The 270,303-nt window shown below is 39.4% G+C and overlaps 7 protein-coding genes across 13 annotated transcripts; 5 read left to right on the plus strand and 2 right to left on the minus strand.

Moving 5' to 3' along the window:
• The first annotated feature begins 7,002 nt into the window (after window positions 1–7,002).
• On the plus strand, window positions 7,003–47,408 carry LOC127577103 (metalloreductase STEAP3-like). Of its 3 annotated transcripts, none has more exons than XM_052027995.1 (5): window positions 7,003–7,086; window positions 32,806–33,282; window positions 35,169–35,696; window positions 38,797–38,961; window positions 45,600–47,408. In XM_052027995.1, exons 2-5 carry the CDS (start codon window positions 32,809–32,811, stop codon window positions 45,894–45,896), a joined length of 1,464 nt encoding a protein of 487 aa, XP_051883955.1. In that variant the 5' UTR covers window positions 7,003–7,086; window positions 32,806–32,808; the 3' UTR covers window positions 45,897–47,408. The 3 variants fall into 3 exon arrangements, with proteins under 3 accessions (XP_051883955.1, XP_051883971.1, XP_051883963.1); XM_052028011.1 differs by lacking the exon at window positions 45,600–47,408 and adding an exon at window positions 44,577–44,640 and having other exon boundaries at window positions 7,024–7,086; XM_052028003.1 differs by lacking the exon at window positions 7,003–7,086 and adding an exon at window positions 17,818–17,951.
• Window positions 47,409–47,742: 334 nt separating this feature from the next.
• On the minus strand, window positions 47,743–67,046 carry c1h2orf76 (chromosome 1 C2orf76 homolog). Of its 5 annotated transcripts, none has more exons than XM_052021498.1 (7): window positions 67,006–67,046; window positions 65,936–65,997; window positions 60,505–60,659; window positions 55,167–55,217; window positions 54,254–54,291; window positions 52,348–52,429; window positions 47,743–48,693 (listed from the first exon to the last, which is right to left on the minus strand). In XM_052021498.1, exons 3-7 carry the CDS (start codon window positions 60,635–60,637, stop codon window positions 48,617–48,619), a joined length of 381 nt encoding a protein of 126 aa, XP_051877458.1. In that variant the 5' UTR covers window positions 60,638–60,659; window positions 65,936–65,997; window positions 67,006–67,046; the 3' UTR covers window positions 47,743–48,616. The 5 variants fall into 5 exon arrangements, with proteins under 5 accessions (XP_051877458.1, XP_051877450.1, XP_051877440.1 ...); XM_052021490.1 differs by having other exon boundaries at window positions 66,346–67,013; XM_052021480.1 differs by lacking the exon at window positions 67,006–67,046 and adding an exon at window positions 66,850–66,981.
• Window positions 67,047–68,186: 1,140 nt separating this feature from the next.
• Window positions 68,187–75,821, plus strand: dbi (diazepam binding inhibitor (GABA receptor modulator, acyl-CoA binding protein)). Its single transcript, XM_052018176.1, has 4 exons — window positions 68,187–68,313; window positions 74,586–74,703; window positions 74,793–74,855; window positions 75,485–75,821. Exons 1-4 carry the CDS (start codon window positions 68,305–68,307, stop codon window positions 75,559–75,561), a joined length of 267 nt encoding a protein of 88 aa, XP_051874136.1. The 5' UTR covers window positions 68,187–68,304; the 3' UTR covers window positions 75,562–75,821.
• A 22,312-nt stretch (window positions 75,822–98,133) lies between these two features.
• tmem37 (transmembrane protein 37) lies at window positions 98,134–123,879 on the plus strand. The gene is made up of 3 exons (XM_052018710.1): window positions 98,134–98,961; window positions 108,197–108,277; window positions 120,210–123,879. The coding sequence occupies exons 1-3, from the start codon at window positions 98,941–98,943 to the stop codon at window positions 120,780–120,782; spliced, it is 675 nt and encodes a 224-aa protein (XP_051874670.1). The 5' UTR covers window positions 98,134–98,940; the 3' UTR covers window positions 120,783–123,879.
• Window positions 123,880–129,741: 5,862 nt separating this feature from the next.
• Window positions 129,742–172,306, minus strand: LOC127576664 (secretin receptor). Its single transcript, XM_052027262.1, has 14 exons — window positions 172,185–172,306; window positions 162,544–162,718; window positions 161,315–161,468; window positions 149,927–150,034; window positions 143,259–143,362; window positions 141,172–141,269; window positions 138,321–138,453; window positions 136,696–136,846; window positions 136,500–136,560; window positions 135,224–135,293; window positions 132,226–132,317; window positions 130,582–130,720; window positions 130,262–130,303; window positions 129,742–130,139 (listed from the first exon to the last, which is right to left on the minus strand). Exons 1-14 carry the CDS (start codon window positions 172,304–172,306, stop codon window positions 129,954–129,956), a joined length of 1,635 nt encoding a protein of 544 aa, XP_051883222.1. The 3' UTR covers window positions 129,742–129,953.
• Window positions 172,307–172,342: 36 nt separating this feature from the next.
• On the plus strand, window positions 172,343–243,245 carry cfap221 (cilia and flagella associated protein 221). Its single transcript, XM_052027321.1, has 18 exons — window positions 172,343–172,382; window positions 195,269–195,429; window positions 197,717–197,817; window positions 200,780–200,866; window positions 201,646–201,741; window positions 204,115–204,215; window positions 205,860–205,963; window positions 207,708–207,867; window positions 213,529–213,667; window positions 215,627–215,723; window positions 222,594–222,702; window positions 222,958–223,045; window positions 232,718–232,807; window positions 237,415–237,510; window positions 240,522–240,618; window positions 241,594–241,721; window positions 242,815–242,895; window positions 243,102–243,245. Exons 2-18 carry the CDS (start codon window positions 195,294–195,296, stop codon window positions 243,243–243,245), a joined length of 1,854 nt encoding a protein of 617 aa, XP_051883281.1. The 5' UTR covers window positions 172,343–172,382; window positions 195,269–195,293.
• A 3,430-nt stretch (window positions 243,246–246,675) lies between these two features.
• LOC127575088 (cilia- and flagella-associated protein 221-like) lies at window positions 246,676–263,655 on the plus strand. Its single transcript, XM_052024739.1, has 8 exons — window positions 246,676–246,710; window positions 247,228–247,407; window positions 249,865–250,017; window positions 253,495–253,595; window positions 258,704–258,799; window positions 259,811–259,915; window positions 261,521–261,577; window positions 263,344–263,655. Exons 2-8 carry the CDS (start codon window positions 247,243–247,245, stop codon window positions 263,468–263,470), a joined length of 804 nt encoding a protein of 267 aa, XP_051880699.1. The 5' UTR covers window positions 246,676–246,710; window positions 247,228–247,242; the 3' UTR covers window positions 263,471–263,655.
• Window positions 263,656–270,303: the final 6,648 nt, after the last annotated feature.

Here is a 270,303-nt window from a genome sequence, read left to right on the forward strand (position 1 = left end):
GTAAGTTGCTTAATATGTTAAATGAATGTTGTATTTTTTCCACTTGAGAATAAACTATTAGCAATTTGTTAGCATGTGTGGTTAATTGATAAACACCTCACTGCACTAAGTCCTTTGAATTCTGCATGGGAACAGATGGGGAAAAAAAAGAGAGCATCAGATTGGCTTTGGGGAGAGAGGATGTCAGCAAGGGCAGCGAAGTCTTTAAAGACTAAACTCCAGAGACAGGCTCAGCAAGTCAGAAATGCCAAAACCGTTCGAAGATAATACTTCTATCAAATCTCTGCATGGATTGACTATTTGTTAGCGTAAGGTTTCTTATATGATTCATATGGTGTGTCACTTCAAGCTTTTCTAAATGAAGCAGCCCAAAAGATATTAATTATTAATTAGGTTAGGACAGTCAACAACAGGACCTATTGCTGCCTTTCTCTCATTTACCTGAAAAACAGCTGGTCTGTGCTCAAACCTTCTTCTTAGGCACTCCCTCAGGACCAAGGACAACTTTCTTCCATTCCAGATTTGTGGATTCTGAGGTTGCTATGAGGTCAATATGGGCACATTGTGGGCAATGTGGGCCCTACCTGTGGGAGCAGGTAGGGGTAGCTTAACATAAAAGCACACAGCCAGAAACATTGTTTTAATCTCACAGTGCAACTGCCAATTGGGATCAGGTGCCGACTGAAGGAGAATGATTGACATAAACCCATGTTCTCCTATCATGTTGCACAATATGTAATGCAAGCAACTACAGCTTAAAAAATAACATATTGTAGCAGCTAGCTACACTACTATAGAATAAAAACACGGAGCCTGTTGCTTGGAGTCAGAAGTCGATTGCTCGACAGGGGCGCGGTGCGCCTTTTAATACCGAAACTCTTCCCACGCTTCAGTTCCCGCGCTGACGTCACGCATGGGTGACCTGACCTTCCCGCGCGTGGGCTTTCCTATCCCAACGATGGAGAAGAAGGAGGGCCCTGCGCCATCTTGGGTCGGGGCCTCTGACGACGCTCGCGATCTCGGGAGCCGGTTCGATACCGGTAAGGTGAGTCGCCACATAACCACCGCCCCCCAGAATCAGCAATACCGTCGTGAAAGCCAGAATTAAATAAACTATGACTTGGGTGGCCTGCCCCTGCGTCGCACTCGCTGGACCACTACCGGTTGGTCCAGGTCTAAATGAGCTGGCTTCAGCCGGTCAATTGTAAAAACCTCCTCGCGCCCCCCAATTTCCAGCACAAACGTAGACCCATTGTTCTTGACGACCTGAAATGGCCCTTCCTACAGCCGCTGCAGCGGTGTTTGGTGCGCACCCCTCCTGACAAAGACAAACTTACAGTCTCAGAGGGACGTCGGCATACGGGTCGGGGCCTGTCCGTGTCGCGAGGTGGGTATCGGGGCCAGGTTGTCAAGCTGCTCACGCAGCTGGTCGAGCATCGCAGCAGGTTCTTCCTCTGGCCCCTGAGGGGCTGGTAGGAACTTGCCTGGGACAACCAAGGGCATTCCGTAGACCATCTCCGCGGACGAGGCATGCAGGTCCTCTTTTGGCGTGGTATGTATCCCCAGCAGAACCCAGGGGAGTTCGTCTACCCAGTTGGGCCCCTTAAGGCAGGCCATGAGTGCCGACTTCAGGTGTCAATGAAACCTTTCCACCAGCCCATTGGATTGCAGATGATAGGCGGTGGTGAGGTGGATCTGGGAACCCCACAAGTTGGCGACGGCAGACCACAGGCCGGAGGTGAATTGAGCTCCCCTGTCTGAGGTGATATAGGCTGGGACACCGAAACGGGCCACCCAAATTGACAAAAGGGCCCGTGCGCAGGACTGGGTGGAGGTGTCCGCGAGGGGAATGGCTTCGGTCCAACGGGTAAAGCGGTCGACAATCATGAGGAGGTACTGCGCTCCTCAGGAGACTGGGAGGGGACCAACAAGGTCGACATGGATATGGTCGAACATCCAGCGGGTAGGTTGAAAGTGCTGCAGAGGGGCCTTGACACGCTGCTGTACTTTCGAGGTTTGGCAGTGTGTGCAGGACCGGACCCATTCGGAAACCTGTTTACGCAGGCCATGCCAGACAAACTTGTCAGACACCATCCGGACAGTGGTCCGGATGGATGGGTGTGCCAGGCCGTGGATGGAATCAAACACCCGTCGACGCCAGGCAGCTGGAACGATGGGGTGGGGTTTACCGGTGGAGATATTGCAGAGCAGGGTGCGCTCGCTGGGGCCTACCGGTAGATCTTGCAGTTGCAGGCCCGAGACTGCGGTGCGATAGTTGGGCATCTCCATGTCCGTTTGTTGTGCCTCCGCCAAGGTGCCGAAATCCACCCCCTGGGACAAAACTTGGATGGTGGGCTGTGAAAGTGCATCCGCGACCACATTCTTTTTCCCGGACAGATGGCGGACGTCAGTGGTGTACTCTGAGATGTACGACAAGTGCCGCTGCTGCCGTGATGACCAGGGATCTGAGACCTTGTTGAAAGCGAAGGTCAACGGCTTGTGGTCGGTGAAAGCTGTAAACGGCCTGCCCTCTAAGAAGTATCAGAAGTGTCTGATGGCCAGGTACAACGCCAACAGCTTGCGGTCGAAGGCACTATATTTGAGCTCTGGTGGTCAAAGGTGTCTGCTGAAGAACACCAGCGGTTGCCAACGCCCTTCGATGACCTGCTCTAGAATGCCTCCGACCGCTGTGCTGGAGGCGTCGACCGTGAGGGCAGTTGGGACGTCCGTACGAGGATGCACCAACATGACCGCGTCCGCCAAGGCCTGCTTGGTTTTGATGAACGCGGTGTCAGCCTCCTCTGACCAAACAATGTCCTTGCTTCCGCCCGACAGGAGAGCGAACAATGGGCGCATGATGCGAGCCACGGATGGTAGGAACCGGTGATAAAAGTTTACCATACTGAGAAATTCCTGCAGGCCCTTGATGGAGGTGGGTCTGGCGGAGTGGCAGATAGCGTCAACCTTTGCAGGCAGGGGCGAGGCGCCGTGTTTGTCGATCCGATGGCCCAGGAAATCGATTGTCTCGAGCCCGAACTGGCACTTGGCTGGGTTGATGGTCAGGCCGAAATCCCTCAGGTGAGAACAGAGTTGGCGGAGGTGTGTGAGATGTTCCTGGCGGCTGCTGCTGGCGATCAAGATGTCGTCGAGGTATCTGAAGACGAAGCCAAGGTCGCGCCCGACCGCATCTATCAGTCATTGGAAGGACTGAGCAGCGTTCTTGAGGCCAAAGGACATCTGGACGAATTCAAAGAGGCCGAAAGGTGTAATCAGCACCGTCTTTGGAATGTTGTCTGGATGCATCGGGATCTGGTGATAGCCGCAGATGAGGTCGACCTTGGAAAAAATGGACCGCCCGTGCAGGTTGGCAGCGAAGTCCTGAATATTCGGCACAGGGTACCGGTCCGGGATAGTTATGTCGTTCAGGTGTTGGTAATTGTCGCAGGGTCGCCAGCTTCCGGCTGCCTTGGGGACCATGTGCAGTGGAGAGGCCCATGGGCTGTCCGACCTGCGGATGATCACCAACTCCTCTATCTTCTTGAATTCCTCCTTCACGAGGTGAAGCTTGTCCGGGGGTAGCCATTGGGCATGGGCGTGGAGGGGTGGGCCCTGGGTGGGGATGTGATGCTGGACGCCGCACTTGAGCAAGGTGGTGGAGAATTGGGGCGTTAGTACAGATGGGAACTCTGCCAGGACCCTGGCGAACTCGTTGGTCGGCATGGTGATGGAGTCGAGGTGTGGGGCCAGTAGCTTGGCCTCACCCAATGAGAACGTTTGGAAGGTCCTGGCATGTACCAAACACTTACTCTGCAGGTCAACCAGCAGACTGTTGGCGCAAAGGAAATCTGCCCCAAGGAGTGGTTGCGCAACGGCGGCCAGGGTGAATTTCCAGGTAAGATTGCTGGTGCCGAACTGAAGCTGCACCGAACGGGTGCCAAAGGTCCGGATGGCGCTGCTGTTGGCGGCTCTGAGGGTGGGTCCTGGTGTGCGGTTGTGAGTCTCATGGCTGTTGGGAGGCATGACGCTGACCTTGGCCCCGGTATCTACCAGGAAACAACAGCCAGAACGCCTGTCCCACACATGCAAGAGGCTATCCAGGTGGCCAGCCGCCGTAGCCATCAGTGGCGGCTGGCCCTGGCATTTCCCGGATATCTGCATGGTGGCCGGCACCTGGGGGCATCTGCGCCCCACTGCTGGTGGTAGAAACACCATGGGTCGGTCGGTGTCTCAGACCTGGTGGCGGGTGAGGTGCGGTCGATTGCCAGGTCTGGCCTGCTGGGCCGCTGGGTACGTGGCGTGGCAACGCGCTCAACAGACGCCCCGCTCTCCTTCTTCGCCTGCCAAAGGACATCAGCACGGGTGGCCACCTTCCGGGGGTCACTGAAGTCGGCATCCGCCAGGAGCAGATGGATGTCGTCGGGTAACTGCCCTAGAAAGGCCTGCTCGAACATCAGGCAAGGTTTGTGGCTGTCTGTCAGGGCCAACATCTCATTCATGAGCGCAGAGGGGGGTCTGTCACCTAACCCATCGAGGTGGAGGAGGCGGGAGGCCCACTCGCGTTGGGAAAGGCCGAAAGTCTCAAGAAGGAGGGTCTTGAACTTATCATACTTCTCCTCCTCCGGGGGCGCCTGGATGAAGTCCTCGACCTGGGCTGCGGTGTCTTGGTCGAGGGTGCTCACCACATAGTAGTACTTGGTGTCATCCCTGGTGTTCTGGCGAATCTGGAACTGGGCCTCGGCCTGGTCAAACCAGACATGTGGCCGGAGGGTCCAAAAGGTGGGCAGTTTAAGGGCTACTGCCTTTACCTCTTGTTGCGCAGACATCGTGGGTCCAAAAACATTTGGGCCCGTCGGGGTCACCAATGTAATGGCTAGCTACACAACTATAGAATAGAAACACGGAGTCTGTTGCTTGGAGTCAGAAGTCGATTGCTCAACAGGGGCTCAGTGCGCCTTTTAGTATCGAAACTCTTCCTGCGCTTCAGTTCCCACGCTGATGTCACGCGCGGGTCACCTGACCTTACCGCGCGCGGGCTTTCCTAGCCCAACGGTGGAGAAGAAGGAGGGCCCCGCGCCATCTTGGGCCGTGGCCTCCGACGACGCTCACGATCTCGGGATCCGGTTCGATACCAGTAAGGTGAGTCGCCACAATATTAGCATTAGTGCACAAAGAGATTACTATCTCACCTGGGCCATGTAGTGAGCTTAAAAAACAAAAGGAGGACATTTCAAGGAAGGAAACTATCTGATGCGGACATCTGTGGAAACCTGACAGTTCTTTGTGTCTGGAAATTGAGAGATTTGAACAAAGCGTTAATGGAATATGATAGACCAGAATAAAAAGCAGACCCTTAAAGCCAGCGATCTCAGGATTACTCCCTGTGCCACAAACTAACAATTATAGAAGTAGGAGGACAAAATAATGCATGCATAGCTGATGCAAGAGGGAGGGTTTTAGATTTCTGAGGCAGGTTCTGGGGCAGGTGGGACCTGTACAAATCAGACTGTTTGTCCCTCAGCAGGAATGGGACCAACATCCTTGCGGGGGTGTTTGCAAGTTCTGTTGGAAATGGTTTTAAATTGTCTTGGCAGGGAATACAGAGAATTCAGGAAGAAACATAGCAGTAGGTGGATGCTAGAAAGGTCATAATAAATAAGCAGCAGAGGCAAAGGAAATGAGATAAAAGTAGGGAAAATGTTAAAATTGCAAAATGAAAGCTGCTATATCTAAATTCACACAGCATTCCCAACAAGGCAGAGAAATAATGATGCAAATAGAAGTAAATGGGCATGATATAATTGCCATTATGGAAGTATGACTGCCGGGCCTCGAGGTTCTCAACCATCCAAATGCTCCTTCTCCACTTTGATTGCTCATGGGCTAGATATTCCCAGGAAACAACAGGGATAACGCATTTCTTCAAAGAAGCTTGGAGCATGTCTTTGAAACCTTTCCTCTGCTTCGACTGGTAATCTGTTTCCATGACAGAGCATGCAATAAAGTGCGTATTTTGGGACTCTGGTGCTGGACATGCATATGAATACAGATTACCCAACATAGCTGATTGAATGTAATTAGGGCCTCAGTATTAGGGGAAGGACATTGATCTTGTTTTGTTTGTCCTTTTGTGAATTTGGAGGACTTTATACAGATAGCATTAGTGATCTTTTTGCAGTGCCCTGAGATGACTGCTATAAGTAGTCTAGATCTAATATAGGAGGCAGAAATCACTGCTGCCTACTAGAGTGTGACTTTAGCATCATGTCTGAGGTCTTGATCTTTGAATACTGTATTTGGATTTTCAAAAGGCTTTTGATAAGGTCCCACACAGAGAGTTAGTCAACAAGGTTAGAACACACAGAATTGGGGATAATATACTCCTATGGTGAGAATTGGTTAACGGACAGAAAGCAAAAGGTGAGAATAAACAGATTCTTCTCAGGTTGGCGGGCTATGACTGATGAGGTGCTGAATTCTCTATGCCAGAGGACTGTGACTCAGTCATTGAGTTCATCCAAAACAGAGATCACTAGAGGGGAACATAGAGGTAGGGAAATAGTGCAGCAAAATGGCACTTAGTAGAAGATCAGCTATGATCTTGTTGCATGGTGGAATAGACTCCAAGGCAAATCGTCTTTTCCTTCTCATAATACTTATGTCCTTATGTTGTTTTTCTATGTTAAAAGTTCCACATGAATTCAAGCTGTTCATATTTCCCTTTGGTTTTGCAAAGTGCAAAAGAATATTCAAATGACAAAAAATTACAAAGAATGATGAGTAATGCCTTTTGGACCGTACAGTACGCCCTGGGTGGGACTAAATAGTGAGGAAAACTCGAAATTCTTTGAGTTTGCGATAATCTCTTCAACCCCACAAATATTTCTTGAGAGATATCCATTGTTGTCCACGGGGGTGGTTAGTCCTGATACTCCTAATAAGCGAAAGTTTGGGTGTTGATTAGGATTAGAGTGTGTATTTCCATCTAATCGCAGTACTCAGTGTGGAGGGAGGGGCAGTCTGAGGATTGACTGCAGTTAGTCACATGGCACATTTGCATTCTACTTGTACCAAGTACAGGAACAACGTGTAAGTACTGTGAAGTCAGAATGTATTTGTGAGCTCGCTGTGTTAATGCAGTGTTGTAATGTTGCCGTAAATTGTGTTGAGTTTCTAAACCTAGTTGTTTCCTTCTGGTTTCTGGGTCAGAACAGTCGCCATATGTTGCTAAATTTGGCAGTGAAAGATTAGGTCGTGTAACATAGTATCGCTGCTTTGACCTTAACTTTAAGGAAGTGTGTGCGCTCCTGGTGTGCGAGTGCTTTTACCGTTTCGGCTCGCTTTTTGGTTGCTGACTTTGCATTTAACTAACAGCAAACCTGACCCACACTTAACTACAGCAGATCGAAATGAGTGAGACGTAGAAAGTTATATATCAGTCACCCATCCCAGTCTAACGGTCAAATGGACAAAGTTAGTTTAATGTCACTTTTCAGATTTCTAACCAAAGCTTATGCATGAACGTGTAAAACTGCACGACTCATCCCGTAAGACATACAGCAGGAAGCTTGGAAAGTTTCTGCAGCCAAAAGTAGGCGCTCTCTGTAACATTTACTTAAAGAGTGTTAGGAAGTAGTTTGTTTTAATCGTTCCGTTCACATGGACCCATAAATAATGCAATTGTGATAGGCTGGAGAGAATCAGCATCAAAAAAAATATTGGTGAGCACTCTTCTAATGGGATTAGTACCAGATGATATGGTGAGTTGTGGGTGTAGGTGAGAGGGAGTTGGGGGATGAAGTGAGAGGCATAGTTGGATGGTAGATGGGGAAAACTAAACAACGTTTATTTCTTTTTCAATTTACAAACGTTTGAATTATGAATTTTCACTGCAATGCCATTTGCTCTATGGTGTCTGCGCCTTTAGCTTGTAAAGCTACGTTCACAAATAATGTCCCATTTTCCATGTATGGAAATATATTGTACCAAAATTCCAATGATGCATTTAGCCCAGCCTTTTCAAGGTTTTCAACTGTGCAGTGTTTTGCTGGATGTAATGCTTTCCAAGAACATATGCCTTTCATAAATGGAGGAATGGCTGCATGTTATTACAGTTACAATATGCACTGTAATGCACCCTATAGAATATATTTGGGCATTACTTGCAGACATCCAAGAAAGATGGAAACCTATAAATCCATGAGATCAGTGTGTACATTCTTCAGGTGATTAAATATGCTCCACAGGTATCCAGAATTCTGGAATAGGCCTCATATGAAAGGTTGTTACAAAATCTTAACGGAGATTGATTCATTGGATTAAATATTTAACAGCAGTAGTTAGCTGAGTGAGAATGGTTATGGTTAGAATGGGAAAAAGAATAAAATGCAGAAATCTGTGGATTGGTTTTAGAATCATTATTTTTAATTCACATTACCTAGTTTTGGAAACACAGGTGCAATTAGATCAAGTTGGCAAAGGTTAATAAATGGAGGTCGGGGAATATCTAACATGTTCAAGGGGCAGAATTATTACTAATGTAAATCATACAGATAATTGTAAAATGATATGCATTAAAAGAAGAACCTGAATAGATTTAATAAATTGCAATGAATTTAATGAAGTTGGTGGTTTCTTCCTATCCTTCACTTAATGGAATTAAAAGAAACTTGCCTCTTGGGAGAGAATCCTTTACCATACTCCCTCCTCTTTCCAGATTATTGCCCTGTACTTTAAAACTATTTTTTTTCCAATTCTGGGATGTATCTGCACTTTGTTTAGTGTTGTAATATTTCCAAGTTTGCTGATGAGATGAACTAGGAATGAGGAATATGAATTTTGATAATGGATGTAAGCAAACTAAGTGAATGGGCAAATATCATGGTAGATAGACTACAATGTGGAAAAGTGTGAGGTAATCCCCTGGTAGAAAAAAATAGAAGCAGACTATTTTCTCAACTGGTGGGCAATTGTGAAGTGTTGATGTTCAAAGGAACCCAGATGGCCATACACAGAATTAACATGAAGGTGTGGAAGGTAAATGGTATGTTGGTGTTTCAGGATCAACTGAATACAAAGTAAAGATGTTTTACTGTAATATTAATGGACTTTGGTGAAGCACTTAAAGTATTGTGCACAGTTTTCCTCTCTTTACCTTGAAAGTATAAGGTATATTTGCTGCAGAGAAAGTGCAGCAAAGATGCACTCTCTCTTACTGGGATGGTAGGCCATTCACATGAAAAGAGAATGAGTAGGTCAAATCTGTGTTCTGAAAAGTTTAACAGCACGAGAGGTGACCTCATTAAAATGTACAAAGTTTTCAGTGGCCTTGACAGGGTAGAGGCAATGATAATGTTTCTCCTGCCTGAAGACCATAGAACCAGGCGACCACAGTCTCAAAATGACCTGGGTGTCTTTGAGATGTGAGAGGAAACTGGAGCGTTCAAGCAAAATCCACATAGGTAGAGGAAAAACATAAAAGCTCCACACAGACAGCACCAGAGGCTGGAATCAAACCCAGGTCACTGGAGCTGTGAGGCAGCAGTAATATCTGATGCATCACTTTTTGTTGAGCAGATTCAACAGGTCCCAGAAAAGAGGCAAAGAGAAGTAAGAAAAAGATGTTTCAAATTTTAAATGTTACATTTTACATTATCCTAAAACCTGAAGGAACAACTCTCCACTCTCTCCTTCTGGATAAGTGAGGTTAATTGACAGTCGCCACTAAGAGTATATGCAATTTTAAATTACTACACTTTCTAGTTTACCAGGCAATTAAGAATGTGCAAATCATGCAAGATGCCATTTCCACAAAGGTATTTGTCTACTGCTTGTTTTCAAATAGCACATGATTCAAAATCTGGCTCAATGTAAAGAGGTTGAACAAACTACATTTTTGTTCCTGGAATTTAGGGAATCCTTGCATGGTGGTATTTAACGCCTAATCCTATTTGCCCTGAAAATTAGTCTCAAACATATCAGGCTTCTTAAATTCCTGATGAGGATTGTACTCCCCAGAAGGCAATCGACTAAAGAATTTCAGTGTATCAATTTAGGGATGAAGCCACAATTGTGTGCATGACAGAGATGAAAGTGACTGACACAATCAGTACAAGTGGATTAAATTGGCAGTGTTGGCAATATGACTGTACCAGTAAGAAATTTCAGTTACTTTCACGCCTACATATAAATTGATGGAGGTGAGTTTCCAACAGTAGTCATGCTTTTATTCTTCCGTCTTGGTGGTAGAGAGGATACTTGAGTCTGTTGAAGTAGCAATAATAAACAGAAAATTAACTTGCAGGTACAGCAAGCAATTAGGAAATCACAGGGTAAGCTAGCCATTATTTCATCATTATTTATGTTAATACAATAGCTTTCACAGCTATGGTTCAACCAAAGCTCTGCAAAGCTAATTAAGTACTTTTAAAGTATGGACACGGTTATAAAGTAGGAAGGGAGACAGCTAACTTGTGCACAAACCTCTACAAAATGCAATGTTATAATGACTAGATAATCTATTTTTGTTACGTTGTAGATTGAGAGATCAATATTGGTGGTGTAGATAATACCCATGCTCTTGTTCAAGTAATACAGCCATGGGATCCTTTGCATCTGCCTGTTTAGGGAAGTGATGGTGTAATTGAAAATCTCACCTGGAAAACTGTACCTATTCTTTTTCTGTTATTCTCTGGGATCTGAGTGTCACTAACAAGGCCGGCATTTATTGCCCATGTTGCTTTTAAAATAGTTGTGTTAGTTCCACCTAAAATGTATTGGATTTTTTTTTCACATTTGAAAGACTTTCAGGGACAGTGGAATTCTGTAACATATGTCTCTGTGCTAAACTTCCACCTGCAAAAGAATGCATAAATACTTTGGAAAGGGGTGGGAGTAGAGGAAAGAGGGGAGTTTAGTCTAAGGCACAATATGTGTAGGCTCCTGAAGAGAGATATGGTTAGTTTACCTTTCAGTCTGAAAAGAGCACTGTTGACATTGAATAACCTTGGATCATTGAGATGATGCGAGTCCATGGTATTTGAAACAAAAACAACTTAACTACTCAGCCTATAGCTGTTAATCCTAATGTAAGGGTGCCGATAAATGCTCTTGTGTAAAACATTGCTGTTTTTGCTTAAGGATAGTGAAATAAGATGAGCAAAGTTATTTTTGGCTATATTCTGGCAACAAGTCACAGGTTAATGTCAACAGAAGCCTGGTCATGGGTAAACTCCTGAGTAATACTGTAACTTTGAAAGAAATCTGAAGAATGTGATTTTGAATAAATAATTAGTGATTATAAAGTAACTTTAAATGATCTCAATTTGTGATATTGAGAGTTCTATATTATATTGTACAGTACAGTGAATAAATAGTGCCTTTGTAGATATTCCATGAAGGGAAAGTTATGAACATTAAATTATGAAAATGTTTTGTGCTTTTATTTGTATTCCTTCTGGCTAGATAATTGGCAAATACATTTTTATCATTTAAAATAGGGGGATTTCAAGTAGATTTGTATGGTTGATGGTTGGTGCGGAATCAGTGGGCCAAAGGTCATGTTTTCATGCTCTTTGACTCTATAAACTTTAACTTAGGCACACTAAGTTTAGTGGAGGAATAGCTGCCCCCTGAGAATGGGTTCAGGGTCCAACTCAGAGATTGCAGCATATTATTCAGGCTATTCCTTAAGTTTTGTCCAAAAGTATTGCACTGAATGCAAGGCTCTATCTATCCTCAGGTGGACGTGAGAGATCTTGTGTCACTACTTTAAAGCTGAGAGGTTCTTCCTTGGTTTCCTGGCCTATTTATATCCCTTTACTTATACCACTAAAACAAATTATCTGACCTTTTTACCTTGTGTTTAACTTGATCATGCTGTTTGCAGATTGGTTATCACATTTCCTTTACATCACCAAGTGAAAATATTTCCTTTTGTTAGCTGAAAGAAATTTGTGGCAGTTTGAAACCATGAAAATTGCTATATAAATATATTTTTTTCCCCTCTTGTCTTTATTCCAGTTCAGGCATTTGGTGTTTCAAGTCAAGAAGGGAGGAACAAAAAACATGTGTTAGGTTTGAGCTCGTTGTAACTTGAGTCATGGGGTTCTTGACCAATGAGGTAAACAAGTTATACTGAGGGATAACTTGTACATTGGATTTCATAGCAGATCTCTGGTGATTCAAACAATGAACACATTTCTGCCACAGACTTTAACTGTCCTTTTCTGGATTGAACCATCGTGCTTCACTTTGAAGTGGTTTAAATGGTTTCTTTGGCTCATGGCTATTGTTAGCAGGAAGACTTCAAAAAACATTTTTGGGTGTGGTGTTGAAATACTGGATCTTAGTCCAGGTTGGTTAATGGTATAATTTTTCTGTTAGATATTACATTGCTTGCAGTGTATGTAACTGATTTGACTCAGAAGCTTACTGACAACTACAGCTCAAGTGATCACTGAGGGAAACTTTGCTTATAGGTGGTCATGATGATTGAATTCTCTCACTGGCTAAACTTGTTTCCTGATGGTTTGGCTAAGGAATGGTACTAGTAATCCTGTTAAAGATTGTTCTGCCTTTTTAACTTCAGAATATGTGGACACATAAAAAATAGAAGGGGCAGTGGTGGAAATACAGGAATAACTTTTTCCTTGAAGAGAAATGCTGGTTCTGTGTTCTTCATATTTTCTTTGTGCACATGTTCAATTTACGGATCATTTGACTTTCTCAGATGTGTACATGTTGCACATTTGTATTGTTGAGAAGCTGTTTATATTTTGCAACAACATATTAAAAATACAGGGTTAGAACACAAAGATAGAGAGCGACTTGCACCAATTAAGTCAAATTCCAGCACTGGATCATATTCAATTTCAAATAAGAAGGTGCTAATGGGTCCACACGACCTCTAAATATCATATTAGAATTAGTGCATTTATTGAGTGATGTAACTTTTGGCAGTAAACTCAAAGCATTGGAATTGTAGCCTTTAAGAATGGAGATCTGCTCAAGCCTTTACCACTGCTTGAGCAAACCATCTCCTTCATGAGAAAATTTAATTTTGAATTGACTAAAGCAAATAAGATGATGTCTCCACAAAACTGTTGCTGGTGTCACTAAATCACTGAGCCAGTCCTGTGCCAGTACTTGTTCTGTAAAATGCAATTATAAATATAAGTATAATTTAGTTTATACATCAGAGTTGTCTGCCAAAGATATAAATGATCACTGAATTCTTGGAGACACGAGAGACCGCAGATGCTGGAAATCTAGAGCAACACACCAAGGAGCTGGAGGAACTCAGCAGGTCAGGCAGCATCCATGGAGGGAAATGGACAGTCGTCATTTTGGGTTAAGGCCCTTCATTGGGACTAGAAAGAAAGAGGGGAGATAGCTAGAAAAAAGGTGGGGGGAAGAGGTGGAGCTAAAGCTGATGGGTGATAGGTGAGAGGGGTGATAGGCAGGTGAGGGAGGGGGGAATGGAAGAAGTTGGGAGGTGATGGAAGTGACAAAGGGCTGAAGAAAATGGAATCTGACTGGAGAACACAGTGGACCATGGAATAAAGGGAAGGAGATGCGGAGGGGAACCAGTGGGAAGAGTGTGTCAGTGATGGGCAGATGGAGAGGATGAGGGAGATCTTCTACAAACCCACTGACTCCCACAGTTACCGTGACTACACTTCTTCTCACCCTGTCGTTTGCAAGGACTCAATTCCCTTTTCTCAGCTCCTCTGTCTCCACCGCATCTGTTCTTGTGATGAGGCTTTCCACTCCAGGACATCCGAGATGTCCTCCTTTTTCAAAAAATGGGGTTTTCCTCCACTGCTATCGATGGAGCCCTTACCCGCATCTCTTCTATTTCCCACTTATCTGCCTACACCCCATCCCCAAGGCATAACAGGGATAGAGATCCCCTTGTCCTCACCTACCTCCCCATCAGGCTACACATCCAACATATAACATGAAGGGGGACTGGGACATCCAGCAAGGCAGTAGATCTCAGGAGAATGAGTTTGTGGAATGTCTACGGGACGGCTTTTTGGAGAAACTTGTTGATGAGCCCACCAGGGGATCGGCTGTTTTGGATTGGGTGCTGTGTAATGAACCAGACATGATTAGGGAACTAAAGGTAAAGGAACCATTAGGAACTAGTGATCACAATATGATTGAGTTCAGTTTCAAATTTGAGAAGGAGAGGCTGATAACTGGTGTATCGATATTTCAGTGGAACAAAGGATATTACAGTGGCATGAGAGAGGAGCTGGCCCAAATTGATTGGAAGAGTAAGCTAGCTGGAGGGACGGCGGAGTAGAAATGGATTGAATTTCTACAAGAAATAAGGAAAATGCAGGATAGATATATTCCAAGAAAAAAGAAGGTTTTGAATGGAAAAAAGGCACAAATGTGGATAATGAGAGAGGTGAAGGCTAAAATAAAAGCAAAAGGGAGGGCATACAAGGAAGCAAAAATTAGTGGGAAAACAGAAGACTGGGAAACTTTTAAAAACCTGCAGAAAGAAACTAAGAAGGTCATTAGGAAAGAAAAGATGAATTATGAAAGGAAGTTGGCAGATAACATTAGAAAGGATATTAAGAGTTTTTTAAAATATATAAGGAGTAAAAGAGAGACACGGGTTGATATAGGACCAATCGATAACGGTGCGGGAGAGATTATAATGGAAAATAAAGAGATGGTAGAGAAACTAAATGAGTATTTTGCATCGGTCTTCACTGTGGAGGACATCAGCAATATACCAGTTAGTCAGGGGTCTCAAGGGATGGAACTGAGTTCAGTTAAGATTACTCGGGAGAAGGTGCTAGGAAAACTAAATGGACTAAAGACTGATAAGTCTCTCGGACCGGATGACGTGCATCCCCGGGTTCTGAAGGAGGTGGCTTTAGAGATAGCGGAGGCATTGGTGATGATTTTCCAGGAATTGATAGACTCCGGCATGGTTCTGGAGGACTGGAGGGTCACAAATATAGTTCCGCTGTATAAGAAAGGTGGGAGGCAGCATAAAGGAAATTACAGACCTATTAGTCTGACGTCGGTGGTGGAAAAGTTATTAGAATCGATCCTCAAGGATGAGGTTATGGAATACCTAGAGGTGCAAGGAATATAGGTCCAAGCCAACATGGTTTTGTGAAGGGAAGATCCTGCCTGACCAACCTATTGGAGTTTTTTGAAGAAATCTCAGATAGGGTGGATAAGGGAGAGGCGGTAGATGTTGTGTATTTAGACTTTCAAAAGGCCTTCGACAAGATGCCGCACAAGAGACATTAATAAGATGAGAGGTCATGGAATTACAGGTAGGATAACAGAATGGGTGGAGCATTGGCTGGTTGGCAGAAAGCAAAGGGTGGGAATAAAAGGATCCTGTTCTGGTTGGCTACCGATTACTAGTGGTGTTCCGCAGGGGTCAGTGTTGGGGCCACTTCTTTTTACCCTGTACATTAACGATTTGGATGATGGAGTAAATGGTTTTGTGGCTAAGTTTGTGGATGACACCAAGATAGGTGGAGGAGTAGAGAGTATTGAGGAGACAGGTAGGTTGCAGGGAGACCTAGATAGTTTAGGAGAATGGGCAAGGAAATGGCAGATGAGATTTAATGTTGAGAAATGTGCAGTTGTACACTTTGGAAACAGAAATAAATGGCAGATTATTATCTAGAAGGAGAGAAAATTCAAAGTACAGAAGTACAAAGGGACTTGGGGGTACTCGTGCAGGATACCTTAAAGGTTAACCACCAGGTCGGATCGGTGGTAAAGAAAGTGAATGCTATGTTGGCATTCATTTTAAGAGGTATAGTGTATAAAAATAAGGAAGTGTTGATGAGGGTCTACGGGGCACTAGTGAGGCCTCATTTGGAATACGGTGTACAGTTTTGGGCCCCATATCTTAGGAAGGATGTGCTGATGTTGGAGAGGGTTCAGAGGAGATTTATGAGGATGATTCCAGGAATGAAAGGGCTTACATATGATGAGCGTCTGTCGGCTCTTGGACTGTACTCACTGGAGTACAGAAGAATGAGAGGGGACCTCATAGAAACATTTAAAATGTTGAAAGGACTGGACAGAGTAGATGTAGCCAAGCTGTTTCCCTTGGTGGGTGAGTCCAGGACCAGAGGGCACAATCTTAGAATTAGAGGGTACAGGTTTAAAACAGAGATGAGGAGAAATTTCTTTAGCCAGAGGGTAGTGAATTTATGGAATTCCTTGCCACGTACAGCAGTGGAGGCCAGATCACTGGAGGCGTTTAAGGAGGAGATACGTAGATATCTAATTAGTCAAGGTATCAAGGGATATGGGGATAAGGCCGGAAATTGGGGTTAGAATAGTTTTTTTTTCATTGCCCCCCCCCCCCATTTCTCATTCTTTTTTCTCCCCTTTTCTTTGGAGCAGACTCGATGGGCCAGATGGCCTACTTCTGCTCCCTTGTCTTGTGATCTCCGCAGCTTCTGCCATCTTCAACGGGATCCCACCACCAGGCACATCTTCCCCTGCTCTCCCCTTTCCACTTTCCCCAGGGATTGCTCTCGCTGTGACTCCCTTTTCCACTCATCCCTCCCCACCAATCCCCCTCCAGGTACTTATCCCTGCAACCACACTAATTGTTACACTTGCCTCTACACCTCCTCCCTCCCCACCGTTCATGGCCCTCAACCGTCCTTTCAGGTGAGGTATTCCTTCACATCTGAATTCACTGGTGTTACTTATTGCATCTGGTGCTCCTGGAGTGGCCTCCTCTACGTCGGTGAGACCCGACTCAGATTGGGGAGATCACTTCATCGAGCACCTTTGCTCCATCTGCCGCACCAGCCAGGATCTCCCGGTGGCCAGCCGTTTTAATTCCACTTCCTATTCCCACACTGACATGTCTGTCCATGGCCTCCTCCACTGCTGAGTTGAGACTAGATGCAGATTAGAGGAGCAACACCTCATATTCCACCTTGGTAGTCTCCAACCTGGCGGCATGAACATCGATTTCTCTAACTTCCAATAACCACTCCCTCTCTGCCCCTTCCCTTTTTGTTCCTGATCCCACCGGCCCCCTTCACCCTATCTCTTTCCCCTCTCCCACCCTCTCCATCTGCCAATCACCCACACATTCCTCACAGTGGTTCCCCTCCCCAGCTCCTTCCCTTTATTCCATGGGCCACTGTCCTCCCCTGTAGATTCCATCTTCTTCAGCCCTTTGTCACGTCCGCCTATCACCTCCCAGCTTCTTACATCATTCCCACTCTCCTCCCTCCCTCCCTCACCTGCCTATCAACCCCCTCACTTGGATCTACCTAACCACCTGTGAGCTCTTGCCCCACCCCTTCTCCCCACCATTTTTTTTTTACTGGCTATGTCCCCTTTTTCTTTCCAGTCCTGATGAAGAGTCATGACCTGAAATGTTGGCTGTCCATTTTCCTGCCTGACCTGCTGAGCTCCTCCGGCTCCTTTGTGTGTTGCACTAAATTCTTGGAACCTGCTCCCACTTTCTTGTCATTGCTTTTCAAAAACCCTGCTTTCACGTTGAAACTAAAATTCCCTTGGACCTCTGGCAAAGAAACGAGAGCAGATCTGAGGAAATTTCTGGCCACAGATTGTAATCATTTCAGCACAAAAAATATTTGTTCATCCCCAACCTTTCTCCACATTGCAGATGTTTACACTGCTCCCGTCTTTTCTCTTCAATATATTGTTCTCCATGTTATCTACCTAAATGCAACTTACTATATTTTGCTAATCATCTGGGGCACAATATATTATTGTATTATATCATGTATTAATCCTAAGTTCTAGCCAATTGTAGTTATAGTAATGGTGAAATGGTCAGTTTTTTTTGTGAAACCTAAAACAACTTCTGTCTTTCAAGCGTGTAGTTAATCCAGAGGTTGCTGGCAATGATGGCCTGTTCCTGCAGAGCATGAGCTATTGAACGTCCTTGCAGATGGAAATCATTATAAGTCAGTATAAATTTCCACTTCTGTAATTCTTCCTATGTTAACCCTCAGATGTTAAGCTTTGTTGAATGAAATCAACTTGAAATTTTAATGGTGTAGTAAGTCATTGTTACTACTAATCAACCTCTTTGTCTGCCGAATTACTTGATACACTTTCTTGTCATAAGAACATAAGAAATAGGAGCAGGAGTAGGCCATCTTGCTCATCGAGCCTACTCTGCCATTCAGTAAGATCATGGCTGACCTGGCCATGGACTCAGATCCATTTACCTGCCTTTTCTTCGTAACCCTTAATTCCCCAACTATGCAAAAATATATCTAACTGTGTCTTAAATATATTTAGTGAGGTAGCCTCTACTACTTCCCTAGGCAGAGAATTCCACAGATTCACTACTCTCTGGGAAAAGCAGTTTCTCCTCATCTCCATCCTAAATCTATTCCCCCGAATCTTGAGGCCATGTCCCCTAGTTCTAGTCTCACCTACCAGTGGAAGCAACCTTCCTGCCTCTACCTTATCTATCCCTTTCATAATTTTACATGTTTCTATAAGATCCCCTCTCATTAATCTGAATTCCAGTGAGTGTAGTCCCAGGTGGCTCAATCTCTCCTCATAGGCTAAACCCCTCATCTCCAGAATCAACCTGGTGAACTTCCTCTGCACTGCCTCCAAAGCCAGTATATCTTTTCACAAGTAAGGAGACCCGAACTGCACACAGTACTCCAGTTGTGGCCTCAACAGTACCCTATACATTTGCAGCATAACCTCCCTGCTCTTAAATTCAATCCCTCTGACAATGAAGGTCAACATTCCATTTGCCTTCTTGACAGCCTGTTGCATCTGCAAACCAACCTTTTGCGATTCATGCACAAGTGCCCCCAAGTCTCTCTGCACAACAGTATGCTACAGTCTTTCACTATTTAAATAATAATCTGATCTTCTACTTTTCCTTCAAAAGTGGATGGCCTCGCATTTACCAACATTGTACTCCATCTGCCAGGCCCTTGCCCACTCACAACCTATCTTTATCTCTGCAGACTCTCCGCATCCTCTGCACAATTTGCTTTTCCACTTAATTTAGTGTCATTAGCAAACTTAAATACACTACGCTCAGTCCCTTCTTCCAAATTGTTAATGTATATCATGAACAGTTGCAGGCCCAGCACTGACCCCTGTGGCACCCTCTTCACCGCTGATTGCCAACCAGAGAAACACCCATTTATCCCAATTCTCTACCTTCTATTGGTTAACCAATCCTCTATCCATACTAATACCTTATCCCCAACTTCATGCATCCTTATGGATAAGTCTTTTATGCGGCACCTTATCGAATGCCTTCCAGAAATCCAAGTATACAACATCCACCTGTTCCCCTCTATTCACTGCACATCCATAACATCTCTTTTTGGCATGTTAGACGCGTCCTCCACCATGAAGACCGACACAAAATAGTTGTTCAAGGCCTCGGTCATTTCCACATTACCCAACATTAATTCCCCCTTCTCATCTTCCAAGGGACCTACGTTCACTTTGGCCACCCTTTTACTATCTGTTTTTATATCTTGTGCTAGTTTACTTTCATAATCTATCTTCCCTTTCCCTATTGCTTGCTTCGTAGTTCTTTGTTGCTGTTTAAAGCTTTCCCAATCTTCCAGTTTCCCACTACTCTTGGCGATGTAGTATGCATGAACTTTTAGCTTGATGCCTTCTTTTATTTCCTTAGTTATCCAAGGCTGGCACTCCCCACCCTTACTGTCCTTGCTTTTGACTGGAATATACTTTTCTTGAGCACCATGAAAATCTCTTTGAAAGTCTTCCACTGTTTCTCAACTGTCCCACCATATGGCCTGTGTTCCCGGTCTACGCTGGCCAACTCCTTCCTCAGCCTGTTGTAGTCTCCCTTGTTTAGGATAAAACACTGGCTTTAGATCAAAGTATTACAACCTCCATTTGTATGAAAAATTCAGTCATACTATGATCACTCTTTCCAAGAGGATCCCTAACTACAAGATCGTTAATTTTACCTGTCTCATTGCGCAGGACCAGATCAAAGATAGCATTTTCCCTTGTAGGTTCACTAACATGCTGCTCAAGAAAACTGTCACGGATGCATTCTATGAAGTCCTCCTCAAGACTGTCTCGACCAACTTGATTTACCCAATCTGTGTGGAAGTTAAAGTCCCCCATGACAACTGCCATTTCCTTCTTACATGCATCAAATATTTCTTGGTTTATTGCCTGTGTCACTGTAATGTTATTATTCGGTGGCCTATAGACAACTTCCACCAGTGATTTTTTTTTCCCTTTGCTATTCCTAATGTCTACCCAGATGGACTCAACATTCTGCTCCTTAGTTCTTATGTCATCTCTCACTATCACCCTGATTTTATCCTTAATTAAGAGTGCTACCTCACCTCCCTTACCTTCCTGCCTGTCCTTTTGTATTACCCATTACTCTTGGATATTTAATTCCCACTCATCTCCACCCTGCAACCACGTTTCTGTAATGGCCACTAAATCATACTCATTTGTATTGATTTGTGCCACAAGTTCACTGACCTTGTTCCGAATACTACGGGTCACCTCCTTAGAACTTGCCTCTTGTTATCATTTGTTCGATGATTTGGGATTGTCAACTTAAAAAGACAAATCTAGGCTAACCCTGTAACACAGGGAGTACTGTCAGGCCTCCATTGTTTGGATTAGATTTTAAACCAACAGCCACCTTCCCTTATTAAGTAGATGTGCTATCTTGAAGAACTGGGGTGCTGTTTAATTGCCCTGGCCAATATGTATATCCTCACATAATAGTAAGAAAGCAGATAATCCATTCGCTATTACATTGCAGTTTGTGAGAGCTTGTTGTCTGTGAATTGGTTTCTGTGCATCCTACATTACATCAACAATTACAGTGCTGAAGCATTTCATTGCCTCAAATGTCTGGAATTTTCTGAAAGGGGATTGAATATTAACATACAGATCCAAGTCATCCTTTTCATTGACCAAGCTTTTGGTGATCTAACCTTTTTATTGTAATAAAGTATCAAATCTTTGTGTGATAATATTTCTGCTCAGTACCTTGTGATGTTTATTATGTTGGGGAGCAATGTAAATACAAGTTGATAATTGGAATGTCAAATTTCTCTGTTTTTCATAAATATTCAAAAGTTTTAAAACTTTAATTATTCAGTTTCCCTTGTAATCCTATGTATCTCCTGATATTTTTGTTTATTTCACTTTCTGTAAAATTATAAAAAGGAATGGTAAAACTGCAGCAATACACAAAAAGTGCTGGAGGAACTCAGCAGGTCAGGCAGCATCCATGGAGGGAAATAAAGAGTCAACGTTTCAGGCTGAGACCCTTCATCAGGACTGGAAAGGAAGAGGGCAGAAGCCGGAGTAAGAAGGTAGGGGGGACTTGCTGAGTTCCTCCAGCACTTTTTGTGTGTTGCTCCAGATACATCCAGCATCTGCAGAATTTCTTGTGTCTTCATTACTTTCTGCATTGCTGCTAATGAGAACTCTTCAATGCGATTGGCTGCTAATGCAACTTGATTTCATTACCAGAGATTCCTAAAGTTGACTCTAGATTAAATTAACTTTAGGGAAAGGTGAAATCTGCACCACAGAAATCACTGGGTCTTTTTTTGCCAGTTTTTTTTGCATCAAGGGCTATAATTGGTGCTGACCACAAGAGCTAGGTGAATGTGATGCAAATGCTACATAAAGGCACTGTCATAATCTGTCCAGCTGCTAATATCACAGCATCATTTCACGATCTTAAATTTCTAAATAAGTCTTTTCTATTTTCCCACAAAACAGTAAAGCAATCCAAGAAAGAACTGCAAACTAAAATTTGGCTTTTCCAGTACTCTCCAAAGCTAATTCATCAAGGCAGAATATTCTACTTTTAGCCCATCCCAATTCCAAGAGCCACTACCAAACAATCTTAATTTCCGGACTGTGCACTGTGCCCACAACCAAAATAATGACTCTGAAATATCTCTTCTACCATCCACAAAACTGGTAACTTCTTAGAGTATATGAATGTCATAAATATAGTGTTTATAGCAAAAGTAAAATTTTGAGTTAACTTCTTTCCCTTAGATTTAGCAGAATCCTTTGGAAGTCAATCTTTTGCACTGCTAAAAATAAGTAGACATACTCCAAGTGAATCCAGTGAAGTATTAAGAATCTTGTACAATCACAATTCTTGACCATTCACATTGGTACAAGTTAGTATTGTCATTTTATCCCAAGAGCTAGAGGTCAGACATGAAGCCATAGCAAGTATAGGGTTCTTGATTAGAACTAGGTGTTTGTGTCTCACTAACAGACTCAGTCATTATAAACCGTGCCATACTACAGTAATTAGACAGAATGTAATTTAGCTTGGGGTAAATCTATCTGTGAAGCATACATAATTATGATTTGTAAGGATGTCAACTGCTTTTCTACTGGAGGTAGTCAAGAGGAAATGGAGGGAATCCATTTGGTTTCTGTTCATTCAGTATTTTTTCTGCAAGTGTATTCAAAGCATTTGTTTGTAATGGTTTTCAAAAATGAAACACATGCTGCTTGGAGTGAAACAGATGTCAACAAAGTAACATTGAAGTTCTTCTAACATATGACACGAGTTTACTTCTCTTTGGCAGCAGTTAAAGAAGTATTGTGTGGGAAAGAAATGCATTTTTTCCATCCATGTATCAAAACCTTGTGTAAAAGTCTATTTTGCATGAGACATCATAATTTTCATTTCTCAATTCCATTTCTGTAATGTTGATAATAGGATGAGGGATAGCTCCCTCGGGAAACAAACAATCCGCATTTAGAACTGGCCAGGACGCCACCGTGAACATTTCTAAATATTACAATGCACAAACACCATGGCCATAATAAACTAACATTGCAACGTTATATGTATTTAAGGATTTTCAGACCAGATGAGAATTAACAAAGTTAATTATTAAATTGTTTTTTCTCTTTTACCAGAATATTTTATTTCAGGACAAACTTTATTGTTAAGTGCTTTTTCTTTTTCTTTTTCTAAAAAAACAGAGAAATTTTCTATATGTTCTGTCAAACCGGAAAGGTTGTAAACCAAAAGAATGCATGTCATAGACTGTGAACATGTTGCACACAAAGTATGAGCTTTGCTTTGTCTACTGTATGCATGTGTTCTGTTGAAATCTGCTTATACCTAATTGTTAAATAGCTTTCAGTTGTTTCAAGGACCCACAGAAGATTAAAATCAATTTGTTATGGCTATTTGTTGAAGATTTCCAATTCTATTAGCCATGGGACCAAAAATGGAGATCCAGTAGAGATCTTTGTTTTCTAATAACCTTCCTGCCTGAGCCAGTATGAGGCACCAAGACTGCATATAAAAAAATAAAGTGAAAGTCAGTTGCAACTTTGCCAGCCCCGCATTTCTAAAAAGAAAGTAAGTAGTTGAAGCAGTGATATCAGGATTCCCCAGAGAATTGCCAGCTAACAAGCCTAACATTCATTGTGGGTAAAGTATTAAAAGGCATCCTGAAAGAGTGTTTATGAAAAGCCTAATTAAGTGTTGGAGAAAGGTCAGAAATTTGAAATTGGCTAAATTAGTGAAAGGATACTGTAAGTAGAACAGACATGGTAGAGAGTAGCTATCACAGTAACACAGGAGTTGTTCTGGGATGGGATTGCAATTTGGAGTTAAGGATGTAATCACAATTGCCTATGTTTGCAGATGACATTAAGGCTAAAGCATCCTGCCGGTTATGGTACCAGACTTTCAGCTCTTGAGAGCGCAAATCCTATTATGGCAAATTAAGAAGAAATTGATTTCAATAAATCTACATTTTAAGAGCAAACACCAGAAAATATCTGTGATGCTTGACATTTTGTTGTACAAAATCTCAGTTGTTTCAGGGGAAGGAAAAGGACCAGGTTGTTGGCTATTATTATCATCATCCAAGATAGCCAGGGATGTCCAATAAAATACCACACTGGAAGTGAGATTTCAAATAATAAGTAAAAGGTAAAGCAAATACAAAGGTATTTGGTAAGTTGAAAAGGTGGGATGTGGCATGTTGCACAGCATTAAACTAGGAAAATGAAATAAAATGTTTAAAATATTAATATTAACAATAAATTATGCAATTTAGGGGCTACAGACCATTACACAGCAGAGGGATCTGTTGTAAGAAATGCTATTGAATAGTAGAATACAATCAAGCAGTGAAATAGCAACAACAAGAGATGTAACTATGTTGTATGATAAATAGAGGGAAATAGTGTACAAGTCATAATTAATGGTCATGAGTCCATCGATTGTGTCCAATTTTGATTATAGTGTTAAATTTTTAAAAAAACTCTGGGGATACTGTTTGTGATTGGGTAATTGAAACATTAACTATCCTTAAATTCTGAAATCAAGCAATCTGGGATTGCTTAGTTTGGTGAAGAAAAGCCTCTTGGTTAATATTATGCATAAATCTCAATGAAATAGATTGTAGAGTATAAGGGGATGGTACACATTTGGTTATTTTCTGCAGAGTCTACTGAATGTGTGGAACTGACTCCCTAATGCAGGTGCATATAGTCGGTGGGGGGGGGTGAGGGGGTGGAGTAGGGAGAATATACAGGAGAATTGGTTAGATATTTGATGGAGTAGGGAATTGAGGATTATTAGTTTAGAGACTCATCTTTGTTCCTATATAATACCAAGTTAAATTAGCCTTTTCTTTGCCTGTGAAACCATACTATATACACGCGTCCCTGTGAAAGAACTTCTGCAGTCCATTTTTGAACTGTTTACTCAAAAGAAGGGTGGTTTTCATAATTTGTCACAGATTTCACTATTTCACTATTTGAGAAGCTGATGGTGTGAACTTTCTGTTTTCACAATTATACAGGTTGTTTTTTCTTAACTTACAGAAATTACACTATTTACACCACTATTTAAACTGTAACATGGATAAAAAAGACACTCTTAATAGAAAAAAGCAATATGTTTATCTCAATGTTTTAGAAGGAGGATGGCCCATGAATATCCATCTATTCATGGGTGGAGTGCATGAGATGAAGCTAAAGTGCTTACAGGTTTCTTCTGCTAGAAGTTCACTTCAGCTTCCTCCAAGGTGTCAGCACCATCAGTAGGGGTGCTTAGCTACTTGGTGCAGTTCACATAGCCTTCAGCAACAGCTTAGTTCTCTGGAACCAGTAAAATGGCCTACAGAAAAGCAGAGTAGATCTAATGTGACCAAAATTGGTCACATTAGATTAACAGCCACCAATAAAGATGCATGGAGTTAAGTAATGCCACCAAGCAACACAAACACTCTCATAATGTTCTCACTGCCAGAACAACTCTGCCTCAGACCTTTCCACTATTTTGATAAAGATATGGAGGCTGACTAGGAGTTTAGGCAAAAGAGTAGCTGAATTTGTCATCAGGGCACATTTAACCCAGCATGGCACAAGGATTTAAACAAAAAATTGAAGTTAGTGGGAATTGAAGGAGAAATTCTCCACTGATTGGAGTCAGCCTGATAGATTGTGGTCAGCAGTCAGTCATCATAGTCCCAGAATAACTTCGATAGAATTTCTTAGGGCAGTACCGTTGGCCTGACTGAGCATAACTATCTAACTTTGCTGCTCTGCTTATAATGAAGCAGCCTTTGCCAGCCCATAGTAGAAATTGCAGGTATTATTTGCATGCAGAGTGAGCCTAGCTCTCTGCCTTTAATCTTAAACAGTACCACCATCAGTGAATTCCTCACCATGGACCAGAATTGTACAGTATTGGCCACATCAGTATTATGATTTCAAGAACAAAACAATAGCTGGATCCTCTGAGATTGGCTTGCCTACTTACTATTTACCATCTAGAAAATTCAGTTGAGTATGATGAAATATTTCCTACTCATATAGGTGAGTGTAGCTCCCAATAATACTTGACAGCTTCACACTATTGTGATGCAAGTAGCTACAATATTGACTATCCACATTTGTAATGCAGCAGCTTAAATTACTTTAAGAATACATTGTTCCTGTGAATTTTTCTTTAACCACCACAGAAAAACTATTGCAGTAATGTTGCAGAACAACCATCACTTCTGAAATTCCTACTAAATACCATTGTGGAAGCTCAGTTGTCACCAGAACTGAAAAAATATTCAACTGGAAATCCCACTGACATCTCAACAGCTGGGCTGGGCAATAAATGCACACTTGCTCATGTTACCTACATACTCAGAAGTAATAACAATGCATTTCAGCCAGTCAGTAGGAACTGACAGTTGCAAATCAGAAGCTCGTAGCTGAATGTTTGCAAAAGATAATGGATCAGTTGCAAAAAAAATCAGCTGCCACTTTCCTGTATTGTCTCTCCCATTGCGGTATCATTTAACTGAGTGTCCTTGGCCAAGTGTCCTGAGTATTTACACTGAAAAAATAAATGAGTGAACTTTTGAATACAAACATGAGTCTGAGGTTCAGAAATTTATTGTCTAGAATATCTGGCACACATTGGCATTTCCTCTTTACAGCTGTGGGTAAATATAGCCTTTTGAAGTTAAGGATTTGCCTAACACACCAGTTCTCAGCTTTATATTACTGTGGAAATATTCTTCAAAGTACTTTTCAAAAATATATACAATAGGAGTGAACTTGTCAGTTCCATAATTTGGAGATATTTTGAGTAAGTCTTCAATGTAGCTTGCATTATTTTAATTCTTAATTTTCAACAAGTCTACTTTTGTATGGTTCCAAATATCAGTAAGATGCCTCTTAATCTACAATTATGAGGATATTTTTAGGAACAAGATGAAATATTTGCCATTTTCTTTCTCCAGTACTGAACAGCTGAGCTTGCATCAAATATGTTATCTTAAATCATCCAACAAAAACAAAGTTCAAACTTCACAAGGTTAAGAGAGCACCCACGAGATTGTTTGTGCACCATGGGCAGGAAAGGTGCACATTTTTCAGTAATGACCCAATACAGGAGTATACCTCTATACTTGTATCACCAAGTGCCCCAGGAGTTCCTATGAAGATGTCAGTTTTGGAAGTTGTGCCTTGTGGAACAATATAAAGCAACTCCTACAGGCAGTTCCCCCCTCCCCCCCCCCCCCCCCCCACCTTTTAATCCTTAGCACACCGTAGTACAAGTACTTAGTTATTTCTTGGCGAGCTGAATGATGCAAAGCTGCTCTGTTGTACTGAAAAGATGATCTGGAAATTGAGGTTTCTCTGAAATTGGTTCCAATATCCTCTTCAGTGTTTACTTCTTACCTCTTAATATCATGACCTTATCACTGTGATGGTGCACTTTCATTCTTCTCCAAGCAAAGTCTACTGGCCAGAACACACCTTTCCTGTCTGATAAAATGTTATTGACCTGAAATGTTGCCCACATTTTCTGGTAAATAGCAGCAACTCCAGGACTTCCATGCATGTATGGTCAACCATGGAAGACCTGAATTTACCATTAGTTGGTACTGCACGATAGAGTACACTCCACCCCAGGATTGCCTAGCAGTGAAAATCCATCAGGCTGAAAATCCCAGCATTTAAGGGAAGAAAAGTAAAGTTATATTTTATTTCTGTATTTATCGGTTACATTAAAACTTTTTAAGTGTTAGTTTATTTTTTAACTACATTTTAACACTTTATTTTTCATAGTTTCAGAAATAGATATAACACGACATTTTGGACAGCTGGCAAGACAGGAGGAATGGTTTTAGAAACATAGAAAACCTACAGCACAATTCAGGCCCTTCAGCCCACAAAGCTGTGCTGAACATGTCCCTACCTTAGAGACCCATAGCCCTCTATTTTTCTCAGCTCCATGTACCTATCCAAAAGTCTCTTAAAAGACCCTATCATATCCACCTCCACCACCATTGCCGGTAGCCCATTCCATGCACTCACCACTCTCTGAGTAAAAAAACTTACCCCTGACATCTCCTCTGTACATACTCCCCAGCACCTTAAACCTATGTCCTCTTGTGGCAACCATTTCAGCCCTAGGAAAAAGCCTCTGGCTATCTACGCAATCAATGCCTCTCATCATCTTATATACCTCTATCAGGTCCCCCCTCATCCTCCATCACTCCAAGGAGAAAAGGCCGAGTTCCCTCAAGCTGCTTTCATAAGGCATGCTCCGCAATCCAGGCAGCATCCTTGTAAATCTCCTCTGCACCCTTTCTATGGCTTCCACATCCTTCTTGTAGTGAGGTGACCAGAACTGAGCACAGTATTCCAAGTGGGGTCTGACCAGGGTCCTATATAGCTGCAGCATTACCTCTCGGCTCCTAAATTCAATTCCACGGTTGATGAAGGACAATACACCATATGCCTTCTTAACCACAGAATCAACTTGTGCAGCTGCTTTGAGCATCCTGTGGATTCGGACCCCAAGATCCCTCTAATCCTCCACACTGCCAAGTCCACTTCACACTTATCTGGGTTGAACTCCATCTGCCACTTCTCAGCCCAGCTTTGCATCCTATCTATGTCCCACTGTAACCTCTGACAGCCCTCCATATTATCCACAAATTTACTAACCCATCCCTCCACTTCCTCATCCAGGTCATTTATAAAAATCACAAACAGTAAGGGTTCCAGAACAGATCCCTGAGGTACACCACTGGTCACCGACCTCCATGCAGAATACAACCCATCAATAACCACTCTTTGCCTTCTGTGGGCCAGCCAGTTCTGGATCCACAGTGCAATGTCCCCTTGGATCCCATGCCTCCTTACTTTCTCAATAAGCCTTTCATGGGGTACCTTTTCAAATGCCTTGCTGAAATCTATATACAGTACAACTACTACTCTCCCTTCATCAATGTGTTTAGTCACACCCTCAAAAATTTCAATCAGGCTCGTAAGGCAGGACCTGCCCTTGACAAAGCCATGCTGACTATTCTTAATCATATTATGCCTCTCCAAATGTTCATAAATCCTGCCTCTCAGGATCTTATCAGTTGTCAAAGCTGTCAGAAGTTTTTCAAGGGCAAGGCTTCAGTTCCTCTGTTCAGCACTTTGATATCAGATGCATTGGTATTGGTATTAGTTTATTATTGTCACTTGTACCGACGTACAGTGAAAAGCTTATCTTACAAACCGATCATACAGGTCAATTCATTACACAGTGCAGTTACATTGAGTCAGCACAGAGTACATTGATGTAGTACAGCTAAAAACAATAACAGTACAGAGTAAAGTGTCACAGCTACAGAGAAAGTGCAGTGCAATAAGGTGCAAGGTCACAAACAAGGTAAATCATGACGCCGTAGTCCATCTCATTGTATAAGGGAACTGTTCAATAGTCTTATCACAGTGGGGTAGAAGTCTGGTGGTACGTGCCTTCAGACTCCTGTATCTTCTACCCGATGAGAGAAGAGAGAATGTCCTGGGTGGGTGGGGTCTTTGATTATGCTGGCTGCTTCACCAAGACAGGGAGAGGTAAAGACAGAGTCCAAGGAGGGAAGGCTGCTGTCTGTAATGCACTGGGCTGTGTCCACAACTCTTTGCAGTTTCTTGCAGTCCTGGGCAGAGCAGTTGCCATACCAAGCCGTGATACATCCAGATAGGATGCTTTCTATGGTGCATCTTTAAAAGTTGGTGAGAGTCAAAGGGGACAAACTAAATTTCTTTAGCCTCCTGAGGAAGTAGAGGCGCTGGTGAGCTTTCTTGGCCATGGCATCTACGTGATTTGACCAGGACAGGCTGTTGGTGATGTTCACTCCCAGGAACTTAAAGCTCTCAATCCTCTGACCTCAGCACCATTGATGTAGACAGGTGTATGTACACCGCCCCCTTTCCTGAAGTCAATGACCAGCTCTCTTGTTGACATTGAGGGCAAAGTTGTTGTCACGACAGCATTCCACTAAGCTCTCTATCTCCTTCCTGTACTCCGACTCATCGCTGTTTGAGATACGGCCTACAACGGTGGTATCATCTGCAAACTTGTAGATGGAGTTTGAGCAGAATCTGGCCACACAGTCATGAGTGTATAGGGAGTAGAGTAGAGGGCTGAGGATGCAGCCTTGTGGGGCACCAGTGTTGAGAATAATCGTGCCAGAGGAATTGCTGCCTATCCCCACTGATTGCGGTCTGTTTGTTAGAAATACAAGGATCCAGTTACAGAGGGAGGTGTTGAGTCCTAGGTCTCGGAGTCTGGTGACAAGCTTGCTTGGTATTATTGTATTGAAGACAGAGCTGTAGTCAATAAACAATGTGTCTTTACTGTATGTGTCTTTACTGTCCAGATGGTCCAGAGCTGAGTGTAGGGCCAGGGAGATGGCATTCGCTGTAGACCTGTTTCGCCGATAGCTGAATTGTAATGGGTCCAGGTTGTCTGGTAGGCTAGAGTTGATGCGTGCCATGACCAACCTCTCAAAGCACTTCATCATGGTGGATATCAGAGCCACTGGTTGGTAGTCATTGCGGCATGTTACCTTGCTTTTCTTTGGTACCAGGATGATAATGGTCTTCTTAAAACAGGTGGGAACCTGAGATTGAAGCAGGGAGAGGTTAAATATGTCCACAAATACTTCTGCCAGCTGATCAGCACAAGATCTGAGCACACGGCCAGGGACACCATCTGGGCCAGGTGCTTTCCTCGTGTTCACTCTCCAGAAGACTGATCTTACATCCTCCACTGTAATCACAGGTTCAGCTTCATTGGTGGCTGTCAGGGTGGATGGTGACAATCTACTTCCTTTCTGTTCAAAGCGCGCATAGACTGCATTAAGTTCATCTGGAAGGGATGCGCTCTTGTTAGCTATGCAGCCCGACTTCGTCTTGTAGCCTGTTATGGCATGTAAGCCGTGCCATAACTGACGGCTGGTCAGGGACTCTATTTTGAGTCGGTATTGCCTCTTAGCATCCCTGATAGCTTTCTGAAGGTCATACCTTGATTTCTTGTACAGATCAGGATCACCAGATTTGTGTACAGCAGTCATCTCCTTCAGTAGGGTGTGGATCTCTCAGTTCATCCATGGTTTCCTGTTTGGGAACACCCAGATTGTCTTCTTTGGTACACAGTCTGCCACACACTTGCTGATAAAGTCTGTGATGGTGGTGGCATACTCATCAAGGCTGGCAGCTGAGTCTTTGAACATGGACCAGTCCACTGTCTCAAAGCAGTCACGTAGAAGCCTCAGACCAGCACTGCGTGACTCTCTGTACTGGATCCTCCCATTTCAGTTTCTATTTGTATGCAGGGAGGAGGAGCACAGCCTGGTGGTCTGATTTCCCAAAGTGAGGACAAGGGGTGGCTCAAAGTGCATCTATGATGGTTGTATAGAAGTGGTCAAGGGTGTTGGCGCCCCGGTGGAGCAGATGTGCTGATAGTATTTTGGTAACACACTCTTGAGGTTGGCCTGATTGAAGTCCCCTGCAATGATGAAGAGGGCCTCAGGATATCCTGTCTCAAGGTTGTTGACCACGGATTGGTAAGGTTGGGACTCTACATCTGGATCAGGAGGGTTTGCATGGTGTGACTAGGCCCATGTCTGCAAAATTAAATTTGTTTTTCTCAATGGATCCTACATGATCTGTTAATCATTTCCATCATTTTTTTACTCTTATTTCAGATATCCAGTATCTTTGGTATATGGCTTTAATGTAGGTAGTACATATGTGCATTTTAAACTGTTGAAGCAAATCGGCTGAATCCAGCTCACAATCCACAGTCCCCAGCCCATCACACTTAACTGGGCTGGATGTAGATGGTTGTTTAAGCTGACTGACCCACAACCTGAAGGTGTCCAGTAAGGCACAGGGCAGCCTCGGTAGTGACTCGTCCTTGGTGAGGTTCCACTGAGGCCCATCTCTGGATTTCCCTGTGCACCTTTGAAAGGAAGCAAAGATGGCTTTGGCACCCTTCAAAGCCAGGTCTGATGTACGGAGACATTTAAAAACAACTAAAGTGGATGTAAATGATTTTTTAAAAATGAAAAATACTTACTTGTTGAAAAATGAACTTAATTAAAATGCTTGAAATTGTTAAAATTATTATAAATATTATGTATAAATTTGTATGTATTGTACTGTACTGCTGCCACAAAACAACAAATTTCATGACATATGTCAGTGATAATAAACCTGATTCTGATAAATATTAAAACAAAATAATATAAAAAATAAAGTACCCTCCCAGTTTCCAGTTTGGACTCTGATCCTACACTAGGTTTGATTGGCAGAGGATCAGAGTGATGAATCCCAGCACCATGCTGGGAAAGCCCAGCATACTCAGCTGTGCTGCTAGATTCCACATTAAGTCCAGCGACAGAGTGGGGTAACATGTTCCAGCACCTCTCAGTCACTAGGCAGATCCCATATTTTCAGTGGATCCAGGTAATTTGGGAGCTGACTCGTGTTAGAGCAGCTAAACACTGGTGGCTCTCCTAGAATCATACAGCATGGAAACAGGCCCTTCAACCCACTGAGTCCACATCAACCATCACGCACCCATTTACACTAATCCTACATTAATCCTATTTCTCCTCACTTTTGCCTTATCTCCCAACCCCCCTTCCCCCCCGCCACCCCCAGAATTTACCATTCACCTACACACTAGACACTCCTTAGAATTGCCAGCTATAACCAGTGTGATTTAGACCAATAAAGGTTGGGTGGCAATTCATCTTTAGAATTTAATAGTGCAAGAGTATTGACCACCAGTTGTTCCCACCTCTGTATGTTCCGGTGCATTCAGAAGCCAGGACTCTCAAGTATTTAACATCAGTGAAGAAAGCTGGTGTTCTCTCCTTCACACAGCCACCCCAATATGTTTATTTACTGCATAGCAAATTATCCACAGAAAATCATATCTTGCCTTTTCTTTTCCTGCTGCAGAGAATGGCTAAAAAAGAGATGGTGAAGCCACTCTTGGGGATTGAGAGTGAAATCCGTCATTACAACCTCCAGAAAATTACGGTTGGAATTTTGGGGACTGGAGATTTTGCCCGCTCATTGGCAGCACGTCTGGTATGTTCTGGTTATGGCGTGATCGTTGGAAGTCGATATCCCAAACGCAATGGAAGTTTATTTCCCAGTACAGTTGAAGTTACCAGTCAACGTGAAGCCATAGACAAGGTCAACATTATCTTTGTAGCAGTGCACAGTGAACATTACAGTACATTGAGCGAACTAAGAGATGGTCTGACAAGAAAGATTGTGGTGGATGTCAGCAACAACTTAGAAGTAAATGAGCGTGAAGAATCAAATGCAGAACGTCTTGCTTCTCTGTTCCCAGAATCTACAGTTGTAAAAGGGTTTAATGTCATCTCAGCCTGGGCTTTACAATCTGGTGCTAGAGATGGAAATAAACAGGTATGTATCGGTAAAATAAAGTGATGGAATTTAATTATTTCTTTTTATTAATTCAGTATGATCTTTGATGGACATGGGATCACAAACTGCTATTGGACTCTGGGTAGAAAGTACCTCTTTATAAAACAGTCTATTTCAGGCCAGTTCTAGTCTCTGTTCATCAAAGAGTTGAATTATGATTTAAAAAAATGTGCAGATCATGATCAGGACTTAAAATTGGTTTATTATTGTCATATATACTGAGGTACAGTGAAAAACTTGTCTTGCATACCGTTCATACAGATCAATTCATTACAACAGTGCATTGAGGTCGTAGACAGGGTAAACCAATAACAGAGTGCAGACTGAAGTGTTACAGTTACAGGGTAAGTGCAGTGCAAGTAGACAATAAGGTGCAAGGTCATAACAAGGTAAATTGTGAGGTCAAGGGTCCATCTTATGGTACTAGGGTACTGTTCAATAGTCTTATAACAGTGAGATAGAAGCTGTCCTTGAGCCTGGTGGTACCAATTGGACTCATAAGCCACTTGAGAGCCCATAAATAGATCAACGGAATGAAGACCATCATCCTCGACCTCGAGGGGTAGCCAAGACGACGACGACATGCTTTCAGGCTTTTGTATCTTCTGCCTAATGGGAAGGAGGAGGAGAGAGAATGTCTGGCGCGGGTGGGGTCCTTGATTATGTTGCTTGTATCACCAAGGCAGTGTTCATGGAGGGGAGGTTGGTTTCCGTGATGTGCTGAGCTGTGTTCACAACTCTCTGCAGTTTCTTGTGGACCTGGGCAGAGCAGTTGCCATACCAAGCCATGATGCATCCAGATAGGATGCTTTCTTTGGTGCATCAATAAAAATTGGTGAGGGTCAAAGGGGACGTGTCAAATTTCTTTAGCCTTCTGAGAAAGTAGAGGTACTGGTGAGCTTTCTTGGCCTTGGCATCAACGTGATTAGACCAGGACAGGCTGTAGGTGATGTTCACTCCGAGGAGCTTGAAGCTCTCAACCCTCTCAACCTCAGCACCGTTGATGTAAACAGGAGCATGTGCACCACCCCTTTTCCTGAAGTCAATGACCAGCTCTTTTGTTTTGCTGACATTGAGGAAAATGTTGTTGTCATGACAGCATGTCACTAGGCTATCTCCTTCCTGTACTCTGACTCATCGTTATTTGAGATATGACTTCAGCACATCTCTCAGAAGAAATCTACCATTTTTACATTTCATTTAGAATGAGTTTATCTTGAAACTAACTTTGGTGTAAAAGAGTTTCCACTTTGTACTAAAAATAACTTGTAACACTTCAGAGTCAGATGAAGTGTAATAGGATTGGCTGATATAATACAGGAAGTCCCCGGGTTACGAACGAGTTCTGTTTTTGAGACTGTTTGTAACCCGATTTTGTATGTAAATCGAAACAGTGTCCGTGCATGCGCACTTGGGCCGGGGATCACGGCCGCGTATGCGTACATGGGCCGGGGATCGCAGCCGCGCATGCGCACTTGGGCCAGGAATCACAGCCGCACACGGCCCCAGCCGCACATACACACTTGGCCCGGGGTTGGGCCAAAGAAGATGTACCGCCGCCGTGGTAGGATCAGGGGTCGGGCCCGCTTATGAACCACCACGAAGGTCGGTTCGTAAGTACGGGCATTTGTAAGTCGGGCGTTCGTAAGTCGGGGACTTCCTGTATTGGGTTCTGGGCAGTCTTGTACATATAAACAAAATTGTTAGAGTGGAGTAATTTGTATTTCCTATTGACTTCTGCAAACTAATTCCTAGTTACAGCATTAAAAAAATTGATAGTGCGAATAACTTCAATATTTAGCCTTAAACTTTCTGGAAACATGTCTCCATGTTCTTGATTTACAAGAATATCTTCTTCTCCACAGGTGATGATCTGCAGTGACAGCCAAGAAGCTAGATGTATGGTGATTGAAATAGCACGAAATATGGGATTCATTCCTGTGGATGTGGGCCTGTTATCATCTGCAAGAGAAATCGAGAACCTCCCATTACGTCTTTTTCCTTCATGGAAAATACCTGTTATCCTGGCTGTAGTCTTATTTGTACTTTTCTATCTTTATACTTTTATTAGAAAAGTTGTTCACCCATATGTAATGAAAGGGCAGAATACATTTTATAAAATCCCAATTGATGTTGTTAATGCCGCCCTACCATGTGTTTCATTTGTGATGCTGTCCCTTGTTTACCTGCCTGGAGTTCTTGCAGCCATCTTTCAACTGCGTAATGGTACAAAGTACAAACGTTTTCCACACTGGTTAGATCAGTGGCTTCAGCAAAGGAAGCAACTTGGCTTGTTGAGTTTTCTCTGTGCTGCCTTGCATGCTGTCTACAGCCTGTGTCTCCCTATGCGTAGGTCTACCCGTTACCAGCTGCTGAACGAAGCTTCTGCTTGGGTAAGAGAATTGTAATTTAAAACATCATAGGACTGGTATGTTATTAGCTAATTTCAAAGATGATGCAGCAAGCACACCACCAAGTGGCAGGTTTTGTTGGAGAACAATTTTTTGAGCATTTTACAAGTGTCAAGCTGGATCTTCGCTCTTGTAAATAAAATTTGGTGTTTTTGAAGAGAATCCCAAAGTAAAATCACCTCTTGAAGTGGGGATGGTGGGGGTGGGGATAGAAAGAAATTTTTTGATTTATCAAATTATCTAGAAATTCCAATTAAGCAATATCATTAAGATGGCAAATTACCACTTTAAGTGCAATTCAAATTATCAGAAAAATTTTAACTGACTAAATTAGTAGGAACAGAGTACAATTAGTAAAAATTATTAACCCGTCTTTCTAATTAACTTTAGATTGTAATACTTAATATAGTGACAATGTGTTCTGTAGCTTTTCTGAGCTGTGTCAGAATACATTAAATGAATGGCAGCCATTTAACTGAGGAAGAATTGGCTATAATCACTGGAACTTGAATGTGTAGCATTTTAAAAGTAAATTCTGGTCATTGCAAACAAAAAAAACAGCAACTATTGACAAGAAATTAACATCACAAACAATCTTTAATCTGCTTGATCAATTGTAGACTACTGCATGTAATCTAAAGATTCTTACAAATCTGTAAATCCTGATAGCCTTTGTTATTTATGAAACATTTTATTCAGTTTTTAAACCATGGCTTGAAAAATCACCTGGCCCTTATAATTATCTTGTACCTATGGTTTTGAACAAAATATTAAATTTTACATTTAACTCAAAACTTACTGGGGGCTTATAGGAAGGAACAGAAATTTGTACTCTATGGGACTTAGTATGATATACTGGAAATTAAATTTTAGGTTTTAATAATTCATTTGTGAGTGTTTCCCATAGGAAATTCATATGATGAAGTATTTCAATATCCCTACTATAATGTAATCAATATTGAGAATGTTATTTTGATTTCTGTCCCTGAAACACATCCCTTTGTATAACATTCTATCTAGACTTTGGGGTTTTAATAATCGGGCATCAAAAATACAGTTCTCAGTGCCCATCTGACTGCTAAGATAATACTGCCAAAGAAACTGTATAAAGATTATGGTGACGAAGAGACCAGATTCAAACAGATATTCCATCCCGTCATAGCTTCCATCTCCTATGGTCCAAAGAAATAAGTTTAAGTTCTCCACTTCAGTGAGAATTTTAATCCTTTAAAAAAGTTAAAATCTAATAAGAGTAATGTTGTTCTATTATTCAAGAAGAGAAACAGGAATAATCCTGGTAACAAAAGACTGGCGAGTCTCACATCAGTGGTAGGGAAGTTAATGGAGAGGATTCTTAGGGATAGGATTTATGAGCATTTGGAAAACCATAGCCTGATTAAGGACAGTCAGCATGGCTTTGTGCAGGGCAAGTTGTGCCTTACTAACTTGATTGAGTTTTGACAAGGTAACAAGGGTGATTGATGAAGGTAGAGCTGTGGATGTTTTCTACATGGATTTTAGAAAGGCATTTGACAAGGTCCTTCATGGGAGGCTCACCCAGAAGATTAAGATGCATGGATCCACGGTGAATTGGCAATTTTGGATTCAGAACTGGCTTGCCGTAGAAGACAGAGGGTGGTGGTCAATGGGAGTTTTTCCAGCAGGAGGTCTGTGACTAGTGGTGTTCCTCAGGGATCTGTACTGGGACCTCTGCTGCTTGTGATGGATATAAATGACCTGGATGAAAATGTACATGGATGGGTTAGTAAGTTTGCAGATAATACGAAGATTGGTGGTGTTGTAAATAGCATAGAAGACTGGCAAAGGATACAGCAGGATATAGATTAGTTGCAGATATGGGCGGAGAAATGGCAGAGAAATGAATTCAACCCGGCCAAATGTGAAGTGTTGCACCTTGGAAGATCAAAAGTAAATAGACAATACACTGTTAATGGCAAGACCCTTAACAGTGTTGATGAGCAGAAGGATCTTGGGGGCCAAGTTCATAGTTCCCTGAAAGTGTCTACACAGGTTGATAGGGCAGAAAAGAAGGCATATGGCATGCTTGCCTTCATTAGTCAAGGCTTTAGGCTCAAGAGTCAGGAAGTTATGCTGCAGCTTTATAAAACTTTAGTTAGGCCGCAGCTGGAATATTTCATTCAGTTCTGGTCGCTCCATTGTAGGAAGGATATCAAGGCTTTGGAGGGAATGCAGAAGAGGTTTAGCAAGAATCTGCCTGGATTAGAGGGAATGTGTTCTTGGAAAAACTTAAGTTGTTCTCTCTGGAGTGGCGGAGGCTGAGGGGAGATATGATACAGGGTTATAAGGTTATGAGAGGTATAGATAGAGTTGACAGCCAGTATATTTTCCCCAGGGTTGAACTATCTAATACCAAAGGGCATGCATTTAAGGTGATGGGGGTAAGTTCAAAGGAGATGTGCGGGGCTGGTTTTTTACACAGAGAGTGGTGGGTGCCTGAACTGTGCTGCTGGGGTGGTGGTGGAGGCAAATACGATAGGGGCGTTCAAGAAGTTCTTAGGTAGGCACGTGAATGTGAGGGAAATGGTAGGATATGGACATTGTGTAGGTAGAAGGGATCAGTTTAGTTGGGCATTTTATTACTAATGTAATCGGTTTGGCACAACATTGTGGGCCGAAGGGCCTATTCCTGTGCTGTATTGTTCTAAAATCATTTGATTGCTGAAGCCTCTGTAACAGAAGTCTGACATTACTTAATGAGATGTTAGTAAGCACTTCTATCTTACACTTTATCATATAGTTGACACATACCACAATATATTGCAATGAAGTACTCTGAAGAAAATGGTAATCTTAATTCTGGAAATTATTTACCAGATTCATCAGCAATATAAAAAGGTATTGACATTGCAGGTGTGAATCTTTCATCAAAACTCAAAAAAATTATCTTTGTAGGGTTTGAAAACACATAGAAGAATGATTAAGAGTTGAATGAATATATTGTTAAAAGGCAGCAAACTGATTGATAGAAAATTAATGATTCTTTGTGTGCAGTTAATATAGTTCCATATTTGCACATGATCTAATTTCTGATTCATAATAGGTTAGAGGTGATAAGAAGAATGCTTGGGTAGAAGAAGAAGTGTGGAGGATTGAAATTTACCTCTTCTTCGGAATTTTGGCTATTGGCGTGCTTTCACTGCTCGCTGTGACATCATTGCCTTCAGTGGCAAATTCTCTGAACTGGAGAGAATTCAGTTTCATTCAAGTAAGGCAATTTCACATTTGTTGTTGTAACTTGGAGTTAACATGCTTCTGACAGTGATACTTGATTATTTCTAGTGTGCTTATTTGGTGAGTACTATTGTGAATGTCAATATTAATTTAGATTTATGTAAAGTAACTGGTGTGGCTCTTTCATAAGTAAAGCACTGGCTTTAAAATAAGAGTTTTTACTTGGGATTTAATTGTAAGAGTTGAACAGTGCTCTGATGTTTGAAAACTGAGGTTAATTTTGACCACTTATAAGTCTCATGCTGGTATTCATTCAGTCTTTGGCTACTAAATACATCTCATAGTAGTCATATTTTAACCTCAATCGGACATGAATTCAAATGTAAAACAATGGGTCAATTGATGTGCTTTGTGAATGGCCATACCAGTCAACATATTTTAATTGCAGCAACACACACGAAATGCTGGAGGAACTCAGTAGGTCAGGCAGCATCTATGGAGGGAAAATGAATAGTCGATGTTTCAGGCCAAGACTCTTCATCAGGAATGGAAAGAAAGAGGGCAGCAGCCAGAATAAAAGGGGTGGGGGGAGTGGGAGCTGGCAGGTGATAGGTGAATACAAGTGAGAGGGGGAAGATGGGGGGGAGGGAAAGTGGGAATGATGTGAGAAGCTGGGAGGTGATAGGTGGAAGAGGCAAAGGATTGAACAAGATAGAATCTGATAGGAGAGGACAGTAGACCATGGAATAATGAGAAGGAGGTGGGGAACCAGAGGGAGGAAGGTGTGGGTGAGGGGCAGGCCGTGAGGGCGGGGGAGGGGAAAGAGAAGGGGTAAAGGAGCCAGAGGTATAAGGAAGCCAGAGGGGAAATGGGGGAGTGGTTACCAGAGTGGTTGCAGAGAATATGTTTGATATGGAGGATCATGGGGTGGTAGGTAAGGACAAGGGGAACCCTATTGCTGTTATGTCAAGTGGGGGAATGGGGTGAGGGCAGACATGTGGGAAGTGGAGGAGATGGGGGTGAAGGCTGTATTGACAGCAGTGGAGGGGAAGCCCCGTTTTCTGAAAGAAGAGGATATCTCGGATATCCTGGAATGGAAAGCCTCATCACGAGAACAGATGTGGCGGCGACAGAGGAGCTGAGAGCATGAAATGCTGGAGGAACTCAGCAGGTCAGGCAGCCTCTATGGAGGGAAACCTACCTCACCCACAGCCCCATGAGCCTCTGTATCCAACATATTCTTTGCAACTTCCGCCATCTCCAATGGGATCCAGCCACTAGAAACATCTTCCCCTCCCCTATCCGCTTTCCGCAGAGATCACTCTCTCTTGTCCCTTGTCCCTTGTGACTCCCTTGTCTGCTCATCCCTGCCCACCGATCCCCCTCCAGGCACTTAACCCTGCAACCATGCTAAGTGTTACACCTGCGCCTACACCTCCTCCCTCACCACCATTCAGGACCCTAGACAGTCCTTCCAGGTGAGGCAGCACTTCATATATGAATTCAATGGGGTCATTTATTGCATCTGGTGCTCCCAGTGCAGCCTCCTCTACATCAGTGAGATCTGATGCAGATTGAGGAGATCACTTCGTTGAGCACCATAGCTCTGTCCACTGTAACAGCCAGGATCTCCTGGTGGCCAGCCATTTTAATTCCAGTTCCCATTCCCACACTGACCTGTCTGTCCACGGCCTCCTCTACTGCCAGGTTGAAGCAAGAAACAGATTAGAAGAACAGCACCTCATATTCCATCTTGGTAGTCTCCAACCTGATGGCATCAACATTGATTTCTCTAACTTCTGGTAACCACTCCCCCCCTTTACCCCTTCTCTTTCCCCTCCCCCACCCTCATGACCTGCCCCTCACCCACACCTTCCTCCCTCTGGTTTCCCACCTCCTTCCCTTTATTCCGCTGTCCACTGTCCTCCCCTATCAGATTCCATCTTGTTCAATCCTTTGCCTCCTCCATCTATCACCTCCCAGCTTCTCACATCATTTACACTTCCCCCCCCCCACTCCCCCACCCACCTACCTTCCCTCCGTATTCACCTATCACCTGCTAACTCGTGCTCCTCCCATTCCCCCCACCCCTTTTTGTTCTGGCTTCTGCCCTCTTTCCAGTCCTGATGAAGGGTCTCGGCCCAAAATGTCGACTATTAATTTCCCTCCATAGATGCTGCCTGACCTGCTGAGTTCCTCTAGCGTTTTGTGTGTGTTGCTCCAGATTTCCAGCATCTGCAGTCTCTCTTGTGTCTATATTTTAATTGCATTTTAGAATCCCCCAGTCCAGATTTTGTGGTGATTGCGATGGAGAAACTGTTAACATTCATTGCTATTTTACTTAAATTCACAGTTTGCATGCACAGGTAAGTGTGGAAATCTGGAAATTGCTGTCAGATTCCATGCTCTTCCTCATTGTTCTTCAGACTCCCTTAATCTAATCTTCAAAAGTTGGTAAATTATAGAGTCATAGAGTAATTGCAGCACAGAAACAAGCCCATCAGCCCAACTCGTCCATACAATTGATGAGAATTTCATTTATTCAGGATATGCAGTAAATTCCAATAATCCACTTTGCAATTGTTCAGAAATCCCAATGGGTCAGCATCTGACTCACTGGGTGCTGATTGCTGTACTCCCTCGAGCACACCAGTTCCCATACAATACTGCATAAACTCCCATAATAATACCGCAGTTTGCAGCTATGACTTGTGAACATTTAATTGCTAAGATATAGCTAGTTTAGCAAGCTTTAACTAAGAAAAAAAAAGCTATACTTTGAGTGGAAAAGCTATATTTTGGTTCCTATTAAATCTCTCCCCTCTCACCATAAACCAATGTCCTCTATTTCTCGACTCCCCAACCCTGGGGAAAAGACTGTGCACATTCATCCTATCTAAGCCCCTTATAATTTTCTACACCTCAGTAAGATCACCCCTCATTCTCCTACACACCAGTGAAAAAAGTTCCAATCTGCTCAACCTCTCTCAATAACTCAGTCCCTCAAATCCCAGCAACATCCTCATAAATCTCCAGTACACTCTTACTAGTTACAGCAGGGTGACCAAAACTGAACACAATATTCCAAATGCGGCCTCACCAAAGTCTTGTACAACTGCAACATAACATCCCTCAATGCTCTGACTGATGAAGGCCAGCGTGCCAAAAGCCTTCTTCACCACCATCTACCTGCGACACTACTTTCAGTGAACTATGTACTTGTAGAACAGAGGGACCTAGGAGTACAACACTCCCCAAGGCCCTACCTTTCACTGTGAAAGTCCTATCCTCATTTCTCTTCCCAAAATCCATCACCTCACACTTATCTGAATTCCATTTGTCATTCCTCAGCCCACTTACCTGGCTGATCAAGATCCCTCTGTAAATCCTAATAAGCATCTTCACTGTCAATGACACCACCTATTTTAGTGTCATCTACAAACTTACTAACCATACCTTGTACATTCTCATCCAAATAATTTAGATGACAAATAGCAATGGGCTTAGCACTGGGCCCTGGGGAACACCACTAGTCACAGGACTCCAGTCTGACAAACAACTTCCCACCATCACCCACTGCTTCCTACTATCAGGCCAATTCTATATCCAATTAGCTAGCTGTCCCTGGATCCCATGCGATCTAACTTTCCATAGCAGTAACATTATCAAAGGCCTTACTGAAGTCTATATAGACTATGTCTACCGCCCTGCCCTCATCGACCTTCTTGGTTACTTATTAAAAAAACTCAGTCAAATTTGTGAGACAAGATCTCCCACACACAAAGCTGTGCTGACTATTCCTAATTAACCACTGTCTTTCCAAATGCTTGTATATCTTGTCCCTCAGAATCCCCGCTAATATCTTACCTACTACAAATGTTAGGCTTACTGGTCTGTAGTCCTAGGTTTTTCTTTACAGCCCTTCTTAAATAAAGGCACAATATTAGCCACCCTCCAGTCTTCCAACACTTCACCCATCACAAATAATGATGCCTATATCTCAGCCAGGGCTCCCATAATTTCTTCTCTAGCTTCCCACTGTCTCCTTGGATATACCTGATCAATCCCTGGAGATTTATTTACCTTCATGTGTTTTAAGACATCCAAAACCTCTGCTGTAATGAGGACTATCCCCAAGATCTCCCCATTAGCTATCTCAAGGTCTGAAGTCTGTGTCTTTCTCCATGGTAAAAACAGAGGAGAAATACTCATTGAGGACCTCGCCCATCTCCTGAGGCTCCACACAAAGATGTCCACTTTCGTCTTTGATGAGCCCTATTCTCTCCATAGTTACTCTCTTTCCCTTAATATAAAACCTCCTTGGACTCTTAGTTTATAAATTATATTTATTAATTTCATGTCTGAGAATGCTTCAGTGTGACTGAATGCTCAGCCAACTTGATGACAATGCTGTTACTTGACATCAGGAATCCACCAGAATGTTTGGAAGGACAAAATTCATGCTACAAAGTTGGCTTTATATTTTTGGAGTGCCTTTTGATTTTAGTAGTGAATGACTTCATTCTGCAGTCAGTGACAAAACACAGCCCAACGTCTTATTAATGTAAAATGTTAAGAAAAAAATCCTTTGTTAATTTGTTAAATTTGATAATGTTAGTGGTTAGGAAATGAGCTATTTTAGATCAGGGCTACTTTAGTTGCCAATAATTTTTTAAACAGTGATTCACTTTTTCTTTGCTAATTAACAGTATATTTAAAAAAGAGTTTTTAAAAGTTCAATGAATGGAGTTGCAGTATTATTGCTGGGACTTGCCCATATTTCCCCACAGAAGTCCTGGTTTCCAGTGTTGGCATGAACTCAACCTTGCAGTAGCATCTTCTACCCTACTGTCTCTGCAACTGGCTGCTTCTGTGCTGCACTTCTGGACTCTCTATAAGAGTTAATGGGGTCGCACAAACTTCTGTAGGGTCTCCCTCCCTCAGGCTGGGAATCCCGTTAAGTGTCATAATGGCAGTCTTCATTCAAATGAATGAGAGAAATTGGCTGCCAGGAGCAAGTAGAGTTTGCTTTATTATTTGGTTACGACATTTTGACTTTTTAAGTACATGGTTTTGAGTTAAATGTTCAAAAGAAAGTTTCTTTTTTTTTGATGCCTGACAAATTATTGAGCTTTGTAAATATCAAATACTTCATAACCAGCTAATAACACTGATAGTTTTGATGGTCAATGAAGTGCAGCCAGTTGCCTGTGCTGAGGGAGGTGGGCTCTCCACAGGCTGGAGCAAACTACTCTGGAACAAACAGTGTGCCCATGCTCAGACAGTTAATGATTTTGGGCAGTAGACAATCTGCCCCAAAGTAAGTGAGTCAGAGGAAGCAAAATCTGCACTATCAAAATGCCAGTCTTGGTTCACTTTTGCTTCTAAGTCAGAAGATTGTGGGTTCAGGTCAGTTCAGAGTCTTGAGGTCATGAATTAGGCTGAAAATTTGGTATGAAACTCCATTATCAATGATGTTGCCTTTCAGGTAATATATTAAACTGACTGTAAAAAATTTCATGGGACTATGAGAATTAGAACTAGGAGTTTTCAGTGATCTGGTCAATATTTATCTCTCAACTATTACTATATTAGATTATTTGGTTGTGTATCTGTGTATGAACCTGCTGTTATATTTTCCTCAAACAGTGACTTCAGTTGAAGAAGTACCCAATTATGTTTTGGGATTTCCTGCAATAGAGAGGGGGACTGTGTAAGTGTAAATTCATTCTTGTTTGCCAAGGCTAAAGGGCAGGCACAGTAGTGTAGCGGTTAGCAGAACGTTTTACAGCACCGGCGCCCTGGGTTCTAATCCGGCCACTGTCTGTAAGGAGTTTGTACGTTCTCTCCATGTCTGCAAGGGTTTCCTCCGGGTGCTCCGGTTTCCTCCCACATTCCAAAGACGTACAGGTTAGGAGTTGTGGGCATGCTATGTTGGCACCGGAGGCATGGCGACACTTGCAGGCTGCCCCCAGAACACTATGCAAAAAGATGTATTTCACTGTGTGTTTCGATGTACATGTGACTAATAAAGATATCTTATCTCTTATAAGTCATCAATGGGAGCTACCGTTGTCTTCTGAATTGCCAAATTTGGCATCTGAAAGGGAAAACAGCCAGGATTCCTGCATGCAGTGCAAATATGTAGACTGCGTTATCACAAGATGATGATCTATCTCTGACATCAATGGTTAAGAAGTCCATCAGTACTTGCTGTCCAGGAGAATGATCATAAGGCCACTTTAAAATGATATCATTAGGCAAAATTATAGGTGAAGGTGTATTTTTAAATGACAGTGGTTTAGGTTAGCAATTTGTTTCATAATTCCCATTTTTAAGAATGGCAGTATTAGTCATTTACATACAATTTTTACTTTGGTCACTGTTAAGATACAAACACGATTAAAATCAAAATGTGAAAGTTATTAATGCATATAAATGTGTTTACCCACTTACTACAGAGGTAAATTGAAAATGGTGAATTAGAATGGTAGAAAAATACCAAAGTAGTCTCTATATTATAGAATCTAAATTGTACAAATAATTTAATTTCTAATTCTGGTAGTTCTAAAACTTCATTGTGTAAAGTTCATTAGTGATGTACATTATTCATGTGGATTCCATAAGAAATAGTTAATCGGTAAAAATTATAAAATGAGTTTTCTTTTTCAGTCTAGACTTGGATTCATTGCACTGGTGATCAGCACTCTGCATGTTCTAACTTTTGGATGGCGTAAAGCCTTTGACTCTACCCAGTACAAGTTCTACCTACCACCTACATTCACAATTACTCTCATTGTGCCTTGCATAGTCCTTCTGGCCAAAGTGTACCTTCTCCTTCCTTGTGTGAATCGCAAGCTGATACGGATCAGACGAGGCTGGGAAGTCAATCACCACGTGAGGTTCTGTGAACCTGGTGAAGCAAGCCATTTTTCAGATTTCAGTGCAGAGAGCACCAGCATGGTTTGATTTCTACCTTCAAAGTATATTTTGTAAGCACTACATATTTTGTAGTTTTTTTTTAAATATGTAGTATATAAAAATCTGGAGATGCTGTTCAAGATTAGTTATTGCTCTAAATGCACACACTTTTTTTGCATAGGGTTTGTACATAATGAATAAGATGCTAACATTGTGCATAGCTAGGATAAGAACATTTTATTAGGGTGATTTTAGGATATGGCAGGATAGTTATAGAACCTTGTGTACATGGATTTGAATCTTTGTATTTAAACAATGTACAAATAGGTCTGCAGAATTCAGTAAGAAGCTCTATAGTTTGTGATCATAGTGTTCTCTTTTTAAGCACAGTATTTATTTGCATTGGTGTATCCTTGACTCACTATGGGGCAAGATTACTAAGAAATAGCTGTAGGGTCTATTGGGTTAAGCAAAAATAATCCTTAATGTTGGAAAATTAGAAAAGTTGTGCATAGCTCAGCATGCAGGTTGTGTTGTGGGTAAGAAAAAAATACTTTTGTATTTTAGCCATTTCCTCAGCACCCCTCTCAATTATGTTCCCATAAGTTTAAACATGAGGAAGTGGCAATTAATTGCTATAACCAAAGTATTTGAATGTGCATTGTCAAATTTGTTTCAATTGAAGTATTAATTATTGCTTCTCTAATTTTCTAGAATTAAAACCACCCATCATATCTCAATTCTTAAGCATATTTGCAACACAGGGTATATTTTAATTTAAAAATTAAGTGCCAGAAGTGCTAGATGCATTCTAATTAACACGAGTTTAGAACTTGTATAATTTACCTAACATATTACCTAGAATGTTATTCCCTTATAGCAAAACAAAATTTAGTATTGTTCCAGTTTTTCTCAATTTAATTTTTAGCTTGTAAATAAACATGCCAGTAAATACAAGGAATATCAAAATATTTCATCTTGAATTGAAATAAACATCCAGGCTTGACTTAAACCTGACTATTCAGTATTTTTTTTTTAAAGACTAGGTAACTTAAACATTAAATAGTGCAGTATTGTGTACTAATTGGGTCTCCTTGGCAAGTGTTTAAAATTCCAGGTTTCTTGAACTAATTTGGAAGAAAACTGTCCTAGATCTTAATTATCACAATATTCAGCTTAAATAGTCATATGAAGTGAGATGGGGAGACCAAGACCATACTACCAACCATCTCTCTACGATGAGAATCATTGCTCAACTTCACAGTATGCAAGTGATAGAGGGGTCAATTTCTCCCACTTTGTAAACCTGGGGATAGATGGCAAGTTAACTGCACCTCTCCTTATTACTTACTGATAGGGTCTAGTTTAAAAGTTGCTTTCAAAATATCCTAGTCATATTTCTCAAATTTTATGACAGGAGGCAACCATTCATCCTGTGATAGTTTGGCAAATTTGTTCCAGACAAATTCAGTCCCAGAAGTTCTTGTTTACTGTAGAATTATGTCATGACAGTCCTTATTGAATAAAGCTTTAAGTCTCAAATATTGCAATTGTGTGATTTTAGTTCATTTAAACAACTATTGCAACCCATTTTAGATATTTGCATTTAAATGTTTAGTAACATTTGATTTTGTTTGTTGGGGGGAATTCACATTTTAGTTTTTCACTGTGCTATAATTTATACTTCAAATTACACATGGTGGATTTTTAAATACATCTTTAAAGTCCAATAATATCTATCCAATTAAAATAATTATCAGTTTTAAATTCAAGCTTTCTATTTCAAATGTCTAAACTGAACATCAAATGCTTTGGGATAACTTGGTATTCTAGCTCAAGAAATTAAAACCTGACCTCACCTACTCATCCAATAACAGTCATTCATTTCTTACAATTTGCCATCATTATCTTTATTAAACAATACACTTCAAAAGATAACACGTCAGCCATAAAGCATTTAAGAGTCAGTCAAATAGCAAGGAAACAGACTAACCATCAAACATTCATTTACACTGATCCCATTTTATTCTTCCAAGTTTCTCAAAAATGCTAACACTCACCCACATGGTTGGGTCAGTATACAGTGGCCAATTAACCTACCAATCCACACATCTTTGGGGTGCAGGAGGAAATGAGAGCATGGAGGCAACTCTTGGGGTCACAGTGAAAACTTGCAAACTCCAGACAGCACTGGAGGTCAGGATTGAACCTGGGTAACTGGAGCCATGGGCCAGGAACTCAACTAGCGATGGTGCAAAGAAAAATGCTTTAGGAAAACAACTTCTCTGCATTAGAATATCCAGTTCACTGCATGCTATTAGTAACTTACTGCAAATCTCAACCTGATGATTTTATATCGGCACAAATAAAACAATTTGCTTATTTGAAAGAATGTTAACAATTTGATATCCATGTACAAAAAATTTACTTTGGTTCAGCTATTTTGTTCTATCCCACATTTCCCAATGGAAAGTATGAAACCTTCCTGGATTCTGATCCCCCTCAATACTGGGCTGTGAACAAACAAGCATTTGGAAAATCTTCCTAAATGTCTCCTTATTACAGAAGTGTACATAGCAACTGCTCAACTGGTGGAAATATTGTGGAGTGATACTAATAAACCACACAAATTAAAACATGTTTTTACAGTTAACATTTAAACAGGAAAGAAAAAAAATTCCATTATTTGAACAAGATCCTCCATTACACTGTTCTCAAAACGTTCACAGAATGTGGTAATTCTGGTCATTAAATCATTTTTACTATTGTCACCAGATCATTACAGGGTTCTTTTTGTAAGTTTCATAATCTTCTCTCTTAAAATAAGCCATCTCCGTTTCATGGGCTGCAAAATAAAACAAAAATAGAGTTTAATGCTGTGAAAACCACTTTCATTCAAAATATAGCCCGAGAAATGTCATCTTCATTGCTTCTGACAACAGTAGGGACATGGCATTTTTCACCCCAGCCTTGCAGGTATCTTGAGACTGGTTATTAAAGTGTCTGTGCCCCAAGTGAGATCGAACAAATTCACTTTGACAGAAGTGTGAACCTACACCTTTCATTGATGACACCACCAAATTCAATGGAGGTGCTTTTACCAATTCAGATGACAAACCAAATGTTGTGGAGAAAAAAAAAACTTGTGTCCATTTCTCCTTGATCATTGTAAGCTTGAGGGTTTCATTTACAATTCAAATTTATAATAGTCACCGTCAAATTTATTCAATTAAATCAATGGTGATGAATGTAAACTGAGAAACAGTAGTACTACAACTCATACTCTGTACATGAAACAGAAAATGTTCAAGTAGTCTATGAATCGTACTATATCAATATTTAGACACCTTGAAACAGCTGAAGCTCTAAAGCACTTGAATTTAGCAACAATCAATCATGATTAAATGAAAAATCTGATACTTTGATTAAAAATACATATTGTTAGTAACCTATGCACTATTAAATCTTTTTTAATTGGATAATTGATGTAAAAAAAACACTTCAGTTTGTTTAATTACCCTGCAATTTCCAACCTACATTTACTGTAGACCTTCCATATTTGTCACTATATTAGCAAAATCCTGGAAAGGGGCTTCTCCAAATGTTAATGCCAGTTTTAAATAGCAAAACTTTTCGATCCACGTACATTAACATTTAAATGGTCATCTTTTTCAACTCTGTAAAAGTGTAATGAGTAAGCTGCTTGTTGCATGTGATTCTTAAATAAGATTGCTTTATTATTTCTGGTGAACAAGTTAGAATACTACATTCATAAATATTCACACAGATACAAATTTTTTTTTTTTTTAAACAGCATTCTTTGAAAAAAGCGCCAGCTGAAGCAACAGTGGAAAGAGAAACAAAATTAGCATCTTATCTATGAATTACCTTTGATCAGAACCCCAGCTGAAGGATCATTCAATTAAAATGTTAACTCTTTCTCCCTCCACAGCTGCTGCCTGACTACAGAATTTCCAAGATTTTGTTTTAATTTCAGATTTCCACTCTGAAATATCTTGCTTTCCTAGGCAGTCCCTTGGGATCAAGGAAGACTTACCTCCATGCCAGTTCAGAGGAGTGAAAAATCCCCATGTGTGAACTCAAGTTGTGTACAACAGCACCCCACATTGCCATATGGTCTTGGTCAAGTGGCACAGAGGTCCAACACAATATTAAATCAGGCTCAGCTGCACAGACTCCAAGCACCTCTTACATGTCTTTGACCACCCAGACATGATCTTGCCCAGATTTTTGATCAAACCCCTCCCTTGCTACCCCCTCAGTGTCCAGCTCCCTTCTGGCTCCCAACCTCTTCCCACTCTGTGGTAAGATGCTGAGGATAGAAGAAACCAGTGAATGCAGAATACAGAGATTTCCAGAAGATACTTGATAAGGATTTGCATCAAAGGTTATTGCAGAAAATGAAAGCTCATTTTATAAGAAGTTATGTTGGTGTGGGCAGAAGATTGACTCACAGGAAAGTGGGCATAAATGGGTCTTTTCCTGGTTGGCAAGACATAATGAGTGGTCAGTTACAGGGTTCAGTGCTGGGGCATCAATTTATACAAATTAAATGAAGATACCAAACACAAGGCTGCTCAATTTGTAGATGGCACAAAGGGTAGGAAAGCAAATTGTGAAGAGGACATAAGGAAGGTATAATGATATATAAACAGGTTAAGTGAGAGGGCAAAGTTCTGAATGGTGAAATACAATGTGGGAAATAAAATTGTTTATCTGGCCAAGAAAGAAAATGTTATCTAAATAGTAGAGGCTGCAGAGCTCTGAGAGGTAGAAGAAAATGGATGGGCTGGTAAACAATTAATTGGCAAGACCAAACAGACTAGGTGACCATTTTGCAGAACACTTGCACTCTGTCTGTAACCGCAACCTGTACCTCCCTGTTTCCAGTCACTTCAACTCCCCTCCCACACGATCACTAATATGACAGTCCTCTGCTTCCTCCACTGCCAGGAGAATTCCAAGTGCAAACTGGAGGAACAGCACCTCATTTTCCATCTTGGAACCTTGCAGCCTAACAGCATGAACATTGAATTCTCCCACTTTAGGTAATCTCTCTCTACCCTCCCCACGCTTCTCATTCCTAGAATTCCACCCCCCCCCCCCACCACCTTTGACCCATCCCCCCAGTGAATCTGCTCTCCCCTCCTCCCCCACACCTGCCTATCACCATCTCTTACCTGCATCTACCTATCACCATCCTGCCTCCCTTCTTTTGTCCACCTATCACTGCTCTGCTTTTCCCATCTTCAGTCCTGAAGGGTCCTGACCCAAAACGATGACTGCCTGCTTTTCTCCACGGATGCTGCCCGGCCTGCAGAGTTCCTCCAGCATCATAGCATTTTTCATTTAGATTTCAGCATCTGAAGTCCTTTGTTTCTCTGAATAATTTGCAAATTCAGCAATGCAGGACATCAACTACTCAGGAAAGTGAACATTATGTTTTTTTGTTGGAGTGTAGGAGAATGAGAGATGCATAAAATGAGGGGCATAGATAGGATGAATGCACAGTTTTTTTTTACCCCTGGGTTGGGGAAATCAAGAACTAGAAGGCAGAGGTTTAATGTGAGGGGAGAAATTTAATAGGAACCTGAGGGGCAACTTTTTCCATTCAGAAAGTGGTCTATATATAGAATGAGCTGACAAAGCAAGTGGCTGTGGCAGCTACATTAACAACATTTAAGAGACACTTGAACTGGTGCATGAATAGGAAAGGTTCAGGGATATGGGCCAAACAGTACTAGTTTAGATGGGCATCTTGGTCAGCATGGACCAGTTGGACTGATGGGCCCGTTTCTGTGCAGTATGACTCTAAAGGTTACCATAGGTAGACTTGGAATACAAAGCCAAGATTACAAATCAGGTCAGCCATGATCATATTAAATGGCCAAAATGGCTTGTGGAGCAGAGTAGACTATTGCTAATAATTCCATGCATCCTTTCCTTTATTCCATTACCTACAGTGGTCCCACTTCTGGCTGGGTTAGTTGATCAGTTTGCAGTTCCAGATATTTTGTGGCAAACTTTTTTTAAAAAACAAAAAATGTTGAATCCCCATAAATAGAGGCTGCAAAGTGTTCTGCTCCAGCATAATCTAGTCCAACATATTCCAATATAGCTTTGCTCAAATCACTCAATTTCCAAACAAAAAGAAATGTCTGCATCAGATAATTTCTTTCCTTGAAGTTCCCTACTTCCACTTTTTAATCTCACTATATGGTCCAGATGTCATTGAGATTTGTCCACCACTGCTTTCCACTAATATTTTACTTTCAAGTTGTAGGTGCATGCACTATGCAATGGATTGGACATGTGATGCCAATGAGACACCAAGTCAGCAGCTGATTGCCATTGGTCAATTGTACTGTAAGGTGAACAGGTGGCCAACTGCTCATTGATCAATGCTGCCTAACCCCTAATCATCATCTGCCAAAAGCTACAAACCATCCAAAAATAAAAAACATTTCCAAGCACTTACCCACTCCTGCTTCTTTCAGTGTGCTGGTTTCCTTTAGTAAAAGTTGATCATCATTATCCAAACTTACAACAAGATCATTCGTCTGTAAGGGAGAATACAAAATGTACTGCACCATGGTTTAATTTGCATTAGGGTAGAAAATTCTGGGAATCCAAGTTTGTTTCCTTTCAGTACATGCCTTGCATGATTATTTTCTTTGGAGACAAAATTGCTTTTCTTCCTTCCCCACTCCACCCCCCCACCCAACCACAACAGATGCTGCTTGACCAACTGACTTCCTCCAGCAAATTGTTGGTTGCACATTATGTTCTTTTCCTGTTTTAAGAATCTGGTAAAGCTACATTTTTGGAAAAATGGACCACTGGAATTTACTCATTGTACCCACAAGTATTTATCTTTTAATCCAAGTACTAATGGATTAATAATCCAAAACAAAATTTGCTTCTGCACAAGTGAATGTTTTGTTTTCACCAAGGTCCTCAAAAGAATGGCCCAGTCCTAATAAGATGAAAAGTGTGATTTTATTTTATAAACAAACCACCACGCTTTTGAAATTTCTAGAGCATCTTTATAACTAGAGTTTTCAATGCAACATATTGTACTTTAATTCTCCCAAAATTAACACCAAGAAAGTTGGAAGGTGGATTTGGAGACAGGTACATTCTCACCCCTGGATCATTCTCAGTTTCAATATTTATCTTTAAGGATATTGCTAACATTTGATTATACATTGGAATCCTCTTAGTACTCTTGAAATAAGCAGTCAACAAAAAGTAGTTCAGATCAGTGTCAAAAACTTAGTATACCCACTAAGACCAAGAAAATGCAACATAAACCAAAAATTATGTTAAACACTACTGTTCATATGACACAATGTGTATGATTATTCACATGGGGTAGTGAGGCAATTCTAGAAGTAGTGAGGGGAAGTAATAATGAAGGCAGCTAGCCAATAATTTAAAGTATTTTAAGTTGTAAAGCTTCAAAGTTCAAAGAGAAACATTTACCTACAACAAAAACATGCCATTCAAAAGGCGTCAATCCATACTCTACAATATTGGAGGTGAGAGCATATTTCGGGAAAATCACCAGCTATAAAATTAGGTTAGACATTCAGAGCCAGTTTCAAAATAACTATTAAAAAGTTTCCACCAGAATGCACATGTAGTTTCAGCTTCATTGGTCTCCTTTATAACTGAAAGTTGAAGTGTTAGATTTATGAAGCAAAAAGAGAACACAAATCGCCAGGATCTCACCAAAAAGGAGGCTTTCATCAGCAGCAAGCACCAGTTTCACATTGATTAAAAAAAATGTTCCTTTTATACAAAAATGCCCAGAAGAAGCTTAAGAAAATGTGAAAAGCAAAAACTACACAGCTACAATTTGGGCAAAAAAAATAAAAATAGCATTAAATTTGTTATTAAGTTAAATGTAAATTATAAATTAACAAAGCTAAAATCCCTTCATATACCAAAGCACCATTTGCTTTCTTCCTAGATGCAAGCCAAACAGACTTAAAAATGCCAAAGTCACAAATGTCAATATTCATAACAGTTCAATTAACACTTTATCAGCAGACCTCACTTTATATTATCTCAACACTAAAGTGGACAAGATCGTTAATTCTAATAATCAATTAAAATTATTTGAGAATGCATTTGGTTATTGGAATATAGCAATTTAAAATGCTGCGATAGAATCAGCTTGCAAAGTCAGTTAGCTTGAGGGAAAAACAATGGACATATAAATAGCATATTTGTTTCAGTAAGATTGTGATACAAAAGTGAATTTTGTTTTCTGCTTATCACGTACTAAATATATTCTTTTAAGCGATTCATACACTAGAACAAGTTTTAAACAGATTAAATGCAGAAAATAATCCTAAGTGTTCAACATTTGAACATACCTTTGCCCCATGTGCTTGGTGAATAATCTTCAATGTATCTAAATAAAAATGATAAAAGTTACACAAATCCATAATTTTCTTTGTTTGTGAATTATGTCTGTTTCCATTTTCTCACCATTTCTGAGTTCCCTAATTTTCAATTAGTTCTGGAATCAGTCTTGGGATGCTAATTTTTTTAAGGCACAAATTATGTTTTTTCCTCAGGTGTAGAGGGAGAAAAGCTGGAACTGCAGACCAAAGGAAATAGTAGGTGGGGGCACTCAAACCAAGAAATAATATCACATTTAAAGACACACTTACATTAGCAACTCAATCAAGATTTTAAAAAAAATTCCACTGAGATTTTCAAAATGAGTAATTTTAAGAGGTCTTTCATATTTCATAATTGGTTATGCTCCTAGCTTAACCAAAGTGCTTAGAAACCAAATAAAGTCAAAGAGGAACCACACTAGAAAAAAGTTGATGCTGTACAGGCTCACTCATGTTTCTTTGTGGGAAAAAGCAATAGCAAAAGCAATTAAAACCAGAGAGAAGGCTGTCAGCTGGAGAATGGTGGAAAGCTCCTCATGAACAAGTGTGTGGGAAGATGCACCTGTCAATCAAGACCAACAACAGGGGTGTTCAACACCATGACACTCACATCATTCATAGTCAGGAAGACAATGTGTAGTTTTAAGCCAGAGAAAAATAGTGACCAGATCACATATGGCCAGAAATTTGAAATATTTCATAGGAAATTGATAGGGAAATATTGCTATACTCTTTCAGAAAAAAGTCAAAGTTACAGAAAACACATTTTAGTTATGTGCATCATATTAACGTGACAGATTATGATTGGTCAACTGTTCAGCTTTTGAATAAAAACAACTTCATAAAAGAGCTAGTGAGCAATTTCAATTAAAATATAACATACCATAGGTGTACTTCTTAAATGGTGGGGGGAGTCCAGGCTTTGAAGATATATCTGCAGAAAGGAAAAAACAGTTAAGTAGTGGTCCAGATGACCAAAAATAAAAATGACAGTGTTTAAGGACAAGTAATAGCAGCTATTCAGAAGTTACTTGAAAGTACAACTGAAATTAACAGAAAGAAAGACACGAATACAAACGATTCCAAAGCTTTGCTATAAATCAAGAGATATGTCATTCATATTGATGAGAGGTTATGAAGTTAACACTAAAATACACCATGAAATGGCTGGTCATTCAAGTACAAATAAAAATTTAATTATAAATTAATAAATAATCTCACTGGCACAGAAAGTTGCCTTTCCAAGAATGATTTCATTATTTCAATTGTCTGAGATAATGAAAAATTGTAACTTTAATACAAATATGTAAATGCTTAGTTCCCCATAATTTATTTGCTTCTTGCACATCATTTACAGTGACTTAAAGACTGTTGCACTATTTAGCTCTGACTTAGAATGACCAAATGAGGAAAGAGGCTGTGTTATCAAGGGTATCAGTGGTGTTGGAACCTAACCGTGGGGGCACTTTGCAGCTGGGGAGGGAGCAGCCAAGCTCTCCTGCAGTGAATGAACCCAGCTTTCAGAGCCTGTCCTCACCTCACTTCAGGCAAGGCCTAATAAAAGAGGTTACATCAGAGGCAGGCAGCCTCATTAATATATTTAATTACTAATCATCTCCAGGAAGCTCAATGGCTGTCTGCTACTTGTTCCACCTCTAAAATCCAAAATAGAATTGGAGGGCACGTTGAGGTCAGGGCTTAGATTTGTAATATGAAGCAATACACAAAAAGTGCTGGAGGAACTCAGCAGGTCAGGCAGCATCCACAGAGGGAAATAAACAGTCGAAATTTTGGGCCGAGACCCTTCATCAGGACTGGAATGGAAGAGGGCAGAAGCCAAACTGAGAAGGTAAGGGGAGGTGGAGGAACACACGCAGGCAGGGGAGAGGTGAGTTCAGGTGATAGGTGAGTCCAGGCGAGAGGGGGAAGGTAGGTGGGTGGAGGAGATGTAATAAGCTGAGAGGTGATAGGTAGAAGAGGCACAGGGCTGAAGGAGGAATCCAGTAGAATTGTAATATGAACCCAACTTACAAACACTAAAGTATACCTCCAATTAGGGTCAGAGCAGAGAAAAATGATAGAAAGGCAAAATTGAAGGCTCTTTTTCTGAATGCATACAGCATAAGATAGGTGAATTAATGGCACAAATAGAAATAGACACAATCTAACAGCCATTACAAAGACATGGTTGCATGCAACCATGGTTGGGAATTCCAGGCTACTTTTAGGCAAAATGGAAAAGGAGGCAGGGTAATCTCAATAAGAATAGGATAAAGGATGTAAAGAGGAAGCATCCACCCTTTTAAAAAAAAAATTAAGGGCAGTATCAGTTTTAGATGGAGCCAAGAAACAGCATGAGGCAGAAATAATTTAATTGTATATAGGACCCCTAACAGCAGTAGAAATGCAGGACATAACACAAATTAGGAAATTAAAAGCTGCATTTATCTAGGGGAATAAGATGATCATTTGGGCCACTAATCTACATACAGACTGGGTAAACTAAGTGAGCAGGAATAGTGTAGAGAAATGAAGTGTACAAGAGATTTAAAAACAAATCAGTACATTGACAAACCAAGGAGGGAACAGACCATTTTAGGTATAGAGGAAGGATTAATTGATGATCAGGTTGTTAAAGGCCTTTGGACGCCATCAAGTTCAACCTAAATCTGAAATACAAATAAAGCAATCTATAAAGTCACAAGGTTGGCTATGTAGATTGGGAGACTACATTAAAAGATTTGACAGTTTTAAAAAAAAAAGCAATGACAAACATTTAAAGAATATGCAACCTACCAGTAATATGTATCCCTTTAAGGGAAAAGAAAGAAAGTGGTCCAGCCATGACTATCAAGAGAACTTAATAGTGTACTACAAAGGAAAAAAAGTGCATAATATTGGTAGATACAACAGTAAGGCCTGAAGCTTGGTAATCTTTCACAATTCAGCAGGAGAGGAACAAGGCATTGATATGAATAGGAAACATAAGAAATAGAGGAGTAAGCCATACAGCCCCTCATGCCTGCTCCTCCTCCAATAAGATCAGTGCCATTTTACTGCACTAATCTTCATATCACTAGCTTTGCTTAATGTCTAAATACCCAATCATTCCCATCTTGACCACACTCAGCAACTGAGCCTCCATAGCACTCTTAGGCAAAGAACTCCAAAGACTTCCCACCCTTTGGGTGAAAAATAATTCTTGTCATCAATGGCTGATCCCTTATTTTGAGACTGACACCTTGTTTCTAGATACCTCATCCAGGGAGCAGAAAAAAAACAACTCTGCAGCCAGGTCCAACCCCAAAATAAATTTTAAGTTTCAGAAGGAGAATGAGAATGAATTAGCAAAATTGAAAAAAAACAAAGAACTTTCATACAAAGTGGAAAAAAAATTAGCTGAGGTTAATGATGGTCCCTTACAAACAAAGGGATGAGAAATTATATTTTGCAATAAGGAAATAGCAGATAAATTAAACAATTATGTGCAGTTTTCACAGAAGACACAGAAAACCTACAAGAACAGCAGAAAACTAAGTCTAGTGCATGAGGAGCTCAAAGAAATGAGCATTAGTTAAAATTAGAGACTGAAAGGCAATAAAAACCCTGAACCTGATGATTCTGCATCCTAAGGTTTAAACTGGCAGCTACGGAAATTCCATAGATCCTTGAACAATTCCTGCAGATGTGAAGGTAACAAACTTAATCCCACTAATTAAGAAATGAAGGACAGGGAAAACAAGTAGCTACAGACCAATTATCCTGACATCAGTAAACTGCAATCTATTAAGATTTATTAAGGAAATGGCAACAAGGCACTTGGAAATTAATAAAAGGATTGGGCAGAGTCAATGTTGATATATGAAAATCATATTTGACAGATCTGCTCAAGTTTTGAGGTGGCAACAAGAATAGATGAAGGCACACCCGTTGATGTGTATTCAGATTTTCAGAAGGCCTTCAATAAGGTGCTGCAAGAGAAAACAAAAGTGGAGTAAATGGCATTGGAATCATTATACTGGTGTGGAATGAGGATTGGTTGGCTGGCAGAATACAGTGGGAATAAACAGGTCATTCGAGTTGAGAGATTGTAAAATAATGGGTTGCCATCAGGATCAATGCAGAGGCCCCTGCTGTTGCAATCTTTGTCAATGATTTGAAAAGAGGGCATCATGTGTAATATTCAAGTTTGTTCATGACAAATCTAGCTGGCAATGTGGGGAATTAAGAGGATGCCAAAAGACTTCAGTAGGATATGGACAAAATAAGTGAATGGGCAAGGGCTTGGAAGGTGGAACATAATGTGGAAAAATGCAAGGTCATCCTCCTTGGTAGAAAGAACAAAAAAAAGAGATTGAAAGGTACTGGTGTTTTGAGGGACCTAAGTATCTTTGTACATGAATCACCAAAAGTTAACAGAAAGCAAACAGCACATTAGCCTTTTACTACAAGAGGATTTACTTTGTTCCAATTGTACAGGGCCTGGTAGTCTGGAATACTATGTATCAGTCTGGTATCTCTACCCAAGGAAAGATACAATTACAATAAAGGTAGTTCAGTGAAGGTTCACCAGATAGTTCCTAGAATAATAGATTGATCATATGATCAGCAATTAACAGACTAGGCCCATGAGCTTTCTGAAACTTCTAAGGGACTTAACAGGGTAGATGTTGAGTTGGTTTCCTTGGACCAAGGTGTTCAGAACCAGAAATGAGAAAAGTCTTTACCCAGAGGGTAGTGAATCTTTGGAACTCTCTACCCACACAGGCAGTGGAGGCTGGGTCACCCATCGAATTCAAAGCAGAAGTATCCTGTTAAATGGAACTATTACAGGAAAGCAGTGTTGTGATAAGTACTTATGGTAGGCTCACCCAGAAGATACATGGGATCCATGGTAAAATGGCCGTTTGGATTCAGAATTAGCTTGCCTGTATAACAGAGGATAGAGGTCAATGGGAACCTCTTGTCTGTGATTATATAAATAAATGACTTGGATGGGTTAGTATGTCGTTTGCAGACGACACAAGGATTGGTGGCATTGTGGATAGTGGAGAAGAATGCTAAAGGATACAGCAGGATATAGATCAGTTGCAAATATGGACAGAGAAATGGAGACAGAGAAACTGGGCAAGTGTAGGTGTTGCACATTGGGAGGTCAAATGTAAAGGGACAGTACACTGTTAATGGTAGGACCCATAACAGCATTGACGTACAGAGGGATTCTTGGGGTCCAAATCCATAGCTCCCTGAAAGAGGCCACGCAAGTTGATAGGGTGGTAAAGGTGGCATATAGCATGCTGACCTTTATTAGCCGAAGCATTAAGTTCAAAAGTTAGGAAGTTATGTTGCAGCTTTAACATTCTGGTTAAGCCCCATCTGGAGTATTACATTCAATTCTGGTTTCCCCATTATGGGAAAGATGTGGAGACTTTGGAGAGGGTGCAGAGGTGGTTTCTCAGGATTAGAAGGCATGTACCACAAGGAGCTGTTTTTTCTGGAGCAGCAGAGGCGAGACCTAATAGAAGCTTATAATATATGAGAGGCATAGATAGAGTGGAAAGCCAGTATCTTTTTCCTGCAGGGTCGAAATGTCTAATACTAGACAAACACAAAGTGGTGGATGCCTGGAATGCACTACCAGGAGTGGTAGTGGAGGCAGATATAAAGGCATTTAAGAGGCTCTTAGAGAGGCACATGAATATGCAGAGATATGGACCATGTGCAGGAAGAAGGGTTTAGTTTGATTAGGCATCATTAGCTCAATTAGTTTGCCACAGAATCAAGGGCCAAAGGGCCTGTTCCTGTTCTTAGCTGTTCTATGTTCCATGTATTCAACCATGGAGTTCTTGGATCAAATCTACATAGCTCAATAACAATCATTTTTAACCCAAGAGGAAATTCACTGAAGTTTGCTGTACTCATTAATCTCAAAGCACATTACAGAATTGAATGTGCAGTCACTAACTTTTTAGCGCAAAAGTGCATATACTGCTAGTGGTAAAACTCTGATTCTGTTCGAAATCCTATAGCCCAGCTAACCCGATTTTGCTTTGTAGCTGGTGATAAAACTATATCAGCAAAGACTTTAAACAAGACATCTTTTGTTAGAAAGATTTTTGAATATACATTGACAGTAGAATGCATATGCATCTTAAAACTAACCAAGTACTGCAAGAATAATGTGTAATTACGATAAAATACAGAACAGATATTTAGCTCACCATTCTGGAGAAAGGCAAGGAATTCCTTTACAGACTGATTTACATTAACATCATGGTAGACCACTGGTTTGAAATTGCGATGCTCAAAGGAACGAACCAGACGAACAGTAACAGTTATTTTTTCAGAGGACATTTTGTATGTTGGAACTTTAAGCCTATAATTTGAAACAAAAAAATAAACCAAATTTTGTGCATAAAGTCAATTCAACTTTTGATTACTAGAGAGGTATTTGTGATTATACTGGAAATTAAAAACCTAAACTTTTACTTGCAATTTATAGTTACAAAATATTTGTAGGTAAAGTGGGGGCAAGAATAAGTTAAATGTGTCCTCAAAGGAATTAGCCAGATTGAGTCCCTAGAATTGCCATGTTAATTTAACCTCAAAAACTCACCAGGGTCAGAAAGCAAGCTACCTAGACCAGAAGCCCAGTAATGGCTCATCAAGGTCATAAAGCTCATGTGCAATATTAAAAGGCCCTGTTAGTAAAGCCCTGAGAAGCTAAAGAATAAATCTGAGCCTCAGGTGCTAATGCCTCATTGATTTGGAGATGTGGCAACTCAAATTAAAATGGTTGAACCTTCATACACCAATTACCAACTATGAATGAAATTGGGCAGTTTTTTGCAAATTAAAAAATATATCCCAATGTTTTATACTAAAGTTTGCGGTTTAGTTCTCACTCCTGTTCAACCTTTCTAGTTTAAAGTATGTAAGCACATTATAGTACAGCACAGAAACAGGCTCTTCAGCCCATCTAGTCCATGCCAGATGATAGCCCTCCAAACCGCCCCCCCACCCCCATCCATGTACCTATCCAAGCTCCTCTTAAATGTTACAGTTGAACCCATATCTACCACTTCCCCCGGCAACTCATTCCACACTCACGCCACCCTCTGAGTAAATATGTTTCCCCTCAGATTCCTCTTAAATAGTTCATCTTTCACCCGAAACCTTTGTCCTCTAGTTCTAGTCTTACGCAACCTTAGGGGCAAAAGCCTGCATGCATTCACCCTATCTATACCCCTCAATGTTGTACATCTCTATAAGATCTCCCCTCATTCTCCTGTGCTCCAGAGAATAAAGTCCTAACCTTTCCCTATAACTCAGGTCCTCAAGTCCCAGCAAAATCCTTGTAAATTTTCTCTGCACTCTTTCAAGCTTATTGATAGCTTTCCTGTAGGTAGGAGACCAGAACTGCTACAATACTCTAAAGTCAGCCTCACCAACATCTTGTACAACTTTGACATAACATCCCAACTCCTGTACTCAGTGCACTGATTTATGAAGGCCAAACTGCCTAAACCTCTGTTTACAACCCTATCTACCTGCAATGCCACTTACAAGGAACTATGGATCTGTATTCCCAGGTCCCTTTATTCTATTGCACACCTCAGAACCCTACCATTCACTGTGCAAGTCTTACCCAAGTTTGTCCTCCAAAGTGCAACACCTCACTTGTCTGCATTAAATTCCATCTGCCATATTTCAGCCCATTTACTTAGCTGGTCAAGATCATGCTGCAAGTTTTGATAGTCTTCTTCACTGTCCACTATACCCCCAATCTTGGTGTTAGCTGCAAATTTGCTGATCCAGTTTACCACATTATCATCTATATTAATGATTTGGATGATAAACACAACGGACACAGCACAGATGCCTGCGACACACCACTAAGACACAGACCTCCAGTCAAAGAGACAACCATCTACTACCACTCTCTGGCTTCTCCCACTAAGCTAATGTTGAATCCAATTGACTACTTCATCCTGAATGCCAAGTGACCTAACCTTCTGGACCAGCCTCCCATGTGGGACTTTGTCAAAGGCCTTACTAAAGTCCATGTAGGCAATATCCACTGCCTTTCCCTCATTGACTTTCTTGGTAACCTCCTCGAAAAACTCTAAGATTTGGTTAGACATGACCTACCATGCATAAAGCCATGTTGACTATCCCTAATCAGGTCTTGTCTATCCAAATACTTATACATACTGCCCGTTAGACTACTTTCCAATAACTTAACCACGACTGACATCAGGCTCACCAGCCTATAATTTCCTGGCTTATTCTTAAGAGCCTTTCTTGAACAACATTAGCTATCCTCCAGTCTACTACCACCTCACCCATGAAGGACATTTCAAATATCTCTGCTGGGGCCCCTGCCACAAGGGGACATCTTGTCAGGCCCTGGGGATTTATCCACTTTAATTCACCTCAAGACAGCCAGCATCTCCTCTTCCGTAATCTGGATACAGTCCATGACCTCACTATTCTTTTTGCTCAGTTCTGTAGTCTGTGTCTGCCTTCAGAGTAAATATGGGTGCAAAAAATTCATTTAAGATCTCTCCCTCTTTTGGCTCCATGCATAGATGGCCACAGTGATCTTCAAGAGGACCAATCTTGTCCCTTGCCACCTTTTTGCTATTAATATAGCTATGGAAACCCTTGGGATTCTCTTTCACCTTTTCTGCCAGAGCAACCTCATGGCCCCTTTTAACCATCCTGATTTCTCTCATGTTCTCTTGCATTTCTTATACTCCTCATTTGATCCTAACTGCTTATACCTAATAGGCACCTCCTTTTTCTTTACCAGGGCCTCAATATCCCTCAATAACCTAGGTTACCTAAACCTGTTAGCCTTGCCTTTTATTCTAACAGGAACGTACACATTCTGTTCCTCAATATTTCACTTTTGAAAGCCTCCCATTTACCAAGCAACTCTTTGCCAGAAAAAAGCCTATCCCAATCCACGCCTGCCAGATCCCATCTGATGCCATCAAAATTGGCCTTCTTCCAGTTTAGAATCTCAACCCAAGAACCAGTCCTATCCTTCTCCATAATTATCTTGAAGTTAATGGAATTATGATCATTAGATCCAAAGCATTCCCTGACACACACTTCTGTCACCTTTCCTGCCTCGTTCCCCAAGAGGAGATCTAGTATCACACTCTCTCGAGTTGGGACCTCTACATATTGATTAAGGAAACTTTCCTCAACGCATTTGACAAACTTGATCCCATCCAATCCCTGTACAGTATGGGAGTCCCAGTCAATATATGGAAAGTTAAAAATCACCTACCATCACAATCTTATTTTTGCTCTAAATCTTGCTGACTATTGGGAGGTCTATAATATAGTCCCATTAACGTGGTCATCCCTTTCTTATTCCCCAGTTCCACCCATATTGCCTTAGTAGACAAGCCCTCCGGTATATCCTCTCTGAGCACAGCCATGACATTTTCCCTGATGAGTAATGCCACCCCTCCCCCTCTATCATGACTAAAACATCGGAACCCCAGAACATTGAGCTGCTAGTCCTGCCGCTCCTGCAACCAACTCTCACTAATAGCTACATCATCAAAATTCCACATGCCAATCCATGCTCCAAGTTCATCTGCCTTGCCTACAGTACTCCTTGCATTAAAATTGATGCATTTCAGAACATCAGTCCCACCATGCTCATCCACCAGTCAGTTTCTGACTTTGCATGTAGGCTTAACATCTACTTTCCCCACAGCAACTCTGGTTCCCACCCCCCCCACCAAAGCAGCACTCGCAAACCTTCCCACAAGGATGTTGGTCCCCCTCCAGTTCAGGTGCAATCCATCCCATTTGTACAGGTCCCATCTGCCCTGGAAGAGAGCCCAATGATCCAAAAATCTGAAGCCCTCCCTCCTGCACCATCCCCTTAGTCACATGTTAAACTGCAGAATCTTCCTATTCCTTGCCTCACTAGCACTTGTCCTGTGTAGCAATCCCAAGATCACCACCCTGGAGATTGTCTTTTAACTTAGCAACTAACTCCCTGAACTCACTTTGCAGGACCTCATCACCTTTCCTGCCTATATCATTGGTGCTGATGTGGACCACAACTTCTAGCTGCCCACCATCCCCTTAAGAATGCTGTGGACTTGATCAGAGACTTCTGACCCTGGCACTTGGGAGGCAACAGACCATCTGGGAATCTCATTCTCATCCACAGAATCTCCTATCTGTTCCCCTAACCAATGAATCCCCTGTCACTACTGCACTCCGCTTCCCACCCCTTCCCTTGAGTCACAGAGCCAGACAATGCCAGAGACCTGGCTGTTATGGCTTTCCTCTGGTAGGTCACCCACCCACCACACCACACCCACCACAATAGTATCCAAAATGATATACTTGTTATTGAGGGGAATGGTCACACAGGTACCCTGCAGTGACTGCCTATCCCCTTTCCCTCTCCTGATGGTCAGCCAGCTATCTGCATCCTGCAAGCTAGGTGTGACTGCCTCTCTGTAACTCCAATTTATCATCTCAGTTTCCCAAATGATCCAGAGTTCATCCAGCTCCAGTTCTCTAATGCAGTCAGTAAAGAACTCCAGCCAGATGCATTTCACATTATCATTTAAATGTAGAATACCTTGCAAAACAGGAAAATGAATCTCTGAAAGATAGAGCTACAAAAGCTAAGATTCTACACCTACAACATCTAGACATAGGCAGACAGGAAAACAAGAAAAAATGGAAGTAGTAAGCTGTGTCTTTGCTAGATTTGCAGGGAATTTTGGAATAAAGAATTCAGGAGTCCAATGAATTCATTGCCCCTCAATTTTCCAGCATTTTCTTTAATAACATATCATTAAAACATCTCACTTGCTAAACCCTTGGTTCTCCACTGTTTCTGGTATATTAATTGAATCCAAGTGAAGATAAAGGTTTTTTTTAAAATGGTCTGCTACTTATTACCTATTTTAGTTTTTTCCCACTTTATTTCTCCTTCTACACAGCTGTAGAAGTACTCAATTTTTAATATTTCATTCTTTCACTGCATTTATCGTCATATTCCCCTAAAGATAGCACAGTAGTGTAGCGGTTTGCGTGATGCTATCACAGCACCAGCAATTGGGGTTCAATTCCCACTGTCTGTAAGGAGTTTGTATGTTCCTCTCTTCCCCCCCCCCCCCCCCCCCCGTTTGCTTGGGTTTCCTCCCACATTCCAAAGACATAGGGGTAGGCTAACATGGGTTTAAAGTGGGTGGTGCGGACTCACTGGCCTGTAACCATTCCGTAAATAGTTTTAAAAAGTTTAAATTCTGCAGTCATACTGATTCTTAAAACTTCTAATTTCCAGGCTTCCTACAGACAGCATTACAAATCTGTTTTATTCACATACTATGCTTCAGCTCTTTAGTTATCTATAGAGGGATCCCTTTACTCACAGAAGTTTCTGAATAGAATGCACATTTAGGAAATAATTGTCAGTTGTTCACATTGTTCACCTCAGCCATTTAAACCATATAATGACTAAGTTTCCAAAAGAAATCTAACATTCTTGAAGTGTCTATTGATGCCATAGAATATTAGTCCAGGTAAATGTTCTCAGGATGCATTCAGAACATATTCCAAACTATTATAATTTTATTAGTCCAATCAAAGAATAAAACTCACAGTAAAAGCCTTGACAATAGGATTTCCTTACTTCTTGATTAATCTATTGTCCAATTGTGTTCCTGTAGTAAGAAAGCACATAAACCATTATGACAAGAATTTTTGGTCTCTCTTACCTCCATCCATGCCAATTCTACTTCCTGTTTTTTCTGAGCCAGTATCATTCCTCACTACATCAGGGTATACCAACCACTTCCATTTCATGTGTCTTTTCCAAATAGCAACTACAAGAAAATATTTAATTCCCAACCTTTGTCACTGAGAATCACTTCTCATGAACAGCTATTAAAACCATTTATTTCTAATACCAGAACAGCACATGCTTGGGGACACTCAGCAGGTATGAACAGATACAAGCTTTCCTGAGAATCATTTACTCTTGGTGGAATCAGCACAAATGATGAACATACCTGGGATCAAAAGACCAGAAGAAAAAGATGGCAAAACTGCACCACAGCAACAATGTTGTGCAAATACCAAAATCATTTATAGACTAAATAACAATGGTCTGACAAAATGTTACTGACCCGAAACATTAACTGTTTCTCCTTTCACAGATGCTACCCAACCTGCTGAGTATCAGCAATTTCTGTTTTAAATCTCAGATTTCCAGCATTTGTAGGGTTTGTTTTCATCTTCAACAATTTGGTCTCTACTTGTTCAACTTCTATCACATCCCACTTCTCTCCAGATTAATGGAACCCGGAATTTTAAGGTCACTCCACTGTAAAATAATAAAAGGAAACCTGCCCCATACTTTCTCCAGTTTTCCTCAGACTACGTTTTCAATCACTATCAAGTGGGTCATGCATTTGTGAGTCCAGAACCAAGTTACTGCCTGAATCAGTTGCACTTTCTCTGCCACTAAATCCTCCTGTTTCCAGCTCCTGCACTCTCTAGATTCCATCCCTTACTCTGTCCGAGAGCACACACTACGATTCTTCTGAGGCACTCGCTCATTTGCGCCATAGCCCTGCCAAAGCCTCAGCAGAGCATCAGACCAACTGCTGATCCACCTAACACCCCACACCACAAACCCCACCATCACCCTGCCTCCATTATAACATTACCAGCAGACACACTCCAACCCGCGCTTGCGCATTTGCTTCTCATCGCAAATCCCGTGATTCTTCTACCACACTTCTCAGAATAGCTGAGCAGCCGCCACTACAGTAATATTTGGAATACAATGACAATAAGGAACATTGAGATTGTTCACTTGGTATTTTTTCTCTATATTAAATGAGGCAGAGCGACGCAATTTTCCCTGTAATTTTATTTACTTCATTTAATTATCACATAACAAAAAGTATGTGTTTTAAGTCCAGCTCCAGTCATTCCAACGCAAAAGCTAATATCCCGAAATATATAAATGAATGAAACTCCTGCTCTCCTTATGTTTGGTGAATACTGTCGGAGTTGCTCGTTTTCTCTTGAGTTCAGAAAGTTGAATAATTTAATTAAATTATTTAAAAAGACGAAATTTTGATGGGGTAGATATGGTTGTCCTTGTTAACTCACAATTAAATATTATTCCAATACAGGAAAAGAAGTCAATTTAGTGTTTAGGGCCATTGATAAAATGCCATCCAGACAGCTGCTTTGTCCTGAGTGAAATGTCACAACAGGAAATTTCAAAGAGATAGGGCGGATTCTTCAGTGTGGGCTGCAGCAAGATGTCTGTTTTTTGAATGCGATGATAATGCTGCTATGAAACTAGATTAGATCAACGATGAAATCGATAGGAGGAATAACACAGAGACACCCGAGACTATAGATGCTGGAATCTGAAGCAAAAACTGCAGGAGAAACTCAGCGCGTCAAGCAGCATCTGCGCAGGCAATGGGATGGTCGACGTTTCGGGTCGTGACTCTACGTCAGGATTAAATCAGCTTGAAATAACATAGCTGAATTCGATCGAAGAGCTGTGCTTATGCAATCTATGCAATCAAATGTTGTTTGAATGACTAAATCAATAATACATCATGGTGAATTATTTTCAGATTATACGTTATGTTCTTAATTTATCTTGTAATTCTTTATTTTCGCATGCATGTGCAACGATGGTTTTCGACAGAGAGAAAGATGGCTCCCCAGTGAACAGTTTCTGGTTTGTGATCGTATTGGCTCACAGCCAGCACTCTGCCACACTAAACCCGGAATAGCCGAGCATTGCAGCCAGCGTTTGGCTGCACTGAATGGATGGGCTCTGGGGAGGCTGCAGAGAACTTTGGTATGTCCCTGTACGGGCTCTCATCGCCCAATCAGAGGGCGCGCTGCGATTGTAGCCAAAGCCACGCAGCGCATGCTCACGGTGGGGCTCTGAGCGGAAAGGCACGGGTTTTGGAGGAGCGTGAACGGTTGCAGCAATGGCTCAGGTAATGTGCTTAATGCAAGATCCCGGGGTGGGGGAGTGGGAATTTGAATTTGCAGGGAAATATTTCAAGGGATCGGTAAGTCCCGACGAAAATCTGGCTGCTAGGGTGCGAACTGTGGAGCCGTCTGCATGGTTCTGTGAGTGGATGGATGAGCGGAATGGTGCCACAGCCCTTCCAGTCACTGCACTGAGCTCCCGCCTCTGCATTGTTCGGTACCACGTCGGGACCCGGGGTCGAAGCTGTTCCCCAGAGTGATCGAGCGGTGGTGTCAATTTGCTAGCTGGGTATTGTCGGCCGCCGCATTCTGCTGAAACGGGGGCTGCAGGGAGGGAGGAAACTCTTGGTGGTATGGCGGATTTCTGCAACCTTCAGTGTCCGCCTTTGTTTCTGAGAAAAAAAGGATCGGGTGGTAAACGTATTCACTGATTGTGGAGGGACTGCGCAGCCAGAAAGGGAGGGGTATAACATCTTAACAATATGTTGATGCAAATATATTTTAATACTTTTTATACTTTTTGTTTTGCTAAAACCAGACTTAAAAATTCTTTTTGTAAAATAATTGCCAAAAGATTAGCGACCTTTTAAGGCCTTTGATCAATGGCCCCGAGACCATTGACTCAGGAAGTGACATTAGCGGAAATTTCACCAACAGCTTTACAGCGAATAAATGACTGATTTGAAGGCCTAGCCTATAATTATATGCGTTCTAATTAACAAAAAAGTAATAAATTCTTAGGAGCTTGTCTGTCGAAATGTAAATATTTACTTATAAATTTGTTTATTCAATATGCTGTCCTCACCATCTGTTATTGCTGAATTGTTGAAACAGAACTGAAGAAATTACACAATAAGAAAGTTGGAGTTGACCTGTGGGAAAGGTTTTGGTCCACTGGTGGCACCAGATGGGTTGTGCCACATCTACCAATGGACATATGACCATTATGTTATAACATTTGGATATGAACAAATGTTTATACTTGTTATTTTTTTTGCAGTTCCAGCAGCCAGAGCAGCAGCGGGGAGGAGCCAGCACCTTTTTTTTAAAAAAGTTGTTTCTGATTGGCTAAGTGTGTGGCAACTCAGCCAATAAAAGGCAGGTAGGGTAAAGCAGAGTGGCCATTGTTTAAGTGAAGTGGAGGAAGCTGAGGCTTTGGCACAAGAGAGGTTCAGCTGTGAAGAGGTGGAGGGTTCTGTTAAGTTCTCCTTCATTCTTTATTACTACACAGGTAGAGCAGTTGGAATGACACCCAGTGCAGTGATGTGGGAAGTCAGGGAGACCTCCAGTGTCGCTGATGACTACATCTGTGGAAAGTGCATCTGGCTGCAGCTCCTTACAGACTGTGTTAGGGAACTGGAGCTGGATGACCTTTGGATTGTTTGGGAAACTTAAGGGGTTGAAAGACAGGAGTTACAGGGAAGCAGTCACACCTAAGTTGCAGTAGGTAGGTAGGTGGCTGGGTGACTGTCAACAGGTAGTCAGTGCAGGATACCCCTGTGGCCATACCCCTCAATAACAAGTATATCATTTTAGATACTGTTGGGGGGGATGACCTGCTGGGGAAAGCTGCAGTGGTCAGGTCTTGGGCATTGAGTCTAGCTCTTTGGTTCAGAAGGGAAAGGGGGGGGGGGGGGGGGGGGAAGAGGCAAGTGGTAGTGATAGGACATTGGTTAGGGGAGCAGACAGGAGGTTCTGTAGACAAGAATGAGACTCTCAGATGGTATGTTGCCTCCCAGGTGTGAGGGTCAGAGATACCTTGGATCTTAAGGGGGAGGGTGAGCAGCCAGAGGTCATGGTACACATTGGTACCAATGACATAGGCAGGAGAAGTGACTAGGTCCTGCAAAATGAATTCAGAGAGTTAGGTGCTAAGTTAAAAAGCAGGACCTCCAGGGTGGTGATCTCAGGATTGCTACCTGCGCCACATGCTAGTGAGGCAAGAAATAGGAAGATACTGCAGTTTAAGCAGATGGTGCAGGAGGGAGGGCTTCAGATGTTCAGACCATTGGGCTCTCTTCCAGGGCAGGTGGGACCTGTAAATGGGACAGTTTGTACCTGAACTAGAGGGGGACCAATATCCTTGTTGGAAGGTTTGCTAGTGCTGCTTGGGGGGGGGGGTGGGAACCAGAGTGGCAGGACAGCAAGTGGAGGGGCTGTGGGGAAAGTAGATGTTAAGACTACAAACAAAGATGGAAACCGAAAGCTTGAGCGTGGTGGTGGGACTAGTGTTCTGGGTTGTCTATTTCAATGCAAGGAGTATTGTGGGTAAGGCAGATGAACTTAGAGCGTGGATCCATACGTGGAATAATGATGTTGTAGCCATTAGTGAGACTTGGTTGCAGGAGGGGCAGGACTGGCAGCTCAATGTTCTGGGGTTCTGTTGTTTTAGACATGATAGAGAGGGAGCTAATAAAAGGGGAGGGGTGGCATTACTCATCAGGGAAAATGTCATGGCAGTGTTCAGAGAGGACATACTGGAGGGCTCGACTACCGAGGCAATTTGGGTGGAACTGACGACCACGTTAATGGGACTATGTTATAGACCTCCCAATAGTCAGTGAGATTTAGAGGAGCAAGTTTGTAGAGAGATAGCAGACAGTTGCAGGAAATATAAAGTTATGATAGTAGGTGATTTTAACTTTCCACATATTGACTGGGACTCCCATACTGTAAAAGGGCTGGATGGGATCCAGTTTGACAAATGTGTTCAGGAAAGTTTCCTTAATCAATATGTAGAGGTCCCAACTAGAGAGAATACGATACTGGCTCTCCTCTTAGGGAATGAGACAGGGCAGGTGACAGAAGTGAGTGCAGGGGAACGCTTTGGATCTAGTGATCATAATTCCACTAGTTTTGAGATGATTATGGAAAAGGATAGGACTGGTCCCAGGGTTAAGATTCTAAACTAGAGGAAGGCCAATTTTCTTGGCATCAGAAGGGTTCTGGCAGGCGTGGATTGGGATAGGTGGTTTTCTGGCAAAGAGATGCTTGGTAAGGGAGGTCTTCAAGAGTGAAATATTGAGAGTACAGAATCTGTATGTTCCTGTTAGGATAAAAGGCAAGGCTAACAAGTTTAGGGAACCTTGGTTATCAAGGCCCTGGTAAAGAAAAAGGAGGTGCCTATTAACGTATAAGCAGTTAGATCAAATGAGGAGTATAAGAAATGCAAGAGAACATGAGAGAAATCAGGAAGGCTAAAAGGGGCCATGAGGTTGCTCTGGCAGAAAAGGTGAAAGAGAATCCCAAGGGTATCTATAACTATATTAAGAGCAAAAGGATAGCAAGGACAAAATTGGTCCTCTTGAAGATCAGTGTGGTCATCTGCACGTGGATCTGAAAGAGATGGGGGGGGGGGGGTGATTTTAAATGGATTTTTTGCATCTCTGTTTACTTGGGAGACAGGCACATAGTCTGTAGAACTGAGGAAAAAGAGCAGTGAGATCATGGATCGTATCCAGATTATGGAAGAGGAGGTGCTTGCGAATTAGGGTGGATATATCCCAGGGCCTGTAGAGGTGTCCCCTCAGACCTTGTGGGAGGCTAGTGCAGAAATTAGCAGAGATAAATAAAATGTCCTTAGCCACAAGTGATTTGCTGGAGGATAGCTAATGTTGTTCCGTTGCTTAAGAAAGGCTTTAAGAATAAGCTAGGAAATTATAGGCCAGTAAGCCTGACGTCAGTCGTGGGTAAATTATTAGAAGGTATTCTGAGGGACAGGATATATAGGTATTTGGATAGACTGCCTGATTGGGGATAGTCACCGTGGCTTTGTGCATGGCAGGCCACGTCTAACCAATCTAATAGAGTTTTTCGAGGAGTTTACCAGGGAGGTTGATGAAGGGAAGGGGGTGGACGTTGTCTACATGGACTTTAGCAAGGCCTTTGACAAAGTCCCACATGGGAGGCTGGTCCAGAAGGTTAAGTCACTTGGCATTCAGGATGAGGTAGTCAATTGGATTCAACATTAGCTTAGTGGGAGAAGCCAGAGAGTGGTAGTATATGGTTGTCTCTTTGACTGGAGGCCTGTGTCTTAGTGGTGTGTTGCAGGCATCTGTGCTGTGTCTGTTTATCATTCAGATCATTAATATAGATGATAATGTGGTAAACTGGATCAGCAAATTTGCAGCTAACACCAAGATTGGGGGCATAGTGGACAGTGAAGAAGGCTATCAAAACTTGCAGAGTGGTAGTAGGTGGTTGTCTCTCTAATTGGAGGCCTGTGACTAGTGGTGTGCTGCAGGGATCGGTACTGGGTCTGTTGTTGTTTGTCATCTATATTAATAATTTAGATGATGATGTAAATTGGATCAGCAAATTTGTGGATGACATCAAGATTGGGATCATAGTGGACAGTGAAGAAGGCTATCAAAGCTTGCAAAGTCATCTGGACCAGCTGGGAAAATGGGCTGAAAAATGGCAGATGGAATTTAATGCAGACAAGTGTGAGGTGATGCATTTTGGGAAGACAAACCAGGGTAAGACTTGCACAGTGAATGGTAGGGCACTGAGGTGTGCAGTAGAACAAGGGGACCTGGGAATACAGATCCATACATGAAAGTGGCATCACAGGTAGATAGGGTCGTAAAGAGGTTTTAGCACATTGACCTTCATAAATCAGGGCATTGAGTACAGGAGTTGGGATGTTATGTTGAAGTTGTATGAGACGTTGGTGAGGCCAAATTTAGAATATTATGTGCTGTTCTGGTTGCCTACCTACAGGAAAGATACCAATATGCTTGAAAGAGTGCAGAGAAAATTTTACACTGATGTTGCTGAGACTTGAGGACCTGAGTTAAAGGTTTGGACTTTATCCCCTGGAGCGGAGGAGAATGAGGGGAGACCTTATAGAGGTATACTAAATCATGAGAAGTATAGATAAGGTGAATGCACACAGGCTTTTTCCCCTCAGGTTGGGTGAGACCAGAACTAGAGGCCATAAGTTTAGGTTGAAAGGTGAAATACTTCAGGGGAATCTGAGGGGCAACTACTTCACTCAGAGGGTGGTGCAAGTGTGGACTCTAGCAGAAGTGGTGGACTTGGGTTTAGTTGTAACATTTAAGAGAAGTTTGGATAGGTGCATAGATGAGAAAGGTATGGAAGGATATGGTCCGGGTGCAGGTAGATGGGACTGGGCAGAAAACCAGGCCAGCATGGACTAGATGGGACGAAGGGCCTGTTTCTGTGTTGTCGTGCTCTGTGACTCTAGTTCTCTACTGCCTTTCAGATCCACTGAGAGTGAGTTAAAACACTTTATTGTGGGTGCAGGTGGTTGATAGATGGTGCTGATAAATAGACCAGAATGTAGTAATAATGCACGTACAGCTTGATATGCTGTTGTGTGGTGTCACCAAAAGTCAGCAGGTAGTTAGGACAATAAGAAAGGGCAGAAGAAATCAGTGGTTCTAAATGACAGGAGATGAATACAACCAACAGCTGATACTTGCCCCTGTTTAGCACCAAAGACCATCTTCTCCCCATGTGTTTCTCCAGCAGCTTGTTTTTTCTCTCCCTTTGTGTGTTGTTTGTTTTTATTTCAGATTTCCAACATTTTTTCCTGCTTTTCAACAAATGAAATTCCTTTGTTTTCTTTGATCCACTTCATATTACCTAATTAGAACTTGTGTTATTGTAGGAGATCTAAAGCCAGTTTTAATTAAAACCTAAATCTTAATGTTGGAACTTTTATCTGGTTGTGCCATTAATCAAATATTACAACGAGATGAAAGTGATTAAGATACTAAATTATAAGCTATACATTTCAGAGGAGTTCTTCCTGTAATTGTCTTTTGATATGCCTGTTTCTGACAGATTAGGCTCAATTGAATATGTAGAGTGTTCATCAGCTGAACTTCTTTATATACAAATATGGAGAATGGGTAATGGAAGCCTGATTTTACTAGTTTTGGAATATATGGATGGGAGCAGGAATTTAATAGGAGAATTAACAAGCTTTATTAGTAGCAGCTTATCAGGAGAACTTGTTGTTTTTGATGTGTTATCAATGAACTATTTCAAATATATTATTCAAAAAAGGCTACAAGTTGTTGTTAGATAACATTGATATAACAATCTTGCTGTAAGTGTACTGATTCTGCTGACTTTGCTGAACAAATATTGTCTTTTTTGGGGCGCGTTATTCCCTTCATTAGACCCTGAGTTTATCCAGTGCGGTATTATAGTAGAGTACACATGACCAAGTTTCATGAACAGGATGGCAAATTTTGATCATGTCCCTAGATGGCTTTGATCTAAAATCTTGTTCTTTCTGTTTTAGGCTGATTTTGAAAAGGCAGCAGAAGAGGTCAAACAACTCAAAAGTAAACCAACTGATGAAGACATGTTACTTATCTACGGCCTATACAAACAGGCAACTGTTGGAGATGTGAATACAGGTCTGGTGATAATCAGACTCGGCGCCAATATCAGTTTATCGTGGAATTGCTGCTCACTTTTTCATGTATTATATTCTTTATTTTCCCAGACCGTCCAGGCATGTTAGACCTGAAAGGAAAAGCCAAGTGGGATGCGTGGAATGAACGAAAAGGTTAATATTGTACAGCAAAACAAAAGGCTCCTAATTAACTAATATAATAGCTGATGTATGGTAAATAGAACACATATCCAACTTCCTAGCTTTTTTTTCTAAATTGGACTAACATTACTAATTGGAAACTGGAATTACAATTTCTGAAGAGTAGCTAGTAATATTTGAAACTACCTGTCTATATAATTAAGTACATCATATATATAAACCAATAATTTAACGTTTTTGCTTTAGTAATTTCTAAGCTGTCATTGTGGGCAATTAGAGTGGCAGAACCTCTTATTAAAGGGGAACGTATGTGGAAGTTATAGCTCAAATTATAACATGATGTACATAGTTTGAACCACATATATCCAAGTTCATGATTAAATGTTTTGGACCTTCTTATGTGGGGTGGACATATTTTTCTCATTTCCTGGCAATCAAAAATGGAAATTCTTGCATAAAGATTCTGATTCACTTGCATTTCTTTTATAATCAAATTTAAATGAGCTGTTATTAACACCTTTTGGAATTACATTGCAAAAGATTTCCGTTTATAAAATTAAAACTTGGTTGTAAGTAAGCTAACTTTAGTGCATACACTTTAGAAGGTAGCTTGTTTTAATTCTTTGACTATCCTCTAATAGGTACAAGCAAAGAAGAGTCAATGAAGAAGTACATAGAAAAAGTTCAAGAGTTGAAAGAAAAACATGGCATGAAATAGAATGTGACTGTTTTAAAAATGGCACACTTTATTTACAATTGTAGGGGGGGGATAAAAAGCACTGAGCTAATTTTTTTCTTCGCCTTATCTATAGTTGAGATAATATCTAAATAAAGCTGCCTTAATGGTGGTTATGATTAATTTTATACAATAATATTGTTGTTCACATTTACTAACGGTTAGCTACTAAATGTAGATTGAAAACTGGATTTACAGTAAACCTTGTAAAGAAAAATAAAATTACAACAGATTTTTAACTATTACTTGTCTGCTTTGACTATGAAATACTTCAAAACATAAGGTTACAAGCATTTGAACTTCAATACATTGCCTCAACAAAATGCTTTCACTTCTAATTCAGAGTGTACAATCACACTCTGCATTTCTTCTGTGGCTGTTTAGCCTCTAGCAACTAGTTGTTTCCACAAGCAACTCAAGTTTCTGAAAACTGGAAGGAAAGATGTTTAAAATAAACACCAACTTTGGGAAAGGCATGGGAGATAGGGTGGTGGTTGAATGAGGGATTTTTTTGCTTCTCTTCTTACTACCATGGCATACTGATTTTTTGCTGAAAATTATCTCCATTCTAGTTCCTTGCAGAAATGTAATTTTAGATTGTAAAGGTTTTTCTAACCCAAAACATCAGCAGGGAAATCTGAGCTAGCTGTTATTAAGTAAATTAGTTATCTGCTCTAACTCCATCTACAAGTTTGCAGATGATACCACCATTGTAGGCCATATCTCAAATAGCGATGAGTCGGAGTACAGGAAGGAGATAGAGAGCTTAGTGGAATGGTGTCATGACAACAACCTTTCCCTCAATGTTAACAAAACAAGAGCTGGTCATTGACTTCAGGAAAGGGGGTGGTAAACATGCACCTGTCTATATCAATGGTGCTGAGGTCAAGAGGGTTGGGAGCTTCAAGTTCCTGAGAGTAAATATCACCAACAGCCTGTTCTGGTCAAATCATGTAGGTGCCATGGCCAAGAAAACTCACCAGTGGCTCTACTTCCTCAGGAGGCTAAAGAAATTAGGTTTGTCCCCTTTGACTCTCACCAACTTTTACCGATGCACCATAGAAAGCATCCTATCTGGATGTATCACGGCTTGGTACGGCAACTGCTCTGCCCAGGACCGCAAGAAACTGCAGGGAGTTGTGGATGCGGCCCAGCGCATCACGGACACCAGCCTCCCCTCCCTGGACTCTGTCTTTACCTCTTGTTGTCTTGGTGAAGCAGCCAGCATAATCAAAGACCCCACCCACCCAGGACATTCTCTCTTCTCTTCCATCGGGTAGAAGGTACAGGAGTCTGAAGGCACGTACCACCAGACTTAAGGACAGCTTCTACCCCACTGTGATAAGACTATTGAACAGTTCCCTTTTACAATGAGATGGACTATGACCTCAGGATCTACCTTGTTGTGACCTTTCTTTGTAGCTGTGACACTTTGTACTGTTATTGTTTTCACCTGTACTACCTCAATGCACTCTGTACTAACTCATTGTAACTGCACTGTGTAATGAATTGGCCTGTATGATCGGTTTGCAAGACAAGTTTTTCACTGTACCTCAGTACAAGTGACAATAATAAACCAATACCAAAAGTAGTTAATCCACATTAAGACCATGAAACATGTATGCAATGAAGATATTTACATGAGAAAAGTCAATATTTTTTTCAAATTGACTTATCTTCTTGATAGGTCAGGCAGTCAGTGCTGGTAAGATGGAAACTAAATCCTTCCAAGAATTAAAGCAGGGGATTTGGATGTGGGTCTCTTGAAAATGGTTTCACATCCATTTTCCAAGTGTTTAAAAAATGGCCACTGTCAAGAGTTACTTGGTTACGTCAGACCAAGTAAGTGTTTAGCATCCTTGCTGAATCCATAACCCATCTTCCCCCTACATCTTTGAAACATTAGGGGAAAATTCTTGCTCTTGTCTGTTGTACAAGCAAGAGCAATTAAGATAAGATTTCTTTATTAGTCACATGTACATAAAAACACAGTGAAATGCATCTTTGCGTAGTGTTCTTGGGGGCACCCGCAAGTGTTGCCATGCTTCCAGCACCAACATAGCGTGCCCACAACTCCTAATCTTTGGAAGTGGGAGGAAACCCACGCAGACACAGGGAGAACGTACAAACTCCTTTACAGACAGTGGCTGGAATTGAACCTGGGTCACTGGCACTGTAATAGTGTTTGCGCTAACCACTACACTACCGTGTAATACTGATGTGGGGTGGTCAAAAAGATTGGGCAATATGATTGCCTTGTCTTAGGTTTTTTTGCCTGTTTTGCACTAGAAATTTAAGAGGCCTGTATTTCTGAAATATGCAAGACCTCGGGGAAAGATCTGCAAATGAGCTGCCTGTGCTTTCATTTTGTATGGTTTTGATCCCCAAACATAACATCTTCAATGAAGGTCAGTGTTAAATTATTTTTCTCTTAAATCTGTATTTAGCTGCTTTGGGATTGAATATGAAGTATTACTTTTCTGGATATTTTTCATTAGTTTACATTTAATTTGGCATGTGGTTCCCTTGCTCCCTCGTACCTAGTGTTTGCTTATTTACATTTGAGTCTTTCATTTTCCCACTGCAGAAAGTTGTTTCACAAAATCAGGCAGTCCAGTGCTGGTAAGATGGAAACTAAATCCTTTCAAGAATTAAAGCAAGGGGATTTTGGATGTGGGTCTCTTGAAAATGGTTTCACATCCATTTTCCAAGTGTTTAATACAGCCACTGTCAGAGTCACTTGGTTACGTCAGACCAAGTAAGTGTTTAGCATCCTTGCTGAATCCATAACCCATTTTTGCAAAATAGGATTGGGCAAAACAAACTCAATATGATGGTGAGTATATTTATGGCTCAAGTGTAAGACAGTGATTTGAACAGTTACAGCATTGAAAAGTGTGCTATTATTTGGGCCTTACTGAGGCATTGATAATGCATTGAAAGAGTTGAGGGGTTTGGCCCAGCAGTAAGTGTGAAATAAGTTAGTTTTCCAGCATACATTCTGGAGCCATGTAGTTTATGCTTAGAACTGTCTTTCCAGATTACTTAATTGGTAATTGGTTTATTATTGTCACAAGTACCGAGATACAGTGGAAAAACTTGGTGTGCTATCCAGAAAAATCATCGACATAAGGACATGGAGATGGTACAAAAGGAAAACATTTAACAGAATCCAGAATACAGTGTTACAGAGAAAATGCAAGCAATAAGGTGCAAGGCCATAACGAGGTAGATTGTGAGGTGAAGAACCCATGTTATCGTACTAGGGAACTGTTTAATAGTCTTATAACAATGAATAGAAGCTGTCCTTGAACCTGGTGGTATGTGCTCTCAAGGTTTTGTATCTTCTGCCTGATGGAAGGGGGAGAAGAGAAAACGACTAGGGTGATAGGGGTTCTTGATTAGGTTGGCTGCTTTTCTGAGGCAGCAGGAAGTGTAGACAGCCAATAAAGGAGAGGCTGGATTTCATGATAGACTGGGCTGTGTTCACAAAGCTGCAATTTTATTTTGCAATCTTGGGCAGAGCAGTTGCCATACCAAGCAGTGATGCATCCATTTTGTCTGGCTATTGCTAGCTATTGCAGGTGGATTTGAGAGGGTAGAACCTGATTAACATCTGCTGTGAGAATTGGTACACATTTGTCCTTTGGGAAATTTATAATTGTTTGAAATATTCTTTGCCTCCATCAGTAATCATTTCCCTTAAAAATACACAAATTCAGAATTTGACCTGATGTTTGTATTTTCTAAGATGTCCCATTTAGGACGGCAACTATAACCAATCAAATGAGCTGATCCTGGATAATTGAGGCAGTTAGCTCACATTGCCAATAGTTAGCAACTAATACACCAGGATAAAACTGTTGTAAAAACTTGCATTTTGTACTTTTTAGAACCATTTCAAAGAAGCAGTAAGTTGGTTCCAGAATTTGAATTATTTAGGGAAAAAACTTGCACACAAAACTTTTTACTGAACTGAGAAAGGATGTAAATGATGTAGTTGAAATGCACAAAAATGAAATGTGGAAATTGGTTCATTTCTGCATTCCAATAAACAATCAAGTGACATGCAGTATTAGGAGTAATAATTAGCTGCCCTTTTGGCCATCCACCCAACAGCCAATCCTCAATTCTACACACCTCCCTATGTGATCTGTGGATGTTTAGAAAGATTGCTAGCAAAAGCAGTTGAGAATTGATAAATTCTTCAAAAAGCTGGACAAGATTTTTAGTTGGGATTCAGATTTAGTTATAGAAATAAGCATGGTTTAGTTATAGAATTAAGAATGGAAAAATTCCTTTGCTGGGAGTCACATAAATTTCACCTGAAAAGCAAGCAGACTAGAATAATGAAGATGTAAGTGAAACCAGGTCTGGTGGAATTGTGTTTGTCTCATTTGCAATCTTATCCACTGTACTCTGTTTAAAAAAAATTGATAACAGAATCGTAAAGTCTAAATTTACCTTTTTCTTAAAAAGTGAAATATACATATAAAACTAAATAGAAACAAGTATTTGTATCACAAAATTATATGTTTCTATTTCCAAGACCAAAAGCTTTTCATAACTGCCAACAGTGTCATTCGATCACTGTAGCATCTGTTTAATAGTTTTGGTTTTCTAAACTGGCTATTCTCCTTTGTACAACAATTTTTGCTGAAGTTGTACAACACTGGCTAGAAAAAGCTTAGTTTTCTTTAGCTTCTCAAATACATTAGGAAATATCAGCCTCCGTAAAATCAGTGAGATTCCTTTATCTGTAATCCAGACTTGACCTCCAAAAACTGACATGAGGATTTTCTTGCTCAAAACTGTTTTATAATTGTCCAAACTGGAATTACTTTTGTATCCACATAACTCCCCTGAGATTGATGATTTATTATTGTAATTGTCTATCTGCTAGCTGGTTTAACTTTTCAAAAATATTTAAACCAACAGGAGTAAATTAGAGAGTTCTACTTTTAAGTAAATTTTAGAGATTGGAATTTGACTAATTTAGTTCTTGAGTACTCTAGTGACAAAATATTCAAGTTGCTAATCCTATTGCCAGAAAATTATTGTAAATTTAAAAACCCTAACATATTTTGTACTTTTTAGAACAATTTCAAAGAAGCAGTAAAGTGGTTTTAACATTAACGTAGCACATTGTAATATAATAGGTTGAGTATATGATGTTTATTTTCAGATAAATATAACCTTAAGATAATTGTGTGACACACAATCCAGTAAAATAGGCTGAAAAATATTGTAATGTAGCGGCTGCTACCGCGATGCAAAAGTAAGACACTAGTCAATGAGCTGCAGAACAAAACTGATTTATTTTCCCACCTTGCACAGGCCTTTTAAGAGGAACGGTTCCCTCCCACTGAAAACGGAAATGACGTATCCGCTACATCATCAAACTTTTCCCGCGCGCGGGTTCTCCTCATCGCTCGGGGAAGATGAAGGCCCAGCGCCATCTTGGGCCTCGCCGCTCCGATGACGCACAACCCGACCGCCGAGCCGGTTCGCTTGCTCGGATGGTGAGTCGCTACAGTAAGCTTTTTAAAGTTGCAACGAGTTTGAAACTTTCATGCCATTGCACTAAAAAGGCAATGCATTTTTTGAGGTTGAAGTTTAAAAAGTTGTTTCTATTTTTTTTAAAGTAAGCATATCCACAAATCTCATGATAGTTGACTGAAATCTGTTGACTATAATTATACTTGTAGTGGAGCACACTCTGTTGTAACAGATGTGGGAATGTAGAGGCCATTTTGCTAGCTGACTAAGTTTTCTTGCAAATGGCTTGTTTTCCAACCAAAAGTGAATCTTCATCAGGAGAAATACAAGGCTGCAGAAAGTAGTGTTCAATTTTGTATGTGAGCTATTTCTGGGATAGAATAGTCTACTCCAAAATGTGGGTTTATGTTTGTTTCTTTGTTTGTGGGGTAATTATTTTCTTAGCCTTTTGGTCTGTGATTGTGGCAAACATTTTATTATTACAAAGTTGATTTTACTTATCATTCTGAATGTTTTGCTCCAATTCTGTTGAATAATTTTAGTATGTCCTCTCTGTGTCTCTCTCCCAGCTATGCTTGTGAGGGATTAAGAAACTTCCAATGTTTGTGTCTGTATCTAAGGCTGAAGCTAGAAATGTTACTTTCTCTTGGGCATTCTGGTGACAAGAGCAGTCCCACCTCTGCACATACTATGCAACCATTATCTTGAACTTTATTACTTTATTATGCCCCTTTTCAGTTACTTTAAGATACTTTGAAGTAGTGTATAGTAATATGATGCACAATTATAAATGCATCAGAATGGCTGCCCATTGTCGTGGTATATTTTGGGAACAATAATACTAGCAATAATTCTTGTTCTTTGGGTTTCATCTAACGTAAGTCAGTTCTTTAACTTTCCTGACAGATAATGTACTCGCAGCCCTGTTCTTATAAGTGTTCAAATACATCACACAAAGAATCCCAATATGAACAGGAATATTGGTGTACATTGTTTCTATTTCAAAGTATTCGTAGCAACGATGCTCTGGTGAAAATGTAACACCACTCTACCACAAGCAGCAAATATGCATTTCGTGAAGCATGTGACCAACTCCTTGAGTAAACTTGCATTGGCGTGTAGCATGCCATAATTTGACCTGTTACATTCCAAGATGTTGGCGAACTGTTTGTAAAATATTTACAATATTCTGGGCAATGTGCCCCTCTTCAAAACCATGAGTCTGTGAACAGCAATGTATACTCAAATCCTTAATGCATGATTACATATGATTCTGCAATAGGTGTTGTGCATAAATCTGGTGTTTTGGCTACTTTTACTGTGTTCGTAAATTTAATTAGACCTCTGCAGCATTGAACCATTATACTTGATGTTAACTTGTCATTAAAACCTGTCCACTTTTCAACCATTCTACTGCAGCCAGAAGTGTTCAATTTTATATTTAAAAGTAGTAAACACATTGTAATCATATTAAGGTAGCATGCATGTTAAAATGTATGAACATAAGAATTAAGAGCAGGACAGTCCACTCAGCCCCTGATTGTAACCTATTCCCTGCAGTAACCTCTCGCCTCTGCCAAGCTACTTTCCTTAAAGATATTCCAAGACTCTACTATCTCCATCCTTTGCAAGAGATGTCCAGAAGCTCATGATTATCTGAGTGAAAAATGTCCCAATATCTCTGTCTTAAATGTGCAATCCCTTATTTTTAAATGGGTGACTCCTGGTTCTTTATTCTTCTACTAGAGATAACTTATGCATTTCCAAGACCTCTCATATGTTTTGTGTTTCATTCAAAACCCCTTCAGTCTTCTAAGCTAATTTTTTAAAGAGTATTCAAGTACTAAATTTATGATCTATTTATCAAATCTTTTGAATGATCCTTTGTAGAAAAATTTATATCAAAATTAAATAAATTGGGAATCTTTCTAATTTCCACTAGTAAAGCCATCTGCCGTAAATGTAGACAACTCTCATAATAGATCATTGGTATTAGAAGAGTTCCATGTTTTCAAATGCCAAAACTAGGGACCTCTGCAAATCCAACCATGGTTAAGATGCAGGTAGAAGAGGATATTGAAATGATTTTTTGTTCATCGTGTGTGAAACAGGTTCTATAAATTAATAAGGAAGTACACAACAATATATTAGAAAAAATGGCATATCACTAACTACAATGATGAGAACTGTAATTACACTCTTAAAATATTAAAGTACTTCTCTTGTTTACAGGCTGTCACTAGGGCAGCTGTTTCAAAGACCTATGATTCATTTGCAATTAGAGGTGCAAGTAATGGTTCATTGCCTAAATGAAACACCACACTGTTTTATTCCATGTGTTAATGTAACCTACTTGTAGAACCTCCAGAGTCTCAAAATTATCCATGGAACACTGCATGTTGTTTACTGTCAAGTGTTTCATGCATGAAAGTTGTCTATTTTGATTTTCACTTCTGGGACATCTCTATCAGTGAGTAATGAAAATAGCCAAACAGCATAGAATAAATTATTTATCCAGTTTACTAGATGCTGAGCATACAAAGATATAAACACCGGTTATCCATTGCTTTAGACTATGAAATACTCATGCTTTCTGTCTTGCTTCAGCATGTAGTCTGCTAGTCATTATTGAAGACTTGCATCTTCTTTGAATGTTGGTGAATTTTCAGCTACTTTTCAGAATGCCACTGAAAGAGCAAGAGCTGTGTGCTGTGCATAGAATTCCACATGTTATATCAACATGGAACTAAGAACCAGTTAAAAGACGTAACTGATACCCAGCCCATCCTGCTAAAAAGTAGAAGAAATAAACCATGGAGATAAATTACTAGGAAAGGGACAGAAGAATGGCTAAGATGGTAAAATTACTAAGTGATAGACTGATAATACGCTTCATTGAGGGTCTGTTGTGTATAAGGGTAATACATAATCTTAAGGTCAATATTTTAATTAATTGCAGTTGCCATTACTAAATTTTAGATACAGTTCCTTGAGGTGCCTGATATAGGTAGTCCATGTCTCAGAAGCATATGGAAGGACGGGGGGTCACTGCTGCCCAGTAGACCATAAAATTTGTGCTAGATCTGAGATCTTGATTTTCAAATATGCTTTCCCTCAGTTGGAGCATTGAAGAAGTGAATTTCATCACCAATATCCATCTTCACCAAGAGAAAGCTTCTGCGATATGGGAGATGTTCCATGTTTTCCATCATCTCCACCTTGAATCCTTATTGTAAAAGGCAGTGTGTTGCAGAGGAGGCAGGTTGGTAATGTAAGATGTTGAGTGTAAGGCCCATCTTCTCGTATGCTTTGGTAAATGAGTCAAAATTAGCTGTTGCTGCTTGCTGCACTTTCCTTCAAGTTGTTGCACAGTGAGAATAATGTCCTCTGTGCCTTTGGATGGACAAAATCTATACCTCTGTTCGGAAGTAGTTCTTCAGCTATTGGGGAGAAGCAGCTGAGAATGACCCTGGTGATGCCTTTCACTATGGCAGATAACGGGGAACCCACTCTGCAGATACCTCAGTCAGACCTGTCTCCTTTCTTGAAGATGATTACAATAATGGAATCTCTGAGGTCTTTTGGTTATTCCCCTCTTTCTAGATGTAGGTGATGAGATTGTGGATGTATGGCTGAAACTGTTAACCATTGAGTTTTACAAGTTTAGTAGGGATGCTGTTGATCCTGAGGCATTCTTATTTTTTTAGATGGAATACGATTTCATCAACCTTCTGTTGAATGGAAGTAACAGCAAGCCTAGGCCAAATGGTGGTATGAAATCAAGGGTGTTCACAACCATGACAGAGAAGCAGTTGAGGAGGCCTTCAAGGTGTTCCTTCCAGCAGTCATTGACTGCCTTTCTGTCTCTGATTTTGGTTCCATTCTTAGCAGTTAGTGGGATGGGGCCTTGGCTATTTGGACAGTAGGTTGCCTTGACAGCATGGAAGAATCTATTCATGTCTTGGCTACTGGAAAGTAGCTGAGCCTCCAGAACTCTTTCTGCTCACTGTCTGTTTCAGATCACGGGTTTTCTGCTGGACCTCTGCCTTCATCTGCCAGTGGAGCTGTCTTCTTTTCATTTGAGGCTAAGCACAGTTTTGGTAAAAATTTGTATATGTACTCCTGCCCGAAGGTAAAAACCGATGAAATTCATCTTTAGCTACAACATGCTTGTATTTTTATTATATGTGAATCCATAAATATTTCATATAAGACATTTTATTTATGAACAGGAGATATCTAAAATATGACTGCACCACATGGCCTTGTGAGACTGATTGTTATAAAAGTTTGAAAACCTGCTGTTGATTTTAAAATGTGGATTAGTCATTTTCAAGCAATATTGTATCTTGTGTTTTTAATAATAAAGCATTGGTTGTCCAAAAACATTGCTGAAAAAACATTTTTTTCTAATTTTTGATTTTTTAAATAAATTTTCAACACAAGCTCTGAGACTGAGGTTGGAATATCAGAAGGCTAAATAGCAGAGTATTTAGTCTGATATTGAATTTGCAAAGAAAATAAAATGCTGATATATCAGTTTGTTGTTCACTTTTGGCTCCATAATTCCTTCAGTGTTTTCATTTTTGTTCCATGAAGACATGTATCCAAACAATTTAATACAGAATTGTTGGAAATGAAGAAGCCACAACAGATTTGCCTCAGTGATGCATAACTATGATAAGTGACATTTTCCTTCAGTGTGATATTACCAAGCATTTCAAAGTGCTGGCCAGTGGGTGATCTTTTTGTGTCAGTACAGAAAGATTTCAATATGCTTTGAACTCTGAGATAAGAAGTGCTGTTGTGCTTGCACTTTGTATATGTGGGGATTTTTAAAGATCTGTCCTTAAAGGTTATGAGCTCTGTGAGATCAGTCTTGTAAATCTTTCCATTTTTGACATTAAAAAAAATTGATTGATTTAGTGTTTGTGTGCTATGCAGATCCACTTCAAAAGGTCAGGCCAAATACTTGAAGTCTCTGGAACTGGTCTAAGTCTGCACTTGGAAACGTACAATGATCTGAATTGAGAGTAGCAAGTTCATTGCAAAATAGACATGGAAATCCCCATAAATTACTTGAAAATGGAACACTGCAAATCAATAATAATAAAGCATTGTTACTGGCAGCCAATATTTCAATGGTTCTGTAATCATAACAATCAGCATTATATAAATCAGAATCTTGATTCAATCCCAGTATTGGCAGTAATGCCTCAAAAGCATTTGTGGAAAAGGTGAAACTTGTTCTTGAAATAATGGTTAAGTGAGACCTTGCTCCTTCCAACCTGCACTTTTAGACCTGTATCTTGCCAAGGACTACTTAACTTTAAGTGCAGCCTGACATGTACTTTCTTTCAGTCTGGACAAATTTGAGTTAATGAAATTGTATAGACACGTGCTTAATATTGCCATACTATAGCATCCATCAATATGATCTTGCCTCAGAAGCAATGGTGACTTGCTTCAGTTTTGTCATGCCATTTTCATTTTGTGTGCACACTCTGTGTTCCATTAGACAATAAAGTGGTGCCAGGTAATCAGAAATGTATTTTGCTAGGAAGACCTATATAGAGTTACTGTCACAACAGCTATATAAATGCATCTGTAAAGGGCATTTGTTCTTGCAATAAAAGTAATGTCATGATTTCATTCATGCAAAAACAAAACACAATTTTGCAATTCATTTAAATGTGTAGCCACAAAAGTGAAATCACTTTTTTTCCAGCAATAATATTTCAATCTTCAAGTTTCATTATCTAAAGAAATTCAAGTAATATTTTGATTTCTTCATTGAATGTAATCATGCTTTTATAAATGTATCAAATTAATTGTGATATCCTCTTATAAATTGCAGCAGATGTGTTACTGATGTTATAGATTATACGAGATAATCTTTCTATACACAAAGTCCCCAGGTTACAAGAGGGTTCCGTTCCTGAGAACTGTTCGTAACCCAAATTTTTTGTACGTCGTCAATGAACAAAAGCAGTGGGCGGGGGAGGGGCACAGAAGCAGTTGGGATGGGAGAGTGAGCAGGTGTGGGAAGAGCCACTGCCAGCTAGCCTCACTGACTCAGTGAGTCTGCTCAGTGCTCCCAGCTCTGCTCAGCTCAACTCAGCCTCCGATTGTAGCGGCCTAGGGGTGGTGGGGGTGACAGAGGGCATGTGGAAATGCTCCAATCCCACCCAGCAGAAGATGCCTGTAGCCCCACAGCACCCAGCAAATCCATCCCATCAGTCTACCAAATGGTCATTCATATGTATGAGTGTCCATAAATCGGGCATTCACAACCCAGGAAGGGCCTGTAACAGCAATCTTAAATATTCATCAGTATGTGTTTGCAACAGAAACAAAATGCATTATGAGATGTTGCAACTAGCTGCAAGTCCTGAGTATAAAGGTTAATGGCCATGATCAAACAATGCCAATGCTTTCCTCTGTCGCTGCAGTTGTCACTGGGACTAGTAACGGATTTCAGTAAGGGCATCCAGATGAAGCATGGATGTCTCAGACACCATTCCTCATTGTGATTCACACACAAAAAGTTGCTTTGTGGACATTCTGGAGAAAAATGGCAAACTGCTGAAAGCCCTTCTCATCTTTCTCCTTATTATACTACCTTTTTCTCACACTTGTATTGCCTGTTCTCCCAGTCATGCTGCAGTCCATGGCGTTTGCCTCCTAATACATCCACGTTTGGCAGTAATTGGTGTGTATTTAAACCTTGAAGCCAGAACAAAGTCAGATGAAAGTCCATCAGCACCTGACACAGAATCCCTGTAGATTGTAACAACATTAAAGATCTCTAGAAAGCACTAGATACTTGTAAAAATATGGAAACATCCAGTAGAGATTAGCCTGCAACTAAATGGAATGTAGTTGATTCTTCTAAACAGTGCTGATGAGAGGTGTTTTCTGATACCGAACTCATGTTCATCTCTGCCAAGTTTAGAGAATTTGCTAATTGAAGTGTTGTGTTCTGAAGTGTTAGCACTAGCATGAAATCAGCATTATACATTCATTGGCATACAATTCCCCTATACAGATCTCCAGTGTCCATTAGCTGTGCACATTCTAACATCCTCAGTATAGGTGCAGATACAAATACCTCTACTTACAACAACCAATATCTCAGGACCAAAACAATACCTGCAAAGCTAAAAGTGCAAGACACAGAATCAAATTTTAAGCCTAATTTCTTTTACCCACTTTTTCCTGATTTTTACTATTTTAATTAATACAAATTAAAATGGCAGACACCAATTTTTTTCTATCAGTGTTTTGTAGTAGCTAATTTTGTTAAAATAATAAAAGTGAAATGGTTGTTATGAAAAAAAACTAAAGAGATGCAGATATTTATCTTATAAAACTTTCGGTTGAGCTGTGAACCACATAGAACTTGTATAAATAACTCCATAACTGCTTTAGGAGGCAATTCCCCTTGAGAAAAAAATACCTATCTACCATGAGAAAAGGAAGTTCCAGGTCTAAAATAATTGTCTTCTCCCTATTTAAAGAACTATTCCTCAGGCAGTAGTCTTGATTGACTGGACTTGTCAATCACTATAAACTCTACGGACCCAGTGATGCACATGTTATGGTTGTTTAATAACTTCAGATCTGCAGCAGTAAATGTCATGATCTTACCATTAAATGCTTGGTGCCGATGGGATCATAAACTGATATAGAAAAAATGATCTAGGGAGATAGATTAAAACAGTATGATTACTGCATAACTGTTTAAAATCACAAACAAAAAAATTTGTTGGATGGGAGGGATGAATATTTTGATATTTTTATGTGCATAAAAGTAAAGAATATTTTTCTTTTGTGCTCAGTTGCACAGATTACACCTGAAAAGCTGAATCATACACCTGTCACAAATTATCAATGTGTAGCGACTCACCGTCCGAGCAAGCGAACCGGCTCGGCGGTCGGGTCGCGCGTCGTCGGAGCGGCGAGGCCCAAGATGGCGTTGGGCCTTCGTCTTCCCCAAGCGACGGGGAGAATCGGCGTGCGGGAAAAGTTCGATGACGTAGCGCATACGTCATTTCCGTTTTCAGTGGGCGGGAACCATTCCTCTTAAAAGGCCCGTGCAAGGCAGGAAAATAAATCAGTTTTTGTTCTGCAGCCCACCAACTAGTGTCTTGCTTTCACATCGCGGTAGCAGCCGCTACATTGGTGACCCCGACCATCCAAATGGACCTTGGACCCGCACAATGGATGACAACGCAGCAGCCAACACAGTGGCACTCAAGCTGCCCACCTTTTGTAGGCTTCGGCCCAGCGTCTGGTTCGACCAGGCTGAAGCACAATTCCAACTTCAGCAGATCACCTCCGACTCCACAAATTATTACCACGTGGTCAGCTCTCTGGACCAGGAGACAACCGCCCAGGTTGAATACTTCATCCAGTCTCCTCCAGAGGAGGCTAAGTACCCGGCTTTCAAAGACCTTCTTATTCGGACCTTCAGCGCCTCCCATCGCGAGCGTGCCACCCGCCTGCTTCATCTCAACAGCCTGGGGGACAGATCCCCATCGGCCCTAATGAACGAGATGCTGGCCTTGGCTGAGGGACACAGCCCTGCCTAATGTTCGAACAGGCCTTCCTCGAACAACTACCCGATGACATTCACCTGCTGTTGGCCAACGACAATTTCAGCAACCCACATGAGGTAGCTGCCTGGGCAGATGTCCTGTGGAAGGCCAAACGTGAGAGCGGGTCGTCCGTCGGCCAAATCGCCAGGCCACGAGCCCAACGCTCACCTAAACTAGTCCCAGCAACCGAGCGACTACACCCCAGAAACACAAATGATGACACTGGCGACCAGCTGTGTTTCTACCATCAGAGGTGGGGCGCGGAGGCCCATCGATGCCGCCCACCCCGCAAGTTTCAGGGAAACGCCAGGGCCAGCCGCCACTAATGGCTACGACAGCTGGCCGCCAACACAGCCTTCTATTCGTTCGGGACAAGCAGTCCGGGCGTCGTTTCCTCATCGATACTGGAGCAGAGGTCAGTATTTTGCCCCCGACCGGCCGCGACACTCCTAACAGGCAACAAGGTCCTGTACTCAATGCCACAAAGAGCACAACCATACGGACTTTCAGTACCCGTACAGTTCAAGCGGCTAGTGCACTCCAGACCTTTCCAAACCTACCCCCTGGGAGAAGCCAGCCTACCAGCCCTGTGTCTGGACTCCGTTTCCCTGTCTGGCAATGAGTTCACCAAGCTCCTAGCTGAGTTCCCATCGGTTTTGGCACCTCAGTTTACAAATTCGATGCCCAAACAGGGGGTGCAGCACCACATCATTACCACAGGGCCTACCCTTCATGCCCAAGCACGACGACTACCTCCAGACAAGCTCCACCTGGCAAAGGAAGAGTTCCGCTGCATGGAGGAGCTGGAGATCGTTCGCAGGTCAGACAACCCCTGGGCCTCCCCCCTGCACATAGTCCCAAAAGCCACCGGCGGGTGGAGGCCCTGCGGTGACTACCGCAGGCTGAATGACGCCACCACCCCGGACCGCTACCCCGTCCCTCACATCCAGGACTTTGCAGCGAACCTACATGGGGCCCACATCTTCTCCAAGGTGGACCTCGTCCAGGGATACCACCAAATCCCAGTCCACCCTGACGACGTCCCCAAAACTGCGCTTATTACTCCATTCAGCCTCTTCGAATTCCTTCGAATGCCGTTCGGCCTTAAGAACACCGCGCAGACTTTCCAGCGGCTGATGGGCGCGGTAGGCGGAGACCTGGACTTCTTGTTCATTTACTTAGATGACATACTAATAGCCAGCCGTGACCGCCAAGAACACCTTTCCCACCTCCGCCAACTGTAGTCCCGTCTCCGTGATTTCAGCCTCACTATCAACCTGGCCAAGTGCCAATTCGGACTTGACTCTATCGATTTCCTCGGCCACAGAATTACCAGCGAAGGAGCAACACCCCTACCTGCCAAGGTAGATGCTATCCACCATTTTGCCCGTCCCAACACGGTCAAAGGCCTACAGAATTCCTGGGGATGGTCAACTTTTACCTTCGGTTCATCCCTGCAGCAGCCCGTATCATGTGCCCTTTGTTCTCGCTGATGTCTGGCAAGGGCAAGGACGTCGCCTGGAACGACGAGGCTGCGGCTGCCTTCGTTAAGGCCAAGGACGCCCTGGCAGATGCCGCGATGCTGGTACACCCTAGGACAGACGTCCTAACCGCCCTCACGGTGGACGCATCTAACACCGCGGTTGGTGGAGTACTGGAACAACTGATCGAAGGCCGTTGGCAACCCTTGGCATTTTTCAGCAGGCACCTTAGACCACCCGAACTGAAATACAGCGCTTTTGATTGGGAACTTTTAGCGCTGTACCTCGCGGTCCAGCACTTCCAGTACTTTTTAGAAGGCAGGCCTTTCACCGCTTTCACTGACCATAAGCCTTTGTTCTTCGCCTTCTCCAAGGTCTCCGATCCCTGGTCAGCTCGTCAGCAGCGACATTTGTCCTACATTTCCAAATTCACAATGGATATCCAACATGTCTCCAGAAAGGACAATGTCGTTGCTGACTTGCTTTCCAGACTGACGATCCACAGCCTGTCCCTGGGTGTCGACTACACGGCCCTGGCTGACGCACAGTAAGCCGACAACGAGCTGCCCAGCTACAGAACTGCAGTCTCGGGCCTGCAGCTCCAAGATTTCTTAGTCGGTCCAGGTCAGCAGACCCTCCTTTGCGACATCACAACAGGTCGACCCTGCCCTATAGTTCCTGCAGCCTGGTGGAAACGCATTTTCGACTCGGTACACGGGTTGGCGCACCTGTCCATCAGATCAACTGTCCGACTGGTCGCCAGCAAGTTCGTCTGGAATGGCCTGCACAAACAGGTCAGTGAGTGGGCCACGACTTGTCCGCACTGCCAGACATCAAAAATCCAACGACACACCAAGGTCCCGCCACAGCAGTTTGAGCCTACCCGTAGAAGGTTTGACCACATTCACGTCAACCTTGTTGGTCCTCTGCCAGTTTCAAGAGGAGCCTGGTACCTCCTTACCATCGTGGACCGGTTCACAAGGTGGCCAGAGGCAACCCCTCTATCCAACATCACGACTGATTCCTGTGCCCGGGTGCTGCTCACAACTTGGATCTCACGTTTTGGTGTTCCGGCCCACATCACTTCAGACAGGGGCACCCAGTTTACCTCCAGTCTCTGGTCTGCATTAGCAAACATGCTAGGGACGCAGCTGCACACCACCACGGCCTACCACCCTCAATCAAATGGGTTGGTGGAACGTTTCCGCTGCAATCTGAAGTCAGCCCTGATGGCCCGCCTGAAAGGTCCTAACTGGGTCGACGAACTGCCTTGGGTCCTGCTCGGCATACGCACTGCCCCCAAGGAAGATCTCCATGCTTTGTCAGCTGAACTCGTGTACAGTGCGCCCCGGTCGTCCTAGGGGATTTCATACCTGCCCTTCGGGGCCAAGAGGCACAACCCACGGCAGTCCTGGAAAGACTGCGCGAGAGGCTCGGCATCTTGGCACCGATTCCCACTTTGCGGCATGGTCAAGCACCATCCTGTGAGCACAAGGAACTACGAGACTGTAAGTTCATTTTCGTTCGCAGGGGCACACCCTGGGCACTGTTGCAATGACCATACGAGGGGCCGTTCTGGGTCATCAGGAATAATGGGTCCACCTTTATTTTGGACACTGGGGGCAAGGAAGAGGTCTTCACGACGGACCGCCTCAAACTGGCCCATTTAGATCTACAACAACCAGTCGAGGTCCCAACACTGCGACGCAGAGGCCGACCTCCTAAGCAATGGCTAGCACAGCCCACGAACCTTGGGGATCGTATCGCCGGTTGGTGGGGGTGGGGGGGGGGGGTGTTGTGTAGCGACTCACCATCCAAGCAAGCGAAACGGCTAGGAAGTCGGGTCGCGCGTCGTCAGAGCGGCGAGGCCCAAGATGGCATTGGGCCTTCGTCTTCCCCAAGCGACAGGGAGAACCTGCGCGCGGGAAAAGTTTGATGACGTAGCGCATCCGTCATTTCCGTTTTTGGTGGGCGGGAACCATTCCTCTTAAAAGGCCCGCGCAAGGCAGGAAAATAAATCAGTTTTTGCTCTGCAGCCCACCAACTAGTGTTTTGCTTTCACATCGCAGTAGCAGCTGCTACAAATGAAAGTTTATTTTTCTTGTGAGATTTGCTTATTGTGTTTTAATATGTACACATAAAACAAGATAATAAGATTATTACCAAAAAATACCATTTAGCCAATTTTAATTTATCCAGCAGCCCAACAGCCTCATGCCCAACACCTTTGTGCCAATCAATTGTTTTAGAAATGTTCTCATGGATTTTGACTCCAGTAGTCCACAGAGAATTCCATTCTGTGCTCATCAGTCTTTCTGTGGGAAAGCAAATCTTGATTTCAGTTATGAGTCTACTCTTTATTAGTTTGAAACTATGCCTCCCTTTAACAATTTAATCTAAAACTTGCATTTACTGTTGTTTATTTTAAGTTCACCTCCATGTGTGGCTTTCACACTGATGCCCAAGAACCATGAGTTTTTCCTTATTACCAAGGCATATCCCGGCTATCAGCCTTGTTGCTTTCACCTGAATTGAACATAGCATCTAAATATTTCTCTCTGACTAGAACCAGAACACTGTAATGACTTAGGGACAGAGCTTAGACTGGACCTAATTTGGGGAAAATTTGGTGCAGCAGATGCTGCAAACCCAAGGATCCATGGAAATTGAATTTAATTTCTCAGCTGCATATAGCTCCCTGTTCTATCTCCGCAGGCCACATGTACCACAGTTGTTATCAACTAAGACCTCGGAGGGTTGTTGGACTAGGTTACAGTGGAGAGGGAAGGGGGACTGCAACAACTGCAGGAGGTAGTTCAATATTCTACTTTATTGATAGCTGATTTGTATCGATTGGATAAGTGAAATATCAAGCTTGCTAAAATTCTGGAGATTGTCCTTTTTTGTATTCTTCAAAAGTTCCCTTCTGTCTGTACTGAGTATCCACAGTTCCATTTAACAAGCTTTTTCTGTGCAGCTTCATTAAGTCATAGAGACATACAGCACGCTTCGGTCCACCAAGTCCACACCAACCATCAACTACCCATTTATACACATTACGCTAATCCCGTTTTTTAATTCTTCCCAAACTCTCATCAAATCCTCCCCCCAGATCCTATCACTCACCCACATATTAAGAGTGACTTACAGTGACCAATTTAAAAAAGTTGTGTCCCTGTGGAACATAATTACCTCTTTGTCTGCAGTGATGAAGTGGCCTTGGCTGAAAATTATTAATCCACAAATCATGAGGCAAGGAGTACGGTAAGAAGGATAGGAAGGAATTTGTTAAATGAACTTTCCAGCAGGTACAATGAACAGGAGGATTAGCAAGGGAGTTGTCATTGCTATTTGTAAGCAATAATGTTATCTGGAAGCACTGGGTCAGCTTTCACTTTTAACCCCAGCAACAACATGTTGCCTCCTCCCATTGGACCAGAGGTGGAAGGAGGCAACATGTTGTTGCTGGAGTCACATTCTCAAACTGTCTGACATAAAAAGTTGATATTTCTTCAGCTGAAAATCAGAAAGACTGCTGTCATCCTCCTTGGTATTTGTTAGCATCTCCAACCCTTGGCTTGGATTCCACCTACTGTCATTTCATGTTGATTTACTATGTGACAATTTGGATTTTTGACCTCAATCTCAGTTTCTCACACCTCATTCATTCTACTACCAAGATTATTTTCTTCTTTTTCCAGAACAGTGGCTTTCTCAATAGTTAGCTTTTCCTCTGGCAGCTAGGTCCTACATCATCATCATAAGGCTTGACTCATCAAGTGCTTTTCCAGCTGAATCCCCGAACTGACATTTCACAAGTTTCACTTACTTTAAAACAGCCGTATCTCAGATGACATTTTATTCCATCTGCCAACATTTTCTCTTCATTGGAAAAAAAACAAATTAACAAGTCTGTTTTGCCTATATAACTATGGCTATAAACAAGGAAGCACAAGCACACAAGAAAACAGGGGCAGGAATAGGCCTCTTTGCACCTCACACCTGCCCCATCATTCAATATGACCATGGCTGATCTGCTCCAGGCCTCTTTTTCTTTTCTCTGCCAGTTTCCCATGGTCCTAAATTCCAAATTTATAAAAAAAAAATCATCTCCCTCCTTTTTAAATACTTCCAATGATCTAGCCTCCACAAACCTCCAGTGTAGAGAATTCCAGAGATTTATGACTTTTTGAGAGAAGAAATTTCAATGCATCTCAGTTTTTAATGACAATTCCCTTACCTTATAACTATGTCCCCTTGCTCAAGATTCTCCTGGTGGAAGAATCTCAGCATCTACCCTGCCATATTCCTTAAGCTCTTACATATTTCAATAAGATCACCCCCTTCAAATCCGACCGCTGTCTGTAAGGAGTTTGTACGTTCTCCCTGCGTCTGCGTGGATTTCCTCCGGGTGCTCTGGTTTTCTCCCACATTTCAAAGACATAAGGGTTAGGAAGTTGTGGGCATGCTATGTTGGCATCAGAACTATGGCGACACTTGCGGGCTGCCCCCAGCACACCCTATGCAAAAGATGCATTTCACTGTGTGTTTCGATGTACATGTGACTAATAAAGATATCTTATTTCTGCTAAACTCCAAAGATCACAGATCCAATTTCTTTAGCTGCTCTTGATAGGACAACCATTTCATCCCAGGAATTACCCGAGTGAAAAATACATTGCAAAATTAATTAACTGACTATACAGTATGCTAGGAAAATCAATTTTTTATGCATTTACAGTGCATGGATATCCTTGGCAAAGTCACCATTTGAGTAGGTATTGGCATCCTGAGCTGTTGAAGTCTCACAGTGCTGTAGGGCACAGGTTTCAAGATTTAGGCTCAGCAATGTGATGAAGGTACAGCAAATATTTCCACATCAGGATAGTCAGTAACTTGGAGGAGAACTTGAAGACAATAGCATTTCCATGCCTATGCTGCCCTTGTCCTTCCAGGCGGTAAAAATCATAGGTTTGGGAGGTGCTGGTGGAGAAGCTTTGGTGACTAACTGGAGTGCATTTTGTGAATGGTACACAGTGCAGCCAGACAGCTCTGCTGTTGGACAGACTGAATGTTTATGATGCCATTTGAAAGGCAATTGAGTGGGAAGCTATGCCATGCATTGCTGGAGTTGCAATCAATAGGGGAAGTTATGAGCCATCATTTTCCTGACTTTTGCCTTGTAGCTAGTGGATTTGGGAGTCAGGGAGGAATTTATTTTTGAATATCCAAATATAGTCCCACTCCTGTCAGCAAAGGACTTACACGGTTGGTATATTTCAGCTCCTCATCGATCTCTCTCTCTCTCTTTCTCTCTTCCCACCTCCCTTGCCCCCCAAAAATGCTGATTGATGATGCAGTGCTTGGTGATGGTAATGCTGTTGAATAAAAGTGGATGACAAGGAAGGCAAGATCCTTTTCATCTATTGGAAATATTTATATGTCTTTGTGTATATAAGGAATGTTATTTAATGCAAGTTATTTTCTGCAATGTTTCTCAGTTAACTCAGGATGATTTCTCATATTAAGATGCTACTAAGGACAGTGAATGTCTGCAGCACATAAAGAGGCTATCTGAGCATTTTGTCTATGCTAACCCTTTGCTGGAGCAATCCTAAAGTAATCCTATTACCCCATCACTTCCCTGTGTTTCCTATTGCATGTAAAGAAATTAGTTAATTAAATAACTGTAAGTACTCACTAGGTGGAGCCAGTGTACCTTTTTAATAAAAATCCTATTACAAATCTGCATTTCATGCAAGTTCATATGCTTCATGATTCAAGGTCTCTGTGAACCATCCGTAAAGTTAGTTGTCGGTCTGGAGAATGGACTTTCAACTTTGGTGCAAATTATACTTGAAGTTGCCAATGCATCTATTGGATCTGCCTTATTTCAGGGTTCATTAGTCGGAACCATATTCCAGTTTGGTCTCAGCTGAAACTTACTGGCGAGCTATAGCTGCCAAATAGTCATGCTGTTGCTTCAACTTATCAGTAATTGAATGTAACAAAATGACCTGGCCTCCACATACAGCCAGTGCCGGATGGAAACCGCAAGATAAGGGAAAGAAATATATTTATTTATAACCTAATGGTGACTGTATTATAAAGAGGAAACTATTTCTTGATGCTTCAATAACTCCTAAGAACATGAAGCAGTCCACACCGTCACACCGCAAAACCAAGGCAATATTCAGGCGTTTAACATTTGTGCTCTATCAGGGCCAGGCAATGATCACGTCCAACATGAAAGCCTCTAACTACCTACTCTTGACACTACATAGCATTACCCATCACTCAGTCCCCATCATTAACGTTCTGGGTTGTGGGAAGGGGGCTGAATTGGGATGTGCAGCATCACCATAAACTAGAATCTCAATTGGACCAGCCACATAAATTCTTTCGCTACAAGTACAAGAGCAGGTCAGAGGCTGGTCATTCCTGAATCAAGTGACTCGCTTCTTGACACCACAAAGCATTTCCATCATCTCTTTCATCGAGCAATGCAATGGATATTCTCCATGTGTTTGAGTGTTTGACTTGACCCCATCTGGGACAAAGCAGCCCACTTGACTGGCACTATTCTCAACATGTTCCCTCCACCTTCAATGCATTGTGTGTCATCTTCAATACGAGTTGCAATTGCTCTAACAGTACATCACAATCCCATCAAGAGGGACAATGGCAGCATACAGGAAAACCTCTTGCTAAAGGTTCACCACATTCTTTTTCAGGGCAATAAGTGATTGCTAATAAAAGGCCAGCTTTGCCAGTAAAACCCACTTCTGGTAACTGAATAAAAACACCAGTCTGTATTTCCCAATCTTTATTTTGACCTGTAAAATAACAATAAATTCTTGCTTCCTTGTTTCCTCTTTTTAGGGAAATTTGATAACTTCGCGGTTGTAGGTACTGCAGTTCTACAAATGCCACCTGGGAATAAGGGGAATTATAGTCTCTGAGTCTCCTAAATCTTTATGAGCAGGTTTTTGTTTTACCAGGCCAGTGGCGAGGACTATTCCGCCCCCCTCCTCAAAAAAATATGTTTAAATTTTCAAACGCAATGTAGCCGAACGCGTTCTTCTTTTGACATCCTCCCCACAAGGTGGTCTCACTCTGAAGTTAGTTGCAACATCTGGACTCTTGCTATCACTGTGGAACTCCGTCTCGGCTATCCCACCAAGCATTGAGTTGGAGCACCCTGGACGTAACTGTCTCCGGGCAATTTCTCAACACCTGTTTGCAAAGTACATTTCTTTGGTGGTGGTGGTTGTTAGGATTGACATGGGACATTTCAATTTGTTGACCGGAAGCACATCGCTAACTCATTAATCTCAACCATGTGGGAAATCACGTAGGTTTTCCAGTGCGTCAGTGAGCAGATATTGTTGTCTAATGCTGCTCATTTAAATTAAACTGGAGCAGTTCAATGGTGGTAGAGGGCTGGTCGACGTTTCGGATCGAGACTGCCTGACCCGCAGACTTCTTGCAGCAGTTTGTCTTTTTGCTCCAGATTGCAGCATCTTTTGCCTCTGGATTTGGCCCATTCTCACCGGGTCACCATTAACCAGAAAGCACTGGAGCCATTCGCTTTCGGTTTCGCAATGAGCTGGGAAACGCCTGTTTTGTTTTCAGTCATGTCAGCAAAAAAGGAAGCTTCAAAATGTCCCTTCCTCTCCCGACCGCAGCTCATTAGTCATAAAACCCGGTCCGAGACTGTTGAACTTTCTGTGTGCTGAAACTTCGCATCCCCTGTCCCAGGCTGTCTCTCCACTCCAAACATGAAGGCTGACCTGTTGCAGGTATACTCAATCTTGTCTTGTTTTTTTACAGTCTTGCAAAATGGTAAACGTGCTTGACGTATGAATCTAGTATTGTAGAAGTATTTTGGGTTCGTATTCGGGCAAAGCTCCACTTCATGAAGGCTGGCTCGAAATTACATGCAAGACAGACGGGGGAAAACGAGAGAAAGGCTAGAAGGTGGATAAAGTCCATACGCTATTGTCTCTTAAAGCACAAGATAATTGCTTTTGATGTTTAGAAGTGTTGATTGGCCTGTACTGACCAGAGAATAAAATCAGTTTGCTTTTCCGGCACCATATCTCTTATCATAAACAATCTGCTGGAGGAACGCAGCAGGTCGAAACGAATTGTGGACATTTCCTCCAGCAGATTGTTTATTGTTCCAGATTCCAGCATCTACAGACTCTTGTATACCACATCTTTTACCACCCGCTAAATGACAAAAGTAAGGGTGAGTTGGGGATATTGTTTTCAAGAGGATCTGGTAGTTTGATTTAAATTATCCTCAACAGTTTTATCAGAGCTCTGACCCAGCAAGCTATCAATAGACCTAATTACAACTACCGAGTTTACACTGTTACTCTGATTTTAGATATTACTTCTCAATTTACTAGTAAATAGTGTAAATAAATCTGAGTTCTTCAGAGGAATAAATTTTATAAAGAAAACAGTCTCTTGCAAGATACACCCCTAACAATTTCGGTCAAAAAGGCTACACGTCATTATGTAACACTCTAATATGACAGTAAACTTATGTATTTTGCTTTGTACCCAGTTATTGGTGTCAGCTCTCACTGTGTTCAATAATCACCACCCTAACCAATATATGAATGAAGCCCCTTATAATGATTGACCAATTAAGAATTTGAGAAAATTATCAATCTGATCTGAAGGAGGGATGATACTCTTGCCAAAAAAATTGTCCTCCGTTAGCAACTGAATAATGTCATAGAGCACTACAGCACAGAAAGAGGCCTATCTAGTCCATGCTGGCATGGTTTTCTGTCTAGTCCCATCTACCTGCACCGAGACCAGAACCCTCCATATCTATCCAAACTTCTCTTAAGTGTTACAACTGAACGCACGTCCACCACTTCCGCTGGCAGCTCATTCCACACTCGCACCACCCTCTGAGTGAATTAGTTCCCCCTCAGGTTCCCCTTAAATATTTCACCTTTCACCCTAAACCTATGACATCTAGTTCTACTCTCACCCAACCTGAGGGGAAAAGCCTCTTCTCTAATCTGGATAGGGTCCATGACCTCACTACTCTTTTTCCTCAGTTCTACAGACTGTCTGACTCCCAAGTAAATGCAGATGCAAAAAATCCATTTAAAATCTCCCCCATCTCTTTTGGCTCCACGCATAGATGACCACGCTGATCTTCAAGAGGACCAATTTTGTCCTTGCTATCCTTTTGATCTTACTATAGCTATAGAAACCCTTGGGATTCTCTTACAACTTGTCTGTCAGAGCAACCTCATGTCCTCTTTTTGCCCTCCTGATCTCTCTCTCTCAAGTGTTCTCTTGGATTTTATATACTTCTCAAGCACCTTATTAGATCCTAACTGCCTATACCTGATATGCACCTCTTTCTTTTTCTTTACCAGGGCCTTGATAACCAAGGTTCCCTAAACTTGTTAGCCTTGCCTTTTATCCTAACAGGAACATACAGATTCTGTACTCTCAATATTTCACTCTTGAAGACCTCCCTTACCAAGCATCTCTTTGCCAGAAAACCACCTATCCCAATCCACGCCTGCCAGAACCCTTCTGATGCCAAGAAAATTGGCCTTCCTCTAGTTTAGAATCTTAACCCTGGGACCAGTCCTATCCTTTTCCATAATCATCTCAAAACTAGTGGAATTATGATCACTAGATCCAAAGCGTTCCCCTGCACTCACTTCTGTCACCTGCCCTGTCTCATTCCCTAAGAGGAGAGCCAGTATCGTATTCTCTCTAGTTGGGACCTCTACATATTGATTAAGGAAACTTTCCTGAACACATTTGTCAAACTGGATCCCATCCAGCCCTTTTACAGTATGGGAGTCCCAGTCAATATGTGGAAAGTTAAAATCACCTACTATCATAACTTTATATTTCCTGCAACTGTCTGCTATCTCTCTACAAACTTGCTCCTCTAAATCTCACTGACTATTGGGAGGTCTATAACATAGTCCCATTAACGTGGTCGTCAGTTCCACCCAAATTGCCTCGGTAGTCGAGCCATCCAGTATGTCCTCTCTGAACACTGCCATGACATTTTCCCTGATGAGTAATGCCACCCCTCCCCTTTTATTAGCTCCCTCTCTATCATGTCTAAAACAACAGAACCCCAGAACATTGAGCTGCCAGTCCTGCCCCTCCTGCAACCAAGTCTCACTAATGGCTACAACATCATTATTCCACGTATGGATCCACGCTCTAAGTTCATCTGCCTTACCCACAATACTCCTTGCATTGAAATAGACAACCCAGAACACTAGTCCCACCACCACGCTCAAGCTTTCGGTTTCCATCTTTGTTTGTAGTCTTAACATCTACTTTCCCCACAGCCCCTCCACTTGCTGTCCTGCCACTCTGGTTCCCCCCCCCCCCCCCCCCCCCCCAAGCAGCACTAGCAAACCTTCCAACAAGGATATTGGTCCCCCTCTAGTTCAGGTACAAACTGTCCCATTTGTATAGGTCCCACCTGCTCTGGAAGAGAGCCCAATGATCTGAACATCTGAAGCCCTCCCTCCTGCACCATCTGCTTAGCCACATGTTAAACTGCAGTATCTTCCTATTTCTTCCCTCACTAGCATGTGACATGGCAGCAGTTCTGAGATCACCATCCTGGAGATCGTGACTTTTAACTCGGCAACTAACTCCCTGAATTCATTTTGCAGGACCTCATCATTTTTCCTGCCTATGTCATTGGTACCAACATGTACCACGACCTCTGGCTGCTCCCCTTCCCCATCAAGAATGCTATGGACTCGATTCGAGACATCTCTGAGCCTGGCACCTGAGAGGCAACATACCATCCGAGAGTCTCATTCTCAACCAGAGAACCTCCTGTCTGCTCCCCTAATCAATGAATCCCCTATCACTACCGCTTGCCTCTTCTCCCCACTTCCCTTCTGAGCCAAACTCAGTGCCCAAGACCTGACCAGCTTTCCCCAGTAGGTAATTTTACACCCCCCCCCACATCAGTATCTAAAATTATATACTTATTATTGAGGGGTATGACCACAGGGGTACCCCGCACTGACTGCCTATTCCCTTTCTCTCTCCTGACAATCACTCAGCTACCTGCCTTCCGCAAATTAGGTGTGACTACCTTGATGTAACTCCTGTCTATGAACCCCCTGTCTCCCGAATGATCCAAACGCCATCCATCTCCAGCTCCAGTTCCTGAACACAGTCTGTAAGGAGCTGCAGCCAGATGCACTTCTCGGAGATGTAGTCAGCAGGGACACTGGAGGTCTTCCTGACTTCCCACATCATGCAAGAGGTGTACACCACTGCATTGGGTGTCATTCCCACTGCTCTACCTGTGTGTGTGTGTGTGTGTCTGTGTGTGTGAGTGAGTGAGTGAGTGAGTGAGAGAGAGAGAGAGATGCTTGCCCCTCCCCTCTGCTGCTCTGGCTGCTGGAACTACAAAAAAAAGTGTAGTAGCATTTGCCTGCTGTGCCTAGCTTCTAAAATTTGGTTCCATTGACTGCTTACAGTGAGGATGGATCATTAACCTCTAGGAGTTGCAATGTGTAATTGCTGTTAAAATGTCTGTCAATTATTTAAAATTTACAATTGTGCTGTATATCTTGTATAGAAAAATATAAAATTTAAAGGGAAACCCTTGTAAGTAGATTTCCAAATGATAAATTGTGGTACAATTCATACAGTTGTTGATGACTCATGAAATGATATTCTGTAGAACTTTTACTTATTTAACTTGTGGTAATCTCTGCTGGCTCTGTTTATGCTTTTTGTCTCAATGTCAAATGTCTCCATGAAGCATCTTTTTTTTTACTTCATTTTACTATGTCAAAGATGATGTGTAGTTACAACTGCGAGATTGTGTTTATGACCCCTAAGTGACTTCAAACTCTGAGAAAAACTTAGAAAGAATATATGAAAATATTCTGTAGGGAGAATCCATAACCTTATAACTCACAATTTTTGATAGCACATTTTGTGTTGCCTTTAAGATTATGTAAATTGACAAACCACAGGGACACTTGTTGAACAAATATGTTTGTTAACTTCTGCTTTTGTTTGTATTGGTACATGGAAAGTGACTAGTATTGATGAGGGAGAGGACCAAATTATATTTTTCCATGAACTTTTATAGAATGCAACATTTTCTTTTCCTTGCACATTGTGAACAGAAGAAAAATAAGAGCTTTGTAAACAAAAGGTGTGTTATGTCATGAAATACCATTCGGACTACTGACTGATGATTAAATAATGTTTATCTGATCCTTTTTCAATTGTATGGTATTCTGGCATTTTTATCTTGGTGTCTTGGGGATTGATGTGATTATTTTACTTTTATTTAGTCAATTTTTCGAGGATTTTGGTCACTAGCAAGGCCAGCATTTAATGCCCAACCCTAATTGCCCTGGAGAAGGTGCTGGTGAACTGCTGCTTTAAGCTGCTGCAGTCCTTCTGGTGAAGGTATTCCATTCATGCCAATAGTCCATCCAGTTTTATTGTTTCCCTCATTATACGTAGTGGTAAAAGTACAACCAAGTGGCTTGCTAGGCCATTTCAGAGGGTATTTAAGAGTCACCTAAATTGGGTAGGTCTGGAGTTGGGCCAGATCAGGTAAGGGAGGCAGGTTTCCTCCCGTAAAGAATATTAATAAATCAGTTGAGTTTTTATGACAATCCAATTAATTTTTGTGGTTCTAATCATTAAGACTAGTTTTTTTTTAATTTCGAAATCCCAGATAATTAATCTCAATTTAAATTTCACTGCTGCCATGGTTGGATTTAAAACTGGGTTTCTTTATTGTAAGTCCAGATATCTAGATTACTGATACAGTAAGTTAACTGCAGTGCCACCATCTAACCCACAGCTATTTTTAGAACTAAGGTCCCTTTTATTTGTTTATATTCTTCATCTATTCATATTTTTTAAAAAAATCATTTACCACTTTTAAAATATGAAGGACATAATGGGTCAGAGCTACTTTGAGCAGCAATGAGGAGAGGGAGGAGGTCATGGAAGTTGGCAGCTTTGAAGGGGATGGTCCTGGGACATCACAGAGCTAAGCTGGGACTTCAACATTTTCACAGCAGCAGATTTTAGAACGTGGGGCTTGGCTTCACCTACTAGTCTGTGAAGGAAACGTTTGAGCCACTTTCCTAGATAACATAAGGCAGCCACACCTATACCATTAAGCAAGTTCACTGTAATTATAAATATAAAATATTATTTTGTATTATGTTAAAAAAGAATTTATTCCTCAGTTCCTGATAATTTCTGAGCACTTTTAACATCACTGGTACGATGGTATTAAATGTTGTTGATCTGGAAAATTGGAATCAATAATTAATAGACTACTCTTTATCCTAGCAACTTGGGAGGCTTGTTGAGTGACAAAGTTAAATAAAAGTCAGATCCATGCTTCCAAGTGCTATTAATGTTGTGCTGATGCTTCAGAATTTCCCTTTTGTTATGCTCGTAGACACAAATTTGACCTTGTGTAAAATGTTTGCTTTTCCATTGGACCCTGAGGGAAAATTGCAGGATTTATCAGTATCCACACACCAAACATCTGCTTCCTTTCTCTGTTTCTGCTTGATCTTGTACATTTGGATAAACTTTTTTTTTCTTAATTCACTACAACAAAAGGCAATATTTGTTTTTGTCACTCACATTTAACTCATTAATGCTATTCCTAGAAGTTGATCCCAACCCTATTTTGTGAAGCAAAACACCTCCAGAAATTTATGGGCAAATGTCCTTCATCATTTTGTACCAGCTTAAAAGTTGTTCAAAGATGTCAAACTGGTCTGCTCCAAAAGTTTCTACTCAGCTGGCATGTTATTTAGTGTTCTTCTGCAATAAAGATTTTTTTTTAGCAATTAACAATGGGTTCTGGTGTTTAAAATATATTTACAAAATAAATTGATGACAGCTTGTCTCATTTTGGATGTAATGTTGAAAAGTCTAGGCCCCATAAATTGTCATAGCTGGTATAATCCAAGAAATTAGGGATGTGTTTTAATTTACATTGGCAGTCTACCTAGCCCATTCTGTAAGATTTATTAATTAATTGCCCACTTCACCCTTTCCTTGCCTTTTTAAAATATTCCAACTCAAGTATTTTCAATTCCTTTGAAGAAGCATAATGGATTCTGTATGATATAAATTGTGTTGGTGAAAGTTTGAGTTACAGGGTTTGAGAACTATTGGGAGCACTCTTCATTAAAGAGGAAAGTTTTTACTGCTCCAGGAGCGAGATAGTAATGAGAAGGAATGTGGTCTGGGAGAAGAACAGTGATGAAAGATGTATTCAAAAATCAAAACTAGTGTATGGTGGGTTCTTCTGAGCTGGTCTCAAGTGCAGAATGTTGCTTGCTTAAAAATAGAACTTTGGGTAAATACAACCTTTATTTGTGACAGTGGGGCTTCAACTGAACTGCAAACATGTAACAAGATATAATTACATGACACAGTCTTTAGGGATAACAGCAAACCACCAACATTCCTTAGCAGCTAACAGACCTAGATAATACCCTTTAAGCAGAAAGTGAAATCTTGCATAAGAAGAGATGACTAGATTTATATTAGAGGCATATATATAGTGATAACATACAAGAACCAGCAATATGGATAGGCCAATCAGCCTCTCGAGACTGCTGTGCCATTCAATAATTCATGGCTGATCTTCTATCTTGACATCAATTTCCCACCCTATCGACATTCCTTGATTCCTCCAATATCCAGAAATCAAAATTGCAATCAAAGCAATGATCAATAATGACTGAGCCTTCACAGCCATCTAAGGTAGAGAATTCCAAAGATTCACCACCCACTGAGCCAAGAAATTTCTCCTCATCTCAGGCCAAATGACCTATCCTTATTTTGAGACGTTGATCCCTAATTCTGGACTCTTAGCTAGGGGAAGGATGCTCTCTACATCTTTCCCATTGAGGCCTTTCCCATGGCAAAGTTCACCCCTTGAAGATAATACTTTTCTTCCAGTTTGCCCTTCCAGAAGAAGGTACACCCATTGCCTAGTTTTTTGAGCTGACCATCTCCTGCCCATTATGTCTTACTCAGGGCAGTGATGCCATTGTCAAAGCATCTGAGTTGCTGGATTATGATAGTGGAGCAGCATTTAAGTCTTGTTCCTGTTGGGATTGTACATGAGAGTCCTGACATTCTAGGTCCCGATCTTCATATTTGAAGAGCAGAAATTGTCTTTGCGAAACTTTTATTTACCATGGGACAGCTGCTGCATACCAGCTACCACACAGACTTGGCAGAGGGAGCTGTTGATCCAGTGACAAGGGGACCAAGGCGATTGGTGACCAGACTGTGCTACATGAATATTAATATCCATAAGTGCATAGAGATGCACAGAGTGCCTGTCAGCATGTATGCCATGCACACGCAGACTCGGACAATTCCATTCATTCTCCCCTTGGTCCCTGTCACTCTCAGTTCTCCCTGTCCTTTAGTTGCTTCTTTAGTCTTTCCCTTCCTCTGATCTATCTCCAACCCTTACAGCATCTCCTTCACCTACACCCTTCCTTCCCTGAAATGGGCAACCCTCCCTCTCACTTCCTTCTGGCCCTCTGTTCTCACCCCTCAATACCTTCTCTCCCCAACCTCACAACCCATCTCCATGCCCTGCACTCCTGAGAAAAGCCCCATGCACTGTCACTGAGAAACATTCCCTTAGCAATAGGCTGAGGCAGCCAATGGCAGTGGCCTCTGGGTCATGCATAGCAAACTCCACTCTTCAACGTGCATCAACATAGGACTGACATGAATAAACCCAAGCACTTCAGTATTTTTCCCCTGAAAAGGAACATGGATGAAGAATAAAGATGATGAATGTCTGCCAAGCTTGTTACAGATCTCAGTGTGTCGGAAAGCACAAGACAATTTGTTATATGCTACTATATAAGGAGCACAAGAAATTTGCAGTTTCAATAATGTTCTAATGAATTAATAATGTTTGGCGGAATCAATTATGCACTCTTTTCCATCATGATGTGTTGTGCTCTTTTCTTTAAATCAAAATTATTACTCATCTGTGATTGGATATTGAACGAAAGGCACTGCAACTTGTAAAGATTGAAAAAGCATTTGATGGAAAAAAAATTAAATTCAACTATGTCAGTTGACTACTGTTTCAGATGAATATTTAGCACAAATGTGCTTACTAATCTAATAGTAATTTGGATTATTTACCAACATTGATTAGTTATCCACAAGAACTTTACCACATAGCTAATTAAATTTCTGAATGATGTTTCAAACAGATCAAATTAATTTTGATTAAGTTGTAATTACTTTCTTTAAAAGTTCTTGCATTGATACGATTATGTAACATTTTTTATCACACCAACACCAATGTTAATGTAGGCCTTTACCCAAGTGAATCACTCCACCTTATAAAAGATTTAAAATGGAGTGGCCATGGTGATAAGGTAAAGCATACAGGTTTTCAAATTAAGATTCTTGGCACAAATGGACTCCTTTATCATGCGTTAGATATTGAAATGTTAAACATAATAATGATGGGTATCTTGACTGGAACCAAAATATTGATTGCAGCACTGATATTCAAATTTATTGAAGCAACAATGTTACTGATGTGGTTAGTCAACAAACATCTTGCAAGTTTTGAAGTTTCCACAGGAAGTGGTTGAAAAGAATCAAGCACTCTGCAACTGGAGCTAAAGGATACTGAGTAAATCTGATGTCAGTATTAGAGTTTGTAAGTTAATGGATAATATATGATCAGTGCATTGTTTTTAGATTATTCGAGACAATTGTCTATTTCGAAACCTGTTACACAACTTGAACTGAAACGATAAGCTGACAAATAGACTATGATCCACTTAGCAATTGGAAATCCTTCTGTTGAAACTTGTGTAGGCTTCACAGGGCTTGGAATTTAAATGAAAGTTGCAGATGAGGAGGGGTACCTTGGGTATCGATGACAAAGTACAACATAAGTCAAATAATGAGCTAAGATTATCCTTCAGATTTATACCTTTGCAGACTAATGATGGAACACATGACAAGCATACACTAACAAAGGTGAAGATGTCTGTGAATAAACAAAATGAAAACTTGCTTAAGGTAAGTTTTTTTTTAAATCCTGGATTTGTTTAAAATTTTTTAAGGCACAAATTACCAAATCTCATATTGCGGTCAGTTCACAACAGGGACATAATGGGTACGGATACTGGGGAGACAACTGGATGACATATTTAGAGACATAACAAAACTCCTACCAGAAATGTATCTTGCAATCCCAATTTTCCCTTTTCAATTGATGAAGAATTACTTTTTGGAAATGCTGATTTGTAAAAATATATTTTAAAGTTAATTAATTGGTATCATTGGTCCACAGCCAATAAAACACATTCTAATTGTGACTCACACATGTAATTGAAAAATTGATTTTCAGTATAATTTTCAAGGCCTTGCTTTGTACATTTTACACTTGCTATTGAGAATAATTGCAGCATCTTAGTAATTTGCTAGTGTGCTGTTTTTCTGCATCGAATTGTGCCACCTACTGGAAACACCATTTGAGAAGAAAAACACATCTTGTCAAAGTTTACTGCAATCAATAACATTTCTGAATGTGTTCTATTTTCCCCCCAAAGACATTTATTGTTCAATACTAAGATTAATATTTTGCAAATAGGTACCTTAATGACAGAACTAGTTTAAACAAGACCTTTTGGCCCATACAATGCTTTTCCATTTCAGATATGCTCACACACACAAATCAGAACAATGGAAGAAATATGAAAACCAAAATAACTGCAGATGCTGGAAATCTGAAATAAAAATAAGTAAATTTAGAAATAATATGACAGGAAATACTGGAAAAACTCAGTGGGTTGGCCAGCATTGGTAGCAAGTGAAATGTTTCCAGCATTTTCTGTTTTTATTATATAAAAAATATGTATATCTATTTCTGAAATTACCCTAGCAAATGACAATTACACAAAGGAGTCAATGAGCAAGTAAAGTGAGGTTTTTTAATATCAGATAAGGGTAAAATTAATTCTTATGTGTTTGTGTGATGTCCATGATTAAATAAAACTTAACTTGATATACTGTAGGTTCAGTGTAGATTTGCTTGTGCTCAGTATTCTGTAAATTGTATTTATTTATTTTCCCAACAAATTTAGTGGAATAATGGCCAGGATATTTAATGGGCAGGATTTCCGAGAATTACTGTTTCTGACTGTGGAGTTTTAACTTCAGGGCATGCAAGCCTTTAAAACAAAAACTGAAAGTACTCTCAGTAAGTTAGGTTTCAACTGTGGGGAGATAAATTGAGTTATTGTTTGATAAGAACCAGGAAAACTTAGAAATCAAAGATGCTTCAAGTTGTGTAGAAGAAGGAGGCATGGAGAGATAATGCTACCTTATTAACTGGAGACTGTGGTGGGAGAGGCGGGTAAGCTTTTTGGGCTGTTTGTGATTGTGATTGAGATTGAGAAGACAAGGGGATGGGGTGTGGGGTGAGATGTCAAGGAGAGTGAAATTGGGATAAGGGATATGTTGGTGCTAGAGAAAACCTAAGTGGAATTAAGCGAGTCATGAGAATTGGTGATTGTGAAGGAAAGTCATGGTTATGGTTTGGAATTGCTGCTCCTACTGGAGCCTGATGATGTTGGTAGTTGCAGGACGGGAGAAGAGGGGAGCAGGTTATTGATTGTTGCCTTGGTCAGGAGGCCAGATTTCAAGGGGATTTCCATAATCTGAGTGGATGATCAGTGACTGGAATATTGAACAGAAGGTCATTGGAAACAGATCAGTCATTATGATGGAGAATCAGTGAACATGCATTGGGACTGGTGATTTGCAGGGGCAGTGGGGTTACAGCATGAAGGTGGTTGGTATCAGTGCCAGGGAAAGTCAGTGATTGCAAGTTGTAATTTCTTAATTATTAACCAATAAAGCAATATCATTACCAAACTATCAGGCTAATTACAAACTGTGTGAAAGAGTCCTGTGGGTATTATTGCTTGCTAATGAGTTTTTATATGAAGAAGTTTAAATAACACTGTGTCACAAGAAAGCTATCATTACATCATTCTTTAAACAATTTAATTAGTTCAATCTTTATGGCTAAATTACAAGTTATTAGAGCAACCTGTCACAAAAAGGTATTAATATTGGCTTAAACATCCACGTGAGGATTAAGTTTAGATATTAGGCTACTTTGTGTAAGTTATCCTGACCATGAATGAAACATCCAAATTATCTTTGAAACCAGAAATTTCTGTTTCAATTTTAACTTTGCCTGGCATCTTTTAGTTCTTTACTGGAGATAACCTCCTGATATAGCAATGGTGCCTCTGTACACTACTGGGTGATGACTTAACAAGGTACTTAATCTTTATTCATATTTAACTTATTCATCACAACTATTGAAGCTATTCCAAAGTAACACTAATTTAAGAGGAGAAAAGCTTCAGCCTAGAGGCTCCTTTTGCTGTTGCCAAAACAGATTGGTTGGAAACACTATCCTGGATGTTGTTCAAGTTTAATTAATATTGAGATAGAGTGCATAGCTTCCTCTTAAATATTCTCACTGGAAACCTAACAAAAAGAGGCCAAGAAGCAATCAGTGAGAAAAGTAAATCATCCCTAAAACTGGATCTTTTAAACACATATCAGCTAAATATCACAAGCCATACAATATTCCGTTAAGCTTCCATAAGATATTCTTATCCTATGATCCAAATAACTCTGACACTTATTAAAAACTTGACTTCAGTGTATATAAAAACTAAATGCTCCAATAGCACTGACAGAGAGGCTCCTGCACACAATTGCTTATTATTTTATTAGAAGAGCTGCAATTATTTTTTGAACCTAATAAAATTAAAATAATTTTGGGAGCAAAATATTGGTTAACCCAAAAACAATAACATCCTTTTGCCAAATCAATTTAGGCTAATCCGCAACTGAAACCTGTACAAACTATTATGTCATGCTGGAAGTGATGTCATAGACAATGCTGCCTCTCAGGAAGGAATCATCTGTTCAAAATATTGTGAATGATGGGCTCATGGGTTATTAGGATTAATTAGATATTATGAATGAAGGTAGACCTATATGGATAAACTTCCATATCGAATCATAGAGCAATATAGCATGGATACAGATCTTGGGACCAACGAGTCCATGCTGACCATGTTGTCCACCTATCTAGTCCCAATTTCCTGCATTTGGCCCATATCTCTCCAGGCCCCTCCCCTCCATGTACATATCCAAGTGCTTTTAAAAAAAAATACGATTATACCTGCCTCAATCACTTCCTCTGGCAGCTCATTCCATATACTCATCACCCTCTGCGTGAAAAAGTTGCCCCTCAGGTCTGTTTTAAAATCTTTCCCCTCTCACCCTAAATCTATGGCCCCTAGTTTTGGACTCCCTTACCCTGGGGAAAAGACTGTTACCGTCCACCTTATCTATGCCTCTCATAATTTTAAGTACTTCTTTAAGATCGCCCCTCATTCTCTTATGTTCAAGTAAAAAAGACCTAACCTGGCCAACCTCTCCCGATAACTCAGGCCCTCTAGTCCTGGCAACATCCTTGTAAATCTTTTCTGCACTCTTTCCAGTTTAACCATGTCTTTCCTATAACAGGGTGACCAAACTGTACACAGTACTCCAAGTGTGGCCTCACCAATGACTTACACAACTGCAACATAATGCTCCAACTCCTATACTCAATGCCCTGACTGATGAAGGCCAGTGTGCTAAATGCCTTTCTCACCACCCTGTCTACCTGTGACACCGCTTGTCAACAAACTAATGCACTTGTATTCCTAGATCCCTCTGTTCCATTACACTCCCTAGTGCCCTACCATTTATAGTATGAGTCCTACTCTGGTTTGACTTTCACAAATGCATCACCTCACACTTATCTGTATTGAATCCATTTGCCACTCCTCAGCCCACTTCCCCAACTGATCAACGATCCCCCTGTAACCTACGACAACCTTCTTCACTATCAACAACACCACCTATTTTATGTCATCTGCAAACTTGGTGATCAAGCCTTGTGCCTGCACATCCAAATCATTTATATAAATATGAATAACAAAGGTTCTAACAACAACCCCTGTGGCATACCACTAGTCACCAGTCTCCATTCCGAGAAACAACCTTCAACCACCACCCTCTGTTTCCTACCTCCGAGCCAATTTTGAATCCACCGAACTAGCTGTCCTTGGATTCCATGGGCCCTAACCTTCCAGACCAGCCTGCCAAGCAGGACCTTGTTGAAGGCCTTGCTAAAGTCCAAATAGACAACATCCACTGCCTTACCCTCATCTATCCTTTTGGTTACCTCTTCAAAGAAACTCTAAAAGATTCATCAAACACGACTTCCCACACACAAAGCCATGCTGACTCCTCCTAATTAGACTCTGTCTATCCAAATGCTGGTTGATCCTGTCCCTCAGAATTCCCTGCAGTAACTTTCCCACCACTGATGTCAGGCTGGTCAGGCTGGCCAGCCTGTAGTTCCTTGGCTTGTCCTTGCTACCCTTCTTAAACAACAGAATGATATTAGCCACCTTTAAGCCTTCGGGAACTTCACCAGTAGCTAACGATAAAGCAAGTATCTCTGCAAGGGCCTCTGCAGTTTCTTCCTTAGCCTCCTACAAAGTCTGAGGATGCACTCGGGTCAGGCCCTGGGGATTATCCACCTAATGCAACTGTAAGGCTGCAAATACCTCCTCCTTGTGATGATGAATGTTCTCCAAAACATCTCACTTGTTCCCTTAGCTCTTGAGCAACCATGATTTTCTCCTCAGTAAACATGGAGGAGAAATATTCATTAAAAATCTTAGCCATCTCCTGCAGCTCAAGACATAGGTGAACCTGCTGATTTCTAAGGGGACCTACTCTTTCCCTAGCCACCCTTTTACTTTTAATATATCTATAGAACCACTTGGGATTTTGTATAGTTTTTTTCCTTTTCATATAGTTTGTAAAAAAATAAAAACAAATATATAGAAAGCCTTTGGAACCTGATTTTTTTAAAAAGCTGAACCAGCAGCCAATATAGAACATAGAACACTACAGTGCACTACAGGCCCTTTGGCCCACAATGTTGTGCCGACATTTTATCCTGCTCTAAAATCTGTCTAACCCTTCCCTCCCTCTATCATTCATGTGTCTATCTAAGAGTCTCTTAATTGGCCCTAATGTATCTGCCCCCACAACCTCTGCAGGTGATGCGTTCCATGCACCCACCACTCTCTGTGTAAAATAAAAATCTTACCCCTAACATCCCCCTTATACCTCCCTCCAATCACCTTAAAATTATGTCCCCTTGTGTTCGCCATTGTCACACTGGGAAAAAGTCTCTGACTGTCCACCTGATCTATACCTCTTATCATCTTGTACACCTTTATCAAGTCACCTCTCATCCTCCTTCTTTCCAAAGAGAAAAGCCCTAGCTTGCTCAACCTATCCTCATAAGACAAGCTCTCCAATCCAGGCAACATCCTGGTAAATCTCCTCTGCACTCTCTCTAAAGCTTCCACATCCTTCCTATAATGAGGCGACCAGAACTGAACACAATACTCCAACTGTGGTCTGACCAGAGTGGTCTATACCAAAATATAGAGTGATTTTGGATCACCTCAAATAATGATTGGATGTAGAGTATTTTTCATGGGATGGGTGGAATAGACACAACTATACATCATTTTCTAATTGCCACAATTTCACATCATAAAACCAAGTTTTCAGTAAGACATCAAATATTAATCTGTAAGTTAAGGCTGTTCAATGAAAACCATTTTCCCGCTATATTCATACTCTGGGGTGGAAATTTTCTGGATTATTTCCACAACACCATCCCCTCATAGTTCCTGTGCAAGCCAAGCACTAAAGCTAAACGTAAATTCACAATGCTTAGCATAAAAGCTTCTCTTGTCTTCTGCTTTAAATCTTTTCCTTTCAGTCCCAAATCTATTTTGTTTTGTTCTGAAGCACTGGAAACAGTTCTCTTTCTATCTCCTCTAACCCACGCTTACAATTTTAAATAATTATGATATCATTCCACAATGTGCATTGTTCTAACAAGAGAACAACTGGGTTCTCCCCAGTTTATGAATACCTGACTTGTGTACAGCTGATACATACTAACAAATCTTTAAGATGAATTTGCCAGCTGCTGCAGGGCTGCAGGCATCTTCTGCCCTGTGGGAACTCAGTTTGTGACCGTATTTCCAACTTGCAAACTGTTCAGGTTAAAAGCAGTTCTCAGGAACAGAACACTGTTGTAACCTGGGGAGAACTTGTATATTTCAAATCTAACTTGATATTTTATAGTGGTCAATAATCATGCAAATCTGTAGCATACCTTCTTTAAAGCCTGAGTATCCTGTGTGTGGAGCCCAATCACGCAACTTCATCCGAGGTCATATGTTAAATATAGACTCATCATAAACTCTTAGCAGGCACGGTAGTGTAGCAGTTAGCGTAATGCTATTATGGCACCAGCAAACTGGGTTCAATTCCAGCCGCTGTCTGTAAGGAGTTTGTACGTTCTCCCTGTGTGCCTGCGTGGGTTTCCTCCAGATGCTCCAGTTTCCTCCCACATTCCAAAGACATGCGGTTTAGGAAGTTGTGGGCATGCTATGTTGGTGCCGGAAGCGTGGCGACACTTGTGGGCTGCCCCCAGAACACTCTGCGCAAAAGATGCATTTCACTGTGTGTTTTGATGTGCATGTGACTAATAAAGATATCTTATCTATCTTTTCTTCTTCTTGAGACAAAGTATAGGTTTACAGTGTTGTCCATTTGAGTGAATATTTAACATCCTGTAAATCCAATGTACCTCTCTTTTTCCACAACACTGAGCCTACTAAAAGAAAGTATATTGCATATTTCATTGACATCCACTTCCAACTGTCAAAATTTAACCCATTCCCTATATTAATATTCCATTGCAGTTTCCTTTGATCTTCTAAATAGTTAATTATATAAGTAAATTATTTCTCTGTTACTTGGTAAAAATTAAGGCCAAAAAAAATATTTTGGATCTTGTGTAATACTGTTTGAAATTTTGAAATGGCCTCACTTGATCTTACTTTCAGCAACTCTGTTTTTTCTCCTCTCTCAGTGTAACTTCTTTTTGTCCATCTTGTGTTTTCAAGTTGATGTTTTTCTCTGCCATGTAAATGCCTGATACACTCCAAGGAAACATTCTGGTATTGAATCCACTTTAATCTTGTGTTTCCATGGCCTTTCATGAATCTAATATAGTTTCGTGTTACTGGAGCTTCATATGACTTTAGCTTCCCAAAAAAAGGAAAGACGAGACTTGCTCTTAACATTCCACGTCTTAATGTGGAGGCAGGGAAGGGAGATGTGGGATCAAAGGGGGTTTGGTATAATTTAAAATAATGTATGTGCCATCATTACATATTTCAAATAATAGATGTAAATATACTCCAAGATATTCAGTTATAATTAAATGAAAGTATACCCTGAAACACCGTTCAGTCAGAGCAGAAATGGACATGAAATGCTATATATAATTCAAGAATGGAAAAGGAAAATGAAAGGAGGCTCTCCTGAATAGAATATGGAGCTTTTATGTAAACCTCCATGGGAATTAGGATATTACATTATTGCTTTTTGTGTCCAATATTATCATGAAAGATTTATATTGGCCAATTGATTTTGTCCATTCCTCAAGAGAGAATATCAATTGTGCCATTCGAAAAGTGTTGAGGTCCCACATCAGATTTTCACTTCTTAGATATTCTATATATGTTCCTTCGTCAAAGCTGTATTTTGTCACAATCATCCATGCTGTAAGAAGCACATTGAAAATTAAGCTGGTAAATCCCATACAGATGCAGTAGCAGAGAGATAGTGTTATCATATCATTTCATTCAGAAACACCTTTCAGACCCATTCCCATGAAAATTTCCTTGTGACTTGCTACTCTGCATGAATGCACAAATCTCAAACTTCCTGCCATTTTCCTACTAGCAACTTCCCAACTGCTCTCTTGAAGAAGTAAAGGGAAAAAGAACGTTTACATTAACTTTCAGTTGAAGGTTCCATTGCAATATTATTTGGGAATCTCTTGAATTCACGACAAGAGCTCTTATTACATTAAGCTGCACTGATTTACTGAAAAAGCACTATATTCCCCTGTGGTTAAAACATTCTCATACAAAACAAGTAAACAACTGCTGCTTTCAGCTTTTCTGTCCTCCTTTAAAGCAGTTGTTTCCCTACAGTCTAATGACCACAGATAATGTTTAAGCGCTGTAATATTTTGATTATCTTCTGTTGCCTTAAGCTTAACAATGGAGTGTAAAACCCCAGTTTTGACTGCAATAGCCATAGCAATTGTTCAATTTCCTGAAATCAGGAGCAGGAAGCACACGTTAAGTAAGTTCCTGAAAATAAAACTCCAGCTCATTGGAAAGTTTGCAGACATTAATATTTAATATTAATGGAATGTTTTTTGGGATGAAGTCAAAGGGCACTCATTGCCAAGGATGGGGTCATGGTTGGGGAATTCTTTGAAGTGCTCCTTCAAGTGGACATCAGGTAAAATGCTTCAAGGATCAAGAAATAAGTGTAGTATCTCTACCAACTCATGGGATTCCCTGCCTATGACTGCTCCAAATGAACAAGGAGTATTTGAGATAGCATTGAAAGTTTTAGGTCCATTCAGTTGGGAATACAGAGGCACAGCTATTCTTTTTAGCCAGCCATGTGAGGTCAAATATGATCTGCTTCTTTTCTACTTCTGAGCAGTGGAAGGTGCCCATGAGTGAATTATTTGCAGGATAGCTGGTTAACTGCCACATTATCTTGATAAAGCAATGTTTTGTTCAAATGTCAAAAGGAGGTCCAAAACATTTGGAGACCAAGATCTGCAGAACATGCCTTAGTAATATGTGAAATACACTCCACATATGTATGCAAATTGACACAGGCATGAGGTCTTGCCTAAACACCCACCATCCTTAAGATCCCCCTTCCTGGCTTTTTTTTTTCCCCTCAGTCTGCCTGTTCCTCAGCCTCCACCTTTCCCTTCACTCCTCTCCATCCTTCTGAGCCCCTCCCCTTAGTCTGTTGGTCATAGCAGTCCAACTTCCAGATACCATGGTTCCCTTGCTATTCCATCACAATTCACACTTCCCAGGTCATTTGTGGGCATGGCTTTCTTTTAAAACTGTGAAACCACACAATCAACCCTGGCTAGCACAGCAAGCCACGAGATGTCAAAACCCTGCATATGCTGGCTGATCATGTTCCTTTGGAGCTCAAATTACTCGGCTTCCAGGCAAAAAGAACTGTCAGTTTGCCACAAATGCCAGCACCGGATATTTTCCTTCCTCGAAATTCGTTATTTCCATGTTTCAATCTCATGATGTGGTCCAGGTATGATAGCAATCTCCTTGTGCACCAACACTAACGTATTATTTTTAAGCTGTAGTTGCGCGCATCACATATTGTGCAACATGGGAGGAGAACATAGGTTTATGCCAATCATTCCCCTTTAGTCAGCACAATGAGTCATTTAAATTGTGAGGTGAACACAGTGTTTCTGGTTGCGTGATTATTTGTTTACAGACCACTTTTTCACACATGAGAGAAAGGTAATAATGGGCCATGTTGTTGACAGCCCCGACCTGGTGAATAATTAATACCTTTTGGGCTGGATCCATTTAGAAAAGTTTGAAGTGAGACTACTTAAACATCATAAAAGAAATGCCTTGTGCAAGTAGTAAATCCAGACCTGAGATTTGATAAGGTTTATTATCCAGCTGTTGCTGTGGCATTTTGGACTTGCTGAGCCTAATATTTTTCTGGAGCTTGATGTTTAAAAGCTTGATTGCTCTTGCTGCCCCCCCCACACCCCCGTCTCCCCAAAGCCTATCACATCACATCATGGTCTCTATTTATTTCCCATCTGTTCTTAAGCAGAGAATTGGACTGAATTTGGGAATGATTTCACAGGGTTGTCCAATGAGAGAGATTGAGTTGTCCAGACCAATATCCCTTAGAGTTTAGAAGAATGATAAGTGATCTCATTGAAACATGTAAAATGTGTTTTTACAGAGTTGGTGTTTAAGAGGTGTATCTTCTGACTAGGGAGTACACTCTAAGACAGCAAAGATATCAAGTATTTGTGACCAAAATGAGGAAAGTTTTACACCTTCAGAGAATTGAGAACTTTGGATTTCTCAATTCCAGGCGGCTGCAGAGACTCCCTTGTTGATTTTATTCAAAAAGGAATTCAGAACGTTTCTCAATACATGGAGAATCATAGAATACGGGGATAGTTTGGGGAGCCGAGTTAGTGTAGAGGATCGACCATGATTTAATTGAATGCTAGAGTAAACCTGAGCCCAGATAACCTAATTTTGTTCCTATAAATTATGCAAAGCTCAAAACCTTTACACTTCATATTTAATCTTTTCAGAACCTTGAATATTTTCAGAACCAATAGTCTTGTCATTTCCCTCCAACAGTAAAGTATGATCATTATCTAAAAGACAGCAAGTTCAGCTAAAGCATGGATGCATACAGCTTTATTTTTTTCAAAGGAGTATAACAATGAGCTAGTAAAGTAACTCATTTCTGTCAGTTCCACATCACTCAAACCAAATAGAGGTTCAAACTCATTCTTAGGTGTAATGATATCATTATCAGCAATGTGGGACCATGGCAGTACTATCCATCTAAACCTGGTCCCCTAAGCAATATTTCTGCTGCTATTGTTCTCAGCATAATTCTTCAGCCTTAACAAGGCCCATCCAGACATACTGATTCACATTTACACAATATCCCTGGTGTGTCAAAACCATATTGCAAAAATTCAGAATGTAATATTTTTCACATAAAGAATTGAAAATGCAGATACTCTTATGTTTAAGCAAGAATCACTATAATGTTTATAACAAGGTTTCTAGATGAAACGTGGTTAATATGCTAACTGGAAGCTGCTTTCCCCACAGAGAATAAACTATGAGCAGTTTGTTAGTGTGTGTGGGTAAATGAAAAAACTCCAAATACTCACTGCATTTTAAAGGCACAGTTCAGATTGAATAAGTTTGTGGAAGAGACTCAAGGAACAAAATGACCTCCTGTGCATGCATTCTTGTGCAGACAGGGTGTTATTAGCACACTTGAACCTGGCACAAAATGTAGCCCTTATTTAAATATGCATTTCAGATTCCCTCAGCCTCCCCAAGGAAATACTTAAGCCAAACAAGAATCCAGACCAGGACAAGCCCATAAATAAGGCGGCTTTGTAGTTTTCTTTCTCCCCTACTTCAGCTCTCCTATACCTCAGGCATACCTTTCTCCAACTGTAATCCGTCCTCGACTTCTCTGACCGCCATTTGCTGAGCAGCCCAGTGCTTTGGTTTGTTGGACTTCTTGTCAATAAAGTTGAGTTTGAATGGATATCCAAGATTATAGAATGGATTTTATTTTAAAGCCAGTAATACTATCTCAGACTCTTGGCTACTGTTTCCAGATGGGCCATCTGGTGCTAGGTCATTTTCTCATCCATGAGTTAACTGGGTGTCTGAATTATATAGAGTGTGACTCTCTAACACTAATGTACTTTATCCAAAATAAGTTTAAATATTCCCTGCATAATAAAGCTGGTTAAAGGAAACTTGCATGGCTGAAACCCTAGCTTTTATGTTTCAGATAGTTATTCACTACGTGAATGCATGTAAAAGCATATGCTTTTGTCCATTATTTTACTATCAAGGATCATCATGACATCTGAACTACTTAATTGTATTTATTATCATAAGGATTGTTTTTATAACTGTCTGAGAAGTGAATTACCATCATGCAGTCTGGGACCTCCAGTCCATTAACATTTTCCAAGTTGTAGTACCTGAAAGTAAAGCTCCATGTGGAAAGCTGAATGAACCCTATTCTCTATGTGAAAGTAAAAACTAAAATTTAATTGAATGTGGATTATGAAAATATGTCCTTCTTTAATAATATGTACATTTCATTACAGGTTCAGGGCCCCCTGTGCAGCAAGACTGTAAGATCAATACCATATGTGTTCATCAGGAGTCTTATCATTCTCTGCACAGCAATAGCAGTTGTTTTATCATCCATTTCTGTGTGCCATGATTATTGGCTGTTTGTAGACAAGAAGATATTTGGACTCTGGCATTTCTGCACTTTAGAACTTGACCTCAAGGCTCAGTGTACAACTGAAATCAGTGTTGCTGAGATTGTTGATTTATACACTGGCCTAGTTTTCACGAGGATCACCGCAAGTCTTGCTGTGGTACTAGCAATATTTGGTTTGGAGATGCTAATCACTTCTCAGCTTTGTCAAGATGCCTACGCCAGGCGCAAGTGGGCATTTGGCTCGGGACTGACTTTATTATCTTCCTTCATGACATCTATTGGCATGTTGACCTTTGTCATTCAGTTACGGAACTTTATTACGTTCACTGGTTTCAGTTTAGCGTTCTGGTTTGAAGTCATTGCCACTTGCCTTTTTTACCTCAGCAGTATTAGTGGTCTTCAAATTTACAGCATGACATCCTCAGCTAAGGATAGTTTAACAGATGTATAATTATCCTAATTTCCTTACTTCTTTAAAAATAAATGAGTTCCCATGTCTGTCAATGTAAAATGCGAATCTAAGTTTTGGCTCGTTCGGTATCCTTGTGAAATTAACAGATCATTTTGCTTTTTTTTTTACCTACTCTATTTTGTATTGTAATGTGGAGTTTTGTGTTTCAATAATTTTGATACAGAAATCAGACAAAAAGAAATTTACTTTCCAGGTGAGGTGTGGGGAAGGTATGGACTTGCCAAAATTTTTCCTGAAACACTGCATATTTTTTTAAAGCACCCATTTGTTTGACAGTACTGCAATAGGGCTAGGCAAGTGGGGACAAAGTATTATTATCTTAATATTGAAATAATACTTTGAAAATTTTCAGCACTTCCTTACCTAAAGAAAATAACTTAGATTTTTTAAGAAATCTTGGCTTCAAAAAAACAGCTGCACAGTGCATTTGAAGACTAGCGTCCTTGATGAATTAATAATAGCGCTATGGTTTACTACATTGTGGTTTTTACCTTCATGGGATTTGGATTTGAATCCAACGCAGACTTTCTGGATGAAAGGTTCTTCTTCTTCGACTGCAGGAGCTTTGAGTAAAATTAATGTGGAAAGTCTTAAACCAATCCTTTAGGGGATAGGTTTACAACATAAAATGTCCATGAGTTGACATTAAATTGACTGAATCACTGAGAAATTTTGGAAATGACTGATGGCTAGGGGAATTAGAAGAATGGATACTGATGCAGTGCAGGTGCTCCTCTGAAATTGTGTTGAGGCACATTGTTGGGATAGAACAGAGAGATATTTTTCCTCTAAATTTCACTAAACTATACCTGTCATCTAAGAGCTTTAATGCTGATACTGAACAGAGTCATTTTATCATTCTGTGCTGTCAATGCAGTGTCTAGTAGTGAGGCATAGAAGAAATCACCCCATATGATAGCAATATTACGATCAACAGCTTGCGCCTCAATGTTCTGATGAGATCGTGCCATGTGGCGCCCTGCCAGCTGTGTAGCACTGCAAAAGTACTATAATGATGCTCATTTTGCAAAAGAAAAATGATAAATAACTATATAAGAAATCATGCAGAATAACACGGATAAAACTGAAGCATTGAGTTTAATGGAATTAGTTGAATAATGTAGTTTGAAACCTACGCAAGACAAATTTAACAATATCTCTAAATATAGACTGAACTTGTCATTATACAGTAAAAGCATTTTGTATTATTCACACATTCTTGTAGATGTTCTTGATTTGATCACACACATTTCAGAATTATTGATACACAATATAAAGGAAACTTTAAGCATGGAATGGTTAATATGAAAAAAAAGACATTTGGTAAATTACATTTCCTGGTTTATACAGTGCCTAAAATCTAAACTAATTCAGCCCAACATATCAAATTTCAGTTTTACACAATGGTTTTCAAAAAGCAATAGATCACATTCAAATCTTTTACAATAATGCTATACTCAACAAATAAATGCTTCTGTTTCAAATCGATCATTCACAGGATATATTGAGATCTTTCTCGTAGGGTAGTGGGGAACTATAATGTCATGAACCAAATATCTAAATGTTATGCATTTATAAACTCATTTTGGTTTGAATGGCTTGAGTGTTTTATAATGTTATTACTTTTGCAAAGGGGAGAGGTGTCTTTTGAGAAAAACTTAGTGTCATTCAGACAAGTTTTAGCAATTTTATCAGATATACTAAGCAAGGCCAAGCCAATTTAAGAGTGCTTTGCGATCTACTTTCTGTCATCAATTTATTTTAAAATTAAAATGACATTGTAACCTAATATAAAATGATCTGACCATACCCCGTCTAGCTAGGGTTAATTATCATCTATACTGAATTAAGATGCATATATTAAATTACTTCTTTGTATTAGTAGCATTTTGTGAATGATTTGTAAATCTGCAATGTTGTTCCATGTTCACATTTTTCCCTCCAGTATTGTAGGTTTGTTGTAAAATTTTTTCTCTGAATATAAATTTTAAAATTATGCTGCTGAACTTAGATGTGTTGTTTGCCCTCTTCCCAGATTCTGTTAAGATTCAAGCTGATAAAACCTGAACAACAAAACACTGATTTCAATTATGTTATAAGTGCTGTATTATCAGTTTTGAATATAGTCATTTGTCAGTACTGAAAGAAATCACTAGGCTCTCTGTAATGTTTAATTCTGTTCATTAAAATGCATATTAAAATGCCTTTCATATGTCATGTCAGCATGGTTGTGCAACCACTTCTCAGACTAATGGATATTAGACTATAGATATAATTTCAGAGTTTATTTTGAACAAGAACCTGTTAGCAGATTCCATTTTATTGTGTCATAATATGCTGAAGCAGGGCTATTTAGACATTTCCAGTGTTTAGACCAACTGTTACACATTTTGCTTTTAAATATTTAATTCAGTAGTGAGATAACTGGGGGATCTGGGGCCTAAGTGATCCGGAAAATAAGCTGCATATCTCCTTAAAAAAGCAAATTGAAGGAATGTGAAATAAACAGTGCAAGGTCTGTGAAAGAAATTAAAATGAGTGAATTTAGTGTCAAACCAAGAAAAGGAATAAAGGGTTGGGGGTGGGAGTGGTGGAGAGTAAAGATTGAATCTGGAGTACAGAGGAAAAAATTCATTAAAAGAATGTACATTCTTAAAAATTTCCCTCAATAATTCATACCCAAAGAAATGAAACTGCACCTTCTTTTAATAGTTTTCAGTCTTAATGAGATTGTTTGATGGTAATTAACATTTATTGTTATTAAAAAGAGACTTAAACTGAAATAGACTAGATTTTGTGCAGTGAGTTTAGTTCACTTTACCACAGAAATACACCACACCGCTCAATGAATGTTGAGACAGATTACAAGATGCCAATTTTATAAAGCTACCAGTGGAGTGTCATATCTCAGAAACAACTAACTTGAAATTGCTGAATGTGCATAAATGATAGAAAGTGATATGAGCTTTCCTGCTATTTATTGAGATCTGTTCATTTAAATTGGAAGCAGAATGTATTTTTTGTTTAGCCTAAGTAGGATCCCTTTTGATTTTTGTATATTTTCAAGCATTTGATAATTATATTTGTAGGTGCAAATAAACTTATTGTTTACAAATCTATTTTTAAACTAGGATAGACTAGGATCTTATTGGCATTAATGGCAACAAAGAAGAAGCCCCTAAAATGAATAGGCCTTGTCATCAAGACCATTGAACACTTTGGGCTTCCTTCAGTATAAATCTGCACCTCTCGTTGCTATACTATTTGAGAGCTGAGGATCTGTCTATATTTGTCGGTGTGGACCAGCTCTCTTTATCATAAACATCAAAAAATATAAACTATTTTTGATTGCCTATATTTCAAAAACAAATCCTGATGTTTTAAAATTGTGTAATGTGGTTCTGTTGACCATCCTGAAATTCCTTTTCTAGTTTGTTAATTGTGAATTGAATATTTGGGTTAGACATTCTTAAGGTTAGTCACATGCTATTATTTGTGTCTTTTTTTTGTCTAGTTTCTTCTTTCATTTGCTGACTCTTTGCCAAAATATGATATCATCGGTTATTATTGCTCCTTCCAGTAGCTTTATTTATGCAGGGATCATGATAATGAGTACTGGTAAGCTAATTGTTAGTGGTGGAATCACAACTGAGCCCCCTCCTGTTCTCAACAACATTTCCACATGTAAACTTACAGTGGAGCTGCTGTATAGTAATTTTTTACTGGAAAACCAGCTGATTTTTCTCCATTTCTACTCAATGTGTTGAAGCCATCTTGGTGAAATAAACTAACTTGGCATGAACAGTTGAGCTAATAGGGAAGCCTCCACATTATGTTTTGTATAGAATTTCATCAGTTCCAGCTGATCTTTTAGTTTGCTTTTAAATCTAGTAATAGTAATGGAAGAGGTTCAAAAAAATGTTTTAATGTTTTTTGTTGAAAATACACATCTGAGAATCTTCTTGTACTTTGGAATTTAATAGTTACTTAAATTGAAAGCCTTTATTTGTTATGAATCATTTGGTGTAATATTTTACTTGGAACATTTTCTCTATTACAACCTTGCAATAAACATTGTTTGCAGTTATGCTTTTACTTTTAAGATGAAATTTAGTTAGCGATGGTATTCTATTTTAATAAATAAGGAATGTTAGTTTATTAATTAACAACAATTAATTTATGCAATAATTACTTCTCACAGTTCCATTGTAGAAAAAAATCATCAAGCATTGTGAAAATCCCATAATGTTTCTCTAGTTATTGGAATCATACAAAATGTATGACACAGAAAGAGTCTGTTAGCCCATCTAGTTTGTGCTGGTCAGAAAGGAGCTCGCCAGCCTAATTCCACTTCCCAGATCTGGTACATAGCCCTGCAGGTCATGGCTCTGCAAGTTAAAACTTGAGTGTTTCTGCCTCTACTACCTTTCCAGTCAACGAGATCCAATTCTACTATCTCTGGATGTAACCTTTTTTTTAAATAGCCGCCCCTCTTTCCATTTACTCTGTCTTGGCACCTCATAATTAGGCATATCAATTAAGTCTCCCCTCAGCCTCCTCTGCTCCAAAGAAAACAACACAAGAACCCAATCTTACCACTCAGCTACAATTTTCCAAGTCATAGCAAAACCTTTTTAAACCTCCTTTGCATCCATTCCAGTGCAATCTTCCCTGTAATATAACCAGACTATACACAGTTCTCCAGTTATGTCTTTTAGTGTTGCATACAGTTTTAATATAATTTCTCTGTTCTTATACTCTAAGCCTCAGCCTGTTTGTCTTTTTAATCATCTTATTGGCCTGCCCTATGACCTTTTAAGGATCTGTTATATACACGCGGAGGTCCTCTGTTCCTTAGCACCACTCGGTATCCTCCCCACAGTTCTCTGGATTAAATTCCATTTGCAATTTTTCTCTACAACTGATGAGCCCATTCACATTTTTCTTCCTTACTGCAATTACACAGCTAGTTTTTATATCATCATCAATTTTCTTTTCATCCCCCATCATTAATATCTATTACGGTAAACAAAGAACCTGTGGAACCTTTCTGGTAAAGCACTTCCAATCATAAAAACACCTGTCAACCCACAACCCTTCACTTCCTGTTCCTGAGCTAATCTGGGACATTCCTTTGGAGTCCATGGACTTTTACTTTTTTGGCAAGCCTGCCACGTGGGACCTTGTCAGAAGCCTTGCTTGAAATCCACACAGGCTACATCAAACACACTGCCCTCATCAACATTCCTTATTACCTCCTCAAAGAAAGTTAGTCAGACATGACCTTCTCTTAAAATGTCCAGACTGATCATTCCTGATTAATCTGTGCCTTTCTAATGTATTGTATGATATGGATTCATAATTGTATGCATATGCCTTATAATGTGCAACTTCTTAAAACATATGCCTATCCTAACTGTGCTATTGCACGAAAGGTCTATAACACTTGTATGTTTGTTTGTGCTTAATACAGGCATTTAAATATACCCATATTTTTCATTAAGAAAGCACTCATTACTTTTCTCAATCTTCCAGGCTATTATTTTTAAAGAAGTCTTGAATAACTGTGAGAACATGGTTAATGACATAAAAAGTTAATATCTTGCAAATTACTTACAAATTACTGTTAGTTTATATATGTCATGTGAAAATACAAGGTAAACTAGATTGAGCACCGCCAATGCTACAACGAAGATATGTCAGTGTAAAATAAAAAGGTAGTGCTAAGATATATTTTGTGTTCAACTTTAACCAGAAATAGATCTACTTAAAATGGGGGACCATGACCTATAATAACTTAAACATTTGTTCATTTGTATCTCCACAGTGCCTTGCTCCCAGGATAAACTCTGTTCATATAAATCAAGAAGTGCTTGGAGCTTGTCTGATTTAGTAGAATGTCTTAAGGTGGTTGTTAAAGGGACTGTTACTGACATTGCAATAAGAGTCTGGCCCTCTTCACATAGCCAATATTCCATAAGACTTATAAAATATTTTCATGTCTGCCTGCTGAAGCTCTCTGCTCATCTATAGTTCCTTGCTTCTTATCATGGAGAAAATATGCTGATTTAACATTCATAGGTCCAAAGTGGATGAGACTGCACTTTACCGCACTTTGCAATCTTCTGCTCTTACCTAATTAACTAATTTTGCATAAAGTGACACTGAGTTAAAAGATCAGCCGGATCTTATTGAATGATGGAGCAGGTGGGAAGGGCTGAACAGCATAATTCTAATTTTCTTTCTTAAATTGATAGGGCATGGATATGAATATCGTTTCAATATCCTTACTTGTAACTGAGAATATCACATCCCTCTCGTTGGATAGGTTTCTACATGTCCTTCATGGCTTTGGTCATAAGGTCTAGTAATGGGGATTGTTTGTTAGAAATTTCATTCTATTTGTCACCATTTTTAATTCCTTCAGAAAGAGTCATAGAGCAATACAGCACAGATACAGGCCCTTCTGCCCAACGAGAATGGCAACCATGGTGTCCACCCATCTAGTCCCAATTTCCTACATTCGGCCCATATCCCTCCAGGCCCCTCCCCTCCATGTACCGATCCAAGTGCTTCTTAAATGATACTATTATACCTGCCTCAATCACTTACTCTGGCAGCTCGTTCCATATACTCACCACCCTCTGCGTGAAAAAGTTGACCCTCAGGTCCCCTTTTAAATCTTTCCCCTCTCACCCTAAATCTATCCCCCTTAGCTTTGGACTCGCCTACCCTGGAGAAAAGACTGTTACCATCCACCTTATCCATGCCTCTCATAATTTTAAACACATCTATGAGGTTGCCCCTCATTTTCCCATGTTCCAAGGAATAAAGACCTAGCCTGCCCAACCTCTCCCAATAACTCAGGCCCTCTAGTCCTGGCAATACCCTCATAAATCTTTTCTGCACTCTTTCCAGTTTAACCACATCTCTCTTATAACAGGGTTACCAAAACTGTATACAGTATTCCAAGTGCAGCCTCACCAACGACTTACACAACTACAACATAATGTCCCATCTCCTATACTCAGTGCCCTGACTGATGAAGGCCAGCGTGTTAAATGCCTTTTTCACTACCCTATCTACTTGTGATGCCTCTTTCAATGAATTGTGTACTTGTACTCCTAGGTGCCTTTGTTCCACTACACTCCTTTGTGCCCTACCGTTCATAGCATAAGTCCTATTAGACTAAGATAACATGCATGCTTACACAGATGCAGCAGGTAGTGCTTGTGTCACTTAAGCTCTGAGTAATGCTTACATCAAATCTCAAACATTTTAACAGCACCTACATTAATCACCCCCTCACCAATAATTCCTTAGGAGTTTGTGTGGCCAGATCAGCACTGTCTGAAAGAAAAGAACAATATGAGAATGTCACCAGGACTCAAGGGCCTGAGTTACAGGGAGAGGTGCATAGAGGTGACCTTATAGAGGTGTATAAAATCATGAGAGGCACAGATAGGGTGAATGCGCACTGTCTTTTTCCCGGGGAAAGGGAAACAAAAACTAAAGGACATAGGTTTAAAGTGAGAGGGAAACGATTTAAAAGGGATCTGAGGGGAAAAGTTCTTCACACAGAAGGTGATGTGTATATGGAACAAGCTGTCAAAGAAAGCAGTTAAGGCAGGTACAGTAATGATATTCTATATCAGCAACATGAATACCGTGGCTACAAGAGCAAGTCAGAGGCTGGGTATTCTGCAGCAAGTGACATCTCAAAACCTTTCCACAATCTACAAGAAACAAGCCAGAGCATGATGGAATAATCTCCACTTGCCATGTGAATGCAGCTCCAACAAAAATCAAGAAGCTCGATACCATCAAAGGCAAAAGAACTTGGTTGGTTGGTATCCTACCATCTTAACCATTCATTCCTTCACAACTGGCTCACAAGGGATGTGGTGTATACCATGTACAATTTGCACTGCAGATACTTGTCTAGGCAACTCTGATAACACCTTCCAAACTGATGACTTTTACCATCAAAAAAGTCAAGGGCTTCACACACATGAGAACACCATCACCAGCAGGTATCCCTCCAAATCCCACACCATGACTGGATCTAAATCCTGGAGCTCTCATCCCAACAAGCAGTGTGGGAGCTTCTGCACCGGAAGGACTGCAGCTGTTTAAGGCAGCCACTCACCTACTGAAGGGCAATTAGAAGTGGGCAATAAATGCTGGCCTTTGCAGTGCAACCATAGCCTGTAAAATGAATTAATAAATAAAAGCTATTTCTCCCATTTAATTACTGTTATATTTGACAGAATTATAATTACAAGTTACTAGTTTCTCACTTAGTGCTCAGGATGTGTTTCCAAGAATGAGAGTGCTAAAATCAGTTTTTAAAAGATCATTATTGCATTATAGATAAACAAAATAACAATACAACTATGTCAGAAGCCCGGTTGAGGGCTCAGCCTTCCTTTGGGACTCTCATAGCAATGAAATGGTTGGTGATATCACTGTGGCTTGGTGTGGAAAGGGTGTCTGTGAGGTCTGGTGTTGGGCATTGAAATGTGAGGCTCAGGGCTGCATCCCAGCCGGTGCAGTGAATGCAGGCCGTCGTTGGGGACCAGCAGCAGCTACATCCTATGTTGACAGACCACTATATCCTTCGGTCTTTCTCATCGTCTCTGATTGGATACGATGGAAGCTGCCATCTCCCTCTCTCTTTGTTTGTCTGCACAGCTCATCCCAGAGGTAGCATTGATGCTATTATCACCGAGCTATTGTTATGAATTTGTCTTTCTTGCATGTGACCACACACAATTTAGACATTACAAAATATAACAGGAAGACAGCTTTACAATACTTTACAAAGTACCTGCTCCCTAAATGATGCTCACTTATAGCTAATTGACACAACAAACTGAATTTAACTTGCTTAAATACAAAATGCACATGTGTGCAGTCACACATAATCCACACGTATAAGAAATTTCATGCCCATCTTGATCAGAATGATGCCCCACAATAAGCATTTGCTGCAAACACCAATTCATTGGACAAACCAACTTGGAATAGTTTATACTTCCCAGTGGAACTGCCAAGCCTGACATCCGACCTACCAATAGCAGCATTACATTTTGTTAAATTGTTCACTGTTAAATAAATCATTTGAATTAAAATATTACATTTGGTCCTTTAAAGAACATTTGATTCCTGGAAAGCAAATTCTTGTTCCTTGGAACTGGAACTTGTCAATAGAGATACCTGTGTTCCACCAGTCATTCCACTATTGATTATGGAACTGTGTTGGTTTTGCAAATCAACAGCAAAATATTTCTTCTGTTTCCATCGTCTCCATTTTCTCTTGATTTCAGTTCGAACCTAAGTGCAATCAATCATATCTTATTGATAGAAAAGCAAAATCATATTGATTGCTTTAAGATAAAAAGTGATTTTGACTGTAGGTGTCTTATAAGTAAACATTGTTTATTAAAATTACTCACTTCACCATTAAGGAAGCAGTAAAGGACAGCAACAGCAGAACCCTATGGATTAAAAAAAACTTTATTAATGGCTGAAAGATCCATTGATGCACACAGCCATCTACAAAATTCTTCCATTCCTCACTTAAAATAATATTTATTTGCAATTATTTTTAACTTGTATGGAATAAATATTCCTCATGCACCTATGTCAGGCAATCTGAACTAATGCACACTAAAAATGGGTAGAGAAAATTATTCTCACAAAATCCACTAAATAACACTTCTAATGATTTATTCACTAATTTTAACTGCTAATTCCAGTTTATTCAAGTACATACCTGAAATGATCCAAAAAAAAGCTCAAAGCCTATTCGTGAATCTATTGCAAGGTTGCTTTCTTTTTCCGGGAAAAATGCAAAAACTATATAGTGGATTCCAAACAAGGGGATTAACAAGAAAGTTGACTTTGCAAGTCTCCTAGAAATAACAAATGCAATACACAAAATATGTTAAAATCTATCTGATCGTTATATTCTTGAATAGATTTTCAATTCTAGGTGGAAAGCCTGAATGATTCAAAGTCTTAACAGGTGGGGGTAATTTTTTGCACAGCTAAGTTAGTTGCCTAACACCATGAGTCAACCTAGCCCTTAATGTGTCAATTCCATTGAATAGGAATTGGGAAAAGAATGTTAACTTGATCATTTGGATTTGATGCCTGAATATAATTTGCAGAAATGCCTTTGATTATGACATAATTCATGTTCCTACATTTCTCTGTGAACATGGATAACTGTTCCTTGATAAATAGAGATTAAATAGCATTAATATTGCTTGAAAATGGTACAGAAATAATGACATAAGAATATAATAGGAGGTCTCATCTCTTCTTCCAGGCCACTACTCCATAGCCCTCAACTCCCTGATCTTTTAAACATTTACCTACTTCCCTTTTAAACACTACCAATGATCTAGCCTCTGCTGCCTTCTGGGATAGAGAATTCCAGAGATATATCAACCTCTGCAAGAAGTTCTCACATGCCTCTGTTTTAAATTTTTCACTTTCACTTAAATGTATTCAAAGAACTACAAAGTCCATTGAAATTAAATTAGCATTGGTGTCATCAGTAATCAGAAATTCAACTGTAAGTCTTTATTTTGCACAAGAAGGGTGTTTTATTTCACTTCATGTTTCTACAGTGTGCTTATTAGTAGCCTGATTCCTGAAGTATGAGTATGATACAACATCGATACACGTTACTTCATAGCATAGAGGGAAGCATTCAGGCTTTCATGCACAAACCATATTTCTAAAAGAGTTGCACACTTCCCTCTTTTTTCATTCTCCTTATTTTTGAATATTGTAACTAATGCCAAAATAACCAAACAGTACACATTTATAATTATCTCCTTGTTTTTGTATCCCATGCATTTATCTGAAAAGAAATTGCATGCTTTCCCTTGCAGCATCAGCAGCTTTTGCACTTACATAGCTAAAACTCTAAATTTCTCCCATACTCCTTTTACTGTGGGTTACTGTGAACAACAAGAAATATCTGCAAGCTATAAATTTTTGATTTGTACTTTAATTACCATAAAGAAATAGCTCTCCTTACTCCCAAAAGTAACCCATTCTGATTTTGCACTAACATCTGTATCTTCTTTATTTTCTAAGATAATGGAAACTTTGATTAATGCTACAAACCACCTTTTTCATACTACTCCTTCTAAATGTTTTATAGCAATATAAATTGCTGAAACATTCCCTTGGGAAGCTATACAAAATCCAGCTTTTTTTTATATCTTTCATAATTTTAAAGCCCACAATATAGGTTATGAAGAAAAGTAACATATATTAAATTAGAGATATCATCATGCTGTGGTATGGATCTTGCAACACTGTTGGGGAGTGTTTATGACTTCCCACACCCAGAGGAAAATTAGCATTTACAATAAAGAGGCTTGCAAGTAAAGTGGCTTACTTGTATTGGTTAAACTCATTCCTCACAACATCAGGTGCCTTTAGCTTTTTTATTAATATACTAATGATGTGAACAAAGAGCACAAAGCTGATCTGCAAAAAAAATAAAAGTAAACATCACACATAGAACATTACATCACAGTACAAGCCCTTCAGCCCACATTGTTGTGCCGACATTTTATCCTGCTCTAAAATCTAACCCTTCCCTCCCACATAGCCCCCCATTGCCCTAACATTCAGAGAGATACAGCACCAAGTCCACACTGACCATCAACCACCCATTTATACTAAATCTACATTAATCCCATTTTTGTTCTCCCCACATTTCATCAACTCTTCCCCCCCTATTCTATCCTGCACATTAGGGGCAATTCACAGTGGCTAATTAACCTACCGACCCACATGTCTTTGAGATGTGGGAGAAAAGCGGAGCATCCCCACGCGGTCACAGGGAGAACGTGCAAATTCCACATAAAAAGCATCCAGAGTCAGAATTGAAACTGAGTCCCTGGTGCTGTGAGGCATCAGCTCTACTAGCTGTGCCACTGTGCCGCCCCTATTACATGGGTGTCATTCATTACCCATCCCCAATTGCCCTTGAACTGTGTAACTGATCTTGAAGGCGACAGTTAAGGATTGATAGAAATAAAGTATAACAAAAAAAGAAGTTATGTTAAACCCTTATAAATTCCTGATATGCTCTTGTGTATTATTTCTAATTTCAGGGACCTCACTATAGAAAGGATGCTTATGCTGTGGAGAAGGTGCACAGGAAATTTACTAAAGTGTCAAAGTCAAAATCAAGTTTATTGCCATATGCACAGGTGCAATGAAAAATTCACTTGCAGCAGCATTACAGGCACATAGCATCATATAAGTAGCATTCACAAGCAAAGCATAAATTATACACAATTTTTACAAGAAAGAACACAATTAGACCAAAAAACAAAGTCCACTTTAGTGCAAAGTGATCAAATGGTTCCAGGTTTGATGGGCTTCAGGTACATGGAAACAACAGAAACTTGGATTGTTCCTGTTGTAGCACTGGAGATTATGGGAAGATATAAAAATGATGAAGAGTTTTTATAGAACCCATAGGGAATCAATTTATCCACAGGGAGGAATGTTAGTAAGCAAAAGATAAACATTTAAAACAACGGGTGAAAAATTGGGAAGGTGTGAAAGAGTGGTGCCAGAAAACACTTTTTGGGTGATTGGAAAGAGCAAGGAAGCAGGATTAATTGGATAGTTCAAAATGTCCAAAAGAGTCATAATGTACAATGAGATTCCAGGGAGTGGGCAGAAGCTATAAAGGAAACTACATGAGCCATTTTATATCCTTATATTTAATTATTTTAAAACATATAAAAAAATCAGATTGTAAATGAATAAAACAGCTTTAATTACAATGAATTTAAATTCAGAAGATGCATTCAGTTAGTATCTTCTAAAATATTTAGCATAAACTGAAATGTCCTAAACGCTCTGAACAGAAAAAACAGCATTTGCAAGTACTCCACATAAAGATTGTCATTCCAATCTTGATTTGCAAGTATCTTCTTTTCATTTTCTTGGAGCCACACTACTTCTGAATGTGCCTGTGATGTTACCAGCCATAATTATGCCACAACGATTAGTAGTATGCAGAAGCAATTCCCAGCAGTCTGCTGCTGATAATTTCCTCAGTGGTTCTCCTGATCCAGTAGAGACCCCACTTATTTGCATAACTGGGATATCCATGGAACTTCCAGTAAAGTTAAACTAGCCAATCTAAGAATCCTAAGGAAATCTCCAGCATTTACCTCTATTCTTTGTTGGAATATAAGGAATAAAGAAGTACAGAGAAAGGGGAAAAACACACGAATAAGGATGTAATCAATTTCACTAGTTAATCCATTAGAGAATTTTATTTATATCACCACCATAAAGAAAGTTATAACAAATTACAACAACTACATGTATGTAGTGTGAGTCAAAGAGTTACTGACAGATTCAGGTTAGGGGAGAGGGGTGCTGGCAACATCACTCAACATTCTGCCGCTGGACTCCCCATGGAGCGTAACTGAAGAACCAAGACTTGCTGGCATTCCCCTGCAATACAATGGTACATGTTCTTCTACAGGAGCAGAGGATTCAAAACCTCATTGATTTCAATGGGGGTTAAATATGAAATCAAATGGAAACTAAATATTTATTTTAACTATTTTTCAATTGTTTAATATTTTAAATTATTTCTAATTGATTTTGTTTTAATTGTGTTTATTTCAAATTTTTTGTTCATTACTTATTTCAACTTTAATAGTTTCTAAATATTTTTCAATGTTGCAGATATTTAAATACTTTAATGCAATGTCAGCTTTGACAGAAGGCAAAACTCGGTCCAGCTTTGCCTTGTGCCAGGGACTGTCAGGAGAATTTCAGGGTTCAGGCCCTTAACATTACCCAAGGCCATTTGAGGCATAAGAAACCAATGATTCCACAATGTGGCCGAAGTATAATGTTATATGTACACAGAATTATAAGACTCCAAGAACATAAAAAATAAGAATAGGTTTGGGCCATGGAATGGCCTCCACTATTCAATGAGATCATGCCTTAATTTTGACATCAGGTCCATTCTCCTAACTTGTTCCCAATATCGTTAAACAAAAATGAAATTAATATAATAATCTGAATCCCTGCAATACTGGTCTTGTATCTGAAAAGAGTGGTACTTCCAGAAAATGGATTTTTAGCCCATCACTAGAGCTGATTTTAACATTTGAAGGTGTAAAATGGATGCTTTGGATTGACACCTCTTCCAAATGTCCTTCTATTGAGTTCAAAGAGTGATGATAGATTTATTTCTTGCCAAAAGTTCAGAAAACTTCCACATGAACAGAGAACTGCTGCAACCTACAATGGTCATCAAATTGTTAAATGTTATTTATATTTAAAATGTCATCTTAACTAATGTTCTACCACAACTCAGAATATTTTTAAAATTCAAGAATACTTACAAAAATAGATGAAAGTACAGGTCCTTTAATGATCCACCATATGAATTCATTTGAATTAATATCCCAGCAGCTGTGAATTAGGCAAAAAGGTTTTAAAATAGTGTTGTTTCTCTTGGACTAAATGGCTGAACAATGTATGTAAATTAGAATAAACTGTTAGATTAGGTACAGCACATACACCAGTATTACATTTACATATTAGTTTTCACTTTATTTTTGGTATCCTTAATAATCAGCATACAGTAGATACAAAGCTGGATAAGATATTCATAAAACAAAATTATATAAAGATATATACTAGAAAGGCAATAAAGAACAATTGTCAAAATGGGACAGAACAGCAGCATTTCTTTACTACTAACCTGGGGAGTCAGAACACTTTCTATACATGTTTAAAGCATTGGGACCTCTGTACATTCATGTACATAGTAATGTAAATTTATGCCATTATAATGTTAATAATTAATAAATAACATTGTAGCTTTTGATACATTTGGAGGTTTAACACCTAGTCTACCCTAATTTGTTCTTGATAATGTCTAATATTAAAAACAATGTCATCCACCTATGTCATAAAATTAAAGCTTTGAAATTTCATAGAGTCATAGAGTACCACAGCACAGGAACATGCCCTTCAGCCCACCTAGTCCATGCTGACCTGAGCTTCTGCCTAGTCCCATCTACCTGCACCCGGATAATATCCCTCCAAACCCCTCCCATCCATGCACCTATTCAAACTTCTCTTAAATGTTACAATTGAACCTGCATCCACCACTTCCGCTGGCACCTCATTCCACACTCACACCACCCTCTGAGTGAAGTAGTTCCCCCTCAGATTCCCCTTAAATATTTCACCTTTCACACTAAACCTATGTCCTTTAGTTCTAGTCTCGCTCAACGTTAGGGGGAAAAGCCTGCATTCACCCTATCTGTACCCCTCATAATTTTGTATACCTCTATAAAATCTCCCCTCATTCTCCTGTGCTCCAGGGAATAAAGTCCTGACCTATTTAACCTTCCCCTATAACGTAGGTCCTCAAGTCCCAGCAACATCCTTGTAAATTTTCTCTGCTCTCTTTCAAGCTGATTGATATCTTTCCTGTAGGTACGTGATCAGAACTGCACACAATACTCCAAATTCAGCCTCACCAACGTCTTGTACAACTTCAACATAACATCCCAACTCCTGTATTCAATGCCCTATATTATACTCTAAATTTCCCGCAATATTTGTTTTTCATTTATAGGTTTTATTTATCATGGAAACAAAGCTTACCCAATGTTTTCATAAAAAATTCTTGCAATTGCCCAAGGTAAAATAAAAAGTGCTGGGGCACCTGAGGGTGAGAAGATGAGAGAATCCACAAAATAAAATAACATTATTGGATTCAGAAAAAATGAACAAGATTTTCCAAAATGAACAGTATAACTGAACACAAAAATGTAATTTAGTTTCTTAAAGGGAAACTTACCCCATCCTAGAATAATGAACCACCTGAAATATTTTTGTGGATATGCAGATACCACCAGGAGTGTGTGCAGATACAGTGCTTCTACAAGCAACCAACTGAAATTAGCCATAATACAGTATTGGAAGAAAACAATAACAAATTTGCATTCAACCTGGGAAACAAGCAAACAGAAAATAAAATAAATCACGAGTCCTGAGTTAACCTAGATTCTGATGAAGGGTTTTTGACCTGAAATGTTTACTCTTTCTACAGGTGCTACCTGATCTGAGTGTTGTCAGCATTTTCTGATTTATGTTTGACACCATCTGCAGTTTTTTTCCCCACAGCGAAATTCTTATCCCACTCTAGAAACTGATAACTTAGATGTTATACCACTAATCTGTTAGGCAGCACACTTGCACAGCATTTACTAGGATGGCATGGTGGAGCAGCGGTTAGTGTTGCTGCCTCCCAGATCCAGCAACCATGGCTCGATCCTGACTTTGGCTGTTGTTTCGCTGGATTTTGCACATTCTCCCCCTGACAGCATGGGTTTCCACTCTGGTTTCCTCCCAAATTTCAAAGAGATGCTGGTAGGTTAATTGTCTATTGTAAGTGACCCCCTACTGTCAGTTAGTGGCTAAAAAGATTGGAGAGAGTTGATGAGCATGTGAGAAAAAATAAATTGCAGAAATACAGGAAAATAAGGTGGGGAATGAAACTGATGGGATTGCTCTGCTGGGAGCCAACGGGGATCCTATGGGCCAAATGGCATTCTTCTGTGACGCAATAAGTAAGTAATACTTTTATATTGTCACCAGTGATTTTGGTTGTGCATAGATATACAAAAATAACAGTATCTTGGAAGAGAGTAAAAATACATCTGGGAACAAAATGGCAATATATCTTGGAGTCAACTCACAATCTAATGTCCAAATGCACTGCAGCAAAAACAGTCTGACACTGTGTGATCTTTGCATCGGGTGTAGTGTAACCCCATAGTGTCTGAAGACATGATTTAAGATGCAAGGCTAAAAAATTCTAGGTTCTCCTAGGCTAGAAACACACGAGTTCCACTTCAAGCATTTAATTAACCCGGATGGGTGCATAATGTTTGTGTTGTGTGGGGGTAGAAGATGGGATGAGTGAGCAACGTGGCACAATTGTGCCAACCCCACAACAATTCAGGAACCTCGAAGAGGCCACATCATACTTCCATTTAACTCTTCAGTGGGAATTCCTACAACTAAATATTTTGGGCAGAGGCCTAACCCTAGAAAATGGATTGCATAGCATCCCTTTTATTGGTTCAATTTCAACTTAGAATAGCTCACATTGAAAATTATTTCTCTATGAAATAGAAACAAATGTGGGATTGAACTATTCATTTTCATGCAATAAGATATGTTTGTGACTGATGATAGGCATGCATCACATGACATCACGGTTTATGTAATGACCATTTCTTTACTGAGACAAACTAGGATAGAAAGCTGCAAGCTATGATATCAGCAGAACTAGCAGCACTGTGCTAGTTTGTTGTTTTTACTCATTATTTAAATTCTCCTGACATCAGAGACCTGTCTGAGCAGCTTCAGAAGTGGCTTCAAGAAGATGTCATTTTTGTTAAGCTATATAATATTTACCGAGTAAGCATTGCAATGATCAATAGCTGCGCTGGAAAACAGGACACTGTCTTTTATGAAGACTGAAACTGCACGAAGCATGTGTGACACAAACAGATGCATGTGAATGTAATTCCTGGTGCAATGAAGTTTCCTAAAAAAATACAAAAAATGATTAAGTAATAGAGTACAAAATTAAACTGTTAAAAATATCAGTCTTTCTGTACATTTTAAAATAATGGTATGTTTTCCAAGGGATTGCTAATCATCTTGCAAGTAAAGAACAGACAGCAGAAAGAGGAACACACAATATGAAATGTAAATACATCTCTTCCAGCATGTAAATCAAATATACCAATACCTTTACCAAGTCCAATACCGACAGCCATCACTAAGGACCCTCACATGTTCTCTTCTCATTACTACCATCAGGGAGGAGTTACAAAAGCCTGAAGACTCACACTCAGTGATTCAGTAACAGCTTCTTTCCCTATGTCATCAGATTTCTGAACGGTCTATGAACCCATGAACACTACCTCGTTATTCCTTTTTTTTGCAACTATTTATTTAGTTTTGTAATTTATAGTAATTTTATGTCTTTGCACTCTACTGTTGCCACAGAACAACAAATTTCACATCATATAAGTCAGTGATATGATTCTGATTCTGGTCAGCCCTAGCACATTGGAGAGGGGAGGGAGGTGGAAGCAAACATAGCTCAAAGAATGGTGGGTGGAATTAGTCAAGAGACAGGTCTGGTGGATGGTTTTGCAGAGTGCAGACAGAGAACGTCAGTGTTCTATAAGATATACATTTTCTTGGGTTGGTTGCAGAGACTAAAAGAAAAAAATGGAGGGGTTTGTATTTTTGGTTGGACTACAGTTTGCTGATTGTATAGGCTTCATGGCAATTTTGCATTAAGAATAATGTGAGGTTTACAGCACTCACCATTATATGGGCTAAATCAGGAAAGATCCTCTTTGCACATGCAAAGTTCTCTGCAGAAGTCTGGAAATTGTTGTCAGAGATACTCGTGTTCGATAACTATCTTCACATTGAAATGGTCATCACAACACAAAAATTGGGTGGGAGCTAAGAAAATGTTGTCCATTAACTTTCCACTGATGATAGCAAAGAGAATGAGTTTGTACTGATGATAGCAAAGAGAAAGAGTTTCTAAACATGAATGTAAGGAATCCTTAAAGCAAAAGTCAGATAATCCAGCATCCAATTGTTTGGCATCTGGCTCACTCAATTGTCCATAAAGTGAAATGGGGGTCCAGAATGCAATTCTAGTTGTCCCATTACAGTAAGGATGTGGAGGTTTTGGAAAGGGTACAGAGGAGGTTTATGAGAATGCTGCCTGGATTAGAAGGTATAAGCTATGAGGAGAAGTTCGAAAAACTTGGGTTGTTTTCTCTGGAGTGTTGGAGGCTGAGGGGGGACCTGATAATATTATGAGAGGCATAGATAAGATAGACAGTCAGAATCTTTTACCAAGGTAGAAATATCAAATACTAGAGGACATGTATTTAAGGTGAGAGGGGGAAAGTTTAAAAGAAATTGCAGTGCAGTTTGTTTTTTTGTTACACAGGAAGTGGTAGGTGCCTGGAATGGGCTGCCAGGGGTGGTGGTCTAAACAGATACAACAGTGGCGATAAAGAGGCATTTAGACAGATACATGAATGTGTATGGAATGGAGAGATGTGGATCATCTACAGGCAGAAGAGATTTAGTTTGATTTGGCATTGTGTTCAGCACGGACATAGTGGGCCAAAGGACCTGTCCCGTGCTTTACTGTTCTATGTTCTATAATGCAGGCTGCATACATGGCCAGAGCTGGGTGTCCAGAGTGTAGCCAGGGCCAGAGTCCAGACTGTGGGCTGGGCGTGCAACCAGAACCAGCTTCAGATGCAGAACCCTAGGGTTCAGGAGCATGGGTAGGTTTACAGCCAGACCCAGGATCTGGAGTGCTTGTACATTTCCCATTTCCTTTAAACTCATCAGGTTTACTGGAAAATTTATTACATTTCTATGTAACATGGAAAAAAATAGTGAATTAAAAGTCTTTTGGGGTGTTAGTAGGTATAACGCACAATAGTCTGGCAGTATCAAAATCACAGGGCAGCCAGGTTATTGGAGTTTCACTCTACTGTTATGTAATATTCCAGCTCTAAAAAGAATTTTACAAGTGCATTGTTTCATTCTCTAGAAGTTAGTGCTAGATGCTTAACAAATTTAAAGTTAATGTACTTTTTTCACTTTTTTCAGTTTCTTTGAAATCTCTCTCAATCCCATTTGTATTTCCCATATTGATCTTACTTTCTATAGATGATGTAAGACTAACTCAAGTTTCTACATTCCTTGGTTCAGACTCTGCAGGGTAGAAACATCATCAGTTGAAGGCACCAAATGCACAATAGTCTATGAATGGTTGAACTCCACTACCAAAATTCATTCCATTGACTTTAATGGAATTGAATTTTGGAAGTAGAGTGTAATATGCCTGTACTATGATATTGGTGTGCCCAGCACATGTGACCAAGGATAAAACTTTAACTCTGTCCGTCTCCTTAAGGGTACTTCAATCATCTGGTTGAATAGCTTTGCTGTTCCTTAGATTACAGCTATTTAAAATCATCTGTAGATGGTGCTGCATTGATTCTGGATGCCAGTTTAGAGGAGCCTGGGCCAGGCTTGTGTTATAGAAACTCACAAAATGTCATGGGCAGCTGTCAGGGAAGTAGACATCACCAGTCAACACAGTTCATGCCCATCCAAATAGCCAATACCACTGAAGCATTCACAGTCTTGCATCAATACATTCTTGCAGACAAGTAAACATTAAACATTTATTAACATTGATACTCACCGCAATAATCCAAGAATTGCTACAGCTATGGACAGGGATATGAAGGATGTACTGTATCCTACAGTATACATGATCTTCACGTTCATATAGTTTGCACTCTTTGTAAAAATACAAATAAATAACATTTTAAAAAAAACAATATATTTAACTTCAGACATGATAAAGAGGGATGAAAAAAGAGGTGGGTGTGTCGTGGGAGTGACAAGGAAGGAATTATGCCTGGAGCCAGAGGAAATGGACAAGGTACTAAATGAGTACTTTGTAACAGTATTCAGCAGGAAGGACATGAAGGATAGCAAGATCAGGGATGGCTGTGCTTTATTCTAGGGCATGTTGATATCAAGAAGGAAGAGGTATTGGGTCTCATGAAGAGTATTGAGGTAGATGTCCCCAGGCCTGATGGGATCTATTCCAAGCTATTGAGAAAGGCAAGAGAAGGAATTGCTGGGGGCCTTAACAGAGATCTTTGTATTCTCTTTAGCTACAGATGAGGTCCCAGAGGACTGGAGAATAGTCAATGTTGTTCCTCTGTTTAAGAGGGCAGTAGAGGCAAACCAGGAAATTAAAGGCCAATGAGCCTTACCTCAGTGGTAGGGAAATTAATGGAGCAGATTCTTAGGGATAGGATTTACTCACATCTGGAAAAGCACAGACTTATTAGGGATGTCAGCATGCTTTGTGTGAGGGCAGAGGGGTCATATCTTACAAACTGGATTGAATTTTTTGAGGTAGTGACAAAGATGATTGATGAGGGTCAGGCAGTGGATGTTGTCTACATGGACTTTAGTAAACCTTTCGACATGGTCCCCCATGGTGGGCTGATCCAGAAGATTAAGGTACAAGGGGTCCATGGTGATTTGGTTGATTGGTTTCAAATAGAAGACAAATGGTAGAGGTGGAAAGATGTTATTCTGACTGAACATCTGTGACAAGTGGTGTTCCATAAGGATCAGTACTGGGACCTATGTTGCTTGTGATATATATGAATGATTTATATAAAAATGTTGATATCTGATTAGTAAGTCTGCAGATAACACAAAAATTGGCAGAACTGTGGTTAGTGAGGAAAGTTGACAAAGGAATGAGCAGAATATAGACCAGATGGAAATATGGGCAGAGAACTCTGCCAATGAGTTTAATCTGGACAGGTGTGAGGCGTTGCACTTTGGGAGGTCAAATGTAAGAGGAAAATATACTTAAATGGCAGTACCCTCAGGAGCACTGATGCTCAGAGGGATCTTGGGGTGTAAGTTCATCGCTCTGTGAAAGTGGCAACACAAGTAGATAAGGTGGTAAAGAAGATATACGGCATTCTTGCCTTCATTGGTCCAGGATGTCCATGTTGCAGCTGTATAAAACTTTAGTTAGGTCGCATTTGGAGTATTGTTTGTGGTTCTGGTCGCTGTATTATAGGAATAATAGGGAGGCTTTGGAAAGGGTACAGAGGAGCTTCAGCAGGATATTGCCCGGATTAGAGAGTATCAGCTGTAAGAAGACGTTGGACAAACTTGGATTGTTTTCTTTGGAATGATGGAGGCTAAGAGGCGACCTGATAGAAAGTGTATAAAATTATGAGAGGCATAGACAGGGTAGATAATCAGAATCTTTTTCCAAGGGTGGTAATGTCAAATACTAAAGGGCATAGCTTTAAGTGAGAGGGGGAATGTTAAAGGAAATTTATGAGGCAAGTTTTTTTTGACACAGAGAGTGTGGTAGGTGCCTGGAATGCACTGCCTGGGGAAGTGGTAGAAACAGATACAATCACAATGTTTAAGATGCATTTAAACAGACACATGAACAGGCAAGGGATGGAGGTGTATAGACCACATGCAGGCAAATGTGCACTTTAAATTGGCATCATTTAAAGACATTATGGACTGAAGGACTTGCTTCTGTGCTGTACTGTTCTATGTTCAATGTAACTGTGTCATGATTTAAATAATTTAGCCAGCTTTATAATTAATTTAATTGCTTATGCAAAATTTGAGCTATGTTATTAAATGCTAGTAGCAAAGCTTTCATTGAAACACATTACTTGAGCCACTCCAAACACTCCCTCTGGCATATTTGCATTTCTGCATTCTCACCTTTATGTCACCTGTGGTATCATTCACATCATATCCACAAGCTGCTTTATATCCAGGGAATGTACCTGACCAACCCTCACTTGTGCAGTTTCGGTAAAGGAAGCCTGACAAAAATTGTAAACAGAACTTGAAATCACTTCCAAGACTTTAAAATAAGATGTCAAAAATACAAATTGCCATAGGTTATCCAAAGGATCCTTCCATTTTATTCATTCCACTGCAGAAAAACTACTAATAGAGATTAATTGAATATAGTCTCCATATGTGGCCTCTTACCATTTGCTGCCTCTATTCGCTTACAGCTAAGCTGATGTCTTTTAAAAACTGAAAACTTCTGTAACTACTTTCACATCTGTAATTAGGCAAGTCTTTGTGTAAGTTCTCCAAGAAGATGCATAAAAAAAACTGCTAAATTGAAGTGACCCGTGAAACCAGGCCATCAGTGTGCAAAAACATGTGGGAAAAAGATACCATATTACTGCAGCATTAATTCCCCAAGCTCCCCAGATAATCAACCAAATATTGCCAAGTGTTATTAAGAGTTAGCCTTGATTTGGTGGTGGCATTTATGGTGACAGAAACAAGCACATAATCTAAACTGGAATTCAACCGCAACATTAAGGGAATGCTGCTCTGTTAGAGGTGGAGCATTTCAGAAGAAACATTAAACAAGTCCTGTCTGCTCTCTCACATGGACATCAGCTCTAACAGGAATAAAGTTGATCAATTTTTTCAATGTTCTGGCAAACATTTATCTCTCAATTAACAACTGAAAAACACAATCTTATTATTAACTTGCTTGTTATTTGTTGCCATTATGTGCAAACTGCCTATCATGTTTCCAAAGTAATAAAAGTGAATGGACTTCATAAGTAGCTCCTCTGTTGAGAACTGATCATCGTGTGATCATGGAATATGTTCTCTTTCTAAAAGCAGTTTAATATTTTATCTGTATATTCATTTTAATTTATTATTGCAAAATTTAAGTCAACAGAGTACATTTTTTGAAAGCTATGAATTTCAAAGTTACAGCTACAGATAGTATCTAATGCCCAGAGGCATATTTGTGGTGGAGGTTGCATAGTCAGCCTACTATTTACAAGGCACGTCAGGAGTGTGATGGAATACATTCCATTTACCTGGGTTAGTACAGCTCCAACAACCCTCAGAAATTCAATACCATCCTAAGAGAAAACAGCCTGCTTGATTTGCACCCCATTAACCATCCTAAACACTAACTTCTTCCACTATCAGCATACACTGATGTAGCATATACCCTGGATTACTTGAAAGGTACATTTCGAAGCCATGACCTTTACCACCAAGAAGACAAAGGATAATTTTATGTCTTTGCACTGTACTGCTGTGTAAAACAATAAATTTCACGCCGTATAAGTCAGTGATAATAAATCTGATTCTGATTCAGTAAGCATATGGGAATACCTGCACCCTGAAAGTTCCTCACCAAGATGCGCACCTTTGCTGGTCCTTTGATGTTGCTGAGTCTAAAACCTTAAACTCCCTATCCAACAGCATAGAGGGAGTACCTTAACCAGAAGAACTACAATGATTCAAGAAGGTACTCACTACCACATTCAAAGGGCAATTAGTAGGGGTAATAAATGTTGGCCTGTTAGTGACCACTATATCCTGAATAATGAATAATTTTAAAAAAACTTTAAATAAGTTGTTAATTGCATTCTATAGGCTGGTGCTTCCATTTTACAGATGTTTGAAGCTTTCTGGAGTCTGCCAAATGTACAAAGGTTTACAGAGGCTGGTGTAGCAAGGGCTGAAGAACTTTATTGTTACTTCTAGGCCTCAACACTAGCCAATTGTTCCCAATGCAAGCTCAGAACAGAGTAAGGGTCACTTGCCAGAAGCTGCCAAGGGAACCACAACCCTGAACATTAGTGCGTTGGGCTTCCCTATGCACCATATCGCTATTCCAAAAATGATGTGCATTCTATCTACATCAATTTCTTAATGTAGTTGTGCCCACTTTCAAGTTTGTATAATGCTTATTTTTCCTGCAATATGACCATTTAAAGTATTGTTTAAATGCAAGGATAATGTTCAGTAACTTCTGCAATCATCATTTGTTCATAAAGCCAGTTATGCACACATTTACTCCAAACTCCATCACCTGTGCCTTCCCCAGTCTCCCCAACAAATCTGCAAATATATGGGGTGAGCATGTAGTTTTGTGAGCATGATACTTTTCCCTGTGTTGCCATTCTTACACACAAGTCCTTTTGCAGACACTGTAGATCTACCCCCATATGACCTGCAAATAAAAAGGATTCCATTTCTTCAACCTTTAGTCATCAGCAGCAAATCATGCAGGTGAAAGCCAGGTAGCACTCATAATACCATATCACTCTTATGAGGGCACAAGTAATGTCACCAACTGTACAGTTACAGTTACAGCTGAGGAGCAGGAACAGGTAGTAGTGGATGAATAGAAAAGGAGTCCCTTTCTACCCTTGCCAATTACGAACAATTCATTTGTCTGCTTTCCCAATGAACATAGCCCCAACTTCTCATTGACCAAGAGTCCCACACTTTAGGTTACCTTTACCATTGCAGTGTTTGCTTAAGAACTTAAGAAATAGAAGGAGGAGTAGGCCATTCAGCTCCTCATCCCAGATCTGTCATTTAATAAAATAGTAGGTGATCTTTTATCTCAGTGTTACTTTCCTGCAATAACTACAGAACCCTTGATCTCCTTATAATCTAAAAATCCATTCATTTTGATTTTACCCAGACTGAGCCTCCACAATCTTCTTGGGTGAATAATTCCAAAGACTCACTACACTCTGGGGGAAGAATTCTTTTCTCACCTGTCCTGAATGCTGACTCCTTATTTTGAGAATGTGACCCCGTAGTTCTAGACACCTTAGCCTGAGGGAATACTAACAGCCCATCAACCCTGTCAAGCCCCTAAGAATATTTTATGTTTTAATGAGATTCTTTGAAACTCAAGAGAGTATAAGTCAAACCTGCTTACTCTCTTCTCATATGCAAAGCTGCCATCCCAGCAATCTGGTGAACATTTGCTTCATTCCCCGTTTCACAACTATATCTTCCTTTAGGCAAGGAGAAGCGACCTGTGCACAATATTTCATTTATGATCTCACCAGGCCCTATATTAATGGAGCAAGATGTCTTTACTCTTGTATTTGCCTTCCCAGTTGTTTGTTGAACATAGATATTAACTTTCAGTGACTTGCGTACACTTAGCTCCCTCTGACCACCAACTCTTCAACCTCACAATTTAAAAAAAATACTTTGTCATTCTATTTTTTCCACTAAAGTGGATCAGCTCATTTTTTCACACATTATGTTCTGTCTGTTATGTTCTTGTTGAATCACTTAAACTGCCCATTTCTCACTGAATTCTCCTTGGTGCCTCACTAGCTTTGTATCATCAGCAAAATTGGATGTTTTGCACTTGATCCTCTCACCCAATCACTGATGTTGACTGTGAACAACTGGGTCCCAATAAAGATGCAGCAGCACCCGAGTGGTCACTGCCTCCCAACCTGAAATTGATCCGATATTCTAAATCTATTTTCTGACCGTTAACAAATTATTTGACAATAGCATATTATCTCCAATACTGCATGTACTAATATTATTTAATCATATCTTGGTGGCACTTTATCGAAGACCTTCTGAACGGCTAGATATACCACATCAGCTGGTTCACCTTTATCTATGCTGCTAATTACGAGTTCCAAAAAAAAACCAATAGATTTGTCAAACATGATTTCTGTATCATAAGTCGATATTGATTCTTCTTAATACTGATATTATTTTCCAATTATACTCGAATCCCTTACTTTATGATAGATTTCTATAGTATTTCATACCACTGATGTCAGGCTAACTGGTCTGTAGTTTTCTATCTTCTCTCTCTATCTTTTCTTAAACAATGAGATTACATTTGCTTCCTTTCAATCTATGGGAACTATCCCAGAATCTATGGAACTTTGGAAGATGGTGATCCTATCTCCTTAGGCACCTCCTCCAATAACCTAGGATACAAGATATCTAATCCTGGGGAGTTATCAGCTTTCAGGTCCACTTAGCTATAATGTAAAAATGAAAAGTAACATGAGGTAATCCTTCAAAAATAAATGTAAAAACCATACTGCACTACGTAGAAATGTCAACTTATCACCCTTGCGCATTGCTTAAAGCTTATCTTTCACATTCCTTTGCCTGTGCTAATGTTTCTGCACATTGCTCTTTCAGTAATTGTAGCACAACTGGCGGAAAGCAACTGATGTACAGTGGGGGAGATTGCTGACGGCCCTAGAGGATAAGTTCCAGTAGTTCTGGGCTTAAAAAACATAGCATCCTACTGTACCATCTCAGTATTCACTACTGGTGATTGGATAAGCTGGCTATTTGGCAACACAGTGGCAGAGCAGGTAGAGCTGCTGCCCCACAGCTCCAGAGATCAGGGTTCAATCCTAACCTCTGGTGCTATCGGTGTGGAGCTTGCATGTTCCCCCTGTGACCCTGTGCTCTGGTTTCCTCCCACATCTCAAAGATGTAAGGGTTGTTAGATTAATTGGTCTTGGTAAATTAACCTGTCACTCCAAGAAATGGTCAACCCTCATCCTGACAAAATGCTTTGAAACTTCCTTTTATATGGATGCCATGACACTTAAAAGGGGCTTACATTTTCTTCAGAGTCTGGTATTTGACTGAGGAGTAGACTTAAAGATGGCCATAAGCAGATTACTATACCCAGAACATAAACCTTCGCCTAGCTATTCTTCTGTTAGTCTGGTACAGAAGGTGCACATCCACCCTGGGTATACCTCTTCTGACAAGGATTGTATTTGAAGGCTTTCTCCAAGCTCCCTCGTCTTGTGATCTTGTGAAGATGAGACAGACATTTGCAATGGACCCAGAAACCAGAATATACAAATCCCAACCAAAATCATAGCCCTTGTTTTGCAAAAATTAATGTGGCAGGAAATAACATGCGAGTCAGTGCACAATGTGATTGACAACCAAATGTTTTCATTGGCATTATCAAACAAATAAAATATCCTATGTTTTGTATGAAATTCTTTGTTAGAAGGACTTTTCCAAAGGAGTGACAGTAAAAGGATCAAATCTAACTTCAGTTGGAAAACAGTTTGCCCAAAGTTTCAGAGAATACTGAAAATGAGAATGGAATGCATGGGAAAAAATGAGGAAGGAAGTGATAAAACACATCATTCATTTCCATAAAATCCATGATATATGGGTTTAATTTACTTTTACGAAGTGACCATGCCACTTTAACAGCACCTGCATTTTCTTCAGGGACTAGTTCAGATCCAGGACTAGACTCAAAGTTAGACCTCACATGCCCCAAACATCAGCTTTCTCCTGGCTATTCTGTCAGTCTGCTGCTGAAAGTTTTCTCAGTCCCACTGTCCTTCCCTACCTATTCCTTCTAAGATGGTGATCCATTTGCAGCTGAAGGCTTTTATTGGATATTTAGAACGGAGCCCAGAAACTGGCATTAGGTTTCAGGTTCAAGGCACTTCTATATTGTAATTTAGTTTAGAAATCAGTTGTGGTCTCAGCCCTTTCTTGACTTGATAGCTAAACTCATAGTAAAAATATACTGGACAATGATTTTAACTGTGCTAGTATTTCAATAATTCATTATTTACGTATTTAAGATTGCAAACTTTATAGCATGAGTTTTCCTATCAGCTAACCTTCCAGTGATGCATTATTTTTTGCTGACATAACTTTTTTACATTAAATATCTTGAGGTTGTTAGTTTTGATGCTTGTCAAGATGAAGTAACAATACCAGTTAAGACTTCTTTGTTTCTTCAGTAAGAAAATGTTTTATGTGACAGAGATCTTTAAATTAATTATGCTTTCTTAATGGTCTGGTCACAAAGGCAAAGGTGTTACTGGATACAGAGGTTGTGTTTGGGCATTGGCCTGGACATTTATGCATGTAAGAAAGAAGCTTCAAGGGAGATACCAAATTCCAGCCCAGGTCCCGAAGGAAAACAGACCTTGAGGAGAAAAACTTCCTAGACTTGGACAGTTTCATATTTCTTTATGGCACAGCATAAAGCTCTTTGACCATCAGATAATACCTGGCTGTCCGAGCAATACCATTCCCCAATTCATTTCCCTGCATTCTACTTTCTTACAGTAACAGTCTCCCCAGCCCCAATTCTGCTGCCACCCACCTAGAGTAGGTGCAATTTATGGTGGCCATTCTATCCAACAACAACGTGACAGCTAAACGTGTTGCGGATTTTTTTTGAGATATATACAGTTTATTGAGAGTGGAAGTGACATGATTGGGTCAATTTGCAAAAGGTATTTGAACAGCTTGATTGATTAGTTATAGTGAGGCTGCTGGTTCCTGATAAGAGCAACTTTTACTATTTGTCTGTAACTGAGTTGTTGTCAACAGTGGTTATGGAGGCATTCAATCATATTGTAACAAAGGGGTCCACCTTTGAGGTGTGGTAACAATACAGAACCTGTTAGAATAGTGTAAAATTTATCTCTGAAGAATAGGCATTTTTCAGAAGAATATACGAAAATAAAGTAGATTTCTCACTGGGGTGAAACTGAGGGCAACTTTAGCAAAAAAAATGTAGAGTTATTTGTCATTGTTCTACTTACCTTCTTCACGAGTCAGAAGAAAAATCACCTTGGGGCAAGGTACAGCAACAGTCTTTCCCAGTGAGGAGGGCGGCCAGCATATCACATTGTCCCACATTCCTTCACAACCTGTTGCAGTAAAAGCAGAAGCAGAGTAAAAGTATTTAGACCAAATGGCCTTTTATCCTCCATCACATATCAGTCAAAAGTTTAATGAATAGGTGGAAAAATAAGCTTCCACATTTAATGATTGTAAAATTTATCTTCATTATAAATTATTCTAAATTATATTATAAATAACTGCTGCCTTAACACATTAAAAATAATGCTTCCCCAAGACATTATTTATGCTATGAATATGGGAACTGAAACTAGATATATGGTGTTTGAATGAAAAGTGAAACTCACAGGAAACAGTCCAAATACATCATGCAGAGAATCTGAAAAGATGAAATTTCCCTGTGATCTTTTAGAGTGCATATGGTTTTCACTCACACCTATCCTCCGAGTTTGGCCTGAATCTACCTGAATGCGGTAAAAGTCATTGAAGATATCAGAGCAGCGTGACTCAGAACACTTTTCTAAAGTTTATAAAGACCGAAAAAATGTCACAAATAACATAAGCAAAGACATTGCAAAAACAAAAGATATTTCAAGAAACTACCTAAGATAAGATTAAAATACTTCAGTGTATTGTGCACTAATACGACCTACACAAATTACACAGCTTTAATCCTTCACAGTAACTGTAACTTCCACTCACATGTACCTCTCCTTAATTTTGATCTGAAAGCAACACACTAGAATGGTTGCCCAAAGGATCCCATCCCCAACTGTACAGTCAATTACTCCTGTCGCAATTCTCTTGCAAGCTGGTCTTTAATTTTAAATATTACTCACTCCTTAGATCTAGATGATTTTGAACATATTTCATTCAGGGGATTAGTCCTGTTCACAGCTTCTTGCAGTTGCCAAAATTTCCCCTGAATCCTCCTTATTTTATATTACAGAAATCACAGTTGTGACAATTTGATAGTTGCAAACCTGCCTTTATTGTACCATCTCCATCCAGTCTGCTTGTTGTAAATCCATGAACTGGTTGATTTAAAAATATCATTCCACTTGATGTTTGATCATTAGCACAACAAAAATGTTTTAATGGGAAAAGTGTAATGTTGTCATCATTCTGAAAAGTTTCTGACAATTCCTACCAAAAGCTGTTGGGGACAAAAACTGATTTGCTGCAACCATCTTTGCTATTTTTGTATTGGCACTGCAAGAGTTTAGGGAAGTACACCACCATCAAATCCCAAATGCACCCTGATTATGTATGTATGAACAAGATTTTCCTTCAGTTCACAGCTGGTTTTAAAAGTTCATCATTGAGCATCTTAGTTCCTCTCAGCATGCTGCAATAAAATTTTTGGTCAATTTTTTGGCTGATGTTAGTTACCAGGAGTTAAGCGTACACTTGCTGGAGATTTGACTACACAGGTACTTACTTCATATGGATTTTTTTTTGGTTGTTGATTTCAGTGTAAAAAGATGTAATCACAAATATCATAACCTCAAAATGCTTAGTATAATATTTGAATGCTTCTTTAAGTAACCTGCTCTCACCTTCTTCCATTCCCATTATTCCTCATTAGCAGACAGGTAGCACCATGGACCTTACAAAAGCAATGGTATGGTCCAGTTGAGCTTAGTGCAGCCTTGGAGCCTGAACATGGCCATGATCCTGATCAGGCCACCCCATAAAACAGGGGGCCCACATCACTGTGCCATTAAAATCCTCCCTTGACCCAATATTCCCCATTCCATTCTCCCAGTTCCTCTGTTTCCGTCACATTTGCTCTGACAACAAGACTTTCTACACAGGTCCCTTTGAAATGTCTTCCTTCCTCCTGAACTCTGGCTTCCCCTCTGCCATAGTGGACAGAGTCCTTTTCCATACCTCTGCTCTCATCCCCCACCTTTTGGGCAGAGCAAGAACAGAGTTCCCTGGTCTTCTTCTTCCACCCTACCAGCCTCCACATTTAGTGGATCATCCTTTCACTTCCTGCCAACTCCGGCAAGATTCCACCACCATAAAGTATTCCCCTCTCCTTTCAGTATTTGAAAAGAATCGCTCCATTGATGACACCTTGGTCCATTCTTCCATCTCTACCAACGACTCCATGGCACTTTCCCATGTAACCGCACGAGATGCAAAACTTGTCCTTTCATCTCCACACTTTCCACTATCCAGGACCTACAGTAAATAAACTTTCCGGGTGAAGCTACAGTTCTCTTGCACTTCTTCCAATCTACTGTACTATATATAATGCTCAAAATGTGGTCCTTTACACTGAAGAAACCAAACACAGCTTAGTGAAGCACCTGGCTTCAGTCTAAGAAAGTAACTCTGAGCTTCTGGTTGCCTGCCACGTTAATTTTCATCCCACTCCCTCTCTGACCTAAGTGCATGTGGCCTCCTGCAGTATTACAATGAGGCCCAATGCAAGATTGAGGAATAGTACCTGATCTTCCATCAGGGCATATTGCAGCCTTCTGGACTCAAAACTGAACTCCAAAATTTCAGGTAACTCATTTTCTTTCTGTCTTGTATCAAAATGGGCCATTTCTACCCATCATCTATCTGTTGTTTTCTATTAGTGCACCATGACCTGCTGGGTATGTCCCACAGCCATGCTGTTTTCAAGACATAATGAAGACAAAGAAGTATAATCTGCCTCTAATTGCCACATTTCCCCATTTGGTCACACCCTATCAGGGATATTGCCTTTGTCTTATCTACCCCTCCCCCACTTTATCTGCAATTTACAACAAACCTATTTCTCTATTTCCCAGTTCTGATGAAGGGTCTTGGACCTGATGCTGCCTGACCTGCTGAGTTCTAACATTTTCAGTTTTTATTTCAGATTTCCAGTATCTGCAGATTTTTTTTTTATGTTTCCCCTCCCTTTCTGTTTCCTGCACCCTCCCCCATCCCCCTACCATGCTCCAATTCCTATTCTCCCCCATCACACCTGTTTTCCTAAAGAATGCTATGGAAAGATCCTTATAATAGAATTGACCCACTTTCTAATAGATAGCATGCAAATGACAAAGCAACTTACTGCAGCTGTCATCTGTGAACCTGCAAATCTACTTCCAATTTTTTTAAGGGTTATAAACCAAGATAACAATTTCTTAAATTGAGAATGTCCCAATTTTTCCATTTTTTGTAGCACACAGTTAGTGCACAAATATCTAATTTCTAGACATGAATGTTTCTCAATTTTCAGTTCAAAAACATTCAAAAGTCATACAGAATGATTTATAGTTTTTAAAGATAAGTAATATATTGTAGAAGCCTTTAAACATTTTACAAACAAAACAAATGAAAGTCTGGAACACTTAAAAACACTCGCAAAAGAAACCTAAATTAACCTAAATTAGTTAATTGCACTCATTCCCTTTCATTAAAATGAATGAGGAAGCATCACTGTATCATCTACAACTTGAAGCAAAACCTTCAAGCAGATCCCCACCATAAATACTGGGCAGCCTAGTGCACTTCATTACTGATTCCTGAAGTTCAACAGAGAAGGGGCAAGTTATGAAGATTCCCCATTGTAAATAGTGGGGAAATTTTGTAACTTCCAGTTCTATGTTGAACATCATAAGGAGACCTACTCATCATTAAGCTGCTCATGACAAACCACTACCAGGAACAGTTGCTATCAGCCACATGAGAATACACTTTCAAACTCTGACAGATTCTCTGACGTATCTTCACAACATCTGGCCCAATAACAATGTTATTGTGAACAAATTTTCTTGTTTTGTATAATAAATCCATGCATCTTAAATTTTCACAATAATATGATCAATAATGATTGAATTGAATTTGTTTTTCAATACATTTAAGTAAATTATACCACAACACAGAAACTATGGATTTAAAGATGCACTGTATTAAGAAAATGAATGAAATTATTCTTTTATAGAAAAAGATAAGCTCGTTTATATTGAATATCGGATGAAAATCCTCCATTGTTTAGTTGATGTGGTTCAGTGCTTCACAGATCAATATAAACTCATGTTGCCAGTTGTAAAAGGTTAATCCATCAATCACTCTCTGTGCACTCATTGACTCCATTTATTATGCTTGTGAAAATGTTCTTTCCAGTTAAGCTATTGTAAAGTATCTAGATAGCATCTTGTTTATGAAGTACTTAGCCAAGGTTCAGACAGAAGTTTTCAAATGGGGGTGGGGGGGGGAGCTTTGTAACAAAGGCACTTCAAAGGTTTGAATGCCAAATCGGTTTATTTCCAGTGATTTGGGTGGTGGAGTAAGGGTGGTTCTTTCAGGGGTAGTACCCTTTCCAACCTTTCTCTCCTCAGGTAATTTTATTGCAGCTAATCTTTAATCTATTCTAAGACTCTTTTTACATATTCAGAGCTGTAATGCAATCTGTTCCAGGTGCCATAAATTTATATGTCCTCTGACTTTCAATGGAATGCCAGAAAAGTCAAAATATATGATCACCAACAGGGAATATATAATTATACTCTGTCACTGTGAAAATCGCAGACCATTGCCAATCAGGGAACATGTCAACTAAGCATCCAAAGATAAAGAGTACAAATATTTGGCTCCTTACCGTAAGCCTGTAAATAGAATGTAGAGTAATGAAAAGTTTCATGGGATTTATCTGACTGCTCAGCTGGATCAGACAATGAGCAGCTGAACTAAATAAATCTGAGGTTCACGCCTAGGTCTATGCTACGTTAACATGTTTTTAGCCAACATGTTGGTGAAGAGTGCTAGAATTATTATTGATGATCTTGCAATTTGCAGAGGCAAATCAGCTAGAGTACTTCCCTGTGGATATTGACTTTTTGCTGGGGTACAATTCCACAAGCACCATCACTCACAGGACTAATATTTGCTTGTGTATTTGAGTGAACTATTGCAAGATGACATGATCCTAGGCCCATTTTCATCTTCCTCAACCAGGGCACCAAGTTCAATTCTGATCAGCTGAAGGGAACTAATTGCACATTATATGGAGAATGTCCTGTGGATGATCTAGTGACTTCACTGGGCAAATGCACAAATATTGAGCTGAATCTACTGTTGGCAGGACTTTTTCCTAACAATGAGAAATTAGCGACACAAGTCAGAGCTTTGTGCTCACAGAGTTGATTCTATAATCACAGAGAAAATGTCCCAGCATCGTGGTACGTGACAAATACTTGCTCTTAAGTTACAGAGACAGAGGGGAAGATTCCTCAAGGAAATTTCCAGTCTAACTTTCTGGCAACAGAGATAACTAAGTGAAGCATTGTTTCCTCTCCACAAATGTTAATATTTGTCACCTCCTCAGGGTTGCAGAGCTATCACAATTTCTATTTCACATGTCAGTGCTATATTCCACCAGAAGTGATTTGAGATATGAACTTCTGAATTTCCCCTCAGCCTCCGTACCAAGATAGCTAATTGATGTTAATAATGATCATGTATTTTGATTCTTCTGGCATTTCCATTGAAAGTCAGAGGAAGATTAGTTCCTGTCCCTTAACAGTCAAGCAATAAGTCATCCTCTTGCTTGAAATAGAGCTGGTAAAGGGAATTTAGACATGAAGCATTCTTGTTGCAGGTGTGGTATTAGAAATTCAACTGCAATATTTTCTATTTGAAGTCTGACATTACTTCTATGTTCATGGAATAAAACTGTTTCTTATTATAAATGGAATGGGATGGCTTCCAGGGTATTTGCTGATTGGTTCTGATGAAAGGTTACTGACCTCAAACGATTGCTCTGTTTCTCTCTCCATAGATACTACCTGACCTGTTAAGTATCTCCAGCATTTTCTGCTTTTATTCACAGTTTTGAGAATTGATGACTACATGTCTGTTATAGAAACCTCACATCTAATAAAGGTGCTATAAGTACATGTCTAACGACCTTAGCTATTATGGTAACAACTTATAAAGAGGTGTTACAGAAAAGCTGATTTTATGCATAGATTACTTAAATAAGTCTGAAAATTATAGATGTACATAATAACTCCAACGTAAGTTATTAGTATTAATTTTGATTTCCATGAATTCCAGCATTCAGAAATGTTATGTGAATACATAGATGGAAGTCTGAGATCATTGAATGAAATTATTTTATTCATCTAATTATCTTCAGTATCTATAGGACTGGAATTTGGTAGAGATCATCATTTAGTGTGGTAAACCCATGGATGAGTAAATATAAAATCAACACACCATGATTTATGAGTATTAAATAACTGAGATGTTTCAACTTAATTGAAATTTGAATTCAAACTTTATAGTTTGGATCTTATGCTGAAGTTTCAGCAACCTTCCTGCATAATTCCAACTGACTAGAGCTGCTCCAAAGACTCCCTGCACACTCCCATATATGCTCCAAATCCACTCTCCCCAAAATCCCCATCTCTTACATCCAACATATGGTAGTGCATTTTATTGACATACAAATACAAACTACATGTTTACTACTATTTGTACCTCAACATGTAGGTTGGAAGTTATGCACGTGTACCTTGGCTTCCAACATTCCTGTGAGCATTGGAGGATATATTTAACTAAATGAAGCAATCAGTTGCACAGACTATGGCACATTTTGAAAGAATGTGAAAGATAATTTTTCTTCAGTCAACAGCAATCTATAATGCTGATAGACACTATATGCACCTCTAAGACCTGCTGCAGATAAATTTTATTTGACTATATTACACTCCCAAGTCCATCCCAGGGAGCACTGGACAGTTGTTCAAGATCAAATTGATCTTATGTCAATCAGATTTCCCAATCAGTCTGGAGATGTGCTGGGATCCTGTAATTGTGGAATACACGAGGCACCAGGTGGTCCCTAGGGTTTCACAGCAAATGCCATAGAAACAAAATCATTGATGGCTGTTGTAGGGCCACTGATAAATATGTAACTAAGTCTCAACATGCCTGTATCTCTTGCTGAGAAAGGGTGAAAATGGGAGAAAAGAGTTTCTCATGCCAGTGTGATAATATCCCATGCAGATCCATACACTCAGCTTGAGTTCACAGAAAAACTCATGCTACCTGATTTCATAAGTTATTTTCAAATATTGAGTTTAAACTAGTGCCTTCAATTATAACATATACATTTCCACATAAAATAATTTTAACAAATATGCAGCAAAACTCAATTATTACCCAAATAAGCAAATATGGCAAACTAAATGCATGAATTAAATTTAACTGTACTGTGCATCCTGTTCAGTAGACAATTTTCTAAAACTAACATCTAAATTAATTTCTAAATTACAGAACTAAGCATGTGCCATTTCTACTCCCAACACAGATCTTCACTTTAAACAGCACAAAATGATTTTCAAAATTTACTTTGTTTTAGGAGGTTAATATATGTATTACAAGATGATATTGCCAGGGATAAATTGCTACTCAATGACAATATAACATGCAAACCTTTTTCATTTCCCTCACAAATTTGCTAATTGATTTGGGTTTTTTTAAAATTTCTTCTGTGCCGTCAGTACTTACTGATATTTAACACAATCCATATAAACCACTAGATGGCAACAGCAACACGGCAATTTGTTGGACTGTCTATGCGAACGGTATTATAAGATTGATTGAATTCTAGATTTTATAAGCATGACTTTTTTCTCATTAAATATTGATCCATAGCAATATCTGGAACTTATCTCTGTTTTATATCGAATTAAGGTTTCCTTTTCTCTCCATATCTCTCCCCTTTCAATGGCTTGGATGGTGCATTGGGTAGCCGTTGATTGCACATAGATAATTTACAATACTGCTCCTAAAGCAGATAAAGTGAGCTTGTTTGATTTGATTTTTCTTCTCTGCTTCTAATAGTCTTTCTTTTGGGATGTTGCCTACCTGCATATATTGAATCTGCTTATTATTGCTCAGTAACATTATACTTTCAATCACAAATTCTATGCATAGCTGATTGATTTAAAATTATTAGCATATTGCATCTACTAAGTAAACAGCTATTTCAAATATACAATTTCTTATTATTCTCAATATTTTCATGTAGACTGTAGCCCACATAAAATTAAATCCTTGCTCCACTAAATATTGCAGTTATTCCATTTATGTATGCTTCTGTTCATCTCAATTGTCTGTTTAAAATAAAACACATTAGAACATATTTGTTTTCCTGATATTAGAATAATCCCTCATAAACATATGAAATCTTAGAAAGAATTCTGATGAAGAAATGATCAAGAATTCAGATTTCAAAAAAAAGTTAAGAAAAGACTGAAATTTGTAAATTATATTTTCAGTTCAGGGAGGACATCATAAAAGTCTAAAAAGCATTTAAGGAATACTTTTTTTGTTTTGAAAAGGTTTTCACTGTGAATCTTTTTTACTGATTTATTCTGACATGCATTTACACTGTTTTTCAAAGGTTGTAATAAATTATTAAAGTAAATTTTTAAATGGCAGAGAATTATTTTCCCTTTTACTGATAGATGAAATACTATTTAAAAATTATTTTAAACCTTATTGTGCTATGAGAAAGTCTCAGCATACTTCATTATTTAGCCATTTCGAAGCAGCGACTGTAATGTTACTAAAAGGCAATATCTATAACAACATGCAATATCCCACAAAAGTATTGGCTTGCAAAACATACTTTACTTTAGTTGATTATTTTAAAGGAGGATTTTGTTATGGATATTGGGAATTAGTTAATCTATGTCATACCTCAATAGTGCCTAGGTATTTACAGATAAGCAAGGCAATTTGGTACATTTTGATTCTTCAGTATAGTATGATCTGACATTCCCATATTACTATATTTGTTATTCCTTAATTGATTCTGGAACTTTTGCCTCCACTACTCTTCCTGGACATTGATTCCAAGTGTTAAACAATCTGTGTGTAAAAATGACATTCAGATATCCATCCTAAATTTGATTATAACCAGTCTAACAGTTTGCCCCTTTTTGTCGTACTCTGATGGTTTAATTTCATCAAGTGCTCTATTTAATTAGTTTAACCTTTTTCTCCTACTGTAGGATCATAGAACTGTACAGCACAGAAACGGGCTCTTTTGTGTTATCTTATCTATGCCAACTGTAATGCTTATCTATGGTCATCCCAATTGCCCACATTAGGCCATTATCCCTCTATGACTTTCCTAGCCAGATGCCTGTCTAAATGTCTTTTAAATGTTGTAACTGTATCTGCCTCCACCACCTCCTCTAGCAGCTCATTCAAGATATTCACCACTCTCTGTGTGAAAAACTTACCACTCAGATCTCCTTTAAATTTTTCCCCTATCACCTTAAACTTGTGCCTTTGAGTTCTAAACTCAGGATAGATTCTGACTATCTATCCTATCTATGTCCCTCATAATCTTATAAACCTCTATAGGTCACCCCTCGACCTCCTACGTTCCAGTGAGAATAAACCTAGCCTATCCGTTCTCTCCTTATAACTACAGTCCTCCATTCCTGGCACTAATTATCTTTCATACCATGATCTTCCAAATTTTTCCTTTTGATGCTGCAAAGATAATAACACTGTAACTGTTTTTAATCCTGAGCCTTGAAATGTGGGATCAACTGAAAGGCTCATTTCTGGACTGCCATACCTCACTTATTTCTGGGTAAGTAGAACTGGAAGAAAGTAATCAAGGTACAGTCAGAACTGTGTACTGTATAGTCTGATTAAAATTTGTGTTTTGTAGTTCAACTTCCTACCTATTTGATCACAGCTGCCTGTCCTATTATTTCCTTAGTTGGTTCAGTATCGAACTTTGTTCCCTGTGAAGTGGGTTGAGGTGCTTGACCATGTTAGAAATACCATATAAGTGGAATTTTATTATTTCCTTAGTTGGTTCAATATCAAACTTTGTCCCTTGTGAAGTGGGTTGGGGTGCTTGACCATGTTAGAAATACTAGATAAATGAAATTTTATCTTTGTTTGCTGCTTTGCAGTAGGTGAATATATTGACCACTGTTGATTAATCTTCAATTTCAACTCTAACTACTTCAAAACTATTTATGGAAATACTTTTACTGTTCACATTGCCTCCTTATATGAAACACTTTACACTTGTCGGTATCATTTTTCATTGTCGTTGTTTGGCACTTTCATTGTTTAGCTCATTCTGTGGTTTCTGAGCTGCCACTTTCATTTACATTCCCCCTTCAGTTTTGCAAATTTAACCAAGTTTTATAGAATTTCAGAATCAAATTATTGATTTACTTATACTACAAGGCTTTAGTTTTTAATGTTCACTTGGCTAGGTTTCTGTCTAATGTCTGATTAGAAAGTGACTGCACTGCCATGTTGATTATGCAGAAATCCTAGTGTACAGTTCAAACACAAAACGTCATCACATGAAAAAAAATGCCATTGAGTCAGACCAAATAAATCATTCACATTTTAAAATAAAATACTATCTGAAAAACCTCAAGTCATTTTGTAACTGTTTTTTAATAAAACAGATGCTTTTAATAAAATGAATGAAATGTGAAAAGATAGCTGCCTCTGTTACTAATTAAATAAATCTGTATTTCCAATTCCACTTTTAAAATTGAAAATCATCACCATTCAGTCATGTACTTACATTGTTTTACTGTAATTTTTTAATTTGCCCAATTATAACTTATTGACTAATTTTATTGTATAATATGTTATTAATTAACTACAGTAAGTGTTATGTTGCTTTGGTAATCTGAGCCATACTAGAATTGACACTAAGATAAGAAGATCTTTATTAGTCACATGTACATATAATTCTCATAAAATCATACTCATAATTTAAAACAATATTTAATCTAATTACTTGAGATTTGTTCCTTAAAAAATAGAGATTTATAGCAGAACATGTATCTTTTTGATCTATGTCTCTATCCAAAACCACAGTGAGATATGAACAACATACTGATGGGTTTTACCATATATTCTGTTTATTTTACCTCTGACATCTTGTGAAGAATTATGAAGCTGGAGGTATGCCATAGGATACCAGCACCTAAATCCACTGGAACTTTGAATCAAATTGTTAATAGGTTGAAATATTCAGGTTAATGTTTATCCTAAAATAACAGACAAATCTACACGTTTGTGTGCGAATATCACAGCATTTCAATTTCAGTTTTAATGAAATGTAATGAAAAATTATTCATGCATGTATTACATTCTTTTGTTATTTGGTTCCAGTACAGTTGAAAGAGATACATTGTGTTCTGGCATATTTCGGAAAATGAAAAATTAAATTCTTTTGAACATTAGAAAATATTTCATGAGAATTGTACATTGGAAACCACAATCTTAATCCAGTATTTTATTGAACTGCCACAACGAATATCACCTGTTCCATTCTAGTGGTGTATTCTTACCTGCTTCAAACTCCTGCATTTCCGAATCCATTTTATTGTTTGACAATGTTTCAAGGCAATGTTCCTTCTCTGTCCGTAGAATATCCGGTAGATCACAGTCTATTGGGTTGTTTTTCACCTGAAGAAAATTGAAAATAAAAGTCACTGATAGAGCCTTTAATTAACGTAGCAAATATATAACGAATACAGCCAATGACAGACAATTCTCCCATTTGAAATTCCATGTGAAATGTGTGCGTATTCACCAGTAACACAGTATAGTAGACTCGTGACCGAAGTAAATTGAAATGGCCTGGGCCAGAGCAACAGTTGGAATGAATATTACGACAGATGAGCATACAGACGATCGTTCGATGCTGAAGGTATTACACATAATTTATTGTTCTTAGCACTTCGCTAACATCGGTTTTGGCGCACTTAGATTAGGTTAACAAAGACAGGAATGCTGGAAGCAACCACCCAGTCACGCAGCATCTGTAGAAGGAGATACCGCTTTCAAGTCGGGGACACATCCTCGCAACCTAAATCAATTTTTTTTTCTCTTATATGAACTTCTACTCATGCAAATAAGTTAATGAAAACATTCGTATACAATATTCTTCAAAATCCAGAACTAAACGATTTGCTTACTGTAACGATGGTGTCCATGCACATTAAAATGAGAAGGATCTTCATAGTGTGGACACGTTCCAGAAGATGTGCTCCTTGGATTTCTGCCGCCCTGTCTATAATTGAAATAAATGGTGTGGGGTTGGTTAATCTTACCAATGAAAATGACAGTTTTAATCAGAAATAAAAAGAAACAATCACTTTACCATTCAAAGAAAACACAACCCTCCGTTTGTCGATCTTTGACGTGAAACCCTTTCTTGCAAGAAGAACTGGGTTGTAAACTTCTGATGCCGGAAAAGTCCTGATGCAGGATCTCGACCTTTTGCCTCCACAGATGCTGCTGGACCTGCTGAGTTCTTTCAGCCTCCTCTGTTATTTTGTTTGTAAATGTTTCCTCCTGCCGCTGATCTCAATTCGATGACTACAGCTAACAAGATTTATGCCCCAAGACGTGACATTTGTAGATGGTATCGGCGATACGGTGAAGTCACAGATTACACAGTTAGAGGACCAACACACGCAAATAATGAAATGTTCCAGCTGAAGAAAAAAATAAATGCATGTAAAACGCCTCCCACCCACTCTCAGTTTGAAAGTCCCGTTTAAGCAAACCGAACGCTGATGATGTGCGACCTCTTGCGAAAGCTGCCAACACGACGAAGACTGAAGCTCTCTCGCCGAGATGATCTTTTGTTTTGGCAGTTGCTCTGGCCGTCGGTGTTTGCGTGATTTGCCGATATTTTATTATCCTTTATTCGGCAGCAATGAACAGAAGGAGAAGGAGGAGGAACCCTGTCCAGGGCAAACCCAATTGTTTCAGTTTATCGGTCCTTGTTAGATGAAACTCGTGATGAATTGCTGTAACATGCTTACAAGCATTTGCATTTTAATCTCTGTAATGTGCAGTGGAATTGTAATTTGTTTAGGTTTTTAAATAATATTAGCGCTGCTTGTTTTGAGTTGCGTTATCGGTGAGTTACTATGACAATAAGGGGTACAACATTTCAATTTGTTTTATTTATAATCAATCCAAAGATTCGTAAAGGTGAAATCTGTGTTTTAAGTCTGTTTGATATAATGATACTGGAGATTGCTTCCGACATTTATGTGTAACATCAATAAAAGCATTCGCAACGTGGGTCTGTGAGTCTCCTCCATGGTGCCTCACCCATGGAATGTGTGCTTCTGCTGCTCCCGTCAACTGCCCAAAATTCACAGGTTTGTAATAGTGCATATTAGAGTTGCCTAAACGACGGCCTCAGTCCCCTAGAAAGACAGGAGCCACAGGCACATCAATTCTTCTACAAGTTCCTCTCCTTGTCAAACTCCGTGCTGCCTGAATAACGACCCAGTTCTGTGGTAGACGGACAATGGGCCATAGAACACAAGTGATTTCGTTTTGCAGATTAAATTGGTGTAACAAATACTTTTCCTGCAGCAACAAGCTACAAGCAACATCACCTAGACAGTTCAGCTGATATCATCACAGAAGATAAGACTTTTAGGGTGGTGTGTCAACTGTACAAATTCATTGTATTACATTTGATTGTGTGCCACTTACTATTAAGAACGTAGAACAGCACAGCACAGGAACAGGCCCTTCAGCCCACAATGGCTGTGCCGAACATGATGCAAAATTAAACTAATTCTCTTTTGCCTGTACGTGATGCATATCCCTTCATTCCCTGTACATTCATGTGTCTACCTAACAGCCATCATATCTGCTTCCACCACCACCCCGGCAGTCTGTTCCAGGCACCTACCACTCTCTGTCTAAAATATGCCCTGCATATTTCTTATAAACTTTTTCCCCTTCAACCTGAATGCATATCCTCTAGTACTTGACATTTCTACCCTGGGAAAAAGATTCTGTCTACCCTATCTATGTGTTGTGAGAAATCCACATGGCTGTCACGTGACAGTAACGACACTGATCGGAGGACAGCATTGTTCCTCTGATCGGAAGTGATACTACAGTCAATCAAGGTGCGGCTCCACCCACCCCTCAGGTGTGAGAGTACCTTTTGCCTCTGAACTTGCCTGACTAGTACCCTTTGTCTCTGAACCTGCCTGACCATTGGCTGTGGCAGGAACCTTTGTCTTTGACCCCCCCCCACACCATTGGCTCATTTAAATCACAACAGTGAGGCTCCACCCAGCCTCCTAGCACCATAAAAAGGGCTGTATCCCCTAGCCCTTCCTCTTTTGACGACCCCAGGAGTAGTGAGACAATGCTGTAAAGATCACTGGTAAGATTGCATCACCACATGGTCTGGGAGCATTCCACTCAGACTCCGGGTAGTATTAGAGCCAATGCTAGTGTGGGTCAGGCATTGAAGGGCTATATCCTGATGTTGTACATTGTCACTGTGTGCTTGTGTGTATTACTGTGTGTGTGTATCCTAAACTAGTTGCGATCCCCTCTGTTGTTCGCGGTCTCCTGCGTGTGGGTGAGCGTGTGTCTGTTCCCATCCATTCTGTCCCACATTTGTCTTTGTGATTAAACTAGTTTTGGTCTACAAAGCTCGTGTCCAGAGTCCTTGATCATTAAGACAGAAAAGAATGATTTCACACACTATGCCTCTCATAATCCTATAAACTTCTATCAAGTCCCTCCTCAGAGTCCAATGCTCCAGAGAAAACAACTCAAGTTTGTCCAACCTCTCCTTATAGCTGATACACTCTAATCCAGGCAGCTTCCTTGTAAAACTCTTCTGCACCCTTTCCAAAGCCTCTACACCTTTCCTGTAATTGAGCAAGCAGAATTGCACACAATATCCCAAATGCAGCCTAACCAAAGTTTTATTAGCTACAACATGTCTTTTTGACTCTTATGTACTCAATGCAACATGAATTCTTGACTCTTATACTTAAATAAAATGGATATTCACAAAGACGGGTACATCAATATACAATTTTAACCACAATAGATGAGCTTCCCTATCATCATTGTGGGTGCTTAAAACTATTTCTAAAGCAGCAAAACAAATCATTAGTGCCCTAGTAATCAATTTACCCAAATACTTTCCCATAGTTGCATACATTTCAAGTTTTCTTTAAAAAAATCATTTCTGATGGTGTTGAACATCAATGAGCAAAATCAATATTTTTTTCAGGTTATGAAGAGTTACATGATAAGAGAAACATAAAATCAAGATGGGGAGTCAGAGGCAAGAGGGCAATGTACAGGGAAAGATTGTGTGATAGAAAAAAGAATGTTTAAAAGAAAGACAAGGTGGAAATAATGGTTGCAAAAAGGAAAATAAACCACGTTACTATTAGTTTCTGAAAGCATAAAGCTGGCCATTTGGATGTCTGGAGAAGAGACAGACAGTCCTTCAGGGAGCTTGCTTAAAAAAAAAGTCAGAGATGAAATGATTTTCAGATGGCTAGTCTGGGCTGTAATCTCCCTCTCTTGGAATGAAAGGAGGAAGAAGTGGTTCTCTTGCTCAGTGACTGAGTGCTAAATAGCATTGCAATTACCTATCACAAATCTATCACATTACAGCTTTTTTTTCCCCTAAAAATCCTGTTTAGGATTGTTTTTCTCTTTGATTTGGAAAGTTGGCATAGTCAGTAGAGTCATTGCCTCACAACTCCAGAGACCCGGGTTCAATCCTGACCTCGGGTGCTGTCTGTATGTAAATTGTATGTTCTGCCTGTGACTGTGTGGGTTTCCTCTGGATGCTCTGGTTTCTTCCCACATCCTTAAGAGGTGCAGGTTGGTAGGTTAATTGGCTACTGTAAGTTGCCCCTCGAAAGTAGTTGAGTGGTAGAATCTGGGGGAAGATAATGAGAATGTGGGGAGAATAAAACTATTAATGCTGGATTGTCATAAGTGGATGTTTGATAGTTGGCGTGGACATGTTGAGCCAAAGAGCTTGTTTCCGTGCTGTGAATCTATGACTTGATGGTTTCTCAATTGCTGGTGCCTAGGATTCTCATGAGCTCTGAAGAGATGCTGCATAACATTAGGTTCAGGCTCTTTGAGAAAATTAAGTCTGCACCTGCAGGTGCAATACCTTTGAATCTTGAAATTACTCACTTCATGATTTTGAATGTATAATTCCCAATGAGTCACTGTAAATATTCAGCTGTAACAGCATATGAATGGACTAAATTTGGATCATGGGTAACATAAGCCAATAAATCAGCTACAGTAGGTCTGTCATTTAGCAATGCCAAAGTATACAAGTTATTGAAGGTGATGCTGAAACAATGAACATTATAAGTGGACTTGGAATATTTTTTGGGATGCTATAAAGCACATAGAAGACACGAATAGGTCCTTTGTTAATTAAGTGTAAGTTTATTATTAACAATGACTGTATGTCCATGTGCTTAGAAACTAGGTCATTTAAACTGGAGGTAAATTCAAGAAATAATGAAAAAGACCATAAGAGCATGTGGTGACATTGACATTGAATATTATCATTTTATTTGAATGTTCATTTCAGCTTTTGACAGTAGAATTTTCCTGCAACTCTGTAGGAAGCATTATACTTGTATCAGACGAGTTAGATGAATCAGCCAGTCTTTGTCTGTCCGTTTTTATGTTTGTAGGTTTGTTATCATAAAGTCATGGAATCACACAGGCCCTTTGGCCCACCGAGTCCATGCTGACCAACAAGCACCCATTTTTACTAACTCTACATTCATCCCATTTTTTCTATTCTCCCCAAATTCTCATTAATTCCCCCCCCCCCCCCCCAAGATTCTACCATCCACCTATACACTACGGGAAATTTACAGTGGCTATTTAACTGACCAACCCACACGCCTTTGGGTGGGGACCACATCACCAAGAAACCCTCGCAGTCTCAGTGAGAACAGGCAAACTTCATGCAGACAGCACCCAAGATCAGGATTGAACCCAAGTTTCTAGCACTGTGAGGCTGCGGCTCTACTAGCTGCAACACTGCGCTGAGACTAGCTGTTTGTCAAGAAATTAATATTTTAGGGGATGAGAAATTTCCTCAGCAGGATGACATGACAAAATAACAAAAAAAAACTTAGGCATTTTCTTACCAATTTAAAGAAAGCATAACAATGAATTACAAGCAGTTTAAATAAATTAACAAATTGCTGTAGGTATGTGCTGAAAATGGCATCTCGATCCTTTCACCCTATAAGGTAATGGTATCAATGTTTGGTCAATTATCACATTTAAACAGTATTCATAACTCAAATAAACAAAATTCCAAGAAAGCTCAGGATCCCTCCCTTATTTGCTGCAATCAACTGAAATACTGGGTTAAAATGACTAGACATAACAGTGACAACAGCTTCAAAGTATCTACTGTTTATTTATTATATTTTGACAGACACTTGTGCATTTTATTCAAAATTAACTTGCCTTGTATGAGCTATGGGCTCATTTCTTTACACATTATACCTGATCTAATGTGTTAACTGATTTCTTATGACATGCCCATGAACAGTTTGCGATCTGGAACATATTGGAATGTTTATCTATGTACATCCAGCACCTTTGTACACTTAGGTGTACTGATCTTAGTAGGCATTTTATAGTAATTGCACCTCAGGAGTTAAATCAAAAGAAAATCATAAAACTTTGTAAATTGCAGGATCCTAGTCAATAAATTGTCTTTTTCTAAGAAAAAGATTGTTACCATGGCACTGTGAACTGCATTTGAGAGACACAGGGCCAAACACATGACTTAAAGCTACACCACTAACATTTCTCCCGTGGCATTGCATGCAATATATAGGAAAGGTCATGTCATTTTGTGTTACTTATGGTATATTACCAAACTTAGAATGACAATTGTATTTTTATGATATTTCCTGGAAGTGCTAGTAATATTTGTAGGTTTGAATACGTTTTATGTTGAAAAAAATTATGGTGAAACAATAAATCAATGACCATTATAATTAAGTGATCCATCGTCCTCTGGTTAGTCTTATCTCTTCCCTGCTTTCAAAAGCCAGAACTGTTCCAGCACTTGATAATAAATGGAACAGTCGCAGAAACTACATGCAGCAGTACCAGGGAGAGAGGAATCCATGTACGTTGATTTTATTGGGAAGGTAGTTCTAAGGTCTAGATGTGGGAGCACTGGTGTGTTGAAAAGAGAAGAATTATCGGATTTAGGAGCAAGAGAGGAGGAATCAGTATGTTTGATGTCCGTAGGAAGGTACATCAGGGTTTTGTAGAAGTGGAGGTAGGATGTTGGGATAAACATATGACTGAACAGACACATAGAAAGGATAGAAGAAGCTCCTCTATTCACAGAAAATGCATTTGGATACTCTGGAACAAATACAGAAAATGCTAAAAATGCTCAGAAGGTCAGACAGCATCTGTGGAGGGGGAAGCAGTTTAAACATTTCAGGTTAACGACCTTTTATTGGAACTGGAAAACAAGCATGTTTTAAATTGCAGAGGGGAAAGGGGATGGAGAGAACAGATAAAAACAAGAAGGGAAACAGAAACTATTGAGGGTGAACAAAATAAATTAGAAGTCTCATTGGAGAAATAAGCAGAACTTCTTCAAAGTGGGCATTATTGCAAGAGAAGTGGCAGTGTACTGTGTATGGTAGAAATCTGAATTAAAAGCAGTGAGTGCTAGAAATACACAGCAGCTTGGTTAATTGCTGGAAAAAGTTAGACATATACCAGGTTTCAAGCAAGCACAGAGTCAAGGAAATGTTAGAGGAAAAAAACAGAAGGTATTAGAGGGAGAGATTACTGATTCCTTCTCTCTTGCTCCCACATCCAATAATTCTTCTTCTCTTTTCAACACTCCAGTGCTCCCACATCCAGACCTTAGAGCTACTTTCCCAACAAAATCACATTAAGGAAGATTATGCAAGGAAAAAGAGGATGGTTTGGGAGCAAGTAATGAAGCACAATATAGGTCTCAGAGGTCGAAGTGAGAATATCAGAATCGTTATAAGAAATTGTTGAATGTTGAGCTTGGAAGGCTGAATCAGCCTAATTAAACATTAATCAAGCATTAAGAATTACTTTAATTACATTCTGGGGATTTAAACCTACTGTAGGTGCATGGGTTCCTGAGTTCTCTCAAACTTGTCCGTGAAACCCTCGCAAAATCAAAACAGCTTTAGATGGGAGCTGAAGTGCTGTTAACTTAATCTTGCTATAAATACAACAGATCTGCAAGTGCTTTCCTATCTATGAGAACTTTTGTTTATAGGAGTTCTAATGGTTCTTCCCTTATTAATGTTTGGAATAAACATTAAGAAGATTCGTGCTAACCTTGTTGTTTAGTAACCACAATTCTAGGCTTGCTTATTTGGTTAATGTAATTAAAGGTTTCCCACCACAATAGGAGAATAGGTTTTGCTTTTACATAAATACATTGGGACCCAGAAGAGAAGAAACCTAGGCAACCATGTAGCCTCAGCATCAGTCTCCTGCTGACCCACCTGCAGCTGAATTAAAGCAAGGGGATTATGACAAAGGAGCAGCTCATCAGAGGCTATATCCTGCACAGACAGTATACAAACAGTAGATCACATTCCTCAATATCTTGAAACAGTAATGTTCCTGGAGTCTTAGGGTATCAGGCTAGGTGAAAACAGAACTGTCGGCTTCACTGAACAGGTCCCATTTCCCACTAGTTTAGTAGATATGCTCTCCCTTTGGTCAAAATGATCATAATTTCTATGCTTTGAGCTCATTTCAGAATTATCCCCAGGGATTTTTACATCATTTTCTCATAAAGGAAGACAGACACAAAGGAATACGCTGTCAGAAATGTAGAACACAAAATGTATTAAGGAGGGGAAATACAATTGGCCACCATTTTATTTATATTAATTCTTTTACACTAATTGAAAAATAAGTACATTCAACATTAAAATATAAACAGGACATGTTGTGAATAGGTGACTACATTTAAAAATAAGTTTCCCCTTTTAATATATTCTGGCAGCTATCTGCATGCATATACTTGATCCTCAGTTTCAACAGTTTGTGGTTTTGGTTACCAAAAATTGTCATTTTCCTTAATAGCCCTTCCTCCTGTAAATCTACCAAGGAGTGTTTCTAAAGAGACAAACTGAGTTATACTCTTGCATTTCCTCTCTGTGCTAACTAGGAAAACAGTGAACTCCTTCTCAATATTGTACAGAGGATTTCTAAGAGATCCTGGCAAGTCTGATTTTGCAATGACTGCCAAATTGAAATACAGGGAAGGATTATCTTTGAAAATATGGTGATGATTGTAACTTTAGCTACATGGTGACTCCCTGAACACCACCCTGGACAAAGTCCCATGTAATTTCCTGTTTAGCTACTAATCAGTAATTTACCCCTTAATCTCTTTGGCCCTTCCATTTGTCAACCATCATCTTTGTTCTGTGGTTCATCCCTGTAGAAGTTCCCCCTTGAAGATTCCATTTGAACCTTCCCATATGTAGCCAATGCAACTTTTTCAATATTTGTTTTCTCACTTCCACAGTCACTACCCCACTTAAACCTCCCATTCCTCATCTGCATGCTTTCTTTATGGATGAGTCAAAGCTTTACTCAAATGAACAGTAATGTGCCTGAAACCATATTGGTGGTTCCCAACAGAAGCACTCTCAAGTTCATACATTATGAAATGTACTGAATGAGGGGCACTTGAAAATTAAGCTTCAGGCACTATCTAGATTATGTGCTAGGTATTGTAGGGAACCTAACAAGGCACCTTAAAGCAGCACAATAAGGGGGCTCACATCAATACTATGTGTGGCCTCCACCAGCAAAATTCTATTGTGCTCAAGGCCCTAGTCTTTATGAGTAACAAAGTAGGTCTGAAAAACTTTGAACAAAGTCTTTGGTTCAGCAATTCTGGAATTAAGAATATATCAGAGAAAGTTAGCTAGGCTGTGGATGTGGATTAGAGAGTTGGGGAAGGGACAGATAGAGAGTCTGATAGGTTTGGGGGTCAAGTCAGTCAATCAGAGAGAAGATTGATGGTTTAGATTGATGGCTTAGTTACTTGGGGCTTACTGGGAAGAGGGGGACTTAATTTTGGGGTCAGGAAAGGGTCAGTTAAACACACCCTAAGGGTCCAAAGGACATTGATGGCACTAGTGGGAACATTAATAGAGTGGGAATGAGCACTACTCAAAGGTGGCCCAAGTCCTGAAAAATGATGGGTTGCCAGACTCACTGTCAACACACTAATAAAGTTGGCAAAAAAGACTCAACTCTCCAGTTAATGCTTACTTTGTGCCTAAGAATTTTGTGCCTTTGAAGCACTAAGTGCCTGGTGGCCTCCATGTGAAATGCATAGCACTTAGGATCTGACACAAATTAATCTAGTGTACAATTGGTATCCATTAGTTTATCTAAATTGGTATGCTAATCAGTCCTGATGCAGGATCTTGACCTGACAATTCCTTTCCCTCCAACAGATGCTGCTTGATCTGCTGAGTTCTTCCAGCAGTTTGTTTTTTGCTTTACAAACTACAAATTTCCTCACACACACCTGATTATATTTACCATGAAGATTTTTGAGAAAATTCAATCATGTACCTAACAGTACATAATAAAATTTATAGGCCTTTCTTTTCCACCTCCAGTTGCTGTGGAGCATATTAGAGAGTTGGGGTAGGGACAGATAGGGAGTCTGATAGGTTTGGGGATCCGAGTAGGTCAATCAGAGAGAAGATTGATGGTTTACGTTGATGGCTCAGTTACTTGGAGCTTACTGGGAAGAGGGACATAATTTTGGGGTCAGGAAAGGGTCAGTTAAACAGACACTAAGGGTCCAAAGGACATTGATGGCACTAGTGGGAGCATTGATAGAGCCCAATAGCCCTCAGTGGAAAACCTTGAGATATTCTGCTGCAATATTACTTTTTCAAAAGGCACATATAATACCTTTCCTTTAACCACAAATACAGTTAAGAATTTGTAAAGTAATAATTTGTTGATTGTTATCAATGTAAATTTATAAACCTAGCCACCTTGAAAACATACTGTAGGATTTAACATAATTTTTGTGTGGGAGGAGAGACTGGCGCAAAACACTTCGTCATAAGAAATCTCCGCCCCCCCCCCCAGAGCAGATGTGTGGGTTTGCAGTTGACACTTCATGGACTCCATCACACCAAATTTAATTGCTTGTGGAGAAAGTTTTAATTTCATTCCTATGTTGCAGGATATTCCTCCCCGGGAGCCCTGGTCTTTCATAAGACCTAATATAAAATAGTCCAATGATATTCATAATACACAATTTAACCTGACACACATCTGTTACCGTATCTAAATTGGTACCCGAGGGTCCACAATGCTGCAATATTGTGATCCCAGCCTGAACAGAACGATCCCCGAACCAGTCCGGGCGAAGAAATCACATGACCGGAAGCAGCTGTTTGTTCAGGCGGCCCGGCTGCCATGGTAACGGACGGCGGCGGGCCCGGGAAGCGGGGAATTTAGCGAACCGCAGGATTTTACTGTCTCTGCCGCAACAGGGTGAGTGAATTTTAAGCGACCTGGGCGATTATGTGCCGCCGCAAAAACGTGGACCAGACCCAGTGCTGGTTGATATCAAAATATGCAGCTTCCTCCAATTGGAGGGCAACTTAACAACCCTTCCCCCCCCCCCCCCCCCTCTGCTGGCCCTTGGTCTTACTCTAAACACTCAGTTTAAAGGAGTATTTACGCCGTGCATTTGAAGCACATGATGCAGTGAGGTGGACACTATTCCACTAAATTCGGGGGGACTGGAAATGTGCTGAGGAAAGATGCTCCAGACCTTCCCCTGGAGTTTTGACCCTGCAACAGTTGGGCCATCACCTTCAACTGGCCTGGGTACTGGCAGCATTAGCTGTGGCAGAGCTGGCAGTGCCGTTAATCTCGGGCAATTGATTGGTCCCACAGAACAGATCCCCGCTCAGCGCCAGAGTGCCCATGTGCCATGGGATGACGAATGCCCTCGAAAGTAGAAATTAGAGTCATGCAGCACGGAAACAGGTCTGCACTGGCCATCTACACTAATTCTAATTTCCAACATCGCCTCCTAGTCTTGTATGTCATCGTGTTTCAAGTGCTCATCTAAATATTTCCTAAATGTCGAAAATCACAAATGAAACACAAACCTTCCATCCAACATCAAAAACTTACTTTAACTGTCACAACATTAATGATCAGTGTCATATAGTCAAGGAGCTACTACCCTCCCGCTGTTTTGGTGGCTACGACGTAATGCTTCCTGTCGGTTGTTTTTATGCAATCATTTGTAAAATTGTTTCGTTCTTCAAATGTTTATCAAAGAAAGCTATGCAATCGAGGTCAAAATTTACCCTCACAATCAAAATAGTCGTCATTGTCGAAACAATGATTCCTGCTTTTTCGGGTGATGAGACCCTACATATTGAAAGGACTCATTCTGTCGGAGCTGTGCTGCTTGCACATACATCACGTCTGCACAGTGTGAACTCAATTGCCTTTACCAGATCTGAGGACACCACCACATTTTTCTCAACTTCTTGAAAAAACACTTTAAAGAAACTTTTCGTGTGTTCCAATCATACATCAATTGGGAGATTATTGTTTTTGCATTTGCCCCTTCACCAAAAGGGCAATTCTTGTCCATTAAGCTGCAGGTGACAATTCTAGTTTGGCAAGTGGCAAGGCTGCTTTGGATGTCTTTGTTTCCCAACAATGCCCACTGAAGCTTAGGCCCACATTCCCGGTCATGTTCGGCTTCCTCGTTCCGAGACCCAGTCAAGTTCTAGCCCTGGCTGTTGGCTGCACACCAAGTCTCGTTCTTGACCATCGGCATATCCACATGCATACCATCCGCACATCCGATCCCGATGAACAACTGCTCAAGCGACTCCACTCCCACCGCACTCTGGCTACACGCGTACCCATGCTCCCAGCTCCAGTATGCCCGCAAACCTCGCCCTGTTCTGGGCCACGTTTCATCTGCATGTCTGGCCTGTTCTAGAGTCACACCGCCCTACTCTCGGCTGTCGGTCATGTTCCTGCCGGCCCCGCCCCTTGCTCCCAGCTTGCTATCACACTCGGTTCACACACTTGGCCCCATACCAGACCCTGTCACGTCCGCACACTTGGACCTGCTGCTGCTTTCACTCCCAGCTGCCTGTCCCGCTCCTGCCACAATTCGCAGTGTTGGAGATGTAAAGCTGTTCCCGGCCAAGGGCGGATGGCTAAAGCAGAAGCAGTTGCACATAGCTAGATAACGGAGACCATTTTGAACTGGGTACAAGGACAATACATATGTTCAGTGTGTGGGTGGTCACTACTGAACGTCTTAAATTTGACCGCTGATAATGTGCGAGCGACTTTTTTTTAACGTGGCTTCCTTATACTAATACTCGCTATAAATTTGGTTTCAGAAACATTGTCATATGGCAAAATTGAACTACGCTTTATCGTGAAATGCAAATAAAATTAGGAAAAGGGAGGGCAACTTCTCACGAAAAAAATCAGGCATCCCATGACATGACTTAAATATGGGACTGTCCCGTTAAAAACGGGATGCATGTCACCCTACTCTATCTCTGGCATTCAGTATAACTCGACTCATAACCAGGGGATTTTTTTTCTGAGTATAATTCTTTTCGTGGCACAAATGACTAGAAGATTTAGAGCAATAGCAAATTACTGGGTTGTGCAGTAACATTAGAGCTGACAGCGGAACCACAGTCAAGAACCAACCTCTTACAATTGCACCATTTTCGAGCTACCCGGATATCATGTTGTTTACTATTCATTTACTTAAACCGGGAGCATTCTTGTGTGTGCTTATATGAATAGCAGCCTGTGTGAACAGCAGCATAATATGCTGAGTATGGGAATCCACTCAATGGCTTCAATTTTATGCCATCACTACAAGATTATTTAGGTCAATAATTCCTGATAAGAGCTTAATCTGTAGCTGTGGTCACAGCTGAGAACTTTTCTTCTCAGGACAAGTTTAAATCATGATCTTCACCAGAGTCTGGTTTGTGATATTGATGATTAATCAAGAGTAAACAGATAGTCTTTTGTCCACAGAATATTCACTAGCAGGTTCACAGAGGAGCTTTGTTTTCTGGATGTTAAGTGTAGGGTACATTGTCTCATATGCTTTAGTAAGCACGTCAACAATGTCTTGCTACTTAGCCTCTGAACATGTGCACATGCAAACATCATCTGTGTTAATGCAGCCCAATGAGTGCAGTTGGGTGACCTTTGTTCTGGAGTGGAGGTGATGTAGGTTGATTAGCCACACTCCAGCAGGAAGCTAATTGGAGGTGGGGGGCAGCATTGCAATGAAAAAGGTTCACAATAAGACACTAGAAAACATGAACTGAAACTCCTTATATTGGGAGCCACCTCTCAATGGATCATGGAATTAATCCATTAAATTAATCCATGGAATTAATCATGGAATTCACCATCTCTTTAAGTGCACCAGCAAAGTCTTAACCATCTAATGAAACATGCATTGGAAAATCAAGACCACAACCAGGTAGAAAGCTTTGGCCTTTGGGGCAGAGGTGATTTCTACCCTCCTGTACGTTTATGAGAAATGGACTATTTCTAGTAGCCACCTCAGAACACTGGACCACCAATGCTGCCTCTGCAAAATTTGCCACGAACAAGTTAAGTGAATTAACATCATCATGCTCTTGCAGACAAACCCTCTGAACATAGAGGTCCTAATTACATTCAGTTGGCTTTAATCTACAACAATGTTTTCATTACTGATGCCAGACTCCTGAAACACAAAACAGAAATTGCCGGAAGCACTCAGCAGGTCAGGCAGCATCCGTGGGAGAGAAATAGACTCAACATTTCAGGCCAAGGACTTTTCATCATTAGTGGAAATGTGAGAAAACCCACATGTTTTAAGCAAGGAGAGATGGGGTGGAGAAACAGAAGAAATAATTTAAAAAAAACAATGGCGAATGGCATGGTGGGAAGAGTCTGAACATGATAAAAAGATTTTTAAAAGTATATTTACCTTTATATTTAGTGGGAATTTCCTGCAGAACATGTGACAAAAATCTGAAGAACTATCAATGATTCTGGTCCATACATGGCCAATCTCAAGGAACTCTTGAGAATTGTCTATAACTGATACAATTTCTTGTTGATTCTTCCAATTCCTGTGGAAAAATGCAAAGAATGAGTAATCAGAATTTCTCTCTATCCCTTCCAAGATGAGGTTGAAATAACTTTGCATGTGACCTTACTTAGACTCCTAAAAGGAGTACACTCCCACTTAGGTGTACACTCTTGTGTCCAAAGGTGTACATTCTTACTTAGACTCCTGAAAGGAAACTTCAGTAGGTCACTTTTGGGTGGTAAGGACACCTTGTCCCGAGTCTTTCAAATCATCCTGATTATTCAAATTAGGCTCTCTGGCAAAAAAAAAAATTAAAATTGGAGTAAATTAAAAATTGGTCAACACCCTAGACACAATATTTCCAAAATGTGTCGAAATTTATTTTAAAAAATTATGTGATTGCTTTGCCAACTGACTTCTATCATGACTAAAGGCTCATTTTAAAAAGCAGTGAAAAAAATCTGTATGGCAAGATTAATAAGATCATTCACTAAACAAACTGTGCTGTAATTGACCATTATGAATAGAAATCCAGTTTTAATGAGATACGAGAGGATCATCTGAAGATATACATTTATGCTTTGATATATTTGCCAAACCTAGGAGACAGCTACAGGTATTATTGTATTTATTGATCTTTAACTACACCCAATTTGTCTGCTCTGTGGCCAAAAACTCCTCAATTAATCTGTTAGAATAATCTTTTATAGGAGATATTTCTTTATTCATGAGATATGAGGATCACTGACAAGACTTGAATTTCTGCCCTTCCAGCTATTTAAGACAACAATACAGGACCTTTAAGTTTCCCGGAAGGTCCTGAATTGTTGCCTTAAATCGCTGTTGTCTGCATAATGAAAGTTCTCCAGAGGAGTGTAGTTAGGTTAAGGGGATGTAGGATTTTTTTCCTAAAGGTATTTGATTTGGTACTGCATCAAAGGTTATTGCAGAAAATAAAAGCTCATGATGTAGAGTTAATACATTGAATGGAAAATTGGCTGGCTAACAAGAAACAGTAGGCAGAAATGGGTCACTTTCTGCTTGACAAGATGTAATGAGTGGTGTGCCATGGGAATGATGCCAAGGACAACTTTTCACAATTTATATAAATGGCTTAGATGAAGGTATGATTGCTAAATTAGTTGGTGATACAAAAAATGGGTAGGGAATAAGTTATGAAGAGGATATTAAAAGGGCTAGATAGGTTAAGTGAATGAGCAGAGAACTGGCAAATGGGATACAATATGGGAAAATGTGGAATCTTGTGTGATTCTTGTTAAATGGTGGTGCAGGTTTGAAGGACCGAATAGCCTACTCCTGCTTCTAAATAGTAAATTTGTGCAACCATGAAGGATCTTTGAAGTGGTGGCATACCCATGTACCCGGAAGTCTGCTCCTCTTGGTGATAGAAATCAGAGGTTTGCAAAGTTCTCATAAAGAAGCCTCAGTGAATGCTTCTCATGCATTGTATAAATTATAATCACCACAGCCACAGTGTGTCAATAGAAAATGGTGTAAATTTTTAATGGAGTGGATGGGGTAACAATCAAGTGGTTTTCTTTGGCTTGTGAGGAGTATTACATCAGTCTCCTGACTTATGCTTTGGTAATGGTGAAAAGGATTTGGGAAGTCAAGAGTTAAATAGGATGTCATATCACTGTTGTGCAAATCATTGATTAGGCCACACTTGGAGTATTGTGTGCAGTTCTGGTCGCCACATTATAGGAAGGATGTGATTAAGGAATTGTGAGGGTGTAGAAAAGATTCACGGGAATGTTGCCTGGACTGGATAGCTTGAGTCAAAAGGAGAGATTGGATAGGCTAGGACTGTTTTCTCTGGAGCAGTGATAGCTGAGAGGTAACTTTATAGAGGTTTATAAAATTATGAGGGGCATAAATAGGGTAGATAGTCACAGCCTTTTTCCGAGGATAGGAGAGTCTAAAACAAGAGGGCATAGGTTTAAGGTGAGAGGGGAAAGATTTAAATGGGATCTGAGGGGCAAGTTTATCACACAGAGGATGAGGTGTATATGGAATGAACTGCCAGAGGAGGTGGTAGAGGCAGGTACAGTTATGATGTTTAAAAGACACTTGAACAGGTACATGGATAAGGTTTAGAGGGATTTGGGGCAAATGCAGGCAAATGGGATTAGCGTAGAGAGGCATCTTGGTCAGCATGGACAAGCTGAGCCAGTGGGCCTGTTTCTGTGCTACTCTATCTTACGTCGCTCACTAGAATAATCAGCCTCTGACCTTTTTCTTGTAGCTTTTGTACTTTGTAGCTGCCTCAGTTAAATTTCTGGTCAATAATGACCTACACATTATTCATCTTGGGGAATTTGCTGAAGGTAATGCTATAATAGTATCTGATTCTATGACTATGAGAGTATTGCTAGCTACTACTGACAGTATGGCTGTCAAATGTAAAATAATGGTGGTTAAGCACCGTAGTTGTAGATGATAGATCCCTGGCACCTATGTAACAGAAGTATTATAGTACTTATCAAACCAGCTTTGAATATTGCACATATTTTGCTGAAAGTAGGAGTCAACTGCTTCATTATCTGAGGTGTTGTAAATGTTACTGAACATTGTGAATAATCACTTCTGACATTATGATACAGAGCAGATTTTTGATGAAGGTGGTTAAACCTAGGACACTGCTCAAAGGAACTTGTGCAGCAAATAGAGACAGCATTGGGGCCTTTTACCTGAATGTCCACTACATTCATAAAAAGTAGATAGATATTAAATTCCTACCAAAGATATACTCAACTGGAAAATTAAGGCTCTTTGAGGAGGATAATCCATCCATGGTATCAAATTGAAAGTAAATACATGGAATGGTTCAGAGATTAGTTGGAGGCCAGAAAACTGGTAACATTTTAAAACTGGAAAAGGATGACTAACAAAATAGAGGGAGAAGATAGATTATGAAGTAAGCTAGCAAGAAATATGAAAATAGACAGAAAGAGCTTGTATGACTATGTATATAGGAAGAATAACTAATATAAATTTTGATCACTTAGAGAACATCTGGGGAATTGAAAAAGGGAAGTCTGTACTCATGATAGAAGGCGCAATAAAATTCCAGTAATATTTGAAAATCCAGGGGCAAATGAGAAGGGGAATTAAAAAAAAACAGTGTAACTTGGGAAAAGGTATCAGGCGTTCCTGATGGGACTAAAGACTAGCAAGTCCCCTGGTCATATGCTAGTTAACCCCTTAAATATTGTTGATATTTTCACAGTTTATTATAAATAAGTGGCAGTTAGCAGCAAATGTAAGGGTAACAAAAGATTTCTGAAAAGAATAGCTATTACACTTCAATGAAAAAGTTGGGTAATATGGAACAGCACAACGATTTGAGGAATTCAAGTTTTCTTAAGCTATGAAAAACTCTACCTCAAATGCATGTCATAAAAACAGCTAATGGAACAGAGGGTTTTGTAACAAGAGATGTAGAATTTTAAAGCTGAGATATGATGGTATATCTATATGAAATCTTACTAAAACTACAGTTAAGTATTATGTTTTAGCTCCATTTTATATGAAGCTGCCAGTAGAAAGGGAAGAGTGTAACTTCATTAGGAAGCTGTCTGGTATGAATTGAAATAAAAGAATACTTCAGAAACTGTTTCCAGTTAAATCTATCCATGCTCTTCACTTGTATTAATAATAAAAATAAACAGTGCTGGAAATAGCATGAAGCCAGCATTTGTGGAGAGATAATAAGTTAGTGTTTCTCACTGATTTCATTGTAACAGAAGTTCAGATGATGTTATACTTATGAAACACTAATTGCTTCCATCTCCATAGCTACTCTCTGACCCCTGTGTTTTTCAAGTTTTTTTGTTTTTATTTCAAATTACCAACAACCTTTGACAGATGGAGTCTAAAGTTTTGAAAGGTACCAGTTTTCTGTAAAACACCCCAGTATATGTTCTAAAGATAAAGTCCAAATATTATGTAATTTGTGATATTTTACATTGTTGCAGTTCTTTAATTACAGTTGAATAGGCTCCATTGATAAGGGTAAACCAAATTCTTCCAAGCTAATTTCAAAGTGAAGCCATGGTTTCTTTAAAATCCATATTGGAGCATAATTTCATCAAAATATGTTTGTCGGTTAGCTTTAAGATTACCCAATAATATTGAGTGTTTTAAGTTACTTGGGAAGCCAGTGTTATTGAGGGGTGACTATTCCCATTTTTGGCTAGCTTCAATGGTGTGCCATTTTATTGGCAGAGAAATATATATACACAGAATATTTGTTTCACTTAGGAATAACACAAAGCAATTCAAATGGTCTGCTCCTTATTTTGTCTCTTTTGGCATTCGTTACAGGTTTCATGTATGCTTCCTGTATCTTTCTTTAAAAAAACTGGCACACATTATGAATGCATTGAGCATGAGAAATGTTTTACAATCAGTTTAATTTATTTGAAATGATAGCATGCATTAAAAATGATTATAGCTTTAGATCTTATGACTTCTGTTAATATTTTAATTAGAAAGTTTACACTTCCATAAACAAAGGTTATCTAGTTATCTCAAATGGAAACGATGATAAAGTTAATATCAGGAAAATAAATTAAAACCTCATGTTTAAAACATGCATTAGTCTAAAGAAGGAGATGTTTTTTATATATTCACCGCTCTCAGAAATTCATCCAGATATACACAGATCTGGAACTCTGGCTCATCATTGGAAAATTGAGCTTTTGCATTTGCACTTGATATGACAGGTTTTGCAATTAAGAACATCTGGAAAGATGCTTTCCAGACTTCTTTGCTGTTGTAGGTACTTATCATCATTTTGCATGAATTGTTCAGATTTTCTAAAGTACTATCTACTGATCTTTTTGATTTCAAAGTTGTTATTTTTTTCAGTTCCTCTTCCATTTTCTTTGTATTTGTGGCTGCCGCCAAGACCATATCTGCTCTACTGTATAGTATGTTAAAGCTGGAATAAGAACACAGCCCAATATAGTTATATCCTGGAGTAATAATCAATACCTTTATTAAAACTATTTTTAACAGTGTTTCTTTTTTCAAAAAAGTACTTACATTTTAAAGCCCTTGAGATACAAATTGATTTTTACTACTTTTCAGAATTAAACAATAAAGACAAATGTTTTTTTTTCCCTTCCAAGCTAATGACTGTAGCATCAGGGGAGGTCTCAGTGCATTCTAGGGTCAAGCAAAGCTGTACCATCACTCTAATGTCTTCTCAGTCTTCTTAGCAGCAGTACTGCATATCATCTTCAACATGTGCCCACCTGGAGTGGAGTTAATCTGTTGGATTGTTCAATATTCATCACCTCTACTCCAGAGATAAGATAGACGCAACCACAGTCATCGATTAATAGAACATCGAGAACGCCTGCCTGTGTACACAGTCAGGGACTGAGTTCTAAGCATTCATTGACTCCCTCACTTATCTCAATGAAAAGATATGCCTCAAACTATATGACCGGACAGAAAAGATTCTCTATCAGCTTGTCTCCATTGCACAATATTGGGCTCTGACAATCAAGATCCATGATGCTATTCTAAAAATTGGATCATTTTTGATATATAGAGAGCCACCTTACAGTGAAGGTACCTCTAGTGTGCCAGCACATCCTTGAGCCACTTGATCTCAGTAGAAGAGTAACTTGGCCAAAGCTGCCTTTATTCCCCGTCCTTTATTACCCTAAGAAAATGACGTGGTTATTGTCCTTCAGCAATAGCAGATCATAAGATGATGGTGCTCTCATAATGGTCATGGAGTCAAACAACACGGAAACAGGCCTTCAGCCCGCCATGTCCGTACTGGCTATCAATTACCTATCTATGCTACTTCCATTTCCTAGCATTGGTACATAGCCTTCAATGCCAGTGCTCATCTAAACACTTCTTAAATGTTGTGAGAGTATCAGCTTCCTCCACCCCTCAGGCAAAGCATTCCAGATTTCAACTACCCTGAGATGAAAAAGATTCTCCCTCAGATCTTCTCTAAATCTACTACCCATTACCTTAACCCTATGACCTCTGGTCATCTCTGCTAAGGGGAAAAACTTCTCACCGTCCACCCTATTTCTGCCCCTCATAATTTTGTATACCTCAGTCAGGTTATCCGCCTGCCTTCCCTGCTCCAAAGAAAACAAACGCAGTCTATCCAGTTTCTCCTCATTGCTGAAATGTTACATCCCAGGCAATATCCTGCTGAATTTCATCTACATCATCTCAAGTGCAATTGTGTCCTTCCTTTCATGTGGTAAACGGAAGTGCCTACAGTACTCTAGCTGTGGCCTAACTAATGGTTTAGATAATTGTACCATAACGTTCCTGCTCTTATATTCTTTTCCCTAGCTAATGAAGGCAAGTATAACATATCCCTTCTTAACTAACTTATCTAACTATGCTGCTGTCTTCAAGGATCTTAGGACTCGTACACCATGGTCTCTCGGTTCCTCAGAACTTCCCAGGGTCCTAGCATTCTTATTAGTCCTTCCAGAATGTATTGCTTCATATGTTTCAGGATTAAATTCTGCCATTTCTCTGCTCATCTTACCAAATGTTCAATATCATCTATAACTGAAGACAACCATCCTTATGATCAACAACAACATCAAATCTTGTGTCATCTGCCAACAGACTAATCATAGGTCGTACATCTGAATCCAGATCATAGGTCCTACATTAGAATCTGTTTGTATATAACAAACAGACAGGGTGCAGCACTGATCCCTGCAGTACATGACAGGTTACAGGCTTCCAATCACAGAAACAACCCAATACTGTCATCAATTGATGTCCCCCCTTCCACCCCATGTTGATTTATACTATATAATTACTGCATATTGTGGACTTGAAAGCAATGCCATTTTTGTTAATGGGCTATTTTTAAACAAATCATAATTTACTTGCAGATTTGTTAAATAGTTAATTGGAACTCAGTGGAATCAAGCATGCAGAACTGCAAAAATTTGAGTGATCTGAACATTGCATAGGTGAAGCGTCTATTTCCAACCAAAAAAAATCCCACAGAGTCTCCATGTCCAGAAACAAGAAGAGTGGAGCCACGTACAATGTACCCTGCACAAAAACAGAAGGATGGTGGAGGGAAAGACTCTAGCCTGGAAAGCCTATGCCCTTGACTCTTTCCATGTTGACTTGTTCACAAGGCAATGCATCCAAAGGCTAAAATTTGAGACCTGCTGGTGTATGCCTGCCTTCATTCACAATTTGGTTTCTAAGCTGATGTATTCCCACTGTGTAGCTCTTTTTTATCCTAGTAGTAGCAATGTTGTTGGAGTAGCTGCAGTGATTTCCTGAAGTGATTTTATAGTTGGTAAATAAAGCAATTATAATGTATTGGCAGCGTGGATGCTGATTTCAATGTTCTGAGGTGCTACATGTTAATTTAAAAACAGAAGATGCTGGAAATACTCTGCAGATCAGGCAACATCTGTGGAAGAAGAAACCGTTAATGTTTGAAGACTGGGACCCAAAGAGAAGATACTAGAAGCACCCAACAGGGGAGTCAGCATCTAGGAAAGGAGAAACTGTTAATATTTCAGGTCCGGGACCTTTCTGATGAAAGCTCCCTAACCTAAAATGTTATCTGTTTCTCTCTCTACTGATGCTGCCTGACCTGCTGAGTATTTCTAGCATTTTCCATTTTAAGCTTATCTTAAAATGATCAACGTGGGATGTTACTTGCACGTTAAAACAGAACCTTACAAAGTACTGAATGCGTATATCTACTGAAAATTGTACATTTACCAGACAGTATTTATTCCTATTTAACTTTTTTGTCAATACAGCATGCAGTATTTGCTAACATTTCTTAAACAAGGTTAGACAAACTCAGATTGACATGGTCAATGGGCCTGCAAATAATCCAAAGAACTGCCTTAACTTATTAACTTCTTAAAAGGTATAGCTCATGAGATCATCAGATGTTTATGTGGTGGAGAGGGATTGCGGAGGGAAAGTGTACTTTATCAAATGTGAGCAGGTATATCTTTACTTTAAAAGCCTGAAAACCGTTTATATAAGTGAATATAAACAAACTTCAGTATTCTGTATCTCACAAACATTCTTACTTGCAAAGATTTATGAGTAGTCTCCAAAGTAACCACATTGTTCAATAAACTTTGCTAAGAGTTTAGCTGATTTACTGGCCTGGATTTTAACTTGAATGAGTGAATGGATTGGACAGCTGGTCAGAAGTTAAAGGTACTGAAAGTGCCAGTGTGCAGGGAAGTCCTCACCAGGATGGCCTCATTATCAGGAGGTTCACTGAGACAGGGATAAGCCTAATTGATCTCATCCACACTGACCTACCTTTGGCAGATGTATCTGTCCATGACAGCATTACTAGAAATGATAACCACACAGTCTTTTTGGAGACAAAGTCCATCCTTGCATCAAAGTCACCCTCCACTACCATAATGCTAAATTACTTAGATTCATCAGTGAAGTGCAATGAACCATCAGCAATGGCAGAAACGTACCTGCCACAATCTGTAACCTCATGACCAGCCCTATTCCTCATTCTACCATTCCTGTCATGCATGGGTATCAACCCTGGTTCATTAAGGACTGCAGAAGGACATGCTGGGAGCAAAAACAGATCAGATCAAATTTCTGTATTCCTGTCACATCTAGTTGTGAATAGTGATAGTTCATAGGAGGAGGCGGCTCCAAGAACATCCTCAAACTAAATGATGGTAGGATCCAGCATGTGAGTGCTAAAGACAAGAATAAAGCATTTGCAATCATGTTTAGTTAGAAATACTGTGTGGAAGATCCATCTTGCCTCATCCTGAATTCCCTATCATCATCAAAGCCAATTTAATTCACATCATTGTTATCAAGAACAATAGGACTGGATATCACCTCAGCTATAGTACTGAATACCTGCACTCCAGAACTAGCTGCACCTCTAACCAAGATGTTTCAGTAAAATGACAACACAAATCTACCCAACAATGTAAAAAATTGTCCAGGTACAACTGTTCATTTTAAAAAAAAGCTAATTAGGCTAATAACTGCTAAATCAGTCTACTCTTTATCATCAGCAGACTGATGTTGTTGACAGTGCTATCATGCTTGGTATAAGGCCCACTCTCTTGTATGCTTCAGTGAAAGAGTCAACGATAACTTGCAGCTTAGCCTTCAAGTGCACGTGCACGCAAATAAAATCTGTGTACTGCAGCTTGTTAGAGGTTGGGGTGAGTTTGGTTCGAGAGTGAATGTATCAGAGTTTGAACAGTTTCCCATTTGTCTTCTGAATCATCTCCCCTCCAGTGGGAAACTTACTGCAGGTGAGGTGCATTCATTGCTGCAAGAAAGATTGAGAAAAGGGTTAGGGAGATGACACAGCCTTGCTTACTCCTATTTAGCACTAGGATTGAATCTATGGGAGAACTGTTGCTTAGAATTATGACTTGTATTTCTATACATTGCTGACATTGAATGAAGATGAATTTCTAAAGGTACCCAACTTTGAGAAGGATTTTTTTTACTGTCTTTCATGGTTAACAGAGTTGAACATTTTTGTGAGGACAACAAAGGCCATTTTTTGTTTGTATTGGCAAAGTCAGTTTCAGCTCAGTATTATACAGGGAAAACCAACAATACTGCTCTGTGAACAAATAAATTGAAGTTCTTAAATGTCGTTGCAACTTTTACCAACAGGATTGGGAACTGTTTAACATCATTAAGGTTTAGAAAAGTAATTTCCACCCCAGTAAAACTACTTACCTATTTACAGCTCCTTCAGACAGATAGAACATGTTGGGAGCATCCAACAAGTCATTCAGCATCTATGGAAAGAGAAATAAAATTAACATCTCAAGTTCAAGACCCTTCATCAGAACTTCCACAATTGGGCCGGTGACAGTCAATGATGAAGAGTCTCAGACCAGGTGCTGCCTGACCTGCTGATCATTTCCAACATTTTCTGGTTTTATTTCAGATTTCCAGTTTTTTTGATTTTCTTTTAGACTGATGTTTTGTTTCCTTTCTCATCCCTCCCACTTTGCCTTTGCATTATTGTTCCATATTGCTTTTTAATTCCATTTTTCTCAGCACAGTTATTGCCTGGCTTGTAAAGTGTTTCTGTCCTTTTGATTTAATTTGAATATTTTGATTTGAACTATTGAACTTCCTTCGTACAGCATTTTCCAATTTTCTGGGTGAAGCATAAGTAGTAAGACTGGCAATAATTGCTCATCCCTAGTTGGTCTTAAGCGACAGTAAGAATGAAGGAAGAGTGAAATATGTTATAGATAGGATGGATGTATAACTTGAAGAGAATGCAGGGATTGCTGGAGTCTTCTGTCCTTGTTCTTCCAGATTGTGGAAGTTATACATTTAATATGGTACGGACTATAATGTAACATGAGTACAAAAATAAATCTGTTTGTTTTTAAGTTTATATACCCTGAAGTATTGTACTGAAGACAAGCTTATATTGTGCATGTGTGTACATACTCCAAAGTAATTAATGTATTGCAAACCCGCTGTCCACGGCAATCAGCATGTACCCATTTCTTTTTACACTGCTCCTACCCTAACCTATTTTATTGTACCCACATTCCCATCAATTCTCCCCTGTTTTCTACCACTCATCTACACACTAGAGTCAATTTACAGTGGCCAATTAACCTATCAACTTGAACATTTCTGGGAGGTGGGAGGAATCCAGAACACCCAAGAGAAACCCACACGGTCACAGGGACAAAGTGCCAATTCCATGCAGACAACACTGGAAGTCAGGATTGAACATGGTTGTTGCTGGAACAAAAAAATGTTTGTGCTATCTATGGTATATGCTATAAATGTGTCAGTCATATGCTGTTCCTGCCAATTGATTAGGTCTGGGCAATTAGTATACTTGCATCATCAAGGAAGTTTGGATCAAAATTATCTGGTATGTAATACTATATCAGGCTATTTGATGGTCAATCAATAGATTGTCCTATATTATTCTAAGTTAGAACTCACTGACATTAGTGTGAATATCTATGATATAAATCCATTGTTAAAAAGTGGGATGGAGCAAGATAAGACAATTCCACAATGACTCCAGAAAGAAAAAATTCTGTTAATCTGGATATATGTTACTGATCTGACCTCCCAGGTTGATTATGACATTTGGAATAAGCATATTGATTGATAGCAATACATCAAAACCTTAAATATGCTCTAATGATGAGACAAGGTGATGAATATACTGATTGTGCCACATAATTCTATATAGCTAATTAGAATTTTAAACATTAAAATAGTCAGCTTCTTAAAGGTATCTTCTAAGGTAACATGATGAACGTTACTTTAATTCTAGTTTATAAGGTTCAGGATCCAAAATTTGTAGAAATTATGCAATTTTTTTGTAAAATGGGAAAATTGAGTGCTCAAGGTTGATAACTGTAACAAATATTTAACAGATGGCTGCAGGAAGTAATCTATCTATTTACTAATAAAACCTTACCTAAGTTGTTTGAAAATCCTGTCAATACAGGAATGAAAGTAGTTTCTTTTTAAACCAACAATGCTATGTTGTTTTGCAGTCCGTTTTAAAAACGTTAATGGATCAATAAGAACAATACACAATTGACCTTGAAATTCAAATCAATTTGTTTGTAGTTTTAATATTTCCCTGTTCAATATTTTCCACATGATTACACATTATAGATGAATTTAAAAAGTAATTGAGTTAATATTAATACTGCTGTAAAACCTTCTGTAAAGATCTTTTTCAATGTCAAAAGAAATTAAAGGAGAGGTGCTAAGTGAGTATAATATTTTATTTGCTTCTATTTTATGTCCATTTTGTATTTCCTTCCTACCCGTGACTGATAATTTCACTGCCATAGAGAGGTTAGACAACATTCTTCCAGTGCCCTGACAACACTGCTCTTAAGTAGTGCATGGAAGCTAAAAAGGAGACCATTTGCTGTACAAAATTTACTCCTAGTGAGGGCAGTCAAAATGCAATACCACTGCCCTGCTCTCTCCCAATAGTCAGTGCCTTCCTCTGCTTCACACATATATCCTTACATCCCTTAAGAGATGCTGGGGACCAAATTGAATTTTACCAGAAATTGGATGACCTCTGTCACATCACAGAAACCAGCCTCCCCTCCATGGACTTTGTCTACACTTCTCACTGCCTCAGTAAAGCAGCCAGCCTAATCAAAGACCCCAGCCACCCCCGGCATTCTCTCTTCTCCTCCCTCCCATCGGGCAGAAGATACAAAAGGCTGAAAGCATGCACCACCAAGAAGGACAGCTTCTATCCCACCGTTATAAGACTATTGAACGGTCCTCTAATATAAGATAGACTCTTGACCTCACAATCTATCTTGTTATGCCTTGTATCTTATTATATGCCTACACTGCACTTTCTCTGTAACTGTAACACTTTATTCTGCATTCTATTATTGTTTTCCCTTGTACTGCCTCTGATATGATGAAATGATCTGTATGGATGGCATGCAAAACAAAGTTTTTCACTTTATCTCAGTACATGTGACAATAATGAACCAACTACTAATTTAATTCTGATGCACATTTTATCTGTGCCTGGTCAACCGATTCCAGAATTTGCTGGAAGTTTGAATTGACTCCTTATTATCAGGATTTCAGGGATAATTGTTCTATTGGTTATCTTAGTTCATCACAGTGAGATTCAATATTGTGAATGGCTAGCATCTCATTAAGTCTAGCTACCACTTACTTAGCCTATCCTGCATTTCATAAAAGGAAATCCTAGTGGTGCTTGCCAGTCCAGAGGTCTCCACAGCTTTCTGGAAGGTGCAGCTAAACACAAGAATGAATGCTCAGATTTTGTGATGCAGCATACAAGGCATTGGTGCTGAGTTGGAGAGGAGACATTCTTTGCCTGCAGGGTGTAAGGGAGGCATCCAGGCAGATGCTAAAATGGAAATGGTAAGCAATGACCTTCAGGGATCACAGGGGAGAAACATACATAGAAACAAAAGAAGCAGGAGCAGGAGTAGTCCAATCAGTCCCTTAAGCTGGTCCATCATTCAATTCATGGCCTCAACATCGCTTTCCCGCACTCCCCATATCTCTTGACTCCTTTGTAGTTTAAATCTCTGACTTAAATATATTCAATCGTTCTGCTTCTCTGGAGAAGGGAATTTAAAAGATTCACTGAGAGAAGAAATTCCTCCTCATATCCATCATAAATGGCCCATTATTCTGAAACTATGTGCCCTAGTTTTAAAGAACAACTAAAGAAAAACCATGTGCCCTAGTTTTAAAGAAAAACACAGATCATGTTTCTCCACTAGCGAAAACATTTTCTTATTATTCACCCTGTTAATACCCCTTAGAACCATGTACATTTCACTAAGATCACCTCTCATTCTTCTAAGTTCCAACAAGTGTAGACCCCACCTGGCAACCTTTCTTGGTATTGGTATTGGTTTATTACTTTATTATTCTCACTTGTACCGAGGTACAGTGAAAAACTTGTCTTGCACACCATTCGCACAGATCAATTCACTACACAGTGCATTGAGGTAGTACAGGGTAAAAACAATAATAGAATACATAGTAAAGTGTCACAACTACAGGGAAGTGCATTGCAGGTAGAAAATAAGGAGCAAGGTCAAACAAGGTAGATTGTGAGGTCAAGAGTCCATCTCGTCGTAGAAGAGAACCATTCAATAGTCTTATCACCATGGGATAGAAGCTGTCCTTGAGCCTGGTGGTATGTGCCCTCAGGCTCCTGTATCTGCTGCCTGATGGGAGAGGAGAGAAGAGAGAATGACCTGGGTGGGTGGGATCTTTGATTATGCTGGCTGCTTCACCAAGGCAGCGAGAGGTATAGACAGAGTCCATGGAGGGGAGATTGGTTTCTGTGATGTGTTGGGCTGTGTCCACAACTTTCTGCAGTTTCTTGTGGTCCTGGACAGACCAGTTGCCATACCAAACTGTGATGCATCTAGATAGGATGCTTTCTATGGTGCATCGATAAAAGCTGGTGAGTGTCAAAGGGGGCATGCCAAATTTCCTTAGCCTCCTGAGGACGTAGAGGCACTGGTGAGCTTTCTTGGCATTGGCGTCTACATGGTTCAACCAGGACAGGCTATTGGTGATGTTCACTCCGAGGAACTTGAAGCTGTCAACCCTCTTGACCTTCTTACTATGTCAACTCCTTCATCCTAGGAATCAAACTGGTGACTGCCTCCAATGCTTTAAATATGGAGTCCAAAACTGCATGAAATATTCCATGTGTGTTCTTACCAGTCCAGTTTTCAACTCGCACAGCACTTGTGCAGAGCCTGGAGACAGTCTTTTCCAGCATCAAGATTATGTCCAGCTCAATTTCAATATTTACATAACCACTTACTCATGTATCATCTGTTGGCTGATGCATCAACTGTGTTCCAGCACTAGCTGAAGCCAGCTAATGTCCAAGTGCTGCAGTAAAAACTCTACTCAGAATCGGATTTATTATCACTGACATAAGACATGAAATTTGTGGTTTTGCAGCAGCAGTACAGTGCAAAGACATAAAAATCTATAAATTACAAAAATAAATAAGTAGTACAAAAATAGGAATAATGAAATAGTTCTTGGACCGATGGGTTCATGGACTGTTCCGAAATCTGATGGCAGAGGTGAAGAAGCTGTTCCTAAATCATTGAGTGTGGGTCTTCAGGCTTCTGTACCTCCTCCCCGATGGTAGTAAGAAGAGGGCATGTCCCGGATGATGAGGGTCCTTAATGATGGATGCCACCTTCATGAGGCACTTCCTCTTGAAGATGTCCTTGATGGTGGGGAGAGTTGTGCCCGTGATGGAACTGGCTGAGTCTATAACCCTCTTCAGCCTCTTGTGATCCTGTGCATTGGAAGCTCCATACCAGGTGGTGATGCAACCAGTCAGAATGTTCTCCACTGTACCTCTGTAGAAATTTGTAAGAGCTTTTGGTGACATACCAAATCTCCTCAAACTCCTAACGAAGTAGAGATGCTGGCGTGCCTTCTTCATGATTGCATCAATGTGTTGGGCCCAGGATAGATCCTCTGAGATGTTGACACCCAGGAACTTGGAGCTGCTCACCCTTTCCACTGCTGACCCCTCAATGAGGACTGGCATGTGTTCACCCAACTTCCCCTCCCTGAAGCCCACAATCAGTTCCTTGGTCTTGCTGACATTGAGTGCGAGGTTGTTGTTGCGACACCACTCAACCAGCCGATCTGTCTTATTCCTGTAACCTCCTCGTCACCATCTGAGATTCTACCAACGACAGTGGTGTCATTGCTATACAAGCTCATTTGAAGAATGAAATCACTTCTCATTCTTCTAAACTCTAGAAAGTGAAGGTGCAGTCTGGTGAATCACTTCTCACTTGACAAACCCACAATCAATTTGGTGAAACTTTTCTGCATCCCTTTGATTACGTGTATCTTTCTTAAGGAAGGAAGACCAGATTTATACACAATATTCCAAATGTCGTCTCACCTACATAACAGAGCATCTTGCCTCTATTGACCTTCTCAAATCTTCTTGCAATAAAGGCCTATGTACTGTTTTTGTTCATAATTGCATATCATAGCTGAATGTTCACTTTTAGTGATATATATACAAGGTGTCCCTCTGAACACCTATGTCTTTCAATTTCTCACCATATAAAAAGTCTCTGCTTTTAAATTTTATTTCTATCAAGGTGGATGGCCTCATCATTTTCCACATTATATTCCATCTGCCAAGTCCTTACCTATTCATTTAACTTCTCTATGTCTCCCTGAAGCCTCTTTGCATTCTCTTCATTAACCTACATTGCCACCTAGCTTTGCATCATCAACAAACTTGAATATATTACACTTGATCCCATCATCCAAATCATTGATAAAGATTTTGAACAGCTGGAACTCCAACGTCAGTTCCTATGTTATGGCATTCCAACCTGAAGTTGATTCATTTTTTTCTACTCTTTATCCATTAACAAATCCTCAGTCCAAGTCAGTATATTAACCCCAACGGTGTGCACTAATTTCTTTAATCTTCTCTTGAGTGGCACCTTCATACCATTTGAAATATCTAATACACGTTTCAACTAGTTTGCCTTTATTTATTCTGCCGGCATAACCTCAAAAAAAACTTTTAACAGATTTGTCAAACATGGTTGGCCTTTCAATAATCTATGTTGACTCTGCCCAGTCCTCTAAGTTCCTGGTTACCACTTTCTTCTTGATAGATTCCAGCATTTTTCCCTACTAACGACATCAGACTGAATGCTTGGAGTTTCCTATTATTCTACTTCCTTTCTTAAACAGTGGAATTGCATTCACTATCTTTCAATTCGAGGGAACCAGTCTAGAATATTGGAAGATCCGTTATTTCCATAACCACCTCTGTCAAAACTCTAGGATTGATCACCTTTCAGTCTCATTAATTTCTCCAAGACAGTCTCATTAATTTATACAATACTTCTTTGAGCTCCTCTTGCACTTTAGACTTCATATTTCCCAGAAGTTATCTTACTAGTCAACTCTCATATTCTACTTTCTGTTTCATTGTCAGTTTTTTAATCCTCAATATGCTGAACTCTGAAACGTTCCCAATCCTCAACCATAGCGCTTTTGTTTGGCAACATGACAAGCTTTGATCCAACACTATCTTTAACTTCCCTTAATATCCATATTTGGACCACTTTTCCTGCATAAGAGTGTAAGAAATAAAACTACACAGAAGTAGGTGGGAGGGCAAGTAGTGAGGAGGATAAAAAATTTACAGAGAGATATTAATAGGTTAGGTGAGTGGGCAAAAGTTCTCTCAAGGAGTATAATGTGGGAGAATGTGAAGTTGTTCACTTTGGAACGAAGAACAAAAGAAGAGATTTAAACAGAGAATTTGCAGAAACATGCAGCACAAGGTGATTTGGGAGTTCTTGTGCTATAAACACAGAAAGCGAGCACATAAGTGCAGCAGGCAATGGGGAGGTTAATGGAATATTGGCTTTTATTTCAAGGGGTTGGAGTATAAAAGTAAGGAAGCCGTTCAGCAACTAGGGTACTGTGAACAATGTTGGTCTCCCTCTATATTTCATCAGAGGCAGTTCAAAAAGGTTTATTAGAATGATCCCAGGAGGGGAGGTAAAACAAGTTGGGATTCTACTCATTGCGGTTTAGAAGAATGAGAGGTGATTTTATTGAAACAGATAAAATTCTTAGGGGTCTAGACAGGGTGGATGCAAACAGGATGTTTTCCGTCATGAGAGAGTCCAGTACTGGCAGGCATGCTCTCAAAATAATGGGGCACCCATTAAAGACCAAGATCAGGAAGAATTTCTTCTATCAGAGGTTGTGAATCTTTGGAGCTCCCTTCCACAGAGTGCTGTGTATATTTAAGAGTGAGGTTGATTTCTGATCAGTAAAGGAATCGAGGGAAGGAAAGGGCGGGAAAGTGGACTTGAGGAATATTAGATCAGCCATGATCCTATCGAATGGTTGAGCAGACTTGAAAGGCTGAATGATCTACTCCTGTTCCTACTTCTTATTGTCTAAAGAACAGGAGCAGGCCATCTGACCCTTCAAGCCTGCAGTGCTATTCTTAAAGATAATGACTGATCTTCTAATTCCACATCAATTATACAGCATTATTGGCATATTCCTTGATTCCCTTAATGTTCAGAAATCTATTAAGCTGTGTTTTGAAGGAATGCAATGACTGAGGCTCCACAGCCCTCAGAGGTATGGAATTCTAAACGTTCACCACATTCTGGGTGAAGAAATTTCTTTTCATCTCAGGCCTACTTCTTATTCGCAGATTGTGCCTCCCGATCCAAGATTCCACAGCCAGGGGAAGCATTTTCCCTGAATCCAGCCTATCAAGCCATAGAGGCATAGAGTTATACAGCACAAAAACAGGTCTTTCAGCCCAACTTGTCCATGCCGAACAAGATACCTACCTGAGCTAGTCCCATTTGCCTGCGTTTGGCCCATATCCCTCTAAATCTTTCCAATCCATGCACCTGTCTAAAATGTCTTTTAAACATTGTAACTATAATTAAAGCCCTTTAAGAACTGTGCTACTTTTAATAAATTCTCGTCCTATTCTCCTGAACTCCAGAGAATATAGACCCAGTCTACTCAATCCCTCTTTATATGCTAATCGCATAATCCTTGGAAATAGTCTGGTGAATCTTAAATGCACTCCCTCTTTAGCTAGTACATACTTTCTTAGGTAAGGAGACTATAACTGTACACAGTATTCCAGGTGCAGTTTCACCAAGGCTCCATACAATTGCAATAAAACTTCCTTACTCCTGTACTCAAATCCTCTTGTAGCAAAGACTAACATACCACTTGCCTTCTTAATTGCATGCTGCACCTGCTTGTTGGCCTTCAGCAACTACAGCTGTTCAGTGACATTACTCCCCCCACACCAGGGAGGCAACTATCGCCTGCACAGTTCATCCTAGCCACTTTTCAAAGCATGTTTAAAATTTTAGCCTTATTTTTATTCAGTGTGTATAAATGTATTCACAGGTTGTAGTTAATATTGTGAAGCTTGATAATTCTTTCAAGCCAGGTGATATTTCATTATCCATGGTTTTTTTTTTGAAAGGTGTAAATCCTAACATGAGGGAACTTTGAACATAATGAAAACTGGGAATTTCTGTTGTGCCTTAGTTTAATGTAAAGTTCACAAATGAGGAGATTAATAATCTGGAAGGTATGATTTAGTACCAGATACTATGAAGGAGACAAAGAGACAAAGTTAGTTCTTTTAGAGAGCATTTTTGCAAAGCCCTTCTCAGAATTCTGAAAGGAGTTTGAAATTGATATTTAATCCTTTATGTATATTATTCACATTAAATGTTTGATTAATGTACTTCTTAAAAGTTTTTATTTCAGATTTCCAGCATTAGCAATTTTTGGATTTTTATTTTTCCTTATAGGCTTCTTTCTACCTGGCCTGCAGTCTTATTGCAGCACTTGCAGGCTTCCTTGGCCCTAGGTTTATGAGCCTTGGGCTGGTTAGTCTGACTTCCATTTGTTAATGAGCTCCAAGATACAGTTTTTCTTGTATACATTATCCTTCACCTACAGAAATAGACAGGTTACAATACATGTGTTTTCAATGTTTTTCAAACTCTGAAGAAAACTGCATTGCATAATACTATATCTTTGTATAAAATAAGTTGAGCAAAAAATTTTTAAAATTTTAAACATGATGTTGAAGTCCTAATATGCAATTATTTTCTTTTGCACATTTCTTTTCTTTGGATCAAAGCAAGTTATTTAAATTCAATGCCATCATGGAGGTAGAAAAACATGCTGTCCTGCAGTTCAGCAACCATGGTCATGCCCTAACAAAGCAAGCAATCCTTCCTAAAGACAGATTGGTGGAGGAACCCAAGCATGAAAATGTGCCAAACCATTTACTGGAAACAAGTAAGCTAACTGTAGAGAAATAATAGAAATAAACAATACAACTAAAACCTTTTGACAAATAACAAATACAAGAATGACATTTTAATCCAGTTCAACACATATATAATTTTTTCTGTCTTATATGTGAATATGTTATTGCACTTTAATCAATAAACAGATGTACTGGAAAAAATATACTTTTAATAAATCTATTTTAAAGAGCTAAAAACACTTTGAATTACCCAAGATAATGAATTAATTGGCAGTTAATTGACTGTACAGCAGGAACAGAACAACATTTGTCTTTAAAAGTTTGAATTGTCACTTCATTTAAGAAATTTTGAATGAGGGGAAGAATATTATATGCATATGAACTGCAGATTTAAATAGTAATATATTTTACAACATCGTAGTGTACATTTTTGGTTAGAGGTCAGTGGTTGGATCTGTCTAATGACAACAGCAAAAGGCTGGATCAATTTTTATGCTTAGGTCTTATGCAAACCTCTTTATGAATTATGAGTACTTATGTAAGGACTAGACAAGATAATCTATAATTTGGGAACATATATAGGGACTGAACATTTAGGATTGTGCTTTTTAACCAGGTCATAGAGTTATGCTATGGGCCCTTCGGCCTAACTCGTCTATGCCGATCAAATTACCTACCTGAGCCATTCCCATTTGCCTGTGTTTGGCTCATATCCCTTTAAACCTTTCCTATCCATGAACCTGTCCAAATGTCTTTTAAACATTGTAATTGTACCTGTCTTTACTACTTCCTCTGTCAGCTCACTCCACATACCCACCATCCACAGTGTAGAAAAAGTTGCCCGTCTTTTAGAAAGTTAAGAATATTTTTGACTGGAAGATTGTGAATCTGTGGAATCGTCTGTCCCAGAGGGCTGTCGATGCTCTATTATTCAGTGCATTCAAGGCTGAGATAAGTAGATTTTTTTAAATCCAGGGAATCAAGGGATATAATGATTGAGTCAGTAACTAGAATTAAAATAGATCAGTCATGATTTTGTCAAATGGCAGAATGGGCTTGCTAAGGAGTGTGGCCTGCTCCCTCTTCTATTTTTAATGTTTCTTATATTCTTAAATACATCTGGGGTAGGTGCAGCCAATAATAATGCTTCACAAAATTTGCACTGAGCAGGAGTAGGTGTAAGTTGAAAGGAGCAGGTGTAGATGGAAATTATATAGCTGTGAAGGTCTTTCACTGAGTGGGAGAAATAAGGTTTTATAACAAATTAGCATATTTATGACAGGCATTTAAATAAGTAATTTGTCGTTCCAAATAAATAATCTATTCCTTGTGTGGAAAATAAAAAAGTAGTCCAAACCTGGCTAAGTACAATAACAACATTTAAAAGAGATTTGGACAGGTGCATGGATAGGAAAGGTTTAGAGGGATATGGGCCAAACGGGACTAGCTTGGACGGGCATCTTGTTCGGCATGGACCAATTGGGCCAAAGGGCCTGTTTCCATGCTGTACTACTCTATGACTCTATGACTCTAAAAATTAAAAGAATCTGAAATTAAATAAGCTTAGTAGCAAAGCTTACCTCATACATGCATGCAAACCCACCTAGTGGTACATGGCAGTTTGAGATAAAATTATTTCCTTGCTCTACCAGATAGAAATGACTTGCACACTTTTACTAGCCGTAGCTACATCCTTAAAGTCCATCCATCTAATTCCTGCCTACAGTTTTGTTTGTTTTAGTACAATAATATTCACTATATAAAAAGTTGCTGTTGCCCAATTACTAGAAGGAACATGGAAGTAGGTTGGTCACTTATTATCGCTCATCATCCTTCTACAGAATAAAAAGGATACTTGGTTTTAAACAATAGCTTCAGTATTGCCAAATAAATAACAAAAACTTTGTGTAAAGTAGTAGTGTCAAACCATGAGCTATGGAATTTATGTAGTAGAGCTGGATATGTTTTCAGTCATACAAAATTTTAATCCCGAAGATTACAAGAAAATGTCTTAAATGGTTCCATAAAACAAATACTTTACATTGTGTAAAGCACAGTTATGCATTGTGAGTAAATTTTAGAAGTCAATGTTAATGGGTATTTATAGTGTTTTTAGCCAATAGGAAGATCATACAATCCTGGTTCAAAATATTGAAAAGTACTGAGTCCCTCATTTAAAAACAAATATATTTTATCTGGTCGGTGAAGGCAGCGTTAATTAAAATTAGATATGCATTGAAAGGATAGTTCAGTCTATTCAAATAATATACTTCTGGGTACTTTTTCATTTCCTATTTTTTTCACTCTTTATTGCAGAGATCTATAGCACATTACAGAGAAACAAATCAATTAAGGCTATCCCTGCTGTGCTACATTTTGGAGGCTATGAGATAGGAAAACATCACCAACAGAATCTGGTAGGCTGAAAACTTACAAGAGAGAGACATATTTCCGGATACATAGTGGATAATTTCATTGTAGAAGATAACTCTGATAATGTGTTTTGATTAATTTATAGGATGTGGGCATTGTTGGCAAGGTCATCATATATTGCCAATATTTATTTGCTCTTGAAGCAACAATCATCTTTCTTCTTGAACTGCTATAGTCTCTGACAGTGTTCCACAGTGGCATAGCACAGGAATTTCCAGAATATAGCCTATTCAGTAGTGAAAGAAAGACAATATATTTCCAAGTCAGGATGTTGTGCAATTTAGAAGGGAACTTGCAAGTGATAGTGTTCCTGTGCATTACTACCATTGTGTTTCTAGTTGGTAGAAGTCGCAGGTTTGAAGGCACTGTTGAAGAAGCCTTGGTGGTTAACTGCAGTGCATTTTGTAGAGGAAGGACATGGTAGCAATAGAGAGTACAGAAGAGACACCAGGATGTTGTCTGGAATAGAGAGCTGGAGTTACAAGGAGAGATTGGATAGGCTGAGTTTACTCTCATTGGAATTTATGAGGCTGTGACCTGAGAAGAGGTTTATAAAATTAAGAGGGGCATGGATAAGGATAGATAGTCAAAATCCTTTTCTCAGGGCAAGGGGGTCTAGAACTAGAGGACCTGGTTTAAGGTGAGAGAGGAGAAATTTAAAGGAGATCTAAGGGCTAAGTTTTTCACAGAGAACATGGTATTTATCTGGAACAAGCTGCCAGAGTAGGTGATAGAAGCAAATACAATTAAAAGTCATTTGGACAGGTACTGAAACAGGAAGCATAGAGGGAAACCGGATAAGCAATAAACACAGAATGGATGAGATTGGCTGAAATGACCCACGTGTGATGTAAAATTCAATGCACATTTGCACATGATGTGCTGATAGAGGATGGTGTTAATATTTTGGAATTTGGATGGGGTGCCAATCAAACAGGCTATTTTGCCTGCATGGTATCAAGCTTTGTTGGAACTGAGTTTATTTGGCAATTCATCAGGCTTATTTGGCCTTGTAGATGAAAAGGGAGGTGAATGACTCCTCTCAAGATTCCCACACCCTGTTCTGCTGTTGTAGCTATCATATTTATGTGGTTTTCTGTTCCATGGTGTTAACAATGGGAGACACAATAGTAATACTGTTGGATGCCAAAGGTGAGTGGTTAGGCTCTGTCTTACTGGTGATGGTCATTGTTGAGTCTCCCACTCTCAATGTTCTGGTGTTTGTAATTGATCAAAACCTTTATTGGACCAATGATATAAATGTAGTGTGATACTTGTCACTTTATCAGTCCATGTCCAAAATATGTGCAGTGCTGCTGCATGTGAGCACCAGCTGTTTCATTTTTTGAGGGGCTGTGAATGGAATTGAGCAAATAGCCACACCAGTCCTTATGATAAAGCAAAAGCTGCTGAAGATGTTCATGCCCAGAAAACACTGCATTAGGAACTCATATCATGGGGCTGAGATGATTGACCTCCAACAACCACAACCATCTTCAATTATGTGAAATATGACTCCAGCCGGTGAAGAGTTTTCCCCCAATTCCCATAGATTTCAGTCTTATTAGTGCTTTGTTTTATGCCACACATAGTCAAATACAAATGCTGTTTTGACATCAAGGGAGTAATTTTTACCTCACCTCTAGAACTGATTTCTTCATATTTGGACTAAGGTTGTAGTGAGGTCTGAAAATCCAAACCAAGCATCACTGAACAGAATTTTGATACATGTCACTTGATAGCAGTGTTGATGACTCATTCCATTGATTAGCTTTTGACTGAAAATAATTTAATAGGGAAATAATTGTCTGGATTGGAGTTGTCCTGCCTTTTCTGGACAGTGCATAATTTGGACAATTTTCCATGATGTTTGTTAGATGCAGTTGTTATAACTGCACTGGAATAGAAATGTGCTAGCCTTTAGCACTGCTGTAAAAATGTTGTCTGGCCCCATGGCCTTTCCTATATCCAGTGCTCCCAGCCAATGCTTGGTATCACATGGAGTTAATTGATCAACTCTTTGAATAATGTTGATAAGAATTAAACAGTATTAAAACAACATTAATTGAAGACTATAAGATTACTAAATTAGATTTAAGAATAATCGAAAGTTATTCACTGAATTATATAATAACATGACACTAAGTTCTGAAATTTTATTATAAGGAAATAATGTAGTGGTAGTAACATGTAAATATAAAAAAAATCATTTAAAACTCATCCACAGAGTTCTTTTGATAATATTTGCAGTCTGCTTAATTTAGAGAATTGGACCTCATTCAATAAGGCCTAATATTTTCAAGGGCATTGAGAATAATACATTAAAATCTGAAATTCATGTTAATTTAGTGATTTCAAATGATTTTCATGAACAAAGATGCCAACTTTGCATCCTAATGAAAAGCTAATTTTCATTATTAGCAACCTCTGGACTTACACATTTAGTTTTGGATCTGGTTGAAGAATTTGCAGTTAAATAGAGGCAAAAACCGACAATTTTATCATCATTATAATCCAAAACCCACATCCTTAATAAATGAACAAGGATTTTACCAGTAGTCCAGTACAACATTTCTTTATTTCCTGCAGCACAAATAACTGGAAGATGAATTGAGGAAAATTACGAGGATAGTGCAAATATCATTTAACTTTAGTATGGTCATTAGAGTAGAATTGAATTATGCAAGATGATTTGTTTAAAATAGTAGCAAAAGGTACATGAGTTTATATAAAATTATTTGACAAATTATAAAATTGATGATAAAAGGATCGATGGCAAGAATTGCTTCTAGTATTTGTAAATTCTACTTAAAATGTTAAATGAATTTTTTTGTTTTTATACTGAAATAAAACTTTCATTTGCTCAAAATCGAAGCAAAAGTACAGTATCATGTTCAGAAATAATTGTTTAAAATAAATACACAGATCTTGAATGTTTCTTTACAGAAACTGGTCAATATTTCTTCAGTAGTGACAAATGTTCACATTCTACCTCCTCAGACAAAACACTTCCAAATCAAATATACCAAAAAGGTGAGTACTCAATTAAGCTTTTGGTTTTGTGTGAATCAGACAGAGAAGAGTTCAAGTTAGGTTAATTTTCTTTCTTGCATTGAGCTCATCTTTACCCAATTTGAGATAAATGGTCACTTTTGCCTTTATCAGCTGAATAACTACTTTTGTTGTATCCGTGTGCAATCTATTTTCTTTTATATTTATCCTATTATCCTTTGATGAAATGATGAAAAAGAAGTTGTTCTTGAAAAATAATCAAGTCAATGAAAACATCTAGCACCCTTACTTGCTAATTACAGTCCAGCAAGCAACTACTGGATTTGAGGTACTAGTATTGACTGTTGTAATACGAGAAGTGGAAATTCGAAGTTTTGGTGAAAGCAAGATGGTTATATGAGGAAGGCAGGTGGTTGTTACTGTGATCACAAGAAACATTGTTATGCAGAGTAGGAGGCAACTTTTAATGGGAAGGCAGTTTCAGCATAGATGGTTCAGCACACTGGTGCACCAATCTTCCATGATCCCTTTAAACTCACTGTGGCAGTTTCCTGTGCTCCTTTTAAATTCACCAGGCTTGTTGGAAATTTATTATACCACCATGGAACAAATACAAGAAAAACTGAATTAGAAGTCTGTTGGTATATTAATAGGGATAACACCTAATGGTCTGGAAAATCTGGTCGTCAGCACCACCAAGCTCGCGTGGGTGCCAGGTTATCGGAGTTTTACTGTACATTATATTTTCAATGTATATTATAATTTTAAGGAAATAATTAATTTTGTAATTTATCATGCAGAATCATTTGGTCCCTGGAATGTCATTTATTGTTTCAGTTGATTTCTGCCCTAATGAATGGCGATATTACTATGATAGTGTTCGCATTCATTGTAAGGTAAGTCTTTAAATTCTTTCCCAGTAATGGCTATTGTGCATGGTGTTTTTTGGATAGGCTGCTCTCTTGTAATGACTATACTTGTAGTTACCTTTTTTTTTGGTTTGGTCTTCCTGTTACAAATATAATTATTGGATTATGTTTGAAGCTCAAAATGATTTGTTACAGCAATGCCTATACATCAAAACAGGGTGGCACAGTGGTGCAGCTCCAGTGTCCTGAGTTTAATCATGATCTCTGGTGCCATCTGTGCATTTTACACATTTTCCCTGTGACTGCAGGTTTCTTCCAGGTGCTCAATTTTCCTCCCACATTTCAAAAACGTTTGGGTTCGTAGGTTAATTGGCCAGTGTAAATTTTCCCAAGTATGTAGATGAGAGCTAGAATGTGAGAGAGTTGATGGCAAAATGGTGAGAATCAACTAACCATTAAACAGGTATTCCATGGCTGAAGGGCCTGCTTCAGTGCTGTATGGCTCTCTGACTCTATCTATTAGTGTATCATTGTTCAGGCAAAATAAACCAAGAAGATACTTATGACTGTATGGATGTTTGGTAGAATTACAGAGTTGTAGAAGTTAATGCAATGCAATATCTGGGATTTTATAAAGCAAAAAGAGAACTTTAAAGAATTGAAACTCATTTCATGGCTACTTGATCCCTGCATTGGAAGTTGCGCCAGTAGGAGTGGTGGAGATACACTGCGATCAGAATTTGGTAAAGGCTGGAACATTATATGAGAATGCACATCTGCCTGTCTACATCCCTCCATTCCATACCTGTTGATATGGCTGTCTAAGTACCTCCAAATTCCTCTCAAAGTTTAAAAAGAATCTTGATACTCCATAAGACTGTTTACGAACTTATTAAACTTAACTGTGAATGTTGAGGGGATCAGTAGATACAAAGTTACTTAAAGGATATTGTTGGAAATATTACTGTAATCATCTTTTAACTGGCAACTAGTCATCCTCGCCTTTTGCAGTTGACTTCCCTGTTTACCATTCTGATATAGCCAGCAAGCCATATATTACAAGCAAATTAAACTGCCGATTTTTGCATCAACAGAAAATGTTTTTGGGGTACATGGATACAAAAGTGATGCTATAATTAGGAACCAGGTAATTTATCTTATTACATGATGTCAGGAGCCGATGAACACTTTCAGGAAGTAGACCTATACCTTCTGGGTTTGGCATCATGTATAGGCTGATGGAAAACAAACATAGAACACAGTACACAGAACAGTACAGCATAGGACCAGGCTCTTCAGCCCACAATGTCTGTGACAAACACAGTTTAAACTGTACATCTGCCTGTCTATATCCCTCCATTCCGTACCTGTTCATATGGCTGACTAAGTACCTCTAAATGCCCCTCAAAGTTTAAGAAGAATCTTGGTGCTCCATAAGACTGATTACGAATTTATTAAACATAACTGTGAATGTCAACAGAGGAGTCTGTTAGCACCAAGAAAAAAAGTACTGCAATGAGACCAGTAACTGTTATACAGTTGTCCCCAAACAATAGTCCTGATAATCTTATTCCTGATTGATTGATTTTACTTCATTCTCTGTGACAAACTGTAACAAAAGAAATTCTGAGAACAAATGCACAGATTAGTGGAATATTACTGGATTAGATTTTCAATCAACTGTAAAGCAATGACTCAAGCCACTAATCTTGAGGAAATCTGCAGAATCTAGCATTTTCTGTAGATGAACTTTGGATTTTCAGATGTTGGCTACTCTCAGACTTCAGTTCAAACAGGAAGGAAATAGCATAATTAGTAGCTCATATAATAAGCATTTTACTGAGTCTTGGAAAGAAAGATTAGGAGATACAGTATGGAAATTGAAATATCAGAAGTGTGCAACTTAAAACATATAAAAATATACTTTTTGAAATACGTTAGAATTTGAAATTCCTATCTGACTGAGTTACAAACCACATTTGACTGAGTTACAAACCAAAATCTGACTGAGTTTAGGGCCAGGAAGTTTGTTAAGCAGTATACAGAGATTCATATCCTACTATAAACTCAAGACCTCATGCAAAAAGTGTAAACTTTACAGAGCATTTAAAAATGAAATCAGTTTATTTCATTCCTGAAATTTTGATCAACTGAGTTGATTTTTTGTTATTGTGTGACTGCAGATCCTGAGATTATTGACTAAATAATTGTCAGTATCTTTAGGGATTTTCTGGCTAAACTATGCTTATGTGTAAATCCCAAAGTTGTTTTCAATTTTATAGTGTTATGGTTCAAAGACTGTTAATTTCTGTAAGATCTGTTTGGTTACCAATATTTTCAGTGCACATTTTAGTTTCCTCATTTTAATTTTTAACATTCATATTTCTTTTTTTTTGCCAGGAAGATGAAACACTGCTTATTCCTATACATGCTTATCCTGTTGCAAATGTAGTGGATTTTCCTGCTCACTTAAATATAAATGATGTCCCTCTTGGACAAAGGTAAGATTTTATAATAACTTTTTTTTGAAGACCTTTATTATTTCTTTACTGTTGACCTAATTTTCTGTTTTTAGAGTCAAACCCATAGACATATTGGAATAATAATATGGCTGTGTTTTCTCACATCTTTAGCATTTCTTCTAGATGCAGATGTTATACACATAATGTGTACAGTCATTGACTTATATTGTTTACCTCCTTATAAAATTTTCTGTTCCATTTTTAGTCAATGTTGGAGTATGTTACCTTGATTGCTTGCCTGAGGCTGTGACCTAATGTTTGTTGGTTACACAAGTTTGTAGTTTTATAGCAGACATATCAAAGCAAGCTATCTGTGATCTCCATCTGTATTCCAATACTACAAGAACATATGGAAAAGGATGAAAGGAGCACATATTGATCTCAGTTATGATGAACTCTTAAGGCAATGTTTTGATTTCCTCTTGAAATGTAGGCCTGCCAGAAAGCCTGCACATATTGTCTAGAAACGTGGAGGTCTAGCATTAATTTTCAGTAAACCTTGCGCAGTGCGGGTCCATCCTTTCCAATCATTGGCAACTCTGCTTTTACACTTGTGGACCCATGCATTAGGCAAAGAGCATTAAATTAATTAATCCTCCTTTATTATGAATGACCAGATCTAAAACAGCCTGATCCCCAGTTGATTCCACAACAAATTGTTCTAAGAAACTGTCCTGAATACATTCTAAGTACTAACCCTTAAGGCTATTTTACCAATTTGATTTGTCCAATTATGAAGATTAAGGTTGTCAACAGTTATTGCAGTACTTTCTGTCCCTTTCTACCTATTTTTTGAGCTATTCACCAACCACCAGGGTAGTTCTGCACTGGAATAACAGGATAGGCAAAACAGACACTTAGAAGACAAGAGTCTTTGTTGACATTTGTATGATGTTTAACTTGCTTTTATTTATAAATTTGGCTAGGAATACTGAGTTTATGTTCATTTTTATATTGTCATTATGGCCAAGTTCATGCCATGATGGTCAGCAAATGAGATGGTTTTAAATGCACCTTGCACTGTGAGGAAGCCTATGAACCTTGTATGGCTGGATATCTTCTCTGCACATTGCTCTCTGGCAAGAAAAATGGCAATATATTTAATATTCAAGAGATAGCATCTGTGGCTTTATACAACAGTGAAGGGCTAACTGATACTTTGTTGCTCTGGCAGGAATGCCACACATAAAAATCAGGCCCCTGGTGAGCTAATGGCAAGACAGTCCTTGTCCTACTTACAGGTTGAAGTTGTAGCTGGAACCTAAAATAAATTTCAGTGAAGCCATCTGAAGTGAAGTGAAATGAAATGTCGCAAACTTTGTTCCTTGGTAAAGCTCAGATTGGAGAATTAACCCTGAAAATCCTGCATGGATATGCAAGAATGTTGGCAGGACTCAAGGACTTGAGTTATAGGGAGAGGTTAGGCAAGCTAGGACTTTATTCCTTTGAAACAGTTTTTTTTTACTGCAAAATTAGCTGGATCTGCATTTTTTTGAAGTTCCTTTATAGTTTTGAATAATCTTTATTTCAGGCAAATGTGGTGATTGATCTGTGAGCATATATAACTTCTGTGTGTTTTTTAAACCACAAATCTTAATAATATTATTTTCCCAAATTTTACAGCAAAGACATCATCATTCCTTTGCGGTGTAGCTGCCCAGTTGATTTTGAGTTTCAGTTAAATTGTCCACAACTGCATCATGCATTCAAAATTCAGCCTACATCAGGTATGATGCATCTTTAAACTTTAACACTTTAAGCTCGTAATCATTGTTGAACCATTCCTACCACCCCTTTACCCCAGTAATCCTCATCATCTCTTATCCCCCAGCTCTGTAATGACACATTATATTTACATCACACTCAATAAGTTTGTTTTATTTTCTTCTGGCTGGAAATTTGAGTTATAGTTATTGTTGAAAGCTTAGACTAGAACCTCTTTTTCTTTTAGTTAAAAGAGCAATGAAATAAGAATTTTATCTTCATTTTTATGAATATTTTCACCATGGTTTTAAATCAAATAAAGAAGGAGAAAGAAAGGATGTGAGAATTAGATTTTTAAATAAGTGAGTTTCTTTGTAGGTTTGAGCACAAAAACCTAACAAGTCAAACTTGAAGATATCATCTAAGGCAAGGATGTCAATATTGTCAGTAGTTAGGTAGGAACAGAAATGGGTAATATTTCAGAGGAAGAAGCAGGTAGCTCAGGTGATGGATTGGATGTGATATGTAAAGCTGAGCTCAAGATTAACAGGACCTGGAGGATGCGTACACAGCCCGAAAGAGAAATATTCGTACAACCATTCAAGTTAATAAAATATTGTTAGGATACCAGTCACAAAAATGACTTAATAATTTTCATTAAATAATACACAATTTATACCACATCACATACATATCTTTTAACAATTCTAACATCTTGTTGATTCATTTTACATACGTGTTGGAAATGTAGAAGGATCATTTTTGGGGAATCAGATACTTCTGATACAAGAGTTGATAGCTGAAATACAAAAAATGATCTAAATCACTTTGATAATTAATAGTTTTTAACAAAGCATGTATCAGAGTAGTAGTCCTGTCATAACTCTTTAGCGGGGCCTCTTATCTGCATAGGGATCACTGTGAACTGGACTCCGTGTTCTCCATGGGCCTAACTAAAGTCTTTTAGTGAGAACACTATGTGCTTTTTGTCTTGTGTTGAATCATATCTATAAATCATGATACTGTACTCTAAATTGTGTTTACTAGAGTACTGCATTTGTGTTCTTACACACAAATATACTATAATACCTTGGCCTTCTTCCCTTTCAACAAACTTTTAACTTGTATCAGATTCATTTCAATTAATTGGTAGCTGTACGTAATGCAAGTTGACTTCAAATCTAGATCCTCAGATGTTCACTGTCAACCTTTGTGCGAATTTAGTATTTCATATTTATACCTAAATAAGTGAAAATAATTAATATATCAAAGTTTTGATTTTATTCATTTTTAAGAAGATTTTTCTGCCCATACAGAAAAAACCCCCTTCGTGGCATGTCCCATGTATTTCTTTGTGATATTATTTGGTTTGTTGTTTCCTTTGCCATATTTTGTTTTGTTACAATGTTCTTGCTTGTAATGAGATGTAAGTACCCTAGTGAAAAACTTGATGAGTTAAAGAACAAATGTTTTAAAAACTTACTGTATCCTATGAATGTCCTCTGTGAAACAATGGTTATATGCAATTTAACTAGGAATTTCCTTGTAGGTTCTCCCAAGTGGCTACTGTAATTTTGGCAGAAGATCAGCAACAACATTGTTTAGGCATCTATCCAAGATTATGGGAGCCAATAAGGAGAAGACCACAGGAAATTTGAAATGTTGTTTCCAAATGTAGATTTCTTCATGATAATAACTAATAATGTACTTTTTTGATTAATTACATGTTTATAAATGTAAGTGCGTGACTGGATTTTCATCACACAGGAATAATACCAGCTAATGAACAAATTGACATTGTTGTCACATATACACCTTCTGACCGTGCTACAGCTCAAAGTAAGGTACAGCTCATCATTTCAGAGTTTAACTCAAAGCCCTACATTTGTACTATCACTGGGATTTACTCTCCAGGCCTTGAATTTAGGTAAGTAGCAGGTCATGAAATGAAAATTTGGATAATTTGTTCTTTCGTGAGGGTTTTCAATAGATGTATCTATTAACACAATGGAATTAGTGCAATATGATGTAATTAAGTCACTTGAAACTAAAACAAAGTATTTAGTAAATGCCTGCCATTAAAATTCTGTATTCTGCAAGAAAAACAACTTTATAAAAAATTAATATGCTCCACTTCAGCCAGGATTTAACTTTGGAGTCCATTGCATGCCGAAGTGTTGAATGAAACTTACCTGTAAGTGGTGGTTTACAGGATTATTGTAAAAATCATAAGTTGCACAAATTCCCTTCAGGGAAGGAGATCTGCCAACCGTACTTGATTTGTTCTATACGTAACCCCAGACCCTCAGCAATGGAGTTGAACTGAACTGCCCTCTGAAATGGGTAATTTGAGTTGGGCAAGAGTGTTGGCTTGGCAAGAGTGCCCTAATCTTATGAATAAATAATAAAAAATTCTAACAATACCTGAACTTTTCACTAAAAGAGTGAGTTCATTGTTACTTTTAACCACCTTCTCTAATTTTCTCCTTAATTTCTTTTACTCCAGTAACTGTCAGTCTTGGAGGACCATCTCAGGACATTTTGGTTTGCTAAATGTTCTACATATGTGTAGGTTGTTGAGAATGAGCTAAGCCATGTCATAATTGTTAATGTGTTTTGTCTAAGTCAAACTAGCTTCATAGGTAGGTATTTATAACAATAATCAGAAAAATGATACACTTTTAAATTAATTTAATTTTGAAACACTTCATTTTGCTTCTCACTCATTTGGTTAGTTCAAACCCCCCCACCAATCAGGTGGCTTTGGACACAGGTCGGGGTTTAAATCCACAAATCGTAACAGTATTTTGGATACTTGATGCCAATCTGCTGACTTCTCGATTTAACACAAGTACTTCAGTGTATGAAAAGGATATGTACTCGAGCTGCTGGTTGGAAATTAGAATGGCATTCAATAGAGTCTGAGTGGTTGATGAAAAGATCTGGGAACAAATACTCAGCTTCAGCTACATTCATGAATGAAATAAAAGCTGAAAATGTTGGTAATTCTCAGATGATCAAACAGTACCTTTGGAAATAGAAGCAGGGTTAACATTTCATGTTGATGAGCATTCACAAATGCTGCCTGACCTTCTGAGTATTTCCAGCATTTTTCTTTTGTTTCTAATTTAGATTTTCAATATCCACAATGTTTTGCTTTTATTTTATTGAATGATTCCATGAAAGGATTTCTTCATGAGAAGTGTGTTTTGTTTGATACAAAAGTTTGGTTGGTGATACTTCTGTTGAATTTTCCCAAGTTATTGAACAATGCTATTCATTTCCAACACATTTTATCTCTCCACTTGGCCATTGCATTTAGCAGGTCAGTATTACAATATTATGTTAGATGCTGCTCACAGCAATATTGTAGGCCTCAAAGAAGGACTGTGAAGAACACACATAAGAACAGATGACGAGTGCTTCTCATTTACTTGCAGTTACATGGGACAGGGGATCATCAGGCTTGCAGAAGGTCATATTCTGCACTTATGGTCTAAAGGCAGAGGCTTGGTTTCCTGAACATGTTTGATTGTCAGTGTCTGAAGAGGTTGAAAGTATTATAGCAGATGGTGGTATATCTTTGCAGATTCTAGTAGGACATCTGAGCCTGCTGGTCCTGGTGACCATACTATAACTGTGGTTGAGAAAGTGACCAATACCCTCAGCTATTATGCTCAGGATTTCTCTAAGGCCCTGACAGAAATTTTGTAAGATCTTGCAGTTAGCCACTCTTGAGTGCATTAGGCAGGTGACACATGTTTCCAAGGGCTGGCAATTACATCAATTTTGCTAATAACGAGGCCGATCTGATGAAAGTGAATTTAAGTTTGAGTTTTGAATGGCATTCCATTGGTATAGAATGTAATTGAATACATGCACGTGTGTTTCAAAGCTTCCCAGAAATTCAAGATAGTTTGTAGGGTTATAGTTGAGGAGATCTGTAGCTTTAAGACTGTCTACAAGGTTTCCTAACAGTTGCTGTGATTTGTTTGTTCTGAGCAGTCCATCCCCCCGATCTATTTATACCACCAAGGAGTCTCAGCAGAGTAAAGCATGGCTGATTGTCCCAATGAGGAAACCAAACAACAAAGCCAGAAGCAGTTTACCTAAAACAATCTTCCTACAAGACATATGATTAGAAATTCATCAGCAGGCTGACAATGCATTTTAAGTGACTTGACTGACTTGACCCTCCACTGTGCATCTTTCAGAGGCTCTTCCCAACATTGTGCAGCAGGAATCGTTGAAAAATAGGCAGAGGTGACAGCATTGTGCTGGTATCCTGACAGATCTCTTCACCACCCTATCGACCTGTGCTGCCACCTTCAGAGATCCTTGGACTTGTACACCAATGTTCCTCTTTTCTTCAGTACTCATTAGGGCTCTAGCATTCATTGTGTATGTCCTACCCTTGTTTGTTCTCCCAAAGTGCATCACCTCGTACCTATCAAGGTTAAATTCTATCTGCCATTGTTCCGCCTGGTCAAAAAGTGAGGTGCTGTTTCTCAAGCTTACTTTGAGTTTCTTTGGAACAGTATTAGGACAAAGCGATTGGAGTGGGAAAATTAATGAGACAGGTAATAAAAGATCAGCATTATATTTACTGACTGAACAGCTGCATTTCACAAACTGATCACCCAATCTGTATTTGGTCTCCACAGCGTAGAGGAGGCTGCATCATGCACAGCATATGCAATATACTAAATTGAAAGAAGTGTAAAAAATCATTGTTTCATATGAAAAACATTTTTCTAGGCTGTGTAATATGGTAAGAGAGAAGGTAAAAGAGCAAGTGTTGAATGTCCTACAATTACACAGAAAGGTGTTGCAACAATGGAGATGAATCTGTTGGTAGCGATGAAGTTGTGAAGCAGGGTGTCCTGGAAGGAATGAATCTCATAGAATGTTGAAAGGGGAGGGGAAAATCTTTATGGTGGTGGTATCACATGAGCCCAAACCATTTCATTCCAATGTTGCTAGTGCTAGCACACATCATCCAAGAATTGTAAACTTAGTGATGTTTGCTTCATCATTGCATGTTCTGTGCAATTCATTTCAGGAATGCTGTGCATTCAGTAAAACTAGCTAGAAGATTTGAATTTATGCCTTAACATATTTAAAGATGGTGACCACTGAATTCAATCACTGTTCAAATTCATTGTGTAATGGCAACCCAGGCACATTAGTAGACACCTCTTTTTGCTAATGCTGACTGAGATTCTCTTTGAGCAGCTGGAGATGCAAAGAGATATTCTACACACTGGGAGTGGGGTTTGGGTTTGGGGTGCAGGAAACCACCAAGGCATGAAATGAAATGCTGGTGAAAAGAGGTACTGAGAGAGATTCATCCTGGCAGTGATATCTTAGGGACTTTCACCAGGATATTGCCAGGAATGGAGGGCTTTATTTCACTAGGATGTTGCCCAGAATGGAGTGCTTTACTTATAAGAAGAGATTGGATTGGCTAGGATTATTATCACTGGCTGAGGGGTGACCTAATAGAGGTTTACAATATAAAGAGGGGCATCGATAGGGCAGATAGAGTAATTTTCCTAGGGTGTCTAAAACTAGAGATCATAGGTTTATGGTGAGAGGGGAGAAATTTAAAGGAGATCTGAGGGACAAATTTTTCACACAGAGGGTGGTGGTTATATGGAACAAACTGCCAGAGGAAGTAGTAGAGGCAGATACAATTACAGCATTTGGACTGGTACTTGGATAGGAAGAGAATAGATGGACACAGGCCTAATGCAGGCAAATGGGATAGGCATAGATAGGCATCACAGTTGGCATGACTTCTGTAAGAGTGAATCAAGTCAGGAATTGCCCAATCTAATTTCCAAGCCGGCGGGGCATCAACAGGATATGGAGTAAACCTTTCAAAGTATCTGTAAAATCACTTGTATTGCAAAACTAAGTCCAGTTACTAAGCATTGTAGTTCCATTCTTCTGGTTTGAATTATTATTGGAAAATTAATTACTTTTTTTCTTTTTTTTGTTTCCTCTTTTTCCTCTGTTGATTCAAGGTTTCTCTCCGTTACCATTTCTGTATTTGATTTTGCATTGAATTCATCATATTAACTCACATTTTCATTAGTGCTTAACAATCATTAAATCAAATTAGTTAAGAGGGAATTAATTTAATTTTTACGTTCAGTCTGATCCCATATGCTCTATATAGACCTGATAGAAATTTATAAAATTATGAGAGGCATAGATAGGGTAGACAGTCAGAATCTTTTTCCCAGGATAGAAATGTCATAAACTAGAGGGCATGCATTTAAGATGAGAGGGCGAAAGATTAAAGGACATGTGCGGGACAAGTTTTTTTACACAGAGAATGGTAGGTGGTAGGTGCCTGGAACGTGCTGGGAGGGGTAGTGGTGGAAGCAGATACCTGTATGATAGTGGCATTTAAGGAACTTTTAAAAAGGCACATGTGCAGGGAATGGAGGGATAAGTATCATTTTCAGTCAGAAGAGATTTAGTTTAATTTGGCACTGTGTTCAGTGCAGACATTTTGGGCTGAAGGGCCTGTTCCTGTGCTGTACTGTTCCATGTTCTATGTTCCATAAAATATTTGAATTCATACTTATAGCAATTTGCAGCACAAGACATCATGAATAATAAGTTGGCAAAAGCAAGACTAATTGGACCACATCATAAGCATGTCCACACATAGTTATGATGTGGACCTGAGAGCAGCATTTCCTGCGAATGGCACTAGTTTAAAAAAAAGACACCTGGCTTGTGTGTTAAAACCTCCAGGTTTTGCTACAATAGAATTCTGCTGAGTTCTGAAGAAAACTGAAGAGAATACACTGTTTAGTCACTTGCAACTTATTTTCACAAAGGGATGTGAAACATGCATTAGGACTCCTACTTTCATATTCAATGTCTAATAGCAGTTTTGGATGCATGGTTTGAATGCCAAATGAGCAGCCCAGCTCATTATAGAGGGAGCAGATTTATGATATGGAATATGCCAGCCCACGTTGTCTAAAATAATCCACCTGAAGTTCCATTATGTATATACTTGTAACTATTTCCCTTTCAATGGGTGTATCTGAAAATAGGTGCAAGAGAATTGGACTTTTAAACATACGATGGATTTCTAAGCAGGCCAATTAATGCCTTGACCTGTCCTTAAAGGAATTATTGAAGGCATTCCACAAAAGGACTGGATCATATTTTGGGTAAATGTTTGCCAGGACAAGGAGGTCAGAAGTAATAAGAACTCCATAGTCCTCTGGTACTTACAAGACAACCTCCAACAGCCCGTTCAACTGAAGAGCAAAAGCAAGTGGAGCAGATATATTACTGACATTTTGCTCTTTTGTGTGTATGTTGAAAAATCATTCACGTTGTTATACCAAATCACAAAGATCAAAAATTCAAAGTGCAATTGATTCTGGATGCAAGTCAATGTTGTAGAGAGGGTATGAATATTCTGCGCAACAAAAAAGACTGTTGTTTTATCTTATGAATTCTACCTGAATCCCCAGTTTCAAATTATACCACTATTTTAAATATACTATGTATATTGGAAATTCAGAATTGATGTAATTTACCTAATATATCCCAGGCCTCAAGCTGAATATGAAGAAACTAAAGACACCGTTACAAGAAAATTATTGGACCCCCAGAGTATTTCACCAATGCACATTTCAAGAAAAAAGAGACATCAGAAACATGTATTGGATCATACCTCTGGAAAATTAAAGGTAATTTTTTTTAGAAAAGCTGTAGTCAATTTCTGTGGAATAGTGAAAGAAATTTCAAGTTTATCCAGATATAAAAACAAAAATGTTGGAAGTGGGTCATATGAACAAACAAATTAGGAGCAGGTGTAGGCTACTTAGCTCCTCATGCCAGCTCCACCATTTAATAAGATCGTGGCAACTGTCTAATTGATGTGATTATTTCTTCAGCTCCACATTCCCATCTACCTATGGTAACTTTACACCTCCCTGCATATCAATTATCTATTTACCTCTGCCAAAAATATATACAAAACCATTGTTTCCATTGCCCTCTGAGGAAGAGAGTTCCAAAGAATCTCAGTCCTCTGAGAGAAAAAAAATGCCTCATCTCTGTCTTAAATGGGAAAACCCTTACCCTTATCTTTAAATATTTTCCCACCCATCTTGTTCCCAAACCTCCCATGAGAATATCCTCTACACATTTGCACTATCAAGATCCCTCAGATTCTTATATATTTCAATAAAGTCCTCTAACTTTTTTAAACAGCAGATACAAGCCTAGTGTGTCCAATTGTTCTTCATAAGACAGCCCACACATTCCAGGTACTAGTTAAGTTAATTTTTCTGAACTGCTTCCAATGCAGTTACACCCTTCCTTAAATAAGAGGACAAGTACAGTACACAGAACTCCAGAAGTGATCTCACCAATATTCAATATAACTAAAAGTATTCTCCTTACTTTTGTATTGAATTCCCCTATCAATGAACATGTTCATTTTCTTAACTTTCCTAATTATTGGTATTGGTTTATTATTGTCACTTGTACCGAGGACACACAGATCCCTCTACATCTCAGTGCTCTGCAGTCTCTCACCGCTTACATGATTTTGCTTTTATTTTTCCTGTAAAAATGGACATTTTCATGCATTCGCTCTTTGTACTTCATTTGCCAGATCTTTACCCACTCACTTAATCAGGCACCATCAATGAAGAGTTAGACAGAGTTAGAGTTTCAGCTTGATGACTTTTCATCAGAACTGGGGAAATGTCAAAATAAGCCAACGTTGCAAGGAAGGGAGAACAAATAGGAAGGTGGAGCAACACACAGTCTGCTGGAGGAGCTCAGCAGGTTGAGCAGCATCTGTAGAGGGGGAAGGAATTGACAAAGTTTTGGGCTGAAACCCTGATGTAGGGTTTTGACCTGAAACATTGAAAATTCCTCCAGCAGATTGTTTGTTGCTCCAGATTCCAGCACCTGCAGTCTCTTGTGTCCGCAAATGGGAAGGTCTTTGAAAGGGTGGAGACTCAGAAAGATTGAACAATACAAGTGAAAAGCAGAGCATAAGAAATAGAAACAGGATTAGACTTTTCCCCCCACGTTACAGCCATTCAGGTATGGAAACTTGCCCACACAGAATTTACAAATCACAACCCAAAAATTTTAGAAATGGAATAAAATTTGGTCTCTCAGAATTTATGTGTAAATAAGTAAATAAATCAACACAAAATTTATCTTTTTCAACTCACGTTTCTTGGTGATGAAGATGATGAACATGCTACAAACAATTACGATCTGGCCCGTTTTCTAGGAATGCAACCCCTCCTTCTCCTGTAGTATGAGGGTCACCTGTACATGAACAGGCAGGGAATAGAGGGAAATGGACTCTGTGCAGGCAGATGGGCGGGATTAGTATGGATTGGCATTGTGGTCGGCAAAGACATGATGGACCATAGGGCCTGTTCCTGTTCTGTACTGTTCTATGTTTTATTTTCTCTTGCAATTAGTTTTTGGTGAAGAATTTGACTTGTTCTCCTTAGTCAATGTTACTGGACTACCAAGTTATGAAGCAAAACTGAGATATTGTATATATTCTCATAGAGAGAAAATTTACATGAGTAGGGGAAGGACTAATCTTAATAAATAAGTAATAAGTGATGCTCAAAATTGTGAAAAGATAAATGCATGTTTTTTTTCACCAGGACACAAAGTTTCCAGCCGATTTGTCCAATCCACATGCTGTAGCCCTTGTATTAAACCAGAAACCTGGCAAATTACGAATTAAAGATCTGCGAGAGGGTAATTCAGTAATTCAGTCAGTGACATGGTTACTGTTTATTACATTTCTTTCTTAAGAATAAATAAATTAGTTTATTTTGTTTTGAGTAGTTTATGATAATTCTTTACCAATGGAACAGGAAGAATGAACCTTTGGATTAATCTTAGCAGAATTTCAGTCAAACTAGTTTAAAAGATTATGTGTTCATAATATCTTCTCCATAAGGTGCAATACATTCAAGACTCTAAAGCTCATATCTTATGTGCACCCTTTGCTTGTATTCTCATTGCTAACCTACAATGGCAGAACTGGCTCTATATTTCTTATTGTCCCACTGTAAATAGTTTTGTGGCTTTCTCCAACCTACAACTACCACTTCATTCCACTAATTCTTCTCTGTTACATCTGCACCAACTTCCTCCAACCTCACTCTGTCTACCCTCCTGCTGCCTCAGTAAAGCAGCCAATGTAGTCAAAGACCCCACCCACCCCAGACATTCCCTCTTCTTCCCCCTCCCATCTGGCAGAAGATACAAAAGCCTGGAAGCATGTACCACCAGGCTCAAGGACAGCTTCTACTTCGCTGTTATAAGACTATTTAACAACCCCCTAGTACAATAAGGATGGACTCTTAACGTCACAATCTACCTATTTATGGCCTTGCACCTTATAGTCTGCCTGCACTGCACTTTCTCTGTAACTGTAACACTTTATTCTGCATTCTGTTATTGTTTTCCCTTGTACTACCTCGATGCACTGATGTAATGAAATGATCTGTATGGATGGCACGCAAAACAACGTTTTTCACTGTACCTCGGTACATGTGACAATAATAAACTAATTTACCAATTTACTTTCCTAAAGTTGTTTCGAAGTCTTTTTAAGGTGTTTTACAGCATTTTAATGTGTTTTTTGATCGTAAATCTCTCAACACTTAGTTCTTTGTATTTTCTAATTTATTCCTTTTTCAAGGTCTTCGTGTTGCTGGTGAGGCCAGAATTTATTGCTGATACATGATTACTCTTGGGAAGGTGTAGGTAATCTGTGACCTTGAACCCCTGTAATCCTCACAATGAAGGTACTCCCACAGTGCAGCTGGGTAGGCAATTACAGTATTTAGAACTAGCGACAATGGTAATATATTTCCATGTCAGGATGCTGTGTGACCCTGGGGGAAGGGGGTGGGGGAAGAAGATACAGATGGAGATGTTACCATGCTTCCAAAGTCATCCTATTTCGTGGGCGGGTCCTAGATTTGGAAAGTGCTGTTGGAATTGCATAGGCAAGTAACTATTGTGCATTTTGATGATGACACACAATGCAGCCACAACGTACCAATTGGTGGTGGAGAGTATGGATGTTCAGGGTGGTGGATGGAGTACCAGTGATTTGAACTGCATTGTCCTAGATGATGAGAAGCTTATTGTGTGTTGTTGAAGATGCATTGATTCAGATGTGGAGAATATTCTATCATACGCCAGACTTGTGCCTTGTCAATGGTGGAAAGCCTTTGGAGTGTCAGGAGGTGCATCAAGCCTCTGACTTGCTTCTGTACTTGTGGCTGGTTCAGTTGAATTTCTGGTCAATGGTAACTCCCAGGATGTTGGAGAAGAGAGTGATGTTAATCCAGGACGTGCCCTCTTCTCATTACTGTCGTCGGGGAGGAGGTACCATACTGAAGACCCACACTCAATGATTCAGAAACAGCTTCTTCCCCACCGTCATCAGATCCCTGAATGGTCCATGAATACCACTTCATTATTCCTTTTTGCATGATTTATTTATTTTTGTAATTTATAGTAATTTTATGTCTTTGCACTGTACTGCTGCTGCAAAGCAGCAAACTTTACATCATTTAAGTCAGCGATAATAAATATGATTCTGAATATGGGTAGATTGTTCGAACTTCTTTTTTGGAGATGGTCATTGCTTGGCATTTTGTGGCACAATTGTTACCTGCCCCTTATCAACCCATGCATGAATGTTGTCTAGGTCTTGTTTCGTGCAGATGTGGCTGGTTCAATTGCTGAGGCAATGCAAATGGAATTGAACATCATGCAATCATCAGCAAACATCTCAACTTCTGATCTTATAATGGAAGGAAGGTGATTGATGAAGCAGCTGAAGATTGTTTGGTGTGGAACATTGCCCTGAGGAACTTCTTCAAAGATGTCCTGGCTCTGGGTCAATTGACCTTCAACAACAACCATCTACCTTGTACAAGTTATTATTCTAATCATCGGAATGTTTCCCTCTTGATGTCGATTGACCTAAGTTTTATCAGGGCTGCTTGATGCCAGACTCAGTCTAATGCCACCTTGGTATTAAAGAGAGTTCCTCCCACTCGCTTCTAAATTCAGTTCTTTGGTCTGTGTTTGGACCAAGCTTACGGTGAGGTCTGGAACTGACAGGACCTAGCAAAACTCAAACTGGGCATCAGTGAGCAGATGCGGCTTGATGGTTTGTTGATGACACTTTACATCACTTGGCTGACGATTGACTAGCAATTAGCTGTATTGGATTCATCCTGCTTTGGTCATGTAGATGACAGTATTGCAGCTGTACTATGCCAGCTTGGTTAGATGCACAGCTAGTTCTGGAGTGCAGATCTCAGTACTACAGCTGTGATGTTGTCCGGTCCTGCATGCAGTTCTTTCAGTTATTTCCTAAGTTCCACTGTTGCAGAGAAAACAACACCATTAAAATATAGTTGGGCTGAGACAGATCTGCTTCAGAACTAAGTCCAAACTTTTTCCCAACAGTGGAAATGCTGTAAGTTGTTAGAGTCATAGAGCACGGAACCAGGCCTTTTGGACCAACACATCCACACCAACCAGTTGCCTACCTGAGCTAGTCCCATTTGTCCGTGTTTGGTCCATATTACTTTAAATCTTTTCTATCTAAATACCTGTTCAAGTCTCTTTTAAATGTTGTAATTGTACCTGCCTCGACCATTTCCTCTGGCAGCTCATTCCATATACCTACCACCCTCAGCTCTCCTTTAAATCTTTTCCGTCTCACCTTAAACCTATGTCCTCTAGTTTTAGACTCCATTACCCTAGGAGAAAGATTGTGACCATTCACCTTATCAATACCCCTCATGATTTTATATACAGTACCTCTCACCCCTCAGCCCCCTATGCTCCAGGGAAAACAGCACCAGTCTATCCAGTCTCTGGTTATAACTCAAGGCGTTCAGTTCCAGTAACATTCTTGTGAATCTTTTCTGCATCCTGTCCAGCTTAAGAACATCCTTCCTACAGCTAGGTGACAAGAACTGCACACAATACTCCCAACTCTTGTATTCAAGACCCTGATTGATGAAGGCAAGCATGCCAAATGCCTTCTTCACTACCCTGTCTACCTGTGTCACCACTTTCAGGGAACTCTGTACTTGTAACTTTGGTCTCTCTGTTCTACAACACTCTCCAGGACCCTGCCATTTACTGTATAAGTCCTGCCCTGGTTTAACTTCCCAAAATGCAATATTTCACACTTGTCCAAGTTCACCATGAGATGACTACGTGTGCAGGAAGTGTGTCCAGCTGCAGCTCCTGACAGACTGCATATTGGCACTGGAGCTGCACGTGGGTTCACTTTGGAGCATCCGTGATGTTGAGAATGTTGTGGATAACACGTCTGGTGAGTTGGTCACACTGCAGTTTAAAGGCTGAGGGGAAGATAAGGAATGGGTGACCAACAGGCAGAGCAATAGCAGGAAGGTAGTGCAGGAGTCCCCTGCAGTCATCTCCCTCCAAAACAGATATACTGCTTTGGATACTGTTGGGGGAGATGGCTCATCAGGAGAAGGCAGCAGTAGCCAGGATCATGGCACCATGAGTGGCTCTGTTGCACAGGAGGGCAGTAAAAAGAGTGGCAGAGCTATAGTAGTAGGGGATTCCATGGTAAGGGGAATAGACAGGAGCTTCTGTGGCTGCAAATGGGACTCCCGGTTGGTGTGTTGCCTTCTGGGTGCAAGGGTCAGGACTGTCTCAGAGCGGCTGCAGGGCATTCTGGAAGGGGAGAGTGAACAGCCAGTTGTCATGGTGTATCTAGGTACTAATGATATAGGGAAAAAGCGGGATGAGGTCCTACAAGCTGAATTTAGGAAGCTAGGAGATAGATTAAAAACTAGGACCTCAAAGGTAATAATCTCAGGATTACTGCTTGTGCCACGTGCTAGTCAGAGTAGGAATAGTAGCATAGAAGGTGAATATGTGGCTTGAGCAGTGGTGCAGGAGGGAGGGTTTTAGATTCCTGGGGCATTGGAATCGATTCTGGGGGAGGTGGGAACAGTGCAAACCAGATGATCTAGATTGGGATCAATGTCCTAGGGAGATTGTTTGCTAGCGCTGTTGGGGAGAGTTTAAACTGATATGGCAGGGAGATGGAAGTCTATGCAGAAAGACAGAGGGGACCAAAGCAGAGACGAGAGTAAAAGTCAGAAAAGAGAAGAGTAGGAGTGGAGTACAGATAAGTCAAACACAAGGACATAAAGGTTATTAGAATCTCTGGTTGGCAATCAGTGGTGAGTGGGGTGCCGCAGGGTTGATGCTGGGCCCACAACTATTTACAATATACATTAACGATTTGGAAGAGGGGATTGAGTGTAGCATATCTAAGTTTGCTGATGACACTAAATTGAGTGGAAAAGCAAATTGTGCAGAGGATGCGGAGAGTGCAGAGAGATATAGATAGGTTAAGTGAGTGGGCAAGGGTCTGGTAGATGGAGTGCAATGTTGATAAATGCGAGGTCATCCACTTTGGAAGGAAAGATAGAAGATCAGATTATTATTTAAATGGTGAAAGATTGCAGCATGCTGTTGTGCAGAGGGAGTGCTTGTGCATGAATCACAAAAGTTTGGTTTGCAGATGCAACAGGTTATCAAGAAGGCAAATGGAATGTTGGCCTTCATTGCTAGAGGGATTGAATTTAAGAGCAGGGAGGTTATGCTGCAACTGTACAGGGCACTGGTGAGGCCGCACCTAGAGTAATGCATGCAGTTCTGGTCTCCTTACTTGAGGAAAGACATACTGGCTTTGGAGGCAGTGCAGAGGAGGTTCACCAGGTTGATTTCGGAGATGAGGAGGTTAGCCTATGAGGAGAGATTGAGTTGCCTGAGACTATACTCTCTGGAATTCAGAAGAGTGAGAGGGGATCTTATAGAAACATATAAAATTATGAAAGGGGTAGATAAGATAGAGGCAGGAAAGTTGTTTCCACTGGTAGGTGCAACTAGAATGAGGGGACATAGCCTCAAGATTCGGGGGAATCGATTTAGGATTGAGATGAGGAGAGAGGAGTGAATCTGTGGAATTCTCTGCCCGGGAAGCAGTAGAGGCTACCTCATTAAATATATTTAAGACACAGTTAGATCGATTTTTTTCTTAGTAGGGGAATTAAGGGTTGTGGGGAAAAGGCAGGTAGGTGGATCTGAGTCCATGGCCAGATCAGCCACAATCTTATTGAATGGTGGAGCAAGCTCGACGGACCATATGGCCAACTCCTGCCCCTATTTTTTTATGTTCTTAAATACCATCTGCCATTCCTTGGCCCACTTTCCAGTTGATCTGGATCCTGTTGTAATCTTAAATAACCTTCTCCACTTTCCATTATTACCGCCTATTTTGGTGTCATCCGCAAACTTACTAACCATGCTACAAGGAGATACTGCCGTGAAATGTGTATCTGATGCAGAAAGTGTGTCATTGGTGCAAGCATGATTCAGCTATTGGAGTACCTGGTCAATTTTCCAGATTGATCTAATTTGATCGTAGGCCATTGTAATTGCATTCCACTACCAAAAAATAATAGTGTTTAGAAAAAGAGTGCTGTACAATCAAATTTCTATGTGATTCTCTGCCAGTTCTGGCTAAGTTGAGGGTTGTCAAATCATTTTATGCGGGATGGGCTTGTTTTTGCAACCTCACCCTGTACCATTATGGCATGGAAAGATAGACTTTACCAGTGCACCAGCAAAATGACAAAGTCTTGTTGTCTCATTTACATAGTTGTTCTGGTGCCACCCATGTTAAAGGGGCTTACTTTTGAGCAGTTGAAAAATCCATTTCAAATGGATGTAAAATGAACATTTTGCTGGATAGATGGGGGCAATGTGCGCTTTCACCACTCTGCCCCATTATATTAAGGTTCTATTGCAGGTGAGTTACCCGAAAGGTAACAGGAAAGTTATTTTTGTTGGGCCAGGAGAATGTCACATTCTTGATGTAAGAACGAAGTAAACCAATGTCATCCCTCAATAGTGAACCCATTTTCCTGCCAACTAGCCTTCAATCTGTCTGGTATTAAATAGACCTTGAGCTCAGAGCCAATAAACAGCAGATTCTTGTTTCGCGTTCTCAGAAAATGGCCTAGATCTCCTGTCAGCAGGATCTTTCTGCCATTGATTGGCCTTCATTCGTTAAAGACTACTACCTCTCTGCCCATATTTATCTTTTTTCTATGCTCTCTCTCAACCTCTCTCTCTCTCTTTGTTGTTTGTGTGTTCTCTCTTCCTTCATCCCTCATAATGATCCTCTTAATTAAGATCCTCTTAATGATGTCAACAAAATATAAGGTGCAAAAGGTGTACAGTCAGTAATCTCTTTGTTGTTCCGAAGCATTTAGATCTTTTATAAGGTTAGAAGGTTGCAGGAAAGGTTAATCTTCCTATTTCACCCAACATGGGCCAAGAAAACACAGAGTCACAAGACTCTGTTCACTCAGGAATGTGAAAGATTATTTGTGTTTTTGTAGAAGTAATTAACATTTCAAAATTCTGCACTGTCAAATAGACCTTATTGTTTAAAATGAATTATAAATTCTGACATAGGGTGTTATTTTTCAGTCCTCAAGTTTTTTGAAGTATTTTCAACCCTTTTCTTTAAAGCATTGGCTAACATTCAAGGGGCATCACAAGGCAGACAGGCAAAGGAAGCAATATTTAATCAAAAGGTCAACAATAATGTTATGTTGGAGCAAGCTAACCAATTACAATGGTAAGTGAAAGATAAAATAGGAATTGTACCAATTTGTATCATTACTTGAAATGTGAAATGCCTTCCAAATATGATATTAATTTTAATTTTATTTTAATTTCAATGTATTGTTCAAAAATACCATTTGATTGATAGTTAACTTAGAAGTACTCATTTTTATTGATATTTTATCTATTCACTACAGTTTCCAGTTATTTTTCTTCAATTTGCAGCTTCTCTAGAAATTACACTAAACATTTTTGTATTACATTTCAGGCAGTCGCACCTTGGTAGAGATCCCATTTCTCCTAAAGCTAAGCAGTTGATTCTGGAAAATAGACAACTAGCGGATGAAGAGTACAAGGTTTGAAGTAATTTATTGCTGCATGTATAAATTTAACAATAGCTGTTCAAACGTGAAGCTAAACATCATCTATTCCTCACACAAGACCCAAGGAAAACGTGGAACTAGTGTAAAATAGCATAAAGCCACTGCCCTGGTCATTCTGTCATCTCAGTATGGCTTGCACCACTGAGCATTGTAGCTCCATATTGATGTAAATATGACATAAATTATTTTGTGAGTAAAATCAAGAAATGGAAACATAAACTCAATGGAACATTGAAAGGATATGCACAATGAGAGAAACTTAAGAATTTGGATTTCCTGAAAATGCATTTGCAGATAGATTAAGCAGTAAAAATGACCAGTAGCATTTGAGTTTAAAATTAAGCCCATTGATTCCACAATTGAAGAGATAACAGTAAATCTCTGTGTCAGTAATTGGGCAATATAGGATTTCATGTAGTTTTGGGCAACATATTAAATGAGAGACATAAAGACATAGAGAGTATGTGGCATAATTCATCAAATTTTGTCTGAAATAGTAAACCACATTTTAAAGAAAAAATAGTGCTTAAAATTATTTAACAATTTGATAAGGGAATAGGAAAAGAACGTGTTCTTTGGTTGAGAAATCAATGGTAGGATTAGAAAATTTAAAATCATGACGAAGAAAGTGAACAAATGAAATGAGGACATATTTTTGCACGATGTGGAATGCTTTATCACACAGACCCAAGTGAGATGGAAACAATTGCTCTTTATGAGAAAAGTAGACAAATACTTAAAACAACCTTTGTAATTACAGGAAGAGAATAAGGCAATGGGATTTTTAGGCTGAAGTGTTAATGAGCGAACACAGATGAAACACAAAAAGAAATTCAACATAATTTCACCTGTTTATTTGGTGTGTAATTAGAAATAGTGGATAAATCTTGTATGGTGATTTTTCCACCCATTGTTCCCAATACGACTTTTAATTTTATAATATGCCCCGGTATAACAGGTATTAAGAATGCAAACTGGGATAGATGTGGTGCTCAAAAAGGAGTACAAATTGAAGGAGCTTCTGCTCCATCTGTTCTGCCTATTTTTTGAGATCTTTAAGAACCATCGAAGGACACAAAAACACAGCCAGAAAATGTTGTTATTGTTGCATTCCATGAAGACAGCGCTCCTCCTAGCTTCACAAAAATTCTACCAACTGTTGCTAGTATGAGCTAGGAGGAGCACTGTCTTCATAGATTACAACAATAACAACATTTCCTGGCTGCATTTTTGTGTCTATCAAGCTTCTAAGGCCCTGTGTGCTAAATTGACATTTCATTGACATAAAATTCTTATTGGCTGCATTTTATTTCTTCTCTAAAGAGAAAAATTATCTCCCCTGTGCTGTAAAAATCTATGCTTTTAAAGGCACCAGCTAATGACCATCACCACTCATATGTTTCCAACAGATAGGCCAGAAAGTAGCAAGGGAGTTGAAATACATTACTCTTTTTACATCAATAAACTGAAATCTCACCAATCTTCGAATGTGAGCTTTGATGTAATTCGTTCATCTAACTGGGCAAATATATCAAGTGCATTATTGGTGGAATTATTATCTACAGATTATTAATAGTTCATTTCCTTTACAAAAGTATGATTATTTGGCATTGTTTCATAATATTTGATAGAAATTTTACTGACCCTCTATATTCCCATCACACTGTTGAAAATTATACTCTTGAGGGGATATTGAATACCTCAAGAAAATATGCTGTGGAAATGTTTTGCACAGTTTACCTGCTAAATTAAAGTTCGAGTTCCCAACTGATTACTATGATTGCAGTATCCAGCCAACACTAACCAAGCTGTTTATTGTATTGTCACATATTTATGGGCTGCCATTTCATGAGTGGTAACATAAAGTGAAGTTGAAGTCACTCACTAAAATAAGCAAGCATCTTTTAAAGCAGAGTTATTTTGTGGATGGAAATGGTGATGATTTCTCTGGAGGTTTTGGAATCTTCCTGGAAGCCATAATGAAACACAGGTGATGCACTCCTATTTTCTTGAAATATGCCTTAGTGGACAAAAGGGAGGAGTGGACCAAAGTCTTCTTTGGGGTACATGCTTACATTGAGGCTTGACTGGGGGAAGGAACATAACAAGAAAAAAAACACTGGAACAGAAAAATCTAGATGTTTAGAAGGCGGAATGATGAAATCTAAGTAAATCTAGAAAAGACATCTGTGACATCATAGCTGGCTTTGTCACTAATTCGTTTGTGTCACCTGTTTAATTTCCATCTCCTCATCAAAGATCTGTAACTTGGCTTACCAGCACTAAAAAAAACTATAATATTTTTTAAATAATTTAAAAATTTCAAATAAAAAAAATCCAAAAACACTTACCTACTTACTATAAAGTCTTAAAATGAAACGAGTTATGGAAATCTCAGTTTAATATTGGACAACAGCAGACATTGAGCCCTAATTTCATTTTGGCAGAGTCACACTCAGAAAGACTAGTGGGGCAAGGAAAGGTGAGGGGTGGAAATGGTTGGGGGAAGAGGAAGAAAGAAATGATAAAATTTATTGTAAGGTTTTGAGTTTAAACAAAGCATCGCATTGGAGCAAACCAGAGAAAATTTTACTTTTCTTTGATAACTATTGGTATTATTAAATGGTGGATTTATTCCAACAGAGCAGTTTGAAAGTGGTATGAAAAATAAAAATGTGTGTAGTACAGCTGTTGTTTTAAGGATAGGACTAAAGCATACTGATGGAGCACTGTAAGGCAGTGTTCGGTTGATTTGTAACATACTGTATCTAACACTGTGTACTAAGAGTGAAAGAATGTTTAATACTAACATGCCTCATTTTGATAAGCACATCAGTACATCATCCAGTAATACTTCAGTTCCCTTGGATAGAAATAACTTAAATCCAGCAGTGTAAATTCTAGGAAATAGAGAACAGACTTGAAGGATTATTTAAAACTTTGATTCTTGTAATATGGATTAAGTACAGCTTCTTTCTTTATCCTATTAACACAAAAAGTCAGTTTGACCCTGTTTACAAAGTTGTGGATTGTCAGTACACAAGGCAATGAAACCCATCTGAGACATGTTAATTCAGGAAGGTCATTACTGTAGCAGATAAGATAAATGAACCATTTTCAATTAAATGAAATGCAGCATATACAACAGATAACTGCTTTTTTCAGATGTGCATGAAATGGCTAAGAATGTGTGATTCAGACTGCATTTGTTCCTTTTTTTTTGCTCTGTAGTTCTACATAGATAAAAATCAGTGCCAGAAATTATGTGCAAAAATGAAATATGAAGCCAGTATATATCTGAAAATAACTGGAGCTATGACCCATTAGAAGGTCATAGAATCACATGAGAATATCTTCTATAAAGTTTGTCTCAATTTCTCTGTAAAGTAAATGTTTTAAAATTTGTCCAATAATGGCTTTCTGACTGTTGGAACTCCTGTCTCCACGCTCTGGGAAAGAAATTTCATTTGCTTTGTCTTCACAAATTAATTTTTATCTTCTATCTATAAATTATTGTTCTTTTCTAGCACACTTGGTAGCAGTACAACTTATGAATCAAAAGGCTTATATTTCAATCCCCATTTGGGAACTTCTGTATATAATGTGGCCTATCACTCAATATCGAGTTTGGAAAATACAGTTTCTTTGAAGGTCCTGGCATTCAGATGAGATGTACCACCATGACCTCATATGCTGATTTTAGTGGTTCCATTTGGTTAAAAATCCCAAGACACTTTTTGAAGAATAAAAGGAAAAAAAAGAGTGGAAATAATGGCCAAGATCTTCCTGGGAAATGGCAGCAGTTCCACTTGGAATGCTTTGGCAATGTATTGCTGTTTTCCAGCAGTTATGCTGGAAACTAGCCATCCAGCAATCTATTCATTTCAGTGGAGTCAAGTTGCTATGTGCAAAAGAGGTAAGTTTCAGGTAATTTACATTTTTGGTGTTAGTTATATTTAAAAAATAAATGCAATTCATTTACATGTTTTCTTGTGATTTAAATATTTTGATTGTTTTACTTTTTGTAATCCTTTACATTTTCAATTATTTTGTGGCGTGATTAATATTTAACAATTTAATGTTTGTGAATGTCAAAGATAATTGCAATCATTCAAATTGCTTGAAGCTTTGACTGCTGGTTAAAGTTGGATATGTTGCTTAACCAATTGTCAAAGTATTTCCGTCAGCAAAGCTTACTCAACCCCTACAATTTGATGCCATTGCCACTGGGAAGCCCTTGCACTGCACAGGGCTATGCTAACCATGTCAGGACCAGTTTTGTGGACCAAGTTGCCACCTGGTAATAGCAGACCTAGCAAGTTGGGAAGCAGCCAACTTGCTGTTTCCAGGTAATTACAAGCCAAAAGATAAATAAAGCAAAAATAGAAGTGCAGGCAAACAAAGACAAATAATTCATATTAGAACGGTACACATAAATTGCTCTCTCATACAGAAGTGTCATTTTGTGTAGAATGATATAATCAATCAGTTAAGTCAAGTACCATAATTTTTTTGTTCGTTCCTTGGAGTGGACATTAGTTCTAATGCCAGCATTCATTGTTCCAAACCTAATTGCTCTAAAGAGAGGAAGCAGTCAAGAGTCATATTTGTTGGTTTGGAGTCCTATAAGTAAGGATGGCAGATTTCCTGTCTTGGAGAAGATCAGTGAACCAGCTAGCATTTTACAAAAATTCAATAGCTTCATGGCTACCACAGCTGAAACCATTTTTTTTATTCCAAGTTTTTTTTAAATACTTTGAATTTAAATATCTTAACTACCATGATAGGATTCAAATCAATGTCTCTGGACCAGTTGTCCAATAACTTAACCACTAGGCTAACTACCATTTTGCATTCTTCAGACATAAAGGGAACAAAAAATGTGTGAATAGCTAAGGATGATAAAACAAAATTAAATGGCAGGGGATGGGAAATATAGAAAACACAGTTAAAATTAAAACAGATTTGAAAGTTAAAATATAGCTAAAGCCAAATGCATTAATGTCAGTGCTTGTAGTAGGTTTTGCAGAGTGTCTGTGAATAAGATGGAATACTGTTCATGAAATTTGATAATGAGACCAAAATGGAGAGAGTTAATGTGGTAAGCCAAAGATAAAATAAGACAGGAATGAAATAAGACAGAAGTGATGATTTAATTTGTCTAATCAACAACGAACTAATGGTCATTGCCTATTTGTAGAAAAATGGCAAGCTTATTATGAAGGAGACTTGTGCACCTTAAGCACTTAATGCAGTGGAGGGCATATCTTGTTTTTGCTCATGCTCAACTAGTCTATTATCAGGCATATAGGTAGTTGTCTCTTACACCTATTTTCCAGAGTCAACCTGAACAAACCTGGAAGGAATAAAACCAGTCAAGGCCCACAGAGCAGCACAACCAGAATTTTTTAAAGGCAATTTAAAAATGAGTAAACGCCAGAAATAAAATAATACATACAAAATCATAGAATGTCATAAGAGGTTTGTATAAAATTAGCAACAATTATATGATGTGAGATGATACAAATTACAGTACACTGATATGACCTCCATTTGTTGTACCTCACACACAGTTTTAACCATTAATTATATATATGACATCAGTTTGCATGTACTTTTTTCTGACTTTGAACACAACTTGTTCCAACAATTACTTGAAGCAGCCCAGTACCCAATTGTGTACAGGCAATCAACTTTGTCCGCAGTTCCATTTAACTTTAATTGTGTTGTAGAGAAAAAAATCACTCACACTGTCCGTTCTTCAGATCAAAGAGAAATGTATTTATTTTGATTGATCTTGCAACTGGGAGAAGACAGTCTACGCATTGTCCCCAACTGTACAGAATATGGCATTTTCATACATGATCTGAGACATGGTACAGCATCTCACAACATCATCCAATGTACAGTACTCTCTTATTAGCACAGAGCCAATCATGTAGAATGAGCTCGTGATCTGTCGAAGCTAATATCACCAGCCCTGCATGATTGCCTTGTACCCCCTACCTCCACCAAGGCCTGGGGTCCTGTATTGTGGGACTAACTGTTTCCACTTCTGCAACTTCCCAATAGGGGCCTTGGTGGACTCTGTTAAGTTTCTCATAAACATGGGGTCCTGCATAAGCTCAATTCCAATTATTCACTGTCATGGGCACTCCAGTGGGATATCCTTCCCATCTCAAATCTGTCATCCTGCTTGTTTTTCCTGCAGACCCTGTAGGACTACCTGCTAATTAAATGAAGACCAGGGGTAGTATCGTCACTGTCGTTACTCATGAAAAGATTAAATCGCTATGCTATTCATTGGTATAACTTTACTATTCCCTCCACAAATGTTATTCACACTTTAACATTGGATGAACATAGAACCGAAGACCACAGGAACAGTCCCTCAGCCCAAGAATGCCTGTGCAAACATGATGTCAATTTAAACCATACACCTGCCTGCACGTGGTTGAAATCCATCCATTCCCTGCCTGTTCATGTATCTGTCAAAATGCCTCTTAAACGGTGCTGCCATATTTTCTTCTACCACTTCCATTGGCAGCACATTCCTGGTACCTATCACTCTGCGTTAAAAAAAACTTACCTCATAAGCCTCCTTTACACTTTCCCCTTCTCACCTTAAAGCTATGCCTCTAGTATTTGACATTTCAACCCTGAGAAAAAACTCAATTCTCTGCCCTATCTATGCCTCTCATCATTTTATATACTTCTATCAGGTCACCCCTCAGCCTCCAACACTCCAGAGAAAACAATCCAAGTTTGTCCAACCTCTGCTTGCAGCTAATATTCTCTAATCCAGGCAATATTCCTGGTGAACCTCTCCTGCACCCTCTCCAAAGCCTCCATATCCTTCCTGTAATGTGGTGACCAGAATTGCTCTCACTACTTCATATGTGGCCTAACCAAGGCCACATATAAAAATACAGCTGCAACATGACTTCCTGATTTTTATACACAACGACCCGACCTTTGAAGTCAAATGTGCCGTACACCTTCTTTACCGCCTTTCTAATTGTGTTGCCACTTTCATGGATCTCTGGACTTGCACCCCAAGATCCCTCTATACGTCAATGCTCCTAAGAGTCCTGCCACTTACTTGTATACTTTCCTCTTACATTTGACTTCCCAAAGTGCATCACTTCACACTCATCCGGATTAAACTCCATCTGCCATTTCTCTACCCATGTTTCCAATTGGTCAATATCCTGCTGAATCCTTTGACAACCTTCTTCACTATTCATAACTCCACCAATTTTGTGTCATCTGTAAATTTACTAATCACACCCCCCACATTTTCATCCAAATCATTTACGTATGGCACAAACAACAGAGGTACCATCACTGATCCTTGTGGAACACCACTGGTCACAGACCTGCTGTCAGAATAATGCCCCTCCACCACTACCCTCTGTCTTCTATGGCCAAGCCAATTTTGAATCCAGTCTACCAAATCTCCATGGCTCCCCTAAGCTTTCATCTTCTGGATCAGCCTACCATGAGGGAACTGGTTGAAAGCTTTACTAAAATTCATTGTGTACAACATTCACTGCCCTACTCTCACAATCATCTTCATCACCTCCTCAAAAAACTCAATCATGCTTGTATGGCATGACCTTTCCTGCACAATGCTATGCTGTGTTCCTAACAGTTCCTAATAGGTCTGTGCTTTTTCCCGATGTGAGTAGATCCTATCCCTAAGAATCTTCTCCAATACCATAATGATTCTGAACTTCCATGTAAAGTATTTCCATGTGTTCAGCCATATCAGCAGCTACCTGAAAATTGCTAAAGTTTGCCCTGAACTTTCTCTATTTCATATGTCGCCCATGGGAACCTGATTGATGCAATCTTCATCTTGTTTACCTGCTGCATGAGCATGAAAAGTTCAACCATTATCACAACAAGAAGATCAAAGTTTAACAACATTCTAAAAATTTGATCAATTGGTTTTACTCTAGTGATGATTCTGATGCTTATCATTTTCAAAGGCTGCAAGGGATAGAACTAGCCATGTTGTTGCCATCTTCGTATTAATTTTTAACATTTTGTTGTCTGCCATACCACAGGAATTTAGAGAAGCTTGCTCATGTTTACACAACAAGATTTTTTTCTGAATTCCTTCCAGTTCACGGACAATTTGAAAAGTTTAGTGCAGACTTCCTTGGCTTCTCACAGCATGCTGCCACAGAGTTTTTGGTCACTGTTTGGTCCATGTTAACTTACCATGAAGAGCACACATGCTAATGGTTTACTTGGCTATGTACACTGTCAGAACTTCAGAATTATTTTTTTTTCCAATGCCTTTGGGCTCCTTGACAGTATGTATTTATAGAGCAGTAGTAGGTCATTCAATAAGGTCAAGGTGGATATTCTTTCTTGAAACCATCCCCTGATTCCTCTAAAATTCAGAAGTCTATCTATTTCATATTTAAGTGCAATAGATGGCTGAACCTCCCTCACCTCCCTCTGAAGAAATTACCCATTTCAGTCTAAAGTTGCCTCCCACTTATTTTGAAACAATCCCAAATTCTAGACCCCTCAGCCAGGAGAAACATCCTCTTTGTACCTAGTCTGTCAAGTCCTCTAAGAATTTTGTATGTTTCAATGGTCACAGATCATTCTTCAAAACTGTAATGAACAGGGGCCTAGTCTACTCAATCTCTCTCAAATGACAGACCTGCCACACCAGAAGCCAGTTTGGCAAATCTTTGCTGCACTTTCTCTAAAGCAAGTATATTCTTTCTTGGGTAAGGAGACCAAAGTTATACACAGTACTCCAGGGGTGATTTCACCAAGGCCCTATAAAATTGTAATAAGACATTTTTACCCTTATATTCAAATCATTCCTCTTATTGCAACAAAGGCCAACTATTTGCCTTTCCTAACAACCTGCTGCATCTGCACCTTAATTTGCAATGACTTGTGAAAAAAGATATCCAAGTCTCATTGAACATCGACATTTCCCAATCTCTCACCACTTAAACAATTTAGTATTTCTCTATTTTCTGCCCAAGTCGATAACCACATATTTTTCCACATTATATTCCAAACCTATTAAAGCATCAAATGCTCAAAATTCATAATTTTGATTTGTTTTCCCTTGAATTGGATAACTGACTGCATTAATAATAGTTTTATTACAATTTATCTTGTTTCCTCCAGGATTAGATGTGAAAGGAAAGATGCTGTATTTTGTTCCTAATGTCAGTTGTGACCTTTTCTGACAGGATATACACAAGGATGCGTGCATGATCTGACATTCTTCAGCCTTCAGCAAATTAATCCTTTCGTGCATAAACTGTCAAAATATTTTGCTACCAGCAGAATAGAAACTAAAAGCTCTCATATCTTGCTCCAATGATTGCAGACAGAATCTGCTGTCTCTTGTGTCTCCGTTACCCCAGTGATTGTTGGCTTTCAAGGTTCAATGTATGAAGAGAGTGAAGATTCAGTTTTATATGAAAGAAATGAATTCTATTTTATAAATGACTCAGTATTGAACCATGAATTTCCTTTAAATGCCACATTGATATTGATCAGTGCAATAACTCCTTTAAGTATTAATTGGAAGTGTGGATTTATTTCTTCATGGTGTGCATGTCTAGACTACATAATAGCATTGATATTTTTACTTAATAGATTTACCTGGATGTCCATGTACCAGAAAAGGAATGTCAAAGACAGAAAACAAAGATTTCATTGACCCGTGTCCTCCGATCTGTTGGACAGGTTAGTTATGTTTTCTTTGCTAACATTGTATGAAATTTTTCAACATTTTTGGGTTGTAGCAGTTCTTTTCCAACAGCCAAGTAGAATGGCATTTTCAGAAATAAAAATTAATACCCAAATACACTAAATACAGTATCAAAATCAAATGTAAATTAGTCTTTTTGTACTGTGAAAGCATAGTCAAAAATTCTCTGTTAATAAATCAATTAAAAAATGTGGTAGATTCTGAGAAAAATCAAAGATAACAGAATACTACCAAAGGAGTTTGTTTTTACTTTTTGTTGTTTGTCAGGATTTGGGCATCACCATCAAGGCTAACATTTTTAGCTCATCCTAATTGCCCTTGAAAAGATAATGGGTGACACCTTCTTGAATTGTGGCAGTCCTCCTGGTGCAGATACTGCCATAGTGTTGTTGAGTAACAAGCTCCAGGATTTAAATCCAGTGACAATGAAAGAACAGCTATATATTTCCAAGTCAGAATGATGTGCATTTACAAGGAGAAGCTCCAAGCGGTGATTCCCATGCACCTAAAGCCCTAGAGGTTACAGTTATGGAAGGTGCTTTCAGAGTTCAATAGACCAGTAACCATAGTGTATTTTGATAATAGTACGCTACAGTTTCTGTATTCTGGTGGTTGAAGGAATAAATCTTTAGGCAGGTGGATGGGAGGCTTTTAAGCAGGCTTCTTGGGAGTTGTCACTCCTGACTTGTGCCTTGTAAACGGTAGAAAGACTTTGGTGTGAAAAGACTCAGCAATGATGGAAAGACTTAGGAATTGTTACTCACTGCAAGATACCCAGCCTCAAACTTGTTCTTGTTAGCCACAGTATTTATGTGGTTCATCCAGTTGAGTTTCTGGTCAATGGTGACTCCCAGCATGTTGATGGTAGGCAGTCAATGCTATTGAAAGTGAAGGAAAATAGTTGGACTTGTCGGAGACAGTCATTTCATGGTACCTTTGTGCCACAAATATTATTTGCCCTGTCAGTGCATGCCTGAATATTGCTGAGGTCTTCCACACATGAGCTTGGACTGGTTTATTTGCTGAGACTATTGAACATTTATGCAACCACCAGTGAACATTCACATTTCTGGCCTTACGATGGAAAGAAAGTCCTGCACTGATGTCCTGTGACAGCAAAATTCTGCGTGGAACTCCTATACCTGATTGAATACTTGTCCTATGATAGAAAAGTGGTGAAATGAAAACACAGTGAAATGCATCTTTTTGCATAGAGTGTTCTGGGGGCAATGTGGGAGGAAACCAGAGCACCCTGAGGAAACCCACGCAGACACAGGGAGAACGTAAAATCTGCTTACAGATAGCGGTCAGAATTGAACCCAGAAGCTGCAAAAGGCAGATGAAGGTTGCACATACGCATGTTCAAACCTTGACCTCCAATTCATCATCACATTTGCTGAAACAAAGAGAAGATGGGACTTAAGCTCAAGATCCAAGTAGGAAACGCCCTCTACTAAGCTGACCCTGCTGTACAATGTTATTCTCTGACAGTAAAGGTCTACATCAGAAGCCCGGAAAATGTAGACTGATTCCTATATCTTGGAAGCTACCTCTCAGCATGAAATTCACCATCACCTTCAGTATGCTAGCTTAACCTTTGGTCATCTGAGGAAAACGATAGCTGAAGATCAAGATCTCAAATTCATCATAAACACACGGACCACCAGGCAGTGGTGATTCCTGACTTTCTTATATGCTTCTGAGATTCCTACAACCTACAGCAGACACCTTAAACTGTTGGAAAGAGGCCATGTACTATCTTTGTAAAGTCCTCCAAATGTGCTAACAGGATAAGTGAACCAATGTCAGTGTCCTCTCCCAGGACACCTGTAGGAGTTGTGCATAAAGCAGCCAAAACCATGCCACTATGTAATCTCTTCACAGTAGCATGGTTTTGGCTGCTTTATGCGCAACCACAATGGGCTTAGACCACTCACTCCAATTGCTTGCACACATACACCATTTTGTTTTAGCCTATCTTGCCACTTATCAACTTGCATCTTCAGAGCCTATGGGAGTGGTCTGGGGCTTGCATCTGCTTACATACATATGTTATGCCAATGGAACGAGATTCACGTACAATCATCGTACCCTGTCATGCCAGTGGAACTGACTTTGAAGCATCAGTGCTGAACATGCTATACCAATGTAGCTTGAGTTGTTCGCCTGGTCTTTTCTGATTAAAGTTGCCCTTTTTTCATAGTTTGCCTCAGTGATAGTTGCTTACAAGTAAACTCTGTGTGACCTCTTCAGAATAGATTTTCAGTTTAGTGATGCTCTCTGGCAGTAGTATCTGAGTGAACTTGCAGGAAAAGATACCTTGATTTACCATCGAACTGTCTCTGGCAATGTCAATAAAATGTCAAAGCACAGATTATTAATCAAAATTTTTATTGAAAATCCTTCTGTTAATGTTATTGCTGTTGTTATTTCTTGCAGCATATATGCTATACAATCCAAATTGTCTGAATGAATTTCCACCTATAAAGTCCTCCTTTATATTTCTGTTTCAAATGGCCATTGAAATTGCTTTTGCTTCTTGTCTTAACCTTGAAACTGTTTAAGTAAGAACCAACTGAAACATGTGGCCATTTTAAACTGACAAGTCTGAGATAAATGACAGCCAATGTACTGATGGCAGTTGACTGAATAGATGTCACCAATATGCTTTGGACTGAGTTTCATAGCCTTAGACTTCATTACAGCTCTCTGAACTTGTTTATTTTATACATTTCCCTTTACTTGAGCATTGTTGACAAAGCCACCATTTATTGCCCATTTCTAATTGCTTTAGGGAGGGTGATGGCAAGCCCCTTTCTTAAACTGTACAATCCTTCTGGAAAAGAAATTCCCACAATACTGTTGGCTAGGGAGTTTCAGGATTTAGCCCCAGTGACGATGAAGAAATGGCAACCTAATTCCAAGGTAGGATGACTGCACGACTTGGAGGAAAACATGCAGATGGTGGTGCTCCCATGCACCTGCTAACCTTCTTAGTAGTAAGGATCACAGGTTGGGAGATGCTCTCTGAATACCCTAGGTGAGTAACTACTGTGTATTTTGTCGATGCCTGATATGGCAGACATTGTGTATTGATAGATGTGAAACTAATCAAGCGGGCTACTTTGTCTTTGGGATAGCTTCAAAGATCTTGAGTGTTGTTGGAGCTGCACATTAAGGCAAGTGTAGGGAATTCCATCACAGTCCTGATTTATGCCTTGTGTATTGTGGAAAGGCTTTTGGATATGTGGAGGTGAGTTACTAGAAGCAGGATACCTAGCCTCTGTGGCCACAGTATTTATGATATATATGGCTAGTTCATTTGAGTTTTTGGTCAGTGGTGACTCCCAGTTTATTGATGGCTGATGACCCAGTGATAGCAATGCAATTTTATGTTAAGGTGGTGATATTCTTTTGTTGGAAGATGGTCATTGCCTGGCACTCTTGTGGCATGAACTTACTTGCCACTTATCAGCTCATGCTTGAATGTTGTTGAGACTTTGTGGTTTGCAAGCATGGATTGCTTCATTTTTTGAGGAGTTGTGAAAGGAATTGAACATTGTTCAATCACTAGTAATGCCGATGGCTTGTGGTGGACAGAATTCTCTAGCATCCTTGGATGGCATGTACAGTACATCAGATTTTGAACATTTCCTTGGATTTTTTTTTCTCTCTGTCTGGTTGGTAATCTCCCACGATTGAACTTGGAATAATGTGTTTGTTTCCTGAGTCCAGTGTTGGGAATGCAAACAAAATTGTCTGCCAACATAGCCAACAGAGGGTAACTTGGGACTCAGTGCTGCATTCCATAGAGTCAATGGCATTATAGCAAAAATTCATAAATCAAGTGTTGGGAAATGGAGAAATAACTTTGTGGAAATTCAGAAGCTGAACAGTTAAGACTGCCTTAGGAAAGCCTGCTGATAGCTGTCTAAGAACACCACTGGCAGAATTCAAAGAACCCACTGTCTGCTTTTTCTCTCAGTTAAAAGTAATAACATGCTGGTTAAAAGGAAATAAAAGTAATGTGGAGTATTTGCTTTATTTTTATTTTTTTAATAATTTTAATTTGTTTTTAATTATTGAAAAAGAAACTAGCAGAAATAAGTTGGCAGTTTAGACATCACCTGTGGCAAAAGAAAACAACATTAATCTTTTAGCTCAGCAACTTTGCAGCAGAACCTCTGATGAAGATCTGTTTTTATACTCCACAGATGCTGTCTCACATACTCATTTTCTGTTTTATTCGTAAGCATTTTATCATTGTGGCATTTCCTGTTTTATTTCAGATTCCTTGCATCTGTGGTGCTTTGCTTTTGCATTTTAATTAATAATGGTTATATCTAATTTAATTTCTAAGGAATAACATTGTTTATTATAAAATGTTCTGCAAAAGGCAAATCATGTAGTTATGGAAAATTATGTTATGCATCTTTTATGATGTTAACAAGAATTGTGAAAAGAAGCTTGAGTCAGGTTAGGATGTATAAATTAAATTTCATAAAAGAATGAACTTAATTGCTACATCACATCTGAAAATTATTAACATACAATAATTGGGATTTTGTTTTGTGCTTTTCAGTTTCCAAGTTGCACCCCGGAATTTGATCCTTATTCAAATGATCCCTGGGAAGTTCGTAATAGAGCTCTCAAACATTTTCAACTAGCTGCAAGAAAGGTACAAATCAATTCTAAATGCAGAATTAATAAACTCAATAATTTTATTTCACAAAATGGAAAAGTGATGAAGAAATTTAATTGTGTCAATGAAACACACTGTAGCTTTTTCTTCTTATTTTGATCATTACAAATTTGCATTGTGATTTCGGCTAGGCAATTGTAGTAAGGCAGGAGTTCTAAGCAAGTAAAAGTTTCTTGTAATCTTGTAAGGATAACTACTTTTTGCTTAAAAACCTGTTGGCCCTTCCATCCAAGAAACCTATTGCACTGTCTCTAATCTCTCTTTCCTCTCCTTGAATATTATAATATTAACAGGCTTCCACCATTGTCACAGTGACGATACAACTCAGATATATTTTATTATATGATTGAGCCATCTGCAACCTTTGACCCAGTTAATCACACCATACTTCAGTACTTGTTAATCAGCATCCAACAGAATGGTACCTCAGATATTTTGGTTTCATTCCTATCTGTCCAGTTCTAGCTCAAGGATCACTAGCAATTGCATTTCTTCTTGCATAATTACTATCACTTTTGGTGTTCCCTAAGTATTTCTCATTGGCCCCCTCCAACTCCTCATCTACAAAAGCCAAAATGATGATGTGATTTTCCAGATGTATAGTACAGCCCAATTTTACCTTGTTTTAATCTCCCTCAAATATTCTGCCTTTTCTAAACAGTCAGACAATTTGTCTGACATCCAGCACTGGATAAGCATGAATTTCCTTCATTTAAACAATTACTAGAGGCATTAAATTGACACTGGGAAGATAAAACGCATCATATTTGGTTTGTGTCACTAACATCATTCCTCTCCCTGACCTAAAACTGACCATTTCCAGCCTTGTTTGAATTGAGTTTAGATCTTGTATCTGTGTCGTGCTTAGGAACACCAATTTCCACCTACATGACATTGCCCTATTCTAGCCTTAGAAAGGCTTTACTAGACGTAGCTTGATTATTTTCAAACCTTCTTGTCGTCAGTCAGCTTTAGATCCTATTGTTGATAAATTTGCAGACTTTTCATCTAACATTTTTCATTCTTTAATTCCCTTCATTTTTTTCTTCTCCCATTTCAGTTCCTTTACTTGCCCCTTCCTTAACTTCTTTCTCTTTTTATGTTGTCAGTTAGAGAACGCAGCTGGGAATAGCGTTATTTTATAAAGATCTGGGTTATTATACTGCAACACTCTGGCTCACTAATCACTGGCCTATGACTCACCTGGGAAGATGCCTTATATCCCACTAGGTGGATTGATGTGAACCACTTATTTAATAAATGAGAAATATTGGACATATGCACTGATAATGATTAGCTAATTATTCAATTGTTTCCAGAGTTATAATGCATAGGCAACTTATTTGCAATTATTTAGAATTACTTTCTCATAAGACCAGACTAAACAATTAAAATAGGTACTAGATTGTGAAGGAAAAAAGTTTGAAATAAAGAAAAAGCTGAAAGCTTCAAGCTGTTTTCAATAACAAAATTAAACTCCAGACTAATGCAGTAATTAATAAAAAATATTATATGAACATTTACTGGAATTGATGCGAGTTGGGTAACACTTTTATACTATACAGGCAAATTTTAGAACAAAGTGCTCAAGACTGAGAGTTATGGGATGAGAAATATATGTCATGAATAGAGAGCGAATAGTTCAAGTGTATTTTTAAATAGCTTGTAAACTTGTAGGGGTTCTTTATTTGCATGACCCTGGCAGGAATAATAAATTCATGTCCCATGGGTTGACTGGAATAGTATTATTGCAGTTCATCTGCTGAGATGCTAAAATAAATTGCAGGCTTGATTAAAACTAAAGCTTTTAATTCTGCTCATTTCTATCAGTCATGTTCTCTCTTTTCCATTCACTCACTCTTTTGGACCCACAAATTTAATTTCCCTGATCATCCTACTCTCTAACTTTTCTAAAAATAGCTGGAGAAGTTTTTGCTATTATTTCTCTTTGTTTCTCGGTCCCCTTTGGCTAGCTTGGAGATTGAAATGGTATCCTAAAGCATCTGGTTTCTATTGTTCCAAAGCCAAGCATTTGTGGAAGGCCAGCAGAGTTTTGCTGATCAGCTGTCTTAAGTTTGAAGTATACTGAGTCAATGTCATGTCACAGTTTCTGTAACTTTATTTTCAGATTTGCCAACTTTAACCTCATTAAAAAGAAGCATCTCATAGTTTTTCTTCTCCTTGCCATTCTAGAGCTTTCTCACGTTTTGTAGATCCTCATTTCCATCTGTCCTCTGCCCTAATAGATCAGTTGTCAAATTGTTCATTATGTCTATCCTTTTTTTCCCTAAATTTAATTTCAATAATCTGGATGAAGAATCTGTAACTCACAACAACTAATGCTCCTTGTAGTTTTGATATGGTCTTTCCCATAATTTGTAACATGCCTAGCTCAGAATTTATTTGTATTCAATGCCTTCCCTACGGTCTTCATTTCAAAGCCCATATTTTGTTTTCATTTATTCATTACGCAGAACATGAGTGCCAGCATTTCTTGCCCATCTCTAACTGTCCTGAATGAGATGGTGGGGAGGCAACTTCTTTATCCACTGCAGTCCATCTGGTGAAGGCACTTCCACAATGCCGTTGGATTAGGAGTTCCAGGATTTAGATCCAGCTATGACAGACAGGGAGATATATGTCCAAGTCAGGATAGTGTGTGATTTGAAGGGAGATCTGCAGGTGGTAGTGGAGGGACTCTTGCAGTGATGTCCTAGAAGCTGATTCCATGTCCATCAAATTATTGCTCATTTTTCCTAATGTTTAGGTACCTAATCTCTAATTACCTATCAGCTTCAAAATCTTTCTGTAATTTATGATTCCCATTGGTGAATATGCTGTTATATGAGGCACTTCTGGAACACTCCTCTTAAACACAATTTAGTTTATAAACTTTACATGGCATCAATATCTTCAACATAGTTAACATAGTATTGGCATGCTCATTCTGCCAACATTTTATTTGCAAGCATTTCTTTTGATTTTAGGTTATCATACAATGCCGAGTAAATCACAGATTGACTTTATTGCGAAAACTTGTTGAAAGTCTCAAAACTCAAACAGAAAGTTTAATCAATTTCAACGGTAAGCATCTGATTTTTTTAATCTCTTAAAGCAATCTCAGTAAAACATATACCAAAAACTATCATTTTAAATGATAATATTTTATACTTTCACTTAAAGCAGAAACTGAATGCCTTATATTATTTATAAATCTTATTACATAATACTCTGACATATGATTACTAACTAGTTTTGGATTATTCAGCATGTATGTAACATTATGTTGACATTGTAGGATTGTCCTTTTTCTTTAGGAACAAGCACTAAATTTCAGTCATTGTGCTGTTTTCTAAATGAATCTTAGTTTGTAGCTGTATGTATTTTAAAAAGTGCCACTCAGGAGTTTTACAAGCAACTCTGGTTTTCACATATGAGCATTGAAATTTCAAGGCTCTGCTCTCCCAGCAGAAGAACCATAAATCCAGGAATCTCAGATAATCCAGACCCTGTCCTAAATTATGCAGACAAGGTAATTTGTCTGGATGAACGTTCTGTGCCAATAAGGATGCGTCAGGAAGTTTTCTCCGGACTTGCTAGCACTAGGTAGACTAGCCCTAATGGAGCTCTTCTTAAATGAAGATTTTAAAACATGCACTATTAAAGGAGCCATTAGATATCAATTAACCACCCAGCCCAGTGCTCAATTATTTAATTCAGGGCAAGATCTGAAACCTTTTCTGCAGTTCTCAAAATTACCAGCTGGTGAGAATTACAGGAAACCTTTAAAAGGATCTACGGGATGAAATTCTTTGGGTCTTCCATGAAACCCTTAGATATAATAGTGAAGAACAGATGACATACTTATCATATTCCAAACTGCAAGAAATTTTGTTGAAAGCAATTTCTAGCCCTAAATTCCAGTGGCTATGTGCCCACCTATTCTTCATTTCTTGGGCCAAGATGGAAGACCATAACTATATGCTGTGACCAAAACACAAATTTCTTTGTTTTTCCATACTAACATGCTTTAAGCTACTTTTCCTTCTCCTTTGGCAGAGAGCAGCATAGTCACCATTGATTGTTCAGATCAGGAAACTGAAAAGTATCATGCAAGTCTTTCCATGGAAAAACTTCTACCTTTTACATTCCCTTATTATGTTTCTCCTGACTGGAGTGATGAATTAGTAAGTGAATTAAATAGAACATAATGAATTTTTGAATTATTTTTATTTAATTGCTGTCAAGACAAATTTCAAATAAATGAAACAGGTACTTTTTATATTCATAATTTAGTTAAAACAGCAAAATAATTATATTGACTGTACTTATAAATACATTCTTTCTCATAGCAATATTTTACTTACAATAGGTTATAGAAGTATAAATTGCAGTATAAATTCAGCATTTTGGTATTTGGATAAGTACAATGAGCAAATGCTCATAACTAAAACCAAGTGCAGACAGAAGTTCGGTAAATGATGAGGAAAGTGGAATTACCTTCAAGATGACAGGACAAATGCAGATGGAAATAGATATCTGGCCTGCCTAAGCTCACTCAATGTAACTGGTTCTTCAGTAGGTCACGTTTTTTTTCTCGTTTCATTACAGAGGACAGATTGGAGTGCAGTTCAATGATACAGACCTAATGCAGGCAAATGGGATTAGTGTAGATAGGCAAAATGGTTGGCATGGACACGGTGGACAAAAGGTCCAGTTTCCGTGCTGTATGACTCGATGCTTCTCTGATTTTATGGTTTTAAATGCTTCAACAGCAGCAACAATTTAAATTCAGCAACAGCTTTAGGTGTAGAAATTAGTTCTTGTTGTGCATATTTTCTGGGTAAGTCATGTACCTGAGGCTAACAGGACCATTTTTGAGATGCTGCTGCATTCATTGTTGTAATAATGTCACTATATTCTCTGTATGTTTCCCTTGCTTTATCTGATATTTCCTATTGTATAAGCATATGTATTAAGTCCTAAGATGTTCAGCACTTAAATATAGATTAACATTTGACATATATACTGGAGAAATGGGCATAGTTTAGGTACTCAGTATATAATACTTTTTGGGCTTTTTTAGGTGATTTTATCCGTAGTAACAAAAGCATGCGCAATTTTTGGTAACGCTGTGTGAACATCATGGCTATAGTAATGCAAAACATCATTGTTCAGTTTAGAATTAAGGCAATGTACAAAGTAAAATCTCCACTAGAAATGCATAAGGTATTCAAAGTAGCATATCATGTTTAATACATAAATATATAATTATTTTAGGCTGCTGATGGACTTGGATCTGTGCCTGTCAAACCTTCAGAAATAACGATCAATCGAGTGGTACCATACTTCACCCTAAAGGTTAGGTATTTTGTTGTTATTCTTAAGTTATTTTCAATGGTGCATAGTGTCAGAATTATGCTTTTAATACATTTGAAATAATGTTAAATACGTAAAGCAAAAGTATTTAAGAAATATGTTTTGAAAGCTTTCATTTCATTATTTTAATTGATCTTTGCTCTTTTTTAGTGTACTCTTTTATTTTATGCAATTTATAAATTTTACAGGCTTTTCATCGTTATAAGATAATGGATTATGAACCATATTCTACTCAGTATTCTTCATCCAGATATGTTCCATTAACTTTGGCACGGCCCCTCAGGACAGGAGCAGAGGTAATCTTTAGTTTAGCATACATCTTGGGAATATAAATATAAAATCTATTCTTTGTTATCAAGAATGGAATTAAGATTTCGAAAACATCGATTGGTTTCTCCAGACAGTGAGGGGTTTAGATGGGGTGGAGTTTTTTAAGTGTGTTCAGGAAGGATTCTTGACACAATATGTAGATAGGCCTACAAGAGGAGAGGCTGTGCTTGATTTGGTATTGGGAAATGAACCTGGTCAGGTGTCAGATCTCTCAGTGGGTGAGCATTTTGGAGATAGTGATCATAATTCTATCTCCTTTACGATAGCATTGGAGAGAGATAGGAACAGACAGACTAGAAAGGCGTTTACTTGGAGTAAAGGGAATTATGAGGCTCTCAGGCAGGAAACTGGAAGATTAAATTGGGAACAGATGTTCTCAGGGAAAAGCATGGAAGAAATATGGCAAATATTCAGGGGATATTTGTGTGGAATTCTGCATAGGTATGTTCCAATGAGATGGGGAGTCAAGAGAGGATACAGGAACCATGGTGTACAAAGGCTATAATATATCTAGTCAAAAGGAAAAGAAAAGCTTACAAAAGGTACAGAGAGCTAGGTAATGTTAGAGATCTGGTAGGGTATAAGGCTAACAGGAAGGAGCTTAAAAAGGAAATTAGGAGAGCCAGGAGGGGACAGGAGAAGGCCTTGGCGGGCAGGATTAAGGAAAACCCCCAAGGCATTCTACAAGGATGTGAAGAGCAAGAGGATAAGATGCGAAAGAATAGGGCCTATCAAGTGCAGCAGTGAGAAAGTGTGTATGGATCCAGAAGAAATAGTGGAGGTACTCAATGAATATTTTACATCAGTATTCACTACGGAAAAAGATCTGGGGGATTGTAGTGAGGACTTGCAGCAGGCTGAAAAGCTTGAACATGTAGATATTAGGAAAGAGGAGGTGCTGAAACGTTTGGAAAGCATCAAGTTAGATAAGTTGCCAGGACCGGATGAGGTGTACCCCAGGCTGCTGTGGGAGGCGAGGGAAGAGATTGCGGAGCCTCTGACGATGATCTTTGTATCATCAATGGAGACGGGAGAGGTTCCAGAAGATTGGAGGGTTGCGGATGTTGTTCCCTTATTCAAGAAAGGGAGTAGAGATAGCCCAGGAAATTATAGACCAGGGAGTCTTACTTCAGTGGTTGGTAAGCTGATGGAGAAGATCCTGAGAGGCAGGATTTATGAACACTTGGAGAGGTATAATATGATTAGGAATAGTCAGCACGGCTTTGTCAAGGGCAGGTCCTGCCTTATGAGCCTGATTGAATTTTTTGAGGATGTGACTAAACACATCGATGAAGGGAGAGTAGTAGATGTAGTGTATATGGATTTCAGCAAGCCATTTGATAAGGTACCCAATGCAAGGCTTATTGAGAAAGTAAGGAGGCATGGGATCCAAGGGGACATTGCAATGTGGATGCAGAACTGGCTGGCCCACAGAAGGAAAAGAGTGGTTGTTGAAGGATTGTATTCTGCATGGAGGTCAGTGACCAGTGGTGTACCTCAGGGATCTGTTCTGGGACCCTTACTCTTTGTGATTTTTATAAACGACCTGGATGAGGAAGTGGAGGGGTGGGTTAGTAAATTTGCAGATGACACAAAGGTTGGAGGTGTTGTGGATAGTATAGAGGGCTGTCAGAGGTTATAGCGGGACATAAATAGGATGCAAAGTTGGGCTGAGAAGTGGCAGATGTAGTTCAACCCAGATGTGTGAAGTGGTTCATTTTGGTAGGTCAAATATGATGGCAGAATATAGTATTAATGGTTGGACTCTTGGCAGTGTGGAGGATCAGAGGGATCTTGGGGTCCAAGTCCATAGGACGCTCAAAGCAGCTGCACAGGTTGACTCTGTGGTTAAGAAGGCCTATGGTGTATTGTCCTTCATCAATCGGGGAATTGAATTTAAGAGCCGAGAGGTATTGTTGCAGCTATATAGGACCCAGGTCAGACCCCACTTGGAGTACTGTGCTCAGTTCTGGTCGCCTCACTACAGGAAGGATGTGGAAGCCATAGAGAGGATGCAGAGGAGATTTACAAGGATGCTGCCTGGAATGCAGAGCATGCCTTATGAAAGCAGGTTGAGGGAACTCGGCCTTTTCTCCTTGGAGCGACGGAGGATGAGGGGGGGCCTGATAGAGGTATATAAGATGATGAGAGGCATTAATCGGGTGGATAGTCAGAGGCCTTTCCCCAGGGCTGAAATGGTGGCCACAAGAGCACATAGGTTTAAGGTGCTGGGGAGTAGGTATAGAGGAGATGTCAGGGGTAAGTTTTTTACTCAGAGAGTGGTGAGTGCATGGAATGGGCTGCCAGCAACAGTGGTGGAGGCGGATATGATAGGGTCTTTTAAGAGACTGTTGGATAGGTACATGGACCTGAGAAAAATAGAGGGCTATGGGTAAGCCTAGTAATTTCTAAGGTAGGGACATGTTTGGCACAGCTTTGTGGGCCGAAGGGACTGAATTGTGCTGTAGGTTTTCTATGTTTTCTAAACATTCAAGAACATAACTTAGCCATTAAATATCTCAAATAAGAATTTTATTTATCATCTAAGTTCCAATATAAATGGGGAAAATGTTTGCAAGATGTTGCACCTTTAACATCCATTCATTTTCCAAACTTATTCATCTCTTTTCCAGTTAAGATGAGCAACTATAGATCTGGCAATTTCTGCTTGTGGAAAAAATTGCCAAAACTGCACACATTGCAAGGACACGATTGCAGTACATTCATCTGCTCTGAGTAGTCTTGATATTTTGGACCAGAAAAGGAGCAGAATCTCCTCAAAAAGGACATACTCATGCTAATTGGCCTCATTGAAATTAATTTATTAAAAATATCTGGGATGATCATTATTAATGGAAGTAAATATCATGTAGTGATAAATGATGCACTTACTTCTTTATAAATAACTGAAATAGGAATCAGGTATGAAATGACCTTTTATTGGGTTGCTGCAGATTGGTTGCAGCTGGTTTAAATGAAGGGGGTGATTGGGGGAAGGGCAGTCAGGGATTGATCTCAACAAGTCCATGCCTGTTTTGCACCATATGTACACAAATGTTCAGCCTTATAGGAAACATAATCAGTAATGATTTTTTAAAACTGAAGTATTAAGATCTATCCTAATGGCATGCTATTTGCACAGTGTCGAAATCAATAGGAAACAGCGGGGGCAAGACATCTCCTGGTGTGATGGAAAGTCAGCTTTTCAAAGTTTAAGAGCTTGATTTACCTCTAAATGCACCTAGAACAAATGGGTAGGATTTGATTTCTACATATATCAATTCCCCCATTACATCTAATCAATTTCCCAGACTAAGGGTCATTAAGCATTAATGACGAATCCACCATCAGATCCAAGTAAATAGCAAGTGTTTTAGTAGAAATGCCACAACCGTGCCAGAAAAGGTAAAGGCCATTTGCAACAATTAACCATGAAAATCCTTGGCCAACACTGAGATGTTCAACAGGTAAGTACTGGGAGTAAAATAAAAGAACAAGAAACTGTTGAAAGGCCATCTCACTCCATCAGGATTAGTTCCAGACTTCGTCTGGCAGCCCATTAGGAGCTGTAAGAACAGAGGTGGATTGGAAAGGCCATGGCGGGAAGGGAAAATAAGGTGGAAAGAGGAAAACGTTAAAAAGACGCAAGTGTCATACAGCTAAGAAACAGACCCTTTGGCCATGCTGACAATCAGGTATCTGTCTGTATTAATCCCATTTACTAGCACTTGACCCATAGCCTTATTAGTGAGGTGTTGTGTTACTGTTAGTTATAAGGGAAAAGTTATTGTCAGTGGACATCCATTTAGGGAGCAGATCATTTCTGATGGCAATTTCTCGGTTACCATATTGAGCTGTAGATATACGGGCACCAGCAGTTCCTAACTCAACAGTAAAAGGAGGCATTGACTGTCTTTCCATAGTTATTATTGCAAATTCCAATCCAGTTTTTTTTAAATGCTATTTTTAATGTTTATTTTACAGGATGAATGCATCTCAATGTCACTAAATGGCAAAAAACATTTTGAAACTGACACACATTTGGATGAACAGCACATGGTAAAAGCTTCAGGAGAAGATGAAAAATTAGTCCCTGGCACATCAACTTTATTTCCCCCCAAAGGGTTACTCAAACGACCAGACTATCATCCATTATATGTATTTGTAAGTAGTAAGTGCAAAAATTCCATTATAGCTTAAAATACCTTTCCTATATTTTACTGGCACTGAAACATCATTGCATGATACCCTAACAGCATTAATGCAAGGTTCCCAGTGCAGTGTTGTTAGGTTATCTTGTGTAAATATGCACCCTGTCAGTTCCTCCAGCAATTTGTGTGTTTTGTGTCAGTTTTTGTACATTTTGTTGTGTTAATCTATTGCAAGCCCTCACAACTGTGACCTCAGTAGCGATCCGCTAAAGGGACATCTCCGCAATACAAGCAATGCTCTTCATACTACTGGAGAATATCTCCATTTCAACAATATATGCTGCAATAATAGCAGAGGTTCCCAGGAGCTTGGAGGGATCTGGACAGGGTGGAGGAGAACAAATCTGCAGGCAGCCTGTTCTTTGTGCAATGGGGTCACAGAGATCCTCAAGGATTACAGCTGTTTCCCTGAGAAATCTCTGTAAGGGTTAATACCAAATAAGTTCTGTCTGTGAATGCTTATACTTTGGAGATGACCACAGTTCAGTACAATCCCCATGCTGGCTTTGCCCACAGCTCTGGGCTGAAGAAAAGGTAAATGAATTTTTTCTTGCGTAGGAACTTGGGTGATCTCCACAATGCAGCAGTGAGCAGCAAAATGGAAGAAGTGGCATAGATCAACAGTAGCAGCCTTGAATGATCCTTTGGCTAGGAAGCTGAGAATTAACTACTACCTTGACCTTTGAGGGCAAAGCAGTTCAGGCACAAGCTTGCATTTCAGGTTGCAGGAGGCCACGGATCTCAGTGAGACTATTTTGGTGAAGCCTAACCTGCATTGACAGTGACTGGATATTAGATAGCCTGATAGTATTGTTACCGGATTATTGTCCTAATGATGCAAATTTAGACTGCATTATGGCAATTAAATTTAATTAACTATTAATTGAAAGATCTACATTTGTAATGATGACCATGAAACTGTCAGATTGTGTAAAAATACACCCAGATTGTTCATGTCCTTTGAGGATAGAATTCCATTGTCCTTTTCAAATCTGATCTAACTCCAGAACAATGTCTATGAGGCTACTTTGTAGCATATGAATGTTCTTAGAAATGGTTCAGTCATGCCAAATATCTATGAAAGCGATTAAGGGATGGATAATAAATGCTGGCCACATCCTGTGAATCCTAGTGAAGCCTTGTCCTGTGAATAAATTTGAAAAAAGACAACACAAGATGAAAATGTATTGAACGTTTGGTATGTAATGAATAAATTAGCAGAGGAAAACTTTGAAAGGGACCCAGGAATCATAATGGAGCTTCATTGTCTAGATAAAATAGCAAAGCGATAAGTAAACTTTAGTTGAATATTGAAATACATATCTAGATAGGTAGAAAACAGGTTAGTTTTAAATTTAACCACAAAATCCCACTCCTGTCTGCCTAGAATTATCGACAGGTAATTGAAAGAACTATCCACAGGAATGAAAACTTAACCTTAAGAGCAGCACTTTCCATGGAAGTAAAACTTGACAAAATGTTGATATTCCAATGCTGAGGAAACTGAGTGATTTATCGATAGTGACCTGAAGAGAATACTTTTATAAGATTTGCTTGAAATATTAATATTTGTGCAAATCTTGTAAATTAAGGGTGAAACATCAACAATGTACACAGCTGGAAATGGAAAGTGCACTGCTTGCTTCCATGCTTGTTTGAATTTCATAGATAGCTCCCACCTGGACAGTGAGCCTAGTTACGAGGAGGTGGTATTTATTGCCCTGTTACAGTAACAAGGGAAGCAATCATTTAAAGTCAAGTGGCATTTTGTCCAATGAGGTAAAATGTTCATCTTGTAAAGAGAACCTCTGCATGACCAAAACCCACTATAATGCAGACTTATGATTTTCCACATTTTTTCACAACAGCCTAAATGTTCTAATCATGGTCTAAATTTGGTCCTGGGACCTGTCAATTCAAGGTCTTGATGGAAGTGTCTGATCTCTCTTCACAGAATTCATACTTATGAAGCATTTCTGCACACTGAAATTTCTATTCCATAGTTCTGCAGAAAATTGTTGTTTGAATATTTATGATGTTCCCTATTCTTAGCTTGTTAACACATATCCTTCAACAACAGCTAATTTATGGATTTTTTAGGATGATACCTGGAAGTGGATGAAAATGCAGGGGACAAGTAATGAAATATTGCCAAGGTCCAATACAGAACGTAGGGCAGAGGATAATCATTAGTAGGGAAACTGCAGGCTGAAAGAGGGGACACCCAAAGAGTGCTGGGAACTATGAAGTCTGCAACATGCTGGTAAACTCCTTCATGCAGTTAAATCACAATTTTCCCGTTTGGTGTGGTTTGCTGTGGATAATATTCTGGATGAAGGAAAAAGTATAGAAAATTAAATCAAGATTTCATTCAATAATATCTATAATCTTTAACCCTATCTTTTGCTAGAACCTTGTTCCTGATCTTTGTGCATTTAAGACGCCTCTTTCGTTCGCTGAAACAGATCTGGAATTTCACCTTTGTCCTCTGCCGAGATATGTCATAGACAGCAAAGATGGAAGTAATTTTGCAAGCACACAGAAGAAATTTCTTGATCGTGATGTAAGGAGCTGTGATCATTTGCTTTTTTTTAAATTAAAATTTCAATCTCACTATTTTATCTAATATTATCCTATCAAATTAAACAAAGGAAAAAAGAAAATCAAGTCTTCTTATATTCGTGAGACCACTTAAGGAGTGTGGAATTAAGATAGCTGGAAGGCTATTCAAGGGTAGCTTCCTATAATGGAAGCACCTCCTCCAACCTTGTCTACTGCATTCGCTGCCCCCAATTTGGCCTCCTCTACATCGGGGAGACCAAGCACAGACTAGGTGACCAGTTTGCAGTGCACCTACTCTCTGTCTGCAATGGCCATGCTGAGTTCCTGGCTGCATGCCATTTTAAACTCCTTTTCCCATTTGCACACCAACTTCCAGTCCTCGGCCTTCTCCATTGCCAGGGTGAGGCCCACACAAACCCAGGAGATGAACACTACCTATTCCACCTGCTTAGTATACAACTCAATGATATGAACATTGAATTTTCCAATTCCAGGTTACCTTACCCTCTCTCTGTCTCTCTGATTCACCTCCAGTCCTCCTGCTTTTGTTCACTTTCCCATACCCACCTCCAGCCCCTCATCAACCATTTTCATTCCCCCCTCCCCCTTTTGGTTTCATCCACCTACTACCCACATCCTTCGCCATCCATATCGACTCCCACATCTGGTTCAATCTGCCCTCCATCTCTCCCTTAACGGCTCCTATTATCACCTTCTTTACTTACCAAATTCCAGAACTTGCAGCTTTTGTGTCCGCGCTTTTCATCCTCCAACCTCTGTATCCACCTTTGCCCTCCCCTACCCTCACCTGACTCCATCTGCCTCTTTTGTTTTTCCCTTGTCTGCTTCCACCTATCACCTACCTGTATCTGACTTTCAACTCCCCCCCTCCTCCTCCTCCTCCCATACTTGACTCCTACCTATCATCCATCACCCCTTCTTAGTCCACCTATCACCTACCAGCCCTTGAATCACCCCTCCCCCCTCTCCACTATATACTGGCTATCTTCCCTCCCCGTTCTCAGTCCTAATGCAGGGTCTCGATCCAAAATGTTGACAATTCCTCTCCTTGCTCAGGTGCTACTCAACATGCTGGCTTCCTCCAGGAATTTATTTTCTCACTCCAGGTTCCAGCATCTGTAGTTTCTTGTGTCATCAAAAGAATCCCAGTCATTTCATTGATGTTCGTTAGAAAAAGACACTGTCCCAATCTGATATTAGGTGGGGATAGTGTGAAGAGAAACAAAGGACTGCAGATGCTGGAATCTAGATGAAAAACACTATGGTGCTGGAGGAACTCAGCAGGCCAGGCAGCATCTGTGGAGAAAAACAGGCGGTCAACGTTTTGGGTCAGCACCCTTCTTCAGGACTGCGGGGATAGGGTGAAGGATAGTAACATTTGAAAGAGCTATCCTGCAGACAAGTCAAGTAAGGACCAAACAAATTGATGAGTTGTGGATATAAGTGTGACTGTCAGCCACTTTCTCAGATACATAAGGAATGGAATGGTCAGCACTGAATCTGGACCTTGTGAAGTTCTATGATGTGAAGTTAAATATGAGCAAAAATGCCTCCTGTTTGATCACCACATTTTTCCTCTTATTACAGCTTTGGTCAAGACATAGACTAAAAGCTGAATTGCAGAGATGACAGAATTCTAGACACTTAATTACCTTGATGTCAAGAGAGCATACAACAAAATCTGATGTCAAGAAACCCTGGTTAAATTGAAATCGAAGAGTGAATTGGGGAGATTTTCTACCATCTGAAGTCATATCTAGTACAAAAGAAACTGGCTACAATTGTGTAGCTCATTCATTTCAACCTTTGAATAATGCACTGTTTCCTCAGGAAGAATTCCAAGGTCAACAATTATTAGTTGCTTCATCAGTAACCTTAATTCTTGCAGAAATGCAGACATTTACTTCTGATTTGAATGCAGGTGCAGAGAGCAGGAGATGTGCGGATGCTTGTGGGTAATCTATATAGGTGGCAGTTCTGGTAATCAAAGTAGTTAATAAGGCATATAAAATTCTGGGTTTAAAACTTGGGAGACATAAATACAAAATCCAGGGAATTATGCAAAATTTCGATAAAACACTGGTCCCAACATGTGTATTATGTACAATTCTGGACACCACTTCAGGAAAGACAAGATTTTTTTTTGAAAATGATACAACAGGGATTCATCAGAATGGCTCCAGGTATGAAGGATAACAGATATATTGGTAGACTCAAAACTCAGAGTCTTCTCCTTGCCTAGAAGTATTTTCAATACATTTCTACATTTTGATGGAATTAAGTTTACAGATGCACAATCACCTTCTTGAAGGAAATTAGAAATGTGTTGGCCTTAGTAGCAATGACTATATCCCATGTTTGAAAGTTTAAAAATGAAACTTGGTGATTTTTGTATTATCTGTTAATTCTAGTTCTCATTTCTTGTTTGTCCACCCTATCGTATTTACAAAGGGTAGCTCCATTAGCTGCAGATTGGCAGTTGGAAGGCTGCTGTGATCCCTTTCAAAACACTAGAATAGCTTTGGTTCTTGAGGGATTAGATTCAGATGGTAGCATTGTGTTGTTGGCCAGGTCAAGGTAACATGACACAGTTGACAAAAGCAGAGCAGGAAAGCCTTTAACTTCCTAACCAGTTTGAAGATTAATCAGAAGCTTACTAACCTAGAAACAAATTTATAGTAGTCCTTTTACAGGAATAAAAGGAGTGAGGTGACAAAATAGATATTGGAAAGTATGGCTACATTAGTGGACTCTTGATGGTTTCATTTACCCAGAACACATGAAAATATTTGTTGCCGTATATGGAATTTACAAACATATGAATTAGGAGCAGGAATAGGCTACTGAGGCCCTCAAGCCTGTTTCACTATTCAATAGGTCATGGCTGATCAAAATGTAACTTCAGTTCTGCATTCTTCTGTCCTCAAGGATCTACTTCTGCCTTTGTAATATTTGAAAATGCTGCTGTCACCACCCTTTGAGAAAGAGAGTTCCTAAACTTACAACCCTCCTAAGAGGAAAAAGTCTGATATTTTTAAATATGTATCATTGATTCCACATTCTCCCACAACATGAGCCACCTATATCCCTTTACACAGATGCTACTTGACCAGCTGAATTTTTCCAGCATTTCCTTTCTTTCCAGATTTCCAGAATCTGCATTTGTTTTTCATTTTCATAAATCAGCCAGTAATGCTGGTTTGTATGGTTCAATTACTTACTGACAAAATTTCTGATTGCCTGAGTTATACAAATCAGGAATGTAGTATCTTTCTTAAAAAAAACACTAGTTCAAACATTAAATAGATTTCTTGGCATATCAATAATGAACAAATAATACAACACAATTTGGAGTTTAATTACTGTTTACCTTTATTTATGTCATCACGTTAATTCTGAATAGCGAATCTAAATAATGTATTATCAATCCTATTAACTATTGTTCTTTTTCATACAGGAGATAATTAAAGGTTTAATGAATTGGAAGAAGTTTCCTTCTGCTGCTCTTAAGTCCTTAACTACCACTGACTTTCTAACCAGCACGTGGGTGCCACGATGGTATGTATTATTAGGACTGTCGATGGTAGGAGTTGACTGCAACTTTGCAATTTACAAGAAGTGACACCAAAAGAAATGTATATTTATGAGTTTATTTATGCAAAATTTTGTGTGGTTACATTCTTTTAACCCTGAAGCAAATGCTCTTTTGTCTACTGAAGTTAGTATGAAGGATTCCAAGTTACTTTTTTGATGAACAGTGCATTTTGGGCACATGCTAAGCAGCACTGTACAAGGGGCCTCCACTGGTTTGTCCATGTATGTCATTTCATGCAAAGATTGTATGTTTAAGTAGCATTAATTGCAATCAATTTTCACTTTAGAGCACATTTTTAGCCCATTAAGTGACTTATACTGAGCCCATTAGTGACATATGCTGAGCTTTTGCTTTTCAGCTTGCTGGTGGGATCTTGTAAAGACATGTCTGTCGTCCTGAAGCTTCTGTGAACTAGCTCATTCACACTGTCCAGACAGTTTTGTGGCCAATTCTCTGAGCTGTTTGTCATCAAAGTTTGTGAAAGTCCCATTGTTCTAAGATGCTGATGGACATGGCAGTGTTACAGTAAAAGCTTTCATTGTGCTACTCATGATGGATTGTCTTCCACTAGCCCTGGACTCAAAATATCTTTCCCTTTGGGGAAACTCCATTCTGGTCTGGTTCTCTGATCAGCCTCTTACTTTGCTTTGCATGTCTGTTTCTCAACCTGATAGTGGTCACCACATGCATTCTACCCTTGTATTCTGCTGCCATTGTGATACAATACCTGCTTCAGCTTATTCTTGTAATGACAAAGAAGGATGCCATCCAGCTAATTGGCTCCATGGCAGCTCCCAGGAGAACAATATCAGAATCAGGTTTATTATCACCGATGTATGTCGCGAAATTTGTTGTAAAGGCATAAGACGTAAAGGCATAAAAATTACTATAAGTTTTACAAAAATAAATAAATCGTGCAAAAGTGGAATAACGAGGTAGTGTTCATGGATTCATGGACCATTCAGAAATCTGATGGCGAAGGGGAAGAAGCTGTTCCTGAAACATTAAGTATGGGTCTTCAGGCTCCTGTACCTCCTCCCTGATGGTAGTAACATGAAGAGGACATGTCCCGAGTGGTGAGGGTCCTTAATGATGGATGCTATCTTCTTGAGGCACCACTTCTTGAAGATGTCCTTGCTGGCGGGAAGGGTTATGCCCATGATGAAGTTGACTGAGTTTACAACCCTGTGCAGCCTCTTTCGATCCTGTGCATTGGAGCCTCCATACCAGGCAGTGATGCAACCAGTCAGAATGCTCTCCACTGTACATCCATAGAAATTTGCAAGAGTCTTTGGTGACATACAAAATCTCCTCAAAGTCCTAATGAAGTAGAGACGCTGGCGTGCCTGCTGCATGACTGCATCAATGTGTTGGGCCCAAAATAGATCCTCTGAGATGTTGATGCCCAGGAACTTGAAGCTGCTCACCCTTTCCACCGCTGACCCCTCAGTGAAGACTAGCGTCTTTTACAATTAGTCCCATTCCCTCTCTCCATATTTCTCAGTTTTCCTGCCATTTACTCTCTCTCACACTTGCCCAACAACTCCCTTTTGATTCTTTTTACCGTTAGCCCACTCTAAAAAGTAGTTTAAGTGGCCAATTAACCTGCCAGTGTATCTGGGATGTGAAAGGAAACCAGAGCACCCAGGGGAAAACCGTGCAGCCCTGGAGAGAATTCCGCATAAATAGCGCCCAAGGTTATGCTTGAACTTGGGACCCTAGAGCTGTGAGCCAGCAGCACCAACAGTGTGGCATGGTGCAGTGCAAACACAAAAGGACAAAGAAAAACAAAACTGCAATTCTGAACTATAAGCAACGTGGTAGAAATATTCAGTGGGCCAGGCAGCATTCATAGAGCAAGAACTAATCAATGTTTCATGTCAATGATCTGATAAAAACTCATTGACCTCAAATGTAAACATTTCTCTGTCTACAGATGTTGCCTGACCCACCGAGCATCTCAAGTACCCTTTGCCTTTATATGAGGGGATAAAGGGTTGTAGGTCTGCTTAAGCATTAGTGTAGGGCTTGATGTTAACAGGATTTGTAAGTCCATTAATAAGAAGTGTTATTTTGTGAGTGGAGGTAGACTGGAGCACCCTAGCCATTATTTCAAACCCCCCCCCCCCCCACCACTTGCATTGTTTTCTTGCTGAGTCTCCTTGCATGGATGCCTGACACTTTCACCAAAATGATAATTTTTCTTGTGGTAAACCTGGTCAGGGATTGTTAAACTTATTTCAGTATAGGAAGGGGGCTTGAATATTAACTGCCATCGCATTCTGTTGCTATGTCTCATTGAAAGAAAATGAGAGAGAAAACTGGACCTTCACTGAGAGCCAAGGAGAGTGAGGCATCTACTACAGACTAAAAATAAATTCCCTATTCAGCACAAGCTCATTGGAAGCTAGCAGCTAAATAGTTTTGCTGAAGTGATTTTTGTTCAAATGATGACCGAATGTGGACAGTGGCCCTGTAGTTTCTGATGGTGAGAAATAAGAAATGGTGAAAAATGGTACTGAAAGTGCGATATTTCAAGGGTGAAATGAGAGTTACTGTTCTTGGCATTTACACAACTTGTGACTCGGGCATCGAGGAGCCCCAAGAGAAACTAAAATCAATGGATATCAAGGGGAAAACAAATGGATATGGTTGTTGGAGGTCAATACTCCCAGCCTCAGGACATCACTGCAGAAATTCCTAAGGGCGACATTCCTAGGTCAACCACCTTCATCAAGGATCACAGGTGGGGATGTTCGCTCATGGTTGCACATTTCAAACAAGCAGTCCATACCTGTGTACAGCAGGGCCTGGACAGCATTTGGTCAAGGACATGAGTGCCAAGTAATGTTCAAGTCACAGGGATACCAGGCAGTGACTATCAGCCACAGGAGAGAGTTGAATCACCTATCCTTGACATTCAATAAATAGCATTACCATCGCCGTACCTCTACAATAAATAGCCGTGGGGTTGCCATTACCCAGAGGCTTAGCTGAACCAGCCACAAAAATACTTTGGTTATGAGTGTGGTTCAAAGGCTAGCATCCATGACTCACTTTCTGGCACTCCACCCTCTGTGGACTATGATGGAATATCTCCACTTGCCTGGATTAGTGCAGCTCCAACAATTTTCTGAAACCATCCAGAACAAGTCAAATTATTTGATTGGCATCTCATCAACTACCCTGGGTTTTCATTCTCCCTGCCATGAGGCACAGTGCACTGGAGTTGCTTGTGTGAGTTGTTCTTACAGCTTTTTCCCAAGTCCAGAATTTCTGCACTCAAGGGTAGCAGGGTAACACCACCAAATGCAGATTCGCCTCTGAGCAGTAACCATCCTGGAACTCCTTCCGTGACAGAACTGTGAGAGTGCTGTTCATCATTACGTTATCAGGGACGATTGGAAAAAGGCAGTGAATATTAGCTTTGGTAGCATTGCCTGGATCCTGAAAAAATGAATGAGTAAAGCTTTTTATTTCAGCTGTTTCTGTCTTTTATTATTTGAGGTATTTAGAAAAGGTTGGCAGTCTTTTAACAGAATGAACTGTCAGAAGACCATAAGTTTGGCCCAGGTCCTAGGGCTCCAGTTTCTATTGCTGAAGGATCAGTTTTACTTCATGGGATGACTGCAGAAGTTAGGCCTCCATTTTGATGGGAGCTGTGCAGCTGCAAATGGTAAGTGCTGCCACAGAACTAGACTGCTCAAAATGGTTAAAGCACCCAGAAAGGCACAGATCACCTGGAGTCTCTACAATACGAGCATTTGGAGACCAAGCACAAATATCTGAAGAGGCACAAACGTTCCAAACAACCCATCCACCTGTTCCTTCAAGTACCACATACCTGTGGTGAAATGGGGATCCCTCAAAGGACTCATCAGTCACCTCAAATACCACAAAAAAAGAGTGAAAGCAAATCATCCTCAATTCTGAGGGACTGGCTGAAAAGAGAAGTGTAGTTAGTATCTTTAATATGTAGTTGTCATATGGTACATTAGGCATGCTTCTTCCTTCAAGGCACCATAAAAATGAAAATTGTACTATTTTAAATTTCTGTTATTGTTTATAATCTGTCTTCTTTAAAAGCTTGGATTGGACTTATTCTCAATTATCTCTTTGGACTAACTAAATATCTTTAAGCATAGGATGTCCTAAAGGAAGCAGATAAATTTACTAGTTCTGGTTTATACAAGAATAATTCATTATGGGGAATTTGGGATTATGAGAACTGAGATCATTTGAACAAGCATTTGATTTTACCAGGTTTAAGCTTATAGTCATTTTTGGCTTAATTACATTTAGAAACCCTTACAGCCATTAGAAATTTTAGCAATTCTTATGTCCTCGCAATGAAGATAATACTGTTTAAAGCACCATGCACTCCATTTAACCATATTTTTAAATGTTATAATTAGATGTAACTGCAAATTACTTATTATCTTTATCTTAAAAAGCTGCTTTTTTACAATTTATCTATTACATTCTGCATTACAGTTTGAATGAAATATTTAATCCAAGGTTCTTCCCTCTCATCAAGACTTAGTTAATTGAGTTCAGCTAAGGTATCTGCAAAATTCACCGTTAGTTCAGCACCCTGGATTTCCATAGACTGTCCACCATCTCACCCAACTGCCATGTACCCTAAATGAGATGAATTAGAATTTCCTTCCAGTTCAGTAGTCACCAGTTCCCAGTTAGCTAATATGATTCAAACTGATATGGTGCAACGTTTCCACTTTTCCACCTTCATTATTATTAGTATTTTACTCAAATAGAGTGAAATACTTCAAATTATCTGAAGTAGCTACAAATTTAATAAACAGTTAAAGGCAGCCACACTGGCAGCATTCCACCAGAATTTATAAAAAGTATTCAAAAGTAATGATCTGACATTTTTATTTTCACTGCTCTGGCCACAGTGATTTTAATGCCATTTTTAGCAGCCAACTTGGAGACAATTCTGAATACTAGTATTTATGAAATCATTTTACACTACATTAGAAACTACTGCAGCAAACTATGCATCACTGCATTTTAGCATGTCTGATTACTTAATATATTGTTTGTCTAGGAATGATCCATTTTCATTGGATATGCTTCCTGTTGATGTTCCTTTGCAATTGGATCATAAAGTAGATGAAAACAAGGAAAACGTAACCATGGAAAGGTACATTTTAAAATATACAGTTTTACATTTATGCATTCTATTAATTGACATATGAGCAAAATAATCCTTTGGATCTTCATATATGCCATGAGTAAATGGGAAAATTGGTCATATACACAATTAGCCAACATAGAATAAATGGCATGAGTTCATTAGAAGAAATTGCAGAAGGTACTTTCTTTAAAGGAAACTATCAGACAGCAAAGACACTTACTGACATTTCCAACATAATGCCACCACCAGTCTCATCTTCCCTGCCCCTCACTTTTCAGCATTCCAAAGGGACATTTCACTCTGGATCACTTGGATTTGTCTCCCATCTTCACCTGTACATGTTCCCAGAGCACCTTCCCATTCAACCACAGATGATACAACACCTACCTTTTTATTTCTTCTCTTCCTTCCATCCAAAGCCACAAACACACTTTTCCGCTGAAGTTTGCACCTTACTCATATTCCTTTTAATTTAGTGTGCTGTATTGACTACTCAGATTGTGAACTGCTCTGGAGGAGAATGAGCACAGTGTGGGTGACAGCTTTGCAGAACACATCCAGTGTGACCCTAAACATTCAGTCATATGTCACTTTAGTTCTCCGTCCCTCTCCCACTGAGCTCTCAATCCTTATTCTCCTACAATTTTCCAATAAAACTTAATGCAGTTTGGGAAGTAGCACCTTGTCGTTTGACAAGGCACATTACAGCTGCTAGTCTGTGCAAAGAGTTCATTAACTTCATTGACCTCAGAAAATAAACAACTCCAGTCTTTATATTTCAAAATTCTGACATTTGCAATGTCTTGGTTTGGCAATTTCAGTTTATGACGTTTACAAGTTACCAAAAAAGATTGAAGTGCCAAAAGCAGTGAAAAGCCTAAATCTTCCGATGACTGTTCTTGTCCTTAACCTGATAGTTAAAGTACAAATGAAAATTGAAATGGAATAAAATTAGACCTGTATTGCATTCATTTAAAAAAATGGTGTTTGCAATAATTGTTGAATTTTGCATCATAGTCCTGAAGAAGTGGTATTAACACCAGAAATGTTGGAAGCCGAATTCACAATGATTCAAAGTTCATTATCAGAGAATCCAAAATTTGAAGCAGAACAAGAGGATGAGTAAGTATTCGCCCACATTGATTTCTTTCATCTTTCTTAGCTACATACAATGTTTGAGGTTATATTCAGTTTTGGCAGGCTGGTAAATTAGCAGTATTGGAATGATCTCCCATTCACAATGTTAATGGAAAGGAAAGCTGGTATCCATGAATAATAGGCATATTATAAAAACTTGGTAAAATGAATCTCATTAACTTTGTGCAAGTCTTATCTATGCCTTTTCAGAAGATCAAGAAGTTGAATAGAAATCCCAGGGAAAGAATAGCTGTTGTCCATGCATATGCCAATCAAAAAGAGCCTGCTAATGTTATCACTGCTTGTTACTGAGCTGTGATGAGAAGTTTGCCATGAAGAAAACACAGAGGTATATTCAGATTGAGTGGGTAAGAGATTGGCAGATGATATTAAAGGAAATCAAGGCATATGGGTATCAGACAGGAAAGTGAATGAGTTGGGGGGTTAGTGAATGGCAGAGCAGGCTCAGGAGGCCATTTGCTCTATTCTTACTTCTATTTCTTATGCCTTTGTGATTGAATGATAACCGTGACTAGTAATCTAGAGAAACTGCACAAAGAGACAACTAGATGGTAATGTTACAAAAGATATCAGCAAAGTTGGCTGAGCTGCCAATCAAATTAAGTTAATCACACCAAGCAGATCAGGGTACAAAGTGGCCAGTTTTTAATTAATATTTACGAAGCACACAACAATGAATAGAAAATATACACATGATTCCTCCATAAATAATGTTATATAAAACATAAAAATGCGAAATATTTATGTGGAGGGGAGTATTGCAATACATATATAACATTAGTTTTTTTAGTTCCAGTGAGTTTCACAGCAGTATTTATAGCATAGTACACAATTTAAATCTCACTTAGGCCTCTTTTAAAATAAGATCATAAACATTATGCATTCATTTCTCTTTGTAGTGTAGAAGGTTGCACTGTCGGAGGAGGGATAAAGTATTGACAGTGGATTTGGAATGAAAGTATACATAGACAGAAATTCTAAAATTGTAATGAAGTGACTGATATTCACTGCTAAAAAATCTGTGCTCTACTGCCTGGCTTCCTTAAATAAATCATCAATATAGGTTGTGTCTGAATAACTAGATTTAATTTGTCAGAGATAACTTGGAAAGTTGATGAGGGTGGTACATTTAATGTAACAAAAATTTGAGCATGATTCAGCTTGGCAAGGTGTCAACAACAAATTCCATTTGTAAAGCACATTTAATGCAGCAAAATGTTTCCAGGTGCTTTCCAGAAGCACTTAAGACAAAAATTGATAGTGATTCATATGTTAGAGCAAATCACATAGGTTTTGTTATGTTGACCACAGGGCCGACAAGAATTCGCACCAACATTTCATAAATTCAAGCTATTCGCAATAATAATTGTTACTTTAACATTTATTTTACTTTTTAGTAACTTATTTTTTTACTTATTCATTTATCTATTTTAAAATCAATTTTTGAAACAATTCTATCACTTATTTCTATCTAGGAAGGACAGATTAAAGAGGAGGAATAAACAGGAAATTATGATTCTTTAAATGGTATTGAAAGGAACATTAATTACCTATTTATTTTTCCCCCAGTAAGCCCATAAAGCCAAAATCTTCACAAATATTGACTCCTGTTCAACCGACTCCAAGGTAAATATAACATAAACACTCTGTAACCAATTATTGCTTCTTTGAAATATCTAAGAACTTCACATGCTGTTGTTATATTTTTTAATAGCATTTAGCCAATACAACAATGAAAACTGAGCCCTTGCATCAATGGTTGTTTCACTTGTAAAATGGGAGATACAGCATTTAATCATCTGTGGTCAGGAAATTATAAGCAGTAAATCATTTTTATTGCTGATATAAAAAAAGAACTAATAGCTTGCAATTTTAACATCAAAAGAATTAAAGAAAATCATTGCAAAAACAGCTCATATTTAAGGATCTTAGTAAGTCATAATTAACTTGTAAAATTGCTAAAATTCATATAACAAGCAAAGGATTGAAAAATACATTTTGTTTTATTAATGAATATCATTACTTAGTATCTGAACAGATGCAAAAAATGGTTAAATCAACTGACAAAAAAACCTATTACATACTTTAAAGAAGAAATCTGTGGATGCTGGGTACAGGACCACACAAAAATCAGCTGGTTGTCTATCAATGGCTGATGACTAAGGTGTTCTCTTTCAGGAGCAATTGAACAGGGAATAAAAGTCAATTTGCAGTATTCTAAAGCACTTTTTAGGAAATAAAATTTTGTAGGTACAAATTTAAGTTTATTTTGTGAAGTAGTTGAATCATGCCAAGCAATGTACCTCATTTTCTTCACCAAGTATGAGGGAGAAACCAAGGATTTATTAATTATGTTATATGCATTACTATATTTCAAAAGAAGATTTCTATTTATAAATATTGTTCAATGTCTATGATAAGGATAAACCAGAGAAATGACAAAATTTTTGCCCTGTTATCTGATTAGATTCAAAGTTCAATATTTACAGGCTTTGAGAACGCATAGTGTCAGATATAGTCAAATTTTATTTCATCACATTTGGGAAATGTGGCTTTATGATAAAATTTACCCAGTGGCTTCATTGTCTCTCACCTTAATCCAAAGGGAAGAGCAGCAGAAAGCAAGAGGAAATTTATTTAAATGATTGTGCATGCCATTTTTATGGGTTTCTGTTAATGATGGATAACTGAAACCCATATAAGTGTCTATAACATATACTGCAGATACGTGTAATCATAACATGCTTGTCCTTTGCAAAAGTTTTGTGAACATAAGCTGTCAACCAAGCTCTATTATTTTATACAAATGCACCACAAATAGAGTAATTTAAACAAGGACAGCATGTTTGAAATTGATAAACTTTCATTCAGATAAATCAAGAGAATTGGTTCAGTGTTCAACATTGTTATGCATCCAGTATTTTCTTAATTCATTCTGTTAGCATGCTGTAAGCTCCTTAATTTAAAGAGGCAACACCTTAAAATTCCCTCTTAAATTCTGTCAATTTTTTATGGTAACGGCAAAAATTCCAGCTATTTGTTGGGTGTTCCACCATTCTTCCACTAAAGCTGCCATGGGAAATTGGGACCCCCCCCTCCCCCACCATGGAAATTCCTCTTTCTTGGAATGTGACCATTGCTGGTAAGGCTGGCATTTAATGCCTATCCTTAATTACCATTGTATGGGGGGTGGTTAGCTGCCTTTTGACCTTCTGCAGTCCACATCTTGTCGGAACACCAGGGTGCTTCAGGATTTAGTGACAGTGAAAGTCCAATGATAAATTTTCAAGTCAGCCTGGTGTGTGGCTTTAAGGGAATTAGTGCATCTTGTGCATAGATTCTACTCCACTTCCTCTGTTCTCACCTGTGCTAACCAGTGATCATATTTTCAGGGAAGTAAGAGAACAACTTTTGGAGAATTCTCTACAAGTACAGAACAACCGGCTGGGATCAGATTTTCAAATCCGAATGGAGCACCTAAAACGTTTAAGTATCAACAAGATGTTGCTTCTAAACTGAAATTGACATTCAGTACTACATTGCAGTTTCAAAAAGACATGTGTGCTGCTTGGTACACAACCATTTTAATACTTACAATCACTTTTTTTTTAAAGTTGCTCAAAGTAAAATTATCTATCTATGGAATATTGACACTGTGCCATTATTATGTACTAGAAATTCTATGTGCCCACATTGGAATACATTTAGAGTGAACTGTTGTATATAACGTCAAAACTAGAATTAAATTCACAAATTCTTCATTATTGTGATGATGTTCTGCATTTCAGTTGTATTCATTTTAAAGGTAATAAACTGTACTCAAGGAATTATTTCTGCATGGCTTTTTTATGGTGAATGTTTTCCAATCTCCCACTGTAGCTCTAGCAAAAAACTGATGGAATGTTAAAGGAAATGAGAAATAAGCCTGCATACAAAAAAAATCAATTGATTGAGGATATTATTGGTGCCCTCTTTTTCTGAATCTGAAACTTTGCCTCTTTGTAGTAGATAGTAGTATTAGGTCAAAATATTAATGTTTAATTTATCCATAACTCTAGGTCCTAAGGTATCACATCAAGTAAACGTGCTTCTATTTAGTGTAACCTAATGACTGACCTCATTATACTCCTCCTAATACTGGGAACAAAGTCCACTACAGGTTGGCATAAATCTTTATTTTTTTATAAATTCACTGGTATTCCCTGAGAATAATGCACACTAATTTCTTGCTAATTTTCATACTTGATGTTTCATGTAATGCAGGTGGCTTTGTCAATCTATCTGTGTTGTATTTTGTGGATTAATTTCATTTATTTTCTGGCTTTAGCTTTGAAAGGAGGCAAAATTAAGTCTTCATTCATCAATAGTGCATGTACACCACTCCAGTGTGGTGACTGACAAATTTTATGAGGTAAACCATTCTACCTCAAGATGGTACAAATGCATGGAACTCTTGTGACTTACATTGTGGAAGACAGCAGTTCTTATGAAATAGCTGTTTACTATTTGACAGTACTTCCCTCTTTCAATCTGAGTCATAAAACTGCATACAATACTCGTTACTCAAGTGCAGTTTAGCCAGTATTTTGCAAAGTTGCAAAATAACGACTCAACTTTTATATTCTATGCCCTGACCTATGAAGGTAAACATACCATATGCCTTCTTCACCACCCTATTAACCTGGGTTGTCACTTTCAAGGAACAATGGATTGAACCACAAGGTCCCTCTGTTCATCAACATTCTTTAGCACCCTACTATTTACTATATATGTCCTACCCCTATTTGACTTCCCAAAATGCATCACCTTGCACTTGTCAGGACTGAATTCCATCTGCCAATGATCTGTCCAACTTTCCAACTAATGTATATCCTGCTGTAGCCTTAGACCCTCCTCACTATCCACAACACCACCAACTTTTGTGTTATCTGCAAACTTACTTAACATACCTTCCACATTCACAGCCAAATCATTAATATATATCACAAACAACTAGGATCCCAGCACTGATCCTTGCAGTACACCACTCATCACAGACTGCCAATCAGAAAAGTATCCTTCCACCACTACCACTGCCTTCTTTCACCTAGCCGATTTTGGAAACAATTAGCCATCAGTCCTTGGATCCCATCTACCTTTCTGGACCAGCCAACCATGTCTTGTCAAATCCTCCATCTTGACAATGTCTACTGCCCTGCCTTCATGAATCTTCTTAGTTACTTCCTCAAAAAAACTTAATCAGATTAGTGAGGCAGGATTACCCCTTCACAAAGCCTTGTTGTCTATCCCTGATCAGTCCCTGCCTTTCTAAATGTACATAAATCCTATCCCTTAGGATTTTCTCAACAATTTCCCTACCATTGACCTAAGGCTCACCGGCCTGTATTACCTGGCATATTCTGGCTTTCCTTCTTAAATAGAGGAATATTAGCTTATCCTCCAGTTTTCTGGTACCACACCTGCAAAAATCTCTGTCAGGACTTCAGCCCCTGCTTCTCATTGCAAACTGGGATAGCTCATCCAGCCCTGGATATTTATCAATCCTCATACATCCCATGACATCTAACATCTCCTCCTTCTTGATACTGACCTGCTCCAGATTAACTACATACCCCTCCCTGAACTCACTATCTTCGACATCCTTCTCCTTGGTGAATACGGATGAGATGTATTCATTTAGGACTCGCCCACATTGCCTGGCTTCACACATACTGTAGATTACCCCTTTGCTCCCTAGGGGGGCCCACTCTTTCCCTAACTACCCTCTAGCTGTTTTTCCTGATATACTTATAAAATTACTTTATAACTTGCTAAACAGAAAAATATACAGGATTACAGGGCAAAGGACAGGATTAAGTAAATAACTCTTTCAAAGTGCCCAGTCATTACGGGCTGAATTCCCTTCATTTGAGCTGTATGATTCCATGAGTTCAGCTAATTGATCCTAATTTGTGTGCAACACTCATTGTGTCATGGCACAGGAGATGCATTATACAGCGTTATACAGAATCTTCCTTGAATTATTTTTCATAATTTGATGAAATATTGAACAAATATTACCTCATTCACATCATTCATTATTGTGGCATTTAATGGCAGGATCTGTTTACATCACAATATTTCCTATCATCTAATATTTTTCTTTTCATTATAATTAATTAAGTTAAAATAAGGTGCTCATAGCAATGTACTTTGCCACTGAAATCTAATGAAGCAATTCATGTATAACGTGCTTTGGGGTGTTTGTTCTTCAAATGAATTTTAAAAGGTAAAAATAGGTACAATGATTATAACATAATGTCTAATTCTACAATGAAAGTACTTAATGGAAGTGTCATCTACACTTAGGGTATAAAAGCTTTCTTTATCTGAAACAGGCACAGCAGATTTCTCAGATACAAATGATACAAATAGAAATGAAGTCACTTTACCATTGTCATGTCAAACTATTAATAAGTGTGATAAATTGTGTTTTTTACAATGGCTCTGCGATTTGGTTGACTTTTCTGTAGTTGTTATTTATTTTCTTCTGAAATGATCTATCTGGCTAGGGAATAATTTGCTTCCATTCCAGTTCTAGGGCTTCTGTGGTGGCTGATGAGGTTAAAGTGAGACTTGCAGGCTCTGCTATAGAAGAGTTAGAGGTGCTTGGGAGGCATTTGATGGGTGAGTGGACAGTTTGGGAGCTGGTACTCTCCTGTTGTTTACCATGGGCTCCTGTGTGCTCCTGATGAATGGATTCAAAGTAATCTATGCACTCTCAAATGCCTTTCCATTTTGAATAGTCATACGCTAAGGATGTTAAACTTTTAAAAAGATGTTTTGAGAATATAATTAAGTTGTTTCCTCTGTCCACCAGATTAGCTCTTGCTGTGACAGAACTCAAAACAAAGGGTCTATTTTGGGAGTTTGGTGTTGGGATTGCGAACAATGTGACTTGCCCATCAGAGATGACTGGTAAAATTACGGTCTCAAAGCTGAAGATGTTGGCTTGGGAGATGATGCTGATGTTGATTTGCTTACCTTTCCAGTGGATTTGAAGGAGTTTGTGCAAACATTGTAGATGGTATCTCTACAGTGCTTTGAGGTGCCTGGTATAGGTAGCACCTGACTCAGAAGCACATAGTTGAACAGGGATCACTACTGCCTGGTAATCCAAGAGTTTGGTTCTCCGCAGGGTAGACCCTTAGGTGTTTGGGTTGTCAGATCACCTTGACGGAACTGGACTATGTACATGTTATGAGTTGCTAGACTTCTTTACTGATTTTCTGTAACATCGACTTTCCAGTGCCTGTAGAGCGGTTTTATTTTTACCTTGAGAGATGGAGCTTCAATCAAAGGGCACTTTGCATTGCGATTAATTAACTGGCAGATCTCCATTCTCATCAAACTTATCCTGGTACTTTTGTTAGAAAGTTCAAGGGATTTCTCCCAGGTGCTAATTATGGTGGACTTCAGGGCAGTCCTGACACTGTGGACACACTGACTCCTGCTTGGTCAGGAGTGGTCAGGTTCCCGGGCACTGTCTGAGGAGAGCTAAATTTAGGACTTTGAGAGGAGCTTCAACATTGATTTTCACAGGGCAACATTTTTGTTACTGCTAGTGTGTTTAGGACCAGGCTGATGGAGATGATAGAGTAGATTAGGTGATGGTCAGTCCAACAGCCATTGGCACTTGTCATGATGTGAATAATCCTTGCACTCTCTAGCTTGGATGATGTCATTCTGCCAGGTACCAATGCTGGATATGAAGTCTTAGAACATGGAACACTACAGCACTGGGCAGGCCATTTGGCCCACAATGTTGTGCCGATCTTGATGCCAATTTATACTAAATGTCCTCCCCCTGTGTATCATCCACATCCCTCCATTTGCTTCATTCATGTGTCTATCTGAAAGCCTCTTAAACTCCACCAAACTGCCTGATTCCACTAGTACCCCTGGTAGCCTATTCCAAGCACCCACCAATCTCTGTGTACAAAAAAAATGATGCTCATGTCGCCTTTAAACTTCCCCCCTCTAACTTTAAAAGCATGTCCTCTGGTGTTTGATATTTCCACCCTGGGGAAAGGATTCTGACTGTCTACTCTGTCTACACCTCTCATAATTTTAAATCCTCTTTCAGGTCTCCCCTCAGCCTCCAGCACTCTCGGAAGAACACAAAATCACAAGATCACAAGACAACGGAGCAAAAGTAGGCCATTCGGCCCATCGAGTCTGCTCCACTACCTCACCATGAGCTAAACTATTCTCCCATCTAGCCCCAATTCCTGGCCTTTTCCCCATATCCCTTGATACCTTGACTAATTAGATATGTATCAATCTCTTCCTTAAACACCCCCAATGATTGGGCCTCCACAGCTGTATGTGGCAAAGAATTCCAGAAATCGACAACCCTCTGGCTAAAGAAATTTCTCCTCATCTCTGTTTTAAATGGGTACCCTCTAATTCTAAGACTGTACCCTCTTGTTCTGGACTTGCCCACAAAGGGAAACAACTTAGCCACATCTACTCTGTCCATTCCTTTCAACATTCGAAATGTTTCTATGAGCTCCCCTCTCATTCTTCTATACTCCAATGAATACAGTCCAAGAGCCAACAAATGCTCCTCGTATGTAAGCCCTTGCATTCCGGGAATCATCCTCGTAAATCTTCTCTGAATCCTCTCCAACATCAGTACATCCTTTCTAGGATAAGGGGCCCAAAACTGCACACAGTATTCCAAATGAGTCTCACCAGTGTCCCATAGATCCTCATCAATACCTCCTTACTTTTATACACTATACCCCTCGAAATGAATGACAACGTAGCATTCACTTTCTTTACTGCCGATCCAACCTGGTGGTTAACCTTTAGGGTATCCTGCACGAGGACCCTGAAGTCCCTTTGCACTTCCAAATTTTGAATTTTCTCCCCATCTAGATAATAATCTGCCCATTTATTTCTTCTTCCAAAATGTACAACCGCACATTTCTCAACATTGTATTTCATCTGCCATTTCTTTGCCCGCTCTCCTAAACTGTCCAAGTCTCTCTGCAACCTTTCTGTTTCTTCAACACTTCCTGCTCCTCCACCTATCTTGGTGTCATCTGCAAACTTAGCCACAAAACCATTTAATCCATAATCTTAAATCATTGATATACAGTGTAAAAAGAAGCGGCCCCAACACCGACCCCTGCGGAACACTACTAGTAACCGGCAACAAACCAGAACAGGATCCCTTTATTCCCACCCTTTGTTTTCTGCCTATCAGCCAATGCTCCACCCATTCTAATATCTTTCCTGTAATTCCATGGGCTCTCATCTCATTAAGCAGCCTCTTACGCAGCACCTTGTCGAAGGCCTTTTGAAAATCTAAATACACAACATCTACAACCTCTCCCTTGTCCATCCTACTTGAGATTACCTCAGAAAATTCCAATAGGTTGGTCAGGCAGGATCTCCCCTTCATGAAACCATGCTGGCTTGGACCTATCTTGTCATGCACCTCCAGGTATCCCATAACCTTGTCCTTGAGGATCGACTCCAATAACTTTCCAACCACCGATGTCAGACTAATAGGCCTGTAATTTTCTTTTTGCTGCCTCCCTCCTTTCTTAAACAGCGGAACTACATTTGCGACCTTCCAGTCCTCCAGAACCATGCCAGAGTCTATTGATTCCTGGAAAATCATTTCCAATGCCTCCACAATCTCTAAAGCCACCTCCTTCAGAACCCGTGGGTGCACTTCATCCGGTCTGGGAGACTTATCTGGCCTTAGTCCATTTAGCTTCCCAAGCATCCTCTCTCTAGTAATCTTGACAGTACTCAGTTCTATTCCCTGAGACCCCTGACTATCAGGTATATTGCTGATGTCTTCCACAATGAAGACTGATGCAAAATACTCATTTAGTTCTTCTGCCATCTCCTTGTTACCCATTATAATTTCTCCAGCATCATTTTCAATCGGTCCTATATCTACCTGTGTCTCTCTTTTACTCTCCATATATTTAAAAAAATTCTTAGGATCCTTTTGTATGTTATTTGCCAACTTCCTTTCATAATTAATCTTTTCTTTCCTAATGACTTTCTTAGTTTCTTTCTGTAAGTTTTTAAAAGTTTCCCAGTCCTCTGTTTTCCCACTAATTTTTGCTTCCTTATATGCCCTCCCTTCTGCCTTTAATTTTAGCCTTAACCTCTCTCATTAGCCATATTTGTGCCATTTTTCCATTCATAATTTTTTTTTGGAATACGTCTATCCTGCACTTTCCTCATTTCTTGTAGAAATTTAATCCATTTCTGCTCTGCCGTCCCTCAATCTAGTTTACTTTTCCAATCAATTTGGGCCAGTTCCTCTCTCATGCCACTGTAAT

The sequence above is a fragment of the Pristis pectinata genome, chromosome 1, assembly GCF_009764475.1.
Source record: "Pristis pectinata isolate sPriPec2 chromosome 1, sPriPec2.1.pri, whole genome shotgun sequence".
Lineage (NCBI taxonomy): Eukaryota > Metazoa > Chordata > Chondrichthyes > Rhinopristiformes > Pristidae > Pristis > Pristis pectinata.

Excerpts from the sequence above, each read along its gene's own strand:
- LOC127577103 (XM_052027995.1), top strand. The coding sequence starts at position 32,809 with ATGGCTAAAAAAGAGATGGTGAAGCCACTCTTGGGGATTGAGAGTGAA. Across the intron at positions 33,283-35,168 it reads CTAGAGATGGAAATAAACAG|GTGATGATCTGCAGTGACAG; the intron begins GTATGTATCGGT and ends TCTTCTCCACAG. Across the intron at positions 35,697-38,796 it reads TGAACGAAGCTTCTGCTTGG|GTTAGAGGTGATAAGAAGAA; the intron begins GTAAGAGAATTG and ends GATTCATAATAG.
- c1h2orf76 (XM_052021498.1), bottom strand. The coding sequence starts at position 60,637 with ATGTCCTCTGAAAAAATAACTGTTACTGTTCGTCTGGTTCGTTCCTTT. Across the intron at positions 55,218-60,504 it reads CCTTGCCTTTCTCCAGAATG|ATATATCTTCAAAGCCTGGA; the intron begins GTGAGCTAAATA and ends TCCTTTCTGCAG. Across the intron at positions 54,292-55,166 it reads ATTTAAGAAGTACACCTATG|ATACATTGAAGATTATTCAC; the intron begins GTATGTTATATT and ends ATTTTTATTTAG.
- dbi (XM_052018176.1), top strand. Across the intron at positions 74,704-74,792 it reads TGTTGGAGATGTGAATACAG|ACCGTCCAGGCATGTTAGAC; the intron begins GTCTGGTGATAA and ends TTATTTTCCCAG. Across the intron at positions 74,856-75,484 it reads TGCGTGGAATGAACGAAAAG|GTACAAGCAAAGAAGAGTCA; the intron begins GTTAATATTGTA and ends ATCCTCTAATAG.
- tmem37 (XM_052018710.1), top strand. The coding sequence starts at position 98,941 with ATGAAGGCTGACCTGTTGCAG. Across the intron at positions 98,962-108,196 it reads TGAAGGCTGACCTGTTGCAG|ACTAATGATGGAACACATGA; the intron begins GTATACTCAATC and ends ATACCTTTGCAG. Across the intron at positions 108,278-120,209 it reads AAAATGAAAACTTGCTTAAG|GTTCAGGGCCCCCTGTGCAG; the intron begins GTAAGTTTTTTT and ends ATTTCATTACAG.
- LOC127576664 (XM_052027262.1), bottom strand. The coding sequence starts at position 172,306 with ATGGCAGCCGGGCCGCCTGAACAAACAGCTGCTTCCGGTCATGTGATT. Across the intron at positions 162,719-172,184 it reads GCAGCATTGTGGACCCTCGG|GGTTCCTCCTCCTTCTCCTT; the intron begins GTACCAATTTAG and ends TGCCCTGGACAG. Across the intron at positions 143,363-149,926 it reads TCTTCTGACTCGTGAAGAAG|GCTTCCTTTACCGAAACTGC; the intron begins GTAAGTAGAACA and ends AATTTTTGTCAG.
- cfap221 (XM_052027321.1), top strand. The coding sequence starts at position 195,294 with ATGGAGGTAGAAAAACATGCTGTCCTGCAGTTCAGCAACCATGGTCAT. Across the intron at positions 205,964-207,707 it reads CAAAATTCAGCCTACATCAG|GAATAATACCAGCTAATGAA; the intron begins GTATGATGCATC and ends TTCATCACACAG. Across the intron at positions 207,868-213,528 it reads TCTCCAGGCCTTGAATTTAG|GCCTCAAGCTGAATATGAAG; the intron begins GTAAGTAGCAGG and ends AATATATCCCAG.
- LOC127575088 (XM_052024739.1), top strand. The coding sequence starts at position 247,243 with ATGTCACTAAATGGCAAAAAACATTTTGAAACTGACACACATTTGGAT. Across the intron at positions 253,596-258,703 it reads AGCACGTGGGTGCCACGATG|GAATGATCCATTTTCATTGG; the intron begins GTATGTATTATT and ends TTGTTTGTCTAG. Across the intron at positions 261,578-263,343 it reads CCTGTTCAACCGACTCCAAG|GGAAGTAAGAGAACAACTTT; the intron begins GTAAATATAACA and ends TCATATTTTCAG.